The sequence below is a fragment of the Miniopterus natalensis genome, chromosome 4 (genome assembly GCF_054644295.1).
Source record: "Miniopterus natalensis isolate mMinNat1 chromosome 4, mMinNat1.hap1, whole genome shotgun sequence".
Taxonomy (NCBI): Eukaryota; Metazoa; Chordata; class Mammalia; order Chiroptera; family Miniopteridae; genus Miniopterus; species Miniopterus natalensis.
Window position 1 is genome coordinate 6,172,539 of NC_142084.1, and position 286,754 is coordinate 6,459,292.

Genomic DNA, 286,754 nt, shown 5'->3' on the forward strand with positions numbered 1-286,754 from the left:
CCGCGGGAATACCTCCCCGCAGGGCCGACCCGGGAACGCGGGGCGGGGCGGGGCGGGGTCGGCCGGCGAGCGCGGGGCGGGGCCAGCCCGGGACGGGCGGCGCCGGGCGCCGGGCGCGGGGACCTGTTGGTCGCAGGTGTCACGGCCCGGACGGGCCCGCGGGCGTCGGCTGGTGCGCATGCTCCGTGCGCGGGGTCGAGCTCCGAGCGGCGAGTCCGGCGGCGGGCGCTCCAGTCCCCGCGCGCGGCGCGGGCGGTGGCGGCGGCGGGCGTGTCAGCCCGGTGTCGGCGCGAGGGCGCCCGGCGGGAGAGGCAGGGCCGAGCCCAGGTGAGTCTCCGGAACGGGCCCCTGGCTGGAGCCCCTGCGACCCCCCGCCGACCCGGCCGCGACCCCAGGCTCCAGCCCCGCGCCCCGTGCGCCCCACTGCCGGGCCCACGCGGGTTCCCGGCCGGGCCGGAGGGGCCGGCGTGTCCCGGGAGGACCCGAGTCGCGCGGGGCGCCCGGGGCGCTGGGTGCGCGCCTGCCGCCGCCCCCGCCGCCCCCGCCGCCCGGCAGCTGCTCGGACGGGGCTCCGCCGGGCGCTGTGGCCCTGCTGGCGGCGACAGGTGACCGGACCCGCGGGACTCTCCGCGCCGGTGGTTGCCCGGGGGTAGTCGTCGTTTACAAAGTTAATGTTTAGCTTCCAGACGGCCGCTTACGGGACGTTCACCGAAGTACCCGACGGCCGGCGAGCAGGAAGTACCTGCGGCGCGGGGCGGCCGAGCCCGCGGCCGTCCGAGCGCCTGCGGTCGGCGCTCCCGCTACAAAGTTGCTTTGCCAGCGCAGCCTGACCGGCGCTTGCAACATGCAGCCGCGGCTTAACGCCACTCGGCAGAGCCTGCCAAACGTTGCTTTATCTGGGAAAAACCAGTTTGTGGGGTTTTTTTTGTGTGTGTGTTTTTTTTCCCAAGGAATTTCCAAGGCTGTTTTTGGAGGGATGTTTAACAGTAAACTTAGGAAGTTCTTTGTGATGAGGGTCTGACTCGCTTTGAGCTCTGGTCTCTATAAAGAAAAGTGTTGCTCATTCTCAGTATTTAAAAGGAGCAGCAAGTGCTTACACAAAGTGAACTTTCGGCTAAATCGACACTTAACTTGTTAATTTTATTTTCTGTGCTTTTAAGTTCCATGAGGATGGTCTAGGCAAAGATCCTACATCCTGTTAAAGAGAAATTAAACAAACAAAACTTATTTTGCAAAAGTAGTGTGTGATTTATCTGCCATTGTCATAAGAATTCCAAATAGACTAACTCACTGTAGGTAGGAGTTAATTATAGCCTGAAAAAACAAGGTTTTTGTTTTTGTTTTATATTTTAGAGGATTTTAAAGTTAACTGTTTGGACAATTTGGCTAGGCTCATGATTGCTGGCCATAAACCATGAAGGTGATTTATTTAAATTTGTTCACCAACTTAAGTCACTGGCAGTTATGTGTATTCTTTCCTACAGTGTAAAAAATAAGTGCCCAAGAGCAGACCTTTTTTTCTCCCTATTAATTTTTGAAAAAAATATTTTTATGAATGTATGTAGCTGGTAAATTGTTCATGGAACTTGATACTAATAGGCTATCCATTAATACTATTTTTTCTAGGAGATACAAAAAGTAGTTTTTAAAAAGATAGCTATTTTAATGAGGCAGGGGCACCCTTTTCCACCTAACACACTTTTCCTTAGAAAGAAAAGCCACAAAACTCTTATACTTTTAGTATGAACTGTGACTCAAGATCTTTTATTTAGTATCAAATAAATGTTTGTTTTAAACTGTATAGTATCAAGAAATACAGTTTTGGAATTATATGGTTTAGAAGTTTGTTTTAACAGGACAAAGAGTTAAATTATGAAAATTCTGATTTTAAGATGATGTACACATTTAAAAGTCAAAATCAGAGTTATTTTGCCTGCGGGAACTGTTTGGAATTCACTCGCCTACCATTCCACAGAGGACGTTGCTTTACCCTACAATTTTCAAAAAATATGTTTGAAATCTATAAAGTGCTAGATTAAACTGTCCTACAGAGATGTGTAGTTACTAAAATACTTAGAAGATCTTGTTATTTGACAGCTTTAACTATAAGGTGTTTCTCAATTATAGACCGCAGAGACAGCCTGCAGCAAGGCGGCTTACGTGTTGCATCTGGAAGCATTTTGAACACGGAGTGTGCTAGGTATGCTGGGGCCCAAAGGATTGTCAATCTAGTCTGGTGTTGCTCATGAGCTCTTCGATAAACGGAGGAATGTGCTAATTTATGTCATCTTTGCAGAGCTAGCTAGAAATTAGCGATGAGACAAATGTAGAGTTAGTATATTGTTAATTTTGTACAGATGTAATAACTTTAGAAAATTTTGCATTGTAGTATATGCACATGATAAGAGCAAGAAATAGATGTACCCTGTACTACCACAGAGACAATCTTCAAAGGTTATTTAAACTTTGAATAACTATATAAAACCCTAATCTTGGGCAAGTTATTATGAATTTTATTTTTAATACTAGGAATACTACATATATAGAATACTTAGGCAAAAAGTATCTGTTCTTTGCTTTCCCACGTTAACTGTCAGGAGTTCTGACACCGGGCTCCAGGATTAGAACCAGAGCCTGTGGTTAGAGCTGAATTTTAACATAATTAACAGACATTATTCTGAGGAGTCCATAGGCCACCAAAGGCTCCTGTGACACACACAACTGCTAGAAACCATTGCATCTTGTTGAAGAATTTTAGTTTTCCATGAGTCACTTCAGAAAAGTTACTTCATGTATTCATATTTGTGACTTATCAGAAAATAAAATGTTATGCAACATAAGCCATATTTGAATATCTTAGCTGTTTTAATGAACAAAATCAGTTATCTGAGTTTTTGTCACAGTATTTTAAAATTAATTTGGAAACGATTACATTAGTCTTCTACTTTGCAAAAAATGACCTGCAGAAAGCAGTTTGAAGAAATACTTTTCCTTTGGAATTTGGAAGTTTTTTTCTTGGCCTTTGTGCTTTTCCAGGTTTGCAAATTTATTCAATAAACATATATTGAGCTATATATAGTTGCATGCTAGGCACTAGGGATTCAAAAACCAGTAAGACAGAGTGGTCAGATGTATGAGTCCTTCCTTCCCTAGGTCTCAGCTCTGGCCATTGCCAATCCTCCCCCAACTGCACTGACTTTCTAAAGATAAAATAGTCCTTTTTCTTATACTCTTGCCTTCGCAAGATGCAGCTTCTCTTCGCTCCCCATTCCCTTTTCAACTCCCAGGGACCACCCCACGCCTAGGAAGTTTTTTCTGACCCAGCAAAGGACAGGAGAGTATTTCATCCTTGTGTTAGTTACCACCATACGTTGTACATTCTTTTGTTAAGGATTTATACTGTGTTGTATAGCAGGGAGACAGGCAAACTAAGGGCATCCGAAGATGGTGACGTGTACTATCATCACTACACCTACCTAACAAATCTCAATGAAGTCCTTTTATTTTAGGGACATAGATAGTCAATACTGGTACTTTTTTTAAAGATTGAAGTGTACTTGTTATATATACACACACATACATATGTATATATGTATGTATATTTGTTAACCCTCACCAGAGGATATTTTTCTGTTGACTTTTAGAGAGAGTGGGAGGGAGGGAGAGAGAGAGGGAGAGAGAAACAAACATCAGTGTGAGAGACCCACTGACTGGTTCCCTCCCGCAGGCTCCCCAACTGGGGCTGGGGATCGAACCTGCAACCCAGGTACCTGCCCTTGACCAGGAATCAAACCCTCCACCCTTTGGTGCGTGGGCTGACATTACAACCGGAGCCACACTGTTTTATATTTTAATAGTTTTTACCAGGTTGATACAATATAGCCACAAAGATATTATAGTATAGTTACATTTTTTTTATTAGTGAACAATAAAGCAAAGTACCTGTTTACATTTATGTCCTCTTAACGAGTTACTTTTAAGTTTTGCCAGCCTGATGGAAACAAAGTAGCTCTGACTGGCTGTGCTGGGGTCACCTAGACCCCTCCCATTCGTTCCTGTGATTGTCTGGGAGGACCCGAGCTCTGAGCGCATTGTGGCCTCATTGCCATGCTGGTTACCGACAGCGTCTGTAAAGCAGACTCAGCAGACAGAGATGTTTTCTCGGGGTGGGGGGGGGGGGGGGGAGTCCTTCGGGACACGCTCATTCCTCCAGCCGGGCATTGCGATGATACATAAAATGTCCACCAGGAAGCTCACTAGCAGCCCAAGCTTTTCTTGGTGGTCAAAGGCACCCTCTGTCTAGGGCAGGTCAAAATGCCAGACTCCCAGAAGGAAAGCAGATGTCCAGGAGGAGCCACAGTGTTGCATAGTTCAGGTGCAGTGACCAACCTTGCCAGCCACTGTGGTGGGGGTCCTCCTGCACCCCACGCTCCCAGAGGCTGACCGCTTCCAGGCAGGCTTTTCCAAGGAGAGCGAGCTCCGGCCTGCTGTGTGGTCTTTTCTTTTTTTAAAAAGCAGCTTTATTGAAGTGTAATTTATGTATTGTATTTCACTCATTTAAAGTGTACAATTCAGTGGATTTTAGTACATTTGCAGAAATGTACGTCCATCACCACAACTTTAGAACGGTTTCGTCACTTCAGGAAGATTCATCGTGCCCTTTAGCTGCCCCCATCTCCGCGGCACCCCCTTTCCCAGCTAAGCAACCACGATACACCATCTGCCTAGAGTTCTCTGTTCTGGACCCTGAGTGAATAGAGTCATGTAACTCATGGTGTGTTGTGACAGGCTTCTTTCACTCAGCAAAATGTTTTCCATGTTCATCCATGTTGTTCATCTGTAAGTACTTCATTCCTTTTTATGGCCGAATAATATTCCATTGCAGGAACACGCACACACACACGCGCACGGTGTTTGGGAAGTGTAACCTCTTTGATCTACATTAAAAGCTGAAAATTCTCATTTTATACTAGTTTCATTAGGTTTAAAATGATGTAGCATGGTAACGCCTACAAAAATATTTTGAAAAACAGCACTGCTTTAAACTGTGCTGGGCAGCGTGCAAATTTTATCCCCTTAACAGTGGAACCACATAATTTCACCTACTTATTTGTTGTCAGTGTGTACAAATATTGTACTTTTAATTTTATTTTTAAATTAGAGTTGACATACAATGTTAGTTTCAGGTATACATAGCGGTCTGACATTTATATAACTTACGAGTGATCATGTTAAGTTTCGTAACCATCTGGCACTAAATAAGTTATTACGATATTATTGATTGTATTCCCTATGTTGTGCGTTACCCCTGTGACTTACTTTATAACAGGAAGTTTGAACATCTTAGTCCCTTCACGTTTTCCCACATCCCCCCACTGCCCTCCCACAGGCAACCGTCAGTTTGTGTTCCGTAGTGTTTGATGTCACGTTGATATTTAAATAATTTTTAATGGTAAACTGCATTTTTATTTTCATATTTTAGAACATTAGTTCTAACTCTTTTATGATTATATATTCAACATTTTAAATATGTATTTAATGTTTGTGTTCAAATAGTAAAGTAGGGGTTTTTCGATTAACCTTTACCTCTATGGGACCATATTTTTTCTTTGTTGTAGAGTTGGTCACATGGATATGAACTGTGGAGCCACTTTGATAACTTCACCTGAGAAAGAGAGAGCCTTCTTTCTTATTACAAGACCATAAAGAAAACAGACGACGGAAGGAATCGTGCCAGATGCCAACGCTACATCTTTTTCAAACCATCAAGACAAGTGGCTTGCGCTTTAAAGAAAAGGATTTGTTAATCGACGTTATTTTTAGGAGTTAAAAAAAATCTTTTTCATCCTAAGCTACACAAATCTCTTTTAAAATTTAACACATATAAAAATTTTTAAGGCCTTGTTTAAAACAGCCTTCTCTTCTAGTTTTCAGAACCTAATGTTTATGTGCCCTGTTTTTGCTTGACAAAGTCCTCAAAACTTTGAGCGTCGGGAAAGACATGGACTCGGGAGCTTACGCCACTGTAATAGACTGCGGTGAATTTCAGAGGACAGTTCAAGGCAGCACCCGTTTCATCAGACGTATCACATAAGGGAATAACTCTTAGCTTTAATGCCGACGGAGTTGCTTGAAAATGGCATGGGTGAAATTCCTGCGGAAACCGAGCGGCAATCTTGGAAAAGCGTACCAGCCCGGGAGCATGCTGTCCCTGGCCCCGACCAAAGGCCTGCTGAACGAGCCGGGGCAGAACAGCTGCTTTCTTAATAGTGCTGTGCAGGTGAGACCCTGATTTCTCTTTACATTTTAGAAAGTGCTTTTTGGGGAATTGTTTGTTTAATGTTTCTTTACCTTTTAGATTAAGACTAAAGTTATTGACTGGAATGATTTTTTAGTATCAGTTCTAATGGTGGCAAAAATATTTTGGCTGGGCATTTTGGTTATAACAAACGGGATTGTTTTTTTTCAACAGAGTCATATTTACTATGGTATACACATATTTTTGATTTGTGATAATTACTTAGTAAACTAAGAATATGTTTCTAAGCTACATAAAGTAATCCCTTGCGGTAGAATCCCCGTAGACAGCGTACAGAGAAGCACGCGGCCTGGGTTGAAATGAGAATGCGGTCTCTAGTCTCAGCGCTTCCCGTCTCCCCTCACTGTGGCCTCACCTCTGGAGTCAAAATTGGGACGCCACTGTTTTCGTCCCACTGAAGGTGGATCCATTTTGCTTCAGTCCTTGTTGAAATTCTTGCGCTAACAAGTGCGCATCTACCCACTGCTCTGTCTTTGGTCAATGTCTTTTCCCACGGACAGCACAGGTCTTATCCATGGGTCCAGGTTTTGTGGGTTCCTGAGTCCTGACCTTTCCTAAAGAGAGTTTGGAATGATGGGGTGCTATTCTGGTGGTCCTAGAATCTACCTTAGAAGAATTATTTAAAAGAAACCTTTTTTCACATGTTTTCCAATGCTGCTGTTCCCCCTGAGCGCTGAACAGAACGGTCAGTGCTGGTGATTAGCTCCTTTGTAAGGGCGCCCCTGGAAAGCTCAGGCGTCTGAGGCAGGAGGCGCACCCGGTACAGAAAATGACCAGTGTTGCGTAGGGGAGCGGTGTGTTAAATGGACGCTCACTGACTCCTTGCCGTGAAGATGATTCACCCTGACCTCCGTGGTCCCCGTTGCCGGGCTCAGCACTCCTGGGTGCGGGACAGCCTCCCCCCATGAGCTCTCCCCAGCGGGACCTCCCCGCCTTTCTCAGCCCGGCCGTCGGCACCCAGTCCTTGCAGCATCTGTGTGTCTGGGGAGAAGTCGATTTCTCTTTGTTTGTGAAAGATGTTTTCACCCACTAAAGATGCCTAAGTTCACCATTTTCTCTTCAGTCCTATGAAGATTTTGCTGCCTGCCTTCCTTCTAGTTTGCGTTGTTTCGGATGAAATCTGTCATTCTTCTCTTTGCCCCTGCACGTGTCTTCCTCTCTGTCACTGGGTTATGTTGTGCGTCTCACTCTGCAGGACGTTCCCGAGCGCTCCGTCCTTGCAGGAGCTCTGTGGATAGCCACAGTTACCCCAGGGGAGGACTTCAGGTCGCACAACGGTTTTAAGTACCAGACTGATTTATTTAAACAATTGAAGTCTTATTTCTTTATTTTGCTTTTGTCTTTTAGTAGCAAATGATGCCTGGATAGCTGTAGCAAAAATGTTCAGGTTATTTCTTCACTGGTCTTCCTCCCACACTGTGTCCCATTCCCAGCAGGCCGCCCTTGCCCCTCAGTGTCCAGTGAGTGAGCGCAGGCCCCTGCTCACCCGCACTCACCTCGTTTGCTACACCCTGGTTTCAGGTCAAATCGTATTTCCTCTCTCAACCTCAGTTGGTTCCAAGTATTACAATCGCTTCCTCTTGCCTGTCTCTGCCAAGTCTGCTCAGTGACTCCTGTGTCCTGTCCGTACAGAGTCCTTACCCGACGAGCACATTTTCTCTCGCTCCAGGCGGCCGTGGTGTTTGCATGAGAATCAGTGGGGACGGCTCTAAGCCCGTCCTCTGTAGACGCCCTTCAGGCATATGGCTGTTTCCCACGTGATGTTCTTGCTAGTGGTGTGGGGTCTGATTATGTGCAGGAGACTAAAGGAAATGGGCGATCTGCAGTGTTAAGGACATTGTGTCTCTTTTCTCACAGTGGGAAACGTCTTACTGTGCTTGTTTCTTTCCCCACGCCTGACTGTCAGGTTTTATGGCAGCTGGACATATTCCGGAGAAGCCTGCGGGTTCTGACTGGACACGTCTGTCAGGGGGATGCCTGCATATTTTGTGCATTGAAGGTAACCTTTTGATACTTCTGAAAAATTGCCATTAATTGTTTCTCCAAATGTTTATTTTTATTTGATAGTTGGATTTATTGGACATACTTGATTAGCTTGTTTATAATTAAAGTTCATTGTCAAGTGATTTATAGTTTTGAAGGTGAATTCTTAAAGTGTGACTTACTCAGGTTCCTGTTTGCATTTTTTACTTCTATATAAGGGCAGTTAAATTAATATTCTAAATGGTATGAAATTGTCAGGAACATTACCTTTCATAGTGTTTTGAAATTATTAGTTTGCACAGATGCTTTTTGAGCTACTACTAAATTCTGGTTGCTAAGGAAACAGCAATGAACCAAAGTAAAAACCCCCCGTTTTCACGGAGCTTATATTCTTCTAGGGGAGGGCAAGATAAATCAGCAGCACATGCAGTAAACTAGATGGTAATAATGGCAGGGGAGGGAAATCGAGCCAGGGAGGGAACAGTCGCGGGGCAGGAGGCCTCACTGAGAGAGTAGCCTTTGAATTAGGTCCTGGAAAGGGTGACAGTGGACTGGAGCGGGGAGGGGTGCCCAGGGTGAGCCCAGGCCCGGTGAGCAGTGGTCAGCAGAACCTGCCTGTGGTCTTCTGTGCTCCTCCTGTCGCTCCCGTGTGCGGCTGAGTGTGGGCTGCCTTCACACCTGCCCAGCAGGTGGGATGTGGTGGCAGGAGGCTGCAGACACTGAGGCGAGGTGCCCGGAAAAGGTGCCGAGGCTCCCACCTGGCTCTGTCTGGTGAGTGGTTATTTCTCGGAGTGGCTGCCGCCTAGTGAGGAGGCCTGGCTGGCACCGAGGGCCAGCAGCAGGCAGGGCCGGCCACCGATGGGTGTCGGTGAGCCGCCTTGGGATGAGTCCATTCCCAGCACACAGTGTGCCCCGTGACCACGCGGAGCAGGGCCTGGCTGTCCCCGCCCAGGTTCAGATTTATGCTCTGAGTAAGGCTCTCAGTAACTGAGTTCGGTGCCTTGTCTGGGGTGATGGTAACTGGAACCCGAGTGCAGGTCACCGAGGGCCGCACAGGGTTAGCGTGGAGCCGGGGTCCTATGGAGCGGAGCAGTGACGTCGTCTGTTGTGAGCAGATGTTCTGTTGGGACTAGATCTCGGCTCTGGGATGGAAACAGGAGGAGACTCAGGGGAGAGCAGGGCCCAGCGTGTGTCAGCAGCTCATTCATGCCACTGAAATCGTCCAGGAACTTACGAGTTTATCAGCAGTCTAAGACGGTACTGAGCTCCTGCTAATTTTTATGTGATTTGATGTTTATTTTGGGTGAATGTAGTTTTATTTCCTACACTGCACTTTTAGATTCAAAGCAGCTTATCTCAGAGCTTCCTGAGACCTGGTGAGAACCAGTGGGGGAGCAGCTTACACCTGGGCCTCACCTCGGGCCCACCAGTTGAGGAGTCTGAGGATGGTCCCAAGGAGGCTGGTCGTTCTCACACCTGCTGAGGCTCGATTGAGAGGCCGGGCCGGCCGTTCTGCACAGGGCTTGTTGTGTGGAATTTTAGGGTGACAGACTGTTTACTACTGGTCTCCGAGTGTAGTGTTTGTGTCACTATGTTGTGGTGAAATTATTGACGTGTTCCTGCAGTTGGCATTGAACTCATGCACGTGCTTGTGGATTCGCAGACAATGTTCGCTCAGTTTCAACACAGCCGGGAAAAGGCCCTCCCGTCGGACAACGTGCGGCGCGCGCTGGCTGAGAGCTTCCGGGACGAGCAGAGGTTCCAGCTGGGCCTCATGGACGACGCTGCGGAGTGCTTCGTAAGGACTGGAGCTCAGCGCCCTGGCCGGGGCTCGTTCGCAGGCAGTGAAAGGCGGTCACAGCCGGGGAGGATGAGAGCTGCCCCCATGGAGCTTGGCCCTCTGCGCTTCCTGGGCTCCTGGTTTTGACTTCTGTGCTGCTCCAAGTTTTGTTGAGTGTTAGGCTACTAGAATATTTTAAAATGCAATTATTGAAGCAAAAAAGTTTATTCAGTTAAATGATACCACTTCGGCCGGCGTCCTGCCACCATGGGGCCTGCACGTGCGCATGGCCGGCAGAGCTCTTCAGTAGGCAGTGACCTCTGGGACCCCAGAGGGTCTTTCCGGCACCTCTCTGGCACCAGGCGGCGGGGTTGAGAGGTGCAGCTGAGGCTGAGGGAGGTTCCGGGGCTGCTGCCCCACGTGGATACGTGGAGCGATCCTTCTGTGGTCAGGTCCGGGCTCCTGCGCCCCTGAAGCTCCTGCGCCCCTGAAGCGTCTCAGTGAGAGATGCCGCCTGTTGAGCCGTGGCCGTTTCTCCCTCGGTCTCGCATCCAGCCAGCAGATTCCGTCAGTCCCTTCGCCACAACCCTTTTAGGTTCCCCCGTCCTGCTGGTTCCTGCCCCACACCTTCTGCTTTAGGCCTCTGCTCAGCATTAGTTAAGCTTCCTCCCGCGGGTCCTGGCAGCCGGCCCCTCGCAGTCTGCTTTTCCGCGGCACCCGATTAATACAACTTTCTTCAGTCTAAAGCTTGCTGTTCCGAAATTTCTGTGACTCAAATCCAGACTCTCTTCTGACATGTGAGGCCCTGACTGTTAAACTCCAGACGATCTCTCTGCCTTTCCCCTGAGCTTTCCCTCCAAGAGAGATGGACACATTCCTGTTTTCACAGCCCCTGCTCTTGGCCCCAAAGCGTTCAGAACGTTTCTAATCTGTTCGGCTGTTCAGGTTCATCCCTGCTGTTTAATGCAGGATCAGAGCCCCCAGTCAGTCCTCTTGATGTCCGTGGGGTTCACTATCCGTAGAATTCATTTGGCATTTACGTGTTACTGTTGTTTTTCAATGAGCATCTTTACTGTTCCTTAGACAGATGGAACGCTCCTTGACTAGGTAAACTGCTTAGCGTACGTGCCATGTTGATTCAAATGTCTCAAAACAGCACACACCGTCACGAAATAGGCTTTTCATGATTCTCATCTTTATAACTAACCATTGCTTAAAATAGAAACAAATACATTTGCACAATACTGAAATCTACAGTTTACCTTCACTTAAATGTGCTAACACATGATGTGAGAGTTCATGGAGCATCCAGGAATCCAGGCTTAAATAACTGACTTTTCAAATGTCCTGGGGCAGAGGAGGAGGGCGTCAGCTAGTCAGAAGGATCCATTTCTTCTGCTCTGATAAGAGGAGGGTAATCTGTTGAAGAAGTAAAGGCCCTCGTTGCTGTGTGTTACAGACCCAGCTTCCCAAGGTCTGCTCAGAGCACTGTCCTGCGTGGCCATTAGTGCAGGTGGTGTCACTGGTATTTGTCATCGACAGTGGACATAAGTCATACAGACTGTCCATGTGACCCAAATAGGAAGGTGCTTTTAATTAACTGCTTTTCTCATTGTGAGATGAATGCAGGAAACGTAGGAAACTATGCTTTCTAATATTATGTTCTAGATATCAGCCGCCAAGAGTTTATTTTAAAAGGATTTCAAAAATATTTACTGAAGTCATACATTACATTGTATTGTTTCGTTAATTTTTTTTAAATTAATGCCACAGATGGTGAACAGTTGAACAACATTTGAAGTGTCTGTCTGTCAGGAAAGCTGACAATATGTAGGGCACTCCTAAATCTAACACTGGGAAACCTTAAAAAAGCAGTTACATTTGTGAAGTTATAAAGCGTTGTATTTGTCTTCTGCTTTTGAATTAGGAAAACATCTTGGAGAGGATTCACTTCCACATCGTGCCCAGCCGGGACGCAGACATGTGCACCTCCAAGTGTTGCGTCAGCCACCAGAAGTTCGCCATGACGCTGTACGAGCAGGTGTGGCGCCCACCTCTCCTCTTAGACGCTGTGTTTGTGTTTCACGATCGATGAATTAAACATCTGTTTTCACCGCAGTGTGTGTGTCGTAGCTGTGGGGCTTCATCAGACCCTCTGCCTTTCACAGAATTTGTGCGGTACATTTCGACTACAGCCCTGTGGTAAGAACCTGGAAAGCGCCTTTCCCAAAGATTTAATAGCACAGTGACGCACACCGAGCTTGTGTTTATAACCGCAGCATACGTGAGTATCTGCTCTGTCTGGGACTCAGCCTGCGACCATCAGAGGTACTAAGTGGTGTCTGTTTCAGTTGAATAGTTCCCAGCTAGCTAAATACATCTGTCACATAGTGAAACATACAAAATAGTAGTCAAAATTCATCCGTATTTACGTTTAGAGCCGGTTTTTGGAATTCTGAAGGAGGGCTTAGAATGACCGGCAGCCCTGGTCGGTGAGGCGCGTTTGGATGTTGTCCGATGCCCCGAAAGGTTCCCGGTTCAGTTCCGGGCCAGGGCGCAGGCCCGGGTTGTGAGCTCCATCCGGTGAGGGGCCTACAGGAGGCAGCCGACCAACACTTCACTCTTGCATCGACCTTTCTCTCTCTCCCTCTCCCTTCCTCTCTTGCTAAAAATCAACAAAAATATTTTTAAAAACTCACAAGTAAATGGTCAAGGACCTGCACATGACTTCTTAACTCTGGTTAGGTATCATCTTCATAGTGACTCGTCTCCTGTCAGCCCCACCGTGTCCCTTCATGGTAACAGACGCTGGGGTAAGCAGGAAAGAAAGACGTGAAAACAGCCCTCCGTTAGGTTTGCTGCCATTAAGGCCGCCCCACGCTCCTGGAATTCGCACGTGCCTGGCTCACCTGCCGCCTTCTGCTCAGCCCGCCCGCCAGACATTACTAGTTAGGGACCCAGGAGTATCCCAAGACTATGCAGCAAGAATTGTTTGAACACTTTCCACAGGTGTTGGGGAGTTTAGATATTTGATGTGTGCTAAACATTGAATAAAGTCATAAATGTTTGCAGATATTTTAATACAGAAGCAAAACCTGGGTCAGCAATTCTCAGTCAGATGCATCAGTAGAGCAGCTGGTTCCTAAGGGCCAGCGGCTTGTCACCATGCAGGTGAGTGCCAGGCGCACCTCCATGGCACTGCAGCGTCAGACCTCCTCCCTGGTTTGGACATAGCACGTTATTTCTTAAATATTATTGAATAATAGCAATTTGGTTATTCAGGTGTGTTTAGTGTCTGTCTTACATACACAGAGTTGGGGAACGCTGGTGTAAAGAAACATTCCCTAAACTTCAGTCAATTGTGGGCTCATTTTTTTTCACTTTGTATGAAAAGTAGGGTGGTTTTGAACAAGGAGAGACTGCACAAATTAAAACCTGTGAGATGGTGTCTACTCTGAAACTCCTCTCTGAGTGACAGTGTCCTGCAGCAGTCCCTGAGGTCAGGATCAGAGCTCCATCCATCTCTCCCTGGTCCATCTCAGCTCTCAAGAGCCCAGACTCTGAATTCTACTAGTCTCTTTTTATTGGTATTGAGTGTTGAATACTAACTGTTGAGTGCTTACTATGTTCTAGGCTTTATATAAATTGTTACTTTAATCTTAACAAAAGTACTGTTTTGTTGATGAGAAATAGGTTTAATAGGGTTGATCTGGCAAATAGACCCGTTAGGCTGGAAACCCCGGTGTGGTTGCATTTCAGGCTCAGTCTTGCCTGGCTGCCCACTCCCCCGACGGCTGAGTCTGAGTGAGCCCGTCAGTGTTAGCTTTCCATACACGGTGAGGTGCTTTAGAAGAAAGGGAACTTCGGCTGTGCCGAATAGTGTATATTATTTAACCATTGAACTGCCAACTGTGCCCAGCTCGGGGACACTTGTGTTGAGTAGAGCCAGGGCATCTGGGATGGAAGCCAGTGAGGTACGTGAGCTGCATTACATTTCTCTTTGGAGATGTGTGAACACTTGTTTAAAGATATCCTGTGTATGTAAAAAGTTGACTCCGGGGAGGCTGGATAAAAAGTGGCAGGTACCATGCCAGGCTCCGTGGAACGGTGAGCACGCCTGTAGGAAAGACGGCGCCGCCCGTCGGGAGGGGCTGCGGCCTGACGTCTGCGGCCACCCGCAGCGGGCCCTGCGTTCACCGGGAGCGGTAACTGCTTCTGGGAGCCTCAGGCCGCAGAGGGAGCCTCTCCTACAGTGTGCTGGTCTTGTCAGGTCCCAGTTTAGACGCAAGTCCCTTCGTAATTTATGCAATAACCGAAGCGATAGTGTAAAGAAGTGTTTGACTTGGAGCTGCCTGTAGACAGAGCGTCTTCCCTGGTTCATGCAGTGCCAGACAGCGCTGTAATGTCTGTGGTATTTTATCCTATTCTTGACCTGACTTTTTGTCATATACCTGCCAACTTTCATGGCTTTTCACTTTATGGAAATTTATGGTTAATTTTTTACACAAAATCATGCTTTAAGACAGAAAAAGGGATCCTACGTATATTGATACCTTCGTGTGGTTCATGCACAATGTGCCGGGTTGTTTCAAGGTTCGGCTCCGGATTTGGGACCGCTGTCTTCTTTTGTAGCAACGAGGTTGGAAGGATGACGGAAAGGCACGAGCGTGTCAAGCCCGAACTGTTCGCGGAGCTGCTGCAAGCGGCCAACACGGCGGACGACTACCGGAAGTGCCCTGTGAGTGCAGTCGGGCGTGTGTGCCTCCGCGCGGGTAGCTTTGAAAACAGTCAGAAATTATTGTGTCGTATTATCTATGGAATTAATTTTAAGAACTGTTTTTGCAGTGTTATTTTAGGTAACTACCGTGTGAGCCATTTATCTCAGCACTGTTTCTTTAGACACGCAACTTTTGTAGGACTTAAGGTAGCATATGTTCATTTTTTTAAAGTTCTGAAATCTATCATTTCACTAAAGACAAAATTAATTTCTTTTTTTCTTTAAACTTTACAAATGGTATCATTCTTTTCGGACATACTATTATTAATGATCCCAGGGGTTCTATTTCTGATTTTTATAGGCTGAATTCTAGTTTTAACAAACTTACAAAAATACCAAAGGAGGCACTTTGATTTATAATAAACTTCCTGTTTAATGAATAATTAAGAGAAAAATCGTTTGCTAGAAGTTTATTTTCGTGTGCTGAAGAGATACGTTTCCAATGCACGTTAAGACCGTTACTGCGTAATGCAAACCATGAGAGGCACTGCCTGTGGCACCTTTTTCAGTAATTCCAAAACCTGCTGTCTGTATTTTTCTTTAGAGTAACTGTGGCCAAAAAATAAAGATTCGCCGTGTTTTAATGAACTGCCCCGAGATTGTCACCATCGGTTTAGTCTGGGACTCCGAGCACTCGGACTTGACCGACGACGTCATTCGGAACCTGGCACCTCACCTCTACCTGCCCGGGGTATCTCGGCCTTGCCATGCTCTTCCCTTTCGGTTTTAAATTCTCTGACACATCTTCTCTGTCATATTACGCTGTGTGTTTCAGAGTAAGTTTTCCCCGCAAGGAGTCATGTTCAGATGTCACTGACCGAGTCGACCCGTCAGGCTAGCTGGGCGCCTTCCTTGCGCGGGCCAGGGGCGGCTGTCCATTGTCAGCTGTCGCATGCGTCTCCGGAGATAGTGATACTGTTAGAAATACAAAGAGATTAAAAGTTCAGCTACAGCACTCGTCTCTTAAATGCTTACTACCATTTTAGTTAACTATTTTGAATTGGTTTATGTTACAGTTAAGCTTTTAGAGAATTAGATTTTTGGCGATAACGTTTAATGTACATTCAAGTGTGTGATTCAGTCGAGAATTATCAGAAAACGTGTGATTTATCTCGCACTTCGAGTCAGTCTTGCGTTGTTGGGGACACCGCATTACTGAGCTAAGTGCAGTGCGTTTGTCGGACGTTCCTGAGGGACACCTGAAAGGAGTAATTCTGCGGCCAGTGCCGTGTCCGTGGTGTTCCCACGTAGTATGACGTTGGATTAGGCAGCATGCGTGGGAGACATGTTTTACGGGGAGTCAGATACTTGACAGCAGATCTTCACTTTTAAAAATATACCGTACTAAATGTAATTATTGATTTTTTAAACAGCTTTTTTATAGGGTTACTGATGAAAATGCCAAGAATAGTGAACTTCACCTGGTTGGTCTGATCTGCTACACCAGCCGGCACTATTGTGCGGTCACGTTTCACACCAAGAGCTCCAAGTGGGTGCTGTTCGATGATGCGCACGTGAAAGAGGTAGGGGCTCCCCACGAGCGGGCACTCACTGTGACGTGCCCTCAGGGAATGAATGGCACAGCAGCATGCGTGTAGTGTTACAGGGACAAAATGAAGATGTAATTATAAACAGTGATGATATGTAAATGTTTATAGAAAATAGGAAATGAATTTAATAATAGTTAATTCTTGAAGTCCTTTTATTAATTTTTGAAACCTGGTTTATTCTGAAGCTGACTTCATTTCTGGAACAACAGGAAGGTGACAGGTGACTGTTAGCATGCAGCTAGTGTCGCTCTCCGGGATCGCGTGCGCGTCCTTCTGTCTGTTACCATGTGTGTTATTTCTTCGTGGATGATTCATGATTGCTCTGTATAGCTAGTGATAAAAATCTGCTCGTTGGTTTTTTTGGTGGTTTTTTTATCTCGTCTTTTCACACGGCGTGTCTGGTATTTGGAATTAGATGTATCAGCTCTGTCTTTCGGGAAGTAGTATACTCAACACTGTAACAATATCCAAAAACCTAGTGAGTAATATCTTAAGAAGGAATATGTGCCAATCACCGTGGGAGCTTTTTAAAAAACCTATAGGAGCCCTGGCTGGTTTGGATCAGGGCTAGAGCATCGGCCTGTGGACGGAAGGGCCCCAGGTTCGATTTTGGCCAAGGGCACGTACCTTGGTTGCAGGCTCGATCCCCGGCCCCGGTCGGGAGGCAGCCAGTCGATGTGTCTCCTCACATCGGTGTTCCTCTCTCTGTCTTTCTCTCCCTTCCACGCTCTCTGAAAAAGCAATGGGAAAATATCCTCAGGTGAGGATTCAAAAAAAAATTTAAAAAAAAAAAGACTTGGATTTCAAGAACCCTGCGCGCCTGGGCCCTTGGATTCTTGGTTCAGTGGCGTGGGGCAGGCGCCCGAGTTTGTTCAGGGTCCACAGGGGTCCGGCTTCACACGGCTGAAAGCTGGGGACCTTGTCTGTACTGTTCTCAGGCTCGTTGGCTTTGAGAATCCTACTATTAAGCAGTAAACTGATTTAAAAATACATGTTATTTCATTATTACAAGCAAATGATGTACAATTTCATTTACTTTATTTTGATATGTAACAAAAGGCATTTATCAGCAATGCAGTTTACTAGGTCAGTAGAAGTTCAAATGCGTGGTATTTATTAGAGCTCTGATTCTGCGCAGGAAGGAGCAGCTGCTGTGAAAATAGCCTCTCCTGTGCTGTAAGTAGAAAACCGAGTAGATGAAACAGCTGTTTTAGACATAGGGCAGCAGGCAGTTGAACAGAAAAAAGGGACACAGTGGAGGTGAGCCCCACGATCATCCCTCTTACTGCCTGGGGGAGTTTCTGGTTGTAGTGCAGGGAGGGGAGCCCAGATCAAGCCCTGTAGCCTCAGTGAGCGGAGGAACCCGAAATCGGAGTCCAGTGAGGCCACGAGAGCTGATTTGCTGGACAGATTACCAGAAAGAAAGTCACACAGAGGGAAGTTCTGGAGGGTGGCAGAGGGCCCCCTTTCGTCTTTGCTGAGCAGTGATCCGCCATGTGCAGGCACCTGCCAAGGTGAGGACAGAGGCACTGGGAACAGGCCGGGCGGTGCCCAAAGCTCACACAGGCCGGGAGGGTTCGCATCCCCGCCAGCAAGAGTGGAGACACGTACACGGGGCGTCTCGTGAGGAGGAGCTGCACCCTAACAGCACGGCTGGCTTGTCCCCAGACTGAAGATGCTCCACCCTCGACATAAAATGCCTAAAATGAATCTTCACAGGACCAGGCGGCACATGTGGCCACCCCAGATCAGAGTCACTGCTCGTAAAGGAACACAATGAAACTCAACGCCCCAAAATGCAAAATTTAATAAAATTTCCATATGCCATTTCAAAATAGCATTCAACACAAAGTTACTGAACATGCAGAGGAGGAAAATCTGACCCTTACCCTTGAGGAGTGTTATCAGAGCCGAGGGGCCCCACCAGCTCTGTGCTAGTCATGGGACCGGTGGGGGGCACAGGGAGGGGAACGGGGCACGAGCTCGGTTCCCTCCGGAGCTTCGTCAGCACCTCAACAGTTGTGACTGGCACCGGCGGTTCCAGACCAGCTCAGATACTAAATTCCTTAAAAAAAAAAGACAAAGAATGATGGAAGCACCAGACGAGAACCTTAAACTACCGTGTGCACAGAGATGTAGTAGGTAACAGCCGAAGCGCGCGGACCACGAAAATAACCGGCGAGCTGGACTTTACCAGAACTTCTGCGCTTCAGCGTGACGCTGTCGGGGGGAAGAGGCGGGTCATACGCTGGGGGGAGATACTTGCCGAGCACGAATTAAGGCTACATCCCAGATACGTGAAGAACGCTTACAACTCAATAGGGAAAAGAGAAATCAGTTTAAAAATGGGCAAAAGATTTGGACAGTTCACCAAAGATCAGTGAGTGGCCCTTGAAATGGTACTCCGTGTGATTGGGCTCAGACGGAACCGGCGGTCAGGCCCGCTGAGGCTTACGACCCAGCCGGTAGAGTAGCTGCGGTTCCGAAGCCTGAGCTCACCGAGGGCCGGGGAGGGTGCTGCGCAGCCAGATCCCTGCGCGGGCCCGTGGGCACGCAGCCTCCAGCAGTCGCTTTAGAGGCGCGTGTCAGCTGCCCGCAAGCGGAAACTGCCCACCACGCAGCCTGGCGGCTCCACTCCCCGAGCACGCGTCCACACAAAGCTTGTACCCAGCGGATGTAGCTGGTGTCTTATTCCTGATGACCCCACGTGGACACAATCTGACGTCCATCAGCAGGTGAGAGGGGAACCGAGTTGTGGGCCCGGCACACACTGGGACCGCATGGTCATCAACGAACAGGAATTAACTGCATACGCCTGCAAGTGCGGAAAATCTCAAACATTATGCTGACGAAAGAAGCGAGACATAAACGACTAAGGACTGTGATTCCACCTCCATGAAACTAAAATAGGAGAAAACCAACGGGCGGAAGGTTGCCTGCCAGGCACTGCAAAGGGGGCACTGGAGGCGGGCCGAGGACGGCGTGGCTGTGTGCATTTGTCAGGGCCCTGGACTCGTGCAGAGCCTGGGTAGTTTTATTTCCTGTAAACGACTCTCTACAGCCAACAAAGAAATTCTGGTGTTTGTATCCTAAAATCAGCTCTTGGCTCGAGTTCTTTCGGACTTTGTTTAGCAGCTAATTAGGAGGCACCAGGCGAATCCACGTGGAGCGCGCCTCGGCCACCCTGCTTTGCACCCTTTGTGGTTTAAGTCGTCAAAACTTGACAGAGGAACTGGGTGTATAGTCGCCCTGTGAGTTTTGTGTGTTTTGCTTTCAAGTTCCTCCAGTTCCGCGAGTATCTCAGCATCTCAGGTAAAGAGGGTCAACAGCCAAGTGTGTGTAGTTTGAAAACCTCAGACTTTTTTACGGCCCGCCGTTCCTTGCAAAAGCCAACATTCTTAGAATGCTTTGTGTTTTGTTTTTAAATCGACTTTCTAGAGATATAATTTAGAAACATTAAAATGCACCCATTTTAAGTGTATAGTTTGTTTGGCCACTGTATACACACCTGTGTAACTTCCACAGCCCTATAGAACGTGCCCACCCCAGAATCGTGCCGTGTTCCCGTGGAGCCCCCTCCCCACCCTGGGCCCCAGGAAATCACGGATGTTACTGTAGGTTCGCTGGGCTCCCCCTTCAGCGTTGTGTGAACGGTCTCCCAGCGTGTACCCCTCCGAGCCTGGCTCCTTCCCTAAGCACACGGCCCTTTAAGGCGGCGCCTGTGGTGTGCGTCTCTGCCTCGCGTGCTGGCGGCCCGGATAGAACAATGCACCGTTCACCCGGTGAGGTAGGAAGAGCCTTGGTGTGAACACGTTTTCCCATTGCCCTTCGAGAGCCCCCAGGGTGGGACTTGTGGGCGGCCTGGTGTGTGCAAGCCTCACGGGCCAGGGCCGGCGCCGGCCCCTCCCTCCCGGCAGCCCTCCCATCGCAGGCCGTGCTGGTAGCCTTCTGCTGTAGCTTCCCAGTGGCGGCAGCGTTGTCACTGTGGTTTTCATCGCATTTCCCTTATGATCAATAGTGTTTTCAATAACTTTCCATGTGCTTATTGGTCATTCTTACATCTTTTTGGTGATGTCTGTTCAGATGCTTTGGCCATGTTGAAATTGGATTGTCGTCTTGATGAGTTGCAGGAATTCTGTATTCTGCACATTAGACCTTTATTAGATGGATGTGGGTTTTTTCATTTTCTTGATGGTGTTTTTCACGGAGCAGAAGTTATTCGTTCATCTCACCGACCCCCGCTTTGTAATGCTGTCTTTGGTTTGTTTGATGTCCTGGGTAAGAAATTTTCCTTCCCAGAGTTAAGGTTTTCTCTCGTCTTCTGTGTGCTCTGAAGATTTTACATCTCCTGCTGAGCTAATTTGGGGCCTCACGCGTGGCTGTGTAACTTTCCCTTTTGCGTCCGCTGCTGTAGCATCATCTGCAGAATCGGCCTTACTGCCCCCACTCAGTCGCCCCGGAATCTCGGCCAGAAGTCACAAAGTCAGTTGACCGAGTGTATGTGGAAAGCTTTCTAAAATGTGCTCATCTAAATCTTGGTATAGAGATTGGATAATTTTGCCCATCACTTTTTCAATATTAATGTTTAAAGATTTTTATTTAGAATAGTCACTAAACAAAATAAAGTTAATCATATAATACAGTGCGCCCTTGAACTGCCAGCATCTCAATGTCTTTAAATTTTTTAATATGCAAATTGTCTGCCTTTTCATGTAACACGTCAGTTACAGGCTTTGTTTTCCTTTCACTGTGGTTTTGTAAAGGTCGGGACGAGATGGAAAGATGTGGTCTCCAAGTGCATCCGGTGCCACTTCCAGCCCCTGCTCCTGTTCTATGCAAACCCGGATGGCTCGGCGGTTTCCACTGAGGACGCGCTCAGGCAGGTCGTCAGCTGGTCACATCAGAAACCCGGAGCAGAGAACACGGGTAATTCTTTTTCTTTTTTTAACATAGCATTTTTCGGTTATCACAGTCACACTAGGAATACTAATAGACTGAATATAAAATTAATGTTGAGGATAATTTCAAAATTTAGTTTAAGATGGAGTTCAGGAAGATTCTAGTACTCTGAGTTAATCTTTATGATCTTTCTTCACCAGTGGCCTCAGAGGCACCCCCAGGAGCCCCGTGACTGTGGTCACGTGAGCACAGAGGGGCTGCTGGCTGGTGGCTCTTTCTGGCGGTGAATTAGGGATTTAGAGTGAGTGAGTACACTGAAAAAGCCCAGAGCAGCGGGGCCATTCTTGTGTGCATTGCAAAGCACATAGAAACTCTTAGAAGATATCAGTCCTCTACATTTTTAAGTAATTTTGTCTACAGTGTTAAAAATATCTGAAAAGTGATTCAAACTTTTCTGCTGGTGGGAGGAGCAGAATTTTGTGTGTTTTGCTGGTGGGATGATGTATTTGTGTTTGTCTTTTTAAGGATGTGAAAAGCCCTCCGTTTATCAGTCAGATAACCCAAAAGAAAATGGATTTGGTGATCAGGTCAGACAGAGAGAATATCAAAAATTTCAGACAGATGCTATTTCATCATTTAGTCGGAGCCACGTTCAAGCAAGTGGTGGTCGAGAGCCAGTTATGTGCGTAAATTGTCATTTTCACATGGCCAAGGAGTCGGGCTTGCTCTGTGCTCCGCTTACGGAATCTCATTCCTGGAAGGGACCCGGGAGAGCATGAACATGTAGATCACAAAATGTTGTCTTAATAGCTGCGTGTCTCTGACACCTGTGGTTCCATCTGGACGGTTTGACTCGACCAGTGTTTGCGTTCCCCGCGCACACCGGGCTGTCGTCGGCTGAGGCCGCCTGGACTGTTACCAAGAGAAGTGCGGCCTCTCCTCTAAGGTGTTCGTTACGGCCTTGCAGAGGGAAAGTACGAGTTAATGATTTGGCTCAGAATTAAGTTCACCATCAGTGAATGCACCAGCAGTTCAGTTACTGCCTTAGGTGCTCTACCCCATTTTGATTAAACTCTCGTTACTGTCATCCCAGAATTCAGTTTTCACAAACCAAGTTCAGTGATGGGTCCAGAGGGAGACGCCACAGTGTGACGTGCAGCTGCTGCTTAGAAATACCCCGACCTGCGCTTGGACGGATGTTTAGGATGATTTTTAAGCAGCTTATGGATATGTACCATAGAGGTAGCTCGTAATCAAGGGTGGTAAGATTCAGAGTTAACAGTTCTTATCAACAAAGAAGTGAGTCGGGACATGCAGTGGCGTCACGGCCCGTTAGCTCTCATTTCAACAGAAGGGCCCATTACACTCGCTTCAGACGCTCTGCACTGTAATGTGTATTTTGTTTTTACTAGATAGCATCTTAAATATTTTATATAGTTCAGTTTGTGTTTTTATTGAGCAATTGGAAAATGGTCTCTTTATTATTGTAAGACTGGCTTTTCTTTTATAGTTAAGCCAGGTCACAGTGACCAAAGGGAAAAAATGAAGGACATTTCCAGGGAATGTGCTCTGAAAGCCCTGGAGCAGAGACACGCGCTGTCCACACAGAGGCGAGATTCGGGTCGACAGAGAGGTAAGCTAAGGGCCGTGGCACTCCTTTCGAAAGGGGGCTGCTAAAACCAGATTTGAAAACTGAATTTTATAATTCTAATACAATTTAACATAGTTTTAAGTATACTTACTATTTGTATTTTTTTATATATATATATCAATATGATTCCTCTGATACACTTACTAAATCTGTAAATGTAAAATTTCGTAGTTCTTATTTAATTCTAGCCTGGAATACTAGTGTTTGCCGTTTTAACTTTTAATTAAAAGTTAAATGAATAAAAGTTAATTTTTAATTAAAATCAATTTAGGTTCACTCACGTGGTGTGTTCAGCTAATGGGGAATGTTATAAAAGTAAGTGACAAGAGCTCCTTCTCCTGGGGCCCCGACCCCCGGTCCCCGTCATCAGCCCCGGCTCGCTATGAGCCCACCCTGCCCGCAGTTTTACGCGCTTTCTTATGGACATCAGAGCTTAACTGAGACTGTGGGCTGTGGAATTGGTTTAAGGTTTCCTCTGCAGTGACGTCCTCCACGTTCACCTTGTGCACTGAGTGTAGCCGTAGCGCAGAATTCTTTCAGGAGAATTGCTGGGCTGGGGGCGTCTGCTTTGAACACGGTCCCTGTGGCTCGGTCGCCCCCTAACAGGACCGTCCGCAGTCCCGCCGCAGCGATGGATGCTGTCGGCGCTCACGGACATTTGACTCTCCCAGTAGGAGAGGCAGAAAATAGTTTCATTTTCATGATTCTTATTAGTCATGAGTGAGATGGAATACTGTTTTTTAAACGAATTATCTTATGAGCTACTGTAGAGAGCATTTTTAAAAACCAGTACCTAACCAGGACTTGAGCGCGTGATGTAACTGGCGCTCTCCTCTCGCTGCTTAACGTCCCCCCCAAGCACGCTGGCTGCTTGTGACTGAAGGTGGCTCTGAAGAGCAGCGTGTCTTCACTTACCTATTTCTTCTTAAAGATGTGCTTGGTGAGGACCTTCCGCATGGCAAGCCTGGATCCCCCCCTGCCCCAAACGGCCTCGGGCGGTGTGGCAGCCAGGGCCGGGGGCCCTGCCGACAGGCCCCGCTCGCCCAGCAGAGCCGAGCCGCGGCGCAGGGGCCGAGCGCAGGGCAGCCCCGGGGCCCCGCTGCAGGGGAGCCGGTGACCGGCCGAGTGAGGAGCGACGGCGCTGGGTACGAGACAGACAGCAGCCACGACTCCCGGGGCAAGGGGAGCGGCCATCCGGGCAGCAGCCGGAGCCGGAGCCGAGGCTGGAGGCCCATGCGAGAAACCTTGAATGTGGACAGTGTTTTTAGTGAGAGTGAGAGGAGGCAGCACAGCCCGCGGCATAAATCAGGCGCCGGGAACAGGCCCAGGAGGAGCAGAGATCAGGGTTCTAACAACTGGCCGAAGGACAGTCCAAAGCAGAAGTGTTTAATGACCATATACGAAGACGAAACGAAGCAGGAGGCGGGGAGCAGGAGCTCCCCCGAATGTAACGGGCAAGAGGGAGAGAAAACCAAAGGCCTGGCGGAGCCTGGGGCTCGCGGAGACGCCTGGCAGGCGCGGAGGACAGAGTCCGGCTGCAAGAGCGGCGACCACGTCGGCAACGGCTCGGCCAGCCTGGACTCCCCGGGTGTCCGTGGCGGCACAGCGGTGGAGCTCGGCGGGGACCCGGCGCCCCTCAGGTAGTGCCCCAGCTACGTGAGCGACCCCACCCCCAGTCTCCCCTTAATTATTTGAAGTGATTTTCAGAGTTTGGGGTCAGTCATGTGTCATGAGCTTTGAATAACGAAACCTGGGATATTGCAGGTTATTTGATATTTCAGGTTTCTAGTTTTAATAGTTATTTCCTGATTCCAGAAAACCACAACTGTTTACGAAATTTGAAAGTATAGAAATACATCATCGTCGTTGACACTGAAACCTTTGAGACACGCTGCAGGGTTTAAAGCACAGCTTTAAGCTGGGTGCCTCTCAGTCACTAAGCTGGTCGTCTAATTCTTCCATTTAATGCTTATTACCCCATCTCTGACATCTGTAACTCAGAAAAAAATGGGGTTATTCACAACCCAGTTCCATGGAAGACACGTTTTTCCTTTAGCAAATGTCAAAGAGCGCAGCCAAGTCACTGAGCGTGTGTCCGGCGGCTCTGAGCACATGGCGGCCTGTGGGGCCCGTGGCGCTTCCCTGTCCCTCTGAGCCTGCGCACGGCCCAACCAGCGCTGATTTCTGCTTCTGATCCATCTAAAACATCATCATTTGATATTAGCTAGCGTTTACCACCTTCATTAAAAAGCCAGATTTGCAAAAACCAGCTGCCTGTGTTTCATTAAAACAATCAGGGAAACCTTTTTATTTGACGGTAATATCAACACTTTCTGGAAAGGAATAGCTTAGGGCAGTGGAAAGGTCAGGACTTTTAGCCAGTAGGCTTGTATTTTCATTACTGGGCAAATTAATTTGACTTTCACGCCTTAATCTGTTGTAAACTGAGGATAATAACTACTTGTAAGTGCCGTGGTGAGATGGAAATTAGCGTGTGTTAAGCCCCTTAGAGCAGCACACGGCATATGAATTGTCTGTCAAATGTTATTTCCTTTCTTTGTCTCAGAATAAACCGAACTAGTAACTCATGATAGCTGGTGTGTGTTTTGTTCTATTTTTTAGTGACCAGGTTAAAACAAGCGACCGGAATACAGAATGTGCGAACTGTGCCTCCCAACAAAGTAAAAACCACTTAGAAGGTAAGTTTTTCATTTAATAAATTGTAGTAGTGGCGCTAAGAGTGAAGGAGCTGAGAGCAGCCCTGTCCCTGAGAAGTTATGAGCAGTGAGGGTGCAGGGTGGCGGAGCTCTTGCCTGGGGCCTTTGAGGGGATGGAGGGGGGTATCCCTCAGGACAGGCTCGGTCCTAGCTGGGCGGTGGCAGCGACTTCTGGATCCCAGTGTCCTAACGGCCTGTCTCTTGTTCACGGTCTGTGTGGCGCGGTCAGCGGCTGTCTGTGCCTGGTAGCCGCGTGGACGGGACATCTGCACAGTGCGTCTCTGATCATTGCCTCAGGCAGGCGGGGTGGGGCACCCCGCATGGAGTCACCTGTTAGCTCCTAAATCTTCAGCCAGGGGTGGTCAGGTGCACCCTCTCTCGATCACGGCCCAAGGCGATCTTTCAGCCAGGCCTGATTTCAGAGACGGGAGGACCCTGTTCCAGGTGCCGGGAAGCCAGCTGCCGCGCCCGCCACAGCCTGAGCGTCTGCCCCAGCGCGAAGGACGGGGTGCAGGACAGCCAGGGAGACTGGAGGCGGCCTGCTGGGGAAGTTCAGCTCAGATGCTAAGCAGGGTGTGGAGTTACTACAGGGAACTGTTAGCAGCGAGGGGCAGCCAGAGCCAAGGACATTCGTGTTTGGACGTTACAGATGCAGGGCTGCTGTGGAGAGGGGGGACCTGAGCGAGGGCATCACTGGGGCTGTAATCACAGACAGTGTTGAAATTGTAATAGAGGATTAGAAGGGATTTAATTAATAAAGACTAGCTGTGAAAAACAAATTTTAAAGTTTGCTTTTGGTCTTTACTGTCCTTAAGACTTTTGTGCAGATTGTTGTTCAGGTTGCAGACGTAGAATATGGTTAAGTACTAACGTACTTTGTTTTCATCAAAGTTTGTAATATCAGAAGGAAACACTGATATTGAGGAAATAACCTTCCTTTCCCATATAAAATGTCTCGCCCGTTTAGCAAATCTGATAAAGTCTGGTGAGCAAGTGTTGCAGGAAGCAGCGAAGGGCTGGCTGGAGGCCAGCGGCAGGGGTTGGTGAGCTTAACAATGCCCACGAGTCCCCGGCTCTGTGCAGAGGGGGCCGGCTTCCTGCGAGCGAGGCAGCGGGTCCTGGGGACCGAGGCCCGGAGCGAGTGCACCGCCGCGAGAGCGTGGCAGTGGGTTTCCCACTGAGTGTGGAAAGTGGGTCTGTCGCCCACTTGAAATAACCTTTATTGTGGTAAATGCACACGACGTTTGCCACTCTGACTAAGTGGCAGCTCGGTGGCATGCGGAGCTCTCGCGTTGCCATGCACCACCCTCTCCAGGCTCCCGACGCCTCTCACTGCAGCTCTGTCCCCATCAGCACGCGCTCCCCACCTCCCTCCCCGAGCCCGGGCAGCCCCCCTGGCACTTTCTGTCTCCGAACTTGACCAGTAGTCTAGGGACCTCAGACAAGTGGAATCAAACAGTGCGTGTTTTTGTGACTGGCTTATTTCACTGTGTATAATGTCTTCAGGTTACATCCATGTTGTAGCGTGTGTCAGAATTCCGTTCCTTTTCGAGGCTGCATAGTGTTCCGTGCTGTGATCTAAGGCATTTTGTTTGTCCATCCGTCTGTTGTTGGACATTTGGGGCCTTTCCACCTGTGGCCATGGGGAATGGTACTCCCGTGAACGTTGGGGACGACTGCCCAGGAGCGTGGCTGCTGTGTCCTGTGTCATCCTGTGTTAACTCCCACAGTGCCACCCGCAAGGCACGGGGTACCCACTTCTCAGCCGCCTCCCAGCACTCGCTAGCCTCTGGGTTCTTTGATAACTGCCATCCTAATGGGCGTGAAGTGGTACCTTACTGTGCTTTGTGTAGCCCACTTTTCATTTAACTACATAGATTCATCTGCTATAATTATTTCTCACTTAATACACCCCAGAGCCACCACAGTTCTTACCTGGCTTTGCCGTTGTCCCTGCGCCTGCTCCGTGGTGTCTGTGTGTCCCCGCCCCAGGCCCAGGGAAGCGGATTGGGCAGTTAGGAGCGTGTGTCTAGAACTCCGGGAAGATTATGTGTTTGGAAATCACCAGCATTCGTGGGAACTGAGTGACGTAGACGTGACCTGTATCACTCAGGAGAACCGGAGATTTTAGGGAAAAAATAGAGAAAGGACAGAACATGGGGTTTGCTGGGTGAGAGAGGTGAGCCCAGGATGGAGAGAGGGAGCACATCGCGACAGTGAGGAGTAGCGGGGAAGCTGGGAAGACACGGGGTTACCCCAGGGAAACGGGAAAACGGGGAACTTGGCCACAGACTAAGCAGAATCGGGGCCAGAAGCGCCGGCTCGGGTCAGCAGCAGCCGTCAGTGGTGCGGGAGGAGCAGTGCTCCAGGGCGTTAGACTCGGGGAGACCGAGGCAGAGGTGAGGCTGGGAAGCAGCCCTGGGGCTGCCTCGCTCTCACGTGGGCCGGAGAAGCCCAGGGGGCTCCCTCGTAGGTGAGTCTCCGTAAAGGACACACAGGTTTTCTTTGTACTGGTTTTAATCTTCCAACTTTTCTGAACTTTCTGAAAGTATTTTCAAGTACAAGATTTTCCAGTAGAATAGAAAGGAAGTAACGGGGAAGACGTGGGTTTAGCTCAGGTCCCTCCAAACCTTTGCTGCAATCAGCAAGAAGCAGCCCCCAGAGGAGGAAACAAAAGCAGGAGCGAGCTTGGCGCCCGTGTCCCGAGGGTACCAAGTGATGCCCCAAGGCACAGGAAGGCGTGAGGGTGAGAGCAGGCCCGGCCAGCCCCCTGGAGCGGGTCTCTGGGGGGACAGAGGGGACCGGAGAGCTTGGGAGACAGGCTTGGCCGAGAAGGCGCGCAGGCCCCTGCCCTGTGTGTTCACACGCAGTGGTCTCTTCTCCATGAGCTGAGGTTACCTACCAAAGTCAGTCTGTGTTAGGGTATTTACAGATCATACACAACACATCACAAGGGGATCGTTAGGTGTTTCAGAAGCTTTTGCCATCGGCTTTGGAGTCTGCGATACTCAGCTCAGTCTCGGTTGATGGAAGAAGTCAGGATTAGTTCAAGCTGAGGATCCAGATCTTGGAAATGACAAGATTCATGCTAGAAGTCAGTCGGTGCTCAAAAAAATCTGTTAATTCCCTGAATTTCTTACTACAAAAAAGTCTGTACTTCCACTTCATTGAGTAAAATAGACTACCCTTAGTATTGTTAAATACTTAGTAAATGAAAAAAATCTATTGGAAGAGTTTGTCCATGTGCCTAAGTCTGTCTTCTCTAAGGTTTTGTTGTTGTTTTTGCAAACTGCAGAGTGTATTCATTGAAAACAAAAACGTCATAGTGTATGTAGAGAAGGAGGTGCTTTTGACAGTTGATTTGTCCCTGTGCACACTACATTTATTTTCTGAGTTTCAGAGACTGCTGAGAGGCAGTGTATTAGCACACAGCTTCCTCTCTGTTGCTGTGGCCCAGCACCAACAAATGTTGATCTATGTATTTTTTAAAACTGTAAGCTTTGGGTATTGAAATGTAATTTGTAGCAAAATAGCATTATTTGCTTTTTCCTTACATTGTGACTCCACTGAGAAAAGAAGTTACCAATTCCTGCCTTTTTATTTTGATTCATCCCAAAATTTAGTTCCCTCAGAGCATTGTTAAAGTACCCACTCCTTTGGGCATGTGGTCAATTTAGCCAGAAATAGTTACCCAGTGAAAGGTCTGTGATCCTCTAAAGCATTCAGATTTTATTTACATGTCTTCTTACTTTAAATCAGATCATTGGGTATGTTCCTGCACTGGAGTGTTTAGCTGTGTAACTGCAGTATTCCTCTCATATTCGGAAGTCTCCCCGTATGAGTGAAGACTACGTGTGTGCACAAGCATTTGGGCTTTATTACTACTTGAGTCTGTTCAAAGCTAGGTCATTTTTTCAGATTAAGAGTATATTTTCATTTCTTGACTGTTGGGCTTTGGTTTATTTTGTATACAATGTCAAAATTAGCATTATTAATATAAAGCTTCCTGCCCTCACGTTGTGGTATCTTCTATGCCAAGTGTTAAAATTAGCCTATTTTAGATTTGCAAAGAACCTGGAGCCAGAATTCCTGTAAAGACACATGGACGTCTGTGTCAGCAGAAGAGAAAAATAACACGTCTATTTTTAAATTAGTTGGAATTCTGAAGTCGAACCACTTGGCCGAATGCTTGCCATAGTGACACCGAAACTTCGCAGCGTTTACAGGGCCTCGGCTGCCCCCTGCAGCCCGTTGTGTAGATACTCTCACAAAAGAAAGAATTCTTTAAGAATTAAGTATTTTTTCCTTGTGTTTGTGAGTATATTAAACTTGAAATTATTAATGAATTAAAATAAAAATAAACATTCTGAAGTTAAGGTCAAAGTGGGTGGAAAATTATAATGTAATTTCAACTTATAAATTGTTGAGGACTTAAAGTTTGAAAAATTATCAAGGTTCTTTTTGACATTACTTTTTTTTTAACCATAAAGTAACTGTCAGGAGAGGGGCTTCGTTTCTGAGCCTCAGGCAGCGTGTCATATTTATAAGCCACTAAGACTTGGTGGGATAGGTTATACTGTTTTTATTTAAGACTTAGAGTGGCCCTCGAGAGGCCCAAACTAGGAGGGGAAGTAAGAGGAATTTGCCTCCGTTTCTGCTTACCTGGTCCTGGGTCCCTGAGTAGGGAACTCGGTGGACAGAGGTGGACAGAACTGGGGTGACTTAAAGGAGGAACAAAGTATCTTTTTCATGCAGTTTTTCATTCTGCAGACTTTCATTGAATGTCTTCTGTGTGCCAGATACTGAGATGGCCCCTGGGGAAACCGTGACAGAAAGCGTAGGGTTCAGTGAAGAGCCGCCGGTCCAGTGGGAGTGAGCGGTCAGCCCGTAGCAAGTGAGCGCCTCGCGGCGCTTCCCACGTTCTACCAAAGCTTTCGCCGGGAGGTGTCGTTACTGTGCGAGCACATCGCATATGGAGTAGTAAATTCTCACATGTGACACAGTGCTTTCTCGGAAATTGCCTCAAGATTTAACCTGCAGAACCCCATCAAAGTCAAATACAGATTTTTTTGGTAGGGTAACATTTAGATGTTTTGATCAACTATGTTTTGATCAAGTGGAATTTTGAGTGACAGAATAGTTTTTAAAAATATGCCCAGAGGACCCTGTTAGGGATAAAGGGCATCTACAATAGACTTTTATTGCTTAAAAAATAAAGCTGCTGCACTAATACTTTTGATTTTGTTTTTTTTCTATCCTTAATTCATCAATTTGGAAACTGAGATAAATGAGCGTGATGAAAAGGTCATCTAAATGAGAACATAGAAAAAATTCCTAGAACTGTGCAGAGTATAGGCCGTTCATTGAAAATTCAAGCTAATGCTGTATATTTTTCTATTTTCTGTGGTTAGCACATTAAAGTGTATCCTGTGGCTTGATGTCCAAGCCAATGGCCCCGCTTTGCCGCATGGAGATGCTGTATGATGACCTTGTATTTTAGTGGCACATGCTCACGAGAGCTCTGGGTGGTGGCAGAGCCCTGGGTTTGGAGCTGAGCGTGGCTTGGTGTGACTGCTGTCACCTGTGTAGCACTGTGAGGTCACCTCCCTTCTTTGGTTGTAAAAAGGGGACTGTCTCACTGAATAGCTATGACAGAGATTTTGGAAGACAGCTATTTTTTAAATCAGTGAGAACAGTGGTTTTCAAACTTGTAACCTCATAGCATACTATTGAAAAATATTGAGGACCTTAAAAGACCTTTTGTTTCACCTGGCCGGTGTGGCTCAGTGGTTGAGCCAAGAGGTCACGGTTTGATTCCAGGTCAGGGCACCTGCCCGGGTTGCAGGCTCCATCCCCAGTGGGGGGGGTGCAGGAAGCAGCCTGTCGATCATGTTTCTCTCATTGATGTTTCTATCTCTCTCTCCCTCTCCCTCTCTCTCTAAAAATCAATAAAAACATATTTTGGGAAAAAAGACCTTTTGTTTCTATAGTTATAGCTATCAGTATTTGCTGTATTAGGCATTAAAACTGAAAATTTTAAATGTTTATTTATTCATTTAAAGAAAGACTTGCTTCACTCATGCATGGTTTTATAACACCCGTGCATCCTCAGTTGGGAAGTACTGGTTTGCTAGGTTATGGAAGTCTTCCAGTTGTCGATACTTTATATATCTTTTTAAGAACCCTATTTGTTAATATCACCACAGATTTTAGCAGAAAGCCTTTATAAATATTGAGAAGCTGCAAGTTTTCTGAAAGTCTTACTTCCATCTAAAACGTTGACTCTCATCATTGGCAATAGATGCTGCCAGTTTTTCTTGAAGGCACATGTTCAGTTATTTAATTTTCAAGAAAGTTTCTGCCAAATAACCATGTCTGAATAACTCGTTTGTCAGCTTTTCGAGTAAAAATGGTGTTTAGTTGAAGAGATGAGATAAAATCACCATCGTCCACTTCTCACAGCTGGGGCCGCAGTCCGTCAGTGGCAGTGCTCAGTGGTGGTGAATGCTGTTGGTGCTGTACCCGGGGGGGTTCCGAGCGTTCCGCGCGGCGGGTGGGATCCGTTCCGCCGTCATTCCCGAGCGAGGACGGGCGTGGTGTCCGGACACGGTACAGCCCCTCAGCAGTGGTGCAGGCTTCCACCTGAGTGCATGTCTGCCACTGTGGGACTCACGCAGCCGGACACAGGTCCACAACCAGTGGGACTCATATGGCCAGACACAGGTCCACAACCAGGGGGACTCACGCAGCCGGACACAGGTCCACAACCAGTGGGACTCACGCAGCCGGACTCAGGTCCACAACCAGTGGGACTCACGCAGCCGGACTCAGGTCCACAACCAATGGGACTCACGCAGCCGGACTCAGGTCCACAACCAGTGGGACTCACGCAGCCGGACTCAGGTCCACAACCAGTGGGACTCACGCAGCCGGACACAGGTCCACAACCAGTGGGACTCACGCAGCCGGACTCAGGTCCACAACCAGTGGGACTCACGCAGCCGGACTCAGGTCCACAACCAGTGGGACTCACGCAGCCGGACTCAGGTCCACAACCAGTGGGACTCACGCAGCCGGACTCAGGTCCACAACCAATGGGACTCACGCAGCCGGACTCAGGTCCACAACCAGTGGGACTCATATGGCCAGACACAGGCCCACAACCAGTGGGACTCACGCAGCCGGACTCAGGTCCACCACCAGTGGGACTCACGCAGCCGGACTCAGGTCCACCACCAGTGGGACTCACGCAGCCAGACTCAGGTCCACAACCAGTGGGACTCACGCAGCCGGACTCAGGTCCACCACCCGGTGGGACTCACGCAGCCGGACACAGGTCCACCACCCGGTGGGAGCAGCGTTATTGGGGCATCGCTGACACTTTCAAGTGATGACAAGTTGGGGGAAGAGCTATTCATTCTTTTAAAGGATCAGAAAAGTGGTGTTATTTGGGCTGAGTCTTGAAGAATTTTTGTTGTTTGTTCATTGGAAGAAGTTTAACCTTGTTTTTTTCTGTCCTCAGGCTGTAGGAAAGAATTCAAGAACTTGGAGGTAGGCTGTAAATCTAGTGAGTTCCACCCAGAATCACATCTACAAATAAGAAATCCTCTGATAAAAAGGTAAAGATACTTGGAAATATTCAAATCCCTTGTCTTAAATGCGAGCATTAGAGGAGCTTTATTTACCATAAAGGCACGAGTGCCCGTCCCTGCCGAGGCTGTGGGTCTGGGACATCTGGTGCCATCTCATTGGGGGTCATCGGCAGGACGTAGGCCAAGGGGCGAGGGCCCACGGGCACGACAGGATGGTCTCAGCCCCGTCGCAGTCTCACGAAGCAGGCGGTACTTTACCAGAGGAAATGCGGGCCTTAGATTAAGTCATTTGCCCAAAGCAGTGGAGCTGAGACCTGAGCGCAGCCCGTCAGCCCGTGATCGCTCTGCCCCAGGTGCGTCCCTGTAACTCACGTGATAAAGTAACCAGGTGAGGGGAATAATTTGCAGTCGCCTTGGACGTTCATTACCACGCGTAGGCGTCGTCTTGGTGAGCGGCCGTGTCCTGGCTTAAAGATGTTAGTCTCAGAGTGAAACGTTACTGGCTTCAAATACCTCCCATTTCTGTCGTCACGAAAATAGCGTAACCTGCGCGTGGGGAGGTGAAGTCACAGGACGGGTGTGCTTTCCTCCAGTGCTGCGTGTTTGCATGTGGGGTGTAGCTTTGTTTCTTTCTGTTTCAGGTCACATGGACGTGACCCCAGTGGGAAACTGTTCCCTTCGTCCAGCCCACAGGTCTTCAAGGACCACACGGCCGGTGAGCACGCCCACCAGTCAGGGGAACAGAAACTTGAAAAGTCAAGTGAACGCGCAGTTCCCGAGTGGGCAAATGCGGAAGGTCCTGCGAGAGCGGGCGCGCTCCCTCACCCGGCCGAACGGTCTGCCTCCGGGTCCGCACTGAGCAGCGATGGAGCCCTCTCGCCATCCGCGGCGCGGTCCTGGTCCCCCCGCGTGAGAGCTGCGGGGCTGACGCCCGACGCTGCCCCCCTCGCCCAGCAGCACACTGCGGGGCCACAGTATTACCCGGAGACCTCCCCGCCCAGGGAGCGCGGCGCTCGGTCCGCCCGCGGAGCCGACGGCTGTCAGATGCCAAAACCCGTTTGCCAGAATCCGCCGCCTCCTTTGCCACCAAAAAAGTACACTACGACCAGTGTGCCACAGCCGGAGAAGAACCACTCTGCGCCTGATGCCAGGCTCACGGAGGCGCTCAGAGCGAACCCCGCTGGTCCGGCCAAGCACAGGGCAGGGGCAGCGTCCGAAGCAGGCCCAGCAGTGCGTGCACGTGCCAGCGACGACAGGCCCAGGGACGCGGCCCCGAGAGAGCCCCCGGGCGCCACGCGGAGCTGCCCGGCCCTCTCCTCAGCCAGCGAGTCCCTGGCGGGCCTGGGTGCAGCTGTCCCTGCGTTGTGCCAACCGGACATAGACCCCAGCCCTGCCTGCCCAAGGGGGACAGTCTCACTCACTACCTATTTTTCAGTCGATAGCTGCATGACTGATACCTACAGACTGAAATACCACCAGAGACCCAAGCTCTGTTTTCCAGAGAGCTCCGGCTTCAGTCATGAGAATTCGGTGTCTCAGAGTGAGAGGGGGCTGGGACCTGTGCCACCTACCAGCCTGGGTTCACACTGCCCTGAGCATAGACACAAACCTAGCCTACACTGAAACAGGTAGACGACACCAGCCACCTTGCACCCAGAGGCCATGAAGCAACAGGAATCAACCGGCAGGACCTAGAGAAAAATGAAATGAAACCCATGGCATTTTCAAGTTATTAATCACTTGCACTCCTCAAAAAACAATTGGGAGTGCAAACAGCCATTTATTGTATGCTGCAGTGGCATAGAAGCAGAACCTGTCCCTTTAATTTGTGGTTGGTAGACCCCGAGAATTACACTGCCTGGTCTCGTGTGTGCAGACGGTAAACTGCTGACTGGGAAATGCCGGGGGCTGTCCGCAGGCAGAGGGACGGGCCTGTGCAGAGGCGCCTTCTTGCAGGGCGCCCCGGGTTTCCAACTCCGAACGTCAGCTTCATGTGAGCTCTTTAAGTGTCTTAGAAAATACCGACCCATGAAATTGATAGCATTTGGGGGTAAAGCCTTAATGATAAAGAAATTTTTAAATTCCATTCTCAAGGTCAGGACAGAAGAAACTTAGTTTTGCTCTTAGAACTTTCACCTTCAGGATGCCTAGTTAACATGAGGCAGGCCTCTCAATGCTGGGTCGATAAATACAGCTTCAGCCAGGTAAGCTAAAAATCATCAAAGTCCTTAGTCTTAGTATATTTATTTGTTACTTTTTCTAAGTTTATATGAAATGTGAACAGTTTTTATGTTGGTTTACTTTGGGCTGCTGCTCTCCAGTGTTGGGGTTGACCTAGTGCCCTCCTCCTGGGAACCTCACTGTGACCCCCTAGACTTCCCAGCTGTCATCCTACCTGTTTACAGGTTGGCAGCCCATTTTGTTGATTTTCTGATTCTTGAATCTGGAAATCTTCCTGTGTTTTCAGATAAAGTTTCTGCCTTTCATTTAGAGGATTTAATTTTAATGAAATGTTGTTTTACCCTAACTACTTTCATGGAGAGGGCTTTCTTTTTAAAGAGGTCTCCCATTAAGATGATGACCTTAAAAGTATGAAAATAAATTACTTTAATTGCCTTATTTCATTAGTTGTCACTTTAGTTTGTGCTAAGCTAGTAAAGTAACTGTGGCTCAGACTAGTTTTATATTGTCCACTCCAGGGAATTAATTATGGAACTAAGATTTTTCTTGCATTTATCAATGGGTAAAGTTTACATGACTTGATAATTCTATAAACTACTTATTAAATTTAATATTTTGACCAATTCCATAAATTGTTAAAATATTCCAAAAGGTAAATGATTAAAAATACTTCTAGACAAATAGAAAGTAATTGCTCGTAAAAGTCTAACTTCACCCAGTTACTAAATCTTGGTCAAAGTTATACACCAAGAGATGTTTTTAACACCTTGCTGACCAGCTATATCAAGCCAGAACTTGCCCGTGCAGTCGGCTATGTTTTTGTCGTAACAGATCAGCAAGGTGTTTAAAATTACTTAATATAAGTGCAGACACGAGTTATCTTGTGACCGGTCAGCAACATTTGGACATGGAAACGTGTATACTTGTGACCACTCAGCAAGGTGGAATAGCCTTTTCTAACTTATAACAGTGATTATTACTTTCTCTTAATTTAGAAATACTTGAATATAAACTAAAATAAATTTTACCTTTTAAGAAAGCTTATTTTTATAACACGATTTTAAGTATGGAGCATTTGTAAATATTGTAAACTTTGTAAAATTGTATTTAAAATGCCAGTGTATATAAATACTGCTTTTATAATAACATTGTAAAATACTAGAAAATGGCTTTCTCCAAGTATTTAATAGCTATCAAAAACCTGTGTAGATTTTTTGTTGTTTGTTCTATTTGGTCAAGATATCCAGTTGAAATGTATTATTTGAAATAGTTAAACCAATTTCTGATATTTAACAGCGATCTCATAGATTGTATTTTCAACTTGCAGCTGAGTTGCAAACATCAACTAGAAATGTCCCACTTGGGCTCTTGTTTAAATCCTGTCCCCCTGAAACATCCCAAATCACGTAACCGCTCTAACAAACCAGAAACTGACCGTTGTGTTCATGTTGATCCAACATTCCAAATATAGCTTGAATGCATATTTAGTAACTAATAATTCACATGTAAAATTTTTATTTTTAGGGTGCCTATTTATTTTTATAGATGTTTTCTTCTGGTTACAAACTTACTATGGTAACTTTTGAAATAATGCAACCAATTGTTGTAATGTTCAAAATACTTGTCTTCCAAATGTTCTATTTTCATGTGAAATCAGTTTACCTGGTTCAAAATTGTGTCTTTTTTAGATAAACTGATCTTTTAAGTTGATATGGTTGGACTTTCCTTTGCATTAATGAACTGTGGCTTCCCCCGCCCCAAAGTGGATTATGTATTTTATGAGAAATATAAATCAGCTTAAAGTCCAGGGGAACTTGGAATATCACTGATCATAAAGTGTTATCACAGGAGGCTCCTAAGATCTTGTTAAAGGGCAGTGAAGTCTAATGCAGGAGTTGGCAGACTTTCTGTGAAGAGCCAGATAGTAAATAATTTAGGCCTTCTGGCCGCCAGGGTCTTTGTAACAAACGGCTCCTCAGCTCTGCCAGTGAGGTGTGAAAGTACTTAGCCAGGGAAACTGACTGACATTGGAACTGGAGGTTTCGTACAATTTTTACATGTCAGGAAATGAGTCGATTCTTTTCAGTCATTTTAAGATATAAAAATAATTCTCAGCTCACAGGCCATATACAAGAAGGCAGTGGGCCAGATTTGGTCCATTGGCCATAGTTTGATAACCCTGTCCGGGAGCATTATTTACATTCAGTGCCCTTACCCGGAATATCCTGTGGCCTCTGAATGAAGTCCCATGCCAGTCGGGCTAGGTACACGGAGCCCTTAACTTCCTAAAACTTTTAGGTTAACAGACCCCTGCAGGCTTCCTCATAATTGCAGTCAGCGAGTTCATTTCAGATGGTATTAAAACCACCATTTTACTTATGATTTAAGCTTGTGAAATTTACCAGGTTAAAACCACGTTGCTGTTACTCTTTTGGTGTCTTTGTTCTTGTCACAGCAAGTGTGCCAGTTGTCCTTGGTGCCCGTTCAGCGGTATGGAAGCTTAGGGCCGTGGTGTGGGTGCGAGAGCAGTCTCTGTGCCTGAGGTGGCCGTTCCCTGGCGGGTGCATTTCTTATTCAGCATCTGGAGATTGAGCCCTCTACTGCCACCATTTCTGTGTGCCATTTACAGCCGTGCACTGACACCGAGAGCCCGCCACGTTCCCTCTGCTAGAAATGCTCAGGATGTCCCACAGTCGCGGTCGTAGGCAGGTCTTAGGCTCAGAAAGGCAGTGTGGAGTTAGGCCTTTGTGTGTGACTTAGCATTAAGGATTAAGGAAGCTGTAGAACTGTTCATCCTGTCGAACATCAAGTGCAGGTCAGATCAAACCCCGCCGCACAGTAAACATTTATTGGACAAAATTATCAGCCAGCAGCACAGAAAGTTCATACAATGTTTGGATACTCAAGGAAATCCCAGTTGTTTCCCTAGATGCTCCAACCTTTGCCTAAAAGGTTTTCTTCAGAGAGGTCAACGGCAGCCTGAAGGCGTAATGGTTAACTCTGTAGGGAACAGATAACGTCCTCCAAAGTCAATCCCAGATTCCATTGCAACCCGAAGTGCCGCCTGAAAGGTAGGGGAAGCAGAGTCCGCCAGATCTGTGCTGACACCAAAATACGTAGGTCATCTGCATACGTCAGATGTCACCGATTTCAATGAGAGGCAGTTTCTAACATTTATAAAGGAATATTGTTCTATAATAGCAATAGCTTCTGAAGGGCTTATAGTAGCCACTCTTGGAGTGTGACCTTGTTGATTAAATACCAGCTGAGCACACCTAGCATATAAATTCTTGTTAACATATTTAGATTTTAAAAAACAAGGTGGTAATCTCCATGCAGGCAAGGATTTGTTAGTTGTCTTCACTGCTGTTCCTGGCCCATACTAAGTGCTCAAATATTTGTTGAATGAGTAAATACACTGACTTTGTTGAAGTAGTTAAGTAAGTTCAGAAGTTATAAAAATAAACATATTTTGGCTACAAGTATTCTTAATGCAACCTCAATAATAAAAAATAGGTTTGCAACACACCATCCTATTTTAGGGAGTTTAAGAGCTTAAAAGGGAGGGGGGGAGCATTGGGTAGGAAGACCTACACCCTAGCTTTCCAATATATACTTTCCCTAAGACTGCATCAACCTGGCAGCCACAACAGAGACCCACTTAGTCTAAAAGTTAAACTAGGTTCTTAGAGCCAATATTTTGTAGTGCTTCATTTCCTATACAGCTTTTAACTCCTTTTCTCAAAATCCTTCCCTCGCTTGTAATTTAATTTTAAATACTTCATCTTATTAATTCACCGTATTATTTGCTACCCTGGCCAACCCTTAAAATGTTAAAAGATATCACTGTAGTTCTTAATAAATATACTACACATTTCTGTATAAATATTTTAATTCAGCTCCTGTAAAGCCATCAGCCGTTGGAAAAAAGTTTTTAAACATGAAGAGTCTAGTTTCAAGAACTTAGCTATATGAATGGATGAGGTCACTACCCATTTAATATAGTCTCCCAAAGAGTAACGAATGTGTGAAAGGAAAGAAGGTCCCTTAGAGTCTGAAATTCTTCTCTTGCACAATCCTGCCTGTCTTCTTTGTTCAAGAAGTTGTAGTTATTTTCAGAATTCAGTCCAGGAGTCAACTTCTTAATGTAGATATCAGGCAATCGATCTGTAAAAACCACATATTGGTCAAGAGTGTTTCCTTTTTCTTCCCATAATAATTCTTTATGCCAACTTCTGAAATTGATTCTTAGTGACTTGCCTATTCCTAATCACTGACATTGATAAGAACAACAACAAAAAGCCTAAACTATTCATCAAAAGGCTTCCATTTTCTACCCAGAGTTGAAAATTCAGGTCATTTAAAAAAAAAATCAGTATACCTGAGGTGTGTCTCCCAAAAAAGAAGGGGAAGTGGAGAAGAGTGGGAACTCCCCCTTCACACACGGGGCCCCAGAGAGGTTTTATAGAAAGACCTAACTTCCATTCGCCCCCTCGCCCCTCTCCCTTCTGATCTGCCAGGTCCAAGAAATCAGAGAAAAGGGCTCACATACGGGCTTATGCTTAAATCTTTGTCAAAACTTGGGCAAAGGTGGGTAAAAAAGACGCGATTGCTTATCAAAAGTGCCACTTCACAAGCAGGATTGAGAGAGGTTAACTTACACTTCATCTTATTAATGAAGGTGGAAAAACCACCCCCGAGTCCGGCGCTGTCTGCCGCCTCAAGGAGGGGCTGCTTTTCTCCCCGGGCGCCGCCTCCCTGGCGCCCCGCCTCCGCCGGCTGGCCCCGCGCCCCTCGGCCCTGCGCCCCTCTGGCTGCCCCCGGAGCTCCCTCCCCACCCCCCACCCCCCACCCCCCACCCCCCGGGTCAGAGCTTTTTCGGAGCGAGGGGCAGTGAGGATGGAGAGCAGGGGCTTGCGGGGGAACCCACGGAGCTCTGCCCTGCCCACTGGCCTTAGGGGCGCGCGGGTGCGTGCACAGGGCGGGCCGGACCCGGGTGGAGAGCTGACATTTACGGAAACGCCAGGTGTGCGGAAAACGGGCACAACACTGGAAAACAGGTACCTCTGGGACCCGGGTCACCTGGTGGCTGCTCCGGCCCAGCTGCTGGGCGGTGACGAGCCGCGGTGCCAGGCAGAAGTGGTGCCAGGCAGCGCCCTAGCCCGCAGACGGGTGACAGCCACTTGGTCCTCGCCGCACCCCCAGGGCCTGGCAGCACCTGGGCCCAAAGGCACATGACAAAAGCTCCAGGGCGCCGGATAACTCTCGTGTCTTCGCGTGGTGAGGAGCACAAACCACGGGGTTCACCCCAGAGCCCCGTCCCCGCACACCTTCTCCCAGACCCCGCCGGGTGCCCAGGAAGGGCCCGTCCACAGGGTCCGGCCCCGCCGGGTGCCCAGGACGGGCCCGTCCACAGGGGTCCAGACCCCGCCGGGTGCCCAGGAAGGGCCCGTCCACAGGGTCCGGCCCCGCCGGGTGCCCAGGAAGGGCCCGCCCCCGCGCCCCCCGCCCCCGCGCTCACCACGGCCACAGGTACACGAGCAGGAAGAGCCCCAGGTCCACCAGCACGAACAGCCAGAGGTCCAGCCAGTACGAGTGCTTGGGCAGCCCGCCCAACGCCTGCGGCCGCGCCTGGTGGTTCTGCTGCGGCCCGTCCGCGTCGCCCGGGCCTCGCCGCTCCCGGGGCCCGTCCGGGCCTCCCGCCGCCGCGCGCCCGTCCATCGCGCCGCAGCCCCGCAGCCGAGACCCGCAGGCCGCGCGCTTCCGCCTCCCGCGCCCCGAAAGAGGACCGGCTGCAGCCTACGCCCGCCCCGCCCCGGAAGTGGGCCGGGCCGGCCCCGCCCCGCCCCGCCCCGCCCCTCCAGCGCGCAGGCACCGCCCGGAGCCTGCCGCCTCCGTGACCCCGGACAGGTCGCGCGGCGGGCCGGGCGGCGCCCCCACCGGCCCAGCGAGCGTTCCTCCCGCCCCCTGCTGCCCGCGGGCGGAGAGCCGGCCCTTCCGGTTCCCCTGGAAGAAGCGCGGCCGGGCCGGGAGCGACCGTCGGGCCCCTCCCCGCGGGGCCGCCCACCCTGGCGCAGCCGCGGCGCCTCCTTCCGGCGCTGAGCCCCGAGGATGCGGCGCCGGGTGCAGGCGGGCGGCCTCCGCGCCTGCCGGGCGGTTGCACTGTTTTAAGGATTTTTAAACGAGGTGCGAGTCGTAATGACCCGCGCGAGCCGCCGAGGGGCAGGGGGCGGATTGCGGCCGTGAGCCGGGGCGTGAGGGTGAGGCCGCCCGGGGCGCAGCGCGGCCGACAGGGGGCGCCTCCGGGGCGCGGGCGCCTTCGGGGCAGCCGAGGGTCCCATCCCCGTGGGCGGGTCCCCGCGGCGGAGCGGCGGGAGCGGCGCGCGGAGGCCTCGCGAGAGCGCCGGGCCCTGGCGACGCGGCCGGCGCGGGACGCTCTAGACCAGCGGCGCCAGGCCCGGCGGGGCGCGGTGGGAATCGTGGCGCGAGATGAGCGTCTGTCGGTCCAGGGTTTTCACCTCGGTTTCCCATCCCCGCGATAAGAACGTTCCTGCTCCTGCTGGCCCGGGGAGGGCGCCGCCTCTCCATGTTTCGGGAAGAGAGGAAGGTCAGAGTGCCTCCGCGCACCGGCCGTTTCTCACATCTGAACGCAACATAGTCTGCCAGAGAGGCATAGTTGGGGTGAAATGCTCAGAACTCCTTCATTTTCCGCCTGAAACTTCCCCAGACACCCACATAACAGCTACATGGGTGGCTGGGACAGGGGGATGGGGCCGGTGCCCCGCGGCCGGGCCTGAGAGGGAGGGAGGTGGCCTAGAAGGGGAGCAAGCAGAGGGTGGCTGCGGGCGAGCACATTGCCCCATTGTTCTGGGGGACCCGCGGCGGACGACCACCAGTTTGTGTTTGAATTTTGGAGCCTTTTATTAGCTGGCCGGCGGCTACAGAGAGCCGAACTGCAGCCCTGACCCTTAGTCTTCCCTCACTTTATGCTCAGTAACCACAAAGGCACTGCAGTAAAGGGGTTCCAATAATTTGTCAGGCTGTCAGCTTTTGTTATAGGAAACAAGGGGGGACCTTTAGCAACACAAAAGGGTCGATTTAAACACAATGTCTTACAATGAGTAATGAGGTTATGCTTGGCCGGAGTGTGACTGGTTTGTTCTTTCTATGGGAACTGGGGGGGGGGGGGGAGGTAATTATTGGGCTAGCTTGTTGGGCCGTGTCCTGTACAGTAGGGATCTTGTACTACCTTTACTGTTAGTTCCTTAGGCATATTCTTCTGGCCATTGTGGCCAGAACACCATGTCCTGCTGAATCCGTCTTCCATCGCAGAGCAGGTCAGCGCATGAGAACGGCGGAGGCTCATTTACCGGATGGAGAGTGTTTACCTTGTACTTCAAAGGGTGCAGATCACCCTGTGGTTGCACAGGCTGCTCCGCCTCGGGCTGTCCGTGTGTCCAGGCAGGCAGTGTTGGAGTACAGCAGAGGCTATCACTTCTGATCGAAGGGCTTCCGGGGTTTGCACAGTGACATAGAACTCTTGTCCGGTTAGTCTGGAAGGTTTTAGAACTGCCTTTCCAACTGATACGGCCCCAAACCTGGGAAAAGGGATCTCAATGCTGAAGAGAACTTAGGGCTGTGATGCACAAGTCAGTTTCCTGTAACATCTCGTCTGGCACTACTTTAAGAACAAGGGAGCCCAGGTTTGTACTGGCTGGCATTTAAGGTGTAGTACCTGGTGACAGAGGGTGTCAGGAGTGGTTCTACTCTTCCAAGTGGGAGCCCTTTATATACCTTATCCCATGAGATAGAAAGGCCAGTATTGTTCATGGATAAGATCAGAAAGGACCATGTGACCCACCAGGTTGGGGGTCGGTGTGTCCTGTCACCTGCTGTGCTGGCATCTGCACAGCTCCATCCTCATGTGTTCCTGTTGGTCTGTAGGAACAGAACAGGTTGTGCAATGATGTCATGGCAGGGACCGTAAGGCCTGCAGTTAGGCCTTAGCAGCTATAAGATTTGGTTCCCTGACCAACTCAGTCCAGATTTTTGGTCTAATCATATGCAATGTTTGGTGTTTGGTAACTAATCAGGGGAGCCACTGAGCTACCCAAGGCTGCACAAGGGTTGCTTGTGTGCCAGACATAACATCTAGTGATTTGTCAGGTGACCATGCCATAAGGGTCGCTGCTCAGACCCTGTCAGTTGATGTGCTACTGTCCCATGGAAGAGAAAAAATGAACCTTCTGAGGGTACTGGGGCTAGAGCGATCATTTTTTAAGCCTTCCTTTCCTTACAGCCATCAGAAATAGAAAACCAGAGTCCTCATAACAGAAAACACTGGAGTCACTCTACCTAAAGAACTAGTTCACATACCTTTTCTCCAGCCAATCTAAGATTAGAGAAGGGCAGACAGGGAGAGTCTCCGACCACTCTGGCTTTGTGTGAGCAGAGAGGGAGACTGACATGAGAAAATTCTTACCTCCTGCTAGCTTCTTTTGGAGACCCCAGGGTCTCAATGTCCAGCTAGTGCTGACCCGTCCTTGTCGCCAAACCTGGGGTGAGGAAATACTCCTCTTACCACCCTGCCCCTGTGGCACTAAGAATGGATTCCAAGATTTTCCTCCACTGTAGGCTGTTCCCACTGGTGGGGGCTGCGTATTGAGTGGATGGAGTGAGTGCTGTCCAACTGGATGTGATGGTGCCACAGCAGCGGAGAAGAAGTGAATGGCTCAGGTTCTTCCTCCTTTGGTATCCTGTATGGACTGACTCAGACCAAGGGACCCCTGTTACAACCGAAATAAACCACTTCCTTGCCAAAACTCGAGTGCATACCAACATTTCATTGCCTGTACCATCCCCACTCCTCAAGGCAAATAGAACCTAAAAATCTAGGCATCAAAAGACTGTAGGAAACTGTCAAGAAACTGAACTCAGTGGCCAGAAGCATCCCCTGTAGAATGGCCCGGTAGAAACCTGAACTACTCCAAATAGAAGGGAGGGACTAACCCCTTTGGCAAGAGTGTTCGGTTGCCTCTGCCTACCAGCATCTCTAAAGCCCCCCTTCTTGGATTCACACTCCTCTTGTCTCCAGCTCCTGTCACGCTTCCTTCCTGGGGAGAGGGTTCCCTTTGGAAGGTCCAGGCAGTGAAGTGTCTGTCCCTCTGCATCCAGCATTACCCTCTCATTCTGCAACAGCCACCTATGGGTGAGGCTTTCAATGGGTCATTTTTCAAAATTTCTCTATGTTATGGGGAAAAAAGTATTGAAATTTTCTTGTCTGGTGCATTGACTTGCCTTATAGCACAAATTTATGTGACTTATCTCCCTGTCAGAGTAGTAAGTATCCTTTAGTAGGAGGACTATATTCTTTACCATCTTTGCTGCCTCCACAGTTCCTCAAACAGTACCCTGAACTGTGGAAGAAATTAAATATTTATTCAATTATATTTTTTTGTAATCAGCAACCACTAACACAATACTGTTACAAAAATACTTGTTGAATTATCTCTTCCTAACATAATAGTATAATGAGCCCACTAAGGTCCCTCGCTGTCGGTGGAGATACATCCTCAGGTTTTCTTCAAGTACTGGTGATGGACACGCGCCAACCCATTCCCTCCTTTGCATGTGTCATCTTTAATCCCGGGAAACAGCCTTGGAGTGTGCCGGGCACTGTCTGAGGAGCCACAGGGGTCACAGAGGCAGTGGTCATCCAGCTAATCAACAGTACTGACCGCGGACAGCGCACGGAGGACGGATGTCAAACAACCTGGGCCAGAGTCCTGAGGGTCCAAGACATGGTCTGGGTGCTGGGAAAGCAAAACAGGACTGGCTGTGAATGAACCTCGGCCCCTTCACCCTGCCTGCTCACATGCGCAGACCTCCACCGGAAGAGCTCAGTCCGGTTTATGTTATACTGGGGTTTTAGAAAAGACTTTATATTAAAATAAAGAAGGCATTCTGCTGCTTTTTAAGGATTAAAAACTCAATGGGGCTAAGGCTGCTTAATTGGTAGGCAGGCAGAGATGACGAAGATGTTGAAACCCACAACCCTGAAATACCTTCATGCTCATCAACAGAGCCAACAGCCCGCCCTTGTTTTATTGAAAGGTGCTGGAGGGACAGTCGAGGGTGGAGTCTAAAGGTGAGTCAACACGGCAGGTCTGCTCTCGTGAAATTCCATAACAGGCTTCCAAGCGAGGACGTGTGGATGTCAGCATAGGCACAGTCTAGAATGACAGAGATACGTGGATGCCGGCCGGTCACTGCTGCCTATCAAACACTAACCAGAACTAGACGTTTTTACAAGTGTGAGAAATGCCAGTTACCTCCAGCAGATGGGATCACAGATCATTTTATTGTGCTTTTTCATATTTTCCAAATGTTCTCAATGAAAATAATTAGAAGTTGGGGAGAAAGTTTTTTGAAAGCAAGTTAGAAAATAAATGAGGCAGCCTAGGCCAGAGTTACTATTTAGCCATCTCTGACCTGAGATCACAGGCAGGAGGCAGCCAAGTGTGGGATCACTGTGACCAATGACAGCCCCTTTCAACCTGCCCTTCCCGGGGCTCCGTGATTCCCCCAGCTCAGCTTTTATATCTATAAACGTCCCCGTTAGAAACAGGCTGACTTTTCCCTTCTGCTCTGGCGAGAGTAGGGTCAGAAGGTCACCATGTTCAAAACGGTGGTGGAGGCAGCTTCCAGCCTCTGTCCATCCACAGAGACAGAAATGAGCAGAAACCATGCGAACAAGTTTGTCAGGATTCTGGGCAGGGTCAGAGGCTTAGAGCAGCCGAGCCAACACTGAGCAGGTTATGTGAAGAAGACAGGATCGAGGGAGAAACACGCTTCGACAGCAACAGCTGAAAATTCAGCACCCACTCGCAGTAACGGGTACAGCGTCCAGACAAGTTCAGTGAGGAGCAGAGGACTTGAGCAACACCGTGACCGCCGGACCGACAGCCGAGTGCGCCCTCCGCCCAACAGCTGCAGGATGCACCCCAGCCATTGGCAGCCCGGCCACTGGGCAGGTGGTGTATTGACTTTAGAAACTGGGTAAAGTAAAGATGATAAAGTTTCAACGTTGCCGCCTCACTAACAGTCCCACACTGACCCCAGCCACAGTAAAGGAGGGGCCGTGCTTGGCCCTCTGCTCGCCCGCCGGCAGCGCTGAGTGCAGAGCACGCGTGTGATACCAGCGAGCCCGCTGCGCTGTGGGGACACAGGACGCACCCTCAGCGGGGTCTCAGGGGGGGCGGTGTGTGCAGTGAGTGCCATCCTCACTCCAGTTTTCCTGTCCCAAGGATATGTTGAAGCGAAGATGTTCTGGGTCATGTTTATGTCCTTTGATATCCTTGTTATCTGGATGTTTTGTTTAAATTATCTAAAGCAAAACCAAGAAATGGCATTAAGCACATACTCCGTTCCCTGAAGCACTTGAGGTTTGTTTCTGAGCGGAGGGACGGTGCTGTTCTCTGGCTCTCGGGTGCCTTCTGGTGAGTGTGGTCAGTGTATGAGAACTGTCTGAATAGAGCCAGCCCTGCCACTGTGCGCTGGGGAGTGGCCTTGGCACTGGGCGGAGGTCCAGGGGAACTTCCTCGCCCCCCCGGGCTCCACCGTCTCTCCCTGCACAGGAGTCCCGCCCACTAAGTACTGAGCGCGACTTACGTCCCCCCTTCTCCTGGTGACCTGGGTGCCACTGAAGGCAGGACCTCAGGCACCCCCTACTCTGGTGCCGTTCTCAGTGGGAGAGGCTATGGCTGAGGCCCTGGAACACTCTTCTGATAACTTGCTTCAGGCCCCCACATTTTTCAACTTCTGCCACTTCCTGCTGACTCTGCTGCTCGTTGTCCAGGGATGTCTCTTCCAACCAATAGCCTGAGGGTGGTCACTGGGCCTGGTGACCATAGATAGATACCACCCTCCATGTCAGCACAGGCTGAGTGAGTGTCACCTGCATGTCAGCACAGGCTGAGTGAGTGTCACCTGCATGTCAGCACAGGCTGAATGAGTGTCACCTGCATGTCAGCACATGCTGAATGTCGCCCTAAGTGACCATCCAGTTCTGAAGCTGCTGCTGTAGGTCTCTGATTCAGACTCAGGATGAACCTGAGAACTGGAATGTATTGATGACATTCTTAATCACGTAACTACCTTACCAGTGGCACTTATCTTTGACTACCTGACACCTGGCACATAGTGCTGTCTTGAAACATAAATTAAAGCCAATTCAGGGGATTATTCAGGACAGAAAAAGAATCTTTGTTTTGCTTCTGTTTAGTTTGGAAGTTGGAACTGAGGAAGCCTTTGATGACTATTTCAAGCTGCAGAGTACAGTACATGCAACCTCCCTGGAGCACCCTCTCCCGCTGGAATGCGCCTGCCTCTGGAATGCGCCTGCATCGGGAGCCTTTGAAAGCCTGCCCTTGACCAGGAGATGGCATTCTTACTCTAGAGAAGGCAGAGGCAGTGGGGGGCAGAAGCATGCCAGTGGGAAGTGCCTATTCTTCACCCTCCTCCTGTGCGATGCCCCCACACCCCTCCCACCTCCGTGCCACCCTAGACAGCCACCTCACCACCTTGTCACTCTGCAGGTGCCTGGGATGTCTTCCTGCCGGCCTGCCTTTGCTCTCGGGAGAAGAGCGTGTATGCTTAGTCACAGCCAGCTCATGGGAACAGGGCCAGCTGCGTGGCTTGCAGGGCCCTGTGTGAAATGAAAGTGCAGAATTTATTGAGAATTTTAGTACAGTAACCACAGAGCATTAAACCAGGCATACCTGTGAGGCCAGCGTGCTGAGGGATTCAGAAGACAGCTCCCTGTCCCCAGCCTGTCACTGCAGCCCCTCTGTGACACACAGCACAGGGCTGCTTAAAGGGAGAGTCACCAAATGCTGTTCAGAGATCACAGACTCTGGCACTGGAAGGGAACTGAGAGGCCGTCTAGTCCAGCTGCCTCATGTAAAGAGGACTGAACTAAATTCCACGAGACGGAGCCATTCGGCCGAAGTCCCCAGCGGGTGATGCCCCAGACTGAGGGCTCTCATGACCAGGCCAAGCCTCCCTCTGCCACACAGACTTTTCCCATCACTCAGACATACTTTGCTCTGTTCTCTCTACAAGAGAAGGGCGCAGGTTTGACTTATGTACGTTTATTGAGTATGAACTATATGCTGGGCATCATGCTGGATGATTACGTATAATACCTCGATTAACAACAGTCTCAGAAGACCATTAGTATTTTCCCCAGGAGGAAAATCGAGGCTTGGCACTTGAGGCACTTGAACTTGAGTTAGAGATGGAAAGCCAGGGTGCAAGAAGTCTGACTCTCACATGCCCCCCAACCTGCCGAGAGCCAGGAAGGAGCCAGCCTGCATTGCCTGGGCTCTGCTCTCGTCGTGGTCAGTTCTGGGAGGTCTTGGGGACTCTGACCAGGCTTGCTCCTGCCGTGGGCTCTTGGCTCCAGGCTGTTGCCTCCCAGAATGTTCTTCTTCCAGACAGTCCCCGACAACAGGAATGCCCGGTAGGAACTGGGAGACCTGACCACACAGGGTCTTGTAGGCCATCGTGAGAACACTGGCTTTTCTCTGAATGAACTGGGGGATGTGGTGTTTTGTGCAGAGGAGTGACGTGATCTCAGGTGTCTGTGTTGAAAAACAGTCTAAGGGTGGGGTAGGGTGGGAGGCTTTGTAGGGTTATTACAGTAACCTAGGGGAGAGATGGTGACTCAGACCAAGGCAGGGATGGGGAATACTTGACTTCTGGAGTTACATATGTACATATTACATGTTTAAGTTTTTCTTATGGAAAATTTAAAATACATGCAAAAGTAGGGAGAAACGTCCAATGAATCCTCCTCTTCCTACTTGGGACCAGTGAACTTGTCACATGTCAGGCACTTTCCAGGAGCTGTGACAGTTGTCCACTTGTGACCAGTCCCGCTTCATCTGGGCCTCCCAGTGCTTCCCCAGCCCTGGACCGGGGGGAAGTGATTTGAAGCAAGTCGCAGGTGCCACTGTCCCCACATAAGTCCCTCAGCGTTGACGCCTCCACTGCCCCCAGCGGCCCTGCCCTGCATCCGCCCGCTCCGCCTGCTCGCAGGCGCACAGGCCGCTGACCTTCCTCACAGCCGCCCCCTCGGCGCCCTCCACGCCGCTTCCCTTCCCACCGGCCCCGTGCGTTGCTTCAAACTGGACTCTAGGGAGAGGCTCCTCTGGGCTGCGTTGGTGGTGGTCCTTCTGCACCGACCATAAACCGGCCAGATGGTGCGAGATTGGCCGCTCCGGCACCGGCGCCCTCTGCTGGCCCATCAAGTTGGCGTGATGTCAAGGTCAGTTTCCCAAAGAGGGGTGACCGCAGTGGCGGTCACTGGGACACTAACAAACAATGGAAATCCAGTACAGGAGGCCAGAGGTGGCTGAGTGCCTGCTGATTGCCACCGCTTGGCACGCTGACCTGGGTCATTCTGAGCGTTATTCTGGGCTCCACTAAGGAATTAGGGGACATTTTTTCTTAAGATTTGGTGTTTATACCGGGCTGGGTAATAGCATAGGTCGTAATTCCTAGACTGACAGTCAAGGCCTCCATTCAGTTCCTGTGCTCATTGTGGCCTCCACAGCATGAGACAAGCTAGCAAACTAACGTGTGGTAGTTTCTCCACTTTCAAATGCGATCAGCACCTGCCTTCTCCTATTTCAAATATGTAGAAAGGTGAAATTAGAGAGGTAAAGGTATTTTGAACCTTTATTTTTTAAAAAACAAGTGAAAAAATCTTAATGATTACTATTTCCTTTGTGAAGTTTCAGGGACATGGATTTGAGTCCTTGCTGTGCAAAAGATTAGGTGTTCTCTCCTCTGCTCACTTGCATCATGTGCTCCCGTCTTCCCCACCCCCATGTGTCTTCCATATTCATATAGCACTCTGAGCAGCGTGTAGGTCATGACCAGAACTAGGTCAAGGTTGGTGGTCACCTCCATCAGCATGAGAAAGGGGCAGTCAAAACAAGTTCACAGAGATGGTCTTAAAAAATTGACCTCGCGCTCTGCCCTCTAATACACACCCGCCTGTAATGCAGTTGCTTGAAGTATATAAAATAGTACCTCATGTGAGAATACGTGCAAAGGAAAAGGCTCTGGGCCCTGGCCCACTGGCTGTGCACGTGCTGATGATGGGGGGTAGCAGTGGAAGGTGACCCCTCTGGCATCTGAGGGCCCCGCTGTTCTCAGACCCCTGGTGGGTCTCTACTCAGAGGTGCTGGTCTGGAGGGTGGACAGGAGGAGTGGAAACTCATTAAAGTGCCTCAGCCAGGCCTTTAACTCGCACACTGTGTGTTTCCTGTCGTGCTGCCCGAAGCGACGCCTGTGGGGAGATACGTGCCTCCGCCCCGGACGCGGGGCCTGGGAGGGTGTCTGCTAAGATCAGGATGCTGACTAGCCCTGGATCCTGGCCACTACAAATATTCAGTTTCCATTTGCTTTTCTTATTTCTAAGTTTTCTGGTTGAATATATATTGTTTGTATGATAATATATTTTACTAAGGAAAATATTTAAAACCAGTGCAGGATTTTGAAGACCCCCCCCATACAGTCTGTGTTTTCAGTTTACCAAATGTGGAGCAAATAAACAAACCCCAAACAGTCTATCAATACACATGTTCATGCCACACAGGTTTTTGTGGTTTTTTTTTGTGTTTTTTTTTTAAGGAGAGGCTACTCATAAAGCAATATAGGAACAATATTTATTCATCTGTTTTAAAAAATATCACAAATTCTTTTAGAACAGCAATAAATGTACATCTCAGAGAACTGTAAGCCCAGTGGCATCCTAATTAGCTTGTAATTCTTTTGCTTGGGCGAGACTGGAAATGGAGCCTGTGGCCCTTGTTTATGACAGGACTAATCAGCCAGGAACTTTGGACTTGAGGAGACAGAAGTCTTTCTGCTGCCGAGGGTTTTGTGTCTGCTTGTGTCTGGGCCGAGCTGCAGGAACAGCGCTCACTCCTTTTTGAAGATCCGCTTGGCTTCGACTCCTTCGTACACATAAGTCTGAAAGGTGTTAACAGACAGGAGAATTTGCCATTAATTTTAAGGCTAAATTAAGAAAAAGATTAGATTCATATGATATCATTATCACTTTGAAATGAATTATTTATAGTGAAATGAATTTGCTTGTCTTGATAGCAACATGTACAGATACAGAACACACCCATTAGAAATACATGTGGTTTGTAGTTGCATTTTCAGTTAAAATGGGCATTAATGTATTTAACATATACGCAAGTTCTTTTCAGTAGGGATCAGAAAAGATGTATATGGTTAAAATCAGAAGGTTTATGAGAAAAGTGAGAGTCTGTTTACTGAAGATACAACTTAGCAACAACAAAAATGAAATTATTGTTGTGCAATTATCTTGGCTTTGGGAAATAGTGATAATGGTTTCACAGCTCACCTGGACCAGCTCACCGCCTATGATTTCTCGGACAGCATTCAGTTCATTTCCGTTGTCTACCCGTTTGAATTTTCCGACAAGTTTATTCCCCTGCAGGTCCCAGGTCCCCTGTATAAAAGTAACAGTAACAGGAGTGAAATAGCCCCTTTAGAGTCTTGCATGTGTCGGTGCTGTTCTGAGTTCTGTGGGTGGACGTCTCCACAACGACCCTGTGAGGTGGTGTCACTCTCTGTTGCACAGGTGAGAAACCAGACGGTGACCACCCACAGCCCCGGAGTGGGACCGACCCCAGCCCAGGCTCTGCCCCTGAGCCCCTCTCTCAGTGGCCCCTGCGTGCGGATTCCTAGGGATCAGCGCTTCCTAGGGACCAGCGCGCCCTGAATCTCATCGTGGTTCAGATTAGTCTCAGGGCCCGGCTGACACCTGTGCTTGCTTTAATTTGTGGAATTATTATAATAGTTTTAAAAAGAACATAACTGAACAAATATTTAACAATTTAATTGTCATTGCAAATATATAATTTAACTAGAAAAATTCTGAGGACAAAAAAGTTTTTAAAAAATCAGTTGAAAACATATGACTTCCTAAACTTTCCATTTGGTCACTCACTCATTCACTAATTTCATTTATTTTATTATTTCAGTTACATTTTGTTATGTTTCAGTTAGAGAACTAAAAGTTTTTGTTGCCGTCAGGTATGTAAAGTCAATCTATGGCTAGGTCTATACTCAGTCATTCAGAGGAGTTTTTTCTAATTCTTATTGTTCAACTCAGCTTCCTTATAGATATGTATGGAAATAAGAACATATTTAAGTACTCTGTCAGCTTGTGTGCTTACACCGTGGATAAACTCATGAATGGAGTTAACTAAACCATCCAACGGCAAGAAGCAGAGGTTATCTTAGTGCTGTGTAGAAAATCAGGACAGCATTGCTTATAAAACTGCTTACACGGAGTTCAGTTCCGTCCGCTAGGCTGTAATCAAAAGTAACACCAAGATCAAAAACAATCTCGGCGGTCCGAAAAGTGCTCGATTCTTTGACGGTGAATTTGTTTCCTTCCTGCTTGATTATCAGTTTCAAGTTGTCATGGGCCGCCAGCTTCCTTTTCACCATATTGATGCCTGCAGGCAGAGAGATGTTGGGTACAATGAAGTCAGCGCCTGGTTTAATTTTTGCTACTGTTTGGAGGGGCTGGAAAGCCTGAGCGCCTTGCCTTTGCACGGGACATTCAGGTTGCTTTTGCAGAAAAAGTTCGAGCTGGAACAGAGAGAGCGCACTGACAAGCCGTTTTCCCAAAATTTAAGAAAAAGTAAATGCATGGAATTGTAGAATCTTAGAACTAACTAATTTAAATACAGTTATCAACCTTTTGTCTCAGTGCTAAGTAAACCAAATTCCAGATATGGCAAATGAAGGATTAAAAACTATATTCATATATTTATAAGGACATACAACTTGAATTCTGCATGTACAGTAGTCTTTCACTGCACCTCTGCCTTTCATGTGGCTTTACATCTTCAACTTCATATTCTCTTTGCTTTTTGTGGCATTTCTGACTGTCACAAAAATGAGAAAGTTAGCAGTTATTACAGTCAAGTTCATTATTGTAAAATGTACAGATTCCATAAATTTGAACTTAGAATCCCTGAACTGCAGGTTATAATGGATGCAGAATTTTATTTTTAAGTAATAACGTAAATTTGTTTGCCCGTCCCGTGCGGCGTATGGGCTGCCAGAGTATGGTACAGATATTAAAATCAGTTGGATTAAAATCTCCCTTAGAAACTACATATTGTAGTCAGTTCACACGCCGTTGGCACTTTCCAAACGGAAAGCTGTCAGTTTCCCCCGGAACGGGCTCCGTCCCGTTAACGCGAATGAAACACTGGATCCGCCTGCGTTTCAGGGGACAGCACCCAAGGATCTCTCCTCCCGCTGGGGACACGGGCTTTCCCTGCTCTGCGCCTGCACACGCTCGGGCGCCTCGCGCTCCCTAAGCCCAGGGGGTAGAGGGAGTTGGGGAGCCGTCTGCGGGAAGCAAGAGGACGGACAGACGGACGGCAGAAGCATGAGCCCTTACCCATCTTCTCCATGAACTTGTCGTAGTTCTCATTCCGGTCTATCTTCCAGGTCCCGTCGAAGGCCATGATGTCACACTGAGTCCCAGCTGCCAGCAGTCCAAGACTCAGGTCTGTGCTCGGGAGAGAATTTATCCTGTTTCTTATCTCAGAACCAGCTTCGTGCTGTGATGTGGAAGCTTAAAGTTCAAGAGGTCACCCAGTGCGCTGAATGCTGAGCTGTCTTCTTCCTATAGACACCTTCATTCCTCTCCTGAAACTTGGCTGGTTTAAAACTTGCTAAGCACACCTAGTCTTCCCTAAACTACAATTTGTGGGCACATTTATTTCAAGAATTAGAACGCACGCTAACACTATCTGAAGATAGGTTTTTCTAACAAGTTCAAAGTGCGCCCTGTGTTGGAAATAATGTAATTCGGGGCATGTATCAAATAACATCTGGAAAGTGAGACTGTTAATGACCGTTCCATTTTTACAGCAGCAATTTCCTTGTAAATAAGACTTTCTGGCCAAATACAGCTGTGAGATTAAGGTTAATATGATATCAAAACTGAAAATTTATTGGCTTTTCTACTGTGTCCCTTTGCCTTGTGTTCTGGGATTGCTAGGAGCGTGGGTAACTCTCCTGGCACCTGGTGCGGGGCATGGCACTGCACAGACCCATTCTGGTTGTGTTTTGCTCTTACATGGTGATGGGCCGCTCAGAAAAATGTCGAGAGGTAGAAATGAGGCCACATACCATGGAAACTCCCAGAGCAAGAGTCAGCTTTAAATGTCTGCCACGTGCAAAGAAAACAAAAGCTGGATGGCAGTTACGGCGTTAACTAAAACTGTCCCTTTTTTCTGCTCTCACTGCCCTGCCCTCCGCAAACCTGGCTCAGTGGGACACCAAGACTCTGTGCATATGGGGGTGAGGAGCAGAGGGTCCCAGGACAGGCAAAGGGGGAGCCCAGCCTCTGTCCCCCAGGGCAGGCCTACGCTGTTCGACAAAACACGTTAACTTAGTCTGCAGAGCGGAGTGTTGGTTATTAACCAGCCCGAACCTGTTAATAACTAAGAGATGGTTATTGCGAGTGAACATGACTGGAGAGCCTATTATTATTATTATTGGTCAGTAGAGAAGCTACCAGCCAGGGGAGGGACGCATCTGATGCATTTGAACACAAGAAACAGGTCCCAGAGGTCACAGGCACCTTTCACCCCTTGTATAGAGGAAGAAAGAGCTTATGGAGTCTTTTTTAAAAATCATTTCTGGAAAACAGCATTTCCAGGCCTTTTCTAATCACCTCAGAATTTCTGAACCTTGCTTTTTGGTCCCACGTTGGGTAACATTTCATGCTGGAGGGAAACAGCGTGGTCTGTGTCGGGGCCCAATGGAGAAGGGAATGGGGCCCGGGGAAGGGGCGTTGGGAAGTCCGGAGACTCCCGCCAGCCTGCACAGTGACGTCCCTCTGGTTTAACTCGAAGTCACAAACTTCTAATGTAAGACCTGTTCGATGACATCTTAGATTTTGTACCTGGGGAGGCTGGTTGGTTTTCCTCCCAAAAGACCCCAGAGTTGCAGCAGCTCGGGGGGATCTGCCGTGTGGTGGGAGTGGCCTGCGATCCTCATTAATTGACCACGGGCAGCCTCCTCATGACCTCTGTGTGTCAGCTGAATGACCTGCACGAAGGGTTGACCACCCTTCCACCTTCTCCGAGACTGCAATCGAGGTCTGCCCCCAAATGACAAGGCCCCTCCCGGGGGGGGTGGAGGCAGCTCCTCTCCTGTCCCTTGCACACTGAGGGAGGCGGGTCTGCATAGTCTCTGTCCCCCCACCCCCGCCACATCCCACATTCCAACCTTGTGCTTCTGTCCTATTATTATTATTATTATTATTATTATTATTATTATTGCTGTTGTTGTTTATTTTAGGGAAAGCTTTTCTTTTGAGCCCATTTCCATCTGGCTGTGACCTTCCAGCCTACACCTTCACTTTATCTACCCCCTCCCGGCCTGTCATTATCTGTCATTTGCCCCTATCCAGCTTTATCTGCCATCTACACTGACAGCCTGGCTCACAGCCATCCTGGGTCCTGCCACCATCACCATGATCTCGAAGTCCACGTGGAGAAGCCACTTGTCACTCTGGCCTCACAGTTCCAGACCCTCATCACCTCCAGGCCTTGTCTACTTACACCCAGGGCTTCAGTCTGCATCGGTCGTGGCTATAGCCCTTCCTCGTGGCAGGTCACAGGCCACCCTGGGCCACAACTCCCCACCCCCTGCCCCCGCCCAGCTCCTGCACTTTCTCCCCAGCATCAGCTCCTGGGGCTCTTATATGTTGTTGCCAATAAGAAAACTCCCTCACACCTTTTGCCGTATTGAGCAGGTGCTTCCCTGTCCCTGTCCCTCCCCCTGCACCCCTCTTTCCTCCACCTGGAAACCCCCCACCCCATGCTTTCCTCCTAACACTCAGCCTTTAAGAAGCCGCTTGATGTCACTTCTCCCATAAGCGCCCTGTGCCCTTGCTCCTGGCCGGCTGACTTGCTCGAACCCGAGCTGCAGCATCAGCAGGGACCCGCCCAGTACACCCACCCTGGTGGCTGCAGTGGCGGGTCAGCCTGCCTGTTTCTCCAGGACGCCTTCAAGTTTGAGGGCGGAGATGACACAAACATGTACAAATTCTACAGAGTAAGTTCATGTTCCCTGACTAAAGCCTTCATCTCCCGCCCTGGGTGCAGCGCGTGAGCTCCTAACAGGCTGTGTGCCAGCGAGCAAGGCCCTGCTGCTTGTAGGCTGAGTCTGGGGGCTCCCAGTGTAACGCTGGCACTCTGCCCACTTTGCAGCTGAATTGAGGCCCCCCGATGGGCTTTGGAGCCGAATCGAGCCCCCCCAGACAGGCTTTCCAAAACAAGGCTCATTGCAGATAAACGTCCTCGAAGCTGTCCAGTCGGATTCAGACCACACATGCTGTTCTGTAATCACTTTAAAAATGAACAACCATCTTAACATTTTTTCATTTCATTAAATATTCCTTTACATCATTCAGAAAAAATTTAAATTATAGGTTAATGAGCAGTCAATGTATGTAAGTTAGAAAACATTGAGAGGCATAAAGAGGACAGTCAAGGACTCCCAATCCCGCCAACTTCGGCTGAGGTGTGTGCGTGCTTGTTTACACACACATGCAAACAGGTGCGTAAGTCATGTATTCCTGCCTGCACAGCTGTGCATGTATGTGCGCACACACAGGGCCTTCATCTGGCACCAAATATAGGAGGTTTTGAGAGTCCCAAGGGGAAGAGAAAGCTACCTTTTGCTGAGAAATGAAGATGTGAGAGCAGGTCAGGGAGAGGAGACTTGGAGAAAGGAGAAGCAGCCCCAGCGCATGTAGCAACGCCCCAGGCGGCCTGCAGACGTGCTTAGCAAGCACAACGAGTGCCAGGGTTATCTCGCAGCGACATCGGGGCACCTACTCGCGTCTCAGGAGCTCATCTCTTGGGACAAGGACCTTTGAGATACAGATAAGGTCCCTAAAGCCCTTCGCCAGGCAGACCTTGAAGTTTGCCCCAGGCAGCGCTGCCACCCTTTCCCACCGCAGTTTGCTTCTCCGGTCACCGGCCTGGAACGGACACGGGTTGATTTAAGTAGAATCCCTTTCTTTAATGCCCTTGTTGGCCTTCGTCTGCTTGCCTGCCGCTCCATCGCCCTCCGACCCGTCACTGTCAGCTGCACAGCACAGTTGCAGGGTTTAACTAAAATGCAAGTTCATCTCTGCCTTCCACTGGCAGTTTTGTCCTGAGGCCGCATAGAAACGTGGCAGTGCCATGTGTGTTCTGACCATACACATAATGAAATGTCCTCAGGGCCTCTGGGTGGCACGGCTCCAGGGGACACATCTGCACCGTAACCCTCCCAGGGTCCCTCCAATAGGTTGTAATGGGAAAGTTCTGCAGCACAGCCTTGAGTCCTAAGGTCATAGTTTTAATCTTTAATATCAAAGTCATAGTTTTGATTCGGTGTTAGAAGTGATCTGTCTACTATATTAAAGAATACTTTGCTCTTCTTTCAGTTAAGACGTCTCATCCCCACCCACCTCCACCACGGGCCTGTCTGCAGGTTCCCCTGAGTCTTCAGGGACCAGGGCCTGTGAACTTTCCTGCTGACCCCCTGGAGGGTTGGGGGGCCAGCAAGAGGTGACCCTCTGATTGCTCTGACCCTTACCTCCTGCACCATACTAGCAGGGCCTCCTCCACACCTGGTCACTGCCAGCACCCCTGGCCTCTGTCCGCAGCAGCGCATCCCAGAGCCGCCTACTCCAGGCAGCCCTCCACACTCTCAGACCATCCTCCTACATGGGATGGCGTTTAAATGACCCCAGGCTGGTATTCCAGCCTCTAGTCTCCATCTGGCCCATCGCCTTCCCGTTCTTGGACCCACAGTTGGAGGAGGGGGGGTACCTCCAGGTCACCCGCCTCTGCTGCGGTCACTGCCGCTTCAGCAGGCACAGTGTAGGCTCGGGCATCACTACCTTGCGCACCTTGGCCGGGCCTGGGACTGAGGGAAGCTGGTGAGGTTCTCACTTTGAGCACAGACTGGGTGGACAAAAAACTCAGCAATCAAGATAAGCAACATTTTAATGAAATATTTGCTTAAAATAAATATTAATGCCAAAAACAATGGACAAGATACCAAAATTTAAATAAAGTCAGGATTGGTGTGGGACACGCGCAGTTCTGTGCCTGTCCCGAGGCTCAGGGCAAACAGCCCTCATCACTGGTCCCCTGTAGTCACCTCTCTTTCCATTGAAATGATCCTCCAAACATTCCCTCACTCGCCTCAGGGGGGCGTGATGCTGACGGTTAGGCCCGGCCCTAGCAGCTCCCTGCGAGATGGGCCCGAGCACCGTGGCCCCAGGTATCCTCTCGTCCGCCCCGTCCACGCGCCCATCGGGTGGCATCTGGAGGAGAGTAGAGACAACCTTCCAACGCCCGAGCCTCAGCCACTTTCAGACGCTTATGCGAATGGCTGCGAGGAACTAACGTTTGCAGTTGCACAGGGAACGACCCTGGCACGTCAGCTCGCCGTGTGGACACCAGCACAAGCGATCCGTGAGCTTAAAGGGAGTCACGTCATTCACCCTCCTGGCAGAAGTGTCCCGAAAACTTGTCACGTTAGCAGCTCGTCCATTCTGCTTGCACCCGCCTCGGCGCCCACCCTGCTGAGCTGCTGGGAGACACCCACCCGGGGCTTCTGATCCGCACTCTAGTTAGAGACCCGCCCGCAGAGGGCGTGAGGAGCCTGCTCCTGTTCAGGGAAAAGTTAAGGACCTTCAAGCCAGAGAGCTGTCAGTTCCTTCGAAAGAGTGTTTTTCTAATCGCTCAGCTGCCCAGGGGTAGCTGCTAACAGGGGATTGTGTCCAGGACACGGGGGCACATCGTTGCAGGCACTAGAGATTTTTTTTGGGAACTTGTTTTCCAAGATTTTTTTCAAAAGTGGGCATACTAAAGGGGTAATTTATTCAATTAATATTTGTTATCTAGTTTACGACATACAGAGCTGTTATTGGTGCCAATGGTCAAAGATAATTCTCTAAGATCATTGAGGGCACCTTTGGCCTCTGTGCAACCAGGTACGAGTGAGCACGCCCCCCCCCCCCCCCCGAGTCCAGCTGCAGCCTGCTGCTCTGTGGAAGGTCCAGTGCCAGCTGCTGCTGTCACCCTTGGCCACTGAGGGACCCTGCTCCATACTCCCAGCCCACAGAGCACTGGGCCTAATACACTCCACTGCCACATGCAGGCCACAGACGGGGCTCTACAGAAGCACCCCTACTTGGAGCAGCACAACACGCAGTGAAAGCAGCAGCCTCCCCCCTCCCGTGAGCTCTCGAGTGCTTGCTTTCCTCCGGGTAGACTTGGGACAGACGCTTTTCCTCGGCGCCTGGTTGTCAGACTCAGCAAAGCTGGACCCGCCCTGGGTTCTGATAGTGACCAGCGACTGCCAGCAGGGTGCAGCTGGCAGGGATCTTTGCCCTCCCAAATGGCTCCTGGGCATTGCTGCCCCCATTAGGATGCATTTATGAGACGAGATTGAACACCTTTGCCCTCTCCAGAGCTGGAAGCAGTTTGTTAGCATCTGTAACACACAGTGTCACCCCCCTCTGCCCCTCAGCCTGGGACATGCCACCTCCAGTCTGTCTCTGCCCGGACTGCAAAAACACTTAATCCCATCACCTTCGATTTTCTAGTTAGGTGTCCTCTCGGTTGTGAACTGGGGGTGGGGGGCGGGGGGCTAATCCCCCAGGGTCCTGCTAAAGCCAAGGTGAGAGGAGAGGAAACACTGGGGACCAGCACGCTGTCCTGCCCCTGCCTACCTCAGTCCACCCCCGGGTTTGACTCCTTTCTTCCCTGCACAGAGGGACTGTGTTGTGCTTTTGTTGACCTGGGAAGTCCACATAATTAGAGAGGAACAAAGTTTTCGGTGAGTTTGCTGGTCAAACCCTGAGGAGTCTCTGTAGTGAAAGTGTCGCTTTTATCTTGGAAGCGTCACTGCAAGGCTCCTGCGTGTGGCTCTGTCCATGTCCCCCTGCCCCTGGGATGGTGAGCAGTTAGAAGAAAGGGGCAGTGTCTTGATCAGTGGTTCTCCCACTGGAGCGAGCACCAGAACAACCTGGAGGTAGGGCCCGGGGCCTGGGAACTAGCATTTTCAACAGGAGCTGCTGCTGCTGATCCAGGAGCCACGCTCGGGAGGCTTCCGACTGACACAACACGAGCCCGACTGGGGATGCTCAGAGAGGGCGGTGGGCTGCGGGCAGGTGCGGTTCAGGCGCAGCTCAGAGCAGTACCCGCGCAGCGGCTGAGCCTCAGCCTCTGAGACCAGGGAGCACCCGCCGGCCCGCAGAGTCGCTGTCGGGAGGAGACGCGCTCATGTACCTACGGGAAAGAGCTTGGCAAACGGCGAAGCAGGACGTAAGTTGAATTCATTCTAGATGTGCTTTCAATAGTCATGTGTTTTTTAAAAAAACATGTTTTTGATATTTTTTTTGAGAGAAGAAGGGATAGAGAGAGAAAAACATCAATGATGAGAGAGACATTGATGGGCTGCCTTCTGCACGCCCCCTACTGGGGAGGGAGCCCGAAAGCCGGGCATGCGCCCTGACTGGGAACCGAACCCGGGACTTCTTGGTTCATGGGTTGATGCTCAACCACTGAGCAACACTGGCCAGGCTCAATAGTCATGTTTTATCTTCTTAATAAAAGCTTTTATTTTACCTTCTGGGATAGAAATCTTCCATCATTATCATCACGTAGCCATAATCGAGTAATAGACGTCTACCCTTTATTGTACTTTCTGTACTGGGTACTTAAAAAATTTTGTTTATATCTTTCAAAAGCCTCACAAAATCTTTTTTATCATGCACATTCTTTGCTTATCTAAAAGGCCCAGGACAGGGCAGCCCTCCAAATGTGTGAGGCCTCACCCGTGTAAACGATTCGTATTACAAAACTCACGAGCTCACATGAAAGACAGTGACTGGGGCGGACAGCGTGTGGTCCCCAGAGACCCTCATCCTGGGAGCCTATGACTGTGTCAGCTTTCATGGGTGCAGGAGCTTTGCAGGTGGGACTGTTGAGTGTTTGAAGTGGAAGGTGGTCCTGGGTGATGTGGGTGGGCCCAGTGCAGTCAGAGTTTCCTTATGAGAGGGAGATAAGGCGTAGGGGGTAAGCAGAGGGTGTGTGTGTGTGTGTGTGTGTGTGTGTGTGTGTGTGTGTGTGTGTGTGTGTGTGTGAGGGGGGAGGAGAGGACTTGGGGCTTACATAACATCAGCCCTGGAAGATGCTTGCTGCTGGCTCTGAAGATGGAGGGGGAGGCTGGGCGCTGTGCAGGGGCCTCTGAGGGCTCAGAAAGGCAAGGAAGTGGCCACAGGAGGCAGGTAAGCACCTGGCTGATTTTTTATCTGAACTGAGATAATATATCATGTTGTTTTAATTTAGTACATTTGTGATAATTCCCACCAGCAATGGGAAACGAATATGGCTTTTGCGTGAAAATTTAGAAACTTGAGCCGGGAAGAGGAATTTCCACATTTCACCGTCCAGCTGGTGCAGTGAGAACCTGCTCCCACGGGCAGTGTCCAGGGACCATGTGCTGTGCTTTCCCATCAGACGCGCTCCTGCCCCACTCCCCGAGCTCCCACTGCAGAGAAAGCTCAGAGCTGTGGCCTTCAGGGCCTGTCTGGGGAAACAATGTGCTGGTTCTGTGGTCACTCAGGACGCTGCCCGAGAACTCGGCTTCCCGGGACCCAAGTTCGTCAGCGTGCCCGTCCCCCGCATCATCCCAGTGTCCTCTGAGAACAGGCAGGAGAAACATGCAAATGCTCCTTGCTGGTCACGCTCAATTGACTTTTTAGAATTTGATGACCTAAAACAACAGATCTCTCAGCCAGGCCTTTCTCGTGCTCTGGAAGCCATGTCCACTGCCTTCCTAACAGGGGCCTCCCTCGGCATGGACTTCACCCCGCCTCCTAGGAGAGGAGCACATCTGTCCGGAGCTGCACAGCTGTGACCGCCCAGAGGGGACAGCTTCCGCTGATCAGAGGCAAGGAGCAGTGATGGAGGAGGCCCGTGGGGCCCACAGAACGGCCATCGGGGAGCCCTAGCCGGAGGCAGGGTAGCGCTCTGAGATCCCTGGTCAGTCCAAGATCCCTGGTCACTTCAGCTGGAGTGGAGCTCCCCGAGGAGGTCAGGTAAGTTAGAACAGGCTCTGGTCACGGGGCTTTACTAACACCCCTGCCTCAACCCTGCCCCTTTGAGGCTGCACCTTGGGACAGGCCCACCCGCCCAGACACATTCACCGAACCAGGGTGGAGACGTCAGGAGGAGAAACAGTCCCGGCACTTACCGTTTTCCTGAGACAACTTCGGAGAGCTGGCTGGAAAAAGGAAAGCTCGTTTCTTACAGGAGTTTGCCGGACGGGGTCATACAAAGCCTAAGATCACTCCCATCGGGTAAGGGGACACAGTGCTAGGAAGTGAAATGCGACTCTGAAAGTAGCCACTACGGGAGATGTTACAGTTGAAAGCTACTGTGATAGTCCATGTTTGTTGCTCCCCTCACCCCCCACCCCAGCCACGCAATCTTGACCCTTAGTTTAGAAAGAGGAATTGAAAATGTGCCATTGGGATGCTATCGGGTGATTGAGTCAGCTTAGTTGCTGTTCATCTTACACACACACACACTCTTAAAATGAGGCAAGCGGAGAGGAAACCATACATGACATTAAATTAATCAGATTTCTTTTGATGCAAATAGTATTTTTATTCCATTCAGAACTGTTATGGATTTCTATTTTGAACAAATGTTCTGTGAATTGGGAACATGTAGCTTTTCTCCTTTCTAGGCTGAATATAGCTTACAATCAGCATAACCTCTGCACGTTCAACGTGTTTGTACTCATTTGATGTTACGTGGCTTAAAAAGTCATCTTCCGACATCTGCACATGTCAGCACAGGACGCCGTCTGATAAGGCGGCACAGCCCACAGCAGAACGTGGGTGTGAAGAGCTGTCAGAGGCTGCTCTTCCGCCAGGGGAGGAGGTCTCTGGAGATGGAATATGGAGCGTGAATCAGACACTTCAGATGGTCAGTTATTGTTCATTTGGAGAAAATCATGGAGAAATGATCACTGGACAGAGGGCATTAAGTCAGTCTTAATTCTCCACTGATTTCCCCATTTATTTCTCTTTTGCTAGTAAAACTTTTTTTAAAGCAATTTTATTCAATTTGTACGGGGTCAGGGAGGATCCCCTCTTTAGATACAACTCAAACTCTGGCGCCCTCTAGTGGTCGGAAGCCTGAACTGTTGCAAGTGAGCTCTCACCCGCCCTCCGCTCTGGGACTGTGCGCTGCCCAGCGTTGCTGCCCCGTACAGGGGCCTTGTCTAGTGGCCAAACCAGACAATGCAGAGAAACTGCCCTGAGCTACACCTCCCAGCTCAGATGAGCCGCGCTGGAGGGCACTGCGAGCAGATGGACTAGGGAAAGTTCACTTTGGATCCCAGACACCAAACCTGCTGGCGGAGGTGACGCTCGCCTCTAACGCTTCCAGGTGGCCCACCTGATCCGCTGAGAATGGATTTGGGGCCTTTTACAATTAAAATTTAAAAAGAGAACTGAGTGGGGTAGCAACTGCTTGGAAACTAGACAGCGGGGCTGGGATCCAGCTCATGCTGTGGCCAGCATTTCACCCCCACGCTTACTCCTCAGCAGTGTGAGGCTGGTCACCATCCTTCAGAGTGTCACTGGGGTCTTGGAGTGAGGAGCGTGGACAATGTGGCCCTCCAGGTAGTGGCAAAGGACATGAGTAAAAAGAGGACTATTACTGAGAGGAGTCTAGGCTAAGAAAATGACGCTTTATTCAGCTAACAGGACCACAGGTTAGCTTGATTTAAAGCCTCTCAATCTATCGGCCCCTCCTCTCTGCCTAAAATTCAGCGCCCGCTAATAACCACGCCACACTCATCCGTGGTTGTTTACCCTTCTCTTTATTTTTACAAAGCGTGGCAACACGAGGGGACAGCGGCAGGTGAAGAGTCTGCCCAGTGGAAACCACCCTGACTTTGGCGTGGGGTCGTCCACGTGCGTGTTCCTTTAAAGGGACTCGTCTGAAATGCTTCTCATGGCGGGGGAGGGGAGAGACAAAATCAACATCCACAGTTATTTAAAATGGCTTACGAGCTAGACATAATATACATAGTAACTCCTTTATCCTAGTACAAAAATAGTGCAGAAACTATATATTTGTTCAAATATATTGAAAAGGTATAAGAATACAAATAGATATTAACAGTGGCTAGTGATGATTCATAAGGTTTCTTTTCTTAAACTATAATAGAAATTTGTATTTTCAACTATTTACATTGCTCTCAACAGCATTCATTCAGACATGTTTCCACAGGCTTCTGAGAGGGATGAGTGTGGACCGGCAGGGTGAGCCCAGCCCTTCCTCCCTCGCTCCTGGCGATGCACAGCCGGTCCGGACCCGCGCCGTGGGGCAGCTGAGGCCCGAGTGCTCCCTGCGTGGCGGCCTGTGGAAAACGCCGCCCACAGTGCGATCCACGGCGCCTCACACCAGCGTCCTGCACGCTCTCAACAGGCCACGGGGCTCGCTTGCAAGAAGACAGGGTGGTTGCTAACAGATTCTCACCAAGTTCCAAGTAATGAGTTCCTTGGAAAACTGCATAATACACATTACAGGTGAAGACGAAAGTGGCATAGTGCGCCCCGTATTTTCACGGTAAATCTGCAGGCTTAGAGCTGAGCTGTCTCCTACCCAGAGCACCTGCTGGGACTGGGCTCCGTGGGCTGCCACACTGTCTCCACCGCGGAGCACAGTGCTGGGCACGTGGCAGGGACTCAGCGAAAGGTGGACTGAGCATGTCTGAGGCAGCAGTGAAACTGCGCCACCCTGCTGTAACTGCAGGTGTTCGGGGGAGAGCATGGCGAGGACGCCCCCGCCCTGCCCCATTGTAAACGGATCTTGTAAAAGCAAATGGGAGCAGCACTGCTTGTGTGGGCTGTGAAGTGTGAGGAGTGCGGTCTGGTGAAAAACACAGGAAAAGGGAAAACCGACTCGGGGTCTAACGCGTGCTCTGTTCTGGAAATCGAGGCACGTCGCTGCTAGGCAAGAATACAGCTGTGGCATTTCCTCCCGGGACCCAGCACTGCCAGCGCGCTTCCTCACACCCTCTGTGGCCAACACGGCCATGGAAGGGACCCGCTGCCTGGGACGAAGGGATCGGCGGGGACCACAGCATCGGCGGGCTGGCGCTCTGAGGCCGGGCGCTCACACTGTAAATCTCACTCTCGCCAGCGGGAGAGGCTGAATGGCTGTATCGTCCGAGCAGGGACATGTGGGATTAGACGCCCGAGCTCCGCAGCCCCATGTCCCGTTCTGACAGTGGTCCCCAGGGCCCGCCAGGGCCGACAGAGGAGCTGCCTTCTGTGACGGCCTCTGCGAGGCAGTCTTCGCCCACACAACTCCTCTGCTTGTTCAGGCACAGAGGTTGTGACCTACACAAGTTCACACAGGATAGTGGCTGGCAGAGGCCAACGCTCTGAAAAGTGGAAGGCCAGGCAATTTCACAGACATCTAAACAACTTAGTAAAAAGTGGGGACTTTGGGGGCTGAAAATTGAAATGAAATGGCATGATGTTACTCAGCTAAAACAAAAGAAAGCTCCTTACTCTAGAACAGAACAGCTTCCTGCTAGTTGCGGGTAACATAAATTATAGGGTGAGAGGCGAGGACCACATACGGGGTGGGGCAGAGGAGGCTCACAGCTGTGAGAATGCGAAACATAGAGTTATTCTTGGGCTATTATTAATTATTGTATTATTTTCCATACGAACAACTGTAAACCTACTATTGCCCCACCCTGTATACATATATTTCCAACTTAAGAAGATACTGGGAAGGAAATATTCACACACGAATGAAAACTTTGTGCCCATGTACCAGATATTAGTCCACGTATGGAATGACTTTTCTAAAGATTAAAATTATGGGAACCAACTAACCAGCCCTGAAGAAGCGCTCTTCCGTATGAACTAAAACACCCAGGCGTGGCATTGCCTGACTCCTAATTCCTAAACTGGAGTAAAACCAACCGTTACCTAAAGCTCAACTGAAGAAGTTCTAATCTAACTACATCTTTTTGCTTTTAAAATGACACCCTCCAAACCTAGTCTACGATGTCTTTTAAAATCTCGGTGACATATGGCGACAGGCGTCAGCACAGGCCACAGTGCATGACAAAAGGTAAGTTACGAGCGACGCTACTTCACACGTTTACACTAAGGAACTGCACGCGCGCAGGTGTGCACAGGGGTGTAGACCCATGATTTCAGCCTGTAGTTGATGCGCCAGTGCCACCAGAGGTAACCTTACAGTCTCAGCTGTGACATGAAATAAAAACAGAGTAACACCCGGACAATACAAGTATTATGACGATAGCACATATAGCCTCCCACAGCCGACAGCGATCTAGTCTGGCCTCTCCCACTACAAAGCAAGGGCCATTTGACTTGTTCTACCCTTTCTTTTTTTACCTGAATGGTAAGAATAAAGACACATTATCTCAAGATACATATACACACAGAATTTTAAAAACTTCATGACATGGTGACTGTCGGGCAGTTCAGGGAAAAATGACACAGAGGGAAGGTGTGTTTCAGTGGAAAGTCTTTGCTGATGCTGTGGTCCCCGGTCCCCAAGGGGTTTTCCACCCAAATCAGGGACAGGAGCTCAGAAACATTTTGGGGGGGCAGGGGAGTGGGTTAACAAACCAAACCAATGCCTCTCTTCCTATCGAGTCCAAACGTTTCGGGGAATTTGGAGCAGATTTTCTTCCCGGAAGCAGCCTCCTCTACTCCAGGGCGGAACCCGTGTGTTTTGCAGCACAGGGCTACAAGCCGCTTAAATGGGCTCGAGTTCTAAGAAAATGCTCACATTTTCTAAATGTACTAAAAGCTAGAGAAATTTAGTAAATGCCACCGTCTCCAAGCTCAGGGCCGGTGTTGAGGGTACAGACCGAGATTTCCGTGATTCTGGGCTGACTAGTCCAAGAGGCCCAAACTGGGCGATTTCTCGTCAGGAACCCCACGCTGCTGCCCTTCACCCAGGCCCGGGCCCCCCACGGCCGCGACCTAACTCCTGACCCCCCAGGCCCGCCGTTAGCTGCGCCCCGCCGATGGTCACAGCTCGCATCGGGCCTATGCCCCCCACTGACCACCTTTTTCTCGATTTCCCACTGAGACGTCAACTGTTCACCTATAAACGATGGTGAGTAAGAGGCACGGCGAGGAAGTCACACAGGAGGAGAGGAAACCGAGCGCGGCGCTGCTGGGTGGCACCGCTGCGGGGTGGCACCGCTGCTGGGTGGCACCGGCCCCTCGCTATGACCAGTGGTCACCTATTAAATGAAACCGCTGCTCTACAGGGCCGCCCGGGAGCGCTCTCCCTTTGCTCCGGAGCTGTAACTCTTTTGTTAACATAATACATTGTTGGCAAGTCTCTCCCTTCCCCCTTAAAAAATCTACCCAGCCCTCAATTTTTCTCTACCCTGCGAAGGTTTTCAGTGTCGCAGGACCTACCCCACTTGCTCCTGCCCTATTTGTGAGCAAGAAAAGCTTCCAAACATTCTTGAAAGGTCAGCAACTCCAAAACCACGACACTAAATGATTTAAACTTCCCAAGCGAAGCCCTCCAGCCCGAGCGCGCGCCCGCAGCGCAGGAGGGGCACGCGCGGGGCCACGCGCTGGAGGGAGCCCGACACACACGCACACAGACGCGGGATCGTCCGAGAACAGTCCCCGCCGCGCTCTCCAAAGCGGTGCGAAAACACAGCCGCGGGGAGCCCAGGCCGGCGGGCGGGGTCCGGCGCGTGGGCGCGCACAGGCGCGTGGGGCGCGCGGCCATCAGGCCATCAGCTCCGCGGCGCGGGCGCGCGGCCGCCCGCCCCGTTCACCAGCGCGCGCTCCTGCTGCTCGGCCAGCGCCTGCCACTTCTGCCGGTTCTTCCTGCAGCCGTCCAGCAGCGGGAGGCAGTCGGCGGACACGTGCGTCAGGGCCTGCGGGCGAGAGACACGCTGGGCGCGGGCGGCCCGGGGCGGGGCGCGGGCCGGGCTCCCGCAGGCGGCGAGCGCGCCGGGCCCCCTCGGGTGCGGCTGTGCCGAGACCCAGCGAACACCCACGTCCCAAAGTAACAGCCCTGGGCTGGGCGTCGGCCCCGGGGGGAGTCCGCAGGGCAGGGAAACAATTATTATTTTTTGCCTTTAATGGAGCACAGACGTCTCTCCCTGCCCGCGCCTGTGCTGGGACACCTGGGCTTCTGCGTTTTGTTTTTTTATAAAATGTTTTAGACTTACATCGATTTTTATCCAAGATTAAATTAAAGATCAAGCCATAATTCTTTGTGGCATTATTATTTAGCAACTACAGTGCCATACATAGTGAGGTAAAAGGATGTTCGTTGCCGATTTCTTTATAATAGAGAAACATGGACTTAAATACCCAAACACAGGGTAAGGTACTTTGTGTCACTGTTTTGCAGTGTTTACCACTGTCATAGGAAAACATCTGACCTAGAAATATGTACATTACGATATATTATGAACTGCAGGCAGCAATTTTTGTTCAATGAAAAAAATGTGAAAATGCCATAGAGGCTATACACTGATAGGGTAACTATCAGTGTAGTTACAGATAGTTATATCTGCCTATAACTGATAGATAACTGGTAGTTATCTCTGAATGGTGGCACTATAACTCATTTTATCTTTCTTTTTGCTTCTCTGCATTCTCTGGTTTAATGAGAATATTATTACTTCTGTAAAACATAACAGCAAACATACATATCAGTGTACTTAGAATTTAAGAGCAGACACCATCAATGACATGGACCCTGCACACACGTGAGCCGTGGAAGGAAAGCTCCCTCGTGGGAGAGCTGCTATTTTGACTGTATTTCCGAGCACAGGGCAAAGTCAAGAGACACGTTAGTATCTTGAACCCCGGAGCCCTCACTCTGGAGGAAAGAGCCTGCGGTGGGCCGAGTAGGAAGCGGGCGCCCGCCTGCGTGGAGGAGGCAGCGGACAGCCACAGTGGGGACACGCTGCAGACCCCGGGCGCCCAGGCTCCCTCCTCTTGCCCTTCTGCCTCTCCGCCCTCTCCTCCCCTTCTTTGCTCAGCAGCCCCCGCTTCCTTATGAAATCCTTTAGATACCTAGAACCCTGGGCGCGGGCAAGGATGGGCTCTCCTGCACCTGGCTGACTGGGGCAGGAATTCCAGCGTCTGGGAGATGAACTTCCCAGACTCAGTTACTGCATCTGGGAAATGTCCGGATTACAGGACTCCGGGTTTCTTCTGGCCTTGACTTTCTATGATAACGCCTGGATAAATGTTCTCTCCCCAAGCGAAACTTAAGGTAGTTTCCTGTTTAAACTTTTAAAAACAAGGACAGCATCTAATTTCTGTACACAGGGCATGCACGTCTAACCTAGTAAGCCAGATGTTTTAGGGGGAGTATCTTCAACTATAAAATAAAAATCCCAGGCCAGGAGGTGCATGGAAATGGGAACTCGTAATATTCTTTCAGCCACCTCCTTTTAATCCTCATAAAATGTTATTAACACTATTAAGCTACACTATACAATGAGAAAGAATTGGGTAATTACTTTTATTTAGGCCAAAACTTACACTTACGAAGAATATGCTGACACAGAATGTGCCCAGTATACCTCGGGGACAGCACGGGCACATCATCCTTAGTGTCCCTACGCCCCTAGAACCTATCACACAGTAGGCACTCAATAGATGGTTATGCTTTGATGAAGTTTTTAAGAAGCTGTAAATATAAAATGTGTTCCCTGTTCCCTGCACACAGCATATTCAGTAGCAGAAGGAACAATAAATATAAGCCCAAGGTCAATCACTTCAGTTTACTTGGGGTTTTAATTCCTAAGTCTGAGTTTAGCAAGCCCAGTCATTTTCATGGAAATACCTCATACAGTTGCAAGCAGATGGCGTCTATGAAGCCGACTTGCATGCTTGGGATTTTGTTTTTCTTCTCCCTGTTCATAAGATCCTGAAAACAAACACAGGACAGACATTCACACACCTGCAGTCACTTAAAAGAACACAATGCTCTTTGGCTCTAAAAAGACTAGTCACAAGGCCGGCTGAGGAAGGCTGGACACCTGCTCACCTGCCTCCTTACCTCTACCAGCCTCCTGAGCTGCCAGCTGGCACCATGCTCAGGGAGGCCCTGATCCTCTGCCTTGTCTGTCCTGGCTGTGAAGTCCCCACACCACCCCCAGAACTGACCACTGACCTAGAGCTGACCACTGACCTAGAGCCGACCACTGACCTAGACTTGACCACTGACCTAGAGCCCACCACTGACCTAGAGCCAATCACTTCTCTAGAGCTGACCACTGACCTAAAAGTTCACTGGTGACCTGGCCTAAACTCCATGACTGACCTACAGTCAACAGCTACCAAGTATTTGGAGAACACAGACTTTGAACGGTCTACTGTTGTGGAATCAAACACCCTCAGCTCCATGAAAGAAGGAGCTGAGGCCACAGCTGATTACAGCTCAGTTCACACGGAGCTTCTAAGACTATGCAGATGTCATTGCGGCTTCTCCCAAGAGCTCGTGACTGGAGCACTGGATGAGCCTGGCACCGTCATGGAAGCAACAGGTCTGTCTGGGGGCTCGTTTAAAATCAAGCAAATTCTCCTTAGCTGGGACCACCACTCTGCCCCAGCACTTTCTACGGAGATTCCGAGCTGCCGAACAGCCCAGCATCACACGGAACAACTGTGCGAGGCTGAGACACTGTGTCCCCAGCTGAGCACAGGGAGCAGGGACTCTCTTAGCCACGTCCCATCTAATTTGGGCTCAATAATTGTTCACTGGCATTGAAAAAAAAAAAGACTCGATGCTTCATTTTCAGGAAAAACTCATCCCAAAGGATAGAGATGGTTTGAGAGGAATCTTTTTCTTGTATTTGGGATCCAGACTCTGTGGAAAAGGCAGTTATGTATGAAAAAAACCCTTCAACAGCTGTGTGCCCTTCAACCCAGCAGTTCTGGGAACTTATCCCAACAGGATGAACATTCAGCAACACAGATGCGTGTCACTGTGCTGTGTGGATCGTGAACAGTGCACATATCACACCGCAGGAAGCGGGTAAGCGACAGTCCCATCTACGTTACGTAATCAGGGTGAGTAACATACAGAGGGGCGGCATTAGAATGAAAAGTGCCTTATGATATTTAAGTGGGAAAAGCAAATTACAAAAAAGTCGGTATAATATGATGGTAAATAAAATGAGAAGTAGCTGTGTTCCTAAGGAAAGATCTCACTGACACCTGAGAAGTTTATAACAAAAAAGTATCTGAATAATTATTTGAATAATTGCCAGCAACAGGGTCTCATACTCACAGCAGGCTCTATGTTGAGCTCTTTTCTCTCTTTGTCTCCTTGGTCAAAAAATTCAGCTGCTACAAGCTCCGCTATCTGCAACGAACAAGAGGACGTCCTGGCGATTTAAAGCCTGTCTCTTTGTAGAAGGGACTCTGAAGGCTCTTTGATAACAGAATCTACCAAACCTGCAGCTTTCAAACTCATCAGTAAAGTTAGAATAAAGCCGTCATGGGGCATGAAGTTATGTGTCATTTGCCTTAAATGTGTGTCTGGTGACAAAGGCTGGAGTCTGCGGTCCTGATCTTCTGTAACTACATGGAAAAAGCTAACGTCATTTCACTGCTGGCACTTGGTGGGGACAGAAGCAGCGCGAGCCCATCTGTGTGTGTAACCAATGAGGCGTCAAGCGCCTGCGACGCCTGGTGCTGTGCACACACCTCAAATAAGCGCGCACTTTGCAAATGATCCATGGGCCTTGTAAGTTCTTATTAACCTGCGGGACCCTCCTCTTCTTACTCTCTAAAAATGTTCCTTATGATTTTGGCGGTGGTTCTTGCTGAGTGCACTGGGTTGTTTGTCCTGCAGTTTCCTCTGTCCAGGTTCTGCTGACGGCATCGCTCTGGTATCACCTAGAGTCTGCGCCCTGCATTTCCCTGCCCTGGCAATGAGATCTGCAGACTTGATTAGATCGATGCTGGAATGTTTTTAGTTTGCATTTTTGCCATGATTCCTTCACAGGCAGTGCTGCGTGCCCCTGCCCAGGGCTCTGGAACGAACGCCGGGCTGACCCTTTTCCGTGACCTTGGCAGCCATTGATGACCTCGGTCTAGATACAGTTCTTAGGGGCTGCAAAAGCTGACATTCAAGCAATCGATCATTCCTTTTTCCTTTATAAGTTGAAATACAATAAAGAGAAAATTAATTATTTAGTTACCCTAAAGTACAATTGGTATTAAAAAAAAAAAAGGCAGGAGAAATGCTTCACCTTCTCCACTTTAATTACCATTTTAAAAAATGGTTCTCCACCAAAGCATCCACCGAAGGTGACCAGGGGAGGCTTTGTTATATTATCTTCATTATTACTTCGAACTCTGAGATTTAAAGTATTTCGATCCCTAACGATGCTCCGATTGCTCCATTTCGGCCCTCGGGGCTCATCGGGTGGGCGCCCAGGCCCTCTGCCCGGGCCCTCGCAGCGGCGGTGCCTCCTCGCGTTCCCGACCAGCTGTCCTGCTCACCGGCGCATCTCCTGTCCAGGACCGCAACCAGCCACTTCTCTCCCGCAACCTTCCTCTGCAGGAGGCGCTTAGAAACCTCAGTCGGGCCCTAGGTTTGCCCCGTAACCTCGCTGATCGCTGTGTTTACGCCCTTCTGGGGGCTGGGCCGGCGCATGTCCGCTCACTCGTGTCTCGGGTTCACCAGGGCCGCAGGGCTGCCGCCTACGCTGGTCCCCGTAGGTCATCTCCGCTCAGGCCCAACTCCTAGCTCTCGACAACCCCATGCAATTCCTACGTGCTTCTCTCCCGCATCCCCTACAACAGGGACCGATATCTAGACGGCATCACCACGAGCGGTGTGACTCCTGAAAGCAGTTTTGAGGGCTTTTTGGGGATCATTCTGCTTGTTTTAAGGTACATCCCACTAGAGATACGCGGTCCAGTTCCTGTGTTAACGTCACGTGGGACGAAACAGTCCTTCTCAGCGTGGCTCCGCAGCAAAACCTGGATTGTTCCATTTCACTTTCAAGGTTCAGTGATGTTTAAAACTCAATTTTCTTTAATAATTATAAGCGCTACCTACACGGTTCCAAGGTTCAGTCTACAAAGCAAGTCCTGCCAAGCAGCTCTCCCTTCCATCTCCTATCCTCAGTCGGATCCCCTCCTTCCTCAAGGGGGAACCATTGACTTGTCTGTGCTAAACCTTTTTCCGCATAAAACGTACCTTTGTAACCACTCCCGGGCAGTTTAGAGACAATGCTCACTTCTCTGCACAGCTGCACGGAGCTCATGGCGAAACGGACTCGGTCACTCAGTCAGCGCCCCACGACGGGTGCGCGGCCAGCTCCAGCCTTCGCTGTGTAAGCACCTTCACATATTCTTGCCAGTATATCTTTGTGACAAGACCCCTAGAAGTGATGCTAAGTGAACACACTTCCGAAGGGTTACAGTATTTTGCCTTGTCTTTCCCCAGCTTCCCAACAGAGAATGTTGTAAAACCTTTGCATTTTTGGCAACTGGACAATTGAGAAAAGGTATCTCAATGCTTGTTTTCTTTTTAAATGAAGTAGGATTTATGTACCGTGAATTGCATAGATCATAGGTACACAGTTCACTGTACTGACAAATGCCGATAACCACGTAACATACCCCTCACCAGGTGCAGACTCTTCCTACCACTCCAGGGGCGCCTCCGAGACCCTTCCCGGGCAACCCTGCCCCTCCTTTCCTCTCTCCCCAGTCACCACTATTTTAATTTCTTTCACCATCGATTAGTTTTGCCTGTTCATAGAAAGGACTCACAATAAGTATTCTTTAGTGTCTGGCTTCTTTTGCTCAGTATAGTATTTTATGAGACTAATTCATGCCGTTGCACGTAAGGGTTACTTTCTACTGCTGAGCAGCACTCGACTGTATGAAGCACACACTGCAGTGTGTCTGTCCAGCCTCCCCATGACAGACGCTTGGGTTGATTCTGGTTTCTGACTATTGGGAATAAAGCTGTTATGAGATTCTGGATGAGTGCTTTGTGTGTGTCGCCATAATTTTAATTTGCGTTTTCCCTTTATGACTGGGGTTCTGAGAACCTCATAAGAGCCATTCACATTTCTTCTTTTATCAACTTTTCGTTCAAGTCCATTTTCGTTCAAGCCCATTTTTCTATAGGGTTAGTGGCCTTTCTTGGTTTTTTAGAAGTTTTTAATATTAGAGATATTAACTATCGACAGAAGTTGCCAACATTTTTACCAGTTTTTCATGGTCCTTTACTTTGCTTAGGGTGTCTTTGCCATGCAAAAGCTTTTTCCATTTTTATGGAATTAAATTTATTAGTCTTTTCCTTTATAGTTTTTGCATGTTGAGCCATAGTTAGGAAGGTTTTCTCATTCCTGGGTTACAGAAGACTCCACAGATGTTTTTATTTAATACTTGGATGGTTTAATTCTCTGCACTGAACTCGCTGCTGCATTTGGAGTTTACGTTTGCAGAGTGGATCCCATTTTGTCTTTTGCTATCTGGCTATGGAGATGGGAAAATCATCATAACATCATCTAGTTAAAAGTCTACCTTTGCCCAGTTATTTTAAACACTGTCTCTGTTATAAATGAAATGTTCTATGCAATTTCCAGTGTTCTGTTGACTTCGCTGGCCTGTCACCCACACCGCGCTGTTTTGATGACAGAGGCTCGACAGTATTGCTTTGTATGTCTGGACCCCGACCTCACTGTGCTACCTTTCCAGGGTCTGATGTGGAACAAAGAAAGGATAAATGAAAATACAAATTCCGCCTCATTCCATTATTAAAGGGATGTACTGAAACATCTCTAAGTGAGCCAGAAGTAGCACTTAGCAAAGAAAAACTTACCACTAGGGCCTTGCTGTGCTAACACAGATGTTCCTCTTGCTTAATTACATCTTACAAACATCAAGTGCTAATGAAATTTCTACAAAAGAAAACTTACATCCAATTACTTGCTTTCCATACTTCTTAAAAATTAGAAAAGTTCCACGAATACTTCAGAAGCTACCTTTGGGAGTAAAGACTTTCCTCACTTTGATTTTTAATGATTAGTTTACTGTCACTGAGCGACGACGTACCCGTTGCTGAATGGGCCAGGGCTTCGTGATGGCAGAGAGGTCGCACGCGGTCATCAGCATCGCTCTGTGGGGGACAGAGAAGCCCAAGAGCCCATTGGCTCTGATGAGAATGTTACTCGCATAAATCGTTCTTGGTAAAAAGGCGAAATTGAAACCCTCTAACCCACAGTTGACCATTTATAGAGACTGAAGAAATGGAATTCATCCAGGAATGTGACTGATACTGGGTGTCAGAGGGTCATGTTTTGGTTACTCAGTGAACTACTGAAATTTGCACTCAAACCGCCTCCATCAGCCCCAGACGGCAAAGGAGAGAAATTATTGACCTTTGGGCAACGCTTGCCCGATGCTGTTTACTCTTTGCACCCTGGCACTCGACGCTCAGTGGTCATCTGATGAAAACACATTGATCACTAATAATTAGCTATTAAATGGTAACAGCCTGCTGATGAAGGTCCTGAGAGAGCAGGAATTACGGTGGGCGTCCCGATTCACTCACACACGCAGCGACCTTGAACTACGAGCAGGGTCTGCCAGGGGAATGCGAGGAGGGCGCTCTGAGCCCTCCTGTTGGGGGAACCACACTGCCCTGGGGCCCGTGAGCAGGCGCCGAGTATCCGCAGCTTCATGCTCTGAATCTGTCGGAAACAACAGGCAAGGCCTTCACTGCCCTGGCCAGTGTGCTCAGTGGTTAGAGCATCGGCCTTCGGATTGAAGGGTCCTGGGTTCAATTCCAGTCAAAGGGCATGTACCTCAGTTGCAGGTTCGAGCCCTGGCCCCAGTCAGGGTGCGTGAGGGAGGCAAGCAATCGATGTCTCTCTCTCTCCCTTCCTCCCTTCCACTCTCTCTAAAAAGAGCAATGAAAAAAATAAATGTCCTCAGGTGAGATTAACACTCCGCTGTGATACAGACACACTCGGGGTGAGGCCCACACCACGTGGGGACACCCAGCCTGAAAGTACCTTCTCCCTAACTTCCCCCACTTCTCCATCGCTCACAGCAACGCTCTCGCAAGAGATGAGGGCAGAGACAGTCCCATGGCAGCTCAGGCTGCTCTCGCGGAGGACTTCGGGGGTCCGGCAACACAACTGCCTCCCTCCCCCAAGGGGCACTCGCACCCGCATCTGCTGAACTCCCATCTGCAAAGGGAAGAGTGTGGAGGTGACAGTAAGTGACCCACGAGACCTCGGTGGTCACAGGAGGAGAGCCGAGCAGCGAAAAGCAAGGCCCAGGCTCGGCACTGCGGTGGGATTTCTTTGTTATCGAGGAGAGCTAGCTAGTGCTCCCAAAGCACAGCGGCATGTCTGTACCACCCTGAAGCCACGCTGAGATTGCCAAGTGCCACACGACCACAGGGCAGAGAGCTGGGCCTTTGTGCACTGTTGCCTCATGGTTGGCATCTCTGTGCACATGGTAACGATCTATTTCAAGCAATGCACTGTCCTTAGCATCACTCGATTATGACTCTTTGCTCTTTCTTACTGATGTAGTTCTTGCCCCCCAAGGTAGTCATGGTAACAGCCAAGGGACGGTGTTCATAGCTAGTCGGGATGGGCAGAGGTGTGGGTGAGGGAGGACACATCTGGAGAGCCCAGTCCTGACCGCGAGGCTCTGCCATCGTCGTTCAAGGGCTGTGAACCCCTCACAGCCAGCTTCTTGCTCCCACAGTCTTTACACTGCTATTTGCAGCTTTCATCCCAAAGAATTGGGGATGGGAACCCGGGAACCCTAGAGCCATGTACTGATGGTCTACAACATCCTAATGCTCCTTCCAGAGCAAAGGAATGAATTATCCACTTTTTTGCAAATGCATTTTGCAAATGCATTTCTGCTGAATGCCCATGTTTGGTCCTCTGTGCAACACTGGAAAACTCCAACAGCCTCTGAGATCGTCAAGTGGTAACAAAGGACTGCAACGAACCTGATGGTGACAAAATTAACCGGGAAGCCAGCCTTCAGCTTTCAGGATAGATAGGAAGGCTACTTACAAAAACAGCTCCTTTTGGTGAGGGTCTTCTAAGTTGAATTGGTTTTTTCTTATAAGTTCAAAAAACTCTCCTCGCCTCCTTGAAAAAAAAACCAAATATTTGGTGGTTATGAGGAGTCCCTAGGCTCTTATCTCATCCCCTGTGGTCTGCAAAGAATCATGGACTCAATTTTGTGGGGAAAATCTCTACTGGTTTTTACCCATATTTGAACCCAACATAAAGATCACTACTTAAGAACACATTCCCCCTTCTACCATGTCCTCGGGGTGAAGCACCAACCCTCGCCTGGCGCACATCACAGGTGCCAGCAATCGCGATTCCCAGCCCGGACTCCAGGAAAGGGGAACCATGTGGGTTAACACGGGGTGCCGAGAATGGCTTAAGGAATTTTAAATGTGTGGCATAACAAGATCTATAGGATTTCGGTTTAATTTCATATAACCCAAATATATTCTGACATAGGGTAAGAAAAAAGTTGTAACAATTGCTCTGTGTCAGTATGAAGCTGTGATGTGCTTTTAAAGCAAAGAAAGGCGGAGAACACGGGGAGGGAGCGCTCATCCATACAGTGGGTATCCAGGGGCCCAGCGCTGCCAGCATCTCGGGGCGTCATACGAAGCCAGAGATACCAGGAAAACAGGGAAACCTGTGTAACAAAGTGGGCTGCATGCGACTGAGCACCAGAAATGAAATGCAGGTCCCAGGAGGACTCAGAGGAGAGACCAGGTGGCCTGGAAAGGCTGGGAAGGCTTTATGGTTACAGGTATTTTTCAAATTCTTGGTAATTAGATCATCTTTACTGGGCAATCATTTTGAATCAGCTGAAACTTATTCAATTTTCTCTTGTCCTAACTGACTTTAAAGTGCTCCCAAATTCAAAAAAGCAGAGACTTTCAGAGGCAGGCACCTTTAGATATGTGTGTTCCTGTGTGCTTGCTCTGTTTTATTTAAATTATTTTTTAAAATTTATCGTTATTGTTGAAAGTATTAGAGGTCCCCCTTTCCCCCCTTTGACCCCATCTATCTGCCCCCCAGGCCTTCACCGCACTATTGTCTGTGTCCATGGAACAAGCACACAGACATAAAAGTTCTCTGGTTAATCTCTCCCCCTTCCTTCCCTCAGTCTGTTCCATGCTTCCACGTCTCTGGATCTGTTTTGTTCGTCAGTTCATTATATTCCACATATAAGTGAGATCACGTGATACTCTGGAGATGCTCTATTTGATTTTACTTCTCATGAACGGCTAAAAGCACAGGCGTGACCCTGGCTGGAGGAGAGAGGCCCCGTGGCAGGGAAGCCCCGCGAGTGTGCCTGCCGGCCCCCTTCGCTGCCACAGCCTCACAGACCGCAGGCCGTGCCAACCGCAGCCTGCCCGGGGTGCCCGCGGCGCCCGCACACAGCGCCCGCACACAGCGCCCACGGGGGCCCGCTCTCGGCTCTGAACCAGCAACTTCAAAGTTCCCCGCTTCCTCCCGTGAGAAACTGCACACAGTCTGCTGAACGGCTTTGCCGGGGCATCCGTCCTACCGCCCAAACGTTTCCCAGCGTGGGCCTTAAAGGTCTGCAGCCCTGCGAACCCTTCCGGGACCTGCTCCTTGCCCCGGGGCGCTTCTTGAGACTTACTTGATGTACAGGGCTAGGTCTGTGGCCAGAATCGCCTGCTTGATGATCTTCAGCGCAGTCTTGTACTCTTCAATGGAGAGGCCGCTGAGAATCTGGTTGCCCTTCGTGGAAAAAGAAACCACCGTTAGCACGCCGCCCGGAGGAGCTGCCGACAAGGACACAGCGGAGCGCGCAGTCACAGGCCGCACGCGCGCTGGGGCTGACTCGTGCGTGCGGGGGACACCTGCGTACTTAGCGTGAACGCCCCGAAATGATGCTTCTCTCTGCTCCCACTGCCGGGGCATATGAGAGAAAACGGCGTCCTGACGGTGCACCTGCCTGTGTGGGGGTGTCTGCAAACTCTACACACCCGGGGCTCAGTCCAGGCCCAGACCCCAACCATACAGCCTCGGGGCAGGTCACCCACCACGTTCTAACTGCAGCGAAACTGAAAAGTCAAAGCTGCAGGAACGAAGAGCTGAGTGGGGACTTCTACACAGCTGATTACTAAAGAATATTTCTCTGGCTTTCCTAATAAATTCAGTAGCTCTTTGGGACACAGTTATATACTTTCACCTTAATACCGGGAGCAGTGTGCATTCCTTAGGAACAGGCCAGCACGCTGGTCGGGGGCAGGAGCCAACGGAGGGCTTCCTGGCAGAGGGCAGCCTGGTCTGAAACACCGACAGGACAATGTAAAGTGTGGCTGGTGCGTGTGCTAATACTCAGACGCTGTCACCACAAAACCGTTTGGTATTTCTTGCCTGTAATTTAAAGCACAGCTCTCATCTTGAATTAAGTAGAACATGTCTTGGACTCTCAGAATAAACTCAACATCTGCACATTGAGCCAGATGTGCTTTCCAAATCCCAAGACAGAGGAAAACCCAGAGGCTCAGGACCAGGACCGGAGGCAGGGGATTGTTCTGAAGACCGGAGAACTGTGGGTGGGCTGGGCCGGGGCCAAAACCTTCGCTTAACAGATAACTAGGTGCTGAAACCGGGCATCTATCTAACTGAGGAATCTGTGATTACAACCATAAACATTATTTTTAAATATCAAATCATTCTAGAGCCTGGGCCAAAGAGAAAACTATTCAGGAAATACCTTCTGATACTTTCATCGATTATAAGATAAAACCACTTCAAGGGGAAAAAGGAACTGTCTTTTGGTGTTACGTTTTTATTTCCCTTCCCCAAGCAAAGGCTGTAAATTCCTGTATACTTGGGCTTCCAAAGACAGAATAGGCAGATGGGACTTATAGTTCGAGGCCAGCCGTACAGACCACCAGATCCCGTCTGCTCTGTTAAGTAATAAAATACTACCTAAGTTATGTTACCTAATAGCAGAAACAGCTATGGCAGGAACTTGTTAAGTGTGGTTTTTAGAAGAGGCTAGCATATTTTCTTTTTGAAAACTGAATAGAGTATTAAAATGAAAGTCCTGGCCAAAGCACACAGGGAGCAAATCCCAGGGCAAGTGCAGATGTTCCTGCTATAACAGGACATCCGTTCCTGAAAAGTCTCAGTTCTAAAAAACTGCACCCTAAAAATAACACCATTTATGGGAAAACAATGTTGGGGGTAACTGCTTAAAGCCTGTGCAGCTGTGTGACTAGAGCCAAACCAGGCCAGGGCCAGGGACTGGCCATCTGGAGATGATACGACACAATGCAATTGTGTGGACAGGCCGGGAGATGGGGCTGAGACAGTGCAGGTGGGACCGGACCACCAGGACGGGGGCTGCGCCTCCCGGGGCCCAGAGCCGAGCCGGGCCAGGCCCCCTCAGCCGGGCCCTCGTCCCCAGTATTGTCAACCCGAACGGCAACTCCCGTGAGTCCGGCGCCTCACCCAGCAGAACTTATCCGTCACGCAGACGTCACCCCCCTTACCCACGTGCGTGAACGGATCCGTAGGAAACAACCTCCCGCCATGCTAGACCAGGTGCGCAACCTGTAAGGGGGTTTCCAGACGGGGTGCCTGACTCCTAGCCCTGCACGCGCGCCGAGGCTTAGGGAGAGGAGGGACTGTCCCTTCACTGCCAGCGCGGGGCTGGCGTCCCTGCATGCTCCGAACCCGTCTGCCTCCCATCTGGAAGATCCGACGGCAGCAGGGGGGTGGGCGCCCTGTGGGACGGCCTGTCCGAGTTTGGGAGGCGCAGCGTTGATGGTTAGCAAAACAACCATTGCTAACGTCTTGTATACATTTTCTTAACTTCTTTTCTCAACATGAGTATGTCCAAGAGGGCCACAGAGAGGACAAGACGTCAGGTTCTGGGAGCTGAGGAAGGAGCCACAAGGTGACACAGGGGACAGAGACGGTTACTCGCACTGGGGAACACCCCGTGGAGAGGCCCCCAGTGCTGCGCTTGGCCCGGGTCTGGAAACCACCATCAGGAAAGGACTCGGCCTCCACACCCACCGGCGCGGGAGCCAGTCACTGGCACAGCGCCCTCTGCGAGCCTGTTCTCGCCTCTCTTCCCGGCCTCCCTCCCGCCCTCCACGTCTGGGGGCTCGGGTGCGGACGGAGTTAGAGACACAGGGCGGGATGAAAGAAGCCGACAGGCGGTCGGGGAGAACCTGAGAGTAAGTCCAGGTCCTGAGACTGTCACGCTGGCGGGCATGGGCACAGTCTCTCCTCTCCGTAAGCCTCTGGGCCGGGACCCAGGACTGGGCATGACGGCTTCTAAGTGGAGGATTGAGTAGGCCATGCTGAGACCCAAAGTAGTGAGAGAGTGTCCAGGAAAGTCACGGGCCACCCTGAGGGGCCCCGGGGCTCGGGGAAGCTGAGGGGGAGGCGACATCCAGCTCGGGGAGCTGCCCTAAGATGACACCCCCGAGCCCCGCGCTGCGCAGCTGCAGCTCGCGTTTCCTTGCTGCTATAGCCACGCGCGCGGCCGGCTAATGCGCGTAAAGAGCACGCCGGAGAGAGAAAGCGAAGAGCAGGAACCCCACCGGGCAAGACCCCCCACTGCTAGCTTGCTGGTATACGTTTTCTCAACCTCATTTCCCTCGACATAAATGTGTCCGGCATGTCACATGCTTTCTCACATTCACAAATATCTGTTCCCCCAGTTGTTGGATAGCTTCATTTCTTTACAAGTTGTTCGTGGTCAGAGGTTTCAGTAAAGAGAGGAAAAGGTACTTGAGAGCTATGCCCACCACTTCGTTGGAACAAAAAAAACCCCCAAAAAACCTCCACACAACAGAATTAACTGAGAGCCATAAAACACCAGGGTTGTTTGCTACAGATGCGGAATGACCAAGCGGAGGCCGGGCTGGCGCGTGGTGCGCGGAGGGGCGAGGCTGTGGGCACCGCAGTGTCCGGCTTCGCCTTCCTTACCCAACAAGGAACAAAGCACGCTCAGGAATCACGATCCTGGGCGTGGACCCAACACTTAAAATACCGCGGCGTTTACACCGCCCCTCGGGTCCCGGGGGCGCTCACCGGGCTGTTGAGCACCATGAGGCACTGGTCGAAGTGGTGATGCTCCAGGGTCGAGTGGCAGTACAGCTGGGCCAGCGGGTGCTCGCTCCTGCAGGGCGGCGAGAAAAAACACTTAGAACAGTCGGGTCGGCGTGAGCCAGCTCGCAGATTTCTCCTTGCTGGTTAACTACACCGGGGGCGACTTCACAAAACTCATCAGACCAACCGCCTTCTCTCCTCCTGCTGAGAAAAGAGGGAGGGTCGTCTCTGGGCTCTAAGTACCAACAGTCAGGCTGCTTTCAAACACGGTTCCGCGTGCGGACAATCCCGCCCACGTCAGGGTGGAATGGAATACGGACACGGCACTGATTTCTCTGGACACGAGAAAGATCTCTGAAACAGTCGGACCCGGGACAGTTTCAACTTCGAGACTAGAATAAGTTTAGAATCTGAGACGAATGCTCAGGGGGCCTGTCCTGTGAAACGAGGCTGAAGGTCAGGAGCCCCTGGGAGAGAACCGTCTGAGGAGGGAGGGCTGGGGCGTCAGTGATGGAAGGGGGGTAGGTCAGTCCCCCCACGTGGGGCGCAGGCCGTCCTGGCGCTCTAGACTGCACTCGGGGGGGACAGGGGAGTCGTGGCTGCGGGAGGGAGGGAGGGGCACTGTGCTCAGTTCATTACATGTCACAGACGGGCACAAATCAAGCCCCAGAGCATGACAAGTGCAGTCTAAGACCTCAGATTTCTCCTGACCCTCAGGTGTCAGCAGAAGGCACAATTTCCACTATTCTTTAAAAGAAGTTAAGTTCCTGCCCGGCTGGGCGTGGCTCAGCGGTTGAGCATCGACCTAGGATCCAGGCGATCTGGGTTCGATTCCTGGTCAGGGCACATGCCCGGGTTGCGGGCTCCATCAATGACTCTCTCATCATTGACGTTTCTCTCTCTCTCCCTCTCTTTTTCTCTCTCTGAAATCAATAAAAACATTAAAAAAAAAAAATCTCTAATACTCCTGTAAGTTTTCACAGAAGCGAGTATGACCTGGAGGAAGTCTCCTTTGTGGTGTGTGTGAGAGCAAGATCCTGCGGTCCGAGACTTTTCCCAGGATTTTTTTTTTCTTGAGAGAGGATGACATTTCTCCAGATGTTTTTCTGGGGAATTATTTTTAAACAAACAAAGGAAAAACTAGCTGAGTGTTCTTCCCTCTCCAGCAGGGCAGCACAGCGTCTGATCTGAACACTAACAGCATCACGTTTGGCGCCGAGATCTTTTAGCCGCATCCAATGCTACATCTTTTTTCCCTTTGATAACGACAGGCTCAGCGTCGCGATCACATGACCAAGCACAGGGGACCAGGCCAGTTCACGAAATGTTAGGTTTTAGAGGAAACAGTTAGTCTCGGACACTCAGGCAAGCATCTGCTATCTTTTCCCATCAGAGGTCAGCAGAGGACGCGGTTGCTGCATCACTACAATTCTTTTTACATGAAGTTTTCTATTTATTCAGATAAAGGGACTGCGATTAGGCCGTGTTCTGAAATTCCCTCAAGACATCTGGAATTTCCTTAAGAGGTCTGCTCATTAGAGGAATCATTCGCATACTTAAAAAAATGCTCAGTACGAAGAGATTTTTCCCATTATAATGCAGGCTTTTAGACTAAGTTGCTGCGAAAAAATAAAAATGTCCCAGTGGCTCAAAAATCTGATGAAGTGACGCCGCCTTTATATCTCATTTGTCACTGCAAATGTCACTTAAGTAAGGTCCGTAGGGGAACCTGAAACACTTGTTTAAAGAGCTCTCAAAGTCAGCCAGAGAGCAGGCTGTGATGGGAACGGGACTGTCACCAGCATCGACTGCTAAGATTTACTCAACACTTGGTAGGTGCCAGGCGTTTGATGTGGCGCTGGCATGTGTTAGCTCCTGAAGCCCGCATCGGCCCCAGGAGGTAGGCATGCGATCGCCTCCACCTACAAGTCAGGCAACTGACGTGCTGAGAGATGAGGCCCTTGCCCGAGGCGGCGCAGGAACTGTGCGAGAGGAAGGGCTTGAGTCCAAGTCTGGCCGCAGAGCCCCAAGTCCCCAAGGCTGTGCTGCACAGGCGCCTTCCCTGAGACCAGAGCCTCCTTCCACCGAATACTTGCTAAGTACCCAGGATCAAGCTGAGCACTTCTCAAGAATCGTCTATTCTATTAGGGTGACATTTTTCCTTTTCTGAGCTAGACTTTATAGTTTTCTACGAAGCTCTTAAGTTCAACCTAAAACAAAACTCTTGGACTTGCATTCTTTTGTCCATTTCACTTAAACTAAACCAGAGTGTGTTACAGGACCTTGACCCATCGAAATTTTGTAGCATGTAATTTTGCCGTGGGCCTTGCTTTAAAAAGACAACCCTACAATTGGAAAGGATGGTCCTGTTGTCCGGCTGGGGAGACGCCTCACCGCTGGATGTAGGAGTTGTTCACCCCGCGGTGGTCCAGGTCGTGGCTCAGGGCGGCGATCAGCAGGGCGAGCACCTCCAGGTCCGACAGCTTGGTCTGCAGGGCCGGGAGTAAGGGGGGAGGGGGAGAGAAGGATCTCGTAAGGGCCCTAGACCACCTCTGTGCAGTCTCGCAGTTTTTATGTGTTTTATACAAGACTGTTTTGTGGTCGCAGAGAACCCATATGGGGGACCTGTTCTACAGGGAAACAGCTGTGCCTCATCTTCAGAACGGGGCTACTGCCCATGACACTTATCCACAGGAAGGGCTGAAGTGCCTCCACCAATCATCTGTCCACCACAGTGGATGTCATTCATTCCTAGTGGTCATTATATATACGTGGAAGAACCAAATAAACTCTGAATCACTGTCCTCGCTCTGCCTGTAGCTGCTCCCTGCAGGTCCTGGGCCTCCTCACTCTGCCCTGTAGCTCACTGCAGGTTCTGGGCCTCTTTGCTCTGCCCCATAGCTCCCTGCAGGTTCTGGGCCTCTTTGCTCTGCCCCGTAGCTCCCTGCAGGTCCTGGGCCTCCTCGCTCTGCCCTGTAGCTGCTCCCTGCAGGTCTTGGGCCTCCTCGCTCTGCCCCGTAGCTCCCTGCAGGTCCTGGGCCTCCTCGCTCTGCCCTGTAGCTCCCTGCAGGTTCTGGGCCTCTTTGCTCTGCCTGTAGCTGCTCCCTGCAGGTCCTGGGCTTCCTCGCTCTGCCCTGTAGCTGCTCCCTGCAGGTCCTGGGCTTCCTCACTCTGCCCTGTAGCTGCTCCCTGCAGGTCCTGGGCCTCCTCGCTCTGCCCTGTAGCTGCTCCCTGCAGGTCCTGGGCCTCCTCGCTCTGCCCTGTAGCTGCTCCCTGCAGGTCCTGGGCCTCCTCGCTCTGCCCTGTAGCTGCTCCCTGCAGGTCCTGGGACTCCTCGCTCTGCCCTGTAGCTGCTCCCTGTAGGTTCTGGGCCTCTTTGCTCTGCCCGTAGCTCCCTGCAGGTTCTGGGCCTCCTCGATCTGCCCCGTAGCTCCCTGCAGGTTCTGGGCCTCCTCACTCTGCCCTCATTGGCTCTGCCCTAAAGGCACAGAGAGCAAGAATGTTCGGCAAAACAATACACTAAAGGGGGTTAGGAATGAAAATTTGGCTTTAAAAGGTTGCATAACATATTTCAAAGCCAATCACAGGTTGTTTTTGAGTGGCTGCCATCCGTATTATCTATACTACTGTCCTTAGGAAGGAAACACAAGCTGAAATTCCTGTCGGCTCTGGTCTGCCAGATTCGCAACACTCTAAACAGCACATTCTCAACACACACAAAATCAGCATTCTGCCAGGCCGGCACTCAGCGGTCAGTCCTCACGACCTTTCCAGTCCTGACGTAAGTGAGCCTGCTCCCTAAAGATGTTTGCCCTGCTTCCTGAGGACAAGCCCTGCCATTAAAGTGCACTCCCTATGGGGGGAGACAGAGAATAAAGGCTCTAGAATTCTACAATAGAAGCGGCCCAGAGGCTCAGAATTTGAGTTCTGAGATGGGGCCTGAATAGCTAGTCGGTTCCCACTGGCATTAGAGTCTAAGGACAGAGGTGTGCATAAACCTTGGCCTGCGGAGGAACAGATTGCGGGAACACTCTCTGTATTGATCTTCCTTGTGAACAGTCTCTGGTCAATGCACTTGAAAGTTAACAAGGGATCAAGGGAACTGGCGATAGAGGACCCTGGACTAGCTACAAAGCGGGTTCTGGACCTGAGCAGTTTGGACGGATTCTTCTATGGAGCAGGTTGGATGTGAACATAAGGAGGGTGACACTTTGTCTTCTACTGTAAAGGTTTCCTCTGCAGGACGTATTTATTTGCCCAAGCACCATTTAAATTCAACACGGAATTATTTAAAGACGATTTTAATGTTCCATATACATTCAATCGGAAAGTTTAGCAACCAAGTATTTTGTTATACTAACCTTCTTTCATTAAAATATAATTTATTTTGCAACTGGCAATAAATAGTATTCTCAATCATCGTTAGTGCACATTTAAAAAACTTGAATGTGCTACCGTAAATTTTACTACTAGAGCAGCAAACTGTCTAAACCACATAAATGGCTCTAAAATGTACCTGGATTTTGCCTGCCTTCAGGGCGGCGAACATGCACTGAGCTGTGTTGAAGGCATGTCTCCAGTTGTGATAGGCGACGTTCTTCCGATAATTCTTCTTGACACTTAAGATCCACCTGCACAGAACCTTCGGGAAGGAAAGCATCCGGAGTTACAGTAACTGCTGACGCTGACCACACGCTCACCACACTCATCACGCTCCAGATGCTGTTCCCCCTGGAGCGTGGTAAGACACCCAATCCCCCCGACTCTGGGGGGCTCTATGATGTAATCATTTAACAGCTGAGGACCCTCAGAGAAGGACCATGCCCAAGGTTATGCTGCTCCTAAAGGGAGGGGCCAAAATCCACACCTGAGCATGTGGCTGCAGAGCCCACCCTGTTCACACTGTCACTAAATTAGATGCAAAATGCAAGGCAGAGCTAAGAAAGGTATCTGGGGTCTGGCTAGGGCGCTGACTAGGTTTTTGAAGGATGTGATGTCCATGCGTCATCAATTAGGAGAGTCCATATAGAGAGGCACACATGTATGATGAACTGCCAGAGAGCCACGCACGCAGCCACTGTCAGGCTCGTCTTAGGCTCCAGCTGTTGGTCTGCGGAGACATTTAGAGCGAGGCTCGGGGGCTGATGGGGGCAAGGTATGAAGCACATGTCCAAGGTGGAGCTCCCAGTCCTGATGCAGTCATAGTTCTCTGTCCCTTTTAAACATACTTGAACATTCAAGCAGGGTTCCTGCTTGGTTACCAAGAAGTCATTTAGAAAAACAATATAGGCAAATAAAGCCCTGAGGTCCATATGCAAAAAACATATTTTAAAGATGGAACGAAAAAAGGATAGGCTGTTGAGAAGAATCTTACAAGCGGGGTTTAATTCGACTTCTGCATGGTGCGTACTCAGTAGGAACCCCCGGGGACTCGCGGTCCCTCGGTGTGGCCGCTCCGCGTCTGCGCCAGCATCCGAGGCGGCCTCTGAGCACCTCCTTTCAATTCCGAATGGTTTCCCGAGCTCCTGGGGATCTGTACAAATAACCAGGATGTGCTTCTTCCTACGCACATCACTGGAGGCCCTTCAGACACAAGGAGCATTGTCCTGGGCTCTGGAAAAGGTACCGGGAAGGGGGGAAAGAGTGGCGTTTTAACGACAGCCAAGGCCGCTGCAGGAGGTTTAAGGGCGGCCTCTTGGAAACTGCTTGCAGAGGGTCCGGTGGAAAGTCAGAGGCTTGTGCCCCCGTTTCCCTTCAGGCCTTTCGCTCCTGTTCTGTGACGCAGGCCCAGGGATGCTGATCCAGGGAACCCGAGCGTCGCCTGCTCTTCCCTCCCAGCCACCATGTGGCGGAGGACTGGAGTGTCAACCCCACATGCTCTCCGCGTTTTGGAACAGAGTTGGCCAGCAGATGACAGCTTCCTTATTGGAGAGCTTTAAGTAATAGCTATAAACTTCCAAACTGAGCAGTGATGTAGAAAATGACTGGGATTAACTAAAGAATCAAGGAAAATCCAGAAATCTAGCCTGTAGACACATCACCTAAGGGTCAGAGGAGCTTCGGTGAAACTGAAGAGCGAGGTCCAGCCCCCAAGAACACCGCGAAGGATGCTGTGTCACCTTCTCCCACTCCATCAGCCTGAGTTTCCACTCCTGTCAGCGAGGCTTTTGAGAGCAGACACTCACTGCAGAACCATGTCCCCAGACAGAGCTGGGCACATCGTCTGTGTTAATCGACTTGCATTTCATGAAGTACCAGATGGCTGAATAGTAAGGCCTTCGAGGTGTTTAAATTCCCAGAGAGGAGATCTGTACAAGGAGACTAGACATTCAACTGAGCAGAAAAAAATAACTTTAAGGAGAACAACCGGACTTCTGTTTTCCAGGAGGTCCCCTCTCTTTCCTCATGCTCTGTGAGGCTGTCCGCACAGCCGGGTGAGACGAGCGGACTCCCGGCCCCAGCCCGCTGTGGGAGGGGATGGCCTTCGGTCCCGCTCTTATCTGGGAGGCGAACGAGGTTGTTGAAGGCAGTAAAAGTTCATTTTCATCTTCCCCCACACGGTGGTCTGTGGGCGCCCAGAGCTGGCCTCACATTAGCCCTTCATGCTCTCATTTCCGGAGGCGCTGACTCAGCCCTGGCCCTTCCCTGACCGGTGACCAAGACCTCTGCAGTCAGACCATGTCACCTCCCTACTTCAAACTCCCTGGTGACACGCCGATTCTCAGGGCAAAATCTTGATTCCTCTGAGCAGCTTACAAGGGTCTCTACAACAGGCTTCCTGTTCCTGACCAGTGCTCCCTGCCAGCCCCACTTGGCACAGTGCCCCCCATCCCCAGCCCTCCCCACCCTCCTGTCCTCCTGCCTTTGCACATCCCGCTCTCACGCTGGGAAAACTCTCCCTTAGTCTGCAACCTGGTGCTGGATACATGGTGGGAACCCAATAAATGTGCTCAGAGTGATCAGCAGTTTATCTTTAAAATTCTCTGGCAGGCATTAGGTAACAGTATATCCGTCGCTGAAACGTAAAATCCAATACCAACTCTCTCTTACACACATGAACGCACACCCGTGTACACACACGTGCACACATGTGAATGCACACCCGCACACACTCACACATGCACATGTGTACACACTGTACATGCACATATTCACACTGTTCACATGCGGAGCACACGACACACACACGCACACCCACCCACCCACACAAGACACGTGCATGCACACACTCACACATGCACATATCCATGCTGTTTACATGCAGGACTCATGACACACACATGCACGCACCCCCACCCCCCCCGTACACACATGCGGCCCGGAAGGACGTCCCCGCCTCCCACCTCGTGCTTCATCTGGAAGTTCTGCACGAGGTTGAGGTCGGTGAACATCCGGATCGTGCACAGCGCTGTTTCCAGGTCAGACAGCTCAAAGTCACTGAAGCTGAAGTCCGTGATCCTCAGGGTCTGGGCAGATGGCACCACAGCGGCCTGGGTGAGAGCAGACAGTGAGTACAGCTGCCCAGCGCAGCAGCAGGGCTCACGCAGTCCTCTGGCTTCGCTATGGGCACCCTGTGTCTGCTTTCCTTCCGAAGGTCATTCACTGGAGACATTCGTCTAGGAGGCCAGATGGAAGGAGGAGAGAGGGAGCTGCCCCAGGACTGAACCTAGGACAGGTCGCAGGACTCAGGCCTGGATCCGCCCCTTTATGCCTCCCAGTCTCGTTCACAGACAGACGTCGCAGGACTGCGGGGGGAATCGCGTGGGGAGCAGGACAGTGACGATGCTCTGAGCACTTCACGTTTCATTCTCAGACGACGTTCCTCAGGCACAGAAACCTAGGCCCAGGGGTTAACTTCCTTCCCCTGGGATCCCTGCCCCGACACCCACCCAGGGGCCGGCTAGAAGACTCGGTGGCCCCGCTCAGCAGGTCTCAGTCGGCGGGGGCTGGCTCTGTTTCTTGGAGGGGGATGTGTTTTTTGATTACTATCTGGTGTTGAGCGATAATCATTTAACTAGTTCACACCAGCAGTTTCGACACATCCACCTTGCTCATTTTCATCGATGTTCCTCTGTGCCTCCTGCCTCTCCTGGAAGCACCCACGCCCTTTAGGTGACAAGCCCCTTTAAGGCACAGCTGTCACCCACAGAAGGGCCCACGCCCTCGGAGCTGACCCGGCTTGGGAACTCCTGTGACATTACTCAGAGTTCGCCGATGGGCTTTCCTGTGCTTCCCCGACCACGCCGGGACCTACGCTTCCCTGCATCCATTGAGACTCCCGATGAGACAGTTTTGAAATGTGGTAGTACGAACATTTACTAAATGAATGCAAGAAGGAAACCTCATTCCCTCCACTTAATTTGAGTCATAAGTTCTGGTTTTAAGGACCCAAAACCTATGAGGAGAGTTAAGCCGATCACCTGGGCTGGAAAACGAGCGGACTCGGCATGTACCTTCCGATGCCTCTCGTTTGGGACTGAATGTTATTAAAAATCGCCAAGTTTGTTATATTGTTTGGTTTGGGAGAGTTTAAGCAAAAGTAATGGATTTCTGGTTTCTCCTGGGAAATCAGGCCACACTGAGCCCCAACTCCCATGAAGCAACACTGGCCAAGGCCAAGTCACCGAGGTTCCCGCAGGCAAGCCGAGCTGTCGCCGTCTCTCCCAGATTTCTTATGGTGTCCAGGATCGGCACTGGCAGGAACCCCTACTCCCCTGCCCCTGACCATCCACCCTTCTCCCCAGCCCCTGGGCTGTCCACCCCTCTCCCCAGCCCCTGGACTGGCCACCCCTCTGCCCCCCCCTGGACTGGCCACCCCTCTCCCCCACCCCTGGACTGGCCACCCCTCTCCCCAGCCCCTGGGCTGTCCACCCCTCTCCCCAGCCCCTGGACTGGCCACCCCTCTCCCCAGCCCCTGGACTGGCCACCCCTCTCCCCCGCCCCTGGACTGTCCACCCCTCTCCCCAGCCCCTGGGCTGTCCACCCCTCTCCCCCCACCCCTGGGCTGTCCACCTCCCACCAGCACATTAGCCAGATGGGCCGAGAGGCACCTGATCTAAAGAGGCTCTAGCTCGGTGAGGGCAGAGGGAAGAAAATTAATCATCTGGACCAGGTCTCCCCTTAAGGCTTTTTCCTGACTCCTCCAAGCCCCTCAGGTTCCCGTGACTATCTGGGGTATCACTATTCCTTGTTACCTCCATCTTTTGTAAAGTAAAAAGGTCAAGTAATAAAATCCTACGGAGTAACCCAGAGCGTTCCCTTCCAGCGAGGACCCTCGCACCTTCTCCCGCTCACCCTGACCTTCGCATCTGACACACACCAGGTGTGCTTAAACCTCACACGAACGCCACCGGCTCCCCGCTCCAAGCTCAGCTCCACCCCCGAGCCCAACTTCCGAGAAACACGCGCTGTGAGGCCAGCCCCAGGGGCCCGGCGAGGGCTGCGGCGGGAGAGGGCCTGGGGGTTCGCATCAGGGCTCCCCTCTGTGCCGCCCCCATCAGAGCAGCGCGGTCAGAGCTCCGAGTGAGGCGGCGGGACAGCCACCTTCAGCTCGCAGGACAGCTGTCCCTCCACGCCCGCACTCACGGAGGGCACGTGCTTTCCCGCCGGGCATCCTTATTCACGCAGCAGGAAGTCCCCTTCTCTCCTCCGCAAAGGAGACTCGAAATGCTACAGGACAGAGGCCCGCACGGCTGGGGCCCTCTCCACGGACACTGGCCCCAGCCTTGCTCTCCTCAGAGTGAGCTTCTCCCCTCTGCTGCTGGGCCAGCCACATGGCCACCCTCCTGAGCTGACCTCATGGGACAGCAGACGCGTCCGTGCAGAGCCCGTGGTCGGTGATACAGAGGTTCGGAATTCCTGGGACCCCTAAGGGGCCACGAGGAAGTCACGTGTCAGTAAAGCTCTCTGACCACCACCAGGGGCCTCGGCTTTCTGTCTGCCCTGAATGTCTTGGGAAGGTGATTTTAAATTCCAGTTTATGAAACAAAACACTCTGCTTTTTAATAATAGCGGGAATCCAGTCTGTGCTCTTTCTGGGGCAGGTTATGCACACAATTCTGAGTTTGCACAGCTTCTTTTATCGATGGCTTGATGGGTCAGACGTTGCCTAGTGAGATTCCCACCTTTGTTTTCTGTCAGGGGGTAATGTAACTACAGTACCGTGGTGTTGAAGAGCAGAAATGCCCTCTTTTAAAGATTCTGTGAAGCAATAAGGTGCTGTACGCGTCTAAGGAAGGAAGATCCAACTCAAAACTCCCAGATCCTCTCACCCAACACTGCTCCTCCCTGCACCTGCTGGGATCTCCAGAAAACATGCCGAGACACTTCAATGCTTAATGTGAACATAGTTCTACACCCCATATTCAAAGGAAACTGCTCACTTTGGTCTGACATTGTTGATGTAACACATTATTTAAAGCCACACTATTGGCTCAAACTTCACATAAAGTTTAGTTTCAATTGTTTTTTAAAATACTGGCTTTAGTTATTTGTGCTTGTGTACGGAATTAGGAAAACAACCTTTGCATAAACTGACATTTTAATGTCGATGTTTGGAAAGCAAGTCGTGTAGAAGTGGCTCTCAGACAAGGCCTGTAGCCACTGGAGAAGCCGCGAAGCCACCCGACAGCCATCGCTTACAGTTTACAGGAGGCTGATGTCTCTCCTCCCATTTTCAACATGCACAGGACACGTTTTTAAAGGAAAAAATGTACCCAGTTTACAAGGCTGTTAGCACTTGACTTTGTCTAAGAGAGAAGTGAATCCACATGCGAATGAGAGAGAAATCTGCTTACACAAAAGGGGGAACGTCAACTCCACGCGGTACTGGCCTCATGGGAAATAAAGTGACCAGAGCACAGCAGGGCCGGGTAACACCTGTAGCCACACGCGTCATGATTTTCCTTCTTCCTAACAGTATACAAGTGGATTCCTTTATGTCTCAACATGGAAGAGGAACAGACTATAAAAATTTGGATAAGTGTACAGTTTTTCCAAACCACATAAAGAGGGCATGTGATTAACAAGGTTGAGATTAGGTTGAAATACGTCTATGCTTCTAAGTGAAACTTAAGGGCGAGTGTGTGACTGTGCTTGGGAAGAGCACACGCAGATCTGGGTGACTTCTAAGTCCCTAAGAAGTTCCAGAGCGGAGCCCGATATTTCAGAGCTAAGAACACCAGTGGAAATAACCCACTAGCAAAATCATTGCAAAACAGGTAAGGTTAGCTCGTCAGGAAGGATTAAACAGAACCCGCTGCCTTATCGCCATGAACTAGACTCAGGCAGTTCACGCGTGGACATCTACCAATGGATGCCCGATGCCCGACAGGAAGCCCGAGGGCCCAGGCTGTCCTCGGGAAAGGCAATCAGCCAAGCTGCCAGATATTCAGCTACCTATAACAGACAGGCATTTATTACATTCTGATAACTTTCTAAGGACCATAACCAGGTCAGCTGGGTTCCTTTTATTTTTATCTCAAAAACTCGTGACTAAGGATTTTTAAACATACTTGGCAAAATGCTTAGCTTAAGGCCCTATTTGTGCTACACCCAATTTTAAGCCAAGAGATGATTAGATTAAAAATAGGAAGCTCAGTAAAAAAAAAAAAAAAAAAATCAAGGAAAGCATGGGGAAAAAAATATAAGGATTCTGAATTTCCTATCAACAAAATTACTTTTGTATAACTAGAGAACTTTCTGGGCATAGGCATAAATAGCACAATTAAGTTCACTAATTCTCTTAGGGAACTAATGCTTAAAAATAAAAGTTAAAGCACATGACAGCTTTTCAATTCATTTTAGGTTTAAATTGGGGTAAACAATCAGACACATGATAAAGACAGCGATTTTGGTAATTGCTGGGCGATGCAGGCACCTGCGTAGCTGGGGCTGGAAAGGAATTTTTATTAGGTTGATAGAAAACTAGAATCGGTTGCTGAATTTCAATCAATTTAAGTGTATAATTTGACCTACAAACTATGTAACCCTAAATTTCTGAACGCAGCTGCCAGGAATCTATTTTCCAAATGGAAAGCAGATGGTTTCGGACAATACTGCAACACAGCAGTTTTCAGTCATGCCAAAGTGGCTTTCTCTTGCTAAAATTATAAACATAATTGAGGAGATAATTTTCAGATTTCTCTGAAAGACTATGCTATTTCCAAAGCGAAAAGCAAAGTTTAAACAGCCTGGTGATTTTTTAGCATTATCTTTAGAAATCAGTCTATATGCAAGTTTTTATTTATCTAAAACAACACATGGCAGAGTGTAACCTTGACCTCGTTTAGAACTAAATAATCCCACAGTGCCCCGAGCACTTAGAAACGCGTCTTTCCCTGTGATGCTCTCACAGTGCGCATTTACTCCAACGTTAGCGTTCTAGGAGGTCAACGGGTCCAGCCCAGCCCGATGTGAACGATTCTTTAAACCTATAAACCCTTGTAAATCATTGGGAAAAATGCTCATTTCTTCAAATACCATCAAAAACAAAATAAACAAAGCCAATTCCGGATGAGGCTCATCCCAGCAGAAGCCCAGCCTTTTGGGAAAAATCATCTCAAGTTCCTGAAACTCTCCTCGGCAAGTGGCTCAGCTTGCCCCGCGGTGATTTAATTGAGAACCCAAGTCCTCCGCCTCCCCGCCGCCTTTCTGGCGCATCCCTGTGGCTGTGGCCCGGGACAGCCGGGTCTCCCACGGGCTCATCGCTGCCCCCCCGCCGACCCTGAGTGGGACAACCTAGTCACTCAGCCCCGACCTGCTGCGGATTAAACACGCTCAGTGAACACGCTCCAACGCCACGCAGGCCACGGATGCGGACGTGGTAAGTGCCCGTCAATGTAGCTCTTCTGGTTACACCCTTTCCCCGCGCCTCGGCCGGGGGTGGCTGCCCAACGCCAAGCCCCGCGCCAGGTCTAGATCCCACCCCACCTCGCACTGTGGTCTCACCCGCCTGCTCCTTCCCTCTGTCCGAGAACGTCCTGCTCTCTTCTCGGGTGCAAGCCCCGCTCACGAGCACAAATGAAACCAAAACCAACCACAGGAATCTTCACTTGATTCGGCCAACAGCCCTCATCACTACTCCTCCACTCTCTCTTTCACACAAAACTTGCTTTTAAAAAACAGTCTATATTCACTGCCTCCGTTTTCTCGCTTCCCCTTGCCTTGTGCCGTTTTACTCCTGAAGCTGCTTTCTCCACAGCTGGCTGCCTCGCCTCAGTCCTCGTGTTTGCCACCCTTCCTGCAACTCGGGGGACCTCCCCCCTTTTGGAGCCTGTTCTGCATGGTGCCTTCTGCCCTGTCCTCCATCCGCCTCCCTGTTTACCCATCTCGTCTGTCTCAGCTCTTTCCTTCCCTGCTCCTGAGCCCACACTCCCGAAGGTTCTGCCCCGTCTTCCCGTCTCTCTGCATTCTCTCCCCTCTGCTCCGCTGCCATGATTCCACAACCGAGGGACCCCGAGTCCCAGGACTACGCCCCAGACCCCCTCTGGCTCTGACCACCGGCCCTCCCGCCTCCCGCCGTCCTTCCCGATTGCTGGTCCACCTGGTGGCCCCGCAGCACCGCGCACGTGCCCTGCTCTAACCCAGATCGGCGGTCCCCCTCCTTACTGTGCCGTCTTTGGTTACTAACGGCACCATCAGCTTCACCTGGCTCACTTCCCGCCTCTCTGCCCCGCAGGTAGCGCTGCGGTGGTGTGCCAGGGCCCTGGGGAGCGCGGGGTGTGTGTGTGTCCTGGCTCCCACTTCCTACCACGGTGACCCTCAGCCAGTCACGTGTGGCCTCCGTGACACAGTTGTACAGTTTACGTTAGAAAATGCAGGCAGGGCTCAGAGGGCTAGCACTTGGCGGCTGAGATGCTGATGACAATGACAGAGAACCTCCGTGATCTGGCCACGCCCTTCTCATTCCTTACTCGACCCTCGTCACGTCTCACACAGACCCGAGCCGCGCCTCTCAGACTTAAACTCGGAGGGCCAGCCGTGGTTGCAGCAGTGCAAGTGCCTCTGAGCATCATGAATCTCAGCCAAGGCCTCGGTCAAAACCCAGAGCATGCGGCGTCCTGTCTCCAGGTCAGAGCTCGCTCCGGGCACGAAACAAGAAGGGACTGGGGAGCCGGGAAGTGGCCCACGGGAACCCAGCCTCCAACAGTGCTCCTTGCTCCTCAGGCCACAGAAATTACACTCGCTCCCCATTCCTCATAGTGCAGGGGAGGCTATCGGTAACAAACTACAAATTCCCCCAACCAGACAACCACTGTGCAGTCCCCTGGCCCCACTTCCCCAGGAACTGAAAACTAAATTTAATTTTGGCCTAAGATAGATGTAAAGATTAGAACAATTACTAGGGGAAAACCCCCCAGAATCATATAACATATGACAAAGTCCATAAAAGTTATTATCTTTGTATCTTCGGTGACTTTGCAGCCCTGCAGGAAATTGGAGTTGATTAAATATTTTTATGAGCATCCATCTAAACATTTACCATATGTGACTGAACATCTAGGGGACCATTACTAGTGGGAGCAGACACCCCGAGGAAGGCATGTTTGTGTGGGAATGAGGTGTCTGCAGGTAGTCATTTCTGCAAAGGGGGGTTACCGCTAGGGACTGCAGCTCTCTGGTCTCTTCCTCGGCTGCCGAAGCGTGATAGGACAGGACCTGCAGGAGAAACGGAGCAGGTTACACAGGGTCACCCCACCTGGGCTCGAATTCAGCCTGGGATTCTGCTAAAACCTCCTGGAATGAGAAATAGACTCTGCAGGCTGTCAGGCCTTCCTTTGCTTTCTGCTTTCTTTGCAGAGAGAAAATCCTAGATTTCAATTCAATTGTTCCAGAAAACAAAGTTATACTCCCCTTGTTCAAAAGAAACTGCGCACTCTGGTCTGACATTGTTGATGTAACAAACACATTATGTAAAGCCACACTATCGGCTCATACTTGGCAGAAAATTTAGTTTCAATTGCTTTGTTTTGTTTTGTTTTTAAATACCGCCTTTGTCACTTGTGCTTGTGTACAGATTTAGGAAAACAACATTTGTGTCAACTGACATTTTAATGTCGACATTTGGAAAGCAAGTCGCCTGGAAGCGGCCTGTAGCCGCTAGAGAATCTGTGCAGAAAAACTGCATGGCTGGGGTAGACATGTCACAGATTCAGGGAGCCCTTTACACTCGTGGGTTCAGAGCTAAGCAGAGTAGGGGGGTCTAGGAATCTGCCCGCTGACAGCCGAGGACACTCAGGCCCAGGGACTCTGCTGACCTGGCTGGGAACCCACACCGAGGGAGGGATGGGGCCTCGGACCAGCTTCCTGCCACTCCTGCTCTGGAACATTTTCCATCACCCCAGTAAGGTTAGAAAGTCACTCTCGCCATCATTTATAACTGAACATGAGGGTCCTCAATTCCCATCTTCTGCTTGTCAGCCATGGACGCTGAGAGGTCCCAGGCTGTGCTCACCTCCAGCGTGACCATCTGCTTGGCCATGGCCCTCTCCACGGCTTCATACATCTGCGTGTTCTGGATCCCCAGGCCACAGAAGATCACAAAGGCTTCCAGAAACTGCTCGTCATTCCGGTTGAAAGGCTTCACCTTGCCAGTGCTCTCCTCCAACTTGTTCACGAGCTGGCAAACCCCTGGGATGACCCAAGAAATGGAGCAAATGTTACCAGAAATGTCATAGTTTTTATTGACTTTAACATGCCCCCCCCCCCCCGACTGTCTTAGGCCTGGCATCTCAAAACAAACAAACGAACCCTCCAAAGTTCAGTATCAGCTAGAAAAGGAAATGGAATTTATTTACATGAGAACTCATTCCACGTGGTACTCAGCATGGGTTGTTCAAAAAATCCTGGAGAGCTATTTTCTTCCAGACTCGCCCGTGAATTTTAGGCCACTTGAGTCCCCAAAGACAGCCTGTCCTTTGGAGGCTGATTGGATTTTTGCAGACTTGCCAAGAGAAGGATTTTGGTGTCCATCAGAACTCCGGGCCATGCAAGCTGCCTCTCCTTACTGAGAACCAGAAGTTCAAGACCACAGTTGCCCAAAACACAGGGTGCAGGGCACCGGCGATTCACAGAGATGCTCTGAAACCTCAAACAGGGGCCTCTGCGGCTAGGGGAAGCACGTTTGCAGACTTTCAATACTGCAAATAAAAATGACGCTTGGCTTAGGAGTGAAAGCAGAACTCATCTCTGAAGGACACCGCGACCTCCTCGGTCCTGGTCTGTCTTAGCAAGTGTCGTCAACAGGAGCGGAAGGTGACGTCAACGTCACGATGAATCTCCACTGAGCCACTGGTTCCGTGGGAGTCCGAGCCTCGTGGTCTCCGCGAGGACTGGGTCACCTCCTTCCTCCGGGTAACACGGCGTCCTTCAAGCCCTACGCTTTAGTACATAGAGGGCCTCACGACTTACAGTGAGGGCGGCGAGAACAGCTTGTCATTGTTGCCCCTCTGCTTTCTTCCTCCGTTTTTATTTTGAGGGGCAGCATGGGGGGTGAGAAAGATGCTATTTTTCTAATTTCTTCAGTTGACCACTTAGTTCAAATCATTTCATTATTACTTATTAATAATAACAAACTATTTAAAGCTATATATCTCCTGTGTGTATAGCTCTGACCATGTGCCTTGAGTGTTTGTTATATCGATACAGCTATTAATTTTCTAAAATGCCATATAGTAGTAGCTCCCTTACCCACGGGGGACACACCCCAAGACCCCGAGTGGATGCCTGAGACCACAGAGAGTACCAAACCCTCTATATGTATGTTTTTTTCCTACATACACACCTATGATGAAGTGTGATTTATAAATTAGGCACAGTGAGAGATTAACAACAACAACAATAAAATAGGACAACTCTAACAATGTACTGTAATAAAACTTATGTCAATGTTTTCTCTCTCTCTCTGTGTCTCAAAATATCTTGTACTGCACTCACACGAAAGGGGGCTCCTCACGTGTCTGAGTCGCCAGCATCACCGCTTACGGCGGGGGGTCCTTGTTGAATAAGCTCAGGGAGACCTGGACACGGCACCGTGCCCCCGGGACAGCTGACCCAGCAACCACGACGGCCGAGCGTGGCTGCGGGGGTCTGAGGCGCGGGCGATCACGCCCCGCTCGGGGCGGTGTGACTCGTGAGACTGCGTCCCGTGCCTCAGGAGGGCGCCCCCTGAGAACGCGTGAGGAGTTTATTTCTGGAATTTTCCATTTAATGATTTCGGACAGCGAGCAATTGGAACCACAGAGCCACTGCAGCCCCACGTGGCCTCTGGACTTCTCCCTTGTCACTGAGAGGACGCTGCCCAGTTCCTGAGCGAGGCTGTCCCCCTGCTCGCCCCTTGTCCACCCTCCCGGCCCTAGTGCATCACGAGCCGGACAGTGCCGCCAGTTCGGCTTCTCGGGAGCGACCAAGTGCACGTGTACGTGTGACGATCGTCAGCATTTGTGAGATTCTGATGGATATTTCACAGGAATTTGTAGTTTTAAACTATGAAATAGAAAAGTATGCGCATGCCCATCAATTCCATTTCATTTTTGTATTAACCAACACTAATGTTTCCATGTCTTCCCTGTACTTCGACACTGTATGGACCACCCTTGTCCAGTTCTCCTGTATCTTAACAGCTTTGGCTTTTGCACGTCAATGATGTTATTTAGTTTATTAGAAGCATTTGTGACAATCACAGTTTCCCCTGTGGATTTTAAACATAATCAAAGCAAAGTGACCCTTTACATTATGGTTTTACCTTAAATTCCATTTTGTCTGATATTATCATCTCTACCTTACTCTCAGGCTTTGCCTGTGTTATGTAAAATGTGTTCTCACAAGTGGCATGCATTCGTGTCTCTGAGGAGCTGCTGTCCCTGGCCCGTGAAGGCCAGCGTCCCTGCTTCCTGGGGCTGCCTCATTTCTCTCTTCGGTCGGTGCTTGAAACGATAATATCCATATCTGTTTCTACACTTTGATAATTTTAAGCTATAATGTCTTAGTTTTATTTTTTCCCATTTTATTCCAACCATTACTGCTTATTTCCAGGTGGTTATTGTAACTAAGCATAATTTTTGGTTCTCTAACTGGGGAAAACTGGGTGCTGTGAGCACTCTGACCAATGTGCCCCGTGAGGCCACCGCACAGTCCGGTCCCACCTGCGTTAGGAAAATCCTAGCAAGAGTCTGTAAACCACCGAATAGAGCCAAATGCTACATGGGGTCTAATTGAAACTTACGTAATTCTAGAATATGCGTTTGTGCTTTGGGGTCAAACTGCAACAGAGGAACCAGCAGAGAGGGGGAGAGCGATGCACCTGGCGCTCAGTGGGAAACACTGTTTGCCTAGAGCCCGGCAGGCGGGGGTGGCAGGGCACTAGATTTTCTATCATACTTTTCACTGACGAAGACATGGAAACCTAAGTTATGTACAGTGGAGATGGGCTAAACTTTTTTATATTTTATATGGGAATGGGACTAATTCCTTCGAAATATGCCCTGAAGTTGATATGAACAACAGGCATAAGGATTTCTGGTAAATACGATATGGGGAAAAGGCATATTTAGCCTAATAAATAGGGGGGATAGTTGGTTAAATATATAAATGTCGAATGAGGAAAGTGTTTCCTTAATAGAGTTGGAAGCAAAGGGGTGGAAACACTGTCTCAGCCAGAGCACTAAGGAGACGTGCTAGGAAACAAAACCTCAGGGGCACCTCTGACGATACAACAGGCCCCACACCCGTCTAATGCCTATAATTTCATCTAAACCTCAGTAATGGAAAAAGATGAGGGGGAAGGAAGGTGACCAAAAACACATGGGCCCATCCATCTGTGCTTCTGCGTGCGGCTCCGCAGGGGGGCTCTATGAGATTTGCGTAACAGCAGAATCTGGTCTGACGCGTAAGAAAAATTACCCACAGCCATGATACTTTCCATGCTGCATCTGGGGTGCAAAGTCTGGCTGAGAATTCGAATTCTTCATCTTGTCACACTTATAAAGCAGCAGGAACACTGGAAATTTCCTTCTCCTACTTGGAATCAAAATCAGCTTGAGCCCCCCCTAACACTCCACTCGGGGAGTCATATTTTTCTTCCTTTTTACTTACATGGAATTTTCCTCTCCAAAAACAGCGTCTGCTTACTTTGGGCTCTCTTCTCAAGTAGGGGGACACAAAACGTGTGCCAAGAGAAGTCTGGCTGTTTCGATCAGCATTTTTTAATTTTTTTGCTCACTTGTTGACTGATTTACCCCAAGTGCCTAGAGCGATACAGTGGTCGCTAAATGCTTCCAAGGAATGAATGGGTACAACCTACAATCTAAACCACACAGTCAAAAAAGAAAAATCAGAAACCAGAAGTGAGACCCCAAAACAATTCACATTATCAGCTTCATGTGTCTCAGTCTACCTCTCAACATGAGACCTTTAAACAAAAATTCCGTTAAAATAGGATTAAAATAATTACAAAAATACAGCATCGTTAATCAGATCGGTGACAAATGTCTGTGGTTATCTGAACATTTCTTTTATCAGTTCAATTTTTATTTTTTACACATTTTATTCTTTAAATTTATACTTGGAAGAGAAGTTTCCGGGAGTGTTACTTTTTCTGTAGCAAGGGCAGCATGGGGGTTAAGGAAAAGGCTTACCTATCACTTTATTCTTCTTTCCGTTTTTTATAGGCGTACAAAGCAGACTTTTAATGCCCTGCTGGTTTACGTTCCCCGTGTTTTCACTCTGAACAAAAACAAACAAAAACCAGCGAAAAATTACGAAAAGACTCATTTGCCCGTTAGATGCTGTTACGTAAACCACATTGGACGTCTGAAACCCCTAATACAGTCACCTTTTATTGGCTGGGGTGATAGAGTGCAGGAAATGTACACATTGCAACGACACTCACATAAACGCAATATAAAGCAATTCGTCTTTATATTATTAAAAATAATAAATATCCTAGAGTTCTTTTCTCTCCGTTTAAGCATTCCCGCAGCTTGCAGTACCTGCACGCACTCTCCCTGCAGGGGGCGCCTCAGGCAGCGTAAGGGGAGGAGCCCAAGGCAGAAGCGTCACCCCCACCGGCCGGGGCACCCCGCGCGGCACTGGGCCCTGTGGGGGCACTGCCACCGTCTCTGCTGCCCACACTGCTGCCTTCCGAGAGGTCCCCCAGACAGGACATAACCACCCCAAGGCAGCCGACAGTGCGCAATGCTTTTCTGAAATAAAATGAGAGAAAATGCCAGAATCCGGTTTCCAGCGGCTGAGAAACTGGCCTTCGTAGCCTCGCTGTGAAGAACAGACGGTTCTCCGCAGGGCTGCCCCGGGCGGTGGTCACCAAGCACGTACCTTCAAGCCACGTAAAACTTAGCTTTGGGGGATAAGCTCAAGAACTCTAGCAATCCTTGCTAAGGAGCACCATTGACACCCATCATCTCACAAGTCGTTTAGGACAATTCATCAGGACATGTTTAAAAAACTGATTAAAGTACACAGAAAAATACTCAAGTATCGCTGAGTATTTCGACCAACGTTCAGAGCGATTTCACTCCCCGTGAGCACATCAGGGGAAGCGCACGTCGGTCCTAGAGTCAGCTCCAGGCCTGGCCCGCCAGTGAGGGGTCACCGCGGGCGCAGATCTGCCGGGAAAGCGCCTTCCCGCTCCCCGTCCAGGGCTGGGCCACTTACCGTCCAGGGGAACCTCTTGTCCTTACTGACGTCTGGGATGTTGAGCGCCTCCATGGTGTTTTTGACATACTGAGCGTACATGTAATTGATTCTGTTTGTGTCACGCTCCCTGTGGAAATAATGCTTGTGAGTTCTCTCTGGGCAGAGCAGAGAGATTTATTTATCTAAATAAATCATTTATTTAGATAAATGATTATAAGAGACACACTAGTCTTAAATTATGGGGCAAAACATATATCTTACTTTGAAAATGCAGCTTTAGATGTATCTGGTGATCTACAACTTCGGTAGTTATTATAATTGAAATGCTTTGAAAAGACACAGACCCACCATTTTTCAACTATCTAAAACAAGTTTTTAAATGTCATCAATAATCTTATTGCCATCGTTAGTGGGCATGTTGATTTTTGTGCTGTTTAATGTAAAATCCATCTGGATTTCCTCCCATGTCTGATTTTTCATCAGATTATAGAATGATGAAGGCCTCGCCTGTTTTACTTCCTCAGTTATTTACTCTGCGTATCCATCCCAGTAACCTCTCCCACACTTCAAAACGGGAAAGTCGGGCAGCCTACGTGAGCTTTATTAAGCAAGCTCTCATCTCTTCTTCCTGCGAGATCTTTTATGACACCTTCTAAATTAAAAAGTTATCTTCTTAAAAAAATTCTCTTAAACCGAGAAATATTTCTCCCAGTTTCCTTCCCGTTTCTTGATCAACACAAAAGAGTATTCTAATGTCAGAGGGTGCGCAAGCCCAGGGCCAGTGCTGAGGGTGTTTTTCCATCAGGAAACTTCCCACGTCCCAGGCTGATGGGGTGACCTGGGCAAGGAGGGTCAGCTATGGACATTTACTCCTGTGGAAGGATATGCCCATCGTAACTATAAAATCACTAACTGAAGAAATAGGAAGCCTGATAGCGGGAGATACTTCAAAATAAAATAGAGCCTCAGGAAGAAATGTCCGCTTGTGCTCAGCGTCCCCAGTACTTTTCCTGTCTCCTGTCCCTGCGCCGAGACTGCTTCCTCCACAGCGGTTTCCAAGGGTGCTCGCGAGCACCAGTGACTCCACATAGACCCTGCAGTCTGGCCTCATTCCGGCCAAGATCTTCAGTCTTTCCTTCCTTTTCTCTTCATTTTAGTGTAAGTGCAATTTTAGTTTAAGTGCGTCGGGTACCGGCCACGTGTCCGGTATTATGTGTGCGTGAAGGGGAGGGAGGAGTCCCCAAGGCCGCGCTGGGCTCCCATCCCAGACATCTAATCTGGGTGGGATCCCAAGGAGAGCTTAGGAGGGAAGTGCAGGATTTAGGTTCATAAAACAAATTTTAAAACTACAAGCATTCCACAGATAGCAGAAGCCTCAGGAAAGGAAATAAGCTTCAGTAAAGATACGAAGAGTGCAGGGGCGTCACCGGGAGAGAGGCCCCCAGAGAAGGAGTGGTAATAACACTATTAATGGCTTGTATTACTCTTATCAGCACTGTGCTAACAGTGGGAGCCGGATGAAGCCCCAAATAGTTGCGTGCCTCGCCAGGAAGGGTAAAATCAGACTTCGAGGCACTAACATTGAGAGGCAGAAACACTAAAATTACTTTAAATCAATGGAAACCTAGTTTTTTAAAATTCCTTGAAATCTCTGTTTTCCTAATGGCTAAGTTAGTGAAAAGTGAGTGTTAGATTTACTGAGTTACGAGATACCATTTTCTATCTTACTCTGAGAAATGCTGATAAAGTCTTGGTTCTCCCGCTTGGTAAGTACAGACTGAGCGCCCGCTGCCCGAGAGGGCCCGCCAGCGTCACGTGGATCCCAGCTCACGGGGACGTGTGGGTGTGACACAGCTGACAGCCCAGCAGAGGCTATGGCACAGAGTAGCTGATGGGTAGCTGCACACACCCTTGGGCAGGGTCCGGGCCCTCCGCAGCCCTTCCCTTCACCTGCATATCTGGCTCCAGAACACAGACGCGACTCGGGGCTCAGCCACCTGTGGCTGGGTGTCACCATGCAAGTAAGTCCAATTCAACAGGACAAAAGAGAAAAGCTGCTGCTTCTGGAAGCCTGTGCTGAGAGGCAGCTGACACATTTCTCTGCCCACCCTGCACTGTCCCCCACACCCTCTCACCCACGCACCTGAGGCTGGAGCCGCATCCCTGACCCCGAGGGGATGGGCCACACCCTGGTGCCGGGTCCAGAGGCCTCTGCAAGCCACTGAGCCGCCCAGCTCCGGGCTTTTCCAGAGAGCGCAACCACCTGCATTCTTGCTCAAGCTATTTTTACTTTGTTTTTTACGGTGCAGTCGGGCCTCATCCTAACTGATGCGACTGGTAACAAAGCCACAGTGCAGGGGCGGAGGAGGGCAGGGCGCCCCTCAGTGGGTGGGATGGGGGCAAGGTGACGTGGGGAAATGCGTGAAAGGCGGGTGACCTGAGGACATGGGGAACGAAGGGGGAGAGCGTCTTCCAGGCTGGAAAAATGGGATAAACCATGCTGCTGAAATGAAGAGTTTTCGGTGTATTTGGAAAACATCAAATAACTACAGGTTGGCAGGAAGACAGTGATGGTTTCGGGCTGAAGGCCTCGGGCTAAGACAGCAGCGGGCGTTTCTGAAAGTGGGAGCCAGGAGTAGGATCTGCGCCCGGAGCAACAGGAAGGTTGCGGGGCCCTGGAGACCACCCTCGGCTCCAGCTGCAGGGAGCGGCCCTGAACAGGCCACGCTGGCCAGCGCCTCGAGGGACAGACTGGCCGCAACTGGGATTGTTGGGACGGAGGCTGGGGAGGGCCTCCCAGCAGCCCCTCCAGACTCCTCCCGCCGTCTGAGGCACTTCCAGAGACGCTGCTGCAGCCGTCCCCCTGGGTCAGCCCTGTGCGGCTCTAGGGCTCCCCTGGCCTCCCCAGCTCCTTCCCCCTTGCTTCCCCCAGGGGTTTCCCCTCATACACGTCTTGCATATTAATCCAGCCTTGGCATCTGCTTCTTGGAGGACCTGGGCTAACTCAGACGTCCAAGGCCTTTTGCACAGTGGACATCATGGTAACGTATGTGAGAACGTCTTCGGGGGGACAGTGAGGGACACGGAGCTCGGAAACACTGAGAAGCTTCTGTGCTTTAGAAGCAATGGGACTCACTGCAGGCTGCGTAAGCCAAACACGGAAAAACACACCAGAGAGACAGAAATAAGAGCCAATGCAGAGAACCTACCACATGCCAGGAATGCTCTGAAGCGTATAAGTGCATTATCTCGCTTACGGCTGACTACAGTCCTGCTATCTGTAAAAAGGGTCTCCATTTCACAGATGGAGAAACTGAGGCTTCCAGAGGTTCAGTGATGTACGCAAAGCCCTCGAGCTAGTAAGTCTGATTTCAGAGTCTACACTCTCCTATTCCGTATCCAGTTTTTTAACGTAGTAAAAACCCTTTCTCTATGTTTTAAAGCAGTAGGTGCTACTGTATTTAACTAAAATTATGTTTCTGATATAATAACCATTAACAAGTACTAACTAGTATTATACTTCAAGAAAGTGAGTTCAGAGGGTTAACGCTATGTATTTGTCATTTTATGATAAAAATGTGGATTTATAGATTAACATAAAATTAATATGGAATTACAGCACTAAAATATCTATTTCTTGAAATTAAATGCTAAAATGAACTGTGCAACATCATACTCACTTTTCCCTTCTGGTTGGTGCCTCTTTGATTTGAAGCACAGAAACTAAAACCTTCCCCACCCCCTGGTCTGAGCCTCCCTCCGGGAATTCCAGGGCGGCCCACCTCCCAGAGCCCTACCTCCTAACAGTGATCCGATGCTATAATTATGTATCATGTGCACCCTCAATATTTTTTAGTGTTACACTTAACATCTCAAAACTATCTTCAGTACATAATTTTAATTTATAAACGATAAGTGGGTTGGTTGGAAAAACACCAGATGAGCCAGGCTTTTAAACAGACACATAACTGCCTTAAAAGAATGGTTTGCTCACTGCTAACACCTCCCTCTCATGCAACAGTGTTGGGACTGACAAAGGGTTTAACAATGAGAACTGGAGAGGCCTGAGTTCTGTCAATAGTGATTTTAGAAAGACAATAAATACTCCTCTGGTGACGTGTGAATATCGGTGTAGTCCTTTTTCAAAATGCAGAGGTTATTAAACACCATTCTAATTCAGAGTTTCTGCAAAACTCAGCCTTATGTATGATTTTTATTTATAGAAACATTTGCATCACTAAGAGGTCTTTAATTACACCATTAGAGTAATGGCTAAGTTTTAAATGGTTAGCAGAAATAAGGCATGAGTGTTGAACAATTTTCATTACTGCAAAATCAGTTAATGAATCAGCTAAAATGCTCCATGCAAATTAGCCTCTTTTAAGGTACTCACACCCTAGTTTAGTTATCTTTTGTAAAAAATGTCTTTATACTAAGACTATTTTGAAATGATTAAAAACATAAATGAAAAGATACCTCCATTTTGCTTACAGAAAGGGAATATGGTATTCACCAGAAACAAATAAAAAAATATAGTAAGAAACTAAATATATAGACTTTGCTTTTTAAAAAATGAATATTCACCAGTAGGGGTCACTATTACACCAAGTCACCAGGCTCATTCTGCTATCACTACAAGGAATTAGAGGACCTGGCTGAATTATTAATAAAAATCAAAATGCAAATACATAAAATATAATTACACATAAAGTATAATTACACATGCTGCTGCACAAATATTCAAAGGTAAATAGTTCATAATTGTATACATATAATATGCATTATCACACCAACTTCCTACATCTCATACACATATGTAAATTTTTAAATGTTTATATTTGTATATATATAAATTCATTATTTATGCAAGCGGAAAAGTAAGAGAGTCAAATATTTACGTGTGCCTTATCTAGAAGCTTTCTAAAATGTTTTTTATAAAAAGCAACAAAAATGTCATAGCATTATAAAATTAAAATAATATATATTAATGCCTGTCCTAAGAGAGTCATTGATCAAGCCCGCAACCCGGGCATGTGCCCTGACCGGGAATCGAACCCCGATCGCCTGGATCCCATGTTGACGCTCAACCGCTGAGCCACGCCTGGCTGGGCTAATGCCTAGCCTAAGAATAAGGAACTCCATAGCTGAACTAGGCAGTGTAGCCTCAGCCCGCGTGGGGGGCAGAGACAGGCACTCACCAGGACGTGGGCCTCTCACCACATGTTCAAAGGATTCAGTGCGGACTAAACAGTGTCGAATATGCCAGAAAACACAGACGGGCTTAGGAGAGAACACACGTGGAGATGGGATCAAGCTTCTGCTCAGACCAGCAATGCCGAGAGGGAAGGCGAGGCCAGCTGTTCAGGTCGGACTGTGTGAGCCGAACCTCGGGGAGCAGGGCCTCTGGGTAAGGACACTGGCTGATGGACCCGGGCACCCCCCCCAGGCCCAGCCCAGCAGCAAAGGTCTAAGTCAGGTGCGCCCTCTGAGCCCAGGGAACTCCCATCTGCCCAAGTACAGCCTGCCCTCAGCTGGTTCCTAACATTCTTGTCATAGGAGAAAAGGCCTTTCCTTGTCGCATGTTGTTAAAACAATAGTCGTTAGAAATAATGAGTTTTGGTTTAAATACAATTCCTTAACAAACTCACAACTTTGAGTCGCTGTGGTACGGTTTCTCCATCCTGATGGGGGAAGACCTAAGAGGACAGGAAGGGTGAGAACAGGTAAGAGGGAAGGAAGAGAGAAAAGGCGACCTGAGGGCAGAGGGCGCTTCTGCAGACCGAGGGTGACCCGGGTCGGCTGCGGGGGTCAGAGCAAAGGCAGGCTGCGCGCTGAGCCCGCCGTCCTGCGACTCTGCTTCATAGGGACAAAGTTTTGTTTCATTGTGTTTCCAACTTTATTACAAGCATTTTCTTCGAATGTTTTATGACAAATGTTTTGAAATATACAAAAAAGTTGAAAGTACAATGAATACCCTACTCCTGGATTCAACAGCCTTTTAACATGTTGCTGAGTGTGCCTTTTCTATGTGTGCATGGTTTACGTTAAGTTTAGCTACGTTTACTTATCTTCAGCAGAACCATTTTGAAGTTAGGTGCAGACATCCTAACACTTCAGCATGAATATCCTAAAAATAAGAACGTTCTCCTACTCAGCACAATTGCCCGTCGCCACCAGTCCACATTTAAATTTCCAACAGTCCTCCAAAATGTCTCTGAGAGCTGTTCTGTTTTGTTTTAACTGGGACCTAGTCAAGGTTGCTGTATAGCTCCTGGCGCTGTGAACAGTCCCTCCCCCGGTCCCCTCAGTCACGCTGGCTCCCTGAAGGGACCCGGCCAGTTGTCATACAGAGTGTTGCACGCCCTAGATTTGCACAGAGATGGATTTTAACGCATGGCCAGCGAGGTGCTCCGGGACGGAGCACTGTACCTCATTTACTACGTGAAATAATTCTCTGACAGGTGCACTGTCGTGAGAAGAATCTGGAACTGTAATGTCAAATAGTAAAGCTGCCCGGCCGGGCATGGCTCAGCGGTTGAGCGTCGACCTGGGATCCAGGCGATCGGGGTTCGGTTCCCGGTCAGGGCACAGGCCCGGGTTGCGGGCTCGATCAATGACTCTCTCATCATTGATGTTTCTGTCTCTCTCTCTCCCTCTCCCTTCCTCTCTCTGAAATCAATAAAGATATATTTAAAAAAAAAAATAGTAAAGCTAAGATAATGTTCTATTTCCATGGCCATGAGGCTCCAAGGTATAATATGAATAATTAGCAGGGAAATAATTGGAAAGAAATGCACACTGGATAGTGTGACAAGCAGCATTACACCCGGGGAGTCCCGTGGCTTCCTCCTGGCAGATTACACGCTCAGAAAAGAACCTGCTGAGCCGAAGACACCAGCTTCTGCTAAGGGTGAGACGGGGGATGTGAGAGAACATTTGGTAGTTTACTCTAAATCCCTTTTAAAATTCTTCAGAAAGCACATGTAAAATTGGGGCAATAACATCTACAACCTCCATTATATAAACACTTCTTATGTTTTCTGAGTCATAATTTAAAAATGAATACAAATTTTAAAATGATAAAAGCATGAAAAACAAATGGGCTCCAATGGAGATCTGATCTGACTGCAGCCCCAGGGTCCGTGCACTGAGGCGACGGGACCACCGGCTCCCTGCTGGTATTAAATCCCCACGGCTGATGCCAGATCAGAACAGGCCCGCAGAAAGTATGTGCAGAAGCCGTCAGATCCCAGTGAGGCTCCAATATGCCATGAAAAAGAGAACTGAAATCTAGCACACGCCGGCCTTGAATGAGCTCACAAAAAATACCATGCCTCAGGCTATGCTAACTGTGACCATTCACCCTACGAAAAAATTCTCAATTGTAGTAAAAACAAAACAAAACAAAACCCCAACCCTGGGACTTTATAACATCAAAACAGTAAAGTATTTTCACACACTAAACTATCTGTGGGGAGACAAGAGCCATTAGCTTTTATGTCTTAAATTAAATAGGCCACGCAACAACGCTGCAGCGGGTTTTACGTGCTTGTGAATTGAGAGTTCTTTTACCTTGTTACGGTGTCGGGCGACTGTGCCAGTTCCTCGCACTCCATGTGAAACACGCTGGAGAAGGAGTCCTGAGGACAGAGAGACAACGTGACCGGCAGTGAGTCTGACGAGGCCAGAGCAACTACCCACACACGGACACACGTCTGAGGCGTGACCGGCGCGCTGGTAGTTGTGACTTTTTTTTTACTCTCGGTCCAGAGGGAACTGGACCAAGCACTTGCTTCATGACATCGGGTTAGTAAAAGCCACGTTCCTATAGTTTCAGATCTCCACTTGCAAGAATGCTTATTTGAGTACTCTTTTTTTCTACCAGGTGTTAATAAATATGTTAGCTTCCAAATTTCTCTATATTTATTCAAAATCCTGCAGTTTTTGCTTTTATGCACACGCTGCCTGCTGGTGTCAGATCCCAGGTGAAGAACGTCTTTATAGAAAGACGTATCAGTCAGTCATATTTCAGGAGATCATTAAAATAATCATGAAAATTTTAACATAAAGAAAGACCCTTGAGGTGACTAAAAAGCAGAGTACATATTTGTAACCAAGCTATACTTATACCGGAATAAACTGGAAGGAAAGAGAGAAACAAAACAATGACATTCGTTTAGCGTGGGGACAGAAGAGCGGAGCACTTTTTTTGTATTGCTTACATTTTGATTTTGGCTCACGCTGTTGAAATGCTTTTAATCAGTAAATAGTTGCAATGTAAGTCAAGTCACTTAATTCCTTTTCCAAACCCAACAACTGACATTGTTAAAAGTGAGCAAAGTGTTAAGTGTGCTAATGGGCATTTTGCTGGGCTTTGCTTCAAAGCACTGCTGAGCCAAATCACACGCTGTCGCGATGGGTTAACCGGTGAAGCATGAACTGAGTGCTAATTAAAGTGACATTTAAGTTGTTTAAAGAGGAGAGCCTTATGTATAACTTTCAAAAATTAAATGCTAAAGAGCAGGTCCCAGGGGAAACATGGTAAGTTGACATGCTGCATTAATGAGTTCTGACCTGAACTTTAAGGATAGCTACTGCCTTGTAATCATCTCGACATTAAAGATTTTATAACTGATTGAACATATGAAGTAGTATCTATGAGAATACTGATTATCGCACAGCATAGTGAGTTCCTAATTGATATCCTACTAATAAGAATCTCACATCCACACACACGCGCACACACACACAGTGATTCAGATAATGTTGGGTCATACAGGACAGTCTTAATATCTAAAACAATTAAACATTTTTTAATATAAGCCAGGTATTAAATATCTTTTATTCTGCTTCTGCCCCAAACATTAACTCAGATATCACATATGATTTGTAGCTGACCGACACAAGTGGTAACCCCCACTCTCTTTCCCATTAACCCACCAATAAGGAGCCTATTCTCAGGGACTAAAGGAAAAGTAAAATGCAAACTACGTCAAAAAGAAATCTCCCATAGGTTAAGAAGGGAAAGAAACTGCATGAAGGAAAACCGCCTTCGGCTAGGGGCCCGGTTCAGACTCAGCAGGCCCGCCCAGAAGTAACCAGCACTCTACGAGAACAGTCTTCCGCACACACCCATTTCTTTACCCTGCAAATAGGTGGACGGAAACCTACCAGTCAGAACAGATGAGTGGTTTCCCATTGCTGGTAAAGGGCTGGGGACTCACTGGCAGCTTTAATAAACATTACTTTATTGGGCCGCGCCTTTTGGTTTTTAAATGATTTCTAGTAAAAGAATATTTGATACCCGACCCATTCAGAATAGGGGTCCACCTGTTCCCAGGAGCCAGGACACTGCTATTCCTGACCATGGGAGGTCAGCACTGTAACAACAGTGCATTTCTCCATCACGGCCATGGAGCTGCTGACCACAGCAGCGCAGGACCCGCCCCTGGTGACCTCTTAGAGGAGGGACACCTGAGGCACCTGGCGACCCCACCGCTACCGTCTTCAGCCAGGACAGCTCATACTTCCATCGGCTCTGCATGACAACCACACCGGGTTTGAGAGGATTTGAGGCTAGCATGGGGTTTAAAAGCCATGCTCCAAGAAACCTGAGTTTCTGTCTCTCTAAAACTAAAAACGCCATACTCTGTACTCACGGAGCAGTCTTCGTCCACTATGAAAATGGTGCACTTCTGCACCTGCATGAAAGAGAGAATGGTGGCGGCTATCTTCTTTAGAATTACTTCCAGTGACTGCTGCTCTTCAAAAATTAAGCTGGCAAGGTCGAGCAGCACCTGGATAAAAAATCAGGAGCTTAATATTCAGTAATTGCTTATGATCATTAAAGCAATATAATGGTATATATGGGTTATAAGTTGTTTATATATATTTAATCCAACTAGTTATGACCAAGTTTGCATTTAAATATAAATATGTCCCTGCTTACTAGCAATTGTTCTTATAGTCAGTACAGTGGTTCAATCATAGCTCTGAACCCAGGGTCATCAGACTTTAATCCTGTCTTCCCTTCCTGCAAGCTTTGTGATCTAGGGCAAATTTCTTGAAGATGGGGATAATGGTAGTACCAAAATCATAGGAATGTTGTAAGAACTAAATAAGTTAACATTCACAAGGCATTTTGAACAGTATCTGATATATAAAACACACTGTTAATAAAGAGTAAGTGATTATTAACATTTATCGACATTTTCACAGAGCACAGTAAATATTGTCCAAAGTAAACAAAGCATTAAGACTTCTTTTGTGACTTTTCCTGGTCATTTCTCTTTCCTTCTAATGTCACAAACAATTTGTGTGATGAGAGGGTAGGAAGGTTATTACAGAAAATTTACTGGGGGTGATACTATCCTAGCTGAGGACTGAAAGATGAGTAGGGATCATTCAGGTGAAGTAGGGAAGAGAAATATTTCCGTCAAAAAGAACTGAATTGAGAGAAAGTAGCACACTACAAACTTTGAGCAAGTTTCATGTGTATATGGAGTATAAAGTGGACAGCTGGGGAGATGAGGTTGCAGAGTGAGCAGACAAAGAACCACAAAACCCTGTATGTCTCTTGAAGCAGTTTGTATGGTGACAGATTGCAGGAAGGAAGTGACAAGATCACAGCTGTGTTCGTAAAAATGGGGACGGGATGAATGGATGACAAGAACAGAGCATGGGAACAGCTAGGGAGACACTGCAGCTGAAAGCAATGGAAGGTCCAATATCTTATTAACACAAGTGTAAAAAAGAAAAAAATAGAGAGTAGGGGAGGTGAATTATCAAAGAAATAATGAAAAAGAATCACATAAAACTGAAGGGCATAATCTCCAGACTGAAAGGGATGATCAGGTATCAGCATCATGAATTAAAAGAGAAAAAAAAAGTCATACTATGAAATTAAGTTACCAAAGCAAAGATAAAGAAATAATCCAAAAAGCTTACAGATATTAAAAAAAAATGTACAGAGTGCCAAGAATCAGAACAACATGGATACTAGTTAGAAGACAAAGCACTACCTTTAAATCTGAGAAACTAAATTTTTATTTGAGAATTTTATACCCAGCCAAACTGGCAGGATGGTACAATAGACATTTTCATACATGTAAGGACTCAGAGAGCTTGCCTCACCACTGCCCTTCCTCAAGGAGTTAATTAATAATGTGCTGCAATAAAACAAGGAAATGAACCGGGAGAGGAATTGTGGGATCCAGTGGATAGCAGAGGAGCCCTTCTAAGAAAGCAGTGAAGGAAAGTTCTACGCTGACACCTGTGCAGCAGCCATGGGGTGAAATAGTTTGGCTTGGAAGAGGCAAGACTGAGAACATCAATTTGGAGATCTCCTAGAGAAAGAACTCAACAGAATGCTTAAATAATGCAGTCTTGGGGTGAGGGGGGACCAACAGCATGAGATGACACCGGAGCAAACAGTTCAAGGAAAAAATGAATGGAATTCAGAAACAGCCAGAAAAACTAATATGAACATTCACACAGTCATGATACTTATAAACACCTTATTTGAAATTGCAAGTTTAAAACTAACCTAGATAAAAGGTAAGAAAAGTTAATCATGGTTGTAGACAATGTATATGCTGTCCACGTGGCCAACATAAAAGAAAAAGTCCGGATGGGAAAGCAGAGGTAAGGAAGTGGTGGTGGGGAAGGAGAGATGAGAAATGCTGAGGTCCTTGTCTTAGGAAGCATGGAGTCAAAAGATGATGTCTCTCATTGACAGAGCAAGAACTGGAAGCCCTGTTTAACTTTCCAAATGCAACCCATCCAATAACTCCAAACAGTGGCATAATGATACTGGTAGGCTAAGGGTCGTGCAGGCAACGGGTGGCGTGAGGCACATAAATCCTCCCGGTAAGTCCGTGAATGCCGTCTAACAGTTACCAAGCATGGGAAGTAGGAAATGGAAATAACTCTTAGGAGAAACAGCTAACGTATTCAGAAATGAAATCTGTCTACTTGGATTTTCAATCGTACACATCTATTGGATAAAAATCATGCAAATGTATTGGATAAAAATTTCATGGAATTTTTAAATTTTTAAACCGGCGTGCCTGGTTTCTCCTGTTCTCCAGCAGCGAGGTCTCGTAGAGCTGGGCGTTGTGAAGGACGATGCCGCAGAAGGCCAAGTACGCAGCAAAGTCCTGCAACGGGCGACACGACACCGGATGAGAACGGTCTATGAAACTATCTTGTTATAGTGCCCGAAACACAAAAGGCACCCGAATTATTCAGAGTTGAAATAAATATTAGGAAGCCCAAAGCGCAGACGCTTATTCTGCATAAAATCAGGAACTGCTGCGGAGTGGGTGCGAGCTCAACGGCACCCCTAGTGGACGACAGGCGTTAACTCGCCCCTATGTCACACATCAGGGAGTCACCACCAAGGGGAAAGGAGGCGGGATGGAGACACAGGTCTCTTTACATCCCTTGAAACTGGGATCCGCTCTACGTAAAAATTCAGTGTGGCCTCTGAATGACATTCAGACTTGGATCCATGCTGAGAAGACAGAAACAGCTTGTAACTTATTACTGGGCAAATAAAGCCCACAAGCTTGTTCAGAGAACACTGCCAACAGCAGTCCCACTAAAGCTGCAAATCTTAGCTGACTTATGCCCGTGTTAACAGGTATCTTTCATCCTCATTTTACTCTACTCGGGTGATGTGCTCACAATTATACTGATTGGTGCTTAAAATAAATCTTTACGTGACATGCTTGATCCACAATTGTGGATTTATTTTGCCAAGAGCCTAAGGATGCCAATCTTTCAAGAGGGGTTCACGCTAATGGACTAGAAACAAACAATGGAATATAAAGCTGATCTAGAGCCATGCTCCCACCAAATATTCTCAGGTGTCATTAACAAATAGGACAGTAGATGTCTATGACAATTTAAAGGCACTTGCTTATGAAGCAATTAAGACATGGGGTGAACAGCAGGGCCAATACAGCTGACAGCATGGAGACAAAAACCACTGTCTTGTCTGCGTGTCTCCCCAAAGTGTCTGCTAACTGTCAGGGGGTGCCATATCTAGCGATGGGCTTGAACAGCAGGAACTCGGTGGGCCCCCTGATATACATGTAATTACATCTACGACAGGTGCAGCTGTAAAGAGGCTTGAGGGCTGCGTCCTTAAGCGGGAGCGTGTGGAGGCCGGTGGCCCGTGTGCCTTCGGAGCTGGGCGGGAGGGGCACGAACGATGCTCACCCGGCTCCTTCTCAAGCTCTTTCCGCACCACCCGGCCTGAACTCGCACCCGGGTGCCGGCCTGTGCGTGAACCCTATAACACACTCTGAACCTGGCTCCCCGGGGGGGCAGTTCAACTTTCTGCTGGCCTGGGGTGCTAACCGGGGCCGCTGCTTTAGGGGATTTTACTCAAGGCTAAATCTCTCACAGCAGGGATGAAGGTAACTGAGCGAATTAAAAGTCCATGAGACCCTCTGCACGGCCCCAACTTGCGGGTGCACACACCTCACACACACACACCCCTCACACACACACACACACACACACCTCACACACACACACACACCCCTCACACACCCCTCACACACACACCCCTCACACACACACACCCCTCACACACACACACACACCCCCCTCACACACACACACACACCTCACACACACCTCACACACACACCCCTCACACACACACACACACCCCTCACACACACACACACACACCCCTCACACACCCCTCACACACACACCCCTCACACACCCCTCACACACACACCCCTCACACACACACACCCCTCACACACACACACCCCTCACACACACACACACACACCTCACACACACACACACCTCACACACACACACACACACACCTCACACACACACACACCTCACACACACACACACACCTCACACACACCTCACACACACACACACACACCTCACACACACACACACACACACTCCTCACACACACACACACCTCACACACACCTCACACACACACACACCTCACACACACCTCACACACACACACACACACACCCCTCACACACACACACACCTCACACACACCTCACACACACACACACACACACACACCTCACACACACACACACACACCTCACACACACACACACCCCTCACACACACACACACACCTCACACACACACACACACACACACCTCACACACACACACACCCCTCACACACACACACACCCCTCACACACACACACACACCTCACACACACACACACCCCTCACACACACACACACACCTCACACACACCTCACACACACACACACACCCCTCACACACACACACACACACACCCCTCACACACACACACACACCCCCAACACACACGCTGACAGCCGTGGGCAGCAGGGACCCTGCTGAGGGAGTAGACCCCGCGGGGTCCCCACAGCCAGGCCAGCACTGCGTCTGCCCAGGAAGGACCCTTCTGACCCTGTCCAGTCGCTGTACCCCGTGTTTCCCGGGACCGGCGGCCTTCCCTCTGGAGGCCCGCGCCCCGCGAGGAGGAGGCGCCCCCGTGGTACCTTCTCATCCTTTTCCGTGAACGTCCCGCCGTTCCCCGACTTCTTGTTGATGGCCTGGGCGACGCCAACCACCTGGGACAAGGAGAGGAAAGTGGTCCGAAGTCACTGGTCTACATTCGCCAGAGTGTGTTTCCTGCGTGTGCTTTAAGCAGCACGAGCTACGAACCCGAAACAGGGCCGCTCGGCGACGGAGCCGGTGCCGCGGCACTGACGCGTCTCTCTTCCCAGCCGCAGTCTGAGTGCTTCTACCCTCCCGGCTCCCGCACTGTCCGACTGTGGCCCCCCCGCGTGGTGAAGGAGATGACCGACAATGCCCTCCGCCCCGGTCAGCAGCCCCGGTTCCCTGTGCGAGGGGACGCGGGCGGGCGGGCGGGAAAAGCAAGGAGCGCCGAAGGCATCAACTCCTCACTGCCCGTCAGGGTCTCGGGGGGGGGGGGGGGCAGATCTCTTCATATCAAGCAAAGGGCAGAGGAAAAATGGGCAGATTTATCAACTCTTATTCGGGCGTGGACTGTCCAGTAAGTACATCGCCCTAAAAAACCGTGATCCCTCTGACACTTCTCCCATCATCATCGACAACAGAAACCTGCCCCGCTTTGAGCGCCTTTGGGACGACACTAAGTCCCCGCGATGCTGTGACGTGCGAGACCTGAGCCACGTCCTTAGCGAACAAGCTAGCTGAGACTCGGGATGTGCACGGATAAGATGAGGTCCTTGTCCTAATGCCTGGAACCTGGGGATAGGTCGCCTTACATGGCAAAAGGGACTTTGCAGACGTGATTAAGTTAAGGATCTGGAGATGGGGCGATAGACTGTCCTGAGTCCCGTGGGTGGGCCCAGTGCCCGAGCAGGAGGCGGGACATTCGCAGGAATGGGAAGAGCTGTGGGGCAGGTCTGAAGCCAGAGGAGGAGCCACAGCCAAGGGGTGCGCGCAGCCTGGGGAAGGCCAGGCAGCAGTTCCTCCCGGGGCTCCGCATGGGAGCACAGCCACCCACACCGATTTTAGCCCAGTGAGAAGTAGTTTGGACTCTGGCCCAGTGGGGCTGACTTACTGCACTTCATTGCTGGTAGATTCTGACAGCAGCAGTGACACCCAGACGCTCCATTGGAAGCGCTCCCACACTCTACCTTCCCTGCGCCCCTCCTCACCCCACCCTGGATCTGTGTTTCACCAGCTAAGCCCCACTTCCTTGGAAAGCCCTGACATCCCCTCGCTAATGGTTTTCTTGCCTTTAGTCCAACTCTGACACTATGCCAACTCTGTCTTCTTTGGACATGCTCTGCTCGCCCAAGTCACCTCCTCACTCACACGTTCTAGCAGCTCCACCCATCCATCTACAGGGTAAAAAGCGAAGCCGAGATCCGCAGCCCCTGCTTGCACCGAGACCGCCCACATGACCTCTGTGGTCCACGCTATGACCTTTGTCCACCTGGCTCCTTGAAATTACAACCCTCCTCTCTCTCTACGGAGGCCGAGTCTCCAAAAAGCGGCCCCGCAAACCCAAGTCCCGCAAGGCAGTCTTGAATGCCGTACATCTGACACCAAGGTCTTCGGCCTTCAGCCTCATCTTATCCGTGCACATCCCGAGTCTCCAACTAGCTTGTTTGCTAAGGACGTGACTCAGGTCTCGCACGTCACAGCATCGCGGGGACTTAGTGTCGTCCCAAAGGCGCTCAAAGCGGGGCAGGTTTCTGTTGTCGATGATGATGGGAGAAGTGACAGAGGGATCACGTTTTTTTAGGGCGATGTACTTACTGGACAGTCCACGCCCGAATAAGAGTTGATAAATCTGCCCATTTTTCCTCTGCCCTTTGCTTGATATGAAGAGATCTGTCCACTTCTGAGACCCTTACATGGCAGTGAGAAGTTTAATGCTTTAGTTATGAAGTTAAAATTACAGCCTAGAAGGACTTTGGGAGAGTAGGGGAAAAAATATGAGATTGTTTTAATTTTTAATTTTAAAAACATAGAAAATGGCAGAGAAAAGATGGTAAACACCCATGTTTTGTCATCTAGAATAGCGGTAATGTGGGGCATATTAAAACTCAGCTTGGCCCGGCTGGGCGTGGCTCAGTGGTTGAGCGTCTAAGATCCAGGTGATCGGGGTTCGATTCCCGGTCAGGGCACATGCCCGGGTTGCGGGCTCGATCAATGGCTCTCTCATCATTGATGTTTCTCTCTCTCTCCCTCTCCTTTCCTCTCTCTGAAATCAATAAAGATATATTTAAAAAAATAAATAAAATAAAAAAATAAAACTCAGCTTGCTGGTCCCATCCCAGAGTGACCGACTCAGTTGATCTGGGTGGGGGCCTAAGAATTTGTTTTACTAAAAGTCCTCAAGTAGGCTGGGGACAAAAATAACTTTTAGAACCACTGATATAGAGCCACAAAGTGTTAATATTTGGTGGTTGTTGTTTTTTAAGTTAAGATAAAACTAACTTGGACTTCCTCCTTCCCAGTCCCATTGCACTCCATACCAGATTTTAGTCATTTGATCCCCAAATGTTTGGGTTGCTGGCAGTTTTTTGCTATTACAAACAATCTCCAGTGATCATCTGTGGGTGGGTCTCCTTGTGCTTGTGTGAAAAGAGCTCCTTTGATGAAATCTTCAAAGGGATTACAGAAATTTATACCTTTCCAGCAACGCCCAAGAGTCCTTTGTTAACCTCACAGCCTAACCAGCACCTCAAATAGCAGGCTTTTTAATCTTGGTCAATCTGATGGGCACGTATCTCACTGTTATTTTAATGTGCATTTTTCTGATTACTAGAGAGAAGGCACAGCTTTTTAATTTTATTGGCTACATTAGTTTGACTCTGTGCTGCCGACATGCACCTCTGCCAATTTTAACGTTTTTGTTGTTGTTTTGGGTTGTCGGGCTTTTATTAATAAATTATGAATCCAGGTTTGACATTTCTTTAAATGACCGGTGACACTGAGTTTATCTGGCTGTGGTCCATTTTCTCCACCTGCGTGTCCAAGCAACGCCACGCCTGCTGTTTTTCTGGAAGGGTGTTCCTGGCAGGGGACAAACAGGTGTGAAGACAGGTGTGGCCGCTTTGGCTTCCTCACACCCCGGGGTTAGGGAGAGGCCGCCGCCTGAAGAGAAGGGTCCTGCAAGTCGCAAGATAGAAACAGCAGGCCCCTGAAGATAACTGGCATCGGAAACACTCGACCAAGGGCCAGTGCCTTCCATAGAGTTAAAAACTGTATTCCCAGCCAAAGTAAGAGAAGTCAGAATCCTAAAAACTTTGCCATTTTACAGAAGCGAAGGGCAGGCCTGATACAGGCCCCTTGCATTCGTTCACCCATCTAACCTCTGGGGCAACCCTTTCAGGTGGGTATGATCATTCCCCCTTCAGCACGGAGGCCGTGGCACTCAGGAAAGTCACGCAGGTCGTGCAGACACGCGGAGCTGGCCGGAGGCCCTCAGGTCCCATCCCGTCGCCCACCTGCTTTCTGCCGCCCGCCCGCCGCGCCCGGGGAGAAGCGAGAGCCGCTCCGCCGCCAAGCACGGGTTCCGAGGCACTAGTCTGTAAGGACCAGGGTTCCCCGCACCCCCAAGGCCCTCTGCACGCCCCCCACACTAATCTGGTTAATGCATATTTTCACCCAAGGCAATGGGGCACTTTCCCAACAAGAACTAACAAAGACGGATCCAAAGTGGCCGCTAGAAGCTCTGTTTTCTTCGACTTCGATTATAAATCTCATGACACGTTTCCATAGCCAAGAACCACTCATACAACATAAAAAAGTCCTACGTTTCAGGGAAAAGCAGATAATAATGCAGTTTCAAAAGTAAGTAGGTTCTTGCAGAAAAAGCCGAATGAAGGATGGTGACGGAGGCAGGACAGTGGGCCCGGGCTGTGGGGATCGGCTGGGGAGAGGGTGCGGGTTCCAGTTCTCGACTGGGTGCTAGTTACACAGGTGTGAATAACACTGGTCAAAACTCGTCAAATTGTGCATTCAGATGTGTGTGTTTCACTGTACGTAAATTTTAACTCAGTTTTCTGAAAGGATTTAAAAGTCTTAAAAGTAAGCTTGCAATTGTTGGTGGTGCAGGGGATGGTGGTCAGCGCCGAGCTCCCGGCTGCCTTGGTGACGGCAGCGCAGGCTGAGGTCAGATTGCTTGCTCGGTGCTGTCAGCAGGACCGATGTCCCCAGATAGGGCGGGACAAACCCAGCTGCCTTGGGATCAGTAGCCTCCCTGCCCTGGGACTGTCCCGTGGGAGGGGCCCCCATGAGCCTGGGCTGCGTCCAGGGGATGCTGGGCTAACTCCCCCACAGGACAAATTCCTCTTCCCCGCCAAACACCAACATCTCTGCCACACAGCGCGCAGAGCCACAGGGACCTGCTGCCTTCTTATCCAGCTTGTCTGTCCCTTGGGACACAGAGGTTCGGTTCTGAGACAGAGCAGCCGGTGGCCACCGTGAGAAGTCTCCCTAGGTGCCCTTCACAAGCTGCCAGAGACACAAAGATTACGCAGCAGAAGAGAGCCCTGTGTCCCACGGCGGGCAACCCAGGCTTGGGGGGGTCAACCTTCCATCCCCCCGTTTGTCTGGCTGCAGACACTCTGAAGGGAGCGAACGAGCAGTCTGAACCCCCACTAGGTGAAGAGCTCTGTCCGGGTGGCCTCTGTCACATTCCCTGTCTCAGAGCCAGCTGGGGTGTTTGTGCCTCACGTTGAAACTTTATAGGCGCGTCACTGAAGGGACAGAGAGGCAAGGAAACTTGCTCCAGGAACCGAGCTCACCAGCCAGCACGCACACGCCGACCAAGCTGTTTTTGCCATGTCAGAGCTCTTTCTTCCAAACTCTGCCTCTCTGCTTAACTGGGAAGTTCAAAATAGCAAAAACAAGCGCACACAGAATATATACCGTACACACTGCACTCTGTATCTGAATGATCCCAGCACTGCTGTGCACACCTTTACACGTGACGTGGCCAAAAACGACTTGGGAGCCTCGGTTCTGTTTAATAACTGAGATTTGTTTTCAGGGTGGTGTCCGCATTCTGCCAGGAGCTGGCCGGCAAAGCGCAGGCTCTCCCTGGGCACTGCTGTTGGAGTTGGACTCTATTAAACCAGGATCAAGTTTGTTCCAGCTCCGCCTGCCCTGACCACAGGTCCGCGTCTCTCCAGCAGGGGGCGATGCTGCGCTGGTGACGCTCCGAGAATTCCAGGGTAAAGGGGGTGCCCGTCATGGGCTCCTGGTACAACCAGGGAAATGACAGAGCAAAGTGGCAGGAAGCAAGTGTCATGCATCAAAACACCGAATAGGCTGCCTGTCATTTACAAATGACACTTGGTGGCAGGGGTTGAGGGAACACCCGCTTCATCAGGGGTGAGCTGAGGGTTCCGAGCACTGTGCTGGCCTCCACTGGCCCCGCTGGGAAGCTGGGTGTTTAGCCTAAGAGGTCCAGGGAGAAGGTGTGGGTGTATGTGTTTATAATTTTTTTACAGTCAACAAAATCCTTCCCCTAGAGATGTGCTGTCATAGCCAAAACATTTTATCTCTAAGTTTTTTGCCTTCAGATGGAACATGAGCCGCACAGGTCATCATATACGACAGCTCAGAGGCAGCTCTGGCTCAGCAGCAAACTCCTAGCTGCAGGTGTCACCAGCACAAAGGGCACATCTTCCCCACGCGGCTGTGCCAGATAATACACGAAGTCATGCATGTACCTGCAATCATTGTTCACAACTCCAGCGTTTATGATTATATTATTTAAGTCTGTAATTTGCATTTTTAAAAGCTAAAAATAGTAAAAGAATTGTTTGGTAGCTTTTCAGCTACAATGGTTAATAAAGATGAAAGGAGAGTTACTTTGTGGTGAAAAAAATGCAGCCTTAGGAAAGAACAGTGTGAGTCTGACTTCCAGCTCTGCCGCTTAATAGGTGACACTGGGAATTTCTTGAACTTGACCAAGTCCACGTTTCTTCCCCTAAAATGGGGGTGACAATATCAACAAAATTAGTGATGACTGACGTCTAAGTGTCACAGGAAGACCGCAGCCCTATTTACCAGGCAGCCTTGAAGAGGCTTCTACCCGGCGTCCAGCACGCGTCGGTCTGTTTTGGTTACCATGCTGCTGATCCCACTGCGAGCTCTCGGGGAAACTGGATTCGTGCACACCATAGCGCAGTTTAAAAGGCACCTGCTCTGGGAAGCATCCTTGTCTCCCTTTGCTTACAGTCTAATGAGGGGAAACAGAAGTAAACCAGTAAGTTGCAAGTAGTGTGTCACATAGTATTAGGGGGAAAAGAGAGGAAATGAGGGAGTGAACCATGTGGATAACTACGGGAAGAGACGTCCAGACAGAGACCAGCAAGTGCAAAGGCCCTGGGGCTGGAGCTTATCTGATTTGTTGAGAAACAGCTAGAGAGGAGGGGCTGAGGGACCAAAGGGAGTGAGATCAGAGGGGCTTCAGAAGCCAGATCGTGGGGAGCCAGATCCTGAGACACAAGAACACCAGAGCAGGCAGGTGACCAGGACACAGCAGGGAGCATTTCCTGTGAACCTTAAGGACCAAAGGACTCAATTTCACACCAACAGCAACCTCCTGGAGCTCAGCCTCTGTGACAGAACATTCTGGAAGCATATTAGTGCTTCAACCATGTGCCACAGTCCAGGACCTGGGCGCCTCCCCCCATGCTCCTCCTCTGGTCCTCCGCCTCCTCTGTCCCTGGAACACACACCAGTTGGCTCGGCACACACACTGACCTGTCACCTTTCTGCAAACCCAGTCCTCGTTGCCTCAGGTAGTTCATGTGATATTTCATACATAAAAGACTGAGAAAGAAATTTTAAGCGTTAGTTTAATTGACAAGCAGAGGCCTCCTGTGCTATCTAGCCAGTTTTAAGGAAAGGGAATGAAGCCACAAAATATATTTAGACCTCTGGTGGTTTCAAGATATCGACACAAACTCTCCGATCCTCCTCTCTTCAAGGGTGGAGCCTAATGCCCTCCCCTGGACTTTGGGTTGCACTCGATGCCTGGCTGCAAAGGAACAGAACCCAAGAGGGGAAGGTGTGCAGCTCTGGGGACTTGGTCTACACGGCGCAGCGGCTTCCTCCTGCCTGCTGTCCACCACGGGGTGCGGACTCTGATGTGGGGCCCACGTGGCGAGGAACTGAGGCCTCCTGCCCACTACCACGGAGTGAGCCCTCTGGGGAGCGGACCTCACCTTGAGTCAAACACCTGGCCTAGATTCCTGAGTGCTGGGACCTGGGCAGGGAGCCTGGTCGGCCACATCCCCTGGGATTCATTCGAAATCACTAAGCTTATGGCAATTTGTTCTGTTGCAAGAGATCACTAACACAGTCCTCATGATCATCAAATAATTTGTAATAATCAAATAGATCTGGAATCTAAATCAGGTCACTTTCATGTTATTTCACTGTCAGGAAGCGATGCAAAAAAATATGATTCAAAAGTTGTATTAGATGATCACCTCCTGCTCTTCAATTTGATTTAACCCTAGAATATTAATTTCCACTCTGTTAGGAGAGAAACAAGTGTGGATGCCGAGATGAAGATCTAATAAGAAGAAGTACAGAGTGTTTAACAGCTTACAAAGCACTTCACCTGTGTAACCTTAGCTCTTAATCGAATACAGACATTTGCGCATATATGTATTAGGACAGCGATCTCACTGACAACCATCTTAACGCTCGAAGAAAAGATGAACATTATTTAATACTCAAAATCCGTCCATGGGCCTAGTTATATGACTCTGGGTGAGATACTACCCAAAGAAATTATTTATGCTTACCAGCAACTGGTTCCAGACCACTAATATCCTACACGGGGCCTATGGACTTCTCAAAATTAAATGTAGAAATGATCTGTTACATTAAAAACGTATTCATTCCAACAAGCGCTGAAACGGCTCCCCTGGGAGTTCGGAGACAAGGCCGTGGTTCCGTGTGAAACACGGCCTCAGGCTGCGGCCGGGCCTCTGAGCGTCACCAAGAAGATTGGGGCAGATACAGCCGACCGACCTCTGCAGGCTCCAGCGTTCAGTGGCCTTTCTGCTTCTGGTCGGGGGGTTAACCCGTGAGCGCGGCACTGTTCACCTGCTGCCCTTAAGACATGTTTTGCCTTCGGAAAGTGGCTGCCGTGGTCGTCTTTGTAAAATACACTGGTTTCTCGTTAAAGGGCAAAGCGGAAAAGGGAACAGCTCTGGGGTCCGGAGCCAACGGAAACGCTGCGAGTACTTTTGTTTTGTTTCTAAAACAAGGCTCCAAGAAAGAATATCACAGGGGAATAAACGCAACGAACAATTTATAAGTTTTTTTAAAAAAACACGTGACTAGCCAATTCTTCAGGACTAAAATAGATCTGGACCAACCAACAGCCTGCAGTTGAACTCTGCTTATTTTTGTGGCCATACTGGCATCTAGGATGACTTGGAACCGAAGGATCACGCATAAAGCCGTAACATGCATCTGTTCCAAGCTTGCGTGTCAAACTGAAGAGGGGCCCAGAGGCTCTGTGAGCCTGAGCTCAGGCCAGAGTCGCTGTCCCAGTTCCTCCCAGGCTGCGGGTCAACCCAGCAGGGCCCTGGGCAGAGACTCCGGCTTCATCTTCCTCTGACTGTCCTTTCTCTCGCTCCCAAATCCACAGCCTGCCCTCTGAACTTGAGTGTTGAATACTGAACTCATTTAACAAGTGTCCTGCTACCTTACACTACTGATCTTTAATTTCTGGGGCACAAGTTCTTCATCTATAATTGAAGACAATTTGAAAGCAAGCACCTTCCTTGCTTCGTGTTTTCCATATCCTCACTGCCAAGACCTAGAATCTGCATTTCACCGTGACTCAATCATTACCTGTCCAAACAACACAACTGGGGGGGAGGGGAGAGAAAATACTTAAAATTGAACAGTAAAGTCAATATGGCTTAAATGTCTTTCTGTAGAGTGCAAACATTTATTTTTGTACATCACAGCTGGAATTACACATCTGATTCCATTAATGCTTTATTTTGTGATTTTCAGCAGGCATTAAATCTTTTGATTCATCAAAGTATTTATCTTCTAAAAATTCTCATAAAAGTTAGCTAATATTTTCTGAAAATTTTTAGGTGTTTTTTCAAAGAGAGATAAAAATAAAATTACATACTTAGCTAAAATGCTCCTTTATTAAGTTGTTCAAAAATTTATCATACATCCTGTTATATCTGCACCAAAGAATTACATCATCAAGTATGATGAAATAAGATCAAGACGCTAAAATAAAACAGAGGGAGGAAAAGAGCTCTGATTCCAAATTAGGTTTCCACCCAATAACTGGAGCTGACATTCAACCAAGAGGAGATGGTGTTCCAGCCTCCAAGACATGCCTGCTGTCATCTCCAGCTCAGATCAACAAGACAGTTTCACAGAGCTTGCATTATTTCCCACGTCCTGCCTTCCACCTCAGCGGCGCAGCCCCTAAAAGTAAAAAGGAGCGCGCGGCTCCTCCACGTCACAGCGAGCAACGGCCCGGGTTCAGGGGGCGGCCTCAGAGCTGGGTCACCGAGCTGCAGAGAGAGCCGCTTTCCCCGCCCTTCTCTGCTGGGCATAAAGGAATTGTCTGGTTATAGAAACAACTAATGCCGGTGACAAAACTAAAACTGGTCCCGGCGCCCAGGTCCCCAAATCCAGCACCATGTGTGAAAGAAACCGAGCGGCAGCGTGGGAATCACAGGCTGGCTGCAAAGCGCCTCCTCTACGGCCTGTCGGTCGCAGGCCTCCCTGAGCACGCGGCTGGATCCGCAGCTCACACGGCCGGGCTCCTGCATCCCCGGGAACCTCGCCTGCGGCTGCGGCTGGCCCCTCCGGGACGTCGCGGAGACTGTCACTGCTCTTCCCTCTTCCCATGTGGAGAAGGGCTTGTGTGCGGGGCCGCCTGCAGGCTGCCCTCCGAAGACCATCAGATTGGGCGGCGCCCCGTGCTCCCCCCTGCAGGGCCTCTCCCACGTTGGACACGGTTAAGAAACCCTCCCTCCCTCATTATGACCCTGGGGTGACTGCCAGGTGTGTCTCAGCTTCGTCCGTTTAGCCCTGGGACTCAGGGTGGGCTCCCTAGGTGTCCCGTGCCCGTCTCATCCGTTAGGAAGGTGGTGTGAACGAACGTATCTCCGGTCGCCAGGAGCGCTTCCGCGGGAGGGGCAGCTATTGTCTAAGTCCTGCCCCACGGTCCTCACCCCAAAACACAGTCTGGGCTGGCTCCTCTCCCCCGGCCCTGTGTCTTTTTGTCTTCATTTTCCCTAGCCAGTTTCTCTTTGACCTTTCCAAATAAATTATTTTAGCCTTCTCAAACTTCTCCAGTTTTCCCCCACGCTCCCCATTAACCCTGCTCTCTTAGACGGGAGCAGAGAGGGAGAAAGGCTGCAAAAAGTGATGCTCTACAGGTTTTAAAAAGTATTTGTCACAGAAGTTTAGAGATATCCATGACCCGGACCTCTAAAGAGGTATTGCTGTGTCTGCTCCACCTGAGATGGTAACAGTAATGGAAAGTTCTCCGGAAAAGTCTTCATTCGTCCAAATACTTCACCAGAAGAAGAGACTAATGAGGAGACTGTGTGTTTCACCGAATCTTCTAAGTCTTCCTGGACTCTCTGGCCTGCGTTAGAGTCCGGCCCCTCGTAGTCAGTGCCCAGTCGGAAGCTGGTCAGAGCTGGTGCCCGCGCCTTAAGAATCGGGGTCACTAAAGGTACCGGGACATTTTGCAAATAATCCATAGTCAGTATGGATTATTATGGGCTCCCAGAGGAGTCCAGTCAGTATTCACATCTCATTTTAGGCTCCTTGGTAATCAGCTGGAACTGGTGTTGGCTGACTCAGAACAGTGGGACTGACACAGAGATGACACCGAACTCGCGCGGCCTCATTTGTGAGGAAAACCAGTGAAGGCATTTTTCTTCAGAGCTTCACGCTTGTTCGACAGTAGACCAGCGACGTCAGGGACTGTGCTGGTCACCACGTGACCCCAGCTGGCTGGTTAGTCTGTGGCCGATGACCTGGTCACACAACTCGATCATTCCTTGTCTGTCTTAAAAGCTCTGCGAGTTCTTAAAAATTAAGAACCACTATGTATGGATCACTGCCAGTGTGTGGGGAGCTACGCTAAGCCCTTTGCAGGCATGAAATCTTCAAAACCCTACGAGGCGGGTCCTTTCATAAGGCCCATTTTACAGATGAGGAAACGGCAGGGATTGATGATTCCATCCTGGTTACTCAGCAAGTTAAGTGGCAAAGACGGGACTCAACCCAAAGGCAAACGTCTTGACCGTCACTCGCCCAACCCCTCATTCCTCACAAATGATGTTTATTCCTGGGTTGAGGCCCATCTTTACCACTTGACTTGCTGGGTAACCAGGATGGTTATACACTCCCCATTTTGACCTCAAAAGCTTCATGAGAGGAAGGGACCTTCCACGTGCACACAACAGCCAACCCTGCGCGGGGCTGGTTCACGCAGCTACACGTGAGGCTAAGCCTGGAGGTCACACGGCGCATCTTCCTGGCGGCCTTGCTTCCGGGCCAAAGGCCTTTCTGCACAACAGCAGCCCCGCTGAGAGCACGTCGGTCCCCCTCCCTGCTTCCATCATTCTTTCCTCTGGAGAGAGAATTCTCAGGGGACATCACTCCGAGCTGGGCCGTGTGACTGGGAGGAGAGGGAGCAGGGGCAACGTGAAGAGAATGGGGGGGCATCAAGATGCTGAAAAGCTGAGTGTGGGAACCCTCCCTCAGCACGTGATCGCGTCTCCAGGGAAGACACTGACGGTCTCTTATCTCATGAACTGCTCGGGCGAGTGAGCTGTGGCAACCAGTGAAGAGGGCAGGCTTCACACCGAGGGGTCCCAGGGTCAAGCAGAGACCAGAGAGGCCACGGGAGCGTGGGGCAGGCGGATGTGAGCACGCTGGGGACCCAGCAGGAACCTCAGGGGAGCTGTGGACACTACAATCTAGGGCCTGGGGCTGAACCCCCTTTAATCGTATCTGGAAGGGAGCAGACAGCCCTTAGCTGAGAGGAGGGTTATATATTCACGTAAGCAAATTTAAGTCATCCCGTTAGAATGGTTAAAATGTTATTCACTGACAACGCCTGGAGGCCACTGGAAGGAACTCTCATATATTGATGGCAAGAACACACGTGCTGCCTGGCTGGTGTGGCTCAGTGGTTGAGCATCAAGATCCAGGAGACTGAGGTTCGATTCCCAGTCAGGGCACATGCTCAGGTTTCGGGCTCGATCCCCAGTGGGGGGTGTGCAGGAGGCAGCCGATCAGTGACCCTCAATGATGTTTCTCTCTCTCCCTCTCCCTTTCTCTCTCTGAAATGAAAAATAAAAAAATTTAAAAAAGAACACACGTGCTTCACTTTTCCAGAGAACTTGGAAGTTCCTCATACAATTAAACACACACCTACCATACGCCCTCGCAATCCCCCTGTTTGAACAACGGGTCTGAACTATGCAGGTCCACTGACACGTGGACTTTTTTCAGTAAGTACATTGGAAAAGTATTTGGAGATTTGCAACAATTAGAAAAAAACTTGCAGATGAACCTTAAAATTTTCTGATGACCATCGCAATTGGATAACCATTTATGAAAGGAGCATTACTCAGACACTTAAATATAATATGAAGTAAACTGATTACAACCACAGCCACAATTATATGTCTTAGACAGAATAAAGTTGTGAGGGGGTGGGGGGTAAGAAAATGAAATGTCTGAAGTTTATTTCTAAGTCACAGACAGTCAAGTCTCTATCAGGATTCAACCCTATTACTAAAATCTAAAGTAAAAAGGTCAAGTGGAACATTGAAGCGCTTTATAGCTAACCTGCCACGATAGTATTATTTCGTAAGTGTGCAAAGCAAAGCAATTTTTTTTCCAAAAAGAAAAATGTTTTCAAATGACCTTTTATGAAATGGAAAATTGGCTTACCTCTTCCCTATGGTTCTTAATTGGCATACAGAGAATACTCTGTGTCCTGTAGCCTGTGATCTGGTCAACTTCTGCATTGAACCGCGGATCCTAGGAAGGGAAAAGAAATTCGATTTAATGACTGACCTGGTCAAAGACTGATTTGTTTTTTCCAATTTATGAGATTAGAGAACTCTAACCTTTGACTTACCTTGTTGCTCTGAATGACAGTTTTATTGTTGTAAAAGGCATCAAATCACAAAAGTTTGTATTATTTTGACAAAGACAAATTTAAGTCTTTTTGAGAAGCTGATGTTTACGAGAACCAGAAAAATACAGACTCACACAGAATGTTCAGAAAGAGAGGAAATTCAAGATATTAACCAATTTCAATAGCCTTGCTCACATAAACTCAGAAAAAAGTGGCAGCTCTCCAGCCTGCAGTACACCGGCCTGCTGCCGTCTCGCCGGCCAGCTCCTGAGCCCTCACGAGCAGCTCTGCTCCGAGGCTCTTCCTCTAAATCCCACCGCCCCCGACACGACCGCTCTGGTATCGCCGCTGCGTCCCTTGCGCTGACTGCTCATGTGTTTCCTCAGCACCCTGTCCCGTTTCAGGTGTTCGTGAGAAGTTACGTCTTTGCTTTCCTTCCTCTCTCTATATAAATACATAAAAGCCGTACGGCCTCAATCAAACTGTGAACAACTCCCTAGCCTCTCGGGCGTCTTTCTTTCCCCTTTCACAGAGCACAGCCCGCACATCCAGTAATCAGGAAGGGCTCCGGGAGGAGCGGCGGGTCGCACCGTGTGCAAACAGAAAGGCACAGGCCGCCTGGCATTAAACTTTAGACGGGGGCGGTGAAAGGTTGTAAGCTCTACGAGGGGCTTTACTTTATTTTTTTGGTTCATCAGGGTTCCCAATATCAGCACAGGAATTCCAAAGCATCTGTTAAACTAATGAAGGAATTCAGTAACAAACAGCATCTTCGTTACCAGATGTGATCATTCTTAGCTTGTCCTTTAAAGCAAATCTCGCAGGTGGTGGTGGTGAGAAAACGGACCAGGGGAAATGCCCAGATACCACCGTAAGGGGTGAGCTTAGCGTGGAAACACACATACCAGAACATAAACGCTGGAACAGCGTTCAAAGCGCTGGCCCTGGGAAGTTACACGCTCAGCCTAATAATAGCATCTGCTCTCATAAGTCTGCTTCTGGAATTCCCTCCAGAGAACATGGAAGAGCCACGCTGGAAAATCCTCATCTTTGAAGGTCATTTCTATTTTTTGTAATTAGTCTAAAGTCACGCAAAGCCAAAGCTGTAAATGAAGTACATGATGACACCTGATTCACTCAATTGGGGTCAGAAATGAGGCCAATTTTCCCCTAAGAGAACCAAACTTGGCATTAAAGACAATTTCAAAAGAAAAGTTTTAAAACGCTGGGTAATCAGTATATATATTTTATATTATAAATAAACGCTACTGTATTTTTGCTTTCTTCTTGCAAAATATGCTCAAAGTTATATTGAGACACAGAGAAAACCCTGGCTGAGTGTTTCTAAGAAATAATTCTTAAATAACATATGACAGGGTTTCCCAAAAAATGCGTACGCACTCTGAATAATTATAAAGGCAGTCCTTATTAAAATGCATTTCATTTTCAAAATTGAGCTATCAGCTGTTACAGTGTGTGTACATTTTTGGGGACACTGTATATTGCAAAGGATCTAAAGAAAGCAGACAGGATACTGATATTGATGAATTAAAGAAGTAGAAAATTAACTTATATAGTGAATTATTCTCTAAGCTAATATCAAAATAGGAATTAAAAGTGATCATCAGCAATTATTTTGTTAATGAATATTTTAATTACAAGACCAATTTATAAGAAAGGTTAAGCCCAACTGTGTAATCACGTCAATAGCTTCAGACAGACTGGAATTAGTAGGACGTTCATAGGTTTTGTTCGGCGTAGACCAGAAATTAAAATCCACAGCAGCCTGACGGCCCTCCTCAGGGTAGGTGGGAGGCAGGCACACTTCCCATGCACTTCAGGCGGATCGGGCATCGCACGGGGGTTTCCTTTAACAACACACTCGCTGCAAAGGCAACACACACGTGCAGGTCCCGGAAAGAGCAGAGGAACAGCGAGCCCTTGCGTGGCCGGCCACTCCCGCTGTGTGAGCGGGGCTGCGAAAGCACAAGCCTTCGCCTCCACCAGCCCGACGGAGGGGCTGGCGCCCCCCTGGCCTCTTGCTGGGAAAGGGCGCTGGACGGAACCCGCGAGGGCACCGCAGGGGGGGCCCACCACGGCCCCGCAGTGCCCGTCCGGCTTCTCCTGGGGCCGCTGCCCGCTGGGAGGGCGGCTGGCACCGGGTGGAGCTCAGGCTCCGAACAGAACCGCGAGGAGCTCGGGCTTCCAGGCGGCCCCGCAGGGCCGTGCGGGGCTGGGGGGCGTATGCAAGGGGGCCGCAGAGACTGAGTGGCTCTTCTCGTCACACCCGCTAAGAACTGTCCAAAGGACCTGCTGCAGGCTGAGAGCAGTCAGGGAGGGGTTTAGACCCTGGGGTCCCCCCCAGAGGAGACCTCGCTCAGCAGCTCGGGCACCGGTTGAGACACAGGACGCAGCTCTTAAAGCAAGGACCGTGCCCTGGATCGACTCTGCTCAGGAGGGACAGTCCACAAAATAGCTGGCCTGTATTCTAAAATATGTGTCAGGGAAGATAAAGAAACAGGGAGAAACGATTCCAGACCTAAAGGAGACTAGAGACACGACCAGAGTGCGCAGGCTGTGGTTCCGGGTGCGATCCTGAATCCGAGGGGAAAATAACTACAGACGACATTCATGGGACAATTGACCAAATCTGACGATAGGCTTTTAGATAACAGCATTATATCATAAAATCTCCTGATTATTTGTTTTTATTTTTTTTAAATCCTCACCAGAGGATATGTTTTTTTAAACTGATTTTTAGGGTGAGAGGAAAAGAGAGAGAGAGGAACATCGATGTGAGAGAGAAACATCAATCGGTTGCCTCCCCTATGAGCTCTGACTGGGGATCGAAACCGAAACCTAGGTATGTGCCTTGACCGGGAATTGAACCCACAACCTTTTGGTGTATGAGACAACGCTCCAGCCAATGGACCCACACCAGCCAGGGCTAAAATTTCCTGACTTTGATAAATGCATTACAATGGTGTAAGAGAATGTTCTTGTTGAAAAATATACTGAAAACTTACTGAAATATTTAGTAAAAATGTCTCCAACTTATTCAATGGTTCATAAAAAATAACAGACATATATTACTTATATAGAGAAAAAGAGAAAATTGATAAAGCAAATGGGGCCAAACATCGATGGAGAATTGGGGTAACAGCTAAGTGGAAGCTTTTTATATGGGTCTTCCTTGCAACTTTTCTGTAAGCTTGAAATTATATAGAAAGAACAGAAAGCAAAAAAGGAAATAACATGATAGACTTGCCGAACTTCAGGCTGGTTTTCCTCTGGAGTGGCATTTCAGGGCAATGCCTCAAGATAATGGGAACACTGAGCAAAGACAGGTACCGCAGTTCCCAAACGGTGTTCTCTGGGGCATGACTGTGCCACAGCAGATTGCTAGATTTATCAAAATTAAAACAGTCACTAGAGTTCTGTCTTCCTTCTAAAATTCATTTTGGAAATACTTTTATTCATCAGAAATTCAGTGCAGAGAGCCAACATTTCTTGGTAAATACTTGAAGTAGAAAGCAAGGCCTGTAGGGTGAGAGATGGTGATGATTTATCTGGAGATAGAATGAAAAGGGAGGAGTGAGGTAGGGTGGGAGGAACCGCAGCTGGTGGTGCAGGCCACACGAGTGGCCACGCGAGCTTTCCCTAGAACCCCCAGGTCTTCCCCCCAGAAGTCAGCGCACATGGAGTGGCTGTCCTTGGAAACAGGAGAGGAGTCCTGGGTTTGCATTCCGTTTGACCGGGGAAAGAGAGGGGGTGCTGACAATGTGGACCCTTTGGGAAAGCTTAGGGAGGCTTATGGCTTCCACAGGACATGGAGCTAGGGTTCAAGGCCATCTGTGCTGGTTCATTTCATGTGTCAACTTGACCAGGCTAAGGGATGCCCAGCAGCTGGTGAAACCTTGTTCCTGGGTGTGTCTGTGAGGCTGTCCCCAGAAGGATTAGCCTTTGCGTCGGAAGATGGGTGAAGATCGCCCCCAATGCAGCGGGCATCGTGCAGCGTGCCAAGGCCTGAACGGAACAAACGCAGAGAAGGGCTACTGTGCTCTCTCTGCCATTGGCTCTGCTTCTCCGAAGAACCCCGACTAATACACAGTCCAGTCTAGAAACTGGGTGATATCTAGTTCATATACGTAAGGAAAACGCCAAACACATTTCTACTGCTGTTCTGATTGTTCTGTGAATATCTTAGTATCGACAAATCCTGCGCCGTGTCCCAGAAAGTGCATGAATGACGGGTTGATGGGGGAAATGACAAGTGGCTGAACATCAACATCTGGGCAGCACCTGCCAACTAACCTCTCATGGGGACCTGCAGCTAACCGAGACCTGCTGGCCTACGCAGTGGGCCTCGTCTTATACTTTAAGCATGTGAACGTGTTATTTTATTCCTAATAAAAGAGCTGAATTCTCTGACTTATACCATTCTGTTACAAAGTTTTAAGAAGTGAATCAAATGTTGACTTGTCTCACAATTAATGGATCTGTGAGACTATTGTTTTATTCTGAGCTTCAGCCTGAGCACGATTAGACTTCGTGGCCACCCCGTGGTTTCCACTGCGACATTACACACTTCTAAAGTGTTCGATGGTCACGTGAGTTTAAGAAATGCTGCTGTAGAGTGTTGTTTTACAGACCTGTGTTTAAAAACTCAGAAACCGTTAGGATGGCTTTGCATATTCTAACTACTTTCACAAAAGGTAGGAGACAGTGGTTTGATTATTAATTACTGGTGGGGCTGACTTCCATTGTTCGTACCAATGTAAGTTATATGTCACAGACCAACCCCACAACTTCTAACGAAATTCCCGGGACACAAATAGTTTCTGCAAGGCCACCGTAAACACAGGTCAAGGATGCCAAGGGTCAGGTGGCAACTCAGGAATCACAGACTAAGAGGCTTCACCCTGGGAGCGTGACAGGCTGGGGACATGGGCTCTTTCAGACAGCCGCACAAGACTTAAATCATTACCAAGTGCAGAAAAACAATTACATTGCCAACATTCAAAGATGGTAAACAGATTAAACAAAGTGCACATAAGTGAAGAAATTCTCGGGACGAGGGAAACTAGGGACCATGGGGACAAATGAAGGTGTCCTCAGCAAAACCAAAGCATGTCTATGGTCCTTCTGTACTTGGGGCTCCATTGCCATTGAAAATGGAAACCCAGCTGTCACCTAACTAAGGAAGGGAATTCTCCAGCTGTGTCCTGAATACCCTCCTGGGGATCAGCTACAGTATGACCTTGCTACAGAGGTCAAAGAGGTCATGGAAGAATCCAATTTGAACAGATCACTTGTCCTGAATGGCTTCTGAAAAATATTTCAGGGTTTATCTACTTAACCTGTCCCATCTCTCCCCAAATTCCTACCCTCAGTACTCCTCACCAGTTGTTCTTATTTATTTATTCACCCCCCTTCAAACCCGAGTCACCCTCGGCTGTTCTCTGCCCCGACTCCATCCCCTCCAGGCTGCCATGTCCAGCAGCTTCACTTCCCCACCCGCAATCCACTCCCTCCCCATCTTTAAGGCCAGGGCCCGCTTCAGGTCCTCCTTCCCCACACTACTGAACTCAGTTCTCCTCCCAGCTCCAGTGTTTTTCCCTCTACTTCATTTTATAACCACTGTAAAATTCATCTTTCCAAAGCACAGTCGGAGTCATCCTGGTGCCCCCTGGAAACCACGGTGACTGCTCCTCCTGGCCTGGGCCCGCATTCCACTCCCCAGCCGGGCACTCAGGATGCCATTCGCTCGGGCTCTGCCCCTGCAGCTCCCCAGTGTCTGACCCACACGCTTCCATACGAGCGCAGGGGTCTCTGCTTGAAGCTCCTCTGAACATCTGCACGTCTCACGCACACAGCTCCATCCGCTCACATCTTACCTGCAGCCCGGCTCTATTGTCAAGCCTTGCTCCCTCGAATAATGCCCTCCAGCTCCCCAAACGGCTGTCATCTCCTGCTTCCCGAACCCACCCACTCTCCTCAGCATCTATTAGGACCTGCTTTCTAGTCTACTTATCTATCTTCTCCACTATAATTTTTGTTGAATCGATATTTATTAAGAGCATCAGGCACTGTATTAGGCACCAGGGATACAGAGGTGAATAAAAAAGCCATGACCCCTGGAACCGCGCAGAGGAGCTGCACCCTGGGAGGACCGCGGGCCCCCTGCAGCGCAGTCCACTGCGCCACGGGGCAGGTAGCTACAGGAACTGTTCTCTCAAAGCGCTGGAAAGTATTTCATCAACAGCCAACGTGCCATTCCAGGAAGATGCTTTGTTTAAAACACGTAATTCTAGCCCAGCTGGTGTGGCTCAGCGTCTGAGCATCGACCTAGGATCCAGGAAATTGCAGTTCAATTCCCAGTTGGGGCACATGCCCGGGTTACCTGCTTGATCCCCAGTCGGGGGCGTGCAGGAGGCAGCCGATCCATGACTCTCATCATTGATGTTTCTCTCTCTCTCCCTCTCCCTTCCTCTCTCTGAAATCAATAAAGAGATATTTAAAAAAAAAAAAAACCACTAAAAAAACCATCCCAAAACACCCATAATTCTATTAATAAAAGGGACCACTCTAAGTACGGAATTTGAAGAATTATATAGTATAATCTTTAAACCCACAATTAAAGACCTGTTCAGAACTCTACAAGTAAGACAAATATCAAATCTTTCAACTGAAATATCTTAGAGTAAAAATTTCCATTTTAAAAACTTTATTTGCTTAATTTAAAAAAATGGAAGAAAGAAGGAAAGAAGAAAATCAGGCTTTGGAGTCAAGGAGACTGAGTGAATGAGTATGATTCTGAATGAATGAATGAATGAATGAATGAATGAATGAATGAATGAAAGAAAGAAAAAGCCTACAGGGTGGTGGGTTTGTTGGGGCTCATCATTTTAGGGCCTCAGTGGAATCCTCGGAGGTTCGAGTGCAGCTAATATGGACAGGGACATGCAGAGAGCAAGTAAAAAGATGGGAAAGACGCAGCCACGAGATGCGCTGTGTCAAACCCTCAGTAGGGGGGAAACAAGGCAAGGTGGCTCAGTGCCGTGTCGGTGGCTCAGCCACCAGCCAAGAAGCTCTGGCATTTAAAGATGCAAGGTTCTTACCATAAGTCCCAATTTTAAATAAGTGTACAAATTGTTACAACTCAGTTTCAAATATTCCTAAAAATTCCCACTCACAGCACCGCCCACTGCCCGCCACTCGCAGCACCGCCCACTGCCCCCCACTCACAGCACCCCCATGCCCGGCACTGACTGGCGGTGCCCCACCACGCTCCCCACATGCCCCCAGCCCCCGCCTGCAGGTTCCCCCTCACCTCGTAGGCGTCTTTGATGTTCAAGGGCTCGCCCAGCGCGGCCACGTGCCCCACGATGCCCTTGTTCCACTCCAGGCGGATGCAGCTGTTGGACGCCTCCTCCAGGGTGGAGCCCTCGGCCACGTCGAAGAGGCGGCTGACCAGGAACTTGTCATTGGAGCTGTCCTCGCAGACCAGGAACAGTGAGTAGCGGTCGGCGGAGATGAGCCCGTGGATGTGCAGGAATATTTTGTGGCACAAGGCCGTGACGTCCAGGTGGCTGGAAATGTCCTTCACCAGTTCCAGGAGTCTGGAGCACTGGTCCCCGTCATCGTGGTCGAAGCGCCGCGGGGTGAGCGGCATCTGTTCCCTCTCCGAGTCCGAGACGAAGCTCACGGCGCCCTCGGCGTCCTTGACCACGATGGGTCGCAGCGGCCGGTCAAACTCTGAGGCCGAGATTTTCCTGGTGGGTGTCCCCGGGGTGCTGCTCTCGACGCGGGGGTTGTGCTGCGGGGGACACGGGCAGGATTCTGCGCGGCCTCGGGCGCCCTCCTTGAGGACCGGGATGGTGTGGACTCTCTCAGAAAACCACGCATTGACCATCTCTCTGCAGGACAGAGCAGGGGCACGTCACCCACTGGAGAGGGAAGGGGGCTCCCAAAAACTGCTACTAATTCTCTCGCTGTCAACCCACTAGACAATAATCCAGTTTGTCACAGAAAATATAAATGCGATGGTTTATTTAAGACAGTTGTATTTTGGAAAAACTGTAGAGGACAATTGGTCCAAAGGACATTTGAACCAAGTATGTCTGTGCACATATATTTCCAGATGTCTGATCTATAGCACATCAAACCTCAAGCCTACTCTCAAAACCAGTTAGCATCAGAGTACAAGACACGGCCTCCCACAAAGGATTTCCGGTTGGACTCCCCGTCAAGGGCATGTCCGACATACGTGGGTTGCCTGTCTGAGCCCCACACCGGTGCAGGAGGCAAACCAACCAATGTCTCTCTCTCACATCCGTGCTTCTCTCTCTCTCTCCCCTCCCCTCCCTCCCTCCCTCCCTCCCTCTCTAAAATATCAAAGGGAACAAAAAACAAATAACGAATGTTTGACTACATTTGGCTAGCTGACAGGCTTGGTTCTAGACAGCTTCATCTGTATCACTACACACAGATTAGCTTTAGAAGAGGAAATGGAAAATATAAACAATTTGATCTGGCATGTAGAAAGACTGTAGACCTCTAAATATTATTCTAGTAGTGCTTGTTAAATAATGGCAGAAATGATCTCTTCTAGATTGTTTACTGGTATAAAGGATGGGCATTTTAAAGTAGGCAATACCTAAGTTTAAACACTCAGTCCAAAATTTTAAATCGTTTGTTTTAAATGTGCCCTCCTGTGAAAGAAACCTCTTAAAGCTAAAGGCTTCACGGTGGGCGATTTTTTTTTTTTGTTGTTAACCCACATCCTAGATCATACACATTCAAGGACTGGTTGGTTCAAATAAGTCCCCTGGGAAAGCTGTAACCTTATACTAACTGACAGCGCCATTGCTTTAGACAGTTTTAAAACTCTTCTTTTGAGACTAACTTCTAAGAAAATTCAGAAGCAGCATAAGAACATTTGTTATCTAAACGTTAGACTTGTTTTCCACCAAGTCTTGCTCTCCAAACAAACAAATAAAACAAAATAAAGCAAAATAAAATAAAAAACCTTGAGTAACAGCTAACCTAAAATTTAGGTTATGTGTAAGACTTGACTTTTTCCAAAACGAAAGTTTACCTTGAAAAGAAAAAACACTTGCTACCACTGTAGATATTTCAAAGACGTTGCCTTTAATAAGAGCAATGCAGTCTCCACTCTATCATCACGTATTGATTACTTTCTCTAAATGGCCAGGATGGAAGTTTGACGATGCACAATGTTGGGGAGTGTTGTGACGCCGACGCTCTTAATCTCTCTGGTTGCAGTAAAAATTGGTATCCCCTCTTTGGAAGGTAACAGGCAATCTCTAACAAATTTAAAAATGCATTTATCCTTTGTTCCAGAGATGTCACACGCGTGACAAGGGAAGGACCGGGTGGTTACTGTGGCGAGGTCTGTTATAGCAAAGACAAGGAGCACCCTAACCCGCACCGGGAGGCTGGCCACATACGCCACGCGGGTTACGCAGCCGAGCACGAGGCAGACACGGAAGACGGCCACGGGCAGCGATGTGAGTCATGCACGGTTTGTTGAGTGAAAAAAGAATGTAGATCGAGGGGAAAGAAGAGGCTGCCTTATTTCTGAGTCGCCACTAAGTCTCCCACTTATGGGATGTTCCCTTATTTTATTTTGGACAAATATGTATTGTTTGATGAATGTATATTATCCTGAAATGTTCCCAGTCTAGGACGGAATGGGTACAAAAGGTAACACAGATATTATAAGGATGACTCCTAATTTCATGGGATGGATACAGTTGTAACAGCTTTTAAAGGTCTCTCTGAAAAGTAGCAGAGTAGGTGGTATGTTGTACAGATCACAAGTATACACCACAGCGCAGAGTTTTAAAAGGTGTGAGTGTCCTGCCCTGCCCGGGGGCTCGGCTGGTTGGAGGCCCGTCCCGTGCACCAAAAGGCTGCGGGTTCCATCCCTGGTCAGGGTGCACGTGGGAGGCAACTGACAGACTCTTCCCTCTTACACCGATGTCTGTCTGTCTGTCTTCTCTTTCTCTCCCCCACTTCCTCTTCTAAACACATCCTCAGGTGAAAATTAAAGGAAAAAAAATAAGTGTCCTAAAGTTTTATAAATTCATGTTGTGTCTTAGGACAAACTTTCCACTAAGAACAAAATACATTGATTAAAATAATGCTGTATCTTAAAAACTTAGAAACGAGGGTGCCATACTCAGGGAAACGTGAGTATAACCCCCAAAACTGCGGCTGGGTGTCAAAGACATCGCTGACAAAGATGCGTGTGCCCGTCAGAGACGCGCAGGGAGCTCTGCAATAAAACTGTCTTGTAAAATGTGAGACAGGAAAAAGCAGTGCGTCTACATGAACATATCTCATGTGACTTTAAAATATGTACATGGAACTTAAATTGCTGAATCAATATAAAAATAGGCCTTTTATCTATTTCAGCTACAAACCTAAAACTTAGCCACAGTTTCTTACTTGATGAATGGAAAATGGCGAATTATTTTTCTTTTTTAATTAAACCACCTACTTGCGAACTCCATATGGATGTCTACACAAAGAGCTTAAAATGCAGGGAACGGGATTCCTAATGTCCCACCTGTCACCCGGTCAGTCTCACTCCCTGCCAGTCACCAGTCACCCGGCCAGCCCCACTCCCTGCCAGTCACCAGTCACCCGGCCAGTCCCACTCCCTGCAGTTCCCTCATGTTAGTAGAAGTAGCAGCACTTTCTCCCCAGCTGCTCAGACCAAACATCTAGGACTTACTCTAAATTTGTTGCCTTCAACTCTCATGTCCAGTCCAAGTCCTGCCAACTCCACCACCCAAACCTTCCATCCCAACCCCTTCATTTCTGCCTCCGGCCCTGCACCCGGCCCGAGCCCCACCACGTCCCACCGGCCATGGCCACGGCCCCTGGCTGGTCCCTCTGATATTATACCTGCCCCTTTCAATCCACTCTCCACCCAGCAGCCAGAGTAGTCCTGTCACGAAGTAGCATCTGAACTACTATGCTCGGCTTCTCCCTGAGCTCAGAATAAAACCCAAACTCATTGAAACCCCCACCCCATCCCTGTCCCCACGCCGGCCTCCCTGGAGCTGCCCAGGCGCGTCAACATCTAGCCGTCCCCAGTCTGGGACCCTCTCCCCTCCCATCACCTGGCTGGTCACAGCCCCCACGCCCCTGCTCAGAGGCCCTCCCTGGTCACCCACCTAACGCGGCCTCCAGCCCAGCACGGGCCCACTCCCCCTGAATTCTCGCTATCGGACGTCTTTCTTGGTTACCATACCCTGGCACACCGTCCGTCTGCTCCGGCCAGATGAAAATCCCGTCAGAGCTACTCGCCTGTCTTACCACTCAGCCCTGCGCTTAGAAGACGCCTGTCGCATGGTTTGTCCTCAACAAGCATCTCCTGAGGAATACATAAAAGAAGGCTCCCAACTGAACTGCATCACAGGGACCCCAGTCTCTGAATATCCCAGTGCTGCCACATTTGCTGCAGAAACTTCACCACCCTTGCGGGGGAAGCCTCGGGCCCTGCAGTGCCCAGCGTGCGTCTCAAACAGCCGGTGCTCGCCAGCTCTCCGCTATGCGTCTTCATTGCTGTGTTGCATTGTCTCACCATGTTCCATTTCCAGGTGTCTTCCGGACAGATGAACTCAGGGTTAAATGACACAGGGGCTCAGATCCAGGACACTGTCATTCAATCAACCAGTTTGACCCACAGCAGTCACAGGGGCAGGGCTTCTCATGACCACATTTTTGGTTATCTGAGTCCCTGGAGTTGCGTGTGCGCAGGAAAACATATGGTATGGTCACATCACCACGGCCGCTTAGGAATCGACCACAAGTGAAGGGAAAACATCTCGCCTGCCTCTGTCCCCCGGCAGCCCTGGGAGCCTCGCCGGGCACAGCCCACGACCTACGTGGCTGGCTGGGGTGGGCCCTTCCTCTCCCGATGACTCTCTGTACAGGTGCGAATCACCTGAAAATGGAAATTAAAATTCTTTTGCAAGAGGCAGAGTTTCTAGAAGGGAGCAGAAGTGATGCTGAGAGCCATTATAACGTTACAGAGCGCCGCTGGCAGTTAAGGGTTCCGCCCAGTTAAAGGGCGGCTACCGAGGGAAGGAGTGATGCACGGATACTTGAAACAAGAACTCTATTCAAATAATCACACTCTAGGTTAAGACAGGCCCTTGGAAAAACCGAGGAAGTCTCCAAATATTGCTTCAAGGACACTATTTTGGGGGGAAAAGACTCTCTTGGTCCTGCTGTAGAAGTCAAATGTGAGGTAAAGGTATTGTGCATGGCACAGTTTTGTCGGGAAATTAATTGTTTATTCTAAAAATGGGCCCAAATTTTCAGAATAACCTGAACTCTTTTAAATCTAAAATAAATTTACTCTCATAATCTGCAGTTCCATGACAGGCACTGTCCTGGGCGCCAGGGATCGCTAATGAGCGGCCCCAACCCACTCCTCCCAAACTGGGGTCTGTTGTGTCCAGAAGTTGATGTATATACATATTGGACTCTGTCGCCACGTGAAGTTAAATGTAAATGCATATTGCATGAATAAAGACGGAGAAGGTGACTGTGAGCATGTCAAGCATGAAGGAAAAAGCGGGGGGATTCTAGAGGCCAGGCAGGTAGTGGCTCCCCTGGCCTAGGACAGCATCTCTCTACTTTCCCTCCCTCTTCTTCCCTGATTCTACGGCATGTGGACAAGTATTTACATTCAGAACCCCAGGGAAATCCCGGTACCACTGGGCATTACGGACCCAAACACCCTCTGCCATGCAGCAGCACGGCCAGGAATCGAGCCCAGGTGTCCCACCCCGAGTCTTGCGGCCCCTGAGAACATCGACGTTTCCGATGCAGCGACTCCTGTCCTGCGAAAGGCTCTCCTCGACGTCCAGCTGCCTCCGAGAGCGTCAAAGTCAAATTCAAGCCCACGGGGCACAGAGAACAGGATCCCTCACAGTAACACGTTCGCGAACTTAATTCTTTCCCGCCACATCGTAGCAGGGCCACGGACTAAACCTCGGGGTAAAGCACCGTCTCCAGGACTCAGAGAGCAAAGATGCCTCAGGACGGGTCCACCTCGGTTTCTCTGAAAGCAGTCACGTGTTGTGATCTAAAACAATGCACCGAAAAGAATACACCATAAATGCGTTGGAGAGGAGAGGCGCCCTCAGAGCTGCTGACCGAGCAGAGGGAAACTCGGGGCACCCAGCTGAAGCTGGGCTTCGGAGAAGCGGTGGCTACTCCTGTGGCATCGTAGGCTCCGGGAGCAGAGGGCGGGCGTGCTGGGGGCGGCCACCCTGGGGCTTCGGCGCCCCCTGCCCAGCCGGCGCTGCGGGCGCGCACACGGCCGAGGAACGGCAGCCTCCGTGCGGCGTGCGGACGAGCTCTGGGCTGCGGACCCGCCGGTCCTAACGTCATCGTCTCAAGAGCATGGGGGACCCTGGGCACCGGCCACACCGTGGCCCCGTGGAGAGTAACTGAACCTTCCGAAAGCTCTCGGATTAATAAAATGTGCAATCAGGTGCCCCCTTAAGTCAGGCCTTTTCATGCTACTCTCAAAACCACAGCATTTCATAGAGAAAAGCTGCAGCCCGCTTCTGAAAGGGCGGCTGCTTCCTAGGCTGCTAGCAGGCCTGGGGGCTGCGCTGCCAGCCAAGCGCCCCAAATTCTAACCTCCTCTCGGCTTTGCTATTGACGGGATATGTGACCAGCGACGGACAACTTTCTTCCCGAGCTTCAACGTCACCCTCCATGCGACGGGGAACACGGGCCTCCGCGACTCCCCCTGGAGGGCAGGGCGCGGGGCTGGCTGTCTCCCGCAGGGCGGAACGTGGGGACCGCCACCCGGGTCCCGAGAGTTGTCAGGAGGTGATTCCAGCCGGGGCCCCAGACCACACACCACGCGGGTGGGAGACTGAACCACGGCAGCCTCCCTGGAGTTCAAAGCCGGCGCGGCCGCTGTGAAAACGAGCAGCCGTCCCACAGTCCCCACAGCGCTGACATCGCAGCAGGCGGAGGGGACCTGCGGTCAGTCACCCCGCTTAGCCCCTTTCTGCCCCTCAGCTTCCTCGCTTTGAGGCGAAAGGCCTCCTCACTTCTCACTCCCGCACAGGGCGGCGGGTGAGTGGGGTCCGTCTGTGTGCCCGCATTTCCATGTCCTCCTGCAGGGGAGAGGCCTGTCTCCTGCACCTGCGGAGGGGCTGGGGAGGGAGGAAGGCTGCCCCTTTTTTCACAAAGTTCTGCCTCGAGGATGAGGGGAGAGAGGGAGGGGAAGGGGGAGGGAAAGGATGGGGCAGGATGAGGGGGAGCCTGGGGGGAGAGCTGTACTCCTGGGGTACAGACCACAGGCTGATGGCCTAGCGGGTCTGGAAATAGGCCGGCTACACCCACCCTGAGCGCTCAAAGTCTGTGGCCAAAGCTGAGACTTCAGCAGGTCATGCTTTGTGGACGCTCACTAAGTCCCCCCCATAAAGAAGAGTCACACGGTTCCTCCACGTAAGTTACAGTAGAGTCACCTGAGCAACTGCAGCAGGGGACACACATTCCAGGAAGGTGCCCTGCGCTGGGCCACAGCCCAAGGGACTCGATGCTGTCCTGCCCCAACAGGCAGCTCCTCAGTAGGCACCGCACTCCTGGGGCGCAGAGGCGGGCGCCCCTTCCAGTCTCAGGGCTCTTACTGAAAGACAGCAGGCCCTGCACGCTTGACAAGAGGCCCCGGCCACGGGAACGGCCGTGAGACCCGATGCCAAGAGTTTATAACCGGCAGGACGCTGACCGTCCCACCAGGACCATTCCCTCTCCTCACCCAAATCGGTTTTACTGTCCTCCAGTCACTCCCTTCCTTATTCCATTCCACAAAAAATGCCATATCCCGTAAACGAGCTGAATCACACACCTTTTATAAATGGGTGAATTGATTTAGTTTTGTTTTAAAACTCTGACAATACGTCTTAAAATAACCGAAGAGACCCAGAGGGTAGCAAAGTCAATGCTGGGAGCTCTCCCCCCCAGTGAATGCCACCCGAGGTTCCCACCTGCCCATGCCACGGCCGCTCCCAGGGCCCTCCCCGCACCGAGCCAGGGAGGGCCCCGGAGGTTGATATTAATTAAAGGCAGGAAATAAAGCCATCGGCGGCTGCCAAAAACTTGCCGTGAGTTGCCATAAATGCGACTTGAATTTTAAATCTCAAATCTGTTTAGATGATGAATCCAATCAGAAGTGTGACTTTCTGCTCGACTTTAAGGAATGCAGGAACATTTAGGAATATCGGGGAGCACTTTAGGGAAGACTCTTGCAGCTCAAACTGGTGACGACTGGATATGGAAACTGGTGTCGTGAAGAACACGTTCTGATGTCACGAGGCTCCTTCAGGGGACTGACGGCCGGGCAGGCGGGTGCCCTACAAACCCTACAGAAGGACATGAGCTCACCGCCCGGAAGGCCCAGCAGCCAGGCGCAGCACCTGCTGCGGGAAGAGGCCGAGCGTGGCGTTTCCAGGGCCTGGCTTGGGCGTCTGCAGCGACGCAGAGGGACGAGTGGGTGCATTTGCGAATGAGCGTAAAGACCAAAGGGATTCTGGGGGCTAGGACGCGTACAGCGTAAACTGTCACTGTTTATAATGGCTGTAACGAAAAGTTTATTTCATGGGAATGACACACAGCAGAAATACGGGGCTGTATATGCCATTCTGTGCATCCTGCGTCACTCTGACAGTGACAGCCTGAGGCAGTTAACGATTACGTCTAATGGTGGTGGAACAGTGCTGCCTTCGTGTGGACAGTCAGCTAGGTTCGAGTTTTATACACTGGGTACGCGTCATCTCCCGCTTTCTAGAAGTTTTATATGTTGATTAGTACTACTCGTTGAAAAAAATGAACGGTATATATGCTGTTATGAAAACTTCCTCCCTTTTCCAATTTCTCATTTTCACTCAAGATTAATATAAACGTATCAGAGGACCTAAAACCACAGGCATAGCTTGTGCTCTAGAAATTTTACCCTGATCTAGACCAGTCACAGCTCCCCCACGTGCCTGCTGCCTAGAAGTAATGAGCAGAATGTGTGAAAGCTTCTGACCCGACGGACGCCAGCGCTCACGCAGCGTCTCAAAGGGGATTAGCCAAAGGGATACGCACAGCATGTGCAAATGCACACGCAAACACACACGCAAACACACACGCAAACATGCGCAAACACACGCAAACACACGCACGCGCAAACATGCTCAAACACGCTCAAACACGCGCACACGCGCGCCTCTGTCCACAGGGCTCCACCCAGCACTGAGCTCTCTTGCCTCCAAAGCTGAACTGCTCGCTCATCTTACAAAACAACTCTTGAAAAAGACCGAAATGCCTTAAAACACATATTCAATATTCCAGATGTCTTGAACAGGGAAAGCACTTAAAAGTACTTGCCTGGGTTTTATAGGCTATTTCTTGGCACCTAGAAGAGTAAGGAGGAAAAAACTTATAGGGCAAAGTAAAAATGTGATATAAACGTAACTCTTAGGAGTTAAAAGCGTTAGCTGAAACCTACTTGTAAAACTACTAGTTTAAAGTGCTCTGTACTCTTGCCTAAAATAAGGTATCAGAGGACACAAATTCTTTGAACATAAACTGTACTTAGGGTATTTGTGTCCTAACACTAAAAATATAATCGTAACGGCCGAGTACCTAAACTTTCAGCCACTCTCTTTTCAAATGCCATTTGAGAGTTCCCACTTTTTATGCTCTAAAGTTATACATGGAAACTGAACCGTCGGGCAGTCCCTGGGCTCATCACCCGGCATGTGCGGCCCGTCAGAGCCCTGGGGAAGCCACAGCCTCCACCGAGTCAGACTCCGCAGGGGGCATCCAGGAGCCCCCGCTTTGCCCCGTTAGCTTTACATCGGAGCGCCCGTCAGCGCGCGGGCAGGGCCCTCGCTGCGAAGGACTGGGCTTCAACCCCAGGACTACTGCTTGGGTTTGTTTCCAAGGACATGCTTAGAGAGAGGAAGGGGGAGAGAGAGAGAGAGAGAGAAAGAGAAACACTGACGTGAGAGAACATCGGCCGACGGGCTGCCTTCCATGGGTGCCCCGATCGGCAGCGGATCGAACCTGCGACCTAGGTGTGTGCCCTGACCGGGGACAGAACCCACAGCCCTTCGGTGCCAAGGACTACGCTCAACCAACCGAGCCGCTCTGGCCGTGCCCAGAACTACTTCTTCAGAAGGTGAGACCTTAGGGACATTATTTATTCTCCGTGTCAAAGGGAGACAGTGGCTCTACCCCCCACAGGTCTCTTAAAAACTTAAAGGAAATGATGCATTTAACGGACAGCATGGAGTCTGGTCCCAATGTTTAATGCACAATAGTTATTGTTTTTAAGTTAATTGAACATTAAATGGAGTATATTTTCAAAAGCACTTTTTTGGGGTAAATATTAAAAGAACTTATTCAATAGGCTTCTACAGAAAATCCAGATGTTAGCCATTGCTGCTTCTTAAGCTCCTCATTTAAATGCACTCACTTGTCTACAGAAACACTCATGTTAAATAAAATGTTTTAATGTAAGAATTTTCTCAAAATAGGGAGTGAAATAGACTCCCCAGACCAATAACTACACTTACACAAAACATAACTTCCTGAATAATACAGAAAGATTAAGAGCCTACCATTTAGCTGAGAAAAATAAATGCAACAATGTAACTTGGTTTTTTCATCACTACTTCGAAATTAATTTTTTTCCCCAAAAATAAGTTACAGATTTGGGGACAGCTTTTTTCCAAAATATCAAAGACACAGTAAAACCGACAACAAATGTAAGAAAATACGCAGCAACATTTCGTAACAACCGTAATTCTAAATGAGGACAGTTGTAACTGGATGGCTTTGAAGCTCACTACAGGAGACCTGGGGTTAGAGCTGGCCCACTTAGCTCCTCCCAAGGGGCTCCCTGGGGGACATTCTGCAGAAGGTTGACACACGGGCCTCAAGGATGGCCACAGAGCAAGTCCCTTGAGCAGCAGCATTTGGGGAGAGTTGTGAGGTCCCTCAAAACAGCAAAAAGTCGCAGGCCCTGAATGATCGAACACACAATGCATCCTCGAGCTGGAGTCTGCTACTCAGAAGCCATCCCTTTTCCTTTCTCTCCCATGCTTTTTTCACCAGTCACGTGAATTAATCACTAAGGATTAGAATAACAAAGCGTGTACAGCTTCCTGTCCGAAAAGGGCTGCTGGGTAACTTCCTTGGCCATCTGCTAAAATTATCTGCAGGGAAAACACAAGTAACGCACATAAAGTCTCATGTTAGATATTTTTCCTGCTCTTGGATTCTAATTTTAGGCAGTTTTGGTCACATTATTTGCATAATTTGACTCGGATCCACTACTCATGTTTGGATAATACTTAAAGAAGGCAAGTATTCCGGCTGAGAAGTTGGTTCTGCTCTCCTAGTGAGAATCAAGGGTGCCTGGAGCTCAAGGGGGATTTTGAGCTCATTTCTGAACTTCTCTGCCCCGATTCCTCACTCCTTCTTGTTTTAACGCCGAGGTGTCTGAACTTGGGCCAGTCACAAAGTTAGTTAACAGCAAAGCTGGGAATAAATCCAGGCTCTGGCCTCCCATTCCAGCTCCCTTTCCAGCACCTTACAAAATCCACAGAGCTTCTGTTCAAACTGTCAATAAAAATTTGTCTAAAAAATGAGAAAGACACGTAAAGTCAGTAAAATCACTGCTCTGTTGTCCTGGTCCCCCTTACCAGGATGAGGGGGTGGCTGTCGAAGTGTGTGATTCTATCTGGGGCACTGGCAATTCCCCGGGCAAAACAGTAGACAGCTGAAAGCTGCTACTAAAAAAGAGAAGGGAGTCTAGAGTATTTCCTTTAGGTTTCTTAAGCTCCCTAGGAAGTAAATGCTATTATTTCCATTTCACAGAGAGGGCTAATAAAGTCCTGAAGGTCGTACTCTTAGAAAGAGGTGGGCTGGTTTGCAGCTTGAATCTGTCCACTCTAGGGCCCTTCACCGTCCTAATAGAAATAACTGTCAAGGAATGTAGAACACTAGCTCTCAGCCTTGTATTGGTGCCAGCCCTTGGGGGGCGTTTGGGTCACAGAGATTGGGGTGCTCCTGGCATTCAGGGTCTGGGCCCAGGGATGTTAAACCTCCTGCAATGCACCCAGCAGTCTCTCGCAGCAAAAACTGTCAGCAGCAATGCACGGCATCGCCCGGGAGAAGCAGCAGCTTGCAGGAAGGAAATGCTAACATACAATAGCAGGTGTAAATGCAAAGGGCGGTCTGGGGCACACCTCCACGGACAGCCTCCGAATTCCCCGCTACGGTGTCACAGTGAGGCGCTCACGTGGGTCTGGCATGGGAGGGAAACGAATGCTCTGCCTAAAGTTATTTAGTAGCTCCAAGCTTTCTCCAGCTATGGAAACATCTGAGACGCTCGCTGGAACCAAACATAAAATGTAGACTTGCTTCATATGGTTTCGCATTCGAATGTGACCGAGAGCTGGAGAGCTGGAAGCGACACGCTTGGTGATTTTCCATGCATACGCTATCCCATGCGTGGAAAATGTCCCTTAAGGGAAAACCGACTGACATTCGAAAGAAAACAAGCACTGAGAGCCGTGCTGTAAATACGTCCACTGATGTGCTTTGCAGCTTAGATACGGAGACGGCTGGACCTGCCTCTCGGTCTGAGGTCTGGGGGGCCCTGAGCCGGCGAGTCAAGTGTGCCGTGAAGATCTGTCCCCTTTTCGTGGAAGTATTTTACTTTCGTGTGTTCACACTGATGACAATTAAAACCAAAAACAAGTGGAAGATGTGTGCGTTGTGTCACCGAGATGACCACCTGTGCCAGGTACAGCCCCGCAATCCGAGCACTCAGGTTCCTCCCCGGTTGCACCCAACCACTCAGCCCCTCGCCCTGGGGTACAGAGAACGTAGAAGAGGCCGGACCGTGCAGACGCGCTTCCAAACCGAGCACCACCGCAATGACGTGCTCCAGGGGTCAAGCTTCCTGGCTGTTCAGAGACCCAGTCGGGGAGCTGCAGCGGAGGCGGCCGACCTCAGGCCTCTGTCCGCCAGTCACGGCCCCCATTCGCTGCGCAAGGTGACTTAGTGCATGCTGCCCATTGGCATTTGGTGGGAGTTTTTTCATTTTATTTGTAATTAACTTATACATTTATTTTGGTATTACGGTTGCATACATGCTGTAACTATGATTAAATTACACTAATCTTAAAAATTCCATGTTTAGCCCACCAGTGTGGCTCAGCGGTTGAGCACTGACCACTGATCCAGGAGATCGGGGTTCGACTCCGGTCCCAGCACATGCCCGGGTTGTGGGCTCGATCCCCAGCAGGGGGCTGCAGGAGGCAGCCAATTAATACCTCTCATCATTGATGTTTCTGTCTCTCTCTCTCTCTCTCCCCTTTCCTCTCTCTGAAATCAAAAAATACATATTTTTTTAAAAAGTGAAGTGTCTTTAAAAAAAAATCCACATTTAAATAATGTTAAAATGAAAGGAAGTCCGCACTAGATATGGCAGCAGTCTGGGGCTTCGGGTGTGCCCTCATCGATTTCTTTGGGAATTCCCCACCCCCAAGGACATATCACACTATGGACTCCTTGTCTCGACAAAGTAGTCAGATAACACTATTCTGGACGCAATGATGGGTCCAGAGCAGCCTGTGACACAGCAAGGCCAGAGTGACTGTGATGAGGGATATGGAAAAGAGGGCACTTTAACATCAGAACTTTAAGACCATCATAAACTTGCCAAAAAGAAACTTTCCCAGCACATGAAGAAGACAGTGGGAAAGTGTAGCCAACACAGCACAGTGCCCAGGGGTGGATGGATGGATGGATGGATGGATGGATGGATGGATGGATGGATAGATAGATCAAAGAGATATACAGAGAAACAGCAGGATCTTGACAAGATTATGTCATCAGCTGAATTTCACAGCTAAACCAATTCCCAGGAACTTCCATTACGTGAATCAGTTCTGTGAGTTCAAGTAGAGTTTCTGTCACTTGTGACCAAAAGCTTTCTAACTACTGTAACGGAGACCAACAAGAATGTGTTTCTTTAACAAGGGTGCATTACTTAAGTTTGAGAAACACTGGATCGCGTGATCCCCTCTACCTCTGAAAGTCAACCATTTGTGTGTGTGTTTCAATTATTTCATCAGCTGAAAAGATCAGGGTCTTTTCCTTCCTTATAACTTCAGTATAACTATTCAATAGAGAACAGAAATGGTGATTCTTATTATTTTTAACTATCACTAAGGATATGGTATCGAATGGGGCTCTTCGGTATCTCAAGTTGGAATGTAACAAAATTATTCAGAGGAAATAATATGCAAAAATGCGAATCTTACCTCACAATTCAGACTAAGGGGGAAAGCCTCTACGAAGACAGAGGCCAGCAAGGCACATAGGATTTTAAAAAGCATGTTCACCTCAAACTGAAAACCAGAGACAACACACATTCGAAAGCTTTTCAGAAAACTTAGCAAAACGATTCTTACGAACTTAACACTCAGTTTGCTTTACCTGCTTTAAAACATGTGCTTGGCAACAAGTATAAATCCTACCATTTAGAGAAACTGAATGACACACTTACATCATAAAAAACATGAATATTATTCAAAACGAAGTGAGAATACCCCATCTGTTCGTAAGATTACAGAGCTAAACATCAGACCAGTGACTCATGTGGGAAGACTTCCTTGAGTTTCTGCTCCGAGGTAGGCGGCTCACGGGCACTTTTTACTGAGCGTGACACTGTCACAGGTGTTTCCAAGGCCCATCCGTCAGCTGGAGCACCGGTCAACTGACCTACATCTGTGCAGCTAAACTAATTTCACAGGAAGTCCTGCAGAGGCAATAGCTGGTCTGCATCCTAAATTCAGAAATTAGTCATTTTTCAACCCTCCAACTGTCAATCAACGCAGGGATTTACTTGATTGTCCACAGTCCTTACCAAAGGCTTTTATCTCAGAAGAGGCCTGTATCCCACAATCAGCTCTGAGAAGGAAGAACAAATTGAACCCGACACAACGGGTATGGGCTTAATTAATAATTAGGTTGAAAAACATTATGGGGATGGACTAAAACCTACCAAGCAGTTCTGTTTAGCCTTTTCAATTACGAAAGAAATCTATCCTGGGCATTATTGAAATGCACTAGGAGGCTCAACCAAAGTTCTAAGATAACTTGTGTTTTCAAACCTGGAGGAAGGGGACCCTGGTAGAAGGACGCAGTCTGTCATCCGGTGACGGTGGTGGTACAGCCTTTATGTACACAACTTGAGAGGAGTTTCAAGTAATTTTAAAAGAAATGATATCCGAGACCAGAGTCAAATCATCTACTTAGGCAGAATTATTTAAAAAGAAAATTGTTGCCCTGGCCGGTGTGGCTCCATGGTTAGTTAGAGCGTTGGCCCTCGCACCTGAGGTGACTGCCGGTCAGGGGCATGCATCTGGGTTGCAGGTTCGATCCCGGGCCCGGTCAGGGCGCATGTGGGAGGCAACCAATCGATATGTCTCTCTCACATTGATGTTTCTCTCTCTCTCCTTCCCTTCCTCCTTCCACTTTCTCTAAAAAAATCAATGGAAAAAATATCCTTGGGTAAGGATTCACACACAGAAAAAAAAAAGAAAAGAAATTATTACACAACAAAATCAAAGTGCTACAAACTGTGAAGATATGATCTTGCAAAAATACTGGCGATTTCTATACATCTTCACACCACAAATGAAAAAAAAAAAAAATGCTACTGAACGGCACCGCAGCCTGTTTAAGCTGGTGTGACACTAGGCCAAGAGAGTGACCTCAAAATAGCCATCTCTGACCAGCTGTCACGGCGCTAATTCCACGGTTAGGAAGCATGCTCTTGTCCTGCGGGCTCCACCTGGATCTGAATGTGCAACCTGGAGGCAGGAGGACCGTGAGGAGCAAACGGGAGGGGCGCCCGCGGTTCCCACGCAGTCCCCACGAGCGCTTCCAGGCCGGGGGGCAACCTAGAGGTCACTGCTACGAACGGTACAAGCAAAAAGGTCACTACTGCGCCAGGACTGCCATGGTAAAACGCAGGCCGGGCGAAAGGAGGCTTACAGTTGTGAGTATGAGAAAGAGAGTTTATTCTTGTATTATTATTTATTAATTACTGCATTATTTTCCATACAGACAACTGTAACCCTACTTTTGCCCCACCCTGTATTATAACTAATGTCAAAATCAGACTGAGCCCCTGCCCAGAGCTTTATTCTCTTCAGCATTAGTGACCGCTTAACAAAATATTCTTAATAAATCATTTGTCAGAAAATTGTGAAGTTTACATTCCTATACAGTTACACAAACAGTCATTTTTAAGAGTTCACAGCAATATTTATTTTCTATCCCTCATCTCTTTCAATATAAATACTTTATAAATACAAATGTTACGGCTTTTAGAGGTGAAAATCTATTACAGAAGAAAGAGTAGAAAAACAAAGGAAAAAGGGAAAAAGAAAGAAAGACGAGCCGACACCGGGCCTGGACACTCGCAGTTCAGCCAGCTCTGCGGTGTCAGAGACCAAGCCCAGCACAGAAAGCGACAGGCGAGGGGAAAACTTCTGTTTCTGGACTTTGATCCGAGCAGCCATAAAAGCTTGTCCTCACTTAATATCTCCGCGTGTCAGGAGATGCCAAATATTCCCAAGCTTTTGCCTAGTACAAAACAAAGCAATAAAAAGCCAATCGTGCAACGCCTCCGACACTAACGGACTCCAGCGTCGCCCGGGATCAAAGAACTGGTTAGTGGCGAATGAAAGGTAACATTACTCTAACAGGCTGTCAAGAATAACAGCAGCTGTGAAGGTGGCATTTGCGGGGAAGGCGGCACCCGAGCATGCAGGGGCATCAGAGCCCGCACTGTACCCGTCAGTCTCCCCGGCCTGTGGGGCCAGGGCAAAGTTGCCTCCCATAGTGAGGGCTGGAGCTTTCCATGCTGCGGTGACGTCGCCAATTAATTTTTATGCCAACAGATTATGCTATGAACTGCTCGACCGACACTCAAATTCACATACGCAGGCTGTAATTACTAACCAGCATCTATTTCTATGCCCCAAGGTATAGCTTTCAATGAGTTGCTTCACTCTGCATTTGAAGACAGTTTCAGGAAACAGTGTAACAGCCGCCTAAGGGCTTTCAAGGCCGCCCCAAGTTCACAGGCGCTTAAAGGAGACTCGAGGAAGGCCAGACCTCCGCTCGGCTCAGTGCCTGTCCTGGGTGCAGATCACTGGGTCTGGGGAAAGGACAGGGGCAGGCCTGCCTGTCAAAGAGTCTTCTGATCAAATCGAAGAATGCAGAAGCAGTTCCATCGTCACGCCTGCTGACAAGCGCAGACGACCGTCTCAGGGAATCCAAATGCACTTTAAAACTACTGTTTCATGGGTTTCCTGCGTCACCTACAGTATTTACAACATGTAAAAAAGGGGTGAAAGCAAAGTAATGTGAGCTTCTACTTAAAACACAAAATCTTAGCTGTAAAGTTAAAATGTCTGCAGTAAGTTTGTACCGTAACCAAGTGAATCACGCTGAGTTTAGAAGTTTGGCAATTTTGTGAGCAACTACTATCCAACCTCCAAATACCAATCCAAACTGGACTCTTGTTTTATGAGGCACCCCTGGCTACATACTGACGGCTTGCAGCACTTTGCAACTCCTAAAACTGAGGGCCTGAAGCACTCGAAACTATTTCATACTTTCGTTTTCCAACTTGAACTCAACATAAACTCTTCTCTCAAGAGTACACACACACACACACACGCACACGCACACACGCACACACACACACAGGTCACAGAAAGTGTGCAGCCGACCATCAACATCAGCTGTCCCATAAAAACGGACAGCTAAGTGAGAAAAGTATAGTCTCGGATGATCTAAATCTTACACGGGTGAGCATAGTCTTGAGAGTCAGGATTTTCATCCTATGCCAATTGAGAGAAAACGTAACGTGAAAAGAAAGGTAACAAACATTTTCCACTTATTTTCCTCTAACATACCACTTCCAAAGTTCCGGCGGGCTCAGAAAGGCAGGCGCTGGTAGGTGTAACTAGTTAAAAACAGCAGCCCCAAGCAGCTCACTTTTGTGCTTAAGTGGAGAGGGGGAAAGAAAGGGGCCTTTAGGCTGATTTGCAAGACAAGTAACTTTTTCCTTTCCACTGCTAATAATCTGCCTAAAGAACACACGCCCCACACTTAAAAAATCAGCGGGTCCCCCTGCCCACTCCCCATCCTGTGGCCGCAGCTCACTGCGGGCGGAGGGTGGAGTGTGCACGGGTGGCGGGAAACTGGACAGGGGGTCCGGGAGCAGCGGGCACCTCTGACAACAGTCGCCCAGGGCGATGGGCAACTCCAGAGCTCGCTGGCCTCCTGCTCCCCCCAAGCCCTCCGAGGGCCGTGGGAAGCAGCCGCTTTCCGTTCAGGATTTACCCTCCCCGCGCTTCAGTTTGGGGTTTTCAAGGGAGAAGGCGAAGCCGGGAAGGGGGCTGACTCTCAGAGGGGCCGTAACTAACCCGGAGGATGAGCTCTGTCCGAGCCATCGCCTCTGGGAGAAACCTTGACAGTGGTCAAGTCGACCCCAAAACCCTGGAGGCCCGTTAGGAGAAGGGGTCGCGGAGAGCCCGGCCTGAGACTACAGGTAATGGGTACCCCGCAGGGAGGCGGGAGGTGCAGATGGCTCGGGGTCCACTGTCCGCGAAGCACCCGCCGGGGACGGCCCCCCACCCAGCCCCGGCCCGCCGCGCCCAGGGAGTTGGGAAGGGGGTGCTGGGCAGGTACCTCGTCCTGTCTCCAAAGGGCAGCATAGCAGACGCGGGAAGGCGCGGTGCGGCGGCGGAGCCCCGGCCGACCCCGACTCCAGCAGGCGCGGGGGCGACGCCGCCGGTGCGGCGGGTGAGTGGAGCCGGCTCCCTAGCGCCCCGCCGCCCGTTCGCCCCGCGCCGCGCCGCCCCCTGGTGGGGAGCGCCCCGCACAGCCGCGGCTGCGCGCCGGCGGGGGGAGCCCCACGCCCAGCCCGGGCCGGCGCCCCCACCATCACCCCGGCCCCGCGGCCAGCGCCGGCTCCGGCCCTTCCCAAAGGGTCGCCCCGGAGCCAGCCCGAGCGCGCGCAGGAGCCCCGTGGGCGCCCCGGCTCCGCACCGAGTCCGCGGGCTAAGGGGACCCGCCCGGGACGCGCTCTCCGCTCCCCTCCCCGCCCCTCCGCTCCAGCCTCTGCTCCTTCCAAGTCCCGCCAGCGTCTCCCACGCGCGCCCTAGTGCCCGGGGCGCGGCCCCTCCCGGGGGACAGCTGCGTCCCCGCCCGCCGCGGCCCTCGGCCCTGGCTCCAGTCCCCGCGGAGCTGGCCCTGGGGTCGCTCCGGCCGCGCGGGACCCGCCCGCCCCGCGTTCACTCCACGCCGCGCCGGAGCAAGCGAAAGGAGGTGCGCGGGACAGCGGGGACCGGAGCGGGACGCGGCGCCAGCACTCACCCGGGGAAGGCTCCCGCGCGCCGCCGCCCCGAGGCTGCCCCGCCGCCGCGCCCCCTCCCCGGCTCCCCGCCCCGCCGGGCCCCGGCGCGGGAACGGGGGAGGAGCGCGGCCGCCGGGACCCGGCTAGGGACGGTGCTTCCGGAGCTGCAGGGACGGGGCTCAGACTGTTTTGGTTTCGCCTCGGAGGCTCCGGGCTCCGGGAGGTGGCCAGGGCGCACGGGAACCGCTCCCCGGAATGCGGGCGGCGGGGGCCGGGCCCAGGGTCATTTTTGTATTTGAACTTTGCGAGCAAGTTGGACCGAATCCCACGCTTGGGCGTTTCGGCTGCGCTCGCCTTAAAGTGGAGGTCTCCGCACCGCAACAAGACCGGGACCTACTTTAAAATCAAGGCCCGGGACCCGAGGCTGCTGCATGGAGCGGGGAGGGGACGATGCCCTGAGAGATCAGCCCCGGGCGGGCTCCGCGCCGCGGCCGGGCCAGCCGCGGGTCCCCTCCTTACCTGGTGGCTTTCCTCACAAAGTAAGAGAAGGTGAAGTCCCAGTGATCGTCCAGCCACGCTTCCACCGAGTCGTGGTCCCGCGGCCGCGCGGAGCCGGGGCCCGCCCGCTCCATGCCCGCGCCGCGCGCCCCTGCGCCTCGCGGGGGCCGGTTCCGCCCCTGCCGGGGTCTCTCCCTGGAGCGGCGGCCTCCGCCCCGAGACCCTCCCCCGCGCCTGGTCGCGTTCGGGCAGCTCCGGGGCGCTGCGCGGGCGCCGGGCCAGCCCGCAGCCCCGCCCCGCCTCTCCGGGTCCGCGCTCCAGGTGCGGCGGGCGGGGCCGGGGCGCAGCCGCGCCTCCGGAGGTCAGGCCAGGGCCGGCTCCCGCGGCCTCTGAAGTCCCCGGTTCCGCGGCAGCCGCGGCGGCGACTAGCGAGCTCTCCGGAAGCCCCGTGGCCACGGCCCGAAGGCAGCGCGCGGCCGCTGGGGTGCGCTGCGCACCGAGCAGGCTCCGGGTCGCCCGGAGGTGACGGGTGTGTTCGCGAGTGTCCCTCTCTAGGAAAGGGGAGGTCGCGACGTGGAGGCCCATCCCCAGCCCAGGGAGCCGTAGCTGGGGGAAGGTCCCCCGAGAGGAAGAGGGGGTGCCACCCTGGACGGTTTTCCTCGGGCCTGGAACAATGAGCGTGCGCCTCGCTCTGCTCCAGCCAGGCGCCGGAGTCTGGGAGCAGGGGGACTTCACCTGGGAGCGCAGCCGGCCGGCGCGCCCGGGACGCAGAGCGGGGGGCGTGGGCCTCGGGGACAGGTCTGCGGGTGACTTCCAGCACGGCCTTTCCTGTGCTCCACGTGAGTAACAGCAGCCATAGTCATTGTAGATTAAATGCCTTTGCATCAAACACCTTTTTCACGAGGTGGAAAAAGACTTTCTGTAAAGGAAAGGGGTGCACTGCAATAGCCGCGATGGCTCGTGCGTGGAGTCAGCAAACAAGGTCGTCTGGGTACAATCAGAGTAACTTGAGACCTTACGGCGCTACTGACACAGCGCAGAGCTGCCAGTTAGCCCGATTTTAAATTAATTCGTCACTATGTTTAACTGGAATGAACTCCCCCCTCACCCCCTTCAAAAGTATCCATTTGAGAGGGCTCAGCCTCCCTACCCTGCCTTGTCCTGTCCCGATCATGCTTCACAAAAAGGAATCTGTCTTGCTCTCCTCTGTCCTCATGGCCATATCCCTGTGCACACCTGCTGTTTTAATCTGGTGTTTTTTTTCAACGAATTAATTTTTTGGCAGAATTAAACCTGGGCTTGTGAAGGACACTATTAGCAATGGTAGACCAAAAACAATTTCGTTACATACATTTTAACAAACTCCTTTCAAAATGTTCTTGGCAACAGTGTAAGAGATTGCTACTACACAAAAACACATAATTAAATTTATAATACGAGAGCTTTTAAAATGTTTTCCAGTCCCTGGATGCAATGGTTGATCCCTCCTGCATTAAATAAGTGTCCTTTTGTAACTTCAGCCTCTCTGAAGCTCTCCTGCTGTAGGCAGGTAACCACGACGCCCAAACTGCAAGCAAGCAAAGCAGCCGAGAGTGAAGTGATGCGTGATAAATTATATTGGATTTTAAATGACCAGAAACCAGGGAGGTTTCTGAAAAATTGCTGCAAGAGAAACAGTTCATCGGGCGCCTCAGTTCTGAGCCCTGGAGATGGCGGGTTAGGGGTCAGAGGGAAGGCCTCTTACCTGGGGCGAGCTTATCACAGAGGATTGGGGGCTGCCGTGTTTCAAACAAACTGCTGTCTCTGGAAGACTTAGATAGCGCGTGTAACAATACCTCTTGTAACTATAAAGTACTGACAGGGAAGCCTGTTCTGAACAGGCTTCTTGCTCCCAGCTTTATTCTTTATCTCGACCTGCTCAGTTCTTTTATGTTGCAGCGTATCGGTACAGATTGTACTAAGCATCATCTCGAATCTTCTTTTCGAAGGAGTTGAAGAATAGTAAATAATGAACACCAGCAAGAAATAACACGAGGAAAGCTGAACGTCATTTGCCTCACACAGATGTGCAAACACTTTACAGGAAGCCCTCCTTACTCCCACCCTGCGAGAGTGAGACCCCAACTCCCCAACAACCTTTCAAGGTTCTGTGGGATTTCGCTTTTATCTGCCTCTACTGTCAGAGGTTTGGGTTATACAAGTAGAAAACAACAAAACCATGGATGATCAAATTCCTTTTCCAAAAAGCATAACACAAATTGTAAGAGTCACATATCACCTACCTTGCCTTTCCCCCCAAAATACCATCCTTGTAACAATCCTATATATTCTAGGCTTGAGAAATTTGAGTATATTTTGCACATAAAAGGGGATCCAGGCTTCTCACTGTTGAGGGGGAAAGATTGGGAGGTACATGGTGGTGTTGAAATGGAATTGGGGGTTAAAAATTCAGTGTGTGTGTGTGTGTGTGTGTGTGTGTGTGTGTGTGTGTGTGATGTGGGGGAATCCCACACGACAAGGAAATGCAGGCAGTTTCCAAGAGCTGTGGGCAGCCTCCAGCTAACAGCCTATAAGGAGCCTGAGTCAGCAAGAAAGTCCCTCAGTCTTATAACTGCAAGGAACTGAATACTGCCAGCAACCCTAGAAGCAGGTATTTCCCCAATCGACCAACCCTCGGTTAAGACCGCAATCCCAGCCAGTAAGTTGACTGCAGCCTTGTGAGATCTAAGCAAAGACATCTTCATAATTGACATCTTAATAATATCAAGTCCTACAATCCATGAACATAGTATATTTATCCATCGATTTCAGTCTTTTAAAATTTCTACCAGCAATGGCTTAGAGTTTTAATGTCTATACCTTGCCTGTATTTTGTTAAACTTATATATACATATACCAGCTTTGTCACTGCGAGATGCCGGAAGCGATGACACTCCAGTAGCAGTGAGTACTCTCAGTAGCCATGTCTTGGTTACTAAATACCATTCTTCATTTTAAAAGAAACCAGGAGTCTTTGGAGAAAAGATCCAGGTCTGGGACAGGGAAAGTACAAAATGTACCTGGAAAACCTTGTTTTGCCGGAAAATAAGAAAGACTTAAAAATGATGCCATATATCAGAAGGACAGAAGATACATGTAAAGGGGGCTTCCAGTGGAAAAATCTGGAACAATTTGAATATCATAATATATAATGGTATTAACAAATTCCAAACCATTTACTGTGGTTCCATATTGATATCAATGAATAACTAGGTGAGCAAAGAAATAGAAGAGAAGGGAATGTTGTTTGCAGTAGAGTGACAACCAGTGAATATAAAAGGAATCATGTAGTTAGAAAATCATTAATGGTTACTAAAGCTAACGAGTGAGAATTGTGATGAGTGAGATATTGACATAAAGTATATTCTCACGAGTTATGTATTAGTTACCATGGGGGAAAGTATCTACCATTACCAAGAAAGACCTGTGAATACTCTAACCAAGTGGTCAACTTCGAATCACTTATACTGGGATGAACCAACAGTACACACCTTTCAACAGGATATACAGAAAGGCGCAACTTACTTATGCCTCATTGCTGCCAAAAATCTGAATCTGTTCATGATGATTAGACTGGGGGTTTTCACAGGAACACGCCCAGATTGAGGGACTTTCCACAATGATTTCAAGGTTAAGAAAGACAGAGGGACTGAGGAGCTGCGTGTTAGTTGTCTATTGCTATGCAACAATATTACCACAATCTTAGTGGCTTAAAGCCACACACATTTGCTCTCTCCTAGTTTCTGCAGATCAGGAGTCAAGGGTGCAATGCACATGGGTCCATGATGCCAAAAAACTGTGTGGTTCCCCCTAAGACCTCCACAAACGGGGTGACAGCCGTCTGTGGGTAATGCTTTCAAGTCCTGTCTCAGAAGCAGGTCAGCTCAGGGGCTCCTGCCCTTTTCACCTGCATGTGGGGAATGTGTTCAACAAGGTACTATGGCCTTTTCCTTTATAAACAATATTAACCACTCACAGAAACATAAAATAACATGAAACACTCAGATCCAGAACATATCCATCCTGTTGTTCACTTTTCTATGGAAGAGAGGAGTCCATTCTCTAGAGAAAGGATCCTGCACTAGTCAGAATAACTAAAAATAAAATAACTCGTTAAGAAAGAAATCACAAGGAATGACACACGTTTAAGTCAACTGCATGCCAGTGTGACATTCTTACCTAAAAACCAGTTTTAAAGTAGGTCATTTAAAATAGACTTTAAAGAGTGAAGGAACAAAAGTGTGAATTTTCAAAAGAAAATGGAGAGAAACAGAGGCATATTGATCTTCATTTCCAGTCTAGACAATCATTTTCCCTTCCTTTAGATGTTATGGATAGAAATTTCTTAGTGACGCTTAGAGTCACATTTTAAAAATTTCAGATGGCGGCACAGACACCATGGGAAGCTGGCCTCCTCCCGAACACGGAAGGAAAGGTGTAATTTAATTATCACGCCAGAGAAGAAGAAAGAACTGAATGAGCAGAAATAATGATCATCTATCAAACTTCTTTCCCCACCTTCCCTCTAAGATCCCTCAGGCTGTTCCATGCTTCTATGTCTCTGGATCTATTTTGTTCATCGGTTTATTTTGTTTATTACATTCCACATATGAGTGAGGTCATGTGGTACTTGTCTTTCTGTGACTGGCTTATTTTACTTATAACAATACTCTCCAGGTCCCTCCTTGCTGTCCCAGAGGATAAGTGATCCTTCTTTTTTACAGCTGCATAGTATTCCAGGGTGTAAATGTCCCACAGCTTTTTTATCCACTCATCTACTGATGGGCACTTGAGAAGAATGTATATCTGCGGCTTTGGGGTGGAAAGTTCTGTAAATGTCAATTAAATCCATCTGATCTAGTGTATCAATTAGGGTCATTGTTTCCTTGTTGATTTTTTTTGTCTGAAAGACCTATTCAGTGAAATCAGTGGGGTGTTTAAGTCCCCGAGTATGACTGTATTGCTGTTAATCTCTCCCTTAAAGTTCTCTAGAAGTTTTTTTATAAATTTGAGTGCTCCTATATTGGGTGCATAGATGTTTATCAGGGTCATATCCTCTTCCTGGATTGATCCCTTTAGTATTACATAATGACCTTTCTTGTCTCTCGTTATGGTCTTTGTTTTGAAGTCTATTTTGTCCAATGTGAGTATTGCTACCCCAGCCTTTTTTTCATTTCCATTTGTAAGGAAAATTTTTTCCTACCCCTTCACTCTCATCCTGTGTGAGTCTTTTGTTCTGGGGTGGGTCTCTTGTTGACAGCATATATTTGGGTCATGTTTTCTTATCCATTGAGCCACCCTATGTCTTTTTATTGGAGCATTTACTCCATTTACATGTAAGGTTATTATTGATAGGTATTTATCTATTGCCATTTTAATTCTTTATGCCTATATTTCCCTTTCTCTCTCTTTCTACTTCTAATTACAGCAGTTCCTTTAACATTTCTTGCAATGCTGGTTTCGTGGCGATAAACTCCTTTAGCCTTTTTTATCTGGAAAACTCTTTATTTCACCATCTATTTTGAATGATAGCCTTGCTGGATAGAGTAGTCTTGGTTTCAGATCCTTACTTTGCATTACCCTGAATACTTCATGCCATTCCCTTCTGGCCTGTAGAGTTTCTGATGAGATGTCAGCTGACAGCCTTATGGGAGCTCCTTTGTAGGTAACAGATGCTTTTCTCTTGCTGCCTTTAATATTCTCTCTCTGTCTTGAATTCTTGGCATTTTAATTATGATGTGTCTGGGAGTGGGTCTTTTTGGGTTCTTCTTGCTTGGGACTCTCTGTACCTCCTGAACTTGTGTGACTCTCCTTCACCAGGTTATGGAAGTTTTCTGCCATTATTTCTTCAAACAGGTTCTCTAACCCCTGCTTACTTTCGACCTCTTCTGGCATTCCTATGATGTAAATATTGTTACATTTTATGTTGTCCCATAGCTCCCTTAGACTGTCCTCCTGGTTTTTAATTATTTTGTCTCTTTGGATCTCTGATTGAGCAATTTTTTCTACCCTGTCTTCTAATTCACTGATCTGATCCTCAGCTTCCTCTAATCTGCTGTTTATTCCTTCCCATGTATTTTTCATTTCTGCTATGTCATTCTTCATTTCCTTCATAGTTTCCATATCTTTTCTCATACTGTTGAGCATCCTCATGATCAGTATTTTTAACTCTATATCTGATAGATTGCTTGTCTCCATTTCATTTAGATCTTTTTCTGGAGACTTCTCTTGTTCTTTCATTTGGGGCTTGTTTTATTGTCTCTCCATTTTGGCTGCCTATTTGGGTTTGTTTCTATGTATTAGGTAAGCCCGCTAGGACTCTCAGTCTTTTTGGAGGGTCTCTGGTGCAGGCCAGTGTCAGACCCGGTTTGTGACTGGCCCTGAGTACCGTGTTTGGAGCTGTCAACAACCCTTAGCTTGAGGTCTCCTCTCCTGGGGCTGGGTGTGGTTGGACAGGACCAAGATGCACATCAAAGACTCCTCTTCCAAGGCCCGGGTCCACAATCAAATCAGACAAAGACTCAAAGCTCTCTGAGTTCTGCCTCTGCCTGGAGGCTGATTAATCTGATTCTCTTAAAAAACTTCAGGCTGTAGAAACTCCTCCGGGTAGGGCAAGAGGTTTATCAGCTGGGGGGGAGGGAGGGCAATTGCTGCCCCCCTCATGCAAAAGCAGCAAATTATCTGCCTGAGAAAGATATCCTCTGCATATGGGGGAATGACTTGGCACAGGAATCCAGAGGGGTGCCTTCTGATCTCAAACTCCAAAGCCCACAACTCTAGATTCTCCTCACACAGCTTTAGTCCACTCCGCCCTCCCTCTGCTGGAGCCCAAGGTGAGTGGCTGCACAGGAAACTTTGTGTGTTGGCTCTTTAAGAGGGTTCCTGCAGTTCAGCCGTTTCTCCCTGGCAGACAGAAACCCGTCTACTTTTCACAGACAGATCTTATGTGGGCACCTTTCTCAGGTCTGGTGCTCTGGGCTGGGAAGCTCAGCCTGAGGTTTAGACTCCAGAGTCCTCAGTGGGAACCCCCACAGCTGAGATCTCCCTCCGGACCTTCAGTTGCAGCCCAGCCCTCCCTCTCGCGCTTCCGCACTTCCTACCAGTCTCTACGTGGTCTCCCTTTTTCCTCCTTGGTTATGGGGGTGCTCCCCAGCTTGTCTTCAGTTACAGTTGATTATTCAGGGTGGTTTTTCTATATTTTAGTTTCAATTCCAGTTTGGTCCCAAGAGAGTGTCAGTGTTGCTTTTTTTTCCTTTTCAAATAGCATTAATGGCACATTTCTTTGGATTCGAGGAGTAAAGACCAATCCAGATCTTATGTAAGCTACAAGGCTGACTTCTGTAGTCCCAGAGAGATTTCTTCTTTGTATTTTGCAAAAAATACTATTGTTCTTTAAAAATTGAATAAGTAGCAGAATATCTATTCTGTTGGTCAGAGTTTGTTCATATATATAATCACGATATTGTCCATAATTGATTTCATAGTAAATTTTCCAACTCGTTCTTAAACTGATAGTTTATGATGTTAAACATTGATTACTTCAGGCGAAATAGCTACAATCCTTAAACCAAAGTAGTAAATGTTTATTGACTGTCATTATTTGCAAAGTGCTATATTTAATTATTATTTTCTCTGTTGGACATAAAATGCTAGTTGTTTAAGTCACATCATCACCTCAGAAGGTGGAGACAGTATCCCATCTGCCTAATTTATAGTAAAGAAAACCTAATCACTAGCTGTAAGAAACTCTAGTTGCAAAACAAGTTAGTAAAAACATGAATAGCGTTAATGGTCATACCCAATATTCGCTGAGTGTTGACTTTAGAAAATCCAGTACTATCTCCTAATGCCTTTTGAAATCTGTAAACTTGCCTGCTCAAGCCTTTTTGCCAAATATATTAATCTTTATATTACATTTTCTACAAAAGCTGTTTTTAGAATTTATAAAACATTTTCCTTTCTTTCTTTTTTTTTTTTTTTGCTTTAGAACTCAAACAAGCAATATTATAGAAGGGGAAGTAAGTCATACATAGGAGAATAATTCATACTATTCATAGGCTATAGAAAGCGCCTCGATGTTTGGTCAATTTTTATTCATCCAGTTATGTCCTCATTGACAAAGGAGTTTTGAATGCGTCCTATGTAAAATAACTTGTAGTCACTTAAAAGTGTTTTATGAAAATATACTATTACTGGAAAGACAGCTATTAGGCCATTTATTTTCTGCTTATTTTGCAAGGAAACGTGCCCCTCTGAGCTTGCCTGGCTTGGACGTGTGCTCCTGAAGGAAATATTGCTGTCGATGGCTTCCTGTTTAACGGCAGACTGGTCAGGTGACGCCAGAACTCCCCAGTCGTGTTAGATATTGCTTGGCATTGCTTCCAGCACAATCGCTTTCGTATTATTCAGTATGTAAACACTACTGCCCCCCCCATATTCAGAATTCTATAGCATTTTAGTCTTACACTTACTGAGAGACAAATTTCTTTACAAAAACAATAGTATTATTTTTAAGTAATGATACGTGTCTCACTCAGGCCTCATTTAGCATATGTCCCATTAATTTTTAGACAGAAATGAAATTAACTATCCTGGCTTCCTGGTTCTTGGGAAGTTATTTATTACTCTTTTTTCTTATCTGCAAAATTAAATTCCACCCAACCTTCCGTGTTCCTTCATCCGGACCCACATCCTGTGCTCTCCCTGCAGGACATGCTCCCATCGCGCCTGAGCTCCCAGGTCTCTGCCGCTCCCTTCTCTCTTCTGCGTTGTTCTCTCTGCACTGAATTATTCCGGCATGAAAGCATGGCGAGCAGCTTCCCCCCCGTTAAGAAGAGACCTCTCCTGCCAGCTCCGCGCCCTCTCGCTCTGCCCATCTCTCTGCTCCCGTTTGCGGCCCCGCTCCACCTGCTCCTGGTCCCTTCCTTCCTCCTGCTCCGCCTGGATCTCGCCCTGGGACCCGCTTCTTCCTCCACAGCACTCCCCTTGGACCCGGGGCAGTTAGGCCCTCTCCCGTTTCCACAGAGCAGAGCTTGCTAAGTTCACAGCTGACCGCACAGGGCCGCGTCCAGGGTAAAGTGCTCAGTCCTCACCTGACGTGACCCCTCAGCAGCCCTGCGGGGTGGCCACCCCCTTCTGCGCCTCCTGCGCTTGGTCTCCAGGATGCCGCCCGGCCTCCCCCCAGGCCGGCTCGGGCCGCTGCTGGGTCTGCCCCCCCCCCCCCCCCCCCCCCCGATGAAGCCTCAGTCTCCAGCCCCTTTTCCTCCGCACTCGTTTCCCCGGCAGCCCCACCCCTGAGCCGACAGCTTCCAACACCCCATGCGGCTGCGGCAGAGCAAGGCCCACTCATATTTCTCGCTGGGATGTACAGGCAACTAGGAAAGGAGGTTCTGTGGCATCCTCCCTCTTGATGCCGTCTCACCCCCGCTTCCTACCTGCTCTCCTCAGACCTGACGGTCACCCGTCCATCATTTGACAAGTGCTTCCTGAGCAGCGTGCGCCTGGCTCTGGGGGCGAATCCACAATCTAGGCTTCTAATGGTGTCTGGTCTTCGCCCTCCTCTATTTTCCTATCGGTTCTTCGTGATCTATCATATCCATTCCCGTTACTTCGGGTGTGTTCGAAGGACCCCTCAAATAATTATCTCCAGCCCGGACTTTCTCCCCCAAGCCGCAAGCTCAGATTTCTACCAACCAGATCTCTAAATCTGGCACGCACACTTCAAATTCAACATTACGGCATAAGCACAGTTTTGTTAGAAATGCAAACAGCCAAACCTTGCCGCTCTTCCAGCCTAAGTTACAGATGAGTCCTTGTCCAGCGCTCCTCTCCCTCAGGTCGCAGTGCCTTCCTAAGGATCCCTGTGACTGGCCCCCTCACCTCCGCCTACTAGCAGCGCTTCTTCATTGGCCCGGCCTAGACGGTCTACTGTCTGAGGATCTCTGGCTTCCACTTCTGTCTTCCTCCCATCCTTGCCTCACACGGTTGCCAGGGGGATCTACTCGAATTGAAATCTGAGTATTTCACTTTCTTGAAGAGCGTCTTTGATGGCTCTCCATTGCCGACCGAATAGAGCTCATGGTTTCATTCTTTGTAAAAGCAAAACCTTTTAAGTCTCATCAGCTCCTGTTCTGCAAAAACTCTGAAGTTCTGGCTCGACAGAAAGACTGCAGATCTGTGAAGCTGACCGGCTCTCCGGGTTTTTGTCCCTGTGTGTGTTTGCAGACCCTGTCCATGTAGGCGCCGTTCCCCCAAGACCCAGCTCAAGCTATACTATCGCTGAATAGTACATGGTCGAGCAGTACAGCTCAAGCCCGATGCCACCCAGAACTAGACCTCCTCTCCTCTGTCGTAATACCTTGTATAGATCCCTTTATTTTTTCCCATAAAATTTCAAGTAGTGCAGTTATTTTCTGTCTGCCTACTCCACTGTACAGGGAATCGTGCAAACGGAGACCCTTTAGTATTCAACTTATAATTTCAGTCTTTTTGTTTTTATTTTATCTTTTATAAAAGAGAGGGAACAGCTGATAAGCACTATCCTTTTAATGAGTATTTTTAAACTACAGAAGTTTAGATTATAAAATTAAGATTTTTATGAAATATAGTAGCTGTTTTCCTAATATCAGTTACAAGTTTATAAAAATTAAAATAGAATACACATATCATAAAACTAACCCTTTTAAAGTGTACAATTTGGTGGTTTTTAGCATATTCACAAAGTTGTGCACCATCATCACGATATGATTCTAGAACATTTCTAATTCTAGAATATTTTCATTACCCCCCAAAGAAACTGACCTGTTAGCTGTCACTCCCCATCTCCATCCCCTCTCTCTGCCAACTAATCTACTCCCTGCCTCTATAGCTTTGCCTGTTGTGGCCATTTGATATAAATGAAATTATGTACTATGTGGCCTTTATGTCTGACTTCTCTCACTCCGCACAGTGTTTTCAAGGTCCCCCGTGTTGTGGCATGAATGGTTCTTTCTTCACGAGTCAATAATATTCCATTGTATGGATAGACAGTATTTGTTTATTCCTTCTTCAGCTGATGGATGTTAGTGTTTCCCTAAGTTTTTACTATTATGAATAATGCTGCTATGAAATTCACGTACAAGTTTTTGTGTGGACATATGCTTTCAATTCTCCTAAGGATATAAGGGGTGGAGTTACTGGGCCACAACTCTGTTTAACTTTCTAAGGAACTGCCAAGCTGTCTTCTAAAGTGACTGCACGATTTCAGGTTCCCGCAGTCTGCACGGGAGCTCCGGCTTCTCTGCACCCTTGCAGCGCTCGCTCCTGCCCGGCTTCCCGATTATAGGCCCCTCGAGGGTATGAAGTAGCCTCTCATTGCGGCCACACAGGGTTGGGTCCCGTCCTCTCATAAAGGGTTAGAGAGCCCCACCCTATCTAAATTCAGTAAGCAAATGCTTCCTTTTATATTACTCTAAAATAAACAGAAGGTAAGCCTCTCAGAAGACAGAACTATTACTTTTTCTTATCTAAATATCTGTAATGCCTTGTAGGACTTAACATACTTTATTTGTTATTCCTAAGATTCTTCCAAGATTCTCTCCTGCTTTCAATTTTGGGGGCGATATAATGCCCCCAAATACAAAGCTCTGCGTTAAGGTTTGAGGCATGTTAATTTGGAGGGAAACAGTTTCTAGTGCCCATCTTCCCACCCACCCTTCGCATAGCAGCACTGGGCTAAGCACGGGGGTGCTTCATGTACTTTGCTGTCCCTTGTGACTCTCCGGGCGTTTTTGTCTTCCTCTTTGCCAGTCTTTCCTGCTAACTAGCTATCACCTTGCTCTTGTCTGCACCTCCCCCAGCCACCTCAGCATTATTTGAAGACTTTAATAAACACACTGCCCATCCCTTTCTGCTGCCCGACATGATATTCAGCACAGACAGTGAGGTTTAGAAGTTGGGTGGTGCATCTGAACCTGTGCCGGGTGGAGTGACTTTTGTGACAGTGGCTGCTTGTGCCTTCACATGCACATTCCCTCAGTCAGGTCTTTCAAATGAGGTGCCTATGACGGTGGCCAGCACCCCCGTCTCTATTAAGGAGGGGTTTATCCTAGTTTACACACAAAACTGGGGACAGGGATTTGCCCAGATGGATTCTTGAAGCTACATTTTACATTAAAACCATGTTTTTCATAGTTGCGTACAACTGAATTCACACATTCTATGCAACCTCACGTCGGCTCTCCTAGCTTAAATGTTGAACTTCACCCTCGTGTGAATGCACAGCCGAGTGCTCAGCTTAAACAGTGCCCGTCACCCTGTAATGGTGAGAGAACATGCGAAAATAATAATGGGGACAGTCATCAATGTGCGTGTTTGACTCCTGCATCCCAGGCACCGCACTAAGTGCCTTAGACACAGTCCTGCCTATAGTTTCCTAAGTAATATACTGAGATGAATTAGGGAGGCCTTATGTCAGAATTAACTTACTGAGTCCTAGTGGTTGAGAGGAAAGTGAAAGTCACAATAACACAAAATATTCAGTAATAAATGGACCACATATAGAATGAATTTCCATTCAAACCAACATCGCTTCCACGTCAATGCCTGCATCCGAGGACCCGAGCCAAAGGTTTTGTCCCCCAGTTTCGGGTTAACTGTACCAAACAGCCAGCAGCACAGTGAAAACCAACAACGAAGTGTAACCATAGATTTTGGAGAAGATGCAGATTTCACAAAGCTGATAAAAAGTGCATTGGAACATTGTTCAGATCACAGTCAAAGACATTAACAAACAAGGCTCCAGTGGATTGAGAGTGATTAACTGGAAAAGAGAACAACCACCAGTTGAAGGTTATGTTCGTCAAAAAAATGATGAAATACCAAAGATTATGAAGCTGCTCTGGAAGCCAAATCCCAAGTGGTAATTGCCTGCCATGCTATTGTATAATTTTATCCCAAAAAGTATGCCAAAAGTTATTCCTGATTCACTCTTTATGCTAAGAAATAGCGTATCTCTGCAATGTTAACTATGAGTTAATTTGAATTCACAGTTCGGTTTGAATTTTTAAAGATGGATTTGTAAACTTCTTGCAGTTTGATATAAAACGTATGACACCTGAAGGGGATTCATTTTCAGCGGGTTTTTCTCCCAGCAGGACTCCTGCCAGGGAGGAAGGCTCTCCCGTTTCATCCTTACCCCTTGTACGTATTCTAGGGAAACGAAGCTTTGCTCGGTTCCGTAACTTGGCCGAGATCATGGCCAGGCATCCAGCCTACAGGACGCAGCCTTGGGCCTGCAGAGCATTGCCCCTGAAAGCAGGGTTCTCAGGTCATTAGCACAGTAAGAATGGGACCCATGAGGCCAAGGAGACAAGACGGAGGAGCTTTCAATCCTCGGCTTCTAGGTTGCCGAAAGCAATGTGATGGCCTCAGACGTGGAACAGGACCTGTGGAACTCACTGAGCTTATCATTTGGGGGTCAAGACGCCTCTTCTTCCTTAGAGTGAGTGCAGCTGGCACTGGAAGAGAAAGCTCTCAAAGGGCGGTGTTCGGTGGGCCGTTTGGTGCAGAGTGAACTGCAAGATGAGAGAATACTTGGAACCATAAAACCGTGTCCCCCAGGCCCGGTGCCTCATTTGCTCGAGCTGACGGGCTGAGTGCGGGATGGGCCGCACAGCCAAATGGAGCAAACGGCGCGGTCCCCGTGGGAGCTCTGCGTAGACCTTGCCCTCCCCCGCGTACCTGCGAGTCCCAGACTTTGCAGGTGTGCGTGCTGGTCACAGCGTGACAGATCCCTCAGGACAGAAGCGGTGCGGTGGAGGGCTGCGGGCTGCGCATCGCTGCTTTTCATCCCAGCTGCGAAAACCCCGAGCTTTGTGCGTGGGGAGAGGGGAGAGGATCTGCCTCAGAGTTTTAGTCAGGGAAGCGCGACATCCTTGGGGAGAGGAGAGGCAGTAATGTCCCCTGGCCTGTCATCAGAGCTCCCACCAGCACGAATTGAAATGGAGTGTAATTGTGTTAGAGATGCAAACAACAAAAATCAGAAATGTTGCCCGCATGAAAGGCATCCTTGGACTGGAGGGTGGCCAGGTGTGTTCGTTGCATGAAAACTCACTGAGCTGAGTGCTTCTGGCTGTGTGGGCCGGTGCACGCGCTTTCCCTTCCGCGTGTTATGTTTTTGATAAAAAATAAAGCACAGGAAGGAATATAATCATTTAAAGTCTCTATGTTTCTAATGTCGTCTGTTACTAGTTTTTCTCTATAGCAAAAAAGCAAGAATTTTCTTGAGATCTGTTTTATAAACAAATGTTTATGACACTTGTAAAATGCATTCTGATGACTGCTTTTTTTGTCCCTACAGTCTCCATCTAATCCATTCTGATTTTTGTTGTTTTTTTTAGTTCTGACCCAACCCTGCATTTTGTCACTTTTCCATTTGCTTTTTGTGCCTCAGTCAGGTTCTGGTAACAATCCCATTTGAACAAAGACCAGCCTCCGTGGGCCCAGCGGGTAACCTCATTCCATCCGACGGTTAAGGAGGCATCAGTCCTCTGGGAGTGATGGGACGTCTGCTTCCTGCGGGCGTGAGGCTGACGACAGGGAAAGAACACAGATGACGGGAAGACACAGGGGTTTATTCTGTCATGAGTGAAAAGCCACCTGTCATCACAACTTTACACATCCCGCCGCCACCGCCCAGCATAGCCCGTGGCAGGTGGCATGTGGCGGGGACGGTTTGGGAAAGACGGGTCCTGGGCTCATCACACAGGCCTTACTGACAGGACGCGGCTGAGCACATGTCCGGTCCCTCTCAACTGCAAGTGACTTCTCTGCAAGCATGGGGACAAAAATGTCTACATCCTAACACTTTTGCAAGGATTTCAATTACATGGATAAATGTCTCTATAATATTTAGCACATCGAGATGCTCGAAAGATGAAACACTCTTTTATTTTCTATCCTTTACTTTTTTAGGCAAAAATATGTCTTTGTGAAGCTTGCAGTCCTGCCTGAGTGATTCACAACAGTCTGGCTTTGGGGCTGCTCGGCCCTGGGATGGTCGTTTATTACATGAATGCATGTGGGATGCAGGCATGCTTTCCTACAGTTTTTCTTCTCTCTCTCTCTACCTTTTGAATTTTCCAGATAAAATATCTATCCTAAATAGGATAAAAAAGAATGACGTTTGTAAAATTCCTTTAATGGGAAAGAAGATATTTGAGTATTTGATTTTAAAAGAATAGAGAGAAATAGTGTGGGTGGGAATTTATTTTGTATTTTTAATTCCTATTTCAAAGTCCCACAAGCTGAGCCAACCTCTGTTGAGACCCGGGCATAATTGTAATGTTTTTAAAGAGATGCACGTTGGCTGCTTTTGACTATAACCTGTTGAACCTGACTTTTAAAAAATGTTACCTAGGAAAGCTGTAAGTGAAATAGTTGGAGGAAACTTGAGTACTGAGCAATCTCCTCCTTTTACTTCTAAACCGCTGGGGAGGGGAAGCAGCCTGCCCGAGGCGGCCAGTGAAAGTCCGGAGCCAGCCAATGGCCCCTGAGTGGGAGAAAGCAGGCGGGGAAGAGCGGAGGTGGTGTAGCGATGGCTGTAGAGCTCGGGTAGAAATGCCGCGGGGACCGGGCAGAAGGGCGGCTTCTGCAACTGCGCCCCCACCGCAGGCCTCGGAGCGGGAGCCCAGCCCCTGCAAAGCTGACCGGCCTCCTGCGCTGGCCCTGCCGCCTCTCTGGGCAACTCAGGACGGAAAGAGGAGCTCCCCTGACTCTGGGCAATGACCCTCCTCAGGCAGCTGTCCCTTGTCCAAGGATGCCCTGAAGATAAGCAGGTGCTGTTAACAGGCCAGCAAAATGTTTATCTCAAATACTATTTGCTCTGTAATTGCGCCTAAACTATTAAAATAGTCAGCCTGCCTCTTTGAACTATGATATGTCATATCAGGGAAAATGTCAGCCTGCCAAATGATCGTAATTCCAGATTATTATTATTATTTCATCACTTTTCTTGTTGTATGGCAGGTTCCCCCATCACCCAGCCTCAGTGCAATACCTCACAAATGAAAGTCCTCGGAGCATTAAGCAGAACATTGAGCCTTTTGCTTATGCAAATTTACACGGGGTCACTTCTCCAAATTCTCAAGGAGCTATTTTATTGTGGTTTCAGATGGTAAAACTGCTCCATAAAACTGCGAAGCCCGAAGGGAGAGAAAAAAAGCCACGTAATAGCTAAGGACTATTTACCTCATGGCTGGCAGGAGAAAACTGGGCAACTGTCACTCCCTAAGTCACATCGTTAGCGGGTCAGTTTGCTGTCCCCGTAAGGACGGAAGTGGGCGCCTCCGAGGACATGCAACATTAAGCTGTGTCTTTATACCCTCCTCCCGCCACCGAGGGTTTCAGGCTCTCGGCCATTACTGAGGAAAGAGCGACGTTTCTTCAGGAATCTGGTCCCTAAGACAACTGCACGTAGCAGTGTGGACGCCAATGAAATCCACAAAAGCAACTCCGCGAATAATCCACGCCCGGCTGCTGGGCTTCCTTAAGCCCCTGCGCCTGGGACGCTCCAGGAGCTGAAACAGCGGGGAGGTGGCGTCCTCATGAAGGCCCGCAGCACGCCTGCCGGAGCCAGTGCCCTCGGGGACGAGCCGCTGCTCCTTTACTTCTCGGTAACACTCGGCTCGGCCTTTCCCACGTAATCTCACCTCCTTTCCTCTTGCCCTCTCCTCCAGATAGAATTGTTCCTAAGTACAGAGTGAAGTAACTCAGCGAGTGCCTTCCGTCTCTGTGGTCCCCAGTTGCAGTTACAGCGGTGAAAGATGCTGTCCGTAGTGTTGGCGGGAAGCGCAGGTGAACGAGGCCTCCTTGGTGGCGCAGTGGGGCCGGAGCCTGCAGCCTCTCTGCTGGCGGAGCGGGCGGCCTGCGGGCCGTGGAGGGGGCGCGGCCCCTCCGCCTGCGGGGCCTCCACTCGCATTCCTGTTCTCTCGGACGTGGATATCGCCCCCTACTGTCTTTGTCTTTCGTCCACAGGAGCGTGGCACGTTGGGCCTGCCTGTGGCTGGTTTCTTCGGGTCACGGTCATTCTCATGCTGTGTCACAGCTGCGGCCCTGCGCGTGTTAATCGCCCCTCTATTGCAAAGGTCCTGAGGAGCCCGCTAGACACGGAGCGTCCCGTCGGAGTCCTTGCTGCTCTGTAGGGTGTGAACCGAAATCGATGGCTCACCTGTTTCCACGCTTCTTCACCCCGGGGCTTTGAGAAAACACACGTGGGGATTCCCTAGCGGGGCCCGGACCAGCGAGTGCTCCCCCTCCCCAACTCCTTCCCCCAAGAAGCTGCTGCAGAGCCTTTGGGACGAGCCTGGCAGAGCTCCCCACCCTCTGTCCCTGCCGCCTGGACAGCTTCCCGCAGACCCCGCCACCAGCCGCCTGGCTCCGCATCCTGAAAAGTCACTGTTGACCAGCGTGACGTCAGGCAGGGCGCTTAGCCACTCCGATCCTCAGTGTCCTCACTTGAAAAAGGGGTGGTGGTGATAACAGAACACACATCATGCATGTAAAATGCCACAGCAGTGCCTGGCCCATAGTATGCAGTATAAAAGTGTATGGCTCAATATTTAATTTTCACTTCTAGCATATTTAACATAAAATTTTTCTCACGTTACGGGGAGCCTTGCTAATGTGTATGTGATTTACACATTTTAGATGTTTAACAAGTTGGTGTTCCTAAGTAATGCCCTAGTAATGCTCAAAAAATCCAACTAATGATTATACTATTTCATAATGATTTGATTATTTATACCCTTATCTCATCCCAAAAGGGTTGGGGCAGGTGCCTTAGCACATATATAGTAAGATACCTCAATAGAGAGATGATAGATAGATCTTAAAAGAGCTGAGTAATAAAATTAGAGAAAAGAATGAGTGAGGGGTGGAAGACGAACACGCCTTTCAGCTCCGTCCGGGGAAGGCTCCCTAGGAGGCCCCCACTCAGCACTCATTCCCAGCTAAAGTCACACCAAAGCGACATTTTACATTATCTATGCAACAGCTTCCTTGGTGACGGGCAAAATAGAAAGATGACTTTTATTATTGCTATTTTTATAAGCAGGAGAATTTAGGCTCTAAAAGTGCAGCAATTATTCCAGCTGATTTTATAGGTCACACAGGGCGCAATGCCAATATGCTATTTATTTCACCTAAAAATGGATTAATCTACATAATATTGTTAGAGGAAACAAATCCTTTAAAAAATACCTGCTAGACACTACTACCTCATAAAAACAATTGTTTACATTCAACTGTCCAGAGAAATGAGCCTAAAACGTGGGCCAGACGTGGCATTTATTTCCATTTCTGAGCGTACGTTTATCCAGCCTGCAAGTGCTTGCTGGGTCAGCTCGCAAGTCTATAAAAGGAGAGCAGTGGAGAAGCTGGCCTCGCCCTCACCCACAGTCTCCTCTGCACACCCTTCCTGTGTTGTCAAACTCCGTGACAAGCACCCCCACAGCCTGCTCTGGGGGGCCGCTACCCTGCCTGCTGCCTGCGGGCAGATAGGTGGGCGAATGTGCCCTAAGTAGCCGGAGAGCCCGCAGTGTTCTTGGGGACTAAACCACAAAGACCGGAGAAAGACAAAATAGCAGTCACGTCTAAACTTGATAGAAGGCCCCTTAGCTCTCCAACACCGTCACCCTCCAGCTCCACTGTGGCATCAGCTCATTCTCTGTGTCAGAGGAGGCGGCTTGAGATGGCGCACCTCCCTCACAGGTGACCTGGAGCTCTTTAGGAGTGCTTTGTTCTGTGACTCTTTTCCAAGACTAAGTGTCCAAAGGATCTTAAAAGTGAGAGTGCTGCCCAGCCAAGCGTGGCTCAGAGGCTGAGCATCGACCTAGGATCCAGGAGATGGCAGTTCGATTCCCGGTCAGGGCACATGCAGTGTTTCGGGCTCGATCCCCAGTGGGGGGTGTGCAGGAGGCAGCCCATCAATGACTCTCTCATCATTGATGTTTCTCTCTCTCCCTTCCTCTCTCTGAAATCAATAAAAATATATTTTAAAAAAAGTTAGAGTGCTTCCCAGGACTTCCTGGGAGAATTCATGTGTATTAGTGTATATGGCAAACACCCCTCCCATATGGCTAACACTGACCTTAGTCTCACTGACAATGACAAGATGTCAGGAAAAGTGAGAACAGGAGGAGAGTGCCTCCTGGTCATTCTAATTTTAGTTTTGGTCTTTGGTAGCATCCTACATTTTATTTTATTTAAAAAAATTTTTTTAAAATATATCTTTATTGATTTCAGAGAGAGAAAGGGAGAGGGAGAGAGAGAAACATCAATGATGAGAGTCATTGATCACCTGCCTCCTGCATGCCCCCTGCTGGGGATCAAACCCACAGCCCGGGCATGTGCCCTGACGGGGAATCAAACCTCCATCTCCTGGATCCTAAGTCAAAGCTCAACCGCTGAGCCACGCCCCGTGAGGCAGCGTCTTATATTCCAGACTGAGAGTTTTTAATTCTCGTATTCTGACCAATCCAATCTGAAGGGTGGAGGATGTTAGAGCAGAAACTCCAAGCTCCATCTGTGTTTTATTCAGCACATAGATAATTACAGCTTTTTTAAAAAAAAATATGTCGTTATTGATTTTAGAGAGAGGAAGCGAGAGGGAGAGAGAGAGAAACATCAACGATGAGACTCATTGATCGACCGCCTCCTGCACGCCCCCCACTGGGGATGGAGCCTGAAACCCGGGCCTGTGCCCTGACCGGGAATCGAACCGCGATCTCCTGGATCCTAAGTTGATGCTCAACCACTGAGCCACTCCAATCAGGTGATAATTACAGCTTTTAATTTCTCTCTTTGGCTTCGGGCTAACTGGCGTGTTGCACCTGCAACTATCATCGCCCTTCACCCTCTTCCACACCAGGCACGGCCTTACCTCGCTGGTTACTTACTGGGCGCTTATTAGGTTCATGGTCCCGGAGTCTGTATTAAGAACACAGAGAACAAAAACAACCAAACCCCCCCCCCCCCAAAAGAAAACAAAACCCACCAGCACTCAGGTGGTAGTGGGAAATCGTGGGTGCCCATGTCCGATCTGGGTTCGGATCTCAGCTCCATCATTAATTCTGTGGAAATTCTCAGTCTTGTCCTTTCCTCTGCTTCTGTCTTGCCAGCTCCACTCTGTCTAGATTATTGTAATTTGAAATCGGGAAGCGATTGTTTTCTAGCTTTGTTCTCTTTGAAGCCGTTTTTACTATTTTGGGCCCCTTGAGTCTCCATACAAATTTTAGGATCAGCTTATCCATTCTGAAAAAGATGTAACTAGTATTTTGATAAAGACTGTCTTCGGTCTGTAGGCTGAGTTGAGGAGTATTGCTGTCTTAACACACTGAGTCTTCCCATCCACGAACGCGTCCTTCCATTTATTTAGGTCTTCACCGACTTGTTTTAATGACATTCTGTAGTTTTCAGTGTGTTTATGTTGCTCTTCTTTTGCTAGATTTATGCCTAAGTATTTCATTCTTTTGACGCTATCATCGATGGAATTGTTTTCTTAAGTTCACTCCTGGCTTGTTCATGACCAGTGTATAGTATTACAAGTGATTTTTGACTATGGGTTTTGTACCCTGCGGCCATGCTGAACTCATTTGTTAGCTCGAATTGTGTGTTTGACATAAAAGTCATGTCATCTGCAAATAGAGATGGTTTTCCTTCTTTCTTTCCAATCTGGGTGCTTCTATTTCCTTTTCTTGTCTAACTGCCCTGGCCAGTACCTCCGGTGCAATGTCGTATAGAAGAGGGGAGAGGATATTCTCTTCATGCTTGATCACGGTGGGGGGGAGTTTTCAGTTTTTCACCCTTGTGTGTGATGTAAGTTGTGAGGTTTTATGCTTGTTTGTTTTATAAGATGCCCTTTACTGGGTTGGGGAAGTTCCCTTCTATCTTTCATTTGTTAAGTGTTTTTAATATGAAAGAATTTTGCATTTTGTCAAATATTTTGTCTGTTGAGATGATCGTGTGGCTTTTATTTGTTATTTGTTAATATACTGTATTAGAATGATTGCCTTTCATTATTCAGCTAACCTTACATTTATGGGTTAAATCCCATGTGGATATTATTATTTTTAAACCATTGGTCTAAACAATGTTTCCAGAATGTAAGTTTTAGAGCAATAATTCCATAGGTTGCTAAGTTTCTCCATGAAAAAAAAAGTTACATTAGGTAAATTTGGAAAATGATTCGAGTTAAACAATGTTCTTAAAAATAAATAGCTCAGAGAATGTAATATAGTAGTACACTTTGAAAATCTCCAAGAGGAAGGCACACTATGCCATGTTTTATACGCATCTGGCAAAGGTATTTTGTGAAAGTAATTTCCCATCAAGCACACCTTGAGAAATGTGTCCCAAGAATTTTGGTTAAACTTTACTATCATGAATTAGTGACCTAGAAACGCTTGAAATGAATTGGGTCTTCAATTTTTAACGCATATGTTGCTGTCTAGAAAAGCTCATTCAACATACGAAAATATTTATAGAGTGTCTATTGTGTGCCAGGTACTCTTCTAGGCACGGGAGATATGGCAGTGGGGGAAAATGACAAGGGAGCTCTGCTCTTGCAGAGCTTACATTCTGGAAGGGAGGCAAAGAATAAACATAAAAATCATGCACGTTATAAACTACATTAGAGAGCATTATATGTTACATAAAAAGGAAAAATCAGTTAAGCTCCTTAACATCAGTTTTGGTGATAATTTTTTGGGATTTGACACCCAAAGCAAAGGCAACAAAAGGAAAAATAAACAAACTAAAAAGCTTCTGCACAGCAAAGGAAACCACCAACAAGAGGAAAAGGCAACCTCGTGAATGAGAGAAAATATTTGCAAATCATGTATCTGATAAGGAGCTAATAGCTAAAATAAATAAAGAACTCCTACAACTCAATAGGATAGAAACAAACAATCTGATTAAAAAGTGGGACGAAGATCTGAACAGACATTTTCCCAGGAGGACATACAGACACGCAGGTGGCCAACAGGTACACGCAAAGGTTCTCGGCATCGCTAATCATCAGGGAGCTGCAGACCAGAACCTCTAGGGGATATCACCTCACGCCTGTCGGAAGGGCTATGATGAAAAAGACAAGAAATAACTGGTGCTGGAGAGGGTGTGAAGAAAAGGGAGCCCCTGGGCACTGTTGGGGGGCCTGTACATTGGCGCAGCCACCGTGGAAAACAGTGCGGAGGTTCCTCAAACGTTTGAAAATACAGCTATGACATGATCCAGCAACTCCACTTCTGGGAAGTTATCCGAAGAAAACGAAAGCGCTACTTAAAGATCCGTGTAGCCCCACGTTCACTGCAGCAAGATTTATAAGAGTCAAGACTTGGAAGAAACCCAGCGTCCGTGGGCGGATGAGTGGATGGAGAAGTTGTGGGGGGTGTGCAAAGGAACACTACCCAGCCATGAAACAGAATACAACCTTGCCGTTTGCAACATGGATGGGCCTTGAGGGCATTATTCTAAGGGAAACGAGTCAGCAGGAAGGGGAAAGAACGGGGGTGGAGCAGGTTTGGGGGGGACAGTCAGCCTTCTGTTTGGAATACGTTGCATTTGCGATTTCTTCTGTTGGACTTTCGTCACACTAACTCGGCACAGGGATGCAGACACGCGGTCTCTGTCATCCCCTTGACAGGGTGCATCTCTCCCTGACACCAGCAAGGACACCGACCCATCAGTCCTTTACACTGTGAGCAGCTTTCAAGAGGCTAAAACCAGAATTGAATAGTTGCAATTTATAATGCCTAGTATTTCATTTGTACCGTCCCCTCCATTTCCCAGGAAACTGCCTGTTAGAACTTGTCTTCTTTGTGGATTAAGGGTCTCCTGCTTAAAGTACTTTTTGATCCCCTCCCACCTAAACCCCCACAAAACAACAACAAAACCCCCAAACAAAACTCCCAGCTACCCTTGCACTGAGTCCTAGCCAGTAAAACAGGAGTGAAGGGGGGGGGGGGGCGTCCGCTTCCAGGCCCAGCCCAGGAAACCTTTCCCCCTGACGCTGTTTCTCCTTCCCCTTTTGACTGGTTGGGGACTAGCTTGACCATATTGGAAAAGACATGCTGAAAATTTTGGAGCCAGTATTGGAAGAAGCCCAGGGTCTCTGAATTCTGCTCAAAGGAGCCTGACCATTTACCAAGTAAGAGCTCCCATTTTGGACTTAACGTGAGAGGACAGTAGGCGTCCACTGTGTTTGAGCTATTGTAAGTGTGTAAGTTTATTTGTTACAGCAGCTAGGCCATTGTCTTCTTTGTGCAAAAAGTCAGTGGTAGACTAATTCAACCCAGTCGGATAATCATGGTTTCTGGATGAGTAGTTTTGGAGTTAATGAAATGATCTTGCATAATTGAACACAATAACTAGAAAGGCATACTCGGAGAGTTCACTGGCCAGCACAGTAGCTACAAGCTACACAGGGCTGTTTACATTGGAAGTTATTACGTTGAAGTACAATTAAAAACTCGGCTACTTGGTTGCACCAGAGGCGACCACAGCACAGACCAGAATGTTCCCATCAGCATGGAAATTTCTACCAGACAGGGCTGCTCTACAGAAAGAGAGAATTGATCACATGAATTGATGAAGTTCATAGATAACTTACAAACTTCCCTTCGGCTGGTGATTTCTTATTTTCCATAACCTTCTCAAAGTTCTCAAACTTTACAAAATTAGGGTTCCTCTGCTAACATGATTGGCCTGAGCTTGAAGTCTTGCCCGCCCCTGACTCTGGCGCTGAGAAGGCCCTCACCATGGGCAAAGCCTGCAAGGAGAGAAAAGGCGAGAGGCAGCGGGCGTGCGAATTGCACAGCCAGCTCGAGAGGGCAGGAAGGTTGTCTGTCAGACACCCCCGCTGAGTCACTCGGTCTCCCAGTTCCTGGAGAGAGAATGTCCTTAAAGCAGAGAGCACAGAACTGTGCAGTGCTTTGTGGCTCACCAGTTGGAGGTGATTAGCCTAAAATCAAATAGTGTAAATAGATAAAGAAATTAGAAACAGCAAATATAATAGGACATAGGTGAATTTCAAAGCATTGGATAGCAATGGCCCGACTGCGGCGGAGGATGGCATCTGTCCTTGCTGTGCCAGCACTTACAGGGACAGGATCCTGGAGCTGTCGTCTCCCAGCCGTCAGCCCTCCAGGATCTCCCGGGGTCCAGGGCTCCAAGCACAGCCGCAGGCTCTTCTCCAGATACCATCCGCCTACTCTGAACTTTCCATCTGGAATTCCTTCTCAAACCTAATCAGAAAATGACCGATCACATCCAAGTAGGTTCCAAGGCAATGGCACAGTATCAGCTATTTAAATGTTCCGGAAAGTTCCTATTTCCATTACAAGTACAATCACTCCTCGCCTCTCGCTGACCGATTTCTGTAGGTCCCTGTAATTAGATCTCTTACGGTTGCCATCTTCTCTTTTTCAAGCCGCGTTCTAACCTATCTTTTTCTCCCAAACACAATGAAATAAATATTACATTTCAAAAACGCACGAAGACAAGCAAAAATAAAAGGTGTTTGCACATGAACACAGACATAATTCACTGTGGTGTTTAATACTTGTCTTTTTAAAACAAACTGTAGCTTTGAGAGAAATCCTGCAGGAAATAGAAAAGGGAAACAACCTCTGGGGTGCTTCGAAATGTGGCTGAGACATTGTAAACCGAAGATTCAACCATTTATCCGGAAACTCGCACTGTTCATTAATCACCAAGCGGCCCTGTTGCGTGACTTACTATGGATTGTTCATACGTTGTGCTAAGATGCATGTTTCACCCAGAGTAGAGTTAATGAAGAATATTTACAGGAAAATTTCAGGAAATCTTAAATAATTTTGGTGACTTACTTTGAACTGAGCAAAAAATAAATATTAAAAATTATAATTTCTAATGGTTCCTTCTTAGGCTGCTGTGCCCAGTCGCCTGCTGGCATCCACCTGAGAGCCAGCTGTTAAACGTTTGCCAGCACATCCCTGGTCCCGCCAGGCCTCTGGATCCTGTCTCCCTCGCCTGTTCCCAAGACAAATCATTGGCTCTCTCCATGAATCCCCATTTACTTCATAATCTTTGCTTTAAAACAGGATCTAAAATAAGAGTTGGCATTGTTAGAATGTAAATATCTGGCATATATGTGCCCAATAAATATTTGTTGAATATTGAATGTTAGTTGAATACAATGTGGGTCAAAAAAAGGTTCAGAATGTGTGTATCTTAATCGCTCTTAATACAATGTCTGTCTTCCCAAAGCACGCATTTCGAATATAGCACTTACATCATATCCGAGTTATCTGTTTACATGTAAATGCCAAAACTCAAGCCATTAAGACAAGTCTCTGAGTTCCCCTGCTGCCAATTTACCTTCATGGAAGTATATTTAGAGAAGAAACCAAAATCTTAATTTCTTTTCTCAATGACATTACTTCTTTAAATAGCTGTAGTGCTGATGTCCACTTAGGGACACTAGGGGCCTGAGCATTTTGAGAGCGCCTGTGTCCAGTCGTGCTTTGGGGCCCTCTCCAACCAATAACTGAAACCAACCAACCAACCCGCGCTCACTAATAATTAACCGTCCGTCATCCCGGGACTAGCGGTGGTGTGTGGAGTTGTTTGTGTGTCCACCTTTGCTCCTCTCGGGCTTCCTGCCAGGGGCCTTTGCATAGTCATTAGACGTACGGGCTCTGAAATGCAGACCTTTCTTCCCTTTGTTAGCAGATCTCCAAAGGCTCCTGTTGCAGCGGGAGGAGGTCTACACAATTAACAAATAAAATTTATTTCAAATATCCAATTAACAAAGGTGGATCTGCTTCCCTTTATACATTACGGAGAGGCTAGAAACACTACTTAAAGTTGTTTAAAATCTCTTGAACCTTATAGTTTGTCCACAACTACGAAGAGTCAAAAATGTTTAATTGCGTAATAATCCCCCCTCCAGGGAGCCGTCCCGTCTCACATTTTCAAGCACTCCCACAGCAGGTACTTTGTCACCGCGAGCGAGAGCATTTCAGCGTGTTCCTGGGAAGATAAACAGTGGAATATAAACAAAACGTCGGGCTTCAGTGAGAGCAGAGCCGTCCAAGAGAAATAAAGTGACTAGCTTAATCCTTAGCGGACTGGAATTTGCCGGACTCTTAGCCAAACGAATATTTAGGAGGTTGCCTATGTGTTCTGTGCACATGCACTTGAATCCTGACACTCTGGTCTGAGGACAGAGCGGGGGTGGGGGGCTGGGGGGCTGGAATAAATGGAGGAGCACTGATTGTAGAGAAATAGTTCCTGGTCAGGGGGACATGTGCGGGCGTGTGTGCGGTGAGGGTGCGGGTGAGGCCAGAAGGGGGGCGGCTGACTGTTAGCATCACTGTCCCTGCGGAAACTCGGAGCTGAGCAGCCAGTTTCTAAGAGACTTTCCCTGATTCCTCCAAGGCTGCCCAGGTGAAAACCTTAGGTCTGGGTGAGGTTCGGGCAGCCTCGCTCTAGGGAGATGTATTTTTATTGACCGTGATGCCTTCTCTCTAGCCTGACGATTAAACCAAGCTTCGCTCTACCCCTGACCTGGTCTTTCTGCCTCTCTGCTGAGTGTGAGCAGGTATGTGTATTTTTCAGCCATCTCTCAGTAACTGGGAAACACCCAGCCACGTACACATAAACACACGGTTAACACTGAGTTTCCATTACATTTAACACGCAGCACCTCAGAGAGCAGACGCGTATTGTTCTGGGCACAGGAGAGAAATCTAGCTCCCTAAACCCTCTGACAAGCCCGGCCTTGATGATCAGACTTTAACTGAATCCAGGTCACTGTGTCCCCCGACCCCTTGTGTCCACAGCAGCCCCGTGGCGGGCTGCCCTGAGACTGGGGAGAAAGCCCCTCTGTTTGCCCTGCTTGGCAGTACATAGAAAAATTGGAGCCGAGAGAAGCAAACCGAGACACTGTAGGTGCAATTACCAAGAGACTCATAAATGCCATGTGGTTCCCAGAGCCGTTTCCTGCCCCGGGAGGATCACCCCGAGTGATGTCTGGTCTCTTTCTCGGCCCCTCAGCAGGGAAGGTCAGCCTTGCCCGTGCGGTCGGGGTCCCGAGAAGAGGGAATAAATGGATTTTCTATCTTATATTATTTGGGGGGATGTTGACTTTACTTTTTAATCTACATGCTTGCCTCTGAATAAAATGCTATTTCAAGTATTTATTCAAGGCACACATTGGTGACAAACTGGAGCAGAGTACAGCTTCTGATTTTTCAGGCCCGTAGAGGTTATTATTACCCTTGATTCCTGAAATGTCCCCCCGAGGCCTTAGCATATTCCGATCTTTTTGCATGCTCTGCGGTTTCTTTTCTTACCACCGGCTCCAGAGTTTGGTTTTGTGGATCAAACAAATTCAGGTTGAGTCAACAGAGATATGCACTCTGCAAACCTGCCTTTAATCTGCTCTTACCGTGTTATTTTTCCTGCATCAGCCAACATCCCCTAACGGAGAGTTATTTCCCTTAACCTCACTAGACACAAAAATGTCTGAGTGTGTTTCAGGAAAATGCATATATTACAAATCCAAACTACCACGAGGCAGAAAAATCCTTTATGAAAACCAAAAGGAGGGACAATTGGGTCAAAAAAGACCTGATATATATAAATAAAATCAGAATTCAAATGGCTTTGCAGGAACTGTATAATCACACATAGGTAAAAATGAGAGAGAAAACATTATATTGAATTGCAGTGATTTTTTAACTTCCTAATAGTACCATGACAAGACTGTTAAAGGAGCCACCCCAAATTACAACAAATCAGAAAGAATTCACGCTCAACCAATACATCATGTTTAGTACCCGTCAGACGTCAGTCAGAGCGCTTATTAGGCCCGAGGCTTTCACGTAACACTTCTATACTTTTTAATCCATAAAGTTGAGGATTTGGCTTATATCCTTTTGAAAATAACATGTAAGTAATTTTATCTGGAATTTAGATATTTAGTAATAATTCTAATTACTTATGTATAATTACTCATAAATGTTAACTACAGAATTTGATTTCTAAAAATTTTGTTTGAATATTTCTATTTAATAAGGAGCCAGCAATTGTATGACTACTACTAAAGCATCTGGGTAAGAAAGTAAATCTCCACATAGAACTGTCTACCTAGGAATGTAATTAAGACCAACAAAACTTGGTCTTTTTCATCTGTCTTTCTCGATATGCACTTTAAGTAGGGCCCACCTCCCGTGCCTCAGCACCAGCCGACCCGTGCGGGCACCCAACTCGCATGCCCACCGCACCCCAGGAGCCCAGGGCTCTCCACGCGGTCCCATCCCATTCCAGTGGCACCTGCTGCTGTCCCCGGGACCAGCCTCTCGCGCTCAGCCCTGCTCCGGGCCGTGGCTCCCAGCTCTGGCCCCCGTGCCCCTGGAGAGTGGCCTGCGCCCCGTATTCCCTCTCCGGGGCCGGCCCCTTCGCCTGCGCCCCTCGCCTCTCGGCTGGAGCCCCGGAGCGCTGCGCCGCTGGCCGCCGGCTCAGCCCAGCCACTCACAGCGCAGCTGTAGTTGAAGAGGGAATCACACAAGACTGGGGGTGGCTGTGGTGTGTGCATTTTATGTTTAAAAGGAAAACCACTTTTCTGACCCATTTGTCCAAAACATGTACTTATTTATTCTGGTAAAATGCTCTATTTCCTTATCATTAGTAAATGCTAATAAAAGTTATTTGAGATATGAGTTAATCTTTTTCTCATTTTGACCAACCCAAAGAATTTGTTGACGTGTGTAACTCTTTGCCCTGAAAAGTCCTGATTCAATACTGCAGCTCTGGAGGAGGGCTTTTGTACTTTTCGAATCCCCTCTCCCACACCACGTAGTAAAACAACTTCTTGTCAAATAATCATGTATCTTGTGAGCTTGGCCAACTACAGCAGTCACACGACACAATTATCTTTAAGAGTAACATAGAAAGCACTTGGAAAAGGAACCGAACTTTTTCTACGTTTTAAAAGGTAGGAAAGGTGGGTAGACGCGGGCTTGGGAGTGATTCACATTATTCCATGAGGAGAAATTTGAACGGTCTTCATAACGTGCGTCAACTGAGCTTACTAAACGCTCCCAAACTTACGTAACTTTCTAACTTGCTTGAGACATAAGGATCATGTCACTGACTACAAATGTAATTTATAAGCCATGTGGGAATGTATTCAATAAATTTAGGTTTTTTTCTAAATAGCTCTCACTGGAAAAAATGTTCATAACTATGTATTTCGAAACATAAGTGGACAAATATGCTGAAATCAAAGTCACATCAGAAAATCTGACCCCAAATAATTTTCTGGAGGAAAGTGCGTGCATACTTATGGAGCTCTAGCTTTGGCTGAAGACTGTGTAAATTAATCTTGTACAGCAAGTGGACTGGAGGTTAGAGACTATTTAGTACAAATAAGCAAAAACAGAGCTTGTATATGACATGCTGTATTTCAGAAGACTTGTCCCCCAAGGTTTCCAAGTACAGAAATTCATAATAGAAAACCAAATATGTCCCAGGAATTCTAGTGTTTTTTATCAATTCTATGACATCTTTAAACATGGTATATTGGGACCATGGGCTATGGACTATTTGAAAAATCCTTATGATGCTTGTTCTGGGAATATGCCTGCAATTTTAGTTTCCAAATCTGGGAAATTACTGAGCTTTATTAGAAGGAAAAGATGACCTCCGACCCCATGCCAAGCAGAAAATAAGGCTGTTCATTTACAGCTCTCAGTCCCTTACAGCAACAAACAAGGTAGATATTCTGCCCACTATTTACTGATGAAGACTCTGAGAGTCAAGCCGTGAACACCAACTTCTTGGGGAGTTCTCAAACATCATTCACTCATTTGTTTATTTATCTTTAGCAAACAAACTCATGCTTCACTCATTGAGAGAGAGAAATTTATCAACTACAGATTGAAAAGAAAATGGTGCGACTCCCACGACTGAGGAAACACTGAGGCCGACTGAGGATGTGATGGGCCGTTAATCCAAGGGTCCTTTCAAGAATGGGGTGATGGGGGAGGCGTTTAGAACCTGGAAAAGGGGGGTCGAGGGAAGAGCAGAAGGCAAACTCACGCATCTGGGAGAAGGTACCGTATATACAGATGTCTGGGTGGATGTTTTAGGTCTTCACCTTGAACCACAAGGCGCTGAGAGAGCATTTCCCGCCTGTGGTCGGTACTCGCCACCCGTCTCGCTTTCCGGGTAGCTGTCCCCCACTTAGGAGCCCGCCCACTCGCCAGCTGGCACACACACAGACCCACAGGTCATGAAGCAGCCCTAGGAACCCGAGGAAGTCCTGCCAACTCCTCACGGCCCCGCGTCTTGACCCTCAGATTCCAGGGGAGAACCCGAGAGGCTCCTTCGTTCAGTTCATTCAGCTCAGTCCCATTAAAACGTGTCACCTTTCCCAGAAGATCATCTGCTATGTTCCTCTCTGATTTTTCGCTTCCCCCTTCCTCCGGCTCAACTTGAAAACACGACCCATCACTTCCACCTTTGAAAACCCTTCCCCGAGCCCTGGCCCTCTGAGGCTAAGGGAGGCTGAGTGGTGCTTGGCTGAAATCTGTTGGATCACGGAAGGCCTGCGGTACTTGGGGACCGATGCTTCTCGGCTCTAGCCTGAGCCACCCGCCGGCAATCCTCCCGCTGGGGAAGGCGACAGCTGGGGCTGGCGAAGTGCAGTTTAGACAAGTGACTGTATCCCCTTTGACAGCCTAATACGGGTCATATCCGAGTCCGTCTGCTTCAGCATCTTATTACCAAGAGAAAATCCGGAGAGCATGGCATCAAGTTTAAAAGATAGGTGCAGCCCAGCTTCTTTTAGCCACAACACAGCAGCTTAGCGCTGGATGGGCTTCTGCTCCTCCAGTTAGTCTAATGGCCTCAAGTACCTTAGAAAGAAAGAAGAAGAATATCTTCCGGCACGTGCCAGGATTACATAGGCTTTTTATGTACATATTCTCTACATACATTTCATATTGTCTCAAGTTCCTACAATGACCATCAGTGTGGAAATCATACTCACTTTACGGTTGAAGACCCTGACGTGCAGAGGATTTGGGAAGACTTTTAAGAGAGTGGAAGCAGACAGTTAAAATTACTCTCACTCTACTATAAGAAAAAAATGTTCAGGGCCCAAAGTGGCTCTGAGGAAAACCAGCTATGGCTAATGGCCTTAGTCTCAGCAGGTCATGATGTCACCTGAGCTGGAGACTGTGGGGTCACAGAGGAGGAGCTAATAGGAGCCGTAGAAATGGAGAGTAGAGAAGCCATGGGACTTAGCGATAGATTTGTGTGGGGTGAGAGGAAAGAGAAGGCCAATCGGTATTTGGCTTAGAGAGCAGTGGAGCCACTGCGGTGATGAGAAGCCCTGACAGGAAGATTGAGAGGTGGGGGTGACGTAGGGAGAGGAGGGGACCATGAAGTGTTGGCGTGACACAGCAACTTCTTCGCGTGGTGTTTAGGATTGGAGATCCGAGAGTCCATTACTACAAATGCCCTCTCCCCTTACCCCTGGGGCAATCCACGTGGTACTGGCTTTGCATTTTCTGGGGAGCTACAGAGGCTGACATTGAGCAACTCGCTTGATGTAACATCTTGTGAGCTCCTTGGACTTAGAAAGAGTTTAGGTAACTCGGATACAGAGTATTGCTGTAGAAGACGTACTAGTGTCACGGGGATCGCATCTCAACCTAAACTGGGATTTGGAATTTTGGGGTGTGCTTTCTAAAAAGATGCAGCTAAAGCTCAAAGAGGCTATTTGGGTGAAGTAGTTGACAAGGTAGGAAAGTGTCTCCAAAGAGGAGGGTGCCTGGAGACGAGATGGAAGGGGTGCGGGTGGAAGGATGCTCTCTATTTTATAAACGGGCCCCATGGATTCGCCTGAACCCTGAGGGAGACAGAGGCTGCAAGGAGAATCTTGGGGATCTGATCTCACTGGCACAGAGGAACCTCAGTGAGGGACACTGGGCCGAAAACCCTGGGAGAGTGCTTCCCACCCATACTGTGCATTTGGGGAGGACAGACATAGGCGGATGGGACACTGTAATGACACAGGGAGGCCACGAGTTTCGAGTATTGCTGTTATTGTGGTCTTGTAAGGGGGGCGGGGCTGGGGGACATGGGGGGACACCGGGAAAGTAGCTCTTAAGCTAATGTGTGCTTCAGAATGGCTGTGGGACTTTTTATTTTTATTTATTTATTTTTAATTTTATTATTATTATTATTATTGTTTTAAAATTTATCTTTATTGTTGAGAGTATTACAGGTGTCCCATTTCCCCCCCAATTGACCCCCTTCACTTTGCTCCCACCCTCTCCCCAGGCCATCACCCCGTTATTAACTGTGTCCATGGGTTATGCATATATGCATATAACTTCTTTGGTTAATTTCTTCCCACCCTCCACCCCCCTTCCCCCTTTCCTCTGAGATATGATTGTCTGTTGCATGTGTCAGTGTCTCTGGGTCTATGTAGTTCGTCAGATTCTTTTGTTCATTAGCTTCTTCTTAAAGAAGATCCTTCAACATTTTCTGTAGTGCTGGTCTGGTGGTGATGAACTCCTTTAGCTTTTTCTTATCTGTGAAGCTCTTTATTTGACCTTCAATTCTAAATGATAGCTTTGCTGGGTAGAGTAATCTTGGTTGTAGTTCCATGTTTTTCATCACTTTGAATATTTCTTGCCACTCCCTTCTTGCACTCCCTTCTCCCTTCTGTTGAGAAGTCAGCTGACATTCCTATGGGTGCTCCCTTATAGGTAACTAATTGCTTTTCTCTTGCTGCTTTTAAGATTCTCTCTTTGTCTTTAACCTTTGGCATTTTAATTATGATGGGTCTTGCTGTGGGCCTCTTTGGGTTCCTCTTGTTTGAGACTCTCTGTGCTTCCTGGACTTGTAAGTCTATTTCTTTCCCCAGGTAGGGGAAGTTTTCTGTAATTATTTTTTCAAATAGGTTTTCAATTCCTTGCTCTTTCTTCCCCTTCTGACACCCCAATAATACCAATGTTGGGCCTCTTAAAGTTGTCCCAGAGGCTCCTTATACTATTTTCATATTTCTGGATTCTTTTTTCTTTTTGCTCTTCTGGTTGGGTGTTTTTTGTTTCCTCATGTTCCAAATTGCTGATTTAATGCTCAGCATCTTCTACTCTACTGTTGATTCCCTGTAAGTTATTCTTCATTTAAGTTCATGTAGCCTTCATTTCAAATTGGTACTTTATTATGGTATCGATTTTCTCAGTTATTTCCCTAATAGTCTGCTTAAACATCCTTATAAAAAAAATTCTGAACTCTGTATCTGTTAGCTTGCTTGGATCTATTTCATTTAGTTCCTCTTTTAGAGATTTCTTTGGTTCTTTCCTTTGTGACATGTTTCTTTGCCTCCACATTTTGGCTGCTTCCAGGTGTGTGTTTCTATGTATTAGGTAGAGCTGCTTTGTCTCCTGGAATTTGTAGAGTGGCTTTGTGTAGTAGGTGTCCTGTAGGGTCCAGTGGCTCAGCCTCCCCAGGCACCTGAGCTGGGCCTTCTAGGTGCTCCCCTGTGTGGGCTGTGTGCACTGTCCTGTTGTAGCTGAGCCTTGGTTGCTGTTGGCATCACTGGGAGGAATTGACCCCCAGTCCAATCGGCTGTGAGGACCAGCTGCAACTACAGTAAAAGAGCTGCTGTGCTGGAGACACCCCTGTGGAGCAGGATTTACTTCAGTGGGGCTTTGGTGTTCACCAAGTGTGCCCCTTGAGTGTGTCACTTGTGGATGTGGTAGGGTTGTAATCCAGCGTGGTTGAGTGTGACCACCGGGTGCACTGCCTCTGGGGCCTCCGGGGAGGTGCAAAGTCAGCCTGTGCCAGTGCTTTGCCCAGGGCCACCCAGCATGAGCTACACAGCAAACTGTAGTAGGCAGCTACTTGTACTGGGCTTGGAGGTGCCCGGGAAAGGCCCAGCTATGAGCCAATGCAGCTGCCACTAGTGCCAGGCCTGGGGCCGCTTATCAAGCTGTATGGGGCAGCTGCTGCTTGTTGGAGCGATTTTAGGAAAGTCCTAAGCATGAGGCTGGAGAGGCCACTTGCACAGAAAAGCCCCTGGAAATGGCCCGGATGAGCTGCAGGTGGGGAGGGGCGGGGCCTCCGGGAATCACAGGGCAGGGCCAAAGGTGTGAGTCAGGTGATGGCGATTCAAACATGGCGCCTGCCTGCCGGCTGTGCGGGGAGGACTCGCCAAAGGAGCCATGGCCTCCGCCAGCCCTTCTGCCTGGGAGGAAGCCGCCCTCAGCCTCTCGCCCGGATCTCAGGCAGGTTGGTTCCCCCCCGAGTGTCCCGGGTCCCTTCAGGCTGCTGCCCGGCGCGGGGCTCAGAGGGAGCGTCCGAGTGAGTCCGCGCCGGGCCCTTTAGAGGAGCTGCTGGGGCTCCCGCAGCCTCCGCGACCCTCAGCCACAGTCCCCGCTGGTTCACAGCCCGGAGTTGTGCAGACGTCTCTTCCCGGCCCTGGAGCCCTGGGCTGGGGGCCTGACGTGGGGCTGGGACCCCTCCCTCCTCTGGGAAACCTCTGCCGCCGAGATTCCCTGCGGGGTTTCAACCGAGGCACCGGGTGTGGGCCCGCGGCGAGTCTCTGGTTCAGCCCCGACCCTCCTGCGTCTCCGCCCCTCATACAGCTCTGATGCTTCTTCAGCTCCCTGGTTGTGGGGCTTCTGTTCAGCCAGATCTCAGGAGGCTCTGAGTGACGGTGGTTCTGTATTTTAGTTGTAATTTTGATGCAGTTGCGGGAGGTGGCGGGTGTAGCTGTTACCTACGCCACCATCTTGTTTCTCCTTTTTTATTTTTTTAAATCTATCTTTATTGATTTCAGAGAGAGGAAGGGAGAAGGAGAGAGGTAGAAACATCAATGATGAGAGAGTCACTGATCAGCTGCCTCCTGCACGGCCCCGACTGGGGATGGAGCCCGCAACCCAGGCATGTGCCCTGACCGGGAATCGAACCCCGATCACCTGGATCCTAGGTCGAGGCTCAACCGCTGAGCCACGCCCGGCCGGGCACAGTGGGGCTTTTTAAAAATCCCAGGCCCACGCCCCACTTCTAGTCTCTGTTAGCAAGCCTGGGTGGGCCATCTGGGCAACCGTGTTGGGAGCGAGCTCTTTTTGTGAATGACTCTGTCGCGTGTGCTTGGTTAAGAACCACAGAGCAAAATTCCGGTTTAGGGGGGCCCTTCCCTTGGCTCCATTGTTTCCCGTCTCATCCCTGTGCTCCCCGGCTTCCCACGCTCCCCTAAAACCAGCTTCCTTCCCTGATGTGGGTTTTCCCCGTTCCCACGGGAGGCCTCCCTGAAGGACAATCGCAGGGAGACCAGCCTTAGACTCAGAGCCCCCGAGCCCCGACGTGGATGACGAGAGGAACTAGGAGTGTGAACATCCCTCCTTCCTTCGCGGGAAGTGGCGCACCGCCTTATTTTGTTTGATCAGCTCCATGCTAATCGTGTAAATACTTCTCTGAAACATGCTCTGTCTTTCGCTCCTATTTACACAGCTCACACTACTGTTGTTTTTTATTAAAAGCGATCAGTGAAACTTAGACGCATCCATGTACCTTGGGCTGCATCTCTCCTCCCCGGCTCCACCGGCCCCAGCAGCCCCCCTCCAGTCAGTGAGCCACAGAAATAGCCCCTCACCATACAGACGTCCGCTCCTCTCCCTGTGAGCCGGGGGAGCGTGTCTTTCTCCTGCAGAATCTATGGTATTGGAAATAAACTAGGTCAGTGACCTAATTCCTGGCTAATGAGTCCTTCATTCCCCAGCGTCACCCGTCATTCTCAGCCCGATGGAATTCCTGTCTTCCGGAAATAAAGCTGCGGGATGGTGACTGTGCAGTCACTGTTTCCTCAGTCCCAACTTTCAGATGTCCACGCTGTTTGCTGGGAAGGTGGAGGTCAAAGGTGCATCCGGAATTAAATGTATTTTTTCATTCACTCTCAGGAATCAGAGGACATAGATCACGCCCCAGTTTGAAAGAGCCATAAACTCAGCAGCCTTTCTGTTTACTTCTCAGCGGAAGGAGCCTGAGCTTCTAAAGGGGCCACGAGGCAATAGGTTCAGCGGAAAGGGTTCCCAGTCTTGGGAACTCGGTAACCTGGTGGCCGGCTGAGCGCCCCGCGGCGACTGACCCGCAGCTGCTGGGAAGAGTAGCAGGACTGCTCTGCTGGAGGGAGGGACACGCTGTGACCACATAGGCCCACCCTCCGGAGCTTCGGGCACCGTGAGAAAAGGAAGCGCGCTCCTTCCAGCTGAGGGCCTGTGGAATGTCGCGCCCATTGGCTTCTGAGGTTTTTTGGTCTCTTCTCTTTTTTATTAGCTTTGTGAAAAATTTAAAAGTTGATTGTACACATCCAAAGTGCTTCATAACCAGCTGACAATTTAACATTCGCAGACCGCACTTATCTCTTTAATTTTTTAAAGAAAATACACCTAAATTAGAATTTAATGTTTACTGCACACAAGATGAGGTGGAAACACACTCTTTATTCCATGCTTTTCCCTCCTTAACTTATTCAGTTGATTTGGATTTATTATTCGTAAATAAAGTGAAAGAAAGCTTTCCCCCAAAACTTTCGCCCTTCGTTGAATGACTTTAAACAATTGATTTGCTCTATCCAAACCTCAATATTTTATTTTTACTTGGACGCTAGGAGAAATGTGAGTACCCACGTATTTTTGTTATAGAATGGATTTCAGATAAAAAGCCTAAGAATTTACTCAAACATATTCCTTGGAGCTATTTCACCCTAAGAACTAAAACCATATGTGATTAAGCTAATATTGCAGTTCCAATGGCTCACCTGACAGCGGTTACAAGATGCAATTTGAGGAGCTTTATGGGCCAGGTTAGGGCTCGGCCTGCACTTTCTGAGCTGAAATCTCTGGTATCTTTGTGCTACACAGACTGTGTAGTGGGTCAACGAAAGTGGCCTTGAGAAAATTTTTAGAAAGAAAGAAAAGAAATGCCTTCAATTTCTCAGTGCTTATTACTAAAACTTCAAGATGCAGCCACCTTTCCCAGTGAGGGGTCACGTGCTTTAACACAGGGCGGCCTGTGGATGGGCACCACGCCCAAGAGAGGCTGGGGCCATCTTCCAGCGCCCACCCTCCCTCCAGCCACCTCCACTAATGTAACATTATTTTTCCATTTAGACAAGTGCTGTTTTCTCAATTGTATGAAAATCATCTTTTGAAAACATTTCTATTTTCATTGATCTGTGATGTGTAATTTAAGTAAATACGAGTGACGGGTCCCCTAACTTGCCCCACCCCCACTCCCTGCTCCCCTCCATCCCTCCATGAGAACATGCTAACCCAGCGGATACGGGGCTGACTGTAGAAATGACATTTATTTGAGGGCTCCCTGTCCTGGAAGGGTATGGAAAGAATAGTGCTGCTGTCCCATAAAGACCCAAACTATTGCACAAACGATGGTTTCTGGAGAACAGAAAGACAGAGATTAAATAGCTACACGGGCAGGTGCTGCCAGGATGATTGTCGTGAAGTCGTATCATTAAAATGCCTTTTATTCTATCACTTTTATATAATAAAAGGAAAGGGATTGCCCGGCCGGTGTGGCTCAGTGGTTGAGCATTGATGTCTCAGTTTCGGGCTCAGTCCCCAGAAGGCGGCGTGTGGGAGGCAGTGGGTCAGTCTCTCCCAGCATTGAGGGCTCCCTGTTGAGAGTGTAAGTGTTGAGGTTTTTTGTATGTTTTTTTTTGTTTTGTTTTTTAATTTTTTTTAATATCTTTATTGATTTCAGAGAGAGGAAGAGAGAGAGACAGAAACATCAATGATGAGAGAGCCACTGATCGAGCCCACAACCCAGGCATGTGCCCTGACCAGGAATCGAACCCTGATCCCTGGATCCTAGGTCGATGCTCAACCGCTGAGCCACGCCCGGCTGGGCAGCGTTGAGGTTTGCTATGCACCACCTGCTCTACATGCCCACACCCACACCCACGCGCGTAGGGGCTGAGGAAAAGCAGAGAGCAGTTCATGATTCCAGAGGAGGCGAGGGCTAATTCAGTAACGAAGCCTGGAGAGATGCTTTCATAATGTTTTGAAATGTTTTTTTTTATAGTTATTGGACAAGAACTCCAAGATTCCCTGGTTTCTGGGAACTTGAAGGTGATGGCTGTAGCTGATTCTGAGTTTGATATTTGTGTGAAATAGGACACAATTGACCTTGAGGTGCCAGCCTGAGATTGCCCTGAGACGCCACTTTAGTTTCTGTTTCATCAAAAGCATAGTAAGAAGAAACTCGGTGCCAAACATTGTGGTTTGGGGATGGATAGAAGAGGAATTAGACATGGTCCTCCCTTCAAAGGACGTGTTAATCTGGAGAGGAGACAGCGAGAACGGAGCACCCAAGCCAGATGTGGAAAGTGGACAAGATAGAGGTTGTGGGGGAAATGCCGAGAAGGAAAGTCAGCAGCCCTGTGATTCTGAAGATAAAACTGTGATTGTTGGGGACGTCCTTTAACCCCCATCCTTGTGGAAGGCTCATGTGTACATGGCCTAGGCTGGAGGGAGGGCCTGTGGATAAATCCCATCTGGGCCTGGAACCTGATACCACTCTGTCCCCCCATACTATTTAGTGTTTCCAAATGTCTATAACTGCAGTGGTTCTTAAACTTCGGAATAGTGTGTATCCCTTAGAAAATGTGAATAACTATGATCTCTCCTCATGGGGGAGGGGAGCAGAAGCACAGGAACAATTTCAGGGCCTTCTCTCTAAAATCCTTGGGCAATCACCTTACCTCTGTGTCTCAGTTTCTCAGTCTGTAAAATGGGAATGATGATACCTACGACTCCACAATGTAGTTGAGGGAATTAAATGAGATGATGCTATAAAATATCTAGCACAGATCCCAGAGTAAATATTCATAAATGATGGCCATTATTCTATTCTTTCTCCCTTTTCCTGAGACTGCTCTTTCCCTCACTGTCACTGATGAGACAGTGACAAGGCTGGGGCTCAAAAAGGAACTGCTCACCAAGGAAGGTGGTGGAGGTGAAGGGCAAGACATAAAGCATGACTCAGTAAGGAAACCTGGGAACTTCACAGGATGTTGTCTGTGGGAACCCCAGGGGAAGCCTGGAGAGGAACGGTGCAAATACTGCTCTGGCTGTAACTACTTTGTGGATTCAATGTAATACTAACAGCACTCATTTCAGTAAACAGTGACAAAGGCACAGTCATGGAAAACTCACCATGTGGCAGGCATGGTGCTGGGTTAGCTTACATGGATCCCCTCTAATCCGCACAACACTAATCTGCACAGTCCACAATGCCTCATCTGAGATTCTAAACTGAAAGTCTCTGAAAGCCCAAGTTCTGCAATAATTGATTCAGCAGCAAAGTCTTGTCTGAGCTGACATGAGGCTACTTTTATTTTATTATTTTTAATGAAGCTACTTTTAGTCTTTATTTACCTTACTGAAAGTGAGTATTCATGCCTTTTGCTAAGAAATCTTAGTATTTGGTCATGGTGTTTTGTAGGCCCCACTGTGATAATGCTCCATTCTAAAAAAGTCTCCCAATTCCAAAATCCACCGGCCCCGGGACTGCAGATAAGGTGGGCCTTTGAAAAGAGCTCACATTTGTTGAGAACTGGCTAAGTGCCAGGTTTGGGTCCAGGTCTCTACTTATATTAGTTTATTTACCCTCCCAATAATCCGCAGAGGCAGGTCCATTTATTATCTTTCCTGCTTTATCGTTGAGGCAACTGAGGTACAGGAGAGGTCAGGAAGGCCCTGCAGGGTGCCCGCTGGTAGCTGGGAACTTGCACCCAGCAGTCTGGAGCGGGGAAGCTTTTGCTGGATTGCTCCGCATACTGCTTCAGTTACATCCCTGCAACTGTCATCCTTGTTCTATAGGTGAAAATGTGGAAATTAAAGATTTAGTAATTTTATCCAAGATCAAGTGTCTGTGTGGTCTTGGGCAAATTATTGAACCTCTCTGTGCCTCAGCTTCCCCTTCTGTAAACGGGGGGAATGGTAATGCACACCACATGGGCTAGTTACAGGGATTCAGGTTGTTTAAAGCAGCAGAGCAGTGCCTCAGGCAACCGAAACAGTTTAGCTCTTATTATTAGTACAACTAGGCCCCGGGCCCGGGGGCAGGAGGGTCCGGTGAGAGTGAACCCTCATTCCGAGACTTACCAGAGGAGGTAAAAGGCCATGCTAGCTTTTCAGGTAGGAAACCAGTGCTTTCTTTATTTTCGCTCCCTAGTCCCCAGGTGTGTAGGGGCTGCCCTATCTGTAGAATCAGTGGCATTCGATGCTTCGGAGTGCGGGCAGGTGCCCAGCAGAGAGGACTTCTATTTCTCTCTGAGTCCTCAGCTGGCATTTTTAAATCCACTGCAAGAATTTAGTCACACGGCCATGCTTTGTTAGAGAACAGAGTGTTTTATAAATTCCAGAAGCTGCTCCTGACAATGAAAGGCCTGGGCCTGGCTGGCCTCCCCCCCACAGCGTGGTCTTTACAGGCAGCCACAGCTTAGAGAGGAGAGGGGGTGCCTTCACGCGAGGAAATTCCCTGTAACCAGAGGGGCTTCCATTTCTCTAAGGAGAGGAGGATTTGAAATCCAGAGAAAGAGAACCGGGGGAGTATGGATGTGAGACCTCGTCACCTGCGGGGGTACTGAGGCCCCGGGAGAGGGAGCAGGGAAGGCAGCCAGCGCCCAGGGAAGCCCTGCGCCCGGCCCCTGCGGGTGCCGCGTGGTCTCAGGCACAGGAGCCAGGTCTGAGGAAGCGCCCGAGGGCTGCCTCGGAGAGCCCTGTGCACTGGGGCGCGGTGAGGAAAACCCACCGACGTCTGGGGTCTCCCAGGAGGGTCACAGCTTCCAGACAGTCGGTACAACAGAGAAGAGCCACTGTGGCCACCTTAGGACAAGGCAACAGGGCAGGGTCCAGAGGCGTCCACAATAGATGACACCATGGAACAAGGCCAGCCAGCAGGCCTCAGGAGGCACTGGCACTGGCCATCGGGGGATGGGGGGGAGGCCCAGCAGAAGAGAGCTAGTGGACCAAACATCTCTGTCTGCATCTCTGTCATGCTGGCTGGGACCCAGAGCCGGTTTTAGAGGAATGAGAGTGAGACAAGGCTCCAAAAAAGGGAGAAACAGTTATGACTAACCTTTATTTTTATTTACTTATGTATTTTCTTTTTTTTTTTTTTTTGATGCCCTTGCTCGGAGATCCAAGGCACATCAGTAACAACCAAGGTCACTGTCCTCAAAGGTTTAACTTTCAGGTTGGAAGTTTCTCTCTCCAAGTTTTATTAATTCCATTCTCTCCTATTTGTTCCTTTAATCTCAGGTATGATAGCTGCTTCCTCAATTGCTACCTCTCTGATAACTTAGTGTTCTCTTATCGACTTTTTATTTAGTTAACAATTTAGATTGGTTATTTGTGTTTGGTAAACCTTTTTTTTTTTTTTTTTTTTTTTTAAGTTTCTTTATCTTTATTGTTGAGAATATTACAGATGTCCCCTTTTTATCCCCTCTGATCCCCTCCACACCACATCCATCCCACCCCCCAGGCTTTCCCCATACCAATGTCTGTGTCCATGGGTTATGCCTATAAACATATAAGTTCTTTGATTAATCTCTCCCCACACACACACCCCTCCCAGCCTTCCCTCTGAGATCCCTCAGGCTTTCCCATGCTTCTGTGTCTCTGGATCCACATTGTTCATCAGTTTATTTATTATATTCCACATATAAGTGAGGTCATGTGGTCCTTGTCTTTCTCTGACTGGCTTATTTCACTTAGCATAATACTTTCTAGTTCGCTCCATGCTGTGTTAAAGGATAAAAGGTCCTTTTTTACAGCTGCATAGTATTTCAGGGTGTAAATGTCCCACAGCTTTTTTATCCACCCATCTACTGATGGGCACTTGAGAAGAATGTATATCTGCAGCTTTGGGGTGGAAAGTTCTGTAAATGTCAATTAAATCCATCTGATCTAGTCTATCAATTAGGGTCACTGTTTTCCTTGTTGATTTTTTGTCTGAAAGACCTATCCAGGTGTTAAAGTCCCCGAGTATGACTGTATTGCTGTTAATCTCTCCCTTAAAGTTCTCTAGAAGTTTTTTTATAAATTTGGGTGCTCCTATATTGGGTGCATAGATATTTATCAGGGTCATATCCTCTTCCTGGATTGATCCCTTTAGTATTATGTAATGACCTTTCTTGTCTCTCATTATGGCCTTCGTTTTGAAGTCTATTTTGTCCAATGTGAGTATTGCTACCCCAGCCGTTTTTTCATTTCCATTTGTAAGGAAAATTTTTTCCTACCCCTTCACTCTCATCCTGTGTGAGTCTTTTGTTCTGAGGTGGGTCTCTTGTTGACAGCATATATTTGGGTCATGTTTTCTTATCCATTCAGCCACTCTGTATCTTTTCATTGGAGCATTTAATCCACTTACATTTAAGGTTATTATTGAAAGATGCTTATCTACTGCCATTTTGTTTCTTTATACTTATGTTCCTCATTCTCTTTATTTCTACTTCTAATTATAGCAGTAAATTTAACATTTCCTGTAATGCTGGGTTTGTAGTGATGAAGTCTTTTAGCCTTTTCTTTTGTCTGGGAAGCTCTTTATTTCACCATCTATTTTGAATGATAGCCTTGCTGGATAGAGTAGTCTTGGTTTCAGATTCTTGCTTTGCATTACCCTGAATACTTCATGCCATTCCCTTCTGGCCTGTAGAGTTTCTGATGAGAAGTCAGCTGACAGCCTTATGGGAGCTCCTTTGTAGATAACAGATTGCTTTTCTCTAGCTGCCTTTAGGATTCTCTCTTTGTCTTAGATTCTTGGCATTTTAATTATGATGGGTCTGGGTGTGGGCCTCTTTGGATTCTTCTTGCTTGGGACTCTCTGTGCCTCCTGAACTTGAGTGACTTTTTCCCTGACCAGGTTAGGGAAGTTTTCTGCCATTATTTCTTAAAACAGGTTCTCTAACCACTGCTTACTTTCAACCTCCTCTGGCACTCCTATAATATGAATATTGTTACGTTTTATGCTGTCCCACAGCTCCCTTAGACTGTCCTCCTGTTTTTTAATTGTTTTTTGTTTTGGGGTCTCTGAGTGATTTTTTTCTACTCTGTCTTCTAATGCACTGATCTGAAGCTCAGCTTCCTCTAATCTGCTGTTTATTCCTTCCAGTATATTCTTTATTTCTGCTATGTCATTCTTCATTTCTGACTGGTCATTTTTCATAGTTTCCTTTTTTTTTTTTTTTTTTCATGCTTTTGAGCATCCTTACAAAAACTATTCTGACCTCTATATCTGAGAGATTGCTTAACTCCATTTCATTTGACTCTTTTTCTGGGGATGTCTCTTGTTCTTTCATTTGGGGCTTGTTTTTTGGTCTCCCCATTTTGACTACTTTTTTGGTTTGTTTTAAGTGTTAGGTACATCTGCTAGGACTCTCAGTCTTTTTGGAGGGACTCTGGTACAGATCAATATCAGACACCATTTGTGACTGGCCCTGAGTACCCTGTTTGGGGCTATCAACAACCCCAAACTTGAGGTCTCCACTGCTGGGGCTGGATGCATTTGGACAGGACCAATATACACACCAAAGTCTGCTTTTCCAAGGCCTAGTCCTGAAGCTGATTAGGCAAATACTCAAAGCACCCTGAGGTCTGCCTCTGCCTGCAGACTGATTAATCTGATTCTCTCATTGAACCTCAGGCTGTAGAAGCTGCACTGGATGGAGCGGCTGGTTGTTATCAGTCTCTTAATAAGCCTCAGGCTGTAGAAACTCCTCTGGGAAGGGGGATAGGCTTTCCAGCAGGGTGGGGCAATTACTTCCCCACTCAGGCAAAAGCCAAAAATTTGCTGCCAGAGAAAGATGTCCCCCACAGTCTGGCGGAATGACTGCACAGGAATCCAGAGGGGTGCCTTCTGATCTCAATCTCCAAAGCCCACAACCCCAGAATCTCCCCACACAGCTCTGGTCCACTCTGCCCTCCCTCTGCTGGAGCCCAAGGTGAGTGGCTGCACAGGAAACTCTGTGCGTTGGCCCTTTAAGAGTGTACAAGAATTTCTGGCCATCTCTCCCTGGCAGACAGAAACTCGTCTACTTTTCACAGACAGATCTTATGTGGGCACCTTTCTCAGGTCTGGTGCTCTGGGCTGGGGAGCCCAGCTTGGGGATTAGGCCCCAGAGCCTTTAGTGGGAGTCCCCCACAGCTGAGATCTCCCTCTGGACCTTCAGCTCCTGCCTGTGGGAGCCCAGCCAGCCCTCTTGTGCCTCCACAGGGCCTACCAGTCTCTATGGGGTCTCTACTTTAGGTCCTTGGTTATGAGGGTGCTCTCCAGCTCGTCTTCAGTTGGTTTTCAGGATGGTTTTTCTATGTTTTAGTTGCAAATCCAGCTTGGTCCCAGGAGCGTCGGTGTAGGTTCCACTCAGTCCCCTGCCATCTTGGAATCTCCCTGACTAAACTTTAATTGACTGATTTCTTCCTGAAGTTTTTAAAATCAAAAGAAGCTGAGTTAATTTGATTTGGCCAATTTTATTTTACTTTTTCCTGCTAGTAGAAGGAATTAAACTCCAGAAGATATGTGAGATTAAATAATAAAGGCACCGGCCTTAAATTTTTATTTTTACAAATGAATGTACATTTGTAGTCTAATGTATTTCAAAGGTACTAAATCCCGGGATTTTCTAAAACCAAACTCCATTCTAAGTTATGTCAGAATTTGGCCATGAGATATAACGAGGATATGTAATTACCCTCCCTCCATAAGCAACTAGAAAAGTTTAGGAGATAACTATTTCAAGATACTTGATGGTAGGCAGCAGGAGGCAGTAATCCTGGAGGAAAGAGAAACAAACGAGGTATAAACATTAAGTACCTCAATGGATTGAGGAGGCGGAAATCATCCTTGGGGGAGCCACCCTCCTCCCTACTCCTCTGGCCCCTAACAGCAAGCCCAGCTGTGCTGGGGTCATCACCACCTTCCTGTCCCCCGCCCTGGGGTGGCACATGGCCCACTTGCTGCCCTCTGTTCTCCTAGGACGTGGGCAGTGGGACGTCACGTCCTCTAGCATCCTCCCTGTTAGTCCAGAGAAAGATCCCCATTTCTCCTCTGCCCTTGCTCCTCAGCTGCTTTCAGTGGCGCGTGATGGGTGGACTGAGGGTTCAGAGGGGGAAGGCACCCAGGTCCTGTAAAGACCCTCCCATATACACACAAAAACCATACAGACAGCACGTCCTCAGTGAGCAAAAACCATGTGTTCTTGGAAACTGCCACGTCCAGTGACCAGATGCATAAGGAAATCCATTTGACCAGAAGCTGATGGGTAGAAGCAAGAGGCAGGGTTTAGGGAGTATTTGTGCTCACAGAAAGATCCCAGACTTCTACATACAGACCCCAAACACTTCTAAACTGAAAGATGAAAACAAATGTGAGCTATACAACCATTTCAGAAAGATGGATAAAAGCAAGTTAGGTCTTTATTTTCCAACTGATGGTTTCAGTTCAGGGTCCCTGGGCCGGAGCCCGCCCCCTCCTGCCTGTAGCTCAGGGTGCAGGAGGGACCCACCCTGGACCGGCCACCCTTGCGGGCCGCTCACAGCCACGCACCCACACTGAGACCAGGCCATGTAGACCTTCACCTCCCTGCTCACCCGTGGGGTGTGGGAGGACATTGAGCCCCGAAGAAAAACCATGCGAAGTGGGGAGAACCTGACACTGTGGTCCAGGCCGGTGGCCACTGTTTCCTCAACACTGTACAGGAAGATGCTGCCGGGGCCCTGCCCTGCCGGGTGTGCATGTTGTGCGCCCTTGCAGGGGCCTGTCTGCATCCGGACCCCACAGGGACAGCCCTGCAGGAGGAGGCCGGCCGCGCCGGCTGTGGCCCAGGGGCCCGGGAGAGGCCATCTGCGCCAGCTGCAGCCCAGCGCCCCATGCATGGCACTGTGCCTACGTGCTGGGTCCCAGCAGGCCCTGTGCCTGAAGCCTCACCTGCCACTCGGCCTAGGGTCCCACTGGAAACAGCTCGGCCGCGAGAGGCCGGGCCTTCATGGTGGGATGTGGATGGCGGAGCAGGGCCTGGGCGGGCGCCGCCTGAGGGTGCCGCCTGCTTTCGGGCCTCCCTGCCCACCCGGCTTGGGCCCCGGGCCTGGCTGCACACTGAGGCCCACCCACCTCCCACCTCACCCGCCAGGTAGGGCCCGCAGCCCACCTACCTGCCCGGGGCATCAGGGGGAACAGGAGCTGCGGCCGTCGGGGCCGCAGTCCATGTGCAGGGAGCGGTGCAGAGACGGTGCTAGTAACGGGCAGGGATGGCCCACGTGGGAGCGAATCTACTGCGTGGAGACCAGGAGGGTGAAAGCAAACCTGCCCGGAGTTGGTTCAGAAGAACCGCAGCGGGAAGAGCTCTGGGAGCTGGAAGGGGCCCCGGGCCAGGGCAGGTGTGGGAGGCTGGCCGAGGGACAGGCAGCCTGGGTCCCCTCTTGGTCCTTACGCAGCCTACGGACAGAGAACAGAGCAGGGCAAGAGTGAAATGCAGGGGTAACTGTCAGCTGGGTAAGAGCAGGGCATTTCGAGGATGGATTTGACTGAGTTAGGACTCCTCTGGACTGACTCTTGCTTGGTCCATATACAAGTAAACTGTTTATAAATACACTGTTGTTTGCGTTTTACTTTCTATTCTTAGCGTCCAGGAGTATTATCAACAAATAAGCAGGGCTGTGCCCTTCCTGTTGCCTTGGCCACGGCTTCATGTTTGTGCTTGTCCCCCCCCCCCCCCCCCCCGGCCCCTGGCTTAACTCGATTAGAATGGAACCAGTTTCAGAAACAAACACGAAGTAAGAGAGTGCATCTCGATGTGTGATTCACGGAGCAGATACTGTTTTCTGTTTTCTATCACGGGTTGACATTTGCAGCCATACACACCATCCCATCTTGTTTTCTTCCTTCTGGAACTCCACAGGAGTGGCTCGCAGTTGGCGACATGCTCTCTGTCACACCACAACATGTCTTCTCATTAAAGCCAACAGGCTAACGTGGGTCAGTGAATTTCTTCCCCATCGATGTCTGTGGACAGAGCGTCCGAGGCGGGGAAACGGGAGGGCTCACGCACATCGGGACCTGCCAGGTGCTTTGTGAACAGCCGGGCTGCGCATCTATTGCTCTGTTGACTGCGGTTGATGTTCGTGGTGGGGACGTTTCAACTTTTCCTCAATCTGAGAAGAAAGACTTAATCTAAAGGCACGTGGGACATTTGTTCATCACAGACAACAAAGCTCAGAATGAGATCTTGGAAGATTCCACACCTGCGTTTGTTTTTGGGTAAGTTAGATAGAATGCAAGAGTTTCTGTTTACCTGAAGGGGGTCTTATTATGGGACAGTCTGACGCAGCTGTGGTCAGGGTCTGTGCAAGTGCTCAGGGAATCTCGGGCTTCCCAGGACTGGAAGGGCCTTCAGCAGGGAGCGAGGTAAGACAATGGTCTGTCTCCCACAGGCTCTCACCTTCTGCTCCAAAAGGCAGGGTAGCAAAAGTCACCGATGAAAGCACACATATGAAAAATGCTTTTTGCTCCACATTTCCCTCATTTTTTGAAAGAACCAAAATGGTCTTTCAGATTTTAAGGTCTCAACACTGCAAATGAAAATATACATAAGCCAGCATCTCACCTGTCTGAAACAGGTAAGTACTGTTAAATGACTTTTAGAGAAAAGGACAAAGGTCAGGAGCTTGGCTGTGTCTTTAGCTACTTTTCCCACAGCTAGTCTTTCCCATCCGGAATAACCCAGAGCAATGTACTAAATCAAGGGAAGTAACCGATTGTTTTAACTAGATGGTAGCCTGAAAGTTATGAGAGTTTGACTCATATATGGTTATTGGTGTATAAATGTTACGTTTTATGAACCTTAATGATATGTGATAAGATCTCATAAACATCTGTAGAAGTACACAAATCACCCTAGATTACATAGTGAACTTTTAATTCAAATTTCCTCACAGTTGCTCTTAGACTTCCTGGTCGATTTCTTGGAACCTGGAAGCTTCTGAGCAACAGTTTTCCCAAGGCTCTGAGGCCATAGTTACATCATTTAAGAATTCAATCAGTAGTTTTATCTTTATACTGGATATGTTCCCATTATAAACAGTTTATGCCTCCTCATGCTCACACATACACATGTTCATACTTAAAAGACTCCATCCCTCATAAACCATTTCGCTTTGTTCATAAGCCAAGACTGAGTACTATCAATAATCAAACAGTTCACCAAAAAGCTCTTAGGGAAAAGCTTGGGATTTCAAGGGAAATAATTATTTATTAAACCTTCAGAAAATTCTCAGGCTACAATTCACCTTTAAGTTGAAAGAATGGAGACATTCAATACTATCAGTTTTTATCTTGTTTTCTAATGGACTGGTCCTGGTATCATTTTGCATATCCCAGTAAGCTGACTGCAACCACATCGCCCCCGCTCCTTCCCTCTCACACTGCATTTCCGAGTTGTTCCTTTACAGTCTGTCTATCCTGCGGTTTCTCAGTTTCCTCGTGGAATGTGCTATTCACTTCTAGATATTTTGTCGTATTTAAAAGCCTATTCTTTCCTGTTCAAATAGTAACTCATGTTTCTAATAGTTCTGCAGAGGAAGTAGGCAAATTCTCATAGTCTGAAGTGTTTAACTGTGTCTTCAAAACATCCGTGGGAAAAGGAAAGAATCGCTCTGTCACGCTTTCAGCAGCAAAATACTTAAAAGAAGTAGGTCTCCAGCAAAACTGGCTGTGAAGCGCAGGGAGAGAATGCGCCCGGAGTGACGCGCTGACTGTTCTGATGAACAAAGAGCAGATCGGAGCAGGGCGGCAAGATTAACGTCCCTGAGACATCGGAGCCTGACATATACGAACAAATATCAGTCCATTTCTCACTTAGATTTTTGAATTACAAGAGGAAATTTGTTTGAGATGCTTTCTGCGTTTTGGGTTTTTGTGGGGTTTTTTTTGGAAAATGTAGAATAGTTTTAGAATAGGTTATATTTGGAGAGGTTTTGTTTCCTAGCTTGAGGAATAGTTGGGGAAAATAAATAGAAATTGTCTGCATAGCTACCCTCTAGCATCTGGGTCTCGGAAGCGTGCTCTGTCCTCACGGCGCCTTCTGGACGTCCCGCGGTCGGGGGACACTGAGGGCAGCGAGGGGCCGAGGGAGAGCGCGCGTCACCCCCTCTTCCCCCTGTGGCATCCTGGCGTGAATCCCACAGGGACAGGTCCCCTCCCAGTCACACACCAACAGCCTCTAGGTCATATTGCAGAGTTTTTATTTAACTTAATTTTGTTTTATTTATTTATTTATTTATTGCTTATTGTAAAGTAAACTTTGTATTCAGGTACACGTTATGCTTTAACATAGAATAAGGCACAAATCCAAGTGTGCAGCTCGAGGAACTGTCACGAAGTGAACACGTTGGTAATCGATACCAGGCCATTAATTGCAACTATGACAATTTAGGAGGTTATTTCTCAAACATCTAGATTCCTGATTCCTCTTGAAAAGCTGGAAAACCGCACCACATTGGGAAACCGCACCACATTGGGAAACCGCACCACTTTGGGCCTCATTTCCACCAGTGTCAGTTGGCCCCACAGAGCAGCAGGCGGTCCTTTAACAGAGCGCGTGCTTTCCGTTGCCCCAGCCCCCCCTGCCCCCAGCCCCCCCCGCCCCCAGCCCCCCTCCCTCCAGCCCCCCCTGCCCCCAGCCCCCCCTGCCCCCAGCCCCCCTCCCCCCGGCTCCTCCTGCCCCCGGCCCCTCCTGCCCCCCTGCCCCCAGCCCTCCTGCCCCCAGCCCCCCTCCCCCCAGCCCCTCCTGCCCCCAGCCCCCCTGCCCCCAGCCCGCCTGTGGAGGCAGGTGTTGGTTGCTCCTGACAAGCACAAGCATGAAAATTAGAACGGCCGTAAAGTCGTGACCAAGAACCCACAAAACAGCAAAGGCATGAGCGGAATGCGGGGGCGAGCGGAGTGTTACTGAAATGACAAGCGTTTGGATTGAGCTGGACAAAAAGGGATCTAAAAAGAGTGCAGATTCCAACTGGTCAGCGATTATACTAACAAGAACTATTGTATCCTGAGAAAGAGGCCGGGGCCCGCGTGGAGGCTCTCCCTCCCGCCGCCCGAATCACAGGCTGGACAGTGGTGCGCTGGAAGGTGTCGGGCTGGGTGTCGCGGGCCGCTGTGGGGCTTCGCAGCTTGTGGTATGTGCTTTTAACTCTGGACTTTGATTCGGCTGCTTCGGATCCATATTACTCCAGTGTCCCAGTAGTATGGTCACTGTCAGGCTCTCCCTATGGTGTATACTCCAAGAAAGTTACTAAGCTACCTTCAGAGTCACCTTGCTGATGAACGGGTAAGTCCTATTAGTGGCAGCTTCTAACGACCAATTCTGGCGGCAGCCCCCGCCCCCTGCGAACTCCCTCCTTCTAACGCCGACGTTGGTTCCAGGGTTAAGCTCTTTCACAGGGCCGAGGCTTCCCTAACCCAGTTAGGATAAGCCCGCTCTTGGCTGCTCATGTTGAAGCAGCACGTAGGCTGCGTTGCTGGTCAATGGGCCGTGAAGTGGAATCTTCTCTGGGACTTAGGGAAAAACTTCGTCACACAATGAGAAAGAGACACATAGCCCTAGCCGGTGGGCTCAGTGGTTAGAGCACCAGTCTGCACACCAGAGGGTTGCAGGTTCGATTTCCTGTCAAGAGCACATACCTGGGTTGCGGGTTCCATCTCTGGCCCCGATTGGGATGCATGTGGGTGGCAACCAATAGATGTGTGTCTCTCACGTTGATGTTTCTCTCTCCCCCTCCCTTCTTCCTTCCTTCCTTCCCTCCCTCCCATTGTCTCTAAAAATCAATGGAAAGCCCGGCCGGGCGTGGCTCAGCAGCTGAGCATCGACCTAGGATCTAGGAGATCGGGGTTCAATTCCCAGCCAGGGCACATGCCCGGGTTGTGGGCTAGGCAGCCGATCAATGGCCCTCTCATCATTGATGTTTCTACCTCTCCCCCTCCCTTCCTCCCTCCCTCCTTCCCTCCCTCCCATTGTCTCTAAAAATCAAAGGAAAAATATCCTCGGGTAAGGGTTGACAAAAAAAAAAAAGAGAGAGAGAGAGAGAGAGACAAAAAGGCAGGGTTTTCACCGGACGTTGCCTGCCTGGCTGAGACTCGGGCAGCGAGCCTGAGGCCGCGCCCGCAGCCTGCCGCCTGCACCGGGAGAGCCGGGAAGGCCTTACCCCTGGCGGGCCGAGGCTGGGACCAGGCCGCCCTGGCGCTGCTGCACCTCAGCCTTTCTCATATGAAACAATACATTTCACAGGGCTGCAGCTGGGCAGGCCAGCGTTTTCTGTTTCTTGTAGCTGAACCCTTCCTAATTAATGCAGTGGGGGAAATACTTCATTAGTGCATGATTTACTTCATTAGGGAAGGATCTGTCGGATTAAGTAGAAAGCTCTCTATCTTAGCCTGTCACACTGAATAATTTATCTTAGGAAGGAAAGGCTGAGGTTTCTATTTGAGGACAGATTCTGTACCTTTGCTGGCTGTTCTTGAAGTCAAGGCTGCGAGATCTCGGAAGGCATAGCCTTGAATTCTCCATGCTCCGAAAACCAAGTCGCTTTACTTTATAATAATGTGTTATTTTAGGCACCAAACAGCGTGGCATTCTGCCTGCCCTGTGTACTTTGGAATTTTCAGTTATACGATGAATGTCCCTTCTAACCACAGTGATTGAAATTACATTTCTCTTTCCAAATTCTTCTATAATTTTTCCCTCTTTCTTAAATGTAGTTACTAAAGTAGAGAGTAGACCTTGATTCTGGCCTAGAAAATGATTAGTTTTATCTGCCTCTACACTGTTATTTTTGTGTAAATTAATGTTTCTAGGTAAAGCGCATACCAGCATGACTACATTATAGTAGATAAATGGAACATTAAGAGCAAACATGTTTTAATACGAATGCTTTTAAAATTGTTTCCGAAGTCCTAGACACAATATTCTTAGATTACAGATGACATATAGAGATGAATAATTGTGTGATTTTTATGAATCATTTGTTGAAAAACTTTATATCGCTGCCTGACGGTTAACAATAATTTCCATTTTATGAGTAATCATTTTATGTAGGCTGCAGGGCAGGGAGAGATATAGCAAAGTTTTCCAAGTCATAAAAATTTATCATCTAAAATTTTTAGATGGTACAGGAAGTTGAAATATGACACCAAAATATGAAATTACATAGAATCATAGATTCTTAGAATTTTTTTTCTTTTAATTTTATTTTTTAATTCCCACCTGAGGATATATTTTTTTCCCAATGCTTTTCAGAACAAGTAGAAGGAGGTAGAGCGGGAAACATCGATGTGAGAGAGACACATCAATTGGTTGCCTCCTGCATGTGTCCTGACCCTGGCTGGGGATGGAGCCTGCAACTGAGGCACATGCCCTTGTCTGGAATGGAACCCTGGACCCTTCAGTCTTCAGGCCAGTGCTCTAACCACTGAGCTAGCCGGCCAGGGCAGTAGTCATACTTTTGATGCTCTAACATAGCCATCTATCTAAACTCCTATTTTCCTATGTCAGTCCACATTGATTAAGTGAAATTCATCAAGCCATTTGCTCCTTCAACACAAGTATATTGGAATTTCCCCCCGAACCTGGGAGCACGTGTTAGTCTCCTAAGGCTTTCGTAACAAAGCTCCACAAACTGAGACAACAGGAAGTTGCCACGTTACCGTTTTGGAGGCTAAGAGTCCGGAATCGAGGTGTGGTCAGGGCCCTGCTCCTCGGAAGGGCTCGGGAAGAAGCCTCCCTTGCCTCAGCTTCTGGCAAGGCCAGCAGCCCGTGGCAGCCCTCGGCCCATAGGTGCATCACTCCAGGCTCTGCCACATGTTCACACGGTGTTTTCTCTGTGTCTTCGTGTCTTCACATTGCTGCCTTTTATAAGGACACCAGGCGAATTGGATCAGGGGCCCACCCTACCCAGCATGGCCTCGTCTAAACTGATTACACTTACAACAGACCTATTTCCAAATAAGATCACATTTTGAGATCTTGGATATTAGGACTTCAAAATATCTTTGGGGAGGGGACAACTAAACCCGTAACAGATTACAAGGAGGCACAGACGACATTGTTTCCCATGCAGATCTTACCGTCTAGGGGGAGGCATGAATGCAGCTCTATAGAAGCTATAGAAGCTATGACCCCCTAGAAGAGCAGGGTGTATGCAGTGGGGTGACTGCCTTTTTCTGAGTGAGATGGCGGGGGAAGGCTTTAAAAGGCACTTGCCATTTGAACCAGGCTTTGACGGACAAGTAGGAGTGCATCATGGAGTAAAGGGTGCCAGGTGGGAGGGACACCTGGGTTTGGGTAAAGGCATGAAAGTAAGAATGAATAATGTTTTTTGCTTGGTTAATACTAGCTGCTAATTATTGATTATTAAGCGTAATTTAATATTAGCAACAACCCTTTGGTCCCCATTTTGCAGATGGAAAACTGAAACTTGGAGAAGTTAAGTACTTTGTCTCTGCCTCACACACCCCGAAAATGGTACCATTGGGGTTGGAACCCAGACAGTTTGATTATACAGCTCGTGTTATTAGCTATTGTGATAAAAATGACAGGTCAAGGTATTTGGAAGCACAGATGTGATGGTTATAGAGAAGGCTGGAGAAGCAGGTTGTAGAGAATTGTGAAGAAATTGGTTTATCATATTAGGAGCCTGAACCTTGAGGATCATAGGCAATTGGTTTTAAGGAAAAGTGTCAAAGGGCCACATTCCTGCAGAGTGGAGGGCGGGCGGGGGGAGAGGGAGACTGGAGCCCAGAGGCTAGAGAGGAGGCTGCGTTAGAAATGATGCAGGTTGGAGCTGGGTGAGAGGGTCACGAGATACTTGTCAGTTAGAGTCAGTCCCCCCCTAGTGCTTAAGCCCCCGCTCTCTCTGTTGTATTGCCATTCGCACTCCGACTCAAGTGCTCCAAGTAGAGATCGTCTCAACTCAAGCGATCAAAACAAGAATTCAGTTCATAACCCTAACCCTAGAAAGTCCAGTAAGTACATGCTAATGCTATATAATAGTTACAGAAGACATTATGATATTTCCAAAGACTGACTTAACCATATTTCAAAACAAACAACATGAAAGTGGCAGAAAATATTTTGTCAAAAAAGTGCTTTTGTTGACAGCAAAAATGACACCAGGTGTTAGACCGGGGAGGTCAGACCAGACCTGGGTTCAGCCACCTCGGTACTTGAGTTATGGCTAAGAAAGAATTCGGAGCCAAGACTCAAACTACAAGAGAATGTTTATTTAGAAACTCACAGAGATAGAAGGCGTGAGCTGTAGAAGAAATGGCCTTAGGAAGCAGAGGCTAAGGAGAGTTTAGGAGAAAGAGGCAAGGAAAACACACCTGGGGTTGGGGGAGGCAAAGGCTGCTCCACAGAGACAGACAAGCTGGGTCCTGTCTTGAGGGTATTTATCTGAGGTCTCAGGGGAGGATCCTGATAGAATATTCCTCAGCTTTCCAGGTGTGTCCTTTCAGGGTCCTGGTCTCCACTGATCGGTCAGCACCAGGGCAGGGGGTCATTAGTCAATGCAGCTGGTCCTGAGGTCAGTCATGGAGTCACTTGCCTGGCTTTGCTGCTTTTCTGGAACACAGCTGGGGCCTGGATGTATGTGATGTGGGTCAGAACCTCACTGTCCTGGGGGCTTAATGCTTAAGGGCTACTCTCTGGCCCCCTTGTTCATTCACCCTCTAAGGGGGTCTCACCCATATGACTAGCAACATGCCAGGGAAGGAAAGGTCAGGGGAGGGTCCGAACCACAAGACTAGTGAAATGAAAGGTCAGAGGGTCTAAACCACATGGCCAGTGATGAGCTTGGGGAAGAAAGGTCGCCCTGGGGCGAGGTCCTTGTTTTCCCAGCTTTGCCCCTTGCTAGGCACCTGGGGCTTTCCACCCTGGTGACCTTCTGCACCTGGCCCGTCATCCTTGCTCTGCTCACATCTGCCTGACTGCCCACCACACTTTGATGCCATCTCATCTGTCACTAGGTTGTCATCCCTTTGGTTTAAATTCTCCCAGTTGTTTCTGTCGGTGCAGCTCAGCTTATTCAACTAAAGCCTGGTTATTTGAAAAAAAAAATCTATTAGTTCTTAACAATAGTTTTAATTTGTTACCAAGTTACTATAATACCATTTCCCATTAATTTGAAAGTGAGGCATCCATCAAGGGTCCCAGGTTGCTTTTGTGTGGCACAGAGGGAACCAAAACAAATGTCTCCTTGTGAGTATGGCCCTCGTATGCGAAGCTGCCCGAACAATCATGACTATCCAGCAGGATATTTTTGGAATTTTATCAGAAAATATCAATTACCAGTGGAAGATTTATTAAAATAATCTGCATTTCCCTTAAGTGAATTTCCTTCGTTTTGAGGAATTATGTTATGCCCGTGTCTGGTGCCACCACACACCATGCTCTGTGACTCTCGCTTATCTTTAGTGACGTTTGGCCTGTCTGTGTGTACTTGGCTGATTTTCCCAAGTGTTGGCCAGGCCAAGTGGTACGACTGCCATGGGTCAGGGAAAAGCAAACATAAACAATATCCGTGGATCTTTTTTCTACTTTTAGCCTGTAACTTAAAAGTATAATATCATAAATTTGGGAAAATGAGACATAAATCGACATTCATATACGCACTATATGTCGTTAAATGAAAGTCTAGTAAGTAATGCAAAGAATGCTGAAAACTCTGTTTAATTGGTTATATATTGTGCAACGGAAACTGACGTTACCTGAAAATGGCAGAGGTTCTTTTCCTGGTCTTCTCCCGGGCACCTGGGCACAAACAGACCTTACATTTTGTGTGAATGTTATTACTTCTTGTGACTGACTTTCAACTTGATAGTTTGCACCCCTGCAAGATAAAACAACGCTTGGGATGTTGATGCAGAATGTTGAGCACTAAGTTAGCACTCGGTGCTGCACAGCCCAAAACGAACACAGCAATTAAGGGGTTTAGGTTCTTGTGCTTTGCAGCTCCTGAGAGAGCACCCTTCTGTAAATTCAAGTGTCCTGTAAAACAGCAGCCCAAAGGCCATGGAGATGCAGAAGGAAAGTGGAAGACAGAAGAATCAGTCATCGTTGCTTAGTTCAAAAGCACACCCGAAGAAAAATATTAAGGATAGGTAGTGATGCAAATTGCTGACAGTGCGGACTTACAGCATTGACCACGAGCACAAGCACGCTGATGTTGTGATTTTTTATTACTATCAAGATACATCTGCAACAGACAGAACAACCCCAATCGTATGTATCCTCAGTATCCAGCAGTATCCAAGCTGTCACTGCTACGTGAAGAGGGTCTTTGCGTCACATACTGTTTTCATGGACTTACTGGAGGCTAGGTCTGTGGGGACACCTGGAACTAACGTGCTTCCTCAGAAAGTAAGGCCGATGTGAGGGGCTTCTTCCTCTGCTTAACAAGGTTCCTGGGACCTGACAGCCACCTGGAATCAGGTGGCTAAGTGGGACCTGTGACAGCTTGTTCATAGTGAAGCACCCAACACATCCAGAAAATGGTTATATAGGTATGTGGTCCCTAGAGATATGCAGTCTACCCAAAGTTTCCTAGCAGTTTAAAAATGGGTCTTAAGATGAGAGCTAGACCTGGAGCCTAGAACTAGAGCTAGAATTAGAGCTTGAGGCTAGAGAACTTCCCACACCATCAGTTCTCAGACCCCTGGGAAAGGGGCAGAGAGGTTTGGTTTTGCTTGGCCCACTTGGAGATCCACTTGGTTAGGATTCAGTCTGGATGAGACCACTGGACGCTCGGAGGTTTTAGTGCTACAATACATGGCCTCGGGTTGTTCAGAATCAGTGGCACGTGGGCAGGGAACCCTGCATTTCAGTCCCCTCTGGGCAGCTGCCATCGCCGCAGAGAGAACTAGCCCTGGTGCCTGACACCTGGCCGCTGCCCTCCCAGATGACAACGAGTGGTGGACACAGCCAGATTCACCCAGCTGGCTCCGGTCCTGTCCTAATGGGGCTTGAGTGATGACACACTGGTCACCTTGACGAGTGTCACAGGTGCACAGGAGGCAACAGTGCTTCTGGGATCTTGTGGCCAAGAAAAAGCTGCTCACCTCTCGTAACTTTTCAGAGTTGAAATCATTGATGTGGGATTTTAATGAATTAAAGAAAATTAATAGTGTTATAATGTCTACAATTTTACAAAGGTACTTAATTTAAAAAAAAAAAAATTAGAGAAAAGTTGTAAATAATGGTGATGGTGGGAGTCAGGGAAGAGGTGATAGTTCACCGATCGGGGGCCTGGCCTGGCCTGGCCTGGCCTGGAAAACTCTGTTTCCTGCGTTAGGTGGAGCAGGCGCCGTGCGCTGAGCGCTGAGGCCGAGTCCCCCGCCGCAGGCCCGGCTCTGCGCCTGGACGGCGGGTCCCGAGCAGCTGCCCGAGGGAGACGGTCCCGGCCAGGGCACCCCCAGGCAGCTCAGGAATAGCAGGCAGGGGCCGGGACCCATCCTTTCGAACCTCTAACAAGCGGCAGGAAAAAGGATCGATTTTCCAGCTCTTTGGAATGAAACACTCCCTGGGGTTCCCATTTCGTATCCAAGTTGTCTAACCAGCAAAATGCTGAAGTGATTAAATGTGAAACCATGAAACTGAAGCTCAAGAAAACTGTTTGGTCAGAGACGTCTCTGGAAGGAGCCTCGGGCTCTGGTCAGCTCTGTTCCTTCGGTCGTTGCGGAGGGTGCTGTGGTCGGCCTGCTGACCTGCGGGGAGGAGGCTTACCGGGTGTGTCAGGGGATCTTCTTGCAGAATGTTGATGTGGCAGCGCGTCCCTTCGCAGCTCGTTTCCTGGGGACACCGAGCGAGCGCCAGGCCCCAGTGAAAGAAAAGCCTGAGGCCTCTCACCTCACTGCCACCCCTTCCCCTGCTTAAGCACGGGGCCGCTCTCGCCACCTGGCCTAAACCGAACCCTGCCCCAAAGGCACCAGGTATTTGTCACTCAGAGGCCCAGGGCCCTTTTCACAGGAAAGTAAGAGGAGGCCCATGCGCCGGCCTTGAGCTTTGCCCGGGGGCGAAACTGAAGCCAGAATGTGCGACACAGCTTGTTTTTCCTGTGACAATTTAGTGGGAGGAACTTTAACAGGTGCACATGCGAACAAGTGTCACTGTCTCTTGGTTGTCCCTTGGGAATTCATGAGGGCCCATGTCTCAGTAACGGGTGTGGCGTCTCTTCAGGCCTCTCACTGGACGTGACTTCCTCCAGGAAGCCCTCCCTGCCCACTGCTGTCACCAGGTAGTGTTGTGCCTGGGAGTCTGCCTTCTCCTTAGGGGTTTCTGATTTTACATTTATATTTACTCTAATTTCCATCGATTTGACTTTTGCCTTCTGACTTTTTTGTCCTCAACAACATAATGCTAAATGACTAATAATGTAAACATTTTTCCACATATAAAGTTACTTGTAAGATAAATATATTCTTAGGATGTCAAATTACTGAGTCAATAGAGCTAAGTCCTCAAAACAGGAGGGACAGCAGGAGCGGCTGGAGAGCCCGGAGAGTCGCTAACCTGAGGTGTCGGAATTAAGTGAATATATGTCTGTGAAGGACACGATTTCAAAATAAGTAGAATTATCTACAGCTAAGCCTAATCTAATAGGATTTGATTGGCTTGTTTTCTATACATTTACTAGTGCCCATTCCTGAGAGTCTTAAATTACTGACTTAAAAGAATCAACATAAAACGTTTTAAAGGTCTTTTATGTTTTTATTTTTGGTCAAAGCTGAATTACAGAATAGATTTTGTTTTCCTTGGCGTTTGATGAAAACGTCAGAGCGCAGCTCTGACCAGCGGCATGCTGGGAAAGCGGACTAATCGGCTCTGGGGGTGAGGGTAGGGGATCGATTCATAGCATTTGACAATTAATGTGGTGTAAATACTCTCACCTGGCCTTCCAAACTGCCGACGGGACCCAAACAGCTCAAAAGCCTCCCGAAAGTTTAACAGCTGGCCCTCACGAGGCGGAGGCGTCCTCGCCAGCACACTGGCTGAGCCTAAATTTGTGCAGACCCTCGGACACCCCAGAACTTCAGAGTTTGTCAAGTTAGTGACCAGTGGTGGACATGGAACCTCAAACGTCCCGCCTTGTGATCTTTTAAATACCTGTGAAAAAGAGGGAAATACAGGGGTGGGCAAAAGGAGGTTTACAGTTGTGAGTACGCGGGACAGAATTTATTCTTGTATTACTATTTATCGATCACTGTGTTACTATTTATTTGCATTATGCAAGCCTACTTTCCCTGTCCCCGTACAATAGGGCCAAGGGTGGGAAAGCCTGACTGCATGTGCTGTCTCCAGGATCTTCCATCAGCTGTACTGAAAAGAGAAAGGTGGAGGGAGGGGTTCCCCAGGACTGAGATAAGTACCGAATGTGCCTGTGAGATGCGACGGTTTCGGGGTCGCTGCCGCGGGCTGGATGTGCGCCCTCAGTAAGCGGCTCTGGGTAGACGACTCCCTGCCAGCCCCTCCTTGCGCGCAGGGCTGTTGAATTTCTGTCCCTGTTTCCTCACTGGCATCCTGCCCCCTCCGCTCGCTTCCTCTGCGTCAGGCCATTCATTTCACCGGAGCAGATGGGCGCTGTCTGCCAGCCAGACTGTTCACGGTGGATAACTAACACAACTGCATCCGTCTTGTTCAACACCACCCGAAGCGAAAACACGATGCGGACGGTGCCTGTCCTGGGCTGGAGTTTGGGGAATTTTTAGAAAAATAACCCCCAGCCCTGGCCAGTTTGCCTCGGTGGATAGAGCGTCGGCCTGCAGACTGAAGGGTCCCGGGTGTGATTCCAGCCTCCGTACCTCGGTTGCAGATTCATTCCCCTGCCCCGGTCGGGGTGCAGGTGGGAGGCAACCGACCCACGTGTCTCTCTCACCTCGATGTTTCTCTCTCTCTCCCTTCCACTCTCTGAAAAACAGTGGAAAAAACATCCTTGGTAAAGATTCAAAAAAGAAAGAAAAAAGAAAGAAAAATAACCTCTGAATAATCTCACCCGACCTGAAAACGTCCATAGTTCAGGGAAAGGAGACTTAGCTGTTGGTTCCATCTGCCAGAATTGAGAGTTACAGGTAAAAGCTGCTGAGGCTGATTCATTCCTTCCAGCAGCACAGGCCTGGGACCCGCAGTTCTGCTAAGTTCATTGCCCCGAGAAAGTTTTCGATTGGCAGCTGATGGGGCAAGTAGAGCTTTAGCAAAAAATTCACTCTCTCATGGTCCTGTGTGTGATTTTTTAACAATAGGTATAGCCAGGAAATAGATTCACCAAAGAACACTCATCGGATCATCTCTACCAAGTCTTCTTTTTTAAAAAAGTGTTTCTGTTTCCTACCTGCCCAAGGCCTCTCTCCTCTGCTCTTGTTTGTTGTAACAGCGACACTCCAGGATAATGGAGAGAACACTTAGAAAAACAACAACGCCGCTGGGCTTCGTAAGGTGCTTGGGTGGGAAAGGCAAGTGCGTGCACTGATTTCTTAAATTTTGTTTTGTGAAGCACCGGGAACTCGCCCTTCCCTGAGGACTGACAACAGGCAGGGCTGCTTGTAACCACCCCTCGAGGGACCTTCCTTTCCACCTAAAGGAAGCGATTACCCAGCTCCTCCGGCATTGGCTGCCTGTCGCTGGAAACACGGGGAGTTCTCATTAGGGAGAGGTGTTAAAACGGCACATTTGTTAAAAAGGAAAGCAGACGACACGTCTTGCAGAATCAGCTGGTCATACAAAGCGCCGTGGAAAGTTCCATCCACTTACGCTTTCCTTTCTGTGAATATTGAGATGAAACGTTCTTCAGGGAACTGTTTTTCAAATTACCCTATTCAACAAAATAAAGCACCTCCTCATCTGTGGCTACTTTAGTTTTTTTTTTTTAAAAAAGGCAAGAAGCAGCAGCCAACAAAGCTTTATTTCTTGGTGGGTGTTGCAGGAGACAGGGCACAACGGGAACTTGTTGAGAAGGAAAGCAGGTGGGGTGAGCAGGTGCAGTAACCTCGAGAGCTGTCCCCGCGGCCCGGCCTGGGAGCCTGTGCTTTCCGCCGGAGACGAGCTTCCTGAGACGTTCCTGCCCCTGAAGGCCCAAGGACCGCGCCAAGCGTCCAGCTGGCCTCTCTTCTCCCCTCGAATTGAGGATCTTGGGTGCTTAGAACCTCTCCACACTCTGACTTTTCTCCACCCCAGCAAACAGTAAACAAACAAACAAACTGCCCACCCCAGAGATGGCCCGTCTGGTAGTTGGCCGGTTATGTGATTATGTGATTTTGTCCCAATTTCATTTTCTCCCCAGGTTTCCTCCCACGGCTCCCCTCGCTGGTCTGTCAAGCCCTTTGAGTGTCTGCTGCTCTCCGGAGTATCGTCGATAAGTGAAATATCATGTCAGTTGATAACAGTTGATCTTTCTGACCCACTTCTGCACTATGGACAGGATTCCTTGAGATAGAAAGGCTGCCTTCCTCCCCCAAGGAGGCCTATCCATCAAACCAGAGGACCCCCTCACCAGGACTCAGGGAGGGGCCGAAAGAGGTCACCCTCATCGCTAAGAGAGTTTTAGTTTCTGCTTCAAGCTCTTGCAGATTTTAAAAGAAAAAAAAAAGTCAACAATCGAGAATATTCTGTTAAAGAAGAATCTCTTCTAGATTTATCAGTAGTGGAGATTAAACAGTGCTAAAAAGAGCAGAATCACAGGAAATGGAAAAAGAAAGGCAGGCCCTGGCTGCCTTCGCTCCCCCGCGTCTGCTCAATACCCCGGGCCCGGCGCCGGGCTCGCCTCTGTCGCCGTCGGGGCTGCACAGCTACCTCAGCTTCTCCTGAACTCAGACCTCCGGGCGCATCAGCAGTTACACCGTGCTGAGAAACCACCGAAAGTAACAAAACAAACCAAAGCCAGGCCCAAATCACCCAAACCAAACACTGTTCAATCAAGCGGCGTTTTCCCGACTCCTGCTCTGCTGAGTGGCGCTGCAGTTGCTCACCCAGCGAGCGCGTGGTGTCATTAGCGTGCTTGATTGCATCTCTCCAGCGACCTCAATCTTCAAATACGGGCCTTAATTTAGGTTTTAGCATTATGTCCCAGCTTCCCAACGAGACTTGCTGCTGGGAGAGATTAACTGTTGCCCTAGAAACTCTCAAAACATCAATTTCCCTGCAGCAACATCTCCCTAATCTCAGCCCTTAAATCACAATGTTTAGTTAGAGCTGCTCAGTAAGTGCTTTAAGGTTGATTAAAAGACGCTGTTTGTCGCGGAGCAACCAGAAAGCTCAGCAGCGGATCGCCAAGGCGGCTCCTTCCAGGAAGAGGCCCATTTTGTCGGGACCACCTAGACCACGCACAGCGACCGCTCACTAACGGCAAGCACGGGGCTAGGCTCATTCGCAGCAGCACCGCGCTAACCACATGTGTAGCCTGTGTGTCCGTCTAGTGTTTCCTCGACGTGGCCTCTGGTCAAAGCCCAGAGAAGCCCCGTGTTCGCGCGCTCGGTGGTCGGACCATCCCTCTGGCTTCCTGCCCTCTCTCTCGCTGAGGTGACTTCCTTCCTCTCCTGGGGATGCTCGGACAGATCATGGGTTCGAGAGGTGTTTCTGAGCTGTTTGATTTCACTAGGACAGGAATGAGGTTGGGCATCTGCACTACAATTGGAAAACTTGGCTGTTATGAATTAAAACCTAATTTGAATGTTGGGGGAAAAGTTCATAGGAAGACTTTGTTTTCTAGAATCGGTGATTACATGTAAAATACATTTTATTAACAATATGCTCTGCCTTGTTTTTCACATGGTTACTCACCACGTGCATTTTGAAATAGTTATGATTTTAAAAATGATAGTCCTGAAAGTTCCATTTCTGTGCCTAGGAAAATATCAGAATACTCTTGTTATGCGATTTAATTTTATATTGATTCCAGCTGCTAATTGCAGCCTGTTTTCCTCCAGCCAGTGGCCCTCAAGATGCCTTCCCAAGATGCCTAAACCCATGTTTAATTTCAACTGCGTGCTCTCAAAAGTCCACTTTATAAATGAGAGATTCGGAAAGCAATCAGAAAATGCCCAATCATTCATTCCTTGGCAATCATAGCTAGAAGGGACCTGGGAGTCCTCCCATGGACTCCCATCCTCTCATTTGTAAGATAAGGGAGCTGGGCATGCCGGGCGGCGGCTGGCCAAGGCCACACAGCTGGTGGAGGCAGAACCAGCGGCAGGGCCTACAGCTCCTGGCTCTTAGTCGAGACCTTTTCCACTGCATTTCAAAGAGACCATATTTAGAAAAGATTAAAATGCTGAGGTTTTCCCTCTACATCTGTATTTTTCAGTAAATCAGTCTCTGACATGAATTACACTCAGCATTCCCGGCGTTTATCTGTGGGGGGCTGGAACTCTGAATGCTTTGAGGTTTGCCCTTTATCGGCGACATCAGAAAGAGTGGCGGAGCCAGGTGGACCCAGCATCCGTCCGCGCGTAGAGCTCCCCCGATGCTGTGGGCGCTCTGCTCCGAGCCTCCCTCTCAGCACCATCCCCTCGACGGCCCTGCAGTTACTGGGGATTTGGGAATCAGCTGAATCATTTCAGCGTTTACAACAATGCTATTTCAAGATCACCATTAAAAATCACAAAGGTAAAAATACTCATTTATAGTCTCTTTCCCCTCTGGTTATTATAAATAATTTTTAAAGTGTCATTAAGATAATATTTCAAAGGAACGTTTCAACTTTCCACATATCTGACATTTACCATCTTAACGCCCGGAAAGGAATGCTTGACTCAGGAGGAATTTTGCTCTTTCCCTGGCAGGAGGCATATTATTCTAAGTATACGAATCTGCTTCAGCTCCCCTGATGGTCAGAATAATAGTAACCATGTTTTTCTTGAGCACTTAGGGGCTGCTGATCCTGGAAATAAACATTTTACATGCGTTGTCCTACTGCATTCTCACACTACCCCATGAGGTATTATTCTCCACATTTAAAAAATATATGTTTTTATTGATTTTAGGGAAAGAGGAAGGGAGAGGGAGAGAGAGACAGAAACATTGATGAGAGAGTCACTGACCACGCGCCTCCTGCACGCCACTGCTGGGGATCGAGCCCACACCCAGGCACGTGCCCTGACCGGGAATCGGACCTCGACCCCCTGGTGCCTGGGTTGGCTCGCAGCCTCTGAGTCACACCGGCGGGGCAGCTGTCCCCATTTGAGGGTGAAGTGATTGAGGCTGAGAGATTAAGATCACAGAATTGACAGGGGGCCGAGCTGTGATCAAATCCAAGCCTTCCCAGGTCAGGTCCCAGCTGGGCCAGCAGGTGAAGCCCCCGAGGAGGAAACCGCTTCCCAGGGCCCGCGCTGGTTGCGTTTGTGACTACGACGGGATAGTCACTGCCTCGACCAGGCGCTTTCCCTGTCGAACGTAAGGGGCATTCACGCCCATGATTATTCAACGTCACATAAGACCTGTGCAGACTGAGGAGAAATTCACGGGGCAAAGGAAGAGAATTGGATCCCATGTGTGTAAAGCAAGGAACTGAAAAAAGCAGCCCTCCAGGCGTGACTTGAGGAAATGGAGAGGGGTGTGCATGGCCCTACCTGGCGGGCCTCTTTCCTTAGTCACCGGAAGGCGGGAGCAGAAAGCTGCGGGCCGGGGGCCGAGGGAGTGGGAGATAAACCAGACAGGCACCTCAGGAAAGCTCTGAGCAATACCTTCAGCATATGCGCGGCCCCTTTCCTGGCTGCACCTGTGCATCCGCGGCTTCTACTGCCCCGCCCAGGCCAAGGCCATCGCTCCGCCCTGGCTCCTGCTGGAACCTTCTGCCTGGTTTCTGTCTCCCCTGGTTCCTGCTGGAATCTTCTGCCTGGTTTCTGTCTCCCCTGGTTCCTGCTGGAACCTTCTGCCTGGTTTCTGTCTCCCCTGGCTCCTGCTGGAACCTTCTGCCTGGTTTCTGTCTCCCCTGGCTCCTGCTGGAACCTTCTGCCTGGTTTCTGTCGGCCACGCGTGCCTTCCTGCAGACCAGCCTCCGTGCGCAGCCACCGGTCCTCTGAAGACTTAAATCAGACGCCGGCCCTTCTCTGACGGGTGCTCTCCTGGGCGGATCTGGCCGCTGCCACTCCTTTGACCCGCGTCCCACGCCCTCCGCCACGCGGGCTCTGGCTCCTCACCGGCCCGCGGGCGCCCTGCACGCCACCCCGCTGTCCCCTTTTCCCAGGTGTCTCCCCTTGGCCGACCTCGCCCCCACACCTCTGCTCAGATGTCGCCGCAATCGGAAGGGTTTCCCCGAGGACATCCTTGCCACTCTGTGGTGCTAACGCCCGCCTCTGTTCTTCTGCGCGGCGCCTCTCACCACCTGACACCCGACTGAGTGTAGGCGCCGAGGCCATAGGCCGAGGGTCTCCTGGGCCACGGGGGGGGGCGGGGGGCTTGGGCACGATTTGCCGAGTGAAGGGGTGAATGGATAAATGGTGGAGAAGCCTGGGTGAGGGCAGCCGCCCAAATATGAACGGCGGCAGGTTTCTGGCGCTGTGGGTTTCTTCTCTAGAGCTTTCTCTCCTGCTGCAGTAGCGGAGTTTTAAACCTCATTTTTGCACTGCCAAGTCAGAGGACCTGGTCTGTTTATTGGGTAGGTTTAGAGGAAGAGCAGCTCCAGGGAAAATGAGCTTGTTGCCCTTCCTCCCTGCCTCAGGGACGCAGGGTTGTTTATCGCCTCCGTGGCTTTCGTTTTTCCAGAGAACTTCAAGGCCTTATTTAGCTACTTCTCTGTGTTTTCTGGACTTGGGCAGGAGTCGTATATCTAGAACCAGGCTCCTACACCAAATGCATGTGCCTGTGTCTGACGTTGACGCGGTGGAGATGAATGTGTCTTGTCCCTGTGATGAGTCACTGATGTCGGCTGCAGTGCTCAGCCAGGCGGGGGCGATGCTTCCAATTAGCTTGACCTGCCGGAAAAAGCAAGGCGGGCTCCTGGGCGGACGGAAGGGAGGGGTTAAAATGGGATAAAACAAGGCAGTGAGGTATTAATGGTGGAATCTAGGTGGCAAGGGCATAGATCTTTGCTATAAAATTATTTCAACTCGTAAGCATTTGAAAAGTTTACAATAAAATTTTTTGAAAAACTGAATAACTAAATACAATAGAACTCAAATATTAGAAACTACTTACTAGAATAATAACTACTTATCTCTTCTTGATGAGAGGATTAAAGGGCATTAGATACCTTGATGAAAGCATTAATAGTGTTCTTAGATACTAAGTAAATGTTTCAGCCCATTAATTGTCTTACTTAGGATTTGTGATTGTACAAACAGCTCCATTTTGATCACTCGGCAGCATGATTTCATCCAGCATCCTTTGTCCTGTAAGCATTTGTAGAAGAAGCAGTGCGAGTCTGGGTCTTTTCCACTAATTAGGGCTTTCAGAGCTTGCTGGAAACACCCACCTAAATATGAAGGCCCTCTCGCCCTGGCACTGAACTGCAATTAGCACTGCTAATAACGGCTCTTTCGGGAAAAGAATGGAAGGGTGCAGAATCACAAATCTAAATAAGGTATTGTTGTGTATATCACTTCAGGGTTTTCTTTGTTTTTCATGGAAAAATAGGCAGACAAATGGGTCTCAATGCTAAGTACTATTACCTTCTAAAAATACATTCATTCCTTTCAGTGTGCCACGCTGCATTACAGAGGCCACCGAGGGGCGGGGACAGAAGGTCAACTCACTGTATCCTCCCTCCCCGTGCCCCTCCCCCCATACCTGACCCTCTCCTCCATCTAGGGGTTCTTCACCCTCTGATCTCTCCCCCCCCCTTCCCATCTCTTTTCTGTCCCCTTCCTGCCTCCAGCCTGGGCCTTAGGCTGCGGGGAAGGCCTGCCAGGTCATTCTGCACGCTCATTTCTCCCAGTAATGAGATTGTACTGGGGTAGAATTTAGAGCGATATTAGATTCTACAGTTCAGATATATAAGCTATTCGTTTTTCATTGTTAGTTATGTTTCATTCTCTCTCTCTCTCTCTGTTAGGTCTCCGACCGCTTTGAAAAGAGATATATTTAAATTTCTCACAATAAATGTATTTTTAATCAGGCTCTTCTTTTATTATAATAGTTAGCTTTATATGCTTAACGCCTATGTTGGTTGGTGCATTTATACAATGAATATTGCCAGGGGATTGGGTGGGTGAAATTCCCCCGTTGCTGGTGGGAGTGGGGTGGCTCTGCGATATCTTGAGAAAATGAATTTTCTAAGACTTGCGCGGGAGAATGAATAACTTTTATTGGTGTGGAATTATATTTCTCAGGTTGGAAAGTCCCATTCTCCTTAAACCGGTCCTGGAAAATATGTAGCTGGGGCTCCAGCAGAGCCAAAAGGCCGGCCGGTGTCCCGGGCTTCCGTGCCATGGTGGAGTTGAGTCCGGCAGGGCATCAGGCTAGATTCAGTCCATCAGTCCTTTGTGTGGGTCCCACATGGCCATGAGCCACGCGGCCCCTGCAACAGGGGTCCCAGGAGTGTAGGCAAGTGGGAGAGGCACAAGGGAGAAATCTCTTTGTTCAGAAGTTTAAATACTAAATCTTCCCATGCTATCAGTGGCCATGCCTATTTTGGCCACTGGCTTGTCCCCAGGTGTGACTGACAGCTAAGCATCTTCCCAGGTCACCCAGACCTTACTGGGCGTGCATCTGTTTTGTGCAGTCCCTTCCCCCAGCAATCTGGGGGGAATAGGCCTAGAAAACTTTAACTGCAGCCTCCTGGCCAAGCTGAATAAATGACCCGCCTACGTTATCCAGTCTCCCCTTCGCTCCTTATGTAATAACCAGGTTATTATAACGGTGTCAATATGACTTCCCGTCTTACCTGGCTTAGTGCTTAAGTTCTGTATTGTCCGATATTACATTGCTATTCCTCTTTTTATTCTTGCCTGCTAAATTCTTGCTTATTTTGTTTATTTTCAGTTTTCTAATTACTTTATTTTAGATAATTTTTTTCTATTCTTTCTTCTTTGTTAATCTAGCATGACTGACTCTTAGTGGGAGTGTACGGTACGTGGGCATTCAGCATATTGACATATATTTGATTTCTTTTTCTTAATTCTGCTCTTACTTAACATAATTATTTGCAATTTATTCTTATTTCCTGGTTTGTTCCAGTTACTTAGTCACCCCACTCCCCTTTCCTTGACTGTAAGCACCCCTCTTCTGCTGCCCAAAGTCAGACACACGTTTCTCTGCCACTATTTAAAAACAAGCTCCCTAGTCTGGGTTTTGTTTTTTCCAACTTAAACACAGGAAGAGCCATATTGACTCACAGAAGACAGAGTCCAAGAGGCCCAGCAGGATCAGGCAGCCGGAGACTTCCCTGGACTCCCGCTCTCTCTCCGGCTCCTCGGTGCTTTCCCCCTTTTTTTCAGCTTCACTGAGGTATAATTTGTAATATATTTAAAGAGTACAGTGTGAACATTTGATGAAAGAAAATGCCAACTTTTCTTTCCCACCAGAGCATCCCACTTCTGATGGTCGCCACGCACTCCAGGGAGACGAGCCTTCGACAGCACCCACCCGCTCAGCGGCCCTGCTCGTCCCCCCAGGTGAGGACGTGGGGTGCGTCCACTCTGCATCTCCCCACCCAGCCCCGCCCTGCCACCATCCCCGACCTCTAGGTTTTGCTGAGATAAATGCTTTTATTCTAAACTCATTGCACTTTCATTTCAAAAATTTTTATTTAGTATTTAAAGACACACATTCCCAGGCAGCCTACCATGCTCTATTTAGATTTAAACATCTATTTGGATCGTGTGTGTGTGTGTGTGTGTGCTGCACTAACATGCTCTTCAAGTTTTTTGTTCAACTTGTCATAAATCTCCCCAGCAGCTCTATTCTATTGGGCACCTATATATATATATTTTATCTTTCTCTTTTAAGTTGCTATCCTAACAGGTTGCTGTTTTTCTTGGTGTGGACCTGGGTGCAGATCTTGGGGTGATGGGAGCAAAGTGTCTCCCACCTAGCTCCCTGGGAAATTGTGTGGCTGGTAGACAGCTGGACTCTATCTAAACAGCAGAGAGAGCCCTCCTCCCTCCCCCCTCCCCCCCCCTCACACTTTCTTACCCTCAGAAACGGGAACGCCTCAGCCTACCAGAGATACTCCCTGGGCATCAGGGAACCAAAAGCCCAACAAGGGACCAAGTCAACCTTAGATGTTCGGGGTGCTCAGAGCTCTGAAGCTTTCCCCAGCATTCACCAAGTGTGGGATATCTTTAAAATTGGGAAATACGCAGAAATGAAAAAAGATAGGACTTGGCCATGTGCTGCAATATATGGATTATGGTGAGAGTTATTTTTATTCACATTCCCAAATCCTTCCAGTAACCACTGTGACCCGGTTCGTGTAGTTTTGGCCTCGACAAATTGCACTATCAGGAATATTTTCTTTCGCTAATTAACAGAAAAATCTAATATGGCTTACATAAAAAATGGAATCTATTTGCTAGTATAACTATCTTGAGCCAAGCAGACTTTGGGGGGCATAAGTAGAGCTTTACTGAAGCTTGGATAACTGGTAGTTCAATTATGCCAAAACGGGGGCACAGATACATGGAACAGGGTGACAGCTGCCGGAGGGCTGGGGGAGGCGGGACTGGTTGAAGGAAGGGGAAGGGATTAGCCAAAGACCCACAGGATATGCCTAACCCGCAGACCCAGGCAACAGTGTGGGGATGGCCAGGGGGAATTGGGGGGGGCAGGGGCTGGGTGGAGGCGGGCAAAGCGAGGGGCGTGTGTGAAAGGGGACGTCTGTAATAGTGTCCACAATAAAAATAAAGTCAAAAATATGTCATCAGTCACTAGTTTCTGCCTGGCTTCTATCCTTTCTAGACAAAACTATTTTTTCTCAAGATTGTGGAACGTCTGCCAACCATTTCTGGCGGTCCTGAGCCTCCTGATCGCGTGCAGAAGGTGCGCCTTCCCGTTCGCTCTCTGGAAGGTGCGCCTTCCCGTTCGCTCTCTCCCGTTCGCGCTTCTCTCCACGAGCCCCAGCACTGTACTGGCCCCTCGGCACCCTGTGCTGAGTGGCGAAAGCCAGTCCCTTTCACCGGCTTGCCCATATAGGACCAAGGCCACACCCATGTCAACACAGGAGCTCAGACAGGCCCACGGGCCTTTCCTGTCAAGGTCCCACTTTGCTAAATCCAGTGACCCATTCCCAGAGGGAACTGACATTAAAATCACGACCAAGAAGCCTAAAGCGCGCTTCGAAACTTTCTTTCCCTGGTGGGTGCCTCTGTTGCGTCTGTCCTGGAATAACCTTTATAGAACAAATTCTAAACATCGTAATGAGTGAAATAATAAATAATAAAACAAACGCCTCTTCCTTGCACTGCATTTGCTATTTGAGCTCCGACTTCCCCGCTCCCCTGGGGTTGCCGCCGAGCCCCTGCTAACCGCCAGTGCGGTGGCGCTTCTCGGCCTGTGCGTTGCCCCCTGTTCCCTGGTGCCTCGCGGTGCCCGCGGCCCCTGGAAGCGGGTTCCACCCCGGGTTCCACGGCTCCGGGCTCTTCCGACTTCCTCCTGTTTCCCTGACATTTTCCTTAGATCACCCGGGGCTTTCGGTTCCCTTTTCATTGTATTCTCTCTCTGGACAATGTCATCTATCGCTGGACAATGTCATCTATCGCTGAGTCTTTAATTATGATTTAAAAACAAGTAACCCCACATGAGCACCTTTGGCTGGGGCCTAGGTCCCTCGTCAACACGCCGTAGCCGAGCCACGTGGCCCCCCGCTCGGGGACTGTTCACTTCTGAGCTGGGCCAGCACCGCTGCCCAAGGCCCAGGACACTCGCAGCCGCCTGCTTCCTCCGTCCCCTCACCTCGGTGCCCAGCTGGTCACTCGGGTTGTGTCGCAGGCCTGTCTCCTCTACAGAGTCACCAGTGGCCCCCGCTGCTGGTCGCCAGCCTGAGTTTACAACAGGTGCTGCTTGAGCAGACTTGTCCCTGCCCTTTTCTCCCGTACGGTCACCAGAGGGACCTTTCCAAATTCCAGATCTGACTGCGTCCTTCCCCAGATAGGTCGGTTTCCTCGGTGACTTTCTGGTGCTTGGAAAAGGAGATTCGGGCTGAACGAAGCCCTTCCCCGCCGGGCCCCAGCCCGCTCCTCCAGCCCGTTTCCTGCGACTCCTCGCTGCTGAACGTCTTCATGTTTTAGAAACCCTCCGTCTCCTCTGCTGCCTCCCCCCTTTCTCCACGCGTCTTCCTCCGGCACTAAATCGTTTGTAGTCCTTCGAAGACGACAAGGTAGTTACACGGGCCGAGGCCGTGGGCTCCGCCTTCCCCCACCGCGCCCCGCACCGCGCTCCTGTCCATCCCGCGAGGCCCCTTCACGCGCTGTCCCGCCCAGTTTCTCCAGGCTGAGCTCCCGCTTCTTCCCGGCACCACCTGTGTGCGCGCCCGTCCTTCAGGATTCATAAAACTGTCCCGTTACAACTTGTTTGGATTCTGTGGCTCTCATTAGGTTGTAAGTTTCTTAAAGGTAGTCATTCTGTTTTTATTGTTTTTTATTCTCTATGACAATGTTAGAATACAGGATCAATATTTGTTGAGCTGGTTTAACTGCAAGCACAAGTTAGATACTGTTCCTTGAGATATTAATAGTATTTCTAGGAATGATATCATACATTTTATATCACCTTACTGTGCACTGTGCACCCCTGGGAAACTTTCTATAAGCCTAAGTAATTTTCACCGTAGGTTAACCATGTCATCCCATGCCAGTAAGACATTTAGTATTACTGAGAAAGTACATACAGGGTGTCCCCCAAAATGTATACGCACACTTTGAATAAAGGCAGTGCTTATTAAAATACACTTCATTTTCAAATTTGAGCTATCAACTGTTACAATGTATATACGTTTTTCTGGATACCCTGTATGTTATTTTGTGTTAAAAAATCCTTAAATTTTTCCATTTGGAAAAATCACTTCTGTTTTCTCATGGAAATGACGGCAAAGGCAGTGCCATCTGGAATAACATTGATGGTTGAAACCAAAAACTATGATCACATCACTCTCAAGGAATCTAAATTTCATATTCTTGAGTCATCTATTTTTGCAGTTTCAAATTCATAGCACTTACAGAGATAGATTATTTAATGATGACAAAAGAATTAATTGTCATCAGAAAGGGCTCAGCTAAGTTTGGCTTTTAGAAACATATTTAAGAGCTGTGGAAAACGAACCTGGTGGATTCATCTCATCTGTGATTTAGTTAAGGCAAATCAAAAGTTAATTGCTGTAGACTTTGTCTCCCAATAGTTCTGTTCTTTGGGTCTTCTTCAAAAATAAATAAGATTTTTTAATCACATTTTTCCCCCATTAAAGTTTGGTTATGATGGGAAGACATAAAATTGGCCCCCTAAGTAACTATTTCTGCCTTCTAAGTCATAAGCAATTGGCATATTTTTTTAATTGAGGTGAAACTGGCATAACATAAAATTAGTACATTGGTGGCATTAGTACATTCACAGTGTTGTGTGACCACTATTTCTCTCTAGTCCAAAACATTTTTGTCCTGCGAAAGGAAACCCTGTATACGTTAAGCCGCTACTCTCCTTTCCCTCCCGCCCGTATTGTGGTGACCACCGATCTCCCTGTGCCTGTGGTTTGCCTGGTCTCGGTATCTCATATACGCGGAGTCACATACTTTGTGGTCTTCTGTGTCTGGCTTCTTTCACTTAGAATAATGTTCTCTTTGTTTTTTGTTTTTAATTCTTTGTCTTTATTGATTTCAGAGAGAGGAAGGGAGAGAGAGAGAGATAGAAACATCAGTGACGAGAGAGTCACTGATCGGCTGCCTCCTGCACTGGGGATCGGCCCGCAACCTGGGCATGTGCCCTGACCGGGAATCTCCTGGATCCTAGGTCCACACTCAACCAGTGAGCTATGCCAGCCGGGCTGGAATAATGTTCTTGAGGTCCATCCATGCATCAGCACTTCTTTTTATGGCTGAATAATATTCCACTGTATGTATGTACCACGTTTGCTCGTCCGTTCCTCCCTGTTTGGGTTGTGTCCGCCTGCTGGCTATTGTGAATGCTGTTGTTCTGAACATTCCTGTACGAGCAATCGTTAGAGCACCTCTTTTCAATGGGTTGTTGTGTTTTTGACAAGGATATATGAGTAAGTCTCCTGAATTTGGGAAAGCTAAAAATTTGACTGAATATAGACAATTTTTATCACTGTGACTGTGTCACTCTAGAATAAATCTGAATTCAGATATATGGCCAAATAGCACAGGTTTCCACCAACATTTTACACGAACAGAGATATCTGACAGATGGGGAGAGCGCTGACTGCTGTGGGTTACGGTTACGAATTGCAGAAGCTGCACTAACACCAGTGATCGACTTTTGCTCTGAAGAGTGTGCCTTCCTGGTGAATTTTCTGTCCCATAGAAATGCTTGTACTGAGGTCTGGCATCGGGGAGAGGTCAGCTTTCCTTTCAGACAGTGAGACAAGGGTGGCTGGAGCGAAGTACGCCCTAGGCACCAAACGGCTCTGAGGCTCAAATCGCAGGAGCACCGATGCCCTCCCTGCGCCTGACAACTGCTACTCCCATCAACGACTCTCTAAAATATGTGTTATCTTTACTTAAAGTGAGTTCCGCTGACTGGAATGAACGTAGCATAGCTGAGGGCCTTGCACCTCTAGAACTGATGTGCTGTCGTCGAGATGAGCTCGTTCATGACCTGCGCGCTGGGAAGATTTTCAAAGGCGGCCACGGGATTAGCTGGAGCAGTGAAAGCAGGAGATACAGCTTAGGAGCTCATTTAAATGAACACCCACCATAAGAGCTCATTTAAATGAACACTTATTGTTAGGCTTTTTCTTTTTTTTAAAAAAAGTTTTGAGTCCACTCACTGGGTGCAGTGAAAAGAAGGAAAAATAAAAGAGCGCCACGTGCCCTAACTTTGCGCCCTTGGTCTTGGGTAGGATGTTTTAAGAAGTAAAATAGCCCGGCCGGGCGTGGCTCAGCAGCTGAGCGTCGACCTAGGATCCAGGCGATTGGGGATCGATTCCCGGTCAGGGCACATGCCCGGGTTGTGGGCTCAGTCCCCAATTGGGGGTGTGCAGGAGGCAGCTGATCAATGACTCTCTCATCACTGATGTTTCTGTCTCTCTCTCTCCCTCTCCTTCCCTCTCTCTGAAATCAATAAAGATATATTTAAAAAAAGAAAGAAACTCAGCTCTGTAAAAGTCCATTAAACATAATTTGGAAGGGCTGATTCATATTTACAGAGGAGTATTTGCTTTGTGAATTTATCTGGCATTGCTAGCGTGGCCCATTTAAGCATTTGTTGGCGAATTCTTGGTTATAGGGAGAGGCAGGACTCCGGGGCTGAAACTACAGAAGCACAGAACAGCTGCAGTGCCGGCTATCCTGTCCCCGGGAGGTGGCCTCGCGGTCCTGAACGGCGCCCACTGGTCCGCGGCTGTGCCCTCCCTCCGTCTGTCCGTCCGCCTCGGCCTGCCTGGGGCCCGCTCCGCTGTCTGCACGTCCCTCTCGGCCTCTCCTCCTGCTTGCACAGCGCTCGGCGCCCTGAGGAGCCCGAGTCTGGCTCTGGGAACCTCGGTTCCGTTTGCTGGGATTTCCACAGAAGCCTCCGTGACAGCGCTCTCCAGGCTGGGCCTCAGCTGCCCCGATTCCGAGTGACCCCACACAGGGACTAACTTCCCTCATTCCAAATGGAGGGGGCGGAAAATAACTCTTTTCTACCCATCTTGGGTTCTCTATGAATTAGACAAAAGACAGACGGACAAGAGAAAGCCCGCAGAAGCCTGTTAGGAGGTGCATGGGGTACCCAGCAGTGAGCAACTCAGAGGCATGGTTAGAACTTGGGCCTGTAGAGCATCTTAACGAAAGGAGGGCGCGTTTCTAGAGGAGTCACAGGACAAAGGAAAGGGACTTGGAGCTTCTGAGGGCAGCAGAGGGTGGGAAGGGCAATACAGGGGGGAACTGATATGCATAAGGGCTGGTTTTAGCAAGATTTGTTGGTAGATGCCTCCAGCCTGTCTCTGGGCCGCCAGGGTCTGGGCTGTCCCCAGTGATTAACTGCTGCCCTTCCCGGCAGAGAATTTATGTCCTGCTTTTAGGCAAATAGAGGAGGCAGAGAGCTGCTCTTGTATCTGCTGCTCCTCAGCTGCTTTCAGCTAAAGTAATCCTGTGCCAAGGTGGCATGTTTGGGGGTGGCATCGCCAGCTGCCCTTCACAGGCCTTCAGCTGGAGCTAAAGAGTCCCTGCCAGCTGAACGTGAATCATAAAACAAAACGTATCTGGGGCCGCGTGTAAGTTAGCGGGAAGTTCAGACTTGGGCACCTAGTGTTTGCTCACATTGAACTTCCCAAGATTATAACTATTGCTTGTCCTGAAAAGAATCACCTGGGGTGTTTGATAGCGTAACCCAGGTCTCCCCTGGAGATTCCGATGCAGTGGGTCAGGAAGGGGGCCTTGGATTTTACATTTTTAGCTGAAATCCCAGACAGATACTTGCTATTCGAATGTGGACCAGATGCCAACAGCATATGGGAGCTTGTTAGACATTCGACTCTGGGACCCAGCCTGAACCCACTAAGCCTGAGAAAGAGCCCAGACACTCATACACATGTGGAGGTTCTGTGCCAAGTCAGTGGCTCTCAAGGGTGGTTCTAGGCTGGTGGCAGCTGCAGCACCGGGAAACTGCTAGAATTGCTGATTCCCAGGCTCCACCCAGGCCTCCTGAATCAGAAACTCTGGGTTTGGGGCCCAGCAATCTGTGTTTTAGAGCTCCCCGGGTGATTCTGAAGCATGCTCATGTTTGAGCAGCCGTGCATGCTTCTCGTTGCTGGGGAGATGGAGACACATCACCTAATTCCACGTGGCTGTTTCAGTCAGGACTCTTCACTTTTTTCATACATTAGAGTCAGTTTTTAAAAACACTCACAGCAAGCCCCACAACACACCAACTTAGTCAAAATCTCTAGGACATGGATTGTTTAAATGTTCCAATTCTAACATGTAGCTTGGGTTGAAAGCTGACTGCTTTAAGTCATCGGGAAATGCATCAGCCAGTGCTAGAAATACACAGAGATGCAGCCAGCGGGCCTGCACTGGTGCTGCCTTAGATCCGACACATCTGCCTCATATGTTCTCAGTTCTTGCAGGAGACATGCCTCATGACGCGCCCAGACCCCTCTGCACCTTGCTGGGTACAGTGAGAATGCAAAGCTGTGCCTGTTCTTTACCTGAGCCATGTTTCAGGAAACAGCCTTGAGAAATGGAGAGCATTCCTCTCTGGCCATCAGTGAGCCAGAGGACAAGATGTTTGAAGCTATAATAGATGTGTAATCAAAATGCCAGGGGATATAGAGACAGAGGGCAATTTATTTCACTTAGTGCTAAAATTATTAACACACATTGTTAACATGAGTCTCCAACCGAGTCTAGATTAAAATAAAAAACCAAATAAATGAAATGAACAGCAATGCCAGTTTTTTCCAAGTAGTTCAGTGTATGGAATGAAGGCATGCCCCTGCCACCTGGTGGCAACACAACCTAATTAGGCACTGAAGGTTCCTGAACGTGCACAGCCACGACCTCTCCACATGCAGACGCAGAGTCGTTGAACGTGGAGCGTACCCGCCAAGCACCGCGAAATTATACTTGCAGCCTCTGCGGCACGCCGGCTGGCACGAGCAGTCCCCATGCGGTAAAAGCAGCTGGGGTGCAGTCCAGGTGCCTCGGTGGTTGGTGCTCAGTATCTCAGGGTGGCAAAAGAAGGTTTTCTTTGTCTTTCTCCAATGCATTTTCTCTTTAAAATAAACAGTAAGCGGGGTCTACACTTTCAGGTTTTGGGGATCCAGTCCAGGGGAGTTGAGAACATGCCCCAAAAAAGTGGCTAATAGGCTTGGGCAAGTCCATGGGGAGTGTAGGCAGCGAGCGAAGCTCCTCCGGTCCAAGGCACCTGAGAGAACAGGGAGTGACGGCAGCCAGAGCACAGGGGCCCAGAGGACGCGGCGGGTGACGTGGATTTACCTAAGGGGACTCCCTTTTTTTAGTTTAAAATGTTATGTTCATAAAATAAACAGCAAACACCGAAACAGACTCATAGACACAAAGGACAGACTGGGGGTTGCCAGAGGGGAGGGGGTGGGGGCTGGTGAAAGGGTGAAGGGATTCAGGGTACAGACGTGGTGACAGAGGAGTCACGGGCATGTAAAGCAGAGCACCGGGGGCACAGTCAGTAATATGGGGCCCGGTGGGTATGATACTTATCCGAGGGATCACTTTGCAAAGTACATGATTGTCTAACCACCATGCTGTACACCTGAAACTAATAGAAAATAATATTGAATGTAAACTGTAATTGAAATATAAAATTTTTAAAAATTGGGGCAAAAAAAAAAAGGAAAGAGAAATTTGCTGAAACTCATGGAACTGTTGAGCGACCTGCCCACATTAGGATGTGACCCTCCCCTGTCACGTCATCATTGCTACAGTGGAACCTCCAGTATTCATTTCCCAGGGCTGCTGTGACAAATTACCACGAGCTTCATGGCCTAAAACAACAGAAATGTATTTCCTGACAGTTGTGGAGGGCAGAATCCAAGACCCAAGGGTCAGCAGAGTGGGCGCCCTCCGAGGGCTCCGCCCTGCCTCTCCCAGGTCCCACGGCTTGTGGCAGTGTGACCCAGTCCCCGCCTCTGCCTTCACACGGCCTCCCCTCTGTGTGTCTGTGTCTTCTTGTCTGTCCCTTATGAGGACACTTACGGTTGGACTTACGGCCCATTCTGATAATCCGGGACCGTCGCATCTTGAGATCTGTGCCTTAATTACATCTATAAAGACTCTGTAAATAAGGTCATATTCGAAGGTTCCAGAGCCACTACTCAACTTACTACACTCTGCAAGGGCAAGTTGTCTTTTGTTCAGCCACCTGTCCCAGGAGACAGCAGAGTGCCCGGCTCGCGACAGGTGCTCAGTGGGTCCCTGGGTGAGCGATGAGTGAACAGAGGGGCAGAGCTGAGGGCCGAACCCCAGCCTGCCAGGCTCTAAAATCTCTCCCCTGAGGCTCCCGCGCTTTCTTATATCCTAGGCCTTTACATTCACCATTTTCACTTTTTAAAATGACTTATTTTCTAATCTAATCGTGTGGAAACACCGGACAGTTCCAACTGGAGGCACATCTACCCAGGCTCTACAAAAGTGCCACGGTCATGCAGGCCTAGGGAAGGCTGAGACGATACGACTGGCCACGGGAGCCTGGGGGGTCCTGGCCCCGAAGAAGCAGTTATGAAGGACATTACTGGGACAACGGGGAAAGCTGAACAGGGAACGCAGGGGTTAGCTGACCGTACTGCGTCCATTTTCTTGCTGTTTCCTGGGTTTTATCATTGTAGTTATGTGAAAGAATGTCTTGCCTTTAGGGGATGACACTGAAGAATTTGGGGCATTATGGGCATTAGTAGGTGTGTATATATGTACTATGTACACATGTGTGGGTGTGTATGCACAGAGGGAACCGCTATGACATAAAAATGACGTGTGAGCAATTGATCAACCTGAGTAAACTTGGGAAAACACATTATGTTCATTATATTCTATTTTCCAATAAGACAGTAAGAATAGATTTTAACCTTTGACTGAGGTGGTTCTGAGCTTTTGTGAATCAGTGACTTAGTAAGTCATGATTTTCCTGAGCTTTGAGCGTCCTTCCCAGGGTTTCAGTGCCGTGGCCATCGACCTGGGAGCATGTGCAAGCTCCCCAGATACCCAAGCGAAGACTCTGCACAATGCCTTTCCCGATACGTCACTTTCATATGCAGTTTTCCCAAAAGTGATCAGCTAGAAAACAAGCCCGTGTTCCCAAGGCCAGAGCCCCAGTTTATGAGGAATATGCAGGTGCCTCTTCCATTTCCTGCGGTGCTGCAGGGCACTGCTCCAAGGTCACGGCGGCTGGGCGTCCGAGGAGGGGAAGGCCCTGCAGGGTGAGTCACAGCCCCGCACCCGAGGGCTTCGAGCGGATCCTGAACTTACCCGTCCTGGGCGGATCCAGCCTGGCGGGGGAAACTGGCATTTTTGCCGCCTAAGCGGTGACCTCAGATACGTTATTGAGGTTATTGAGGTTAAGGGAATATCAATTTTTACTTACGCAATGTGGCTTCTTTCATTCCCTGACTATTTCCTGAGGGAAAGTTCATTGAGGAAAAAGCAGAAAAAGCATCAGTAGCAAATGTTAAATGCTTAAAATGGCTTCTTTTGTATATTTAATAATGCAAACCCTTTTCCACTCTTCTCAGTATTACCCTCTAGCATCTGAAAGCCCCTAGGAACAACCAAAGAATATAGAGTAGGGAAGCTCTTCAAAAATATGTAATTGGTTATTTTCTAGAACATCAAAAATTTCAAACATAATTGGAAAAATCCCTGGATAAAACTTCAATGTGATTTCTTTTGTATTTAACATGTAATGTTCAATAAAATAATTCAACTCTGGTTTTTCCAAGTCATGTCATGTCAAATTTATTCTAACCACCTTTAATACTCACCTTATTTGAACATTAAAAGTTAAACATCTTGTATGCACTATCAACAGGTGACAAAATTATAAGCCAGCTGTTGGAGCAGGTGCCACCTGAAGGAAGCCACAGCATGACCAGGAGGGGGCAGGGCCTGCTCTGACCTCGCCGTCGCCCCTCAGATCCAGGACGATGCCTTTCCCTGGCCCACATACGTGAAGGGCAAAGGGCCTCGCAGGTCAGCCTCCCAGCGCGTAGAGGAGAGTGAAAGGGTGAAGCGAGGATCCAGAAGACTGGAAATTCAGAAACCGAGAAAATGAATGACCAAGGACTCTCTCAGCCCGGGTGCTCTAGGCTCCTGACCTGTTCTACATCTTACAGCTTTGCCTTTCCCAGACGTCATATGAATGGCATCATACAGCATGTGGCCTTTGAGCCTAGCTTCTCTCACTTAGCATAATACACTTGAGGTTTATCTCTGGTTTTGTGTCTACCCGCAGTTCCTTTGTTTTAGATTGCTGGGTCGCATTTCATTGTGTGGACAGAATAATATTCCATTGTGTTGGTCTATTCATTCACCAGCTGAAAGACGCTTGGATTGGTTCAACTTTTCAGAGATTATCTATAATAGTTCTATAACATTTATTTCAGTTTTTTTGATCTGAGCTTAAGGTTGTTGGTTTTTCACTTTTTTGTTGTGGTAAAATTGGTGTACAGCATTATATGTGTTTCAAATGTATAACATCATAATTCAGTATTTGCATACACAGCACGGAGATCACCACTGTAAGCCCGGTCACCGCCCGTCACCATATACTTGATCCCCTCTCCCACTTCCCCTCCCTCAGCCCCCTCCCCTCTGGTAGCCACTAGTCTGTATCTATATGTTGGTTTTTCTTTTGTTCTGTTTGTTCATTTTTTAAATTATTTTTAGATTCCACATATAAGTGGTATTTGACTTTATTTGCCTAACTTATTTCACTTAGCATAATACTCTCAAGGTCCATCCATGTTGTCACAAATGGCAGACTTTCCCCCATTTTCATGGCTGAGTAATATTCCATCACATATACATAGATGTATACACACCACTTCTTCTTTGTCCACTTAGTCATTGACACTTGGTTGTTTCCGTCCTTTGGCTATTATAAATAATGCTGCAATGACAGAGGGGTGCACATGTCTTTTAAAATTAGCCTTTTCCCGTTCCTCAGGTAAATACACAGACGTGGGATTGCTAGACATAAGGCAGTTTTATTCTTAATTTTTTTGAGGAACTTCCATACTGTTTTCCATGGTGGCTGCACCAATTTCCAGCCCCACCAGCACTGTGCAAGGGCTCCTTCCCTCTTCTGCGCATTCCCCCTGCACTCAGTTCTTGTCTTTTTGACGACGGCCATTCTGACAGGTGTGAGGCGATGTCTCACTGTGGTTCTGATTTGCACTTTCTTGATGGTTGGTGACACTGAGCCCCTTTTCAGATACCTACTGGACTTTTCTATTCTCCTGAGAAACGTCCATTCAAGTCTCCTTGTCCATTCTTTGTTCAGGGCATTTGCATTTCTGGAGTGGCGTGGCCTGGCTCTAGGTGGCAGTTGAAGTGAAGTTTCTTGATGAAAAACCCCGGGAGAAGTGAGCCCCAGGAAGGCTCCCAGAGGCGAGCACATTCAGGACAGACAAGGAAGGACCCTAGGGAAGGAAAGAATTGTCATTGGATGTCCAGAGAGGACACATTAGCAGACAAAATCAGGGAGTCGATTTAAACTTATTTTTTTCAATATCTAACATTTGTTGACTCCTTACAGGCTGTAGGTAAACAAAGTATTCATTTTCCTAATTCTAAGGTAAAATGCAATATTCGTTTGTATCTGTTTATCTGGCTTGTGGAAGCTTCATCGTGTTTTGTTTTTTAAGTCTTTGCTTCTAGATGGAGAACCTACCAAGAAAAACGGCCGTTTCCTCCCTGGCTTCTGAATCTGTGCTCACAGGCTGAGTGTCTGTAAACAGCACCAGGCAGCGGAGCAGTTACACAATTACTAAAGGTCATCGTTGGTACAAACGTATTTCATTAGGTGTCGCAGATGCCGTGGAAGCCCCTGGACCCACAGGAGGGATTAGCACAGATTTCCCACATGTGGATAGCGGCAGTTCACAAGTTGTCTAAAGCATTTCTAAAGCGCCCACGATGTCAGTCATTGTGCGGGCCTGTGGCGGGCGCTCGATCTAGCCCTTCTGCCCGAACTCGGCTTCAGGGTAGTTTCTCTGCGGTGTAACCCCTCCCGCATGCATGTGCTTATTTGGGGATGTAGCAGCACTGCACCCAGCCACAGACGCCCTGACTTAAAGTTCCACTTCTTCTAGTTACTAAATGTTATACTTGGGCAAGCTGGTCCTGGCTGTTTCAACAGATTCCTTACGAATTCCTAGTATTACCGAGCACCAGAGAAACAAAGCGAAGTAAATACAGTCCCAGAGAGGGACAGACGCCCCCGCAGGGCACCGCCTCAGAGGAGGAGGTGTCTGGCATGGGCGGGGTGGCAGGCGTGCCAGGAGAGAGGAGATGGTGGCCTAGAGGGCAGAAGAGCATGGAAGCGGTGGGGGCTCCGTGGGGCTCCCATCACGGAGTAAACTGCGAGGCGGGGTCCGGGAGCCAGGCAGGGCCGGCTGCGGGCTGCGCAGGCCGAGGGGGGCTTGGGCTTTGCCTGCCATCAAAGGGACTTGCTGAAGTAAGAAAAGCGGCCCCAGCGAAATGTGCCTGCTGCTGTCACTGACACAATCCCTGTGGCCCTGTGGGGTGAGGGGTGCATTCGAAGGGAGCGATGCCAGAGGCGTTTTTCATGCTTGAGTGAAGCAGGGTAAGGGGGTGAGGCTTGAGCTTGGGCGGTGGCGGAGTCAAGGAGAAGGGGCAGGACTGAGAATGAGGGAGGGGGCACCGGAGTCAGGGAGAGGGGGCAGGACTGAGAATGAGGGAGGGGGCACCGGGGTCAGGGAGAGGGGGCAGGACTGAGAATGAGGGAGGGGGCACCGGGGTCAGGGAGAGGGGGCAGGACTGAGAATGAGGGAGGGGGCACCGGGGTCAGGGAGAGGGGGCAGGACTGAGAATGAGGGAGGGGCACCTACTGTGGCCGTGCTTGCTGACCCAGGCCGAGCGCAGCTTGAGGGTGAGAGACCTGAACTGACCCCAGCTCCATGCCTTTTACAAGTGACTGTATTTTCTGATCTCCTGCATTTCTGAAAGCCAGGGTGGCCCCGCCTTGCACTCTCATGGGATTAGATAGGCCCTGTGACAGTGTTTGGATGTGGGGTGTCAGTAAGTGGTCACCGGTTCTACAATATACTAACATCTCCCAAACTCAGTCTCCTGTCCTGTAGCACAGATTGGCTGTGACCTCTCAGTAAGCTAGTAAGTGTTGATGGTGGAAAAACCTTTGGATAAATTTTTTTCAGAAAAAAATGTTTTCTATGCTACATTTTCCCCATTTGAAAGAAAAATCATTTTGGGCTTCATTTAAAAAGAGTATGCTTCTAACCAATGCAATTTACTATTTTATCAAATAAAAGCAAACTGGTAAGAATGTTGTCCACTGAAGGCCACCGAGCCCCAGCCCAGCCTGGCCTTCCTCTCCCCGAGGTGGGAGGGTGGTTTATTTTATACTTGAGCAGGTTACGGCTCAGAGCTGCGGCCGGGACCGCGGTTTCGCGGAGGGCTGGCGGCGGCTGCACCGGCGCTGAGCCCCGGGCCGGGCTGTGGGCCTCTACTCGGGTTTGGCCCTTTCTCCCGAGAACGACGGAGGCTCCCGGCCAACTCCCTGCCTGTCATTTGCACCAGGAGCTGCCCAGCCGGGGGTGCACATTCCCGTAGCCCAGGAATCCTCCTCGCAGGGTCCTCAGGCCCCCTCCTCACCCCCAGCGGCCTCTGTTTTGAGGAGCTGACGGGTGAAGCACCACATGAGTGAAGTCATGGGTTTGTATTACTGAGGGACACTGTGAAAGCCCTTTCCCAACCGAGCGTAACAGGTACCTTTGTTTAAGTGACAATAGCAACAAGCAGGGGCAGGGAACAGGAGGACGCACCCCACCCCTGAATGACATGCGCATTTATGGGCAGGCTCAGCTCTTTCCTCGTACAGGGAAGGGCAAGAAGAGAAAACCATGGGATCTGACTTGCTTTTTGCTTTTCAGATACTTGCTCACCCACCTCACATTCAAAGATAAGACTTGGGGCAGCTGGTGAAGCTTCAGTGAGATAGAGGCACCCATGTCCTGTCTCAGCTTCTTAGGTGCTCTGAGCTCCCCCTCATGGTCCCCAGTCACACAGCAGTCCTGGGGTCTGAACTTTCTCAGCCTTGGTGGACTCTTCTCTATAGGTGCAGGGGTGGGGAACCTTTTTTCTTCCAAGGGCCATTTGGATATTTATAACATCATTTGAGGGCCACATAAAATTACCAACTTAAAAATTAGCTATGAAAAAAGCTCCTAGATTTATTGACTTCCGAGTCCTGCCTGCAGTTGCCTTGGCAGGGCCAGACCCAATGATACGGCCCTCGGGCCGGATGTTCCCCACCCCTGATTGTAGGGGTGTCACCATCAAGATTTACACAGTCCTAACTGCCATGTGGCTGCATCTACTTTCTCTGCCCATCGCTACGGAGACATTTTGGTGAGGTATTTCAGTTAGTGTCTCCAATTGAAAACAAGAAAGAAGTCAAGTCAACTCGACCCTGTAAGAAATTGCTCCCGCTATTTATTATCTGCCTTCCCTTGAGGAGCCAAAGATGCAGCTGAGAAAGGCTCAGGTGCCTGGTGACGTCCACCAGCTGGGAGAGACAGGGAGGTCGCTTTGAACTTTTTACATCCGACTCAGAACTACACTAATTCATGAATAAATATCACCTTTTTTGGAGAAACACCGAAGATCACGTCCATGTGTGTTTTTCTAAAGGCTTTTATGGGGTGGTCTTGATTTTTATCTCAGTCTCAGTTGCTGCGTTTCATCAAGTAACTGCCCCAGGCTCCTGTCTAAACACAGCATTTTTGGTGGCTGTTATCAATAAGCAAGATTTAAAAACAAAATAAAAAACTAGCCATCAGTCAAAAGTTTGTCACTTGTCTACTCTTCGAAGGGGCAGAAAATGAGTTGCAGGTGGACCACAACTTACAGTTCCTGACATGTCCTAAGGGCCACAGGGTCACCACCACACAGCACTTAAAACTTCCACTTCAAAGGGGCCCCTGCTTACAAGAGAACAGGACAAAGTGAACTTCCCCGTGGCGGGTGGCCCATGGGTCCTGGGAGGAGGCTGGTCTATCGCACGTTCTCCAGGCCAAGGCTGCCGCTCGTTGGACTCAGGAGGAGAAAGGTGTGTGCGTGTGTGTCTAGGGGTGGGCTGGGCAGCCGCTCTGGCTCCTCTCAGCATCGCCTTTTCCTCCCCAAGCCTAGTCATGCTAGTGAGACCCTGGTGGCACCGCCTCCCCTTGCATAGGGCTGGGCCCGTGTGTCACCTCCCTGCGGTTTTCACGATCATCCTCTCCATGCAGCTCCCCCTTGCACTCAGTGGCTTCCTTCGTACAGCTCCTCTGAGGTTCGTGTATATGTACTTTTAAAAGACTGATCCGTCACCCCTTTGGGACTGTAACCTCCAGACTCCATATCTGCTTGGCTCCTTGTGCTCACCCGCAATAGAGCATTGCCCCGAGCAGGCCCTCCCTCAGTCAACGTGTCAGCCAAGTGTGGAGTGAGGAGCTTTATAGAACTAACATAGCCCCAGAACCTTAGGTCTTCCTTTCTTTCTTTTTTTAAACTTATCTTTATTATTTATAGATGTCTCCTCATGTCTCTATTATTTATAGAAAGTATTATAGATGTCTCCTTTCCCCCCCACTGACGCCCTCCAGCTTAGGTCTTTGTTTATCTGCCTTTATAATGTTATTCTTCATGCTAACTTTCTAAAATTAATTAAATTTAACAAAATTGCTCTGTTACTTTAGCGGGGAAAAATATTTTCTCAGCCTTTTCTTCTTAACAGCTAGCATAGAGCTCTGTTTGGAAAGAGACATTTTCCTCTAGAAAAATCCCTGCATAGCTCACTGTGGTCGGGGAGAGGAGACACAAAGGCCTGGCTTATGCATCAGGATGTAGCCCGTGCTGGATAGGATGCCCTGTAAGGGGTCACCGGCCGTCAGGGGTTGGGGAGGGGAGCCGGGCGACACGCTGGGACTCTCTGGACTTTCACAGGAAGTGTCTGTGCCAAAACCCGTGAGCAGCTTCCTGCGGTGGGACAGGCCAAGTCTTTACCGGGCACAGCTGTCTGGTGCCTGGTAAGTTATTAACTTGCTCTGACATCAATCACATTTATTGCACCAAACCTTGGAAAAGTGTGCTATGTACCTTTTTGGGGAGAAGTTTTAGGAAAACCGGTGAAAAGGGAGCTGTATCCATACCTGGTCGCTGTGGAACTGGGGGCTGGAACAGCGGCAGAGGTGACAGGTGGGCATGACTTAAGTGTCAGTGGCCTCATTCTGTCTTTTGAAGTTTACACTTTGCAACATTTTTGGTTGGTCGTTTATGAGCTTGCAGAAATATTTGACTCCATTGAATGACATATAAAGTGTCAGAACCATAATATATGCATAGACTATAACCATTGGTTTAAAAATAAGGTGGTATTTTTAGTTGCATGTAAAAAGAGCTGGAACAGGAGTCATTAGTGCTTTCTGGTTTAGTGGTAGGAATCTGTCTTTTCTCTTTCAAAGGCCTGTAGATCTGATTGCTCTGGTTACCATGATGCATGTCCCGGGGGGAAGGCTGGGGAGCCCTCGGCTGTGCGCCTCGGAGGAACTCGCTTGCTGCCCCGGCTGGCCGGGAAGGGGATGCCGGGAGGGATTGGGGTCTCTCCCAGGATTCCTCCTGAAAAACAGGGCTCTCCGTGATTCCGGGGTTCTCTCTTTGAGCCTTCATCTCTGAAGTGTTGGTTTTTATTTTAGTTGTCACTGAGGATGGGACTCAGAGTTCAGCACCGTTTCATAGCCAGCCCAGTCTGGGAGACACCTGCTAAATATAAAGTCCACTTTATGTTTAAATGCACAAGCATTTCCTTTTTCTCACCACACCAGATGTGCAGCTAAGAAGTGAATGTCGTGTGATGGGCATTTGAAAGAATCATTGATCTTCCTTCCCTGGGATGTAAAAATCAGTAATGAAAACTTAAATTTGTTTGACCTTTATGGTTTAAAAATTATAGCGTGGTAAGACCTTGTTAAAATATATAAATCCATAAATTACCAGCCATTGCCAAGCCACAGGTAAAATTACGCTCTTGCTTCTGCAGACTGAGCCTGACTGTGCCCTGACAGCTCTGTGGGCGGGCTGGCCTGGCGGCTGCCCTCTGAAACCTCAGGGGGAGAGCTCTCCCGGCTGCCTTTCCACAGCAAGAGCCTCCGTCTCGAGGTGCCGTCCGCGTGGGGCTGTGGCGTGGGTCCAGGGAGGCCTTGCCAAGTGGCTTCAGCGCAGGCCCGCACCTGGCATGTCAGCGGAGTTCACACTCATGTATTTTCTCCTGAATCACGTCGGCGGCCCAGCAGATGTGTCTGCATCAGGATCATTGGTGATCAGTTGAGCTTCCAGGAAACGACGTCAGGAAGCAGCGACGCTCGGAGGTGAGGAGCACAGGCTTGTCCTTCGCGATCAGACACAACCGGATCGTGCACTTGGTCATAGTCATGCACTTCACGTCTGCACACCTGTAGATTCGCATATTTAAGATGACTTCTGCTACATCAGCTCCTGTGGTTTATGGCAATGATGGGTACATTTTAGTAGTTGCACAGTTATATGCAAATTAGCTCTTCGGATATTAGTTTATGAATTTGCTTATCGGCAGCTCTCCCTGCATGAAACACCTTCCTCTCCCTTGTCTGTTTGCTTGGGTCGTCTCTTGTCCCCCGAGGTGTATTCCGGCGCCGTGGCCCGCAGGCAGCCTGTGCGGCCGTCCTGGCCTCTCTTCCCAGGGCAGTTTCTCGCTCTAACACATGGTTTTCAAATGGTTTCTTGACTCACCCATTCTTTCAGGTGTCTCTGAGCTTCATGAAGGCAGGAATCAATATTATTATTACTGTTGTTACTGGGTGTTTCTTTTTTTACCATGGCACCCTTCCTTTTACCATTGCACAGACATCATTCTGGTGCAGAGTCAGCTCTCACTGAGTAATGATTTAATTAATTACGTATTGATTGACTTTTCAGGTAGTGTTTACATTCTGGAGGGGAACAACCACCTGTGTTAAAAAACTTAGCAGAACAATGCCACGCTTTGTTTCTGGTTCTATGCAACGCTTCTCCTAGAGGAATGGTGGACTGTTAGAGAAGGAAGGGCACCTGCAGCTCGCGCAGCTCAGAAACAGAACTTACCTGGGAGGAAACTAAGATCCGTAGAAATTAGTCAGCCTCCCTGGCGTCCCAGAGCTTGCTAATGACAGAGCCAGTGCTTCAGAGAGGGAGGCACTGTTCAAAGGGGAGTGCTCACGGGCTCGAGGCCACACCTGTGCTGAACCCTGGCTAAGCCACTTGGCTTTGTGGCATCGGCTAGACAGTGTCTTCTCCAGCCCTGGGTTTCCACACCTCTCACTTGAAGAGGGTGCTCAGGAAAGAGGGTGAGGACCGAAGGCTGTTCTTGTGAGGACTGGATGAGTCAACACACGGGAACGTGCTACGCAGTTGCACACAGCCACACAATAAGAGCGGTGGCTGCCAGTCTTACGCTTTTACGGGGGAAATCGGGGAAATCTTGATGCCGTCTCTGGCTGGAGGGAAACACTTAACTAAGTCTCTGAATTACTGTTTATCCCACAACAAATAGGTGTCAATAGTCTTTCTTGTTTTAAGAAGGACCTTTACTCTTACATTTTCAAGTGTTCCGAGGAAACACTACCAATTTGATTTGTATCTGGTCTCTGTCTGTTCCATCAATTTAATTTTCCAACCTCCAGATTGTTAAATAGCACATGCTGTCTTTTTTTTTTTTTTTCTCTCACCCAAGTATATTTTTTCCATCGCTTTTCAAGGAGAGTGGAAGGGAGAGGGAGAGAGGGAAACATTGATGTGAGAGAGACACATCGATTGGTCGCCTCCCGCATGTGCCCCGACCAGGGCCGGGGATCCAGCCTGCAGCCAAGGTGCGTGCCTTTGACTGGAGTCGAATCCCAGGCCCTTTCGTCTGTGGGCCGACACCCCAACCACTGAGCCAGACTGGCTGGGGCAGCACATGCTGTCTTGATTTTGACCTGCAAATAGCAAACTGTCATTTAATTCCCTCATAAATTAAAGATAATTGCAAGTGCTCGTTTTCTTGTGATTAGCGTTTAGAAGAGAACTAGGATGGAGAATATTCTTGGACTGTTATTTTGCCGTACCAAAGTACTGCTGACGCCTGATTATCACGCTAAGCTATTCTAACACCTCGTAGCCATCAGATGTCTGTTGCGTGGGAGCTTGTGCTAACACCTCACCTCTTCGGGACTGACATCCCGGGCTGAAGCTCGCTGTTGCTCGGTGGTAGACGTGAGAATAGGGGGAATTTAAAAAGACGCATGAAGGGAGTGGAGAGCCTGGCCCAAGGCAAAATTGGGAAGTGGATTAGGCGAGTCTTTGCTCTTTTCTCAGGTGTCCTCGCCCTCTGTCCCTGCTTTCTTTTTTGGATGCCCCATCTGCAGACAGGTTTCTCCCGGTTGGATCCCCAAAGCCGCTCTGCCCTGTCATCCCGAGCTTGTGCAGCTGTGCCTTCCTTTTTCTATAAAAGATAGAACAGTAGCTCTACCTCTTGGATGGAAGGCCGGCCCTCCAGGCTGGCTCCCCCCACTTTTCAGGCCATGCGTTATTTCAAGTTGCCGTCTGCATACATGCAGCTACTTTTGCTCTGAAGACCAAAGCAAAGCCGAGGAATGAGCTGTTCAAACTCTTCTCACACTGCTCCTCAGGGCAACCAGGAAAGCAGAGAATAGAAATCCGCTTCCTTTTCATTCATATACTCTTCTGGTTTTTCTTCATTTATTTTTTTGGGTTGCATTTCTGTTTGGGACGTTTCTGCTGATAGAACTTCAAGCTCGTGGTTCTTTCCCCCGTCAACTCAGGAGCCCATCAGAGCATTGCAAAAGCTTTCCTTATTTCTCTTGCCATCTTTGGATTGCTAGCATTTTCTTAGAGATTCCCTCTCTCTGCTTTCATTAACTATCTACTCTTGTCTACCGTTTTCAGAGCCCTTATTTGATGTTGATCATAGTAACTGAAACTCCCCCTCTGATAACTCCGAAGCCCGTGTCACGTCGGAGCCGGGCGCTGCTGCTTGCTCGTCTCTTCAGACTGTTTTTCGTGCTGTGTAACCTTCTGTGGCAAGCCGGGCATGGGTGTGACGTAGCAGGTCTAGGAATTGAGGCGATCCGGCCTCTGGTGCGAGGGCTATCACCTGGCTAGGAGCTGGCTGAGTTCAACGTTCGCTGCAGCTGCGAGTCCGGGGTTCAGTGCGCCCTCCTCTCCTTTTTCTTTCCTCCACGTCACCTTTGGGTTTCCGCAAGGACTCCCTAAACCAGTCTGCGTGTGGAGCTGTCTCTGCCGTGACCTGTATTCACCGACGTCCTGCTGATGTGGCGGCCAGGAGATGGGGAGGACTGTGCACTACAGTCTTAACTCAGCCATCTGTCTCCTTAGTGGATTTGAGTCCCCTGGGAAGGGCGACCCTTAGAAGCATTTCTTAGCCTTTCTCTCTCCCTTCGGTGAGGCGGGACCTAGAGAAGGCTGGGTTAGCTAAGGGCCTTTCCCTCGGGTCACCTCCCCTGGAGGGCAGAGCTTCACTATCGAGAAGACTCGGCTGCATCTCACTTGGTGGCTCTCTCCTGGTCCAAAACAGGAGGCGATTTCTCTTTGAGCTTCACCCTGAGAACCTGCTGGGTTCTTGAAGGTAAAAGCCGCGGGAATGTGCTGGCTCTTCCAAGGCAGGGCCCAGGAGTTTGAACACTCAGCTCGCCCCCCTCAGCGCCCAGCAATCTGCGCAGCTCTCGGGTGCGGGTGGCCACCCGCCGCTGGCTCCGGGCTCCTGCTGCAGGCCGGCTGCCCGCAGTGTGATGTCCCCATTCGCCTGTGGGGTGCTCCGCCCAGTGACCTCGGCTCTCCGACAGCTCCAAGAAGAGCCCCTGGTTTGCAGTTTGTACAGCTTTTCTCTCATGATAGTGACAGTGACGATTTCCAAGCTCTGCATGTCGGGAGCGAGAACGGGAGTCTCTCTGGCCTCCCGCTGGAACTCGCTCTGACATCATGGACGGCTTCTCGCCTGCCCCCCCCCCCCCCCCGGCCCCGGCTCCACAGCCTCCCCACAGCTGTCATCCCAGCACTCGGTGTGTCCTCCCTGGCTTTCCAGGGTTAGCTCCAGCTTAGTTTCCGGTTTACATCTTCATTTTGTGCAGTTTTTTCTCACAGCTCCCTAAGGAAAGGAATATGGGAAATACATTTTCTGAGTCTGTATCTAAAAATGTCTTCTACGCTCAGTGTTTCTGATGGAAATCTGATGCCAGATGACTTGTTCTGCAAGCCGACGTGGCTGTGTCTGCTCTCCCCTTTCCACCCGCTGGCAGGGGCCCTTCCCTCTGCAGACTTCTGCACTGCATCACGGAGACAGTCCCTCGAAGTGCTGCTCTGATCACTTCATTTCTGGTTTGTTTTTGTGTGTTTGTTTGGATGTCTCCTTCTGTGATTTATATTACTCTTCTGAATTCTCTATTTTTCTGTTTGGCTTACTTCCCTCCCACCTCCATTATTTCCATTGTACTGTACTTTTATAGGTAAATCTCAATTTTGTCTCCTAAATTTTTAAATTTTACTAATTATAACTGAAAATTTTAAAAACTGGTTTTCTTTGTTCCCTGCTTGGCCCTTTTTCATAATAACATGTTTGGTTTGTTGATAAATCTTTCCTAACCTCTTTTATGTTTTTTGGAAGAAATTTTGTTTAAATTCTATTCCATTCTGTAAATATTGTATATATATTTTAGGGTAATATTTTCTAGGTGTTTTTGTTCTTACTAGAGTATTTATTTATTGAAGCGTAGCTGGCGTGCAACATTATGTGAGTTCTATGGACAGCATAATGACCTGAACGTGTTTGTACCTGATCGCCACGGGAAATCTGGCCGCTGTCCGTCACCACACATGGGAGGTATGTGCCTGTGTGTGGGAGGGAGGGACAGAGGTGGCAGTTGATTGCTCTGTGTATACAAGAGCAATCAACTGCACCATTTTCACTCCTGCTCCCTGTGGCACTGACACGTCCCAGAAGCATGTGTGTCTCCCCCTGTGGTACTGACACGTCCCAGGAGCATGTGTGTCTGTGGTTTTATGACCTAGATAGGCTCCCATCTCAACCGAGCCCCCTCATGCATCCTGTAGTCCAGAGCGTCTGAATGGTCTTGCACGGTGGTGTCCTGGCCTCACATCACTCACCCTTGGTCCCTGACTCCCCAAGGGCAACGTCAGTCCTGCAGCCTCCGCTCATAAGAGCGCCCTGGGCAGGTCACCATTTTAATCTTTTATGCAGTACTTTCATTGTACTTTTTCCATGTTTAGATACACAAATACTCACTGTTGTGTTGTGGTCAACTGCAGTGTTCTGTACAGTAACATGCTGCGCAGGTGAGCGCCTGGAGCAGTGGCTTCAGCACACAGCCCCGGGGTGCAGTGGTGGACCCCCAGGCCTATGTACGCGCCTCTGTGATGCTGGCACATGAAGAACTCACCTAGTGGACCCCCCAGGCCTGTGTACGCGCCTCTGTGATGTTGGCACATGAAGAACTCACCTAGCGGTGCGCCTCTCACAACATAGCCCGTCGTTAGTGAGGCACGACTGTTTCCTTTTTATTATTAGCCTCACTAATGTAGCTGGAAGAACTTCACACTCTTGATTTCTACCACATTGTATTATGCAGCCACTTGGTCTGTCATAGCGTTGACTCCAAAAGGCACTTCCTTCCTGGAGACCGCAGGAGATAGTTTACGTGGCGACTGCACCAGTGCAGACCATGGATTTCCCCCGGGTCCCCCCACTTAGTTTTAGTGGGAGGCCTTCTCTACTGAAACCTGTTTAGATCAAACAGCAGGAACCAGGCTGCCTTTCCTTCGGCCCCCCGCTGCGGAGATGCACAGCCGTTGGGGCGGAATGTAGCTTGTTCAGTATTATAACATGTTGTGTGGGTTACGGAACTGTTGGGAGGCTGAGAAGCCTGTTCCAGGCTGAGCGTCCAGGGGTGACTCCCAAGGCCAAGAGCAGGCTGGTCGGTGTAGCTGGTCCTGCTGAGCGGAGGCAGCTGCCGCCACCAGGAAGCTGTCACTGTGGCGGCTGCTCCAGAACCACGCCAGCTGGTGAGGCCCAGGCCGGCAGAGGGACGCTTCATCCCGGCTCCCTCCTAGTCCCTCAGCCCTGAAGCCGAGTGTCTCACACACACACACACACACACACACACACACACACACACACACACACGCGGCGGGACCTGAGTCGTGGGAGCTCCGCGTGCACGCTCGCCGGGGAAGCGCTGTCTCGTCTCGCGCCCCGTGGAGCACAGAGGACGCAGAGGCTGAGTCCGTCCGCGGGATCGTGAGCCACGAGTGGTCGTTGCTGCAGCCTTGTCTTCCCCTGTTTCTTTTCTCTCTTTCTTGTGTCTATGTTTAGGTTCTGTTATGGTTTCTTTTTGGCTGTTACTCTGATTTGAATGCGAGCTGTTTACTCAGAAGCTGTGGAGGGAAGCGGAGCTGATCTGGTGCAGCTGTCGGGGGGCTGGGGCCCGGACGCGGCTCACGCGTGCTGTCTCCTCCGGGGCCCCGTCACCTTCCCGTGGACACACCGACAGCGCTTTTCCAAACTGAATTCCTGTTCACTTAGTTCTCTTATTAACCGACTCGGTTCCCCTGCAGACACGGGTGTACTCACCCCCCTCCAACGGCTAAGCCTCGGGACATAAAGGCGGCGAGTGGGAGGCTTCTCCCTGGGTCCATATCCCACGACTCTGTGCGGGTGACGCCGGCACCTGCCAGCCTGCGGCCTCGGCATCGGCCCTGGGTTGGCAGATCCTACAATTCAAGGTGCGGGATTGAGACTATTTCCATCTCATTAGTTTTCCTTTCACCTGCGTTCTCTGCGCTTCTGTGGGCCCAGCTGGTCTAGTGATAAAGCATCTTCATCATGACATATTTTAGAAAGAGATTGAAAGGACTATTTTAGACTTTTCTGTCCCAGAGCAGTTATAATAAAACAAAAGTCACCTTCCTTTTTACTCATGTGGCCCTGAACTCTTCCGAGTGTCAGCGGGACTCACGTGCAACAACACAGAGGGAATGAAGTTAGCAAATCTCAGCAAATGATGACCTAACCAGCGGGAAACGCAAATGACAACCAAACTCCTCGTGTTTATTAAACATGGGACAATGTGGCCTTTTCCCCGAACCACCCTCCTGTCGACACTTCGCATCCGGGACCCACGGAAAATATGAGGCCCTCCCCCGAGCAATCTTCCCAGCAGGCTCCGTGGGTGCCCACGGACGCCAGCGTGTGAAGGCAGCGGCTTTCCTGGGCTGGGAGAGCAAATGGAGGTAGTGTGGGCATCGGGGCGAGCGAAGCCAGGAATATTTAGGTCATAAATGGAAATGTCACTGTGTCCTGGCACTGTTTGCGTCGCATGTTTATGATTTTGGTTATTTATACCCTGCTTTGTTTTAAGAAGGATTTCAGGCAACTTACAAAAATATACAAAATAAAACAGTGAGGAAATTGCGGTTAAGGGAAAGTATTACAGAAAAGACAGATGAAGGCGCGGTGGAAGGATTTACAAGCGCCTGCTGCGGGCCTCTGTGCTTGCCGAAGGCGGGCTGGCTGCCGGGCTGCGAGCTCTCTAGCAGCCAGTGTGAAAATGGAAATGTAATTAGTAACAGGATTCACAAACTCATTAAAATATAAAGGCCACTGCTCAGGAGACCTATATTATATTCCCGGTACAAAAATACCAGGGTAAAATGTAATGACCTGTATTCTTAACATTCATAGGGTAAATAAAACAACAAATTTTACAGAGGAATTTTTTTGTAACTTTCCTTAATAAAGTTCATGGCTTAACACCAAACAGTAATTGATTTAAAATGTGTTCCAGCAGACGCTAGAATGGGACCGTTCAGGTGCCAAATCCTGCTGGTTGGTAGAATCTGAGTATTCAAAGAAATATGCTCATTGCAAAAATTACATTTCTTTCCATTTTAATAATTGTTTAAAATTTAAATATGATTACATGTGTGTAAAAAATGCAAGTAATATGAACAAATACAGTAAAACAACAAAACCCACTTCGCCTCCCTAGGAGAACTCATGTTGAAAATTTGGATGTTTTCTATATGTAAACAAATGCATCAACGTGCTTGTGTGTGCGCCTATCACAGGCACATGTGTGCACACACGTCGGGAGAGGTACCTCTGGCATTCACCACTCATGGACACAGTCATATGCTTTGGTGACGGGCCCAGCTGCCGGTCCACAGGGACTAACGGACAGATTGTGTGTGGGGAGAGCACTCTGCCTGCTGCCAGGAGCAGGAGCTGGGAGCAGAAGCGTCCTGAAGGGCCTCCGCTGGGGTATTTCCCCAGGGAGGCTGCGGGCGAAGCCGTCAGCAGCTGAGCCCTGGCCCCTGCCCCCGCCACCGGTCCCCTCCACCCAGGCAGCAGGCCTCACGTACCTCCTTCCGGCAGGAAAACAAAGAAAAGAAAGAAAAGTCTGTCCTTAATTGCTGCAAATGCCTCAGTGACAGAGACAGCCAGGCCCAAAGACCCCTGGTCACATGAAAGAGAAGCTACAAGCTCAACAGAAGGAAACAGACTCAATAGAAACATCAGTTCAGGGAATCAGAGTAGCATCACATATGTCCCAAGAGCTACAAGCAAAACTGTCACAACCAAGGACAAGATTAACGGCAATGTTGTATGTCAAGTGTAACTCAGTAAAAGTGGTGGTACTGGCAAAAACCCGAGAATGTGAATCTAAGAAATACGGCACAACCATTAACATTAAAATCTCGCTCCACCACCCCAACAACACAAAAACACCCGAAAAAGAAATTAATGAGCTGGAAAAGTGAGAAACGCCATAAAACGGCACTCGGCAAAAAGGGATCAGGAAGCAAGACTGTAAACGTTGAGCCCGGGTGACAGCGTTAAATGTCCCAGCAGCGATCATAATGAGCGCCAGGCAGAGAGAGCAGTGCAGGGGAAAGGAAGCAGAGGGTTTCCAGACACGAAGATTCGGTTCCTCACATGAAGGAGCCCTCGGATCCCGAGCGGGATGTGTTCACGCACCCTCACGACGTGCGGGAGGGACTCTAGGACATGAAGGATGGAAAGTCCCAACAGTTTCTGTAAAGAAAAGAGATTCTGTACAAAGGAATGAGAGTCCTGTTGACCCGAATCTTCTTAGCAGCAACACCAGCTTGCAGAGGTTGACAAAATTAAAGATGAAGAGTGGAGATTGGAAAGAAGTTAAAGGTAAAAATAGATATCGAATTCTATGGGTAAGCTATTTTTAAAGGCAAAGAGCTGGAAAGTGAAGGTAAACTAAACAGTTTAGCCACAGGTTACTGAAGTAAGGTTAGAAATATAATAAAGGAAAAGGAAAAGTCTTGCGTATCAGTTCAATAGCTTTGAGCTATGGGAACCAAAATAACTGAATTTTTTCTGGATAGAAAATATCTTCCACCAGGAAAGGAAAACAGAAGAAAGGAGAGGGAAAGAGGAGAGGACAGACAGACAGGGGGCTACAGGTAAGGAACTTGTGTTTTAACAAAATCCCCAGGTGACTGCCCTGTGCACGCTTCTTGGGGACACCCAGGGGGCCGACTGAGTGTGACGGACGCCCTCCCACGATGGCCCACGCTCTCCAGCCCCCAGGCGAGAGCACGCAGGCCTCTCTCGACTATACTGACAGTCTCAGGGGTGGTGTCTTTTAATTTCAAACAGGTGGCAGTTGGGTGTGGTGCTCTTGGGTGGCCCATGTAGCTGTTCACCTCACCGATAGACACTCTACACAGAACTGGAGTGGGGCGTGTTGTAAGAAGTGGAGAAAATCACAAGCACCCGGGGGACGAAAGGCTGTGCGGTGACCCAGGATGAGGGTGGCCCTTTACCGTGAGTGGCTCCGAAGCAAGCTCTAGGGTAGAAATGATTGCCCATGTTTCTCACACAGAAGAAAGGAGAGCAATGAGGCGGAGGGAGGGAAGGAAGCATCACAAGGCCCCTTAACGCTGTGATCCAGACCAGCGTGGGCTTCGTGGGTAGTTAATGCCATTGTCCCATCCTTGGTCTTCAACTTGGAGACAACACCCTTGAAGCTGTAATTAGTAATAAGCAAGTGTTACGGTGAAACTCACGAACAACCAAACTCCCTTTCCACGCTGCTTCCTCTGGCTCAGGAACCCCGCAAAATACTGTGTGAGAAACACGGCACAAAGCCGTAAAACCAGGCAGTTAATGGAACGGGTAGTGAAAGTTGTCACCCGCTGGGCAAGCCTAATAAAGCGGCGTCCCTGATTTGAGTGATACCTGAGCTGGTCTGAGGTCACACCTGCAAGCAGCACCCACCTGAGGGTACTCGCGGGTTGGGGTCTTTTGTACTTTCAGCAACAAATGCTGTCATATCTACTTCCCCAGAGCGCCCCCCCCCCCTTTGGCGAGTGGGAAATGAAATGTGCTTTCTTAACTCCCCCTGGGCGATGACTGGGCAACCAGCAATGGAAAACACTGAGAAGTGCGTGGCAGATTCTTGCAAACCCAGCCCTTCCTTAAGGTCAGCGGTGGAAACACACTGCCTTGCAGCTAATAATAATAAAAAAGAAAAGAAACCTAATTGCTCTTTACTCCTCCCTCTGCCCTCCTCACCCTGAGCTCAGTGCCCTGGGAAATAGGTGGCTGTCAGTGTTAATCTCATTTAGCAGATGCAAACATGAAAACTAACATCAACATAAACTGATTTACTGAACTGCAAGTCCCCTAAGGACAAGGCTGTATCCTGTTGGTACTTCGATTCTGCAGACAGAGAAAGATGCCTGGCACGTGCCAGCTGCCCAGGACCAGGACAGTGCCACCTCACACATGTTTGCACACACATGCGCGCAGTCCTGCCCACCCGTCATGAAGAGACACGTGTAGCTCTGTCCGACGGGCTCCGCTCTCGTCGCTGCAGACGGACCTCAGAGGATGCATAAGCCCCACTCACTTTATCGCTGGGGCGTTGAAGCATCTGATTTTCAAGTGGAGCAAGAGCCAGAAAGAATTACATGAGAAACATTTAGTCACGTGAGACTATAAAGTGTCCAATTGGGACATTTTGTTCTTATTTTATCTTTAACATTTTTTATTTTGGGAAATAATGAACAAAACAATTTCAGTAGGATTAATGGTTTAGGAGAGGCAATGTAGTGAGTAACCAAAAGCAGGGAGTCATTTAGCATCAACTAGTATCTACTGAATTGTCTGTCACAGTCAAGCCTCTCTGAGCTTCGGGCACCCCGAGTCAGTTAGACAGACGTGCCCCGTCCTCACTGAGGTGACTCATATTCTAGAGGAAGCAGCAGGCAAAAAGCCAACCCACTACACAAACGACCAAGTGGACAAATATCTTAAGAGCTTCACAGAAAAGAGCTGGGTGCTGAGCTAGGGCTGGGTGCGTGAGTGGGACGCAGGGAACGTGGGCTGAGCTGGGAGGGGAGGCCCGGGAGTGTCGGTGGGTTTGACTATAAACACGGCCATCTACGCGCAGGTGTGGGCCGGTGCCCTTAACCCAGGACTCTCCGTTTCACGTTTGGAAAACCTAAGTAAATCATGTTGGGAGCTGGGATGAGAGCGAAGGTTCTCTATGGCAAGGCACCCAGGACACTGTAGCCTCCAGGAACGTTGTTTCCCTTTTCTGCCCAAATTCCACAGCGTTAGATGAAATCCTTGCGGAAGTCCCAGCAACCCCAGCAACAGCACCATGTTAGCACTTCCCAGAGACAGATGTCCTTTTGTTCTAAAAGCTGCTTGGGGAAGATCTAAATGAAATTCAGCTGTAGCCTAACAACTATGACGGCCAGATTACCAGATCTACTTCTTAATCCAAGTGTATTTCAGCAACTGCAAAAAGAAAAAACAGTCAAGATTGAAACATAGCAGCTTGAAGCCCTTACTTGGTGAGTTTTCAGGAATAGATTAGTGTGTATTTAATCGCCTTTCAGCACAAGTTAATTTAATCTCTTTTACATTAAACAGACTCCTAGGCAAGACTCCGCAGTGCTGCTGCATCACCACCAGGATTGTTGTACTATTTATAGACATTTTGCATTTTAAAAAGGCTTATAAAAACATGTGTCTGTTTTTATAACCTTTCCTAACTAATTCCAGTTGGGTTTTGTCAACCAATTGTAATGCTTGTTTTCTTAACAGGCAAGTAACCTCTTTCTTGGAGCAAGAACATTGATACATTAAATGATTAGAGCAATTTAAGTGCTGAGCAGCTCTGTTCACTAAACCGTGTTCCTCGGAGACCAAACCGCAGCCATAAAATGAGCCACAATAAAATGATCCCTGGGGTTCAGGCTCTATAACCTCTCTGTTCTGCTGAAGCACGAGTGCCATACACAGCCCTCCCCAGACCCCCCACATACACCCAGGTGGCATGAACAAGGGCCTGCATAGCCACTGTCCCCACTGCGTGATGGCCTGAGGACGGAGGGAGCTCTGGAGTCATGGTGGCCTCCCTCCCGTGGGCTCGGGCCCTTGCTCTCCTTGATCTCTGAGATGTGGAAAAAGAGATGCTTTGCCCAGGTAAGGCCACCCGCCCTGAACGCGAACCGCAGGTGGCTGCTTGACTGTCCTGCTACCACTGAGACTAGCAAGAGCTAACGGGGGGAGAAGGGGTTTCTACTCCCTGTAGGTTTTCAGAGAGGTGGAAGGGGCTCCTAAATTCATGGTCCTTTGTTATAGCAGCAACAGAAAACTAATATACTAGGTGTCAGCTGGGGTTTCTCTGCCTTCAAGATAAGATGAGGTTGGCTTCCAGCTCCCTTCGAAGGTCCTCACCGGGATTTCTGCAGGGCCCAGGTCATGCAGGATAAAGTATCCTCTCAGGGCCTTGCTGGCTTCCAGCTCCCTTCCAGGGTCCTCACCGGGATTTCTGCAGGGCCCAGGTCATGCAGGATAAAGTATCCTCTCAGGGCCTTGCTGGCTTCCAGCTCCCTTCCAGGGTCCTCACCAGGATTTCTGCAGGGCCCGGGTCAGGCAGGGTAATGTATCCTCTGGCCCTGCAGGCCCTGAGCTCACGGGGAGCCTGCTGGCCAGGTGAGCTTGTGGGCCCTGCCCTGCCCTCGCCCTCGCCCTCGCCCTCTCCCGCCCCAGGAAGGGCACACGCTAGCCTGGCCTGCTGGACAACCAGCAGCACGTGGAGCGATCCAGGTTGTCCCACCTGCGGCAGCCAAAGTCATCCTAGACGCACTGACAGCCAGCCGTCCCCAGGTAACCTGTGAGCCGGCCAGGGAAGATGGGGAGCTGCCTGCGCCCATGGGTGAGCAGTGAGCCCTGGCGGCCTGGTGCCCGTGCTGTGAGCACCCCCTGCACTCGCTGTGGACGCACCAGATAGCGCGCGGCGACCGGAAGGGGACGCTTTGCTTCCCCCGTGGTTCCAGCCTTGTCACTCCTCCTGCGCCTGCTCGTGCCTTGGCCGCTCGATTGCTAACCTCATTCTAGCGTGTTTTCTCTCTCGGTGTTTCTGTCTCCCACTATTCCTACTGCTGTTAATTTCTTCGTTTTTAAATAATAGCTTCTTTCATCAGTCTCCTTATCCGAGGCAGACTCTGTACGATAGTCATTGGAGGAATTAGACAAGAGCACTCTTCCGTTAGGTCTGGATCATAGTTACATCTGGGCATGTCCTTTATAATGTCCTGGGGAGTCTGGGCGGCCAGAGGACCGTCAGGGCACCAGGACAGCCTCCTAAAAGGGAGGAGCCATGTCTCTGCTCATGACTTCTTAGGTTAGAGGACATCATTCAAGTTCAAGGGTATTCAAGGGACCCCCCACCTGTCCTCAACTGGATGTCCCAAACGACCTTGTTATTTTAAATATATGTCACATGTCCTCCACAAGGCTGTCGCCCTCTGGGTGTAGGCTGTTTTCTGTGTCTCGTTGAAATCATATAGTATGTAGCCCGGAGACTTTGTGGGCCCCAAATCGGTGTATTAATGACGAAGCAGAACTGGAGCCTGAGGGAGAGGAGAGATTATGCAAAGATCTCTGATTGGTTTCAGCCTCTCTTTTTATCTTAATCCGGGAAGATACATTCTTGATTTAAAAAGGAACAAATGACGTCAAATACAATTTCTTTTAAAAATCATTCTTAGAAAAGAGAAATAAGCATGGAATATACAAATCATAATGAATGATGGGTTGCAAACTGGAGACTTTGAAGCTACCAAAGTCAAGCAGTGTGACTCTATCAGCCACCTGCTGATTATTTAGTCTGAAAATTATATAACTCATTGAAATAAGCCCAGCTCCACATGCCTCTGACAGGTGGTGTGCTGGAAGCAGCTGTTGATGTGAAAATCATTGCTCAAGGCTCAGTTTGTGCTGAACGGCTCCTTACAGAATCCCACCAGCAATTCTAACAAAGCAAATATGTCACGATGACATGCGTGAAGACATCAAGAGTCTGAAAATCACTTTGTTCAGAACAGCCATCCTTGCCTTGTGTTTGGAATTTCCACTGATTCCTATATTCATTTAGGATTTACATCATTTCTCCAGATTGTTAGTAAAGATTAGCTACAGCTTCAGAGAATCTTATCTCTAAAAATAACTTTTTTTCTCTCCTTAATACAAAAGTAATATATTCTTACAGTAGTAGTCCACATGGACTGTTCTAAGTTCCTGACACCTCTGCCCAGCAGTTGGCACTTACATTTTTAGATGATCAGCATAACACCCTGACCTCGCCGTAAAGGCCTTTGAAACTATACACTCGTGCGCACAGACTGGTCAAGTGTCCAAATGGCTGTGGGGGCGCATGTCTCAACCTAGAGATGAAGGAGGAAGCGCTGCTGCCTGTAAACTCTTGGCCTTGTCATCCTGACTCCTCTGCCCACATGTGGCTCTGTGATTCCAGGCATGAAGGTCCAGCAGGGCTGTAAACTGGGTACTGTTCTCATTAGGGGTCAAATCCGTTCCTCTCTCCTGGCATCTGGGCCGGCTTCAGTGACTTGCTTCACTAATGGGACATGGTGGGATGCTTCTGACCTTTGAGACTAGGTCCTAAGCCTTGCAGCTTTTACCTGGGCTGCCAGAGCTGCCACATCCCAAGCCTGCCATACTGGAGAGGTGCCCCAGGGACAGCCCCAGCTCCCAGGATGCCAGACCTGCGGGTGAGTCTGTCTTGGACTCTGCAGCAGCCTATCAGCCAGCTGGCTGCCCCTGAGCAGCTTGGGTCAATGCTATGAGGCTCAGAAGAACCACCTGGCCGACGCTGGCCTGAATTCTTGGCCCATAAAACTTATTAAAATATTGTTTTTTCAAGTCACCGACTTCGGGGGAAGTATGTCAGTTTTCTGTTCCTGAAGAGTAAATCATCCCCACAGGTGACTTACAACAATAACCAGCACTATCCTTCAGTATTTGTGGGGTCAGTAAGTTGGACGGGGCACAGCAGGGTCGGCTTGTCTCTTCCCCCGCAATGTCTGAAGTGGGAGCACTTGAAAGCAAGGGAGGGGGGGTTGGCTTGATGGCTGAGGGCTTGCATCATGTGGAGACATCTTCCTCCGTCTTCCAGCGGGTCCTCCAGCTTCTTGTAGGGCCTTGCTGGACTGTTGGCTGGGACACCGCGAGGCTCTGAGGCCCTTCCAGCTGGCCTCCTCACGTGGCTCCCTGGGGCTTCCTCAGAGCTCGGTGCCTCGTTCCCAGAGTTAGGTGAGGATCTATTGCCTCTTATGACCTAGTCTTGGGAGTCACATAGGTCCTTTCTGATGTGGCCACAGGCTTTCTAGATTAAGGGAGGGAAGATAAATCTCAGATGACCGAGTCCCGGGGTGTTTTGCCTGGAACTGAGGGGTTTCCAGAGCCCAGGATGCTCAGTACTGAAACCAGAGGTGTTCCAGGCAGGCCGGGACAAGTTGGGCACCCTGGTCAGCCCCATGTTCCAGAGGAGCATTGATCACATTGCATAGAGCATGTTGGGTGGAGATAGTGTTGACTCACCTTTGAAACATAAATCCCCCCCCAGGTATTTTACTTATACACAACATGTAGCTGGAGCACCAAGTCAGAGCCCAAGAGCAGCTTGCAGTCCATAGGAATGTCAATTCTGTGGGGACAGAGAGTTTCTTTTCTGCTCATCACGGAGTCTCGGGACCTAGAGGAGCGGCTGGTGCCTGGCTAATGGTAATAAATGTTTATGGAATTACCGAAGGAATGAGTGGTAAGTCCTATAGCATTCCATCACATAAAATCCAGCCAGGACCTGACCTCACACTGTCCTTGCTTGCTAATAACCACAGGAGAAATGATTTGAAATGTTTGTTTAAAATGAAAGGGCAGCCTTCCAGGGCAGTGGGAACTAGAAAACTAATCAAAACCAATAAACTTTAGAGAATGTCACTTTACCCTCGAGAGAGCAGACTCTGGACTCTCTCTCTGAGGCACGCGCCACAGGCTGAGAGGGGCGAGAGGAGGTGCGCGGGCGCCCTTGCGTTTCCCTGAAATCCGGGGCGTCCCTGTTGCGACAGGACCTCCTGCGTCACAGCCCTCCTCTCGTTTAGCTGAGTGGTGTTAGGAATCCAGCTTCTCCTTAGAAACCCACAAGGAAGAGAAGAGAGGGCAGAGTCTAAAACCAGGGCCTGAGGCTTTGGTGGAGGCATAGAGACAGGAAAAGGGAGGGGAGACGGTCCACGCTTCACATCAGGCTCCTTTAGAGACGCAACATAACTATCGCAGAAAATAAAGGGAAACGGAATCGCTGGGGGGCCGCGTTGGTGGCCGGCTCTGCCCTGCGTTCTCTGTGGTGACAGCTGCAAGGAGAGCATGTGGCAGAGCAGGAGGCCCAGGTGGCCTCCGGTGAGCCTCACCGCCTGCATTTCCAGCCTCAGGCTTCCCTCCCTCACTGCACGAGGCTGGGACCCAGAATAAATGCTTATTGTTTCAGCAGCTAATTTTTGAGGTGACCTGTTTCATGGCAACAGGTAACGGATTCACACGCCTACACTAATTCCTGCATTCTCTTACCTGCTTCCAAATAGTTAGTACTAATTTTGACATTGATACTTTAACATCACCAAGATTTATTACCTTATATTTCTTTTTTTTTACCATAATATCCAATGTTTTAGCCTTTACTCTGTATTTTAATGGAAACATCAAAATTTCAGAACTCATGAACAGTCCTTTTGACTGTGGATTTTCCCCTTTGGTTTGTATTTAGTTTCGATTTGTATTTAGCTGGCTGCATTTTCTCAAGCAGCTGTTTAGTGGGCCATATACATTCCGCTCCCAGATGCCCGACAGCTCGAGGCCCTCTAATGGTTCCGAACGTGCCTTTGACTTGCTTTTCCGGTTTGGGCATCCAACTGCCTGTTTGTGCGTGAAATTTAGTAACTTAACCGGACATGGACCAGTGGTAGTCGTTACAGCTTCTCATTGGATCCGATGTCTCCATTTCCCGCATGGCCCCTGAGTATTCCTCGGCTCCATCTTTCCGGTTCCTTCTCCAGGAGTCAGGGATGCCAGCCAGGGTGCACGCGGCCGCTCAGGTCAGGGCCTGGCCGGTTCATTGGCGTGAAGATCGTGTGTAAGCATTTTAACCATTTTCTGTTGCATGTATTAGTTTTCTAATCTAAAACTGAAGATTCTAATATAACCTATCTTTGAAGATTTCGCACATTAAATGATGGATGCTGGACGTTGGTAAGGGAGGAGGGCAAGGGTTTTCTCGTGTTTGTTCTGTCTGACGCTCACTGGGCGTCGTCGAGTGTCTGTCGATTTCTTCCTTTCGTCAAGTTGGGGATATTTCCAGCCCTTAATCATGCAAAGGCGTTTTGTGTTCCATTCTCCGCCTTCCTTCTGGGATTCTGATTACCCACGCGCCAGATGGTGTGATGTTTGACAGGCCGGAGTCTCTGCTCTGCTTTCACTTCCGTCCTTCCTATTCCTCGTATCTGATCACACTGTTGGTCACACCTGTATCTACGCCTCCTCACTCTTGCCTCTGTTACCTCTCTTCTTGACTTGCGCTGTGAAGCCCATCCTGTGAGATTTTTAATTCAGCCGTCGCGTGGTTCAGTTCTAAGGTTTCCCCTCGTGAGCTTTAACTCCTGTGCCCCTGACTCTGCACCACACACGCGTGGTTCAGGGCCAGTGGGAGGTGGGGGCAGCCGACATCTGGGACCCGATCTCCAACGGCTCTTCCCCTTTAACGGCTTTCCTACTTTCTCCAGCATCTGTGGTTTACATGAGAAAGACTGTGATCTTTCCACTGGCCCCTGTCCTGTGTGTGACATCAACCAGCCACGAGGATGGAATTTTCTTGGTATAGCTTCTCTTTTCCTTCAAGTGTTTATGCAGCACGGGAGTGTCCGCTGGTGGCTCTCCGGTGCCTTCAGGTGATTGCTTTGCGTAGGACGTCTGGGTTTTTAGTTATTTTTTCCTGGGGGGAGCTTCCTGGTGAGATATTATCCTGTCAATTTTAGAATCATAAATTTCTCCCTTATTAAAAATAAAAAATTGGTTCTTTTGTTCTAACTGGGCTTTGAGTTGATGTAACAGTAAATAGGCGCTTTTTAACTCAACCATCTCTAAGTAGAAATTCGCCCAATTTGATTTCTTTTAATAAGGGACCAAAACGTATCTGATTTCCAGTTCTCGCCCCCTCTTTGTGAATCTCCCCAAAGCAAAGCCAGGCATGAAAAGCTGAGCTTGGTCCTGTTGGACCCATATTTGAAAGCGCGGCCTTCCCGCTGCCCCGTGTCAGGCGGAAAGAGGCCTCTCGTCACCTGGGCCGGCGGGCCAGGCACCCGGCGGGCCAGCTGCGTAATCACTGTGTGCCTCTGTGTCCGTGGATTTGGGGCAAACATATCTACTTTAAAGAACGGTGCTAAAGATCGAATGAGGTGAAGAATATAAAGTCTCTAGAAAAGAGGAGATAGTAGGTAACATCATTTCCCTTTTGACCTCCAGACTTTGCATTCCATTCATTCTTAAATCCTGCCCGGACCCTCGTGTCGCTTTAACCTACGCCTCCTTTACGACCTACACCGCGTTCTTTGTAACTCTCTGCGGTTATTTGCCTTTTTAGTTTATAATTCCCATTGTGTTTTAAGACATTCAAGGGACAGATTTTACTTATCTGTGCATCTCTATAGTGCTTTGCATAGACCAGGAATACTCCGTAGTCGCAGAATTGAATTTGTTTTCCTGAATTGCCTTTTCATCCACAATGGCAGTTTCTCAAGAGACATTGTAAAGCTCAATAGCTGTTCTTTAAATGCATGAAAAACTCTTAGTTACATTGACTTTTCCATGTCTTCAATCCTTTCTTCAGTGTTTAAAAATAAACATAAAGATTTTTTTCTGAAGCTGTGAGATCCAGAAGCACACAGAAATCAATTTTATCCTGAATTCATGAGGACAAATGTCTCTCCATCTTAACATCATACGTTTTAGGGGGCTCATAATCCAGGACTAAAAATGTCAATAGAGCCCTTTTTGAAAATCACATATTTTTAATGTTGAGATGGTATGACTATAAATTCATACTTTGAAAAAAATTTTCACAGATACACTTGGGCTTACCCATGTAAGGACTCTTGTCTTTCCGCCTCAATAGGTGAGCACTGTTGTTTTAGTCTGCCCCACACAGCCCATGTCTCCCCTCACCTGACAGGAGGTCAGCAAAGCCAGGTGATTCTTTACCCCAGAAGCAGGACTCTCCGGGGACATCCGTGAGGGCAGAGAGTTAAAACAGTCCCTTGTGGCAGTGTGGTGCCGACAGTGAGCCCATGAATGCCGCCTACGAAGGCCTCCTCTGTTGCCTCCTGAAACCCGACTGCCGAGCTCTACCTGTGATGCGGGGAGGTACTAAGGACCTTCCTGAATCTGTTTTTTTTGTTTGTTTATTGTGGGGTTTTTGGGTAGCATAAGTTAATCATAATTCATTTCTTTTGCTTTCAATCAAAATCAGATACAGAAAATCTCTTTTTGGATCTGCCTGAACCATTAGGCTCTTGAAATACCGGGAAATAGCATACCTGGAATTTTCCTTGGTCCTGGTGCTTGAAGAAAAGGCCTCTTCTCTCCCCCGTTCCTTCTCGTTTCTTCCAGGGAACTTGAGGCGGTTGCTCAAAGGCCGCTGTGGGAAAGCTTTTACAGTCACTCTCCTACAGCAGAGAAGCCCCAGAAGGAAGAGCCCGGAGAGCAATGCAGTCCTGGGGCCGGGCCCCCGGAGCCTTGGGAAGATGTCGGGCTCGGGGGCAGCCAGCAGCGACCAGCCGGTGTGTGCTGACGGCCGCCCGTAGTGAGTGCCCGGAAAGCAGGGGGGCCGAGCCCCTGTGTGCATTTCTGAGGCCGAACGGCTTGAGCACAGATCCCGAGGAGTCGACGTGTGGTTTCTTTCATCAAACTGCTTACAAGGCAGTTCTCTATTGTGTAAGGAAAAGGCTTCTGTGCGGGTATTATGTCCTGAACTTAGACTATTCGTGGGGTCCTGTGCTCCTTTCACTAGTCTCTCCTGTGTCTGACGTGTGCACTCATAGTTTATATGCAAGATTAGCTCACGGAGCTCCCTGGACCTCGGCTCAGTATGTCCATTACAGTCGTCGCATCTCTGGTTTTCTTGTGAATTTTTGTCTCTGAAATATGCAGTTATTTGTGACTGTTTTTGAGATGGTGAATTTGGATGTGTTTGTTAAATATACTCTTTTAACTCAGATTTTTTTTTCTTAACTTCAGAGGGTGATCGATGAAGAATTGTCCCACCCTTTATGAGAATGCATGCCATGGCCATTTAAGTGGGTAAGAGTAGAAAACATCTAATGAACTTCATGTGTCTTTTAATTTAAAACATTCATTATTTTGATGAAGGCAGAGTATTCTCATGACAAGCAAATTATCTTTGATGATAAAATTACTTCTACTGATGTCTAATAATCATTCTAGCGTGTTTGGCTATCAGCAGTTGCTTAGAGCTCAGTCATAGTAGTGGTGGCAGTCACACTGCACATAAGCCTTTTAGACATTTTCCGAACTTCACTCCTATTGATGATTACCTCCCTAAAAACTCTCTTTACCACAGCGTAGAACCTACAGTAAGTGGAGCCCAAAAAAGACCGCCATTCCCCATGTCTGATGAGAGCTCTAACTATTTCACGTGCAGTTAAGAGAGGGGAAGCCAGCAGGGCCGGAGGGCACCTCGGGGAAGCCGCCCCCCGGGGGTGCTTAAGCCAGAAGAGAGGCTGCCTGGTGTGCTTTTATGGAATCCTTGTCAAAACCTCCACCCCACTGCCGTCAGTGCTTAGGCGAGATAACAGCTCGCAGCTCCGCGGGACAGTCAGTTCTGAGCGCTCAGTTTTTCCAGCTCTTGTGCCAGAGCTATTTTAAACGGCACCTGAGTCTGGCCTCGCTTCGTGTGCTCCTTGGACCTTACTTGGTAAGAGATAGGTTATGTTTTCAAGGCTATCCTGTGATTTCTGTTTTTAGTTCAATTTAATGTGAATGTTTTGCATTTTCATGATTCCAACAAGAATACAATGTTAAAACCTCAGGACTTTTGGCTTCGCAAATGAAACCAATATAAATTAAGTGGGGAGACTGATTTTACATTATTCAAATCATTTTTCTCCAGTTTTTAGAAATTAGACTGGCTATTAATTCATGTTTGACTTGTTTAATTTTTCCAGAAATATTTAAAACTTTTTCCAAATTAGAATAGATGGATGTTATACTGCAAGCATGTGATTCCGCATTGTAACTTTTTGTTTTTTTCTTCATTAGACTTTTCTTGTTTAGGCCCATATCTCCCCCGAGAAGTCTGCTACTCAAAGTGAGGTCTGAAATGTGTACCAAGTGACCTGAACTCGCTACTCTGAAACAAGATTAGTTCAACTTACCAACGGTGGGTTAAGTGGTTTCATTTAATAAAGTTGTCGTCCCTCTAAATAGTCTGTCCCTTCTAAAAGATTATTGATTTTCCCCAAGAGTTGGAGATGTAAGCGTGAGGTGAAATGGATGTCAGTACTGAAAATAATGCTCACTTGGAGACCACGAACACGCGTGATCGGCAGGAGTCAGGGCCACAGGAGAGAGTGATAACCCAGGCCGCGAGCGTGCACCGCGGGCAGGCCCTGAATTGGGAGCTTAGTGCGCACAGCTCACCTTCCGACGGCCTGGGAGCGGCACACAGCGGCCAGCACCCCCCGACGGGAAGGGGAGGCAGGGCCGCGGCGGGAGGCGAGAGCTGCGCTCAGCGCCCGGACAGTCGGGCCGAGCCCACGGCCCAAGCTCCCTCTAAATCGCTGCTCCTGAAGGAAAAGTCTCCAGAAAACTGTGAGATCGCCCTGAACAAAAGAAGCAAAAGAGGAGAGAAAAGGGGACCTAGTCAAACCAAATGACAACGTTGTCCCGGTGCTAGTTCACGGGGAAGTCACCAGTCACGATGACTGAGAGGTTTTCACCTCAGGCACCGTCGAGGCAGGGGGCAGGAGGCAGGGGGCAGGGGACAGGGGGCAGGGGGCAGGAGGCAGGGGGCAGGAGGCAGGGGGCAGGGGGCAGGAGGCAGGGGGACAGGGGACAGGGGGCAGGGGGACAGGGGGCAGGAGGCAGGGGGCAGGGGACAGGGGGCAGGAGGCAGGAGGAAGGAGGCAGGGGGACAGGGGGCAGGAGGCAGGGGGCAGGGGGCAGGGGGCAGGAGGAAGGAGGCAGGGGGACAGGGGCAGGAGGCAGGAGGAAGGAGGCAGGGGGACAGGGGGCAGGAGGCAGGGGGCAGGAGGCAGGGGGACAGGGGGCAGGAGGCAGGGGGCAGGGGACAGGGGGCAGGGGGCAGGAGGCAGGAGGAAGGAGGCAGGGGGACAGGGGGCAGGAGGCAGGGGGACAGGGGGCAGGGGACAGGGGACAGGGGGCAGGGGACAGGGGGCAGGAGGCAGGGGGCAGGAGGCAGGGGGCAGGGGACAGGGGGCAGGAGGCAGGGGACAGGGGGCAGGGGGCAGGGGGCAGGGGACAGGGGGCAGGGGGCAGGAGGCAGGAGGAAGGAGGCAGGGGGACAGGGGGCAGGGGGCAGGGGGACAGGGGGCAGGGGACAGGGGGCAGGAGGCAGGGGGCAGGGGGCAGGAGGCAGGAAGAAGGAGGCAGGGGGACAGGGGGCAGGGGGACAGGGGGCAGGAGGCAGGGGGCAGGGGGCAGGAGGCAGGGGACAGGGGGCAGGAGGCAGGGGACAGGGGGCAGGGGGCAAGAGGCAGGGGACAGGGGGCAGGAGGCAGGAGGCAGGGGGCAGGGGACAGGGGGCAGGGGGCAGGAGGCAGGGGGACAGGGGCCAGGGGGCAGGAGGAAGGAGGCAGGGGGACAGGGGGCAGGAGGCAGGGGGCAGGAGGCAGGAGGCAGGGGGACAGGGGCCAGGGGGCAGGAGGAAGGAGGCAGGGGGACAGGGGGCAGGGGGCAGGAGGCAGGGGCCAGTGGGCAGGGGGCAGGAGGCACCAGCTTTGCCCACTCGGCCATTCCCAGGCGCCCGCTCTCGTGGGGGCGGCCCTGAGTCTGTGGCTCCGGTCATCTTTCAAGGAGCAAAGGTGAGTCTCACACCCGGCCTTTCCTGTTGCTGGACAGCCAAGGCTCTTACTTGAATTAGTTTTTCTCCAGAAATGTCATCTGGGGCCAGAATATAACTGAAGGAAATGTCGTTTCAGTTAGATTAGCAAGAAAGGATTTCGATTATGAAATTTTCAGCTTTAACTCCCTCTCGATATTATAACTGAAAAATAAGAAACTAACGTATCTTTCTAAATATAAAACAACAAAAATAGTCACATATGGGAAAATAGTAATACGATGTGACTTTTGAGAAAATTTGGGGCTAATACAGTATACAACCAAGTAAATAGGAGCCCTGTTGTAACTTTTTGATGGTAAAAATATTCCACATGCTTATTTACATTTTCATTTTTAGATTCCAAAATGTTTTGACAAAGTAAAAGTTTTCTCCGAATTTATAATCCAGTTGGTCTTCATGAAACGCTCTTCTCTTTCTAAACCAACCTTTAACCCTGAGAAACATCTGAACCCTGGAAAGATGATCTCTTTGGTGCAGGCATTTTTTATTTTAAATGACTCATTCAGTCTGAATTTGATGAAAAAGATCACGTGCCCCAAAAGGCGTATAATCTATACTCAGGTAATCTTGTAATAATCAGACACTTTAATAGACCCGTCATTAAAACGTGGTCCATCGAAGCGTGACAATTTCTGAATCTCTTAGTTCCGGTCTCTTGAGTAGTTTCTTAGGAAGAATGAATGATATCTGGGGCCGTGACTAGTTTTACTGTTTAGCATAACAACTTGGAAATGGACCTGCCTCCAGGATTACTTCCCACCCGTGAAGAGGCCCCACCGGGCATCATAAGCCCCCGGGATGGCAGGGACAGGGACCCGTGGGGCGGCCTCTGGAGGCCCTCCCTGCCGGTTCCCAGCCGCCCGGTGGAACAGCCTGCCTCGCTAAAGCCTCCCCTGCCTGCCCAATGTGGCCACGCGGGGTTTCTTTCAGAAAGTGCTCGTGTATCCGAGAGGCTAATTCGACGTATTTGGTGGTCTACCTGACTTTTCCTCCAGAGTATGAGCGTTCACGTCGGAGACTGAGTCCTCTGGCTGGACCTCCTCAGACACACGATGCTGCTATTAAAAGAACAATATTAACACGGGAAATCGGGGGTCAGGTAGCCTGTACGTTCCTTTATTGCAGATAGAAAATAATTGTGAAGGTAGATTCTTTTCCAACTTTTATAATAATAAACAATTTCTTAAAACTCGCAATTGCCTAACCCCAGGAAATGGCCTTGACTCTACTGAAACCATATGTTCGTATTAAATACACACAATTTATAGGTCTTTATTTTTTTTCATATAAGTATTGTGTGTTTCCTGCCTGCCTTTTCCTTTCTACTTAAAGCAGAATCACACTACTTCCTTGTATCTAATATGAATTAAACGTAGTGATCTCAGACTAAGTTTTCTCCTTGGAGTGTGAAGAGAGAATTCTCAGGTCGGAGCTGCCTAAGTGTTACGCGTTAGTTTGAGCTCGGGCGCGTCATTAAACTGCTCAGGGCTCATTTCCTCGTCTGTGGAATGTAAAGCTTGGCCTAAGTTACAACTCTGTGCAGTGCTGAAGATCAGTTATTATCTAATTGCCACCAATCAGTCTAAGGTTAAAAACTGAAAGTCGAACAGTGGATCTTCAATAATCATGAAAGAATCATTTAGCGCTAGCTTTATGCGTGACACCTAATTTTTTCCATAAAATGTAAGGACTTAAATCTCTGCTTTGAACTAGCCTTACATTTAAAAGGGAAAAGTCAAATAAACAACCATATGCATTAAAGAAGACCTTCTACATACTATCTTCATTCACTCATGTACTTATATGTCTTGGCTAGAGATATGCAGGGAACAGGGGACTCAAAGGTAAATAAAACAGGGCTCTAGCCTTGCAAGGTGCACAGGTCAGTTAATATGCTTAAAATTCCAGCGGAAGCATGACCACAGGAAACCAAGTGTACATTTATAAATTGGATTTCCTCTTCCCATTCAGACGGACATTCTCTTTCTTTATCAAGTAGGTTAGTGGTTGTCGTTGTAAGTGCTAAGCTCTTGAGCTCCATCCTGAGGCCTTTCATGATGTCATCGCTTCCCTAGATTGTAAAGTTGTGAAGGAAGGGGGCAGTTGTAAAGCTAGCTCTTGCCACGGGGCCTTCGCGGAGAAGATGTTTAATGTGTTTGTTGAAGTGAATTTAAGAACATCAACATCCGCACGGGCTGGGATTTCTTAGGATGATTTTTTTACTTTGCAGTGTAACAGGCATCCAGAGAGTGCACGAGGCACCAGAGCACAGCTCAGCCAGTTATGCCAAAGAGAACACCTGCGTGACCACCACCAAGGTCAACAGAAGCTCCCTCTCAGCCTTCCTCCCTTCCTCCTTCCCAAAAGCCCACTCCTCTGATGTCTTGCCCTGTCCACGATGGCCCCAGGAGGCTGCCCAAAGCTGCGCCCAGCTTCTCATCACCTCTGCTAGAACCAGGAGACGCTGGAAGGGACACGCCAGGCTCAGCTCTCTGCATCTCTCCCTTCTCCTGAACCTTGGTCTTTATTATTTAGTCTTTCATGACTGGAGATCATAGTAATATTTTGAATCAAGGCACAGATAATAATTGAAAATAGTAACTTCTTTTTACAACAGAATTATAAATAGATTTGTTAATTTATGGGTTTTCAAATTATTCTTTATTCCTAGTTACCAACATTTGGTCTCCAGTTTTGATCTTTATAATTAAATGCCTCAATATTGTCATACACTTGAAATGTGTTTACCCAGACATGCGTGAAGCAGATAGAGGAGAGAGGGTTTGAAGGTGGCAGGTAATGCTTTTGAGCTGTATTTTGTATAGAATTAGCTTTTCTTCAGGCCAAGAAGATATGTATTTAACTGTGAACTTAGCTAAGGTTCTAATTGTGAGATGACATTCTCATTTCATCTAGGTAGTCCTAGAAAAAGATTTATAGCCCAGCCGGGTGTGGCTCAGCAGTTGAGCATCGGCCTAGGATCCAGGCGATCAGGGTTCGATTCCTGGTCAGGGCACATGCGCCGGTTGCGGGCTGCAGCAGATCAATGACTCTCTCATCATTGATGTTTCTATCTCTCTCTCTCCCTCTCCCTTCCTCTCTCTGAAATCAATAAAGATATATTAAAAAAAAAGAAAAAAAAGAAAAAGATTTATAATCACACATTCAGCTTAATATGTTGTTTATTATTCTCTTCTAGCAAATTAATTTATCATAAAGTTACTTAAGTATCAGTTCCTTCATAGAATATTTAAAACATGGTTCAATTTGCCTTAAAAATTTCTGCCTCCCCCTCACCCCGGCAACCACTCATCTTTTCACCGTGTCCATAGTTTTGCCTTCCTCAGAGTGCCATGTAGTTGGAATCATGCGGATTGTAGGTAGCCCTTTAAGACTGGCTTCTTTCACTTGGTAAGAGGTATTTAATTCCTTCTATGTCTTTTCATGGGTTGCTAGCCTGTTCCTTTTTAGCGCTGATAGCTGATAATATTCCATTGTCTGGATGGACCACAGTTTATTATGTGTTCACCTACTGAAGGACGTCTTGCTGCTTTCAAGTTTTGGCAATTGTGAATCAAGCTGCTATGAACTTCCTTGTTCGGGTCCTTGTGTGGACATAGATTTCAACTCATTTGGGTAAATACCAAGGAGTGTGATTCCGGATTGGGTGGTAAGAGTATATTTAGTTTTGTCAGAAATTGCCAGGCTGTCTTCCACAGTGGCTGTACCATTTTGTGTTCACGCTGGTGATGAATGAGAGTTCCCGTTCCTCCACATCCTCTCCAGCATTTGCCAATGTCAGTTTTTTGGATTTTGACCCTTCTGTTAAATATGTAATAGTATCTCATTTTTCAATTTGCATTTCCCTATTGACGTGATGTTGAGCACCTTGTCAAATGCTTAGTTGCCATCTGTATATCTCCTTTGGTGAGGTGTCAAGACCTTTTGTGTATTTATCAGATTTGTTTTTATTGTCGAGTTTTAAGAATACTTGGTAAATTTTGGATAACAGTCCTTTATCAGATGCGTCTATTGCAAATATTTTCTCCCAGTGTGGCTTGTCTTCTCATTCTCTCTCTCTTTTTTTATTGATTAAAGAGAAAGAGGAGAGAGTGAGAGAGAGAGAGATCAATCAGTTGCCTCCCAAGTAAGCCAACCAGGGACTGAACCCGCAACCTGGTTATGTGCCCTGACCAGCAATCAAACCTGTGACCTTTTCGTTCATGGACAACCCTCAACCAGCTGAGCCGTAGCTGCTGGGTTAGTATGGAAGCCTTTTAGAAAAAGGCAGCGATTCTTTGTTATTGCCTGGCAGATTAGTGACCTGTCTTTCTGCCAATGCATCTATCTAATTTATCTATTCGCCTATTTACCTATCACTGAAATTAATAAACAATTGCTGTGGGTCATGGGATTGAACCGCCCAATCGGGATGAAATCACTAAGGCACTGTAACTTGGGTAAATGTATCACCTCACCTGCCCTCACTTCCCTATTGGTAAACTGAGTGGTTTCAGCACATGCCCTCTGAGGACTATTCCAATTCAAATATTTTGTGATTTTTAAAATGTTCGGTTTTTTCCACATTTTGATATGGTTGTTAATTAACAGGGATATGACTAGTTAGCAGAAAAAAATCAGAACTGAGAAATTACCATAATCGACAAACTGGAAAAGCAGTCTTTTAATAGACAATGAATTATGTAATTTCTTAGGATGTCATTTCCATTCTTTGATATTTATATCTGCTTTAATGGTTTCTTTATTTTCATATTTCTGAACAGATTTCAATCATAAGAAACTTAAGGATTTTCCCACAGTGGTGCTTCAAATTCTTTTAATAAGTTCTGTTTGTGGAAAACTGAATCCAAAACTAGATTTATTAAAATTAATGTTAGACCTCTGAAGATATATTTCTCAGCAGATGGAAGAATATTTGGACTATTAATGCTAATCCATAAATCACCATTGGGTAATGAGTCTTTAATGTTCTCCTCAATTTTCCATTAATTTAAATGTCCAGGGCTTTCAGATAAGTTATTTTGGTACAGTCACTATGGGACAAGATGACTGTTGCTATGGGGAGCTTATTTCTTCAATGTGTGTTTTCCCTTCTGCATTGAGATCTCTAACTCTTATTCCACACTCCCAAATTTTACATACCAAGGTATATAAGTATACCAATTCTTAATTTTATTATGATTATTGATATAGAGAACATGTATCAGATTATGGTAATATTAAACATGAAAGGTAAGTCAAAGTTTAGCTTTCCTTAAGATATCTTAATGTTATAGCTACCAAAAGCCAGGGCCATCATTAATTCTATAAATTACTCATTTACAGGTCTTGATGCAGACATGACAATGGCTTGATTTATATAATGTGATGGAAAACTTGGAAATTTAAGCTTTAAATGTGGAACGAAGGTTCCCAGAAGTGGTGTGTGCCTCTGAATATTTAGTACCACATTGTGCTCCAAGAAAATAAGTTTGAGAAATAACCTAATTTTCCACAAAATTGAAATCATAATGGATACAAAGAACCAACATTTTTGAATTCAGGGTAAAAATTGACCTTTTGAAGTGTTTCATGGGAGAGATATGTCATGAGTGGGAAGGTGATGACTGAAATGTGGAAGTGTGCGTGTGTCTTAGGGTTAACTCTTTAAGAAGTGAAACCCCGCCCCGGCCAGGTGCCTTACTCCCTTACACCCGAAGGTCAAGGATGTTATGTGCCTCTCTCACATGGATGTTTCTTTCTCTGTCTCTCTCTCTGTCTATCTCTCTCTCTCCCTTCTTCCCTTTCCAAAATCAATTTTTTAAAAGAAGTTGTTTTAAAAAAAGGGAAGTGAAACCATACTCTGCACATTTGTGAGACGGGGCCATGAGGCCTAGAGTTCGGGCCTGGGGTGCAGCTACTCAGTGCACACGCTAGAGTGGAGCCCAGCTCCTGCCTTTAGGAGTACCCCCTTGGAGTCGAGCGCCCCTGAGATGCCTGTCACTGTCCCTTCCACAGGCTCTCCCCACTGAGTGTTAAATGGCTCATGCCCCTGTACCCAAAAGGGGAGCGAAACCCCATCAATGCAGTGGAGAAAGTATACGGAACCTTTCTAAACCTCTTGTGCCAACTCCCCCATAAATGAGTAAGCTTTTTCTTTAAAAGTTTTTTCGTTCAAAAAGTAGCATGCTTTTTTAAAAAGTATATAGATCTTTATTGATTTCAGAGAAAAGAAGGGAGAAGGAGAGAGAGAGAGAAACATCAATGATGAGAGAGCCCTTGACCGGCTGCCTCCTGCACGCCCCGCACTGGGGATCGAGCCCGCAACCCGCGCATGTGCCCTCACCGGGAATCGAACTGCGACCTCCTGGATCCTAGGTCAATGCTCAAGGGCTGGGCCACACCAGCTGGGCAAGGAGCATGCTTTTTAAAAGAGATCAAATAATTCGATTGTTACACTGACCTACAGAAACTATTGACATAAATAAGCAAAATGTGTGCAGGAAGCCTCCTGCCCAGCAGAGGGAAGGGGCGCGCTGAAGAGCGTGCCGTCTTCTCTACAAACGGGAATGGGAAAGAGCCAAAGGTTGTGCAGTGTTAACTTTCATGGCTGCAGATAAGCGAAAATGGAACATATTTTCTTCAGTCCATTTACCATTTCACAGTATGAGCCAACCCATTTGTTTATATGTGCTGTTAATATTTTAATGTCTGACATAATTACTTTTTGTACTCCTTGTGTGTTTGTTTCTTCTGTGTTTGTTTCACTCATAAATAATTGTTTCTCCAGGTGTAAAGCTTTTTATGTCTAATTTTGTTTGTATCACCCTTCGATCAGTCAAGAGCCTGGTTTTGATGAGCTGGTTTCTCCACACTCCATGGAGGAGGGAAATTACACCCATGTTTTAAGAGCTCTGTAGGTTTAGTTGAAACTGTGTTTCCCAGCAACTCTTGAGAAATAGCAGCTGAGAGATCCTGCAAGTAAATCGAGTGAAGTCGAAGCACCAGGTGTCACTGGCACAGGTAAGCAGCTGTCCCATTGGCTTTTACTCTCCAGGGTGATGGACCTGGTTACATAATTATTATTCCAAATGGAGCACTGTTTGCTCTTCTGCAACGCAAACTTCCAAGATTTAAGACAGTGATGAAAGGCGAATGGCAACTTGGCTGATGCTGAGCTTTCCAGGGTGGACCGCGGAGTTCTGAGCTGGGAACACTAACAAGGGCTCATCGAGGTGGGCTCTGGCTGTCGGTGCCGTGGGAGGGAGGGAGACGGAGCGATGCGAGCCTGCCCCACACTTAGTGACACCCGGGCCCCTTTAGTAAGGGTGGGATTAGGAAGTCCTAGGGAGAGCCAAGCACTGTTTATTTTACTTTCAGAATATATACAAGTAAGTCCACTTGCCTTGGCCTCCAGTTTTTGGAGAAGTCATAAATACCTTTCAAAGTTGCTATTAAATAATGATAAAATGAAGCTTGAAGCAACGAATCAGTTTTCTGGATCAGGAAGTTCTTATTGTGGTTTTTCCCACTAAAATGTGACCCAGCGGAGAGTCAGTCCCATGTGGAGGCCGAATGTCCTTTCACGTGGCTTACTCACCCTCGCAGACGGGGAATAGGGCGATTATAAAGGTGGGATTATGCACCCCAAAAGGAAGCGTTCATTCGGGGCTGTGCCCTGCCCATTTCCCAGGCTCCGGAGCAGAGTTTGGCCCCCCTGGTCTGAAAGATATAAACAAATATTCACTTGATCAATACAGAAGCAGAGCACGGTCAGAACACATTATCCTATGAAAGTCCATCATCAGCAACTTCTGCAAAGTTTTTTTGAAAACACGTAGATGAGAAGCTGCAAATTTTTGCATCAAATTCATGCCAAGATGGTTTAGCCTTGGGGAGTAGCATTCCTGGTTGTGTCATCGCTCCCGTCTCCCACAAACACGGCCCATACGCCAGCTACTCAGTCTTTGTCCACACGGCTCTCAGGCGGCAACTCCAATCAAACGGTGTCATCAAGCTAAAATCTACTGCTTCTGATCTAATGCAGTGAGTTTGATGTTGAGTTGAGTGACCCCAGGATCATCTTCACATGACTTTACTGAGCAATTATCAAAAAACTTTGCAGGGTTACACGGCGCTACAATAAAGCGTCAAATATGCTCCATAGTGTTGAGCGACTTTGAATCTAGAAGGAGAGACAGACATCGACTATCTTCCTGAGGCGGCAAGTGACAGCTGAGCGAGGTGGCCAGGCCTGCCCGGTAGGGAGTGGTGAGAGCAGAGGTAAAGGGCTGAGGGGACACGAGCAGCAGCAGAGAGCTTGGCCGGGCCAGGGGAGCACAGAGGCCGGCGGGGGGCCCAGCGCGGCGGAGCAGGAGCGGGAGCGGCCCGCAGCGCTCAGGCCAGTGACGGCTCCGGAAGAGCAGCGTGCACCCAGCTGTCCTCTGCGCTGTCCCCGCGATGCAGGTGCCTGTGGTTAGAGGGCAGGCCTGTCGCAGCCGCTGTGCTCCGGTGACTCTAGGGCTCGGATAATGCAAGGGACACGTTTGCGCCGTTTGCAGCTATCTGCTCCTCTTTATGAAGAGAGGAGTGAAATCAGCGCACTCTGGAGTGTTCAGTTTCCCAAGTTTGAGGAACACAAAGGCATTTTCATGATACTGAATTAGACGCCAGACAGGGAAAAGCGCCTTTGTAAACGTGCTTGTTGATTAATTAATGGACAGCCTTTGTGTGTGTTTTACAACTTAAACCAATTAAATATTCTCACTGTGTTTTTAAAAAATATGCTTTTATTGATTTCAGAGAGAGGAAGGGAGAGGGAGAGAGAGAAAAACATCAATGATGAGAGAGTCGTTGATCGGCTGCCTCCTGCACGTCCCCTGCTGGGGATGGAGCCCGAAACCCGAGCATGTGCCCTGACCTGGGATGGAACCGGTGACCTCCTCTTTAATGGGTCAACGCTCAGCCACTGAGCTATGCAGGCTGGGTTCTCACTATGTTTTTAACAGAAAGAACTAATAGTTATTTCTGTGGTTTGTAGAAATGACTTTTGCCACAGGACTCTTCATGAAGTAATATTCTGATTTTTTCAAACACATTCTGCTTGCACTCGCTGTATTTTACAAATGCTCCATTTAACAATTCAGCTTAGGCAAACTTAGTTCAGGTCTGTGGGTTAAATGTACTGAAAGTAACGTTGTTATTTTAATCCTAGAAAACTAAAATTATCTAATATTATATCCCAAAAGATATTAATTCTAGAAATATAGCAAAGTCAATTATCATATTTGTTGAACATAACTTTTCACAATCCTTGCTTACTGATTGATATCTTCAACTAATCCCATCTTTTTTCCTGAAATGCATAATATCAGATTGTACACAACTGGATGTAACCTTTGTAAGTGCTTACTTGGAACATTCTTGGCTTGAAAAGGAAATTTCTCCCAATATAATCAAGGTTTTTCTTTTACTTAGCTTTAGCATAGCTGGAAACAGAAAGCCCTGCGTAACTTGAGAACACATATTTGACCGATTTCCTGCTGGGATCCCAGAGCTTAAATGCTGTTCCCAGGATTGCAGATGGTCCGTCTAGTTGACAAAGTTTATCACGTTACTGATTTCTGCCATGGACAGATGGCAGGGGGCCTGACAGGAGCTCACTTTTCGTGTGTGTGTGTGTGTGTGTGTGTGTCTGCTGAAGAACAAAGGTAAAAAGAGTTGTATGTGTTCCGTAGGTCGTATCTGTAAGCACAACACTGAAGACTGACTGTGGAGTTTGGGACCGATGCATGAAAAGAACCCTCACCTCACCAAAACAAAATACTAAATTGCAGGCTGTTGTTTTACCTACACTGTGGTCTAAATGTTCGAAAACCAAAAATCAAACAGCGGTGAACACCCGAAATAGCTGAAGGGTGATTCAGCTGGTGAGAAAATTTGGAATTGAATATTAACTTTAATTCTTTGAAATTTGGAGAATTGTATTCTTTATTAGTGATAGTTTAGAATTAAAAATAATTTATATCTATCTATTTGTATGAATCTAAAAAGCTCCTTTTTATAACCTTTCGCTCCCTGTTTTTAAAAACACACTTGGCCGCCGGCCCTGCGCTCCCCTCCTGTTAGAGGCAGGCCGAGGCCGGAAGGAGCCACGGGCCGCAGAGCAGCGGGAGGCATGCAGCCCCTGGGGCAGGGGGTCTGCCAGGAAGGACAGTGTTCTTCTCAACTTTATTCTGTCACCTGACATATCTCTGTCATCCGTCACGAGAGCAGTCAGAGGTGGGAGACGTTCCCTTCTCTTTCTTTTGACATAAGATGCGGGGCTAAGTGGCAACTCCAAGTCCCCGGGAGCAGAGTGTTTGAGGAGAGCCGAGCAGGCCCTGGCCTGGAGCTGCTGCGCAGGCCCGGCCCGCCCTCTGCGGTGGCGGCCACATCGGCATCTGCCGCCTTCTTGAATATCAGGATGACAGACAGAGGTCTGGCTGAGCGCGTGCGTCACAGCTCACTGCCCTGAGTGATGGTAAGGGGGACTTTATCAAAGCACCCCCCCGCTTCTGCTCTCCTCGCCCTCACAGAGAAGTTTAAGGATGTCAGTTACTCTCACCAGGAAAACAGACCCGTCCTTTCCTTAATTAAAACCTTCCCTCCAGTCCATTAAACTTTTTGTTTCACATTGTTACATCTTTAAAAATTACTTCCGTCTCTCTTTGGGAAAAAGCATTATAAGTCCTTGAATACAAATGAGTGAGTCCTCCCAATTGAGTATTTTAAAGCAATTACTCCATCTTACGTGTTCATCCACAAAGAGCGAGCACATTTGTAGAGAAGGCTCATATAGATGTTGCAGTTGATGCACAGAACACTAAAATGAGCTAGAAAGGGCATGGTGTGCTGTAAAATCTGTAGTATGTCATCAAATACCTTTGCAGAAAGATTGAGCTGTTTCTCTTAGAGGTGCAAGAAGGGAAAGGGATGTCCTGGCAGATAATTAGAAAGAAAATTTTACGAAATGAATGTGTCCTAACTTATAAAAAGGGGTAAGATTTGACTCAAGATTGAATAATGAAGAAGTAGAATTCCATATTCAAGGGAGGTAAAATGCGTAAGTTTGATTAAGCAAGAAACCAGAGCGTAAAAATATCACAGCTGACGGAGGATGGCTTTACTATGCTGAGTAGTCCCTGACCATAGGGACAATAAAAAAACTGGGTTCTGGGAGTGTCACTGTACGGAAAGGTCACGAGACTTCGATCTGTGTGCGCCACAGCCCACAAGGCCTCGGACAGCAGAGCCCTCGGGGCGCGGGCCTCACGCTCCCGGAGCGGACAAGCCCGCAGCTGTTAACACTTGTTTTTGCTGCTGTCGCTGCTGTCGCCTGGTTGGATGCCGCATGGCCGCGCCTCCTGCAGTCGGGGGTGTTCTGCTCGGGACCGCGCGGACCGCGAGCCGGAGGTGGCCGGGCTCTTCCCCGAGCGTGCCTGGCCCTACGGGCGTGGCGGGGTGGGGAAGACACGCGTGTTCCTCGCTGCGCGTCCGCGCCTGTCACCAGCTCGCAGGAGGGCTGCAGGAGGAATGCATTGGTCCGGACGTGGAGGGGAATAGTCTCTGCCGTCTCCAATTCTCAGTCCCCCCTTTTGATGTTAAAGTTAACCTCCCCCACGGCTGAACACGTTTGCTGACGGTAAGAGAACTCCCAGGGAGCCCCACGGACCCGTAATGGGGTTTGGTTTAGGTAAGTGGGCTCCGATGGGCACGTGAGGGGGAAGGCGGGCCTCGGGGCGGCGCCCGTCTCTCCGGGCGTGGCTCAGCCTCCTGCTGTCCGCGGCCTCTCCTGCCCAGCCCGTGACGCCCGTTAAGAGCACGGGCTTCGGGACAGCTCTGCGTTGAGTGCCGGCTCCCGCCTCTTACGGGCCACGGTGGCGGTCGGCAGGCCGGCTGTGCTTCCTGGGCTCCGGTCGCCTCACGCACAAACCAGTCGTGACGGCGCCGCTTCGCAGGCTCGGGAGACGGTGACCGGGGCGACGTGTGTGAAGGCTTCCGGAGGCCTGGGCCTGGGCCACATGGAGAGAGTCCCATTGCCAAGGACAGGAAAGTTATCTTTTCCACACCGTTCACTCTGCCAGTTAACAGTGTTTGAAAAAGACACACAGTCAGGCGCCACGTGAGGACGCTCCAGCCGGCGACGGCCCACACGCGCGGCGGCGGGCCCATGGGTGGCAGCGCCGCGGAGCCTCCCCGCGCCCGGTGACCGGAGCCCTCGCGGCGGCGAGCCCATGGGTGGCAGCGCCGCCGAGCCTCCCGCGCCCGGCGACCGGAGCCCTCGCGGCGGCGGGCCCGTGGGTGGCAGCGCGGCCGAGCCTCCCCGCGCCCGGTGACCGGAGCCCTCGCGGCGGCGGGCCCGTGGGTGGCAGCGCGGCCGAGCCTCCCCGCGCCCGGTGACCGGAGCCCTCGCGGCGGCGGGCCCGTGGGTGGCAGCGCGGCCGAGCCTCCCCGCGCCCGGTGACCGGAGCCCTCGCGGCGGCGGGCCCGTGGGTGGCAGCGCGGCCGAGCCTCCCGCGCCCGGTGACCGGAGCCTCCGTGGCGGCGGGCCCATGGGTGGCAGCGCCGCGGAGCCTCCCGCGCCCGGTGACCGGAGCCCTCGCGGCGGCGGGCCCATGGGTGGCAGCGCCGCCGAGCCTCCCCGCGCCCGGTGACCGGAGCCCTCGCGGCGGCGGGCCCGTGGGTGGCAGCGCCGCCGAGCCTCCCCGCGCCCGGTGACCGGAGCCCTCGCGGCGGCGGGCCCATGGGTGGCAGCGCCGTGGAGCTTCCCCGCGCCCGGTGACCGGAGCCCTCGCGGCGGCGGCGCGAGGCGTGGCTCGGGCGCGTGCGGAGACGCGGGCTGAGGAGGCGGCGGCACGCCCGCCGCACGGGCGCCGAGTTGCTGATGGGAGCGGCGGCTGCTTCACGCTGACGTGCTCATCGCCCTCGAGCTTCGCCGTCTTTCCAGGAGGAGCTGGCTGCAAAGCCGCGTCGGGGTCACGCCAGCAGCAGCCTCGCCCCCGTCCCCCGAGCCTCTCGGCGGCGTCGTTCCCTCGAGGTGGCTCCAGCCTCGTGCCGATCTGTAGGGTCACCCGATGTGCGGGCCTGTGGCGGGAGCCCCGGGCGAGGCCACGCCCGGCTGCGGGGGGGGGGGGGGCTGCGCCTTCCCGGCCTCGGGGGGGGGGCCTGTGACGTCACACTGTCGGCGCCTCCTGGCGGCGCCCCTCGGACGCACCCTGTCCGCGCCCGCGCAGCTCGGCGGAGCGCACCCCCCAGTTAGAGGCGGGCTCTCAAGGGCTGCTGCCGACTGTGAGACGCCCTCAGTATTGTGTTTATGAGAGATGCCCGCAGCATAGAACGGGAAGCGCAGAGGAGACGGTGACCTGAGGCTGCTACCGACCTAAAGGGCGCTCGTGCGGTTATGTTCATTAATAGCGGGCAAAATGTATCTTAAGGTAGAATATTTTTCTAAATAAAGAAGGATAAGATTAAATGATTATGTCTAATATATAAATACATAATGTAATATATTAATATCTACTGTATATATTTTATTATGTAGTCTAATATGTAATCTAATATATAATATATAAATCTATATATTTATTTTATATATCATCAGATCTTAAAGTTCTTTATTCAGAAAAAATTAATAAAGTTTATATATTGAATTATAGATATTTATAATCTAATATAAAATATTACATACACATTATATATAACAATATATTAGGTTATATATCATATATTTCATATACTATAATATGCATACATCATATGTAATATTTTTATATATTAGATAAATATGATTAGCTCTTAAACTTTTTTATTCAGGAAAAGTCCTACCTTAAGATATATTTTGCCTGTTTTTCATATAGCAAATATTGATATATTCATTATGTTACATATTAACATATTGTATATTGTATAGCTATTCTAATATAGTGAAAAGTAGATTTAATAAGAAAGTATATTAAATAATATATGATAATATTAATGCTATCGACAACATAATATTAAGATATTAATACATTACATATTAAATACATAGCTAATAAAATCTAATGTGTATATATACATGCATATGTACATATATATGTAGAGAGTATTAAACCTGTATGAACCTAACTAATATAAGAAACTAGAAAAAAGTAACTGTACACAAAGATAGTAGAATGAAGGAATGATAAAATCAAGAGCAGAAATTAATTAATATAGGCCAATGTCACTTATAAACATTACAAGAAAAATGCTAAACAAAATGTTAAACCAAGTCAAGCAATGTGTGTTCATCTAAGTTCGTAAATACAAGTGAAAGTAGTAAGTGTATTGAGGCATGGGGATGACTGGGACTCCCACACACTGTTGCTTAGAGTAGAAGTTGGTAAAACTATTCTGCAAAACTCTTAGCAAACTTTAATAAAATCATAAATTAAAAAATCTAAACCATAAAAGGCTCCAATACCATATTTAAGAACATTCTAAAACTTTCAATTTCATTATTCTAGGACCCCTCCAAATTTTCATCACATTTTTCTGCTGAAATTTCTAGTTTACAACAACAAATATATGCCGAATGTCAATTATCAGTGAGAATCTGTCCAATGTGCTAAAAAAAAAACCCAAAACACACAATTATAAACAAGACATAGTCCTTGTCATGAGGGAGTTCTTGGAATTACTCCTAGAGCAGGCCATGGGAGTCCTAGAGGCATTTACTGAGGACGGGACGAAACTAACCTGGAGGAAAGATGGGCTCTGCTCAGGAGGTGTGGGCAGAGGAGGCACAGAGCGCTTCCCGGAGGCGGCGATGTTTAAATAAGGCCCGTCGGGGTGAAGACGCATTTTCCTTGCCAAGTCGCTTTAGGGGGAGAGGTGAAGGCAGGCTTCTCAGTAGCATCAACAATAAAAAATAGGTGCAGAGAGAAGGAAGTGCCTGGTGTGTTGGAAAGGTATGTGTAATGGTCGAAGAGAAGCTGAGAAGATACGATGGGGCTAAATTTCACAGCATATATGCTACGAGCACAAGTAAAACAGCGTCTGTGGCTTCCCAGTGCATCCGATTGCTAAAGGAAACGATACTCACTTGCAAAGCACCTCATGTCACCACTAGCTGCTTGACCACCACAAGAAACTCCTACTGTTTCAATTCAAAAGAAGATCATTTTGGTGAGGCTAAAATGAAGAAATCTGAAATGCTGTGCGTGTGGGGTGTGTGTGTGCGTATGTGTGTGCTTAATATGCCCCATTCCTTTGAGTTTACTGTATAAGCATTTTTTCTCTGATTTTTGAAGGAGGCACAGTCAGTCCTACCTGTTGGCCGTTGAAACAACTAGCAGGGATTTTATAGTGAAAAACCATTCATCTTCCTAATCCTGGGTTTAATATGATTAAAGACATACAATAGCCTAACATATTGCTGACAAGCTTAGTATCCTTAAATTTTTAAAAATTTAAATCATAAATTAGGGTTCTTTAGGTTACATGCAACAGGTAAGCCCTGTGCTTGCTCAAGCTGGAAGAGGCATTTGCACTAAGGATACTCAGGTATTTGGGAGTCCAAGGAGATTTGAATAATCGGCCTCAGGAAGAGTAAAGTCCCAGGGACCCGCAGGGACCTGGGAGGCAGAGCTCTGTGGCCTCTCGGTTCCAGGGCACTCAGGACTCCACCTGCGTGGTGTTGGGTCCGTCAGCTCCGGGCATGGAACAGAGACAGACAGGGGCCTCCTCCACACTCAGCCGGAATTCACAGGTGAACATAGAAAACTGAGAATATTCTCCCTCCAAACAGGTGTCCCAGGGAATGAAAACACTGCTCTGTGCACAGGCGAGCGAGGGCCCCGCACCCCCTCCCGTCACTGGGCGCACAGGCCCTCTGCCCCAGCGCGCGCTCCGGGGAGGGCAGCGGAGCCAGCACGGGCTGAGTCAGAACGCGCTCTTTATAATTTTTTCGGGAAAGTCTCTAATATAATGTGTGTCAGGGGCAAACGTAAAAGCTTCCAGGGAGCCGTGTACAGTCAGTGGCTCTAAAAAGACGAAGACAAGCCCTGCTCTGAGGGCCGCCTTAGCCAGCAGGTCTTGCCAGAGAGAAGGCTGAGAAGCGAGCAGCCCCAGACCCACCTACAAGGACATGCTGGGAAGTCCCGCACAGTCCGAGGGATGGGAAAGGCCCTGTTGGAGCTCCCTGGCAGCCTTTCTCTTTGGTTGTAGGAGCAGAGGGAAAGGGACTGTCACAGAGGCAGGGGCCGAGGGGGGAGGGAGCAGAACAGGAACCGTGGAAGCCGAGGACACAGCTCAGTCTTGCGTGTGGAGCTGCCGTGAGGCAGGAGAGTCCAGCTGAAGGGACCCCGTTACCGTGGCCTCTGGAAAAGCCCAGAGGAGAGGACACCGTGCTTCGGGGCCGGCTAAGAGCAGCTAATGATAACCGAGGGCTCGTATGTGCCGGCAACACCCTGAACCTTCTCTTGCTTTATGTCACTTAATCTTCAGAGTAACCTAATGACATAAGCATTGTTCCATCCCCAGTTTACAGTCGAAGAAACTGAAACCTAGAGAAATTAAGCAATTTGCTCAAGTGAATGGGAGTCAGAATTTGAAGGGAGCGCCTGAGCCGTGGGTCCATGTTTCTGTGACAATGCCAGATGTCCTTTGAAGCCTGGGTCGGTGACAGCTGGCTGCGGAGCACGGCCCAGGGCTGACAGGTGGCCTCAGAAAGGCTGAGCTTTGGGCCTCGTGACTTTACACTGATACTCCCTGTAAACAGATGTCAGCGTGAAGAGCCCGAGAGGAAAAGCAGCCCCTCCGTGGCTGACCGTTCACCCTGACGTGCACTAAGTGACAACGGCACCCAGGCCTTCGGGAGGCTGACTTCCTGCCGTGTCACAGCTGTGTGCGCCCTACCGGGCTGCAGATTTTTACTATTTTAAATGGCTGGCGATGGTGCTGGTCATGTTCGCCGGACCCCTCAGGGCTGTTTTTGCAATTCCTTCTATATCTTAGAATTAGCAAGGATATGTACTTTTATTTTGAGCATGCATGACAAAATTATTAATTATAATTAAGTGAATGCGTTTATAATACTTTTGTAATTTATAGATTATAATTTAAAACAAAGTGTATAATTAATGTAATTAATTATAATTAATGCATTTAATAACAGTAGGACTGTGGATTTCCATGTCATGGGTACTTTTCCTGCTTTGCGTTTTTGTTTTGTTTTCTTTTAATTTATCTTTATTGTTGAAAGTTTTACAATGTCCTCTTTTTCTCCCCATTCACCCCCTTACCCTGCACCCACTCTCCAGGGCTTCACACTACTGTCTGTGTCCGTGGGTTATGCATACATGCATATAAGTTCTTAGGTTAATCTCCCCCCACCTTCCTACCTCCCCCTGCCTTCCCTGAGATTCGTCAGTCTGCTCCATGCTTCTATGTCTCTGGATCTATTTTGTTCATCGGTTTATTTTGTCCATTAGATTCCACATATGAGTGAGATCATGCGACACGTGTCTTTCTCTGACTGGCTTATTTCACTCAGCATAATACTCTCCAGGTCCATCCATACTGTCTCAGAGGGTAAGGAATCCTTCGTTTTCACAGCTGCTAGTATTCCATGGTGTAAATGTCTAAGAAGATGCTTGATACTATTTCAATCTTCTCGAACTTGTAGAGACTTGTTTTGTGTCCTGACATGTGATCTGTCTTTGAGAATGTCCCATGTGCACTTGAGGAGAATGTATATTCTGCAGCTTTGGGGTGAAATGTTCTGTAAATGTGAATTAAATCCATCTGATGTTGTGTGTCATTTAGAGTCACTGTTTCCTTATTGATTTTTTGTCTGGAAGATCTATCCAGTAAAGTCAGTGGGGTGTTAAAGTCCCCTACTGTGATGGTATCACTGTGGATCTCTTCTTTAAAATCCTCCAGAAGTTGTTTTTTTTAGCCTGTGTGAGTCTTTTGTTCTGACGTGAGTCTCTTATAGATAG

General features: G+C 48.8%; 3 protein-coding genes and 2 long non-coding RNA genes across 7 annotated transcripts; 2 read left to right on the forward strand and 3 right to left on the reverse strand.

Moving 5' to 3' along the window:
- Positions 1–302: 302 nt before the first annotated feature.
- On the forward strand, positions 303–37,251 carry USP53 (ubiquitin specific peptidase 53). The gene is made up of 16 exons (XM_087816217.1): positions 303–327; positions 2,128–2,200; positions 5,619–6,280; positions 8,226–8,318; positions 9,966–10,100; positions 12,010–12,123; positions 12,202–12,284; positions 14,715–14,820; positions 15,404–15,550; positions 16,233–16,382; positions 21,173–21,335; positions 22,819–22,941; positions 23,891–24,599; positions 25,582–25,658; positions 33,199–33,295; positions 33,910–37,251. The coding sequence occupies exons 3-16, from the start codon at positions 6,137–6,139 to the stop codon at positions 34,889–34,891; spliced, it is 3,123 nt and encodes a 1,040-aa protein (XP_087672343.1). The 5' UTR covers positions 303–327; positions 2,128–2,200; positions 5,619–6,136; the 3' UTR covers positions 34,892–37,251.
- A 2,072-nt stretch (positions 37,252–39,323) lies between these two features.
- Positions 39,324–41,155, reverse strand: LOC148093168 (uncharacterized). Its single transcript, XR_015714381.1, has 2 exons — positions 40,971–41,155; positions 39,324–39,616 (listed from the first exon to the last, which is right to left on the reverse strand). It is a non-coding gene; the product is annotated as an uncharacterized LOC148093168 (long non-coding RNA).
- A 10,287-nt stretch (positions 41,156–51,442) lies between these two features.
- On the reverse strand, positions 51,443–54,045 carry FABP2 (fatty acid binding protein 2). The gene is made up of 4 exons (XM_016200703.2): positions 53,979–54,045; positions 52,847–53,019; positions 51,897–52,004; positions 51,443–51,493 (listed from the first exon to the last, which is right to left on the reverse strand). Exons 1-4 carry the CDS (start codon positions 54,043–54,045, stop codon positions 51,443–51,445), a joined length of 399 nt encoding a protein of 132 aa, XP_016056189.2.
- Positions 54,046–68,427: 14,382 nt separating this feature from the next.
- Positions 68,428–158,286, reverse strand: PDE5A (phosphodiesterase 5A). 3 transcript variants are annotated; one of them, XM_087816220.1, is made up of 22 exons: positions 158,174–158,257; positions 138,476–139,061; positions 130,953–131,042; positions 118,013–118,084; positions 115,537–115,626; positions 113,128–113,265; positions 111,041–111,108; positions 109,117–109,164; positions 103,487–103,595; positions 102,451–102,538; positions 98,271–98,446; positions 97,415–97,474; positions 90,160–90,306; positions 87,333–87,458; positions 85,211–85,305; positions 82,799–82,886; positions 79,374–79,465; positions 77,750–77,827; positions 75,762–75,825; positions 71,968–72,042; positions 70,519–70,602; positions 68,428–68,587 (listed from the first exon to the last, which is right to left on the reverse strand). In XM_087816220.1, the coding sequence occupies exons 2-22, from the start codon at positions 139,055–139,057 to the stop codon at positions 68,444–68,446; spliced, it is 2,514 nt and encodes an 837-aa protein (XP_087672346.1). In that variant the 5' UTR covers positions 139,058–139,061; positions 158,174–158,257; the 3' UTR covers positions 68,428–68,443. The 3 variants fall into 3 exon arrangements, with proteins under 3 accessions (XP_087672346.1, XP_087672345.1, XP_087672344.1); XM_087816219.1 differs by having other exon boundaries at positions 79,374–79,474; XM_087816218.1 differs by lacking the exon at positions 109,117–109,164 and having other exon boundaries at positions 79,374–79,474; positions 158,174–158,286.
- A 107,145-nt stretch (positions 158,287–265,431) lies between these two features.
- LOC107528425 (uncharacterized) lies at positions 265,432–266,294 on the forward strand. The gene is made up of 3 exons (XR_001602370.2): positions 265,432–265,580; positions 265,884–265,946; positions 266,227–266,294. It is a non-coding gene; the product is annotated as an uncharacterized LOC107528425 (long non-coding RNA).
- Positions 266,295–286,754: the final 20,460 nt, after the last annotated feature.

What these genes read in the sequence shown, in the direction of transcription:
- PDE5A (XM_087816218.1), bottom strand. Translation starts at nt 158,286, where the DNA reads ATGGAGCGGGCGGGCCCCGGCTCCGCGCGGCCGCGGGACCACGACTCG. An exon ending in TAGTGGACGAAGACTGCTCC is followed by an intron (nt 111,109 to 113,127) that starts GTGAGTACAGAG and finishes CTCTGTCCTCAG; the next exon opens with GACTCCTTCTCCAGCGTGTT. An exon ending in GAGAGCTGCAGTCCCTAGCG is followed by an intron (nt 90,307 to 97,414) that starts GTAACCCCCCTT and finishes GCTCTCACCCAG; the next exon opens with GCCGCTGTGGTGCCATCTGC.
- FABP2 (XM_016200703.2), bottom strand. Translation starts at nt 54,045, where the DNA reads ATGGCCTTCGACGGGACCTGGAAGATAGACCGGAATGAGAACTACGAC. An exon ending in CAAGTTCATGGAGAAGATGG is followed by an intron (nt 53,020 to 53,978) that starts GTAAGGGCTCAT and finishes CTCTGCCTGCAG; the next exon opens with GCATCAATATGGTGAAAAGG. An exon ending in CGGACGGAACTGAACTCCGT is followed by an intron (nt 52,005 to 52,846) that starts GTAAGCAGTTTT and finishes ACTTTTATACAG; the next exon opens with GGGACCTGGGACCTGCAGGG.
- USP53 (XM_087816217.1), top strand. Translation starts at nt 6,137, where the DNA reads ATGGCATGGGTGAAATTCCTGCGGAAACCGAGCGGCAATCTTGGAAAA. An exon ending in ATTTCGACTACAGCCCTGTG is followed by an intron (nt 12,285 to 14,714) that starts GTAAGAACCTGG and finishes CTTCTTTTGTAG; the next exon opens with CAACGAGGTTGGAAGGATGA. An exon ending in AGAAATCCTCTGATAAAAAG is followed by an intron (nt 33,296 to 33,909) that starts GTAAAGATACTT and finishes TTTCTGTTTCAG; the next exon opens with GTCACATGGACGTGACCCCA.